Source organism: Haemorhous mexicanus, chromosome 20, assembly GCF_027477595.1.
Source record: "Haemorhous mexicanus isolate bHaeMex1 chromosome 20, bHaeMex1.pri, whole genome shotgun sequence".
Taxonomy (NCBI): Eukaryota; Metazoa; Chordata; class Aves; order Passeriformes; family Fringillidae; genus Haemorhous; species Haemorhous mexicanus.
The window spans coordinates 544,774-772,502 of NC_082360.1; the positions used below are offsets into that span (position 1 = coordinate 544,774).

The following is a 227,729-nucleotide window of genomic DNA, read 5'->3' on the forward strand; positions in this document are numbered from 1 at the left end:
CGGCGGCGGCGGAGCCTGCGGGGAGCGGCGGGCGTGGGCCGGGGGTGTGTGCACACGTGTGCAGGGGGCAGAGGCAGGCGTGTGCACACAGGTGTGGGTCACCCGTGGGGCTGGCGGTGTGTGAGCACACGGCAGTGCCGGGTGCGGGGGCAGGGATTTGGGGCTCACCCGTGCCGGAGCCGGCGGCGCGGCGGCGCTGGTAGAACAGGATGTAGGCGCTGCGGGTGCTCACCTCGGCCTCGCGCACCCACTCCACCCGGCTGTCGTCGTAGCTGTACCAGCGCCCGTCCAGGGCGTTGCAGCAGAACGCTGGGGGCGAGGGGGCACGGGGTGAGCGAGATGATCCCGGCATGCCCCGAGCCCCGGGGTGCAGGAGGCACCAGGAGCCCCGTGGTGCAGGGACACACCAGGGGAGTGGGATGATGCTGGGGGACACATCCCGGTGCCCTGCCTGCCCTGGGGTGGCTGCAATGCCTTCCTGAATGTCCCCTGCCCCTCGGCTCCCCTCTGCCTCGCCCTGCCCCACAGCACCCCCATTATACCCCCCTGTCCCCAGCGTCCCCGCTCACCGGTGTAGTGGCCGCCCTGCATGCTGCCGTGGTGGTTGCAGACCGCGTACAGGTCGTACAGGTGGTCGCGGGGGCAGCCCGGGGGCAGGCGCAGGGGGGGCTGCCAGGGCGCCCAGCGCCCCAGGAGCTGTCCCCCGGGCTGGCCCCGCTGTGCCACGTGCGGGGCCATGTCCAGCCCCCGCAGCGGGAACCTCACCAGCGTGGTGAGCTTGTGCCGCTGCTCGGCCACCTGCCGGAAGCGCTTCAGGTGGATGATGAGGATGTCGGGCAGCGTCCACAGGCTGAGCTTCACCGTGCCCTGCTGGGGCACCTTGCAGTGCGGGCAGCGCCAGGCATCGTCCGGGGCCAGCTGGGGACACCACGTCATGGCCACCTCCCTCCCTGTCACCCGCCGCCACCTGCACAGCCACCCCCAGCACGGCAGGGAGCAGCCCCTGTGCCAGGGGTGGGCAGGGCGTGGGCCTGCCCAGGGTGCCCGTACCTGCTCCTCCTTGGTGTAGAGCTGGAAGCACTCGTCCAGGGTGCAGCTGTGCTGCTGCCCGTGCGCCTGCTGCTGCTGCCACACGCTCTCTGCGTCCTGCACCACCTCCTCCTGGATGCTCCCAAACAGCCTGGGGAGGATGTGTCACCAGCGAGGGTCACCCGAGTGCTGGGGCATCCCCCCAGCCCAGCACAGGGGACTCACCGCTCTTTGGTGCTCGTGTCCCACTCCACCGTCAGCCTCACGTGGGGAGGGCCCCCAGCCCCGCACAGCTGCAGGGCCCTGAGGGGAGGACAGGGTGAGATGTCTCCAGAACCCCTGTCCCATGGGAATGCGTCTTCCCATGGTGGCAGGCAGGGACAGCCACCACCCCCCTCAGTGGGAGCGCTGGGCCGGGGAGTGACCACCACTGTGGCCACCCAAGGTGCCACCGCTGGCCACCCATGGTGACAACACAGCCACGCACAGGGACACTGTGCCCACTCATGGTGATGTCACTGGCCGCCCCCAGGGGTTGAGGGGACGTCCTGGGGACAGTCCTGTCCCTGCAGCCCCTTACCTGTCGATGGCAGGATGGCAGAGAGGACGGGGATCCTGAGGGGACAGGTAGGTGCAGGGGGCTGAGCCCCCGGCCAGGCGGATCCGGAAAAGGGCTCCTGTGCCCTGTGAGGGGAGAGGGGGCTGTGGGGCCACCAGGGGACAGGGATCCCCTGCCCAGCAGCAGCACCTGGCCAAGCCAGGCTCTCAGACACAGGGCAAAAGCAGCCCCCCAATTCTGATGGCTTTGAGGGGACAGGGTTGTTCCCTGGGCTCACCTGCGGCCGGACCTCTCCCCGCAGGACCCCCCTCAGCTGGGCCAGGATGTTCTGCTGCAGCTGCTCCCAGGACACGCCGCGCTCCTCCCGCAGCACCAGCGGCGGCCCGAACCTGGGCACAGGCAGCAGGGACATGGGGCTGGGTGTCACATGGGCGAGGAGTGGGTAGGACAGGGTGGCCGGCAGGTGGCAGGCAGGTGACGGTACCTGGCGAGCTGCGGCCCCGTGCCCGCCGTGTTGCAGAGCAGCAGCAGGATGCGGCCGCCGGGCGCGCGGTGCAGGCAGTCGGAGGAGCGGGCGGCGCTGGGCAGCAGGCGTGGCCCCTCCGGCCGCGGCACCGCGGGGGACGTGGGGAGGCTGCGGGGACACCCTGCGGGCCGGGAAACGAGAGGCTCTCGTTAGCGCTGGGTTAATTAGTGCCACAGCCCTGCCCAGCACCACTGCTCCCACCAATCGCAGCCAAAGAGATCCATTTCCCACCAATCCCAGCAGTAACTCCCTCCCCCATTCCTGGTGGGGGTGCAGCTGCCTCTGACCAATCACAGCAGGGAGGATCCACTGCCCCACCAATCCCAATGAGGGGATCCATCACCTCCCACCAATCACAGTGAGGGATCCACGGCTTCCCGCCAATCACGGGGTCGTTCTCGCCCCCCCCCCTCCGTCCAGCGCCAATCCCAGCACAGCCCGGCAGCCGCAGCCAATCGGCGCGGGGCGGGCGGGCAGCCGCAGCCAATCGGCGCGGGGCGGGCGGGCGGCCGCAGCCAATGGCAGCGCGCGGCGGTACCTGCGCGGCGGGCGGGCGGCGGCTGGAAGGCGTAGACGGGCGCGGCCTCGCCGGCCGCCCGCAGCGCCTCGGGGTCGGACAGCGAGCGCAGGAGGCCCCGCGGGGACACCTCGGCCAGGATCACCTGCGGGACGGGAGCTGATCAGCACCGCGCAGGCCGGCCCCGCGTCCCGCTCCCCCCTCCCCGCTCCGCTCCCCGCTCCGCTCCCCGCGCCCCGCTCCGCTCCCCGCTCCCCGCTCCCCGCTCCGCTCCCCGCTCCCCGATCCCCGCTCCGCTCCCCGCTCCGTTCCCCGCTCCGCTCCCCGATCCCCGCTCCGCTCCCCGTGCCCCGCTCCCCGTGCTCCGCTCCACACCCCGCTCCCCGCTCCCCGCTCCCTCCTCCTCTCCCCGCTCCCCCCGCGCTCCGCTCCCCGCCCGCCCCGTTACCTGCTCCGCCGGGACGCGGCCCTCCCGCGCCACCATCTCCCGCAGGTCGGCCACGGTGCCCAGCAGCGGCACGGCCAGGCCCACCCGCACGAAGCGCCAGCGCTCGCACTGCAGCACCAGCGTGACGTTCAGAGCCCTGGGGACACCGCGGGGACACAGCTCAGCGCGGCGGGCACCGCCGGGGCAGCCCCGCTTGGCACACACCCACCGGGCACGGCTGCCACCTGTCCCCGGGGCTGCCGCCGCCTCCGTGTTCGTTATTTACCCCAACAAATGCAAATTGCTCTGCTCGGAGCTGCCGTCCCGCGGGCTCACCTGGTCTGGCGCAGCGGGATGGGCAGGGAGATGCACAGGAAGGGGTCGAAGGTGTTGCTCTGCTTCAGGCAGTGAGGGCACGTCAGGGAGGACCTGGCAGATGGATGGGCAGCGTCAGCACAGCGGGCAGGACCTCGAGAGCCCACCCTGGGGCTGATCCCAGGTACCACAGCCCAAATCCACCATCCCAGGTACCACACCCCAAATACCACACCCCGAATCCACCATCCCAGGTACCACACCCCGAATCCATCATATCACGTACCACACCCCAAATCCACCATCCCACCTACCACACCCCAAATCCATCATATCAGATATCACACCCCAAATCCACCATCCCAGGTACCACACCCCAAATCCATCATATCAGATATCACACCCCAAATCCACCATCCCAGGTACCAACAGCCACCTACTGCTCATTCTTCTTAATTCTGGTTTTTTTGTGGGGGCGTTGGTTGTTTTTGTTGTTTTTTTGGGGTTTTTTTGGGAGGGGTTAATTATTTTTTCCCCATGCCTTTTTTGTTCAACAAAGAGGGGGAAAAATGAATTAAAATCCAAAGCAAAATCCCAAGTCCTCATTATTTGTCACCTTGAAGAGCCACTGAGCTCCCTGGGAAACAGGCACAGGAATTAATAATCCTTTAGCGCACAGACGGCGCTGGCACACAGACCACAGGGATAATTAAAGTGCCTTGTGCAGATATAGGACGAGGGATGAACTGAGAGAGGAGGCAGGGCTTGTGACGCCAGATGTGTCCCCTGCTGCCTGCGGTGCCGTGGCTGGGGGACAGGGTGAGTGCCAGGCAGGTGGAGGTGTGGAGAGGGACACGGCCATGGGTGGGGACACTGCCACTGGAGCAGGTCACTCCAACCCTGTCCAACGTGGCCTTGGACACTTCCACCTGCTGTAGGGGAAGGAGCTGCCATGGCAGGGGTGGGTGGGATGGATGGATGGATGGATGGGGGATGGATGGATGGATGGATGGATGGATGGATGGATGGATGGATGGATGGATGGATGGATGAGGGAGGGAGGGATGGAGGGATGAATGGATGGATGGAGGGATGGATGGATGGACGGATGGATGGATGGATGGATGGATGGATGGATGATGGATGGATGGATGGATGATGGATGGATGAGAGATGAATGGATGGATGGATGGAGGATGGATGGATGGGGGATGGATGGATGAGGGATGGAGGGATGGATGGATGATGGATGGATGGAGGGATGGATGGAAGGATGGATGGAGGGATGGATGGATGGAGGGATGGATGGATGATGGATGGATGGATGGATGATGGATGGATGGATGGATGGATGGATGGATGGATGGATGGATGGATGGATGGATGGAGATCCTCCATGTTTCATCCCTTCCCTGGGCTCACGGTGCCCACCCAGGGCTCACAGAAGGGCAAAGCCCCCTGTGGCAGGATCTGTGCCCCACTGACCTGTACTGGGCCTGGAAGTGGCTCTGCACGAAGCTCTGCCCACGGGCGTGCTGGGTGCCTGGGGAGGACCTGCTGGCACTGCTGCTTCCATCCTTGCCAGGCTGCAGGGGCAAGAGACAAGTGGTGAGTGAGGAGACAGGGTGAGGGACATGTCCTTCAGGGGATAAGGGACACGTCCTAGTGAACCAAGCCCAGCTTTGGTGTCCCTATGGCACGAGGATGGGCTGAAGGTGACGCCAAAGAGACTCTGGCACCTGCCTGGCACTGCTGTGCCCTCCAGGCAGCATCAGTAAAAAACCTGGGCTGTTCTGGGGTAAGACAGTGACTTTCTGGTGTCTCGATGAGTAAGATTGAAAATCACTGAGGATTTTGGCCGAGAGGTGGATTTTCCTCAATGCCATCTGCTGGCACCAGGTCCTGCTGAGCCTGACGTGTCCTGACGGTCTGCCTGGCACTGGGCTCCATCTGGCGTGGCTGAGAGGGGACCTGGATGGTGTCTGTGCCCTACAGGGCCCCCAGAATTCCCCAGAAATCCAAGGGATCCTCCCACCCTCCTGGCAGCCAAGCCTTGGTGCCCACTTTGGTCCCCCCTCACCCCAGACACTTAGTGGGGGTCACACCCCTGCCAGGCACCCCTCCCCAAGGACGGGGGCACGTGCATGCCACTCGGGTGGCATCACCGAAAGGAGCCAAAACTGGGCGGTGCCAGGCAAAGCCACAGGTGCTGAGGGACACACAGAGGTGTGTTCAGAGCCAGGTGGCACAGCCTCCAGGTGGCACAGCCGGTGTCACACCACAGCTCATGGCACGCGTGGGCACCTGACATTTAACGGGAGCTGCCGGGCTCGCCCAAAAACCTGGGGCATCCAAATGTCCCTAGAAAGGTGTCAGGGCTCAGGACAGGGCAGGGATGGCTGCAGGACAGCTCAGGTCAGGGCAGGGATGGCTGCAGGACAGCTCAGGTCAGGGCAGGGATGGCTGCAGGGCCCTGGCCAGGCAGCACAGCCTCTCCAGAGGAGCTGGAGATGGGCACCACAGCTGAGCTCTCCCTGTGGGACAGAGCTGTGCTGGAGGCTGGGCAGGGTCTGCCCAGGACCCCAACCCACACCCTTGGCACAGCCACGGCACCCCAAGCTGGGCACAGGGAGAGGGAGCTACCCCCAGGCTCCCTGGGCCCAAGATGGGAGTCACCCCAAAGCAGGGACAGCTCAGTGCTGGGCTGGGTGTCACCCCCAGAGCAGGGACAGCTCAGTGCTGGGCTGAGTGTCACCCCCAGAGCAGGGACAGCTCAGTGCTGGGCTGAGTGTCACCCCAAAGCAGGGACAGCTCAGTGCTGGGCTGGGTGTCACCCCCAGAGTGGGGACAGCTCACTGCCAGGCTGAGTGTCACCCCAAAGCAGGGACAGCTCAGTGCTGGGCCAGGTGTCACCCCAGAGCAGGGACAGCTCACTGCTGGGCTGGGTGTCACCCCCAGAGCAGGGACAGCTCACTGCTGGGCTGAGTGTCACCCCAGAGCAGGGACAGCTCAGTGCTGGGCTGGGTGTCACCCCAGAGCAGGGACAGCTCAGTGCTGGGCTGAGTGTCACCCCCAGAGCAGGGACAGCTCACTGCCAGGCTGAGTGTCACCCCAAAGCAGGGACAGCTCAGTGCTGGGCTGAGTGTCACCCCAAAGCAGGGACAGCTCAGTGCTGGGCTGGGTGTCACCCCCAGAGTGGGGACAGCTCACTGCCAGGCTGAGTGTCACCCCAAAGCAGGGACAGCTCAGTGCTGGGCTGGATGTCACCCCCAGAGCAGGGACAGCTCACTGCTGGGCTGAACTCACGGGTCAAACGGCAACAGCTCAAATCCATCTCCTGCAACAGGCGGTGCCCGACAGGCAGCAGCAGGAGGAGAAGGAGAGGGAAGGAAGAGGCAGGAGGAGGCAGGAGGAGGCAGGGAGGACCAGGGCCAGGGCCAGGGCAATGCTCGAGCGCGGATGGATTGAGGAAGACTTAATTACTCATTTTGCCAGCAGCAAAGCCGCCGAGCTGTAATTACAGCGGGCTTAACTGGAGTCAGGGAGAGACGGGGGGGCTGCATCTCCTCCTCACCAAGGACCAGGATGCCCCCAGAGCCAGGATGCTCAGCTGGATGGGCTCCTGCCCACACCCCCACTCTCCCAGCACTCTGACCCCTGCCAGCCCCGCAGCGCTCGGCTCCCACCGCCCTCTCAGCCGCGCACCGACCGAACCGCAGCATCCCCATCCCCTCCGGGGCGGGGCCCAGCCCCATCCCCCCGCCTGGCACCGCATCCCGGTGTCCCTGGTCCCGGACCTGGCCCGAACGCCTCCCCCGAGGCGGGTGCACCCACCTGCGTGGGGCCGCGGCTCTGCGGGGCGGGGGAGGCGGCGCCCAGGTCCTCGTGCATTCGGTCCAGCAGCCAGAGCAGGAACTCGAGCGCGTCGTGCTGAGCATTGCCCCGGAACTGCGAGCTGTGCTTGGAGACGATGTTCTGCAAGACACGGGCGGGGCGGGCGCTGATGAACGGGTTCTTGCTCAGCACCCACCCCAAAACCATCCCTGCTCCATCCCTGCAACAGCCTCTGCCCGCGTCCTTCCTCTGCACGGACATCACGGCCACCCCGGGGCCAGCAGAGCAGTGGGGACACAGACAGAGGCTCTGGCGTGTCCCAGCTTCCAGCGGCCGGGAGGGGACACAGAGAAAACAGCAATGAAGTCCAGATGGGCAAGTTCAGCCATGGGGATCCTCGGGTCGCACGTGCCCCGAGCACTCCGATGGCACCAGCTCCGTGCAGCCCATCCCAGGGCGGAGCTCGGCTTCCCGGGAGCTCCCCCGGGCACTTTGCAAAGTTCAGTGGCAACAGCAGTTTATCGGCAGCACCGAGGAAATGTCACTCGGGCAGGGGACACGTGTCCCTGAGCGTGGGGAGCTGCGATGCCAGGCTGGCCATGCTGTGATGCCCCTGACACCCTGTCCCCTGGCACACTGGCGCCTGGCAGAGGTGGAACACACTCAGGGACAGAGCCTGAGGCCACTGAATTTGGCTCCAGGGACAGCATCCTGCCTCCCCCGTGATGCCAGCCGGCTCCAGCTCACCCTCAGGGCTCTGGGCACGGCCGGGGCTGGCAGCTCACCCACCCGCGGGGACGCCGGGGACAGGGGCCAGGCCAGAGGGAGGTGACAGCAACAGGGCTGGGGGGGGGTCCGGCAGGGCAGGGTCCAGGGGGAGGATGAGGCAGGGGAGCAGGTGATGTGAGCTGGGAAGGTGGCAGTGGGTTTGGGGGGCTGGGAAGGGTGTCAGGGGGTTCGAGGGGTTGGGAAGGGTGTCAGGGGGTTAGGGGGGCTGGGAAGAGTGTCAGGGGGTTCGAGGGGTTGGGAAGGATGTCAGGGGGTTAGGGGGGTTCGGGAGGGTGTCAGTGGGTTAGGGGGGCTGGGAAGGGTGTCAGTGGGTTCGAAGGGTTGGGAAGGGTGTCAGGGGGTTAGGGGGGTTCGGGAGGGTGTCAGTGGGTTAGGGGGACTGGAGGGAGCTGTCAGCGGGGTGTGCCGGGTGCTGTGAGCGGGGTGTGCCAGTGCAGCTGGGGATGCCGCTGGAGCCGGGGTGAGCCGGGGCCGCGCGGGGGCCGCGGGGCGGGGCCGCTCGGTACCTTGAACTCGGCGGAGAGCTGCGGGGTGTACTGGCGGGTCCAGAGCGCGCGGACCAGGGCCGCCAGCCGGTGCGTGACCTCGCCGCGGGCGCGGTACCGGCCCAGCGCCAGGCGCTCGGCCAGCGGCGCCGTGTTGCTCAGGCACTGCACCACGGCGTTCATGAAGCAGGTGTTGCCGTGGTTCCGCAGCCCCTGCGCGCCCGGCGGCCGCTCCCCGCCGCCCGCTCCCGCATCGCCCCCCGCATCGCCCCCCGCCGCCGCCGCCGGGGCCGCCCCGCCGAGCCGCCGCCGCGACCCCCCCCGGAACCCGCCCTCGTCATCCTCGGGGGCGGCGCGGCGGCCCCCGCGCCCCCCGGCCAGGCGCGCCCAGGTGCGGAGCAGCCGCCCGGCCAGGCTGCCCAGCGAGCGCAGCGCCCGCCGCCGCCGCCCGCCCCCCGCCCGCGGCCGCCCCGCCGGGCTCGCCCCGCCGCCCCCCGCCCGCCGCCGCCGCCCGGGGCCGCCGCCCGGCCCCGCCGCGCTCATGGCCGCGGGCGGCCGCCGCCCTGCCCCGGCCCCGCCGGCCCCGGCCCCGCCGCGGCGCGCATGGCCCCGGGCGGGCGCTGGGCGCCGCCGGTGCCGGTGCCGCTGCGGGGCCCGGAGGGGCCGGGCGGGAGGTTTTGTGCGCGGCCGGCTCCTCCCCCGGCCGGGCTGGCTCCGGAGAGGGAGACGGGAGGAGGAGGAGGAGGAAGAGGGAGCGGAGCGGAGGAGGGGGGGAGCGGGGAGGTGCCGCTGGCGGCACGGGAGGCCGTGCCCCGCCTGCCCCGCTGTCCCCAGCGTCACCCCGGTACCGCGGCACCGCCCGGCTGAGCCGGCCCTCCGCGCCCGGCATCAGCCGGGGTGAGCCGTCCCTCTGTCCCCTCCGCGGCTTTCCCGGCAGTGCCGTCCCTGCTCCTCGAGTGCTGCCCTGCTGCCCTCAGCATCGCCTCAGGGTGTCACAGCGTCACTCTGGGATGCCCCAGTTCTGCCTCCTCTGGGCGCTCTGAGCTGAGATAGCGGCACAACGGTCACCTCTGCACCCTCCGCTCTGAGGTTTGGGGACACAGTGACAGTTCCAGTGCTCAGTCACAAAACGGGGGTTTCCAGCCCAGTGCTGGCAGAGTCCAGAACCTTTGGCCACCTCCTGCCCACCCCACGCTGTTTGGCACCACACCCCGGTGTCTGTCTGGGGTTCGGGAGGTGGAGCAGGGTGACGGAGGAAGGGTCAGGAGGTGCTGTTGGATGTCACGGTCCCTCCTCCCCGCAGGGCAGGTGTCCCTGGGCCGGGGTGTGAGCGCGGGGGTGGTGACAGGACAGTGACCTCCCAGGGGGATGCCAGGCTGGCAGCCAGCGGTGAGGCGGGCACGGATCGGGCACAGGGCCGCGTGCTGACCCTGGAGTGATCTCAGGCTAAATCCAGCAGCTGATGCTGGGCAGATGGAGGGGGATCAGCCGCCCGTGGATCCCCAGGGACGGCTCCACCGCGAGTGGCGCCGAGCTCAGGAGCTGCTTTATCCAGAGAGGAGAGAGGATTGTGCCCTGCCGAAGTTTCCTGCCGACCGCAGCCAGCCCTGGTTGGCGGGGGATGTCCCCTGAGAGCCCGGCTGGGGTCAGCCCTGCCCCCTGCCAGCCCCCCGAGGGAGCAGCCGCCTTGTAGGCACTGCAGCTCCCACCCGGGGCCACCCGGGGCCACCCGGGCACTCGGCCTTTCCTCCTTTCCCCCCAGGCTCAGGGGTTTGACTCCTGGGCTAGCTCTGCATCCACTGCTGGAGTTCATTTCTCAGCATCCTCCTGGCCAGAGCTGTGAAATCCATCATTACAAAGCCAATGGATAAAATTCTCCTCTGGGAAAAACGTCCTTAATATCAGGCTCCCTGCTCCTATCCGAAGGTGACAATCCATGCACAGAGTGTTCCCTGGGACCCCCGGCAGGTTCCTGGCCCTGCTCCAGCACCACCCCCTGCAAAGCCCACTGCAGACCCCAGGAGATGGAAACTGGGATCTGCCAGAGCGCTCCCGGGGCTGCGGGGCCTTTCCTGGCTGAATTCTCTGACCAGGGCAGCGTGGGAAGAATGGCTTTATCTAGAGCAGCTCCCGGCTCACTGAGGAGAACAGCACTTGTTGTTTCTCTCTGGCCGCTTTTGGCTGCACACTCGAGCCCCGAGCATCCCACGCGAGCCAGAGCTGCAGCGCAGGGAGGGAGAGGGAGCCCGGGCAGGGCTCCTGCTGAGCTCAGGGCAGCCAGAAACCCAAAGCAACTCCGAAAGGAAAGTGGGGAGAAGCCTAGAGAAGAGCGAGGGGAGGGGAGAGTCCAGAGGCAGCGGCAGAGCTCAGGCTGGATCGGAGCCTGGTGTGTGTTAAAGGGGGATGGATGGGGAGGGAGAGCTGACAAACACGGCCAAGGGAAATGGCTCTAAAATGGCAGAGCGAACTCAGTCATGCCAGAAACCCCAATCCTGCCGGGATTAGGAAGTTAGGGTAGTGAAAGCATTTTTCCCGGGATCCTGTCAGCCCCCCCAGCTGCCCCCTGTGATGTCAGCGCAGGAATCCTGACAGCACACGTCAGCCAGTGACTGCAAACAGATCCAGGGCCTTTCCAAGCAGGGGCAGAGGCATCCTGTGGCTGTCAGTGCATCCCCCCTGGCCTGGAGCAGGCAGAGGTGCCTTTCCCACAGGTAACTCCCGTTCATTCCAATTCAAGGCAGAGTGAGCCTCAGGAATGCTCACCGTGTGAATCTGCCTTTCAGTGGCACTGTCGTTGTCATCTTCCCTCTTTTTCAGGTCATTCTGAACGTGATGCCTTCCTATTCAGGCTAAATCAAATATTTATCAACGCTGCAGCATCCGGCACTGCTGGGTTGCGTCAGCACTTTCTCCCTAAAATGCCTTTTTTGGGATCTCCTGGCTCTCTCCAGCTCCTGCCTCTCAAGCTGCCATTTCCTGCTTCGGCTTCAGAGCAAATGTGGGGTGGGCAAAATCTGAGCGGCAAACACCAGGAAAGGACGGAAAGGCTTGGTCCCCGTGTGGAAAATTCCTTGTTGTTATGGCATGGACTGCCCGGGACACCAGACAGCCAGGATGGGTATGAAAACACGGAGGGGTTGGGTTGGAATAGGGGGACACGGGGACAGGACAGCCCTGGACATGGACCTGAGTCCCTGTGCCAGGGAGGCACTTGGATTTCAGGATAAAATCCTGAATAGGGCTGAGCTGAACAGACTCAGGCCCGAGAGAAATCCATTTCCACGCTGCCAAATCGTCGTGATAATAATAACAGCAAAAAAAGAGAGAAACCTTCTCCCTGCTCGCTGCGCTCTGCCCTGGGACAATGTTTGCTTTCTTTGAGCCTCTCCCGCTCTCTTGGCACGGGCTGGGAACATCTGTGCTGTGGAGTGGAAATGTGCTTTCAACAGCCCCATCCTCTCCCGGCCTGGGGGCAGCTGGGGGAGCCCGGGTGGGGCTGGGAGAGCCGGCCTGGGCTGGCTCTGCCCCCTCCCTGCCCCTCCCGCCCCCTCCCTGCCTGCAGCAGTTTTTGGGCTCCAGGCAGGCAGAGAAATCTCCCCCCTCGGAACCCCTCCCTCCTCAGCCTCTGCAGCTCGGATTGAATTATAGATGGCAGAGTGAGTTTTTAGTGCCCCATGAAAGATGCATGGGGCCTGCCTTTTTTGGGAGTCTCTTTGAGGAGGGACAGCATCGAGGCAGGGAAATTTGCTCCGGCAGGGCTCAGGCTGATGAATGGAGCTGGCCATGCTCCGCTGGTTTGCAATGGAAGCAGCAGATAACCCCGAGCTGCAGGAACTCCTGCACTTTGTTCTCAGCAATTCCCCTCGGGTTTAATGCATCTGCTCCATCTCTGGTGCTTCACTGAGCAGGTGTCTCCAGGCTCTCTCCGCCCATTATCCTGCGAGCTGGGACGATGTGACCCCGCAGCAGAGCCGAGCTGGCTGTGAGGAGGGGGAGCTGAGCCGGGATCCAGCAGCGCTGAGCAGGGCTCGTGCCTGGGCACGGCCCCGGGCTCTGCGGGGCTCAGGGGGCTGGGGGAGCTCAGGGACCTCACCCCGGGGGTGTCCCGGGGCTAAATGAACACCGTGCAGAGGGGCGAGCAGCGAGCCCCGGCCCGGCCCGGCCCGGCTCGGTTCTCTCGGTGTGCCTGCAGGGTCCGAGGGGTCACGGCCGCTGCCAGCGCCCGGGGCTCCCCGGGGACCCGGTGTGCCCGGGCTGGAGGGCAGCGCTCAGCCCGTGGGGCACGGTGACAGGTGCTGGGAGGGACAGGTAGGGATGGGAGGGACAGGGATGGGATGGGAGGGACAGGAGTGTGCTGGGAAAGACAGGGATGTGCCCGCAGGAATAGGGATGTGATTGGAGGGACAGTGGTGTGCCCGCAGGGACAGGGATGTGCCCGCAGGAATAGGGATGTGATTGGAGGGACAGTGGTGTGCCCGCAGGGACAGGGATGTGCCCGCAGGAATAGGGATGTGATTGGAGGGACAGGGGTGTGCCCGCAGGGACAGGGATGTGCCCACAGGGACAGGGATGTGCCCACAGGGACAGGGGTGTGCCCGCAGGGACAGGGATGTGCTGAGAGGGACAGGGATGTACCTGTAGGGACCACGAGGCCAGTGCCCAGGAGCCTGAGTGTGCCAGGCTGGAAACGCCCAGGCCTTTCCATCAGTGCCTGCACTCTCCAGAGCCAGGCCCCTGAAGGGAGCTTTCAACTGGACACTGCCAGAGAAGCACCCCCAGCATCCCTGAGTTCCTTTGGGAACGTGGGGTTAAAAGCTTGGCTCGACAGAGCTTCCCAGCGAATGCCAGGAGTTGGAGCTGAATTTTTTCCTTAATCAGGAGCAGACAAATTAAAATAAACACAGAAGACTGAATTTACACAACAAGTCATTCATTAAAGGCAGGGCAGGAGGGGGGAGGGAACAGAGAGGGAGTGAGGGTGAGAGAGCCTCCAACAGGGAGCAGATCCTTCAAAAGGGAGCAGATCCTCCAACAAAGGGAGCAGATCCTCCAAAAGGGAGCAGATCCTCCAACAAAGGGAGCAGATCCTCCAAAAGGGAGCAAATCCTGCAAAAGGGAGCAGATCCTCCAGCAAACAGGGAGCAGATCCTCCAACAAACAGGGAGCAGATCCTCCAACAGGGAGCAGATCCTCCAGCAAACAGGGAGCAGATCCTCCAACAGGGAGCAGATCCCAGCCAGGCTGTGCCAGCAGCCTCTGGGAAAGGTGGCCGTGGCAGCACAGAAGTGTTGTGACAACAGCCAAGGTGATTCTCAGGAGTGGGGAATCCTTCACACCCATCTGAAAGGAACACAAAGCCCTGGTCCCCCTGAACGAGTCAAGCCCATTTGTTCAGTGCTCTGGGGGCTCTTGGGGGGATCTGGTAAATGCATGACAGGAAATACAAAAATACTTCTCTAATTGTAAAAGTGCTTTAAAATCACCTCAGCTGTAAGGAAAAGGATCTCCTGAGAGGCTGAGGAAGCAGCAGCCCCACAGCTCCTGCTCCAGCTGCTTGTGCAAATCTGGGGAATTCCAGACCAGGCTGGCAGCACCTGGAATCTGAGAATCCCACCATGGTTTGGCTTGGAAATTACCTTAAAGCTCCTCCAGTGACACCCCTGCCATGGGCAGGGACACCTTGCAGTGTCCCAGGCTGCTCCCAGCCCTGTCCAGCCTGGCCTTGGGCACTGCCAGGGATGTCCACAGCCTCTCTGTTCCTGGGCCTCCTCAGCCCTGCAGTAAAATACTTCCTAATTCCCAATCTAAACCTCCCCTCCTGTGCCTAACCTGCTCCTGCTTTCCCCACAGGCAGGGGAGCACTCAGACATCCCTTTGATTTCGGCAGGCTGGGACAGTCACTGCGGGAATTGGGACAATTGCTCCTTTTCAGCTGAAGCAGGGTCGGTGCCCAGCAGAGTTCAGGGCCTGCAGCAGCAGCTCCCAGGGAGCCGTGGCCAGAAATTGGGCCAGTAACCCCAGGGGCCTTTGAAAGGCTCTGAACCAGCATCCCTTCCCCAGGCTGAGGCTAAAGAGCCGCAGTAAATCCATGGATTGGGCTGCAGGCAATGCCCACGGTGATGGCACGGCTCCCCCGGGCAGCTCCCAGAGGAGATGGCACACAGGTGGCACATGAGAGCCCGGGCTGGCTGCAGCCTGCAGGCACTGCCAGCTGGCCCTGGAGCCTGCCAGGGTCCTGGGGGAGGGCACCTGGACACAGCCCCGAGGGCAGGAGAGCAGGCAGAGCTAAACCAGGAGCAGGGCAGGGGGAAGATTGTTCCCGGTGTCCCCTGGGTTCCATGTTCCGTGTGTCCCCTCTATTCCCTGTGTCCCCTGTGTCCCCTGTGTCCCCTCTATTCCCTGTGTTCCGTGTGTCCCCTCTATTCCCTGTGTCCCCTCTGTCCCCTCTATTCCCTTTGTCCCCTGTGTCCCCTCTGTTCCCTCAATTCCATGTGTCTCTGTATTCCATGTCCCCTCTGTCCCCTCTATTCCCTGTGTCCCTGTGTCCTCTCTGCTCCCTCTATTCCCTGTGTCCCCTGTGCCCCCTGTGTCCCTGTGTCCCCTGTATCCCCTCTGTTCCGAGTGTCCCCTCTGTCCCCTCTGTTCCCTCTATTTCCTGTATCCCTGTGTCCCCTGTGCCCCCTGTGCCCCCTGTGCCCCCTGTGTCCCCTGTGTCCCCTCTGTTTCCCAAGGTGCTCCCCTCCTGGAGCCCCTTCAGGCCCTGGCAGGGGCTCTGAGCTCTCCCTTCTCTCCACCGGGTGAGCACCCCCAGCTCTCCCAGCCCGGTCCCTCAGAGTTCCCCAGGGTTGGATTTCCACTTTAACTCCATCATTGTCCTTCTGTCCTGCCCAGGCTGAGCTCTGGGTCCCCCGGAGCAAAGGGAGACCTTCGGCTGGCTCTCGTGTCCCCAGCAGCCAGGCAGGCCCAGCAGTGCTCTGTCTGCTGCCATCCTCTCGTGGATGAAACCCAGAGGCTGTGTAGGAGGTTAAAAATATCTCCATTCATTATTTACTCTTTGCAGCAAGAGCCTGCTGCTTTGAAGTGTGATTATAAATAAAAACACCATCAGAAACCCGCCTGCCCACCCTTCCCCTGCAGGAATATTTGCTCTTTGTCCCGCTCTGCTCTCCTGTGAACTCTTCCAGCTCACCTCCTTTAAATACATATTTGAGTTTTCCTCCAGTGCAAATCACCCCTTTCTGGAAATGCATTTCCAGCGGTGCACCCCCTTTGCCTCGGCAGCCCGGGAGCTGCTCGCTGCCACGGGATCAAAACCCATCTTGCTGCTCATCCCCGTATTTCCAGAGCTCACAGAAATGTACGTACAGATAATTCCACGTGGGTGGAAAACGAGGAGCATCATCATCACCCGCTGAAGTGTTCTGCCACTCCTTCTCAAAACAGAAACAAAGGAACCTTCAGCTCAGCCCGAGGGAATAAACAGCTCTCCAGTATCTGAAGGCAGAGTTCCTTTAAGGTTGACCCGACTTATTTTCAATAAACATCTTTGCCTCCCCCAGCAGATCTAACCCTTTCTTTAGAGATAAACTCCCCGTGGGGGGCTGTGGATTGCAGGTTTAGAGTTTCGAGGGGAGCCCGGTGCCCATGACTCCCAGTGTGAGCAAGGTTTTGGGGATAAAGGGTGATGTTTGCTCACTAAAACACATCTTTGGAACGCCCCGTCCCGGGCGGGTTGGGCCCTGGGGCTTGGAGCAGCCGGGGACAGCGGGAGGTGTCCCTGCCATGGCAGGGGTGGCGCTGGGTGGGCTTTCAGGTCCCCTCCAGCCCAAACCGTTCTGGGATTGTATTTTTCAGATAAATTACAACAAAGTGCTGAAAACAATCCCCCAGGAAGGGAGGGAAGGAGGGAGGGGCAGTCCCGGGGGGGCTGCATGGCCCAGCTCCCCTCCGGGGAGGGGAAATTCCCACTGGGGAGGGGCAGTGCCCACCCCCAGCCCCCTCTGGAGCAGCCAGACCCTGCTGAACCCAGGGCAGCTCTGCTCTGCAGGGAACCACAGCGGGATTTTCCATACCCAGCGCCTGCTGCATTTCCAAGGAAAAGTCCAGAGATGCCTTGAGGAATCACCCAGCTCTGCAGGGGGGAAACAAAACCAGCCCTTGAGCCAGGGTGAGCAATTCCAGGGACTAAATTGTGTGGAAACAAGGATGGAAACACGTTTGTTTTGATAAATGCTGTGGGTTTGACTGGAAGAAAACATCTGCAAAACCCCTCCTGTGGCACTGAGGGCTCTGCTCCAGCCCGGAATTTCTGCCGTGGGACATTACACGTGGTTCCACGAGGAGCTGGTGGCAGAGCAGTGACAAGGAATCGTCTGTGTGTGCAGCAGGTGGGTGGGAGGGGAATCACTGCACGGGGCTGGGAGAGGGAAATGGGAAGGATGCAGATGGATCTGACGGGGTGGGAGATAAAAACGTACCGGGACCTTCTCCCCAGCTGCAGGGAGACGAGGGGCCCGTGGACTTCCCGTTCCAAGGCTCTGGAAGCTGCATTTGGTGAGGGTGAGGGAAGAGGGCAGGGAGGAAGGAAGGAGAGGAGGAGGGAGAGGTGAGCGTTTGTCCGCTCCACAGTCTGGCTTTGAACAGAAACGTCTGCTGTGCGCGGCAGGAGAAGGGGGAGGCTGCAGGCACCGCCTGGTACTGCCACCCCACGCACCTCCTCTTCTCCTCCTTCACCCCAAGCCATCAGCGCGCATTCCTCTCCCGAGACAGCCCTGTGGGAGTCAGTTCTGGGTGAGACGGGCGGTGGGGACACTCTGAGCGGTTTCTGCCACAGTGTAACTGCCCCAGAGCCAAGCAGCCCCTCGGCGCTGCCCCCTCGTGTGCCGCTGTGGGAACCGCCGAGCCCGGCCCTCCGAGGGAGCAGGGCATCCACACCCCCAGATCTCCCGGGAAATCAGCTCCGGGCCTCACAAAATGTGCTTTTTGTAGCGGTTTGTGGTACAAGGCAGTGGCCAATTGTCCCTCACCTCGGGGGGGGGGCAGGAGATGACCCAGACCTGCAGGGAGGGATCGTCCCTTCGTTAACTCCCCCTTGTTCAGAGCCACCCCGGGCTGCTCTTCTTGTGCCAACGCTGGCAGGAGCCCAGGATGCTGCTCAGGGAGCAGAGGAGAGCCAGGCAGGTCCCTGTGCTGCTTGAGACACTTTTGTGGGGACAAGGAGCAGAAACATCCCAAAGGGATGAGCTGATGGATATTCCAGCTCCATCCAGAGCACACAGGGGCTGAAGTTTCCTTGGATTTCAGTGAAGACCCGATGTCAAGGCAAATGGGCAGGGGTGGCAGGGGTGGGCTGCCCTGGGGTTGTAGGGTGAGGGGCTGAGGGGCCCTGGGGCTGTAGGGTGAGGGGTTGGGGTGCTGGGGGGCCATGGGGTGAGGGGTTGGGGTGCTGTGGGCCATGGGGTGAGGGGTTGGGGTGCTGTGGGGCCATGGGGTGAGGGGTTGGGGTGCTGACCCTCTCCAGGGAAGTGGGAGCAGGTCCCAGATCTCTTTACACCCCATCACACGTCCCCTCTGCCTCCCGGCCCCACTGCTTCCCCACCGTGTCTTTGTGCTGGACTTTGTTTGACTCCTCCAAGAGTTTGGAACTTTATTCAGCAATGGAATAAGGGAAAGAAGAAAGGATCCCTGTCAGGGTCCCTTTCAGCACGGCACAGGCTCGGCAGAGCCTGGGCAGCCCCCAAACCCCAGGCAGGGCTCTGCCATCCCCGGCAGCACTTCCAGACAGGGACAGGAGAGTCTCTGCCGGTGCTGGAGGGTCCCGGGCAGTCCTGGATCCCCACGGAGGCTGCAGAACCCTCTGGGTGGCCTGAGGGGCCGTGCTGGGCTGGGCCGGGGGGAAGCAGATCTGAGAGTGTTTCTGGCGAGCTCTGGAGCTCGGTGTTGGAGCCTGGCCTCAGAATTCCCACAAGAGCTGCCCGTGCTGTCCCTGTTTGCTGAGCCCCACGCTGCAGACAGGCCAGGGAGGTGTGAGAAGCTCCAGCCAAGCTGCCCTCCCCTCCAGCTCCCCAAACTGGGCCAGACTGGGTGGAGTGGGCCGGGTCTAAACTGCGGGAGGGGACCTCGAATGTCCCCCAGGGGCAGCGCCCGCAGTTCCAGCCCTGGCACAGCCTCGGCCTCTCTCCGCAGCCCCACGAGGGCTGATCTGGTCCAGTCTGACCCGATCTGATCCAGTCTGATCCGTTCTGGCCGCGAGGGGACCACGGGGAGTGGAGCTGTGCCCAGGTGGCCCCAGCCGGGCTGGGGGTGCCAGGGCAGGGAGGGGTCCCCGTGGCACACAGGGTGTCCCCAGGGCACCTAGGCTCTTTGAAAGCCCCACACCTCCAAGAGCTGCACCTGGAAGTTCTCCTGGCAGAGCGGGGGGTTGTCGAAGGTCTCGCAGTGCTCCGTGTGTCCCCGCAGCAGGCTGGCGTCCAGGGACAGCGCTTGGCCTCCCCCCCCGCCTGCAAGAGCAGCCAGGCTCGGGCCGGCCCTCCCGGGCTGCTGCCAGCCTCGGCCCCGGTGCCCCCGCACGGAGGGAGGGAAGGGCTGGGCAGGGGCGCTCCCGCCCCGGGCAGCGAACCCCGGCGGGGTTTCGGCTGTGGGGGCCCCCTGGGGCTCTCGGGAGGAGCTCCCTGGGCTGGGGAAGGGGAGCTGCCCTCGCCTGCCCGGACTTGAACCCGGTATCCCCAACCGGAGCTCCTGGGAGCCGATAGGAATCCCCGCTTATTGATAGGGATCCCCCCTCACTGATAGGGATCCCCCCTCACTGATATCGATCCCCCCCTCACTGATAGGGATCCCCCCTCACTGATAGGGATCCCCCCCTTACTGATAGGGATCCCCCCCTTACTGATAGGGATCCCCCCCTCATCCATATCAATCCCCCTTATCAATAGGGATCCCCCCTTACCGATATCGATCCTCCCTCACTGATATCGATCCCCCTCACTGATATCGACCCCTCCCTTACCGATATCGATCCCCCACACTGATATCGATCCCCCTTCCCGGTATCGATCCCCCTTACCGATATCGACCCCCCTCACTGATATCGATCCCCCTTCCCGGTATCGATCCCCCTTACCGATAACGATCCCGTCCCGGGAGCCGGACATGAACATGGAGGCCGTTTTGGAGGGCAGCAGGAAGTGCCTGATGGCCAGGAACGGGGACAGGCGGCCTCTCCCCTGCGGCGAGGGCACGGCCAGGTGGTTGGGGCTGGAGCTGCGGCTGGCCCGGGAGGAGCCGGGCGGGGATTCGGGAGCGGGGGAAGGCGAGCGCTGCCGGGAGCGCGGCACGGCCTTGGCCAGCTCCGGCTTCTTGATGAGCACCCACTCGTACCTCTCTGCCTCGGGGCGCACCTGGGCAGCGGGACACACCTGGTGACCCCCGGGGCACCGCGCCACCCTGGGGGAAGGTGCTGCTGCTGCTCCGGCCCTGGACCTGGGGCAGGGAAGGGACGGCGTGTCCCGGCAGGACAGCACCGAAGGGACAGAGCCGGCCACAAACCGTGACTCACAGTGAACACAAAGCACTCCCCTGTCCCAAAAAAGCCCGACGTGGCTCCGCTCTTCTTCCTCTCGGCCCAGTCGGAGGAGAGAAAGGCCCCACACACCTGGGGAGAGAGCACAGGGAGCTCAGGGGACGGATCAGCCTCACTCGTGGCCCCTCTCCCCCTCACCCTCTCCTCCTGGTTCCCCAGCAGCCCCGGCTGAGGTGTGTCCTGGTGGCCGAGGTGCACTTTGTTCTGCCCTGGGAGCGGGGGCAGACCCGGGCCGGGGCAGGACAGGGACCACGCAGCCCGTGGGTGCTCCCAGCAGTGCCACTGGGGTCACCCAGCCCGTCCCCTTCCCCAGCCTTGCTGGAAACGCTCACCTCCCCCTCGGTGGTTTTGATGAGCAGCACTGTGGGCTCGTAGCCTTCACAGCACGTGTAGAACCTGCAGAGATGGACAAGGGTGGGCTCGGGGGGAGCTGGAGCCCTGGGCAGGGCGGGCTGGCTGTCCCTGGCCGCTCACAGCGTGCTGGCACAGACTGGCACACGGGGACATCCCTGCCTGGCACAGCCACAGGGCTCCCTGTGCCCCGGGCGGTGCCCAGGTGTCGGTGGCCATCTGGGCCAGCCTCTGCCCTCTGCCCTAAGCCACCCTCAGGACCCCAAATGGAGCCCAGCAGGGGCCCCAGCAGCCCCAGAGGTGGCCCAGGTCACTCGTGCTTCTCCTCCCTCCAGCACCAAGCCCTGCCCAGGTGTCCCCCGCGCCCGGCCCGCCCGGCCCCGGGGCAGGTGAGGCTTCACCTCTGCAGGCTGCAGCCGTCCTCGGAGGTGGAGAAGAGCAGCAGCGGGGGGAAGAGCGAGAAGCGCTCGGGGAGCCAGGACCAGACGAGGCGCATCTCCTGCGCCGTGACAGTGCTGGAGCTGAACTTCTGCATGTCCACGGCCAGGTGGAAGGACGGCCTGGGGGGGGGGGACATCAGGCCGGGCTGGGGCCCTCTGCTTCTGGGGCACAGCCCCTGCAGCAGGTTCTGCCCTGCCCTGTGCACCGTGAGCTCTGTGCCAACACCCCCAGCTCTGCTGTGCCATGTCCCCTGACAGGGTCCCTGACTCTGGCTGTGCTGTGTCCCCGACAGGGTCCCCAGCTCTGGCTGTGCCGTGTCCCCTGACAGGGTCCCCAGGCCTGGCTGTGCCGTGTCCCCTGACAGGGTCCCCAGCTCTGCTGTGCCGTGTCCCCTGACAGGGTCCCCAGCTCTGGCTGTGCCGTGTCCCCTGGCAGGGTTCCCAGCTCTGGCTGTGCCGTGTCCCCTGACAGGGTCCCCCAGGGGCTGCGAGGGCCCAGCACAGCCACAGCTGCGGGAGGTTCCTGCAGCTCCCCCGAGGGTTCTCCACAGGAGCTCCCATTCTGCCAGCTCAGCCCCAGAGCTGGGGGGCGCAGAGCTCTCCTCACCTCCTCTGCACCACGGTGATGCCCCTCTCCACCAAGGCCTTCCTGTTGGCCATGTGGAGCAGCCAGATCTCCTTGCGGGAGAAGAGGCGGATGCCGAAGGCTCTCTCCAGGAGTTTGTCCACGGTGACGTGCTCGGCGATGTTCCTGACGAAAGCCTGCAGCTCGGCCTTGACGTCGGAGCCCTGCGGCCCGGCCGGGGCCGCCGAGAGCCTGAACTGCTTCAGCAGGGCCAGGGCGATGCGGTACAGGACCTTCTGGCCCTCCAGCAGGAACACGTCCAGCACGCGCACGGCGTAGCCGAAGGGCAGCCCGGGGAAGAGCCACGACAGCCACTCCGAGTAGACCTCGAGGACGTTGTCGGCGGCGCCGGCTATGAGCCTGTGGGCCGCGGGGCAGTGCTTGCTGGCCAGGTCCCCGAAGGTCATGCAGGAGGCCTGGTGGGCCAGGAAGGACTGGTCGATGTAGGCGGCGTGGGGAGCGTTGCTGGCGATGAGGCGCGAGAGGCTCTCGAAGCACTGCGCCTCGTCCTCGCTGTAGTGCAGCAGCAGCGCCGCCAGCGCCGGCAGCAGCGGGCTGTGCGTGATGTCGGGGAACAGGGCGCCCACGCAGATCAGGATCTTCTTCAGGGCCGTGACGCCGTGCGGGCTGAGGCAGTAGGTGGGCACGGGGCAGCCCTCCAGGAACTCGGGCAGGGGGTGCGAGCTCACGCTGGGCTTCCCGAAGAGCCGGGCGGCCACGTCGCGGTACACGAGCGCGTCGGGGGTGACGAGGCGGCAGGAGACGCGCTGGATGAGCCGGGGGTAGAGCCGGGCCCGGCCCGCGTGGCTCCCGGCCCAGCAGCCTTCCCTCGCCAGCCGCTTCAGCTCCTTCGGGGGCCGGCCCAGGACGTCCCGCGGGAGCTGCGCCGGCCCCTGCGCCTCCGGCATCTTGTCCCAGTCCACGAAGTGCCCGCAGCCCCGGCCCGGGGAGGTGTCGATGTCCCAGGTGTCAGCCTCGGACGTGACCACGATGGTGATCGGGGAGGAGCCGAGCGCCTCTGCGGGACAAAGAGCTTCTATTGATCACCTCTCACCGCCGCACCAGCAGCGTTCCACCCCGGCTCAGGGCGCTCCGAGTCTCACAGCCACGTCCTGCATGTCTTTGCTCTCCCCCGCAGAGGGAAGCGTTTCAGGCTTTGCCCTCTCCCGCTCCCATCAGCTCCGGGCCCCGGAGAAGTGTGGGGCCAGGTCCCAGCTGGGTGTCAAGGCAGCTTCTCACACCGTGAGGGGCTTTTCACCGCTCCCAAAGCTCCCGGCCCCGATCAGGGCTCGGGCAGCCGCCGGCCCGGCGCTGGGCAGAGCAGGCTCCGAGCTCCGCCTGGACAGACGGGAGCGGCATTTCCCCGGCGCTCGGGAGGGCTGAGCCGAGACCTGCCGGGGCTGGGAGCTGTCCCCGCGTGGGTGAGCTCTGCTGGGCACTCACCCACGCCCGGGGACACCGCCAATTAGCGCACTCATTAACCCTCGGACGTTTGTACCGCGCCTGTGCTCGGCTGCTGGGGGTCAGGGATGGATTCGCACTGAGCCGAGGGGACACGGGGGACAGCCCGTGGTGGCACATCGGGAGGGTCCCGGGCCCGGTCCGGCTCTGGCTCTCGCTCTCCAGCTCAGTTTGGCGCTTGCCCAAGGCCAGCAGGAGCAGCGGGCCGGGCTCAGCCTGGTTCAGGCAGGAGCTGCTGGATCCGGAGCCGCTCGGGCCGACTCCTGTCCCGGACACAGCCTGACCCCGGCACAGTCACGGGGGCTCCCGGCCACAGAAACCAGGCTGAGACACCACCGGGGGTCGATCGGGGGCGGTTTGCAGCCCAAATTCACCCCAAATTCCTCTCTCAGGGCGCGGCCCTGCCCCGCTACCGAGGAGCATCAGCCCGAGCCCACCCGACCGCCGGTGCCCCGGCCCCGGGTGCTGAACGGAGGCTCCGGCTCTGCCCGGCCCGGGACGAGCCGGGGGCTCGGGGCAGGAGCCCGGCTGTGCCCCGGCCCCTGCGCCCCCCGGCCGTGGCCCGGCACGGGCGGGTCCCGCTCTCGCACTCACCTGGCCCGGTGCCCGGCTCCTCGCCCGCGGCCGGCTCGGCCATGGGGAGGGCGGCGGCCGCGCCCCCGGGGCAGCGGGGCAGGCTGAGCCCCACCTGCAGCATGTGCCAGCTCGGCCACCCCTGCCGGGTCCCCTCTGGCCCCGCACCTGCCCGCGCTTTTAAGGTGCGGGCCAGCCCCGGCCCCGCGGTTTATTTGGGGTAAACACAGCGAGGGGTGGAGCAGCTCCGCGCCCGCATCGCCCCTTCCTGCCCCAATTCCGCGCCGGGCCCGGCCGGGGGCTGTAAACACCCCGTGGGCCGAGATAGCATCAAACAGCAACACGGGCAGTAAATGAGCCCTTCATTTTCCCGAGGATAACCTTCGTGTTCCGCTCGGGCTGCGGCGGCTGCGGCCCGGCCGTGGGGCTCCCGCGTTCCCGGTGTGCCCCCGGGAAATGCTCGGTACCGATCGCTCCCAGCCTCAGAACGCGCTGCAGAGCTGCAGAATGAGCGCCGTGCTCACGGACAGAGGGGCTGGGCTGGAGGAAAAGCGGCCTCCAGCAGCTGGGAGAGGCTCCCGGGACACCGCCCCGCTCCCACAGCGCTGCTCTCAGCTCGGGCTGCACTTAGCGGGCACTTTATAGGCATCCTAACCTTTTAAAGGATGCTTATTTGCCTTTAAAATCGGATTGCTTCCGCTGTGATAAGAGTAGCTGCAGGTTGTTCCTGGCCAGGTCCGGTTGCGCCTGCAGCACCTCCCTGAGCATCCGCTGGCCCCGCGGCGCCTCCCGAGCCCGGCTCCCTGCTGGAGGAGCCTCTCCTCCCCCTCACCTTCTCCGTGCTGGGCCGAATCCTTCGGGAGCAGCTCGGCTGTCCCGCCAGCCCTCCTTGCCTTTGCCCCCGACCAGCGAGGAGCCCCGGGGGTGGGGGCGAGGGTCAGCAAATCCCCCGGGCTGCGCCGGGTGCCAGGGGGGCGAGGGGGTCTCCCAGTGGGAGTTATCCTCATCTCCTTCTCTTGATCCTCCCCGGAGCCTGTCCGGGGCCTGGCGGGCGGTTCTGCTCCACAGGCTGCTCCCGAAGGGGCAGTGCCGGCCCCAGCCCCGCGCCCGGGGGTCCCCACACCGCACCCCGGTGCCGAGGGGCCGCTCGGTGTCTCTGCAGCCCCAGCCCTGCCCAGCTCTGGCAGCAGCGGCTCCTTCCCGCTGCCTTCCCCGCACCCTGTGGGCCGCCTTCTCCTCATCTGCCTTCCCCAGGACAGCGGCCGCCCGTTCTGCCAGCCCCCCGCAGCTCCGACACCTCCGGCAGCCGCTCCGGAGATGGGCATGGAAGGAATTAGGGACAGGGCGGAAGGAAATGTCGCTTCATGCCTTTTTAATGGCGAAATATGAAATATGTCGAGCAGCGCAGCCCAAGGCCATGAATGTTTGATGGCCGCGGCTGCGGGAGCATCTCCGGCCGTGCGGAGAGCCGGGCCAGGGCAGAGCCCACCCCGTTATCAACATCGTTATCACCATTGCTGTCATTGTGTCCCGGGCAGGGCGGGGGCTCAGCGGGGTTTGGGGCTGGAGGTTTGGAGGGGGGGTCTCAGAAACCCCAAATGAGTGGGGCTTGAGCAGTATTTTCTCTGCCTTTGGAGTGTTTGGAGGTGCAGAGTAAATTCCTGCTTTGGGGATGGTGAAGTATCAGAATTGCACAGATACACCTCAGCAACAGCAGACCAATAAAAAGATTGCTGCTCAATCTGTCTGTATTTACAGAGGGCAAAGTTCTCTACTGCCATCAGTGCCAGCTCTGGGGAGCCCAAAGCCCAGTGAGACGTGGGGCTGGTGCTGTTTGGAGCTTTCTGGGGCTGGAACTCTCTGGGCTTGTGTTTTATGGAAACATTGCACACGTGGCTGACTTCTCCATAAAATCATTTGTCCCATGCCCTGTGTTTTCCAGCTTCCTTTAATCCATCAACAGGTAGAGGGGAATATTTGGCAGCGTTTGATTCTACTCTAAACAAGGTTCCCACAAGGAGAGAGGTGTTTCCATAACAGAAATGCCTGTTGAGAAACCCACGGCTGAGCAGTCGCGTGTCCTGTGCCCCCTGAGCGCTGAAATGCAGGGAAATGTCTTTGTACAGCCCTGGCCTTTCAGGGAGAATGTAAACAGGGCTTTGTTTTTGTAGTATTTTGCAATTAGCATGGCTGAAAAATTTCTGGCTTGTTGCTGAGCCAAAAATAGAGCACAGAATCTAAAATAGAACAAAAAACCTGCAGGGTAAGATTAGAATCCAGCAGTTACCGTCTGTGAACTCTGCTCCATTGAGCTGATCTCAGAGCTTCCACTGGATTCTTTTTTTCTGAAATGGAAATGAGCTCTTTTGTTCTGCCCTGCAGCGGGAGGCAGCAGTGGGGTCTGTGCTCGGTGACTTTCTTGGCTGTGTCGCCTTTGTGCTGTCCTGGGTCAGTTCAATGCAGTGCTCTGCACGTTTTGGGGATTGGTGGGAGCCCCACAGGCTCTGTGTCCATTACACACAAACCACGTTGGGCACAGACCTGGAATAATTCTCCTTTTCCTTCCATGTGTTTAAAGCACCCCCTGAGTCAATTGGAGGATGGCAGGGGTAATAAAACCCCAGCCTTGTTTCCCAGCTGTTAGCAGCTATGGACAGCAAAGGACTCTGCCAGTTCCTCCTGCAGGGTGAATTCCCAGCCCTTCCCAAATGTCCCTGTGGGTCTCGTTTTCAGGGGCACAGGCAGAGACACCTCAGGGCCTGGATCTTGTGCCAGGAAATCCAACTTTGCTCTCTTGCCTGGGCTGGGAGTGGGTCTGTAGGGAAGGGGCTTGGGGAGAGCTTGGAAGGAATTTGGAAGGAGTTTGGAGGGATTCTTGAAAGGATCTGGGAGGAATCTTGAAAGGATCTCAGAAGGAGCTTGGGGGGATCTTGGCAGGACTTTGGAGGGATCCTGGCAGGATCTCAGAAGGAATTTGGAAGGAGTTTGGAGGGATTCTTGAAAGGATCTTGGAAGGAGCCTGGGGGGATCCTGGCAGGATCTCAGAAGGATCTTGGGAGGATCCTGGCAGGCCCTGGCAGGAGCTGGTGCCAGGCACGGAGCCCCCGGGCTCTGCAGGGCTCAGCTGCCGTTCCCAGCTCGGGGTCCCTCTGCAATCCTGGCAGATCCTGGCCCAGCTCTGGGATGCTGGAGGTGGCAGAGCCCCCCTGGGATGTGCCTGGGGCTGACTCTCAGCCTTCCCCTGCATTAGAACAATCAGCACCTGGGCTTTGATGGGGCTGAGCACTGACACCTGCCTGGCTTGTGCTGCTTTTCCAGATCTAATCCAGGCCTGATGTGACAGCCCTCGGTGCCCAGGCCCTGCTCTTGGCAGCAGCCCTTCCTTTCATTAACCTTCCTGCACCACTGATCACATGTTTGCTGCCCAGGGCCTGGGGCTGGGAGCTGTGCCCTGGAATTAAGCTGCTTCACGCCTGCTCAGCACTCAGCGAGCTCCACATCCTGTGAGAGCTGCTCTGAAGCTGTTTCTGGGCTGCAGGGCTGGGCTCTAATGCTCCCGGGGCTGATCCCAAGTGACAACTGCTGCAGGACCCTCCCTGGCTGGGGACAGCCTTCCTGCCCCTCCGGCCCTAATTGAGGAGCCCCTGGAATTCCCAGGGCAGGGCTGGGCTGTTTGTGTCCCCCCTGGAGCAGGGCCAGCTCCGTTCCCTTTGGGGGGGATTTAATGACAATTCCAGGGTCTTCTGCCCCTTTTTCTCCTTGGGAGGATCTGTGCAGGCTGTTGGAGCAGGGGCTGCAGTGGGGCAGAATTCCCAGGGCCTCACTCCATTCCCAGGGCAGGAGTGGGGAAAGCAGCAGGAATGTGACTCTGGGTGCCACTCACATTTGTGAGGAATCTTGCACAGGAACAAGGAGAGGCGTGGAAAGAAGAGCTTGGTGTTGGACAGGAGGATTAATCACTGGAAATGCTGGGTGTGGGGTGTGTTTTGAGGGGCTGAAGAGGAAAGTCAGACTGAATGAAATGAAATGAAATGAAATGAAATGAAATGAAATGAAATGAAATGAAATGAGTCCAGGAGCAGCAGGCAGGCTCTACTTTGGCGTTCAGGGTGGTTACTGGAGATGTTGTGATTTAAAACAAGTGGGGTGTAGTCACTTTTAACAAAAAAGGGGCTTTTTTCCTATCTTTCTTTCAGATAAGTTGCCTGGAGGCGGAGCGCGGTGCCCGCGCTGCCGCGGCCAGGGAGAGGAGCTGCAGGCTCTGCTCTGGGCGATTTTCCAGCAGCGCTGCTCCATCCCAGGCCAGGAGATGTCCCCAGCTGCCCGGGATTGCTGCAGGAGCCCCGGCCGGGCCGGGCCGGGCCCGGAGCCCCTGCGGTGCCCCCGGTGCCCCCAGTGCCCTCCTTGGCACAGAGGGGTGCCCGGCCCAGGGGGGCACTGGGCAGGTCGGAGCAGCTCCATAAAAACTCAATTTAAAACACCAAAACAGCTGCAGCCTTCTCATTTAGGTCTGGGTGTAACTGAAAGCATGGAGAACTTGAGAGATCCTAAAACCCCCCTCATTTCTTCTGCTTGTGGAAGTGCTTTGGGAAGGAGCAAGCAAAAGTTTTACTAAGTCAGCAAATCTGCCTCCTTAGATATTTTTCTGCTTTAGATTTCATTTTATATATTTTACTCATTGTCTGTGAAGCTATATAATATATAACCTATTGTATATTATTATATATTCAAATAAAGCTACATATTTAGTATATTTTACCATTAGTATTTGTTATATCAGCACTATAGAATTTCTTTTGGGGGATATTTAAAATGCAGTTTGGGAGTTTTCACCATTGCCAGGCTTGTGCTGGTTGTTCCTTAAACAGAGCCCGTGCCCAGGAGGTGCCGTGAAGGATCCAGGGACTCATCCTGCTGGGAGGAGGAGCAGCAGGGACAGCCACAAAAGGGGCTTTTGTGGGTTCTGTGCCCAGAAATGCTCCCTGCAGCTGCCCGAGGGGCTGGAGCAGCACAAACGCTCAGCTCCAGCCGCTGCTGCAGCCCCTGTGCCCTGCTCTGCGCTCAGCCAGCGAGGCCAAGGCTGGCAGGGAGCAGGAGAGGTGAAATCCCCCGGCAGCAGCAATTCCATCAGCCCCGGGCTCCCCAGCTGGCCCATGAGCCCCACCCTTCCTTTGGGGCGAGCCTTGGTCACGGGCCCTCGTTTGAGGGAGAAATGGATCGGTTCAAAACCACTCAGCTGATTATTGGCCAGCGGGAGAGCCCAGGCTGGGCCAGGGAGGGAGCCCTGGGCAGGGCAGGGCCCAGCCCTCCCTGAGCTCCAGCTGGGCTCTGGGGCAGGGCAGGGGGCTGCCAGGAGCCTGACAGACCCCCAGGGCAGCGCAGGGCACAAGGGCCAAGTCTGGGCAGAGGAACAAGCAGAGACGATGGATGAAGAAGAGAAGGGAATGAAAAAATTCCAGGTCCTGGACACAGCAGTCAGTCCCGCTGCTGCCCGGGGGGCTCACAGGAGCTGTCACAGTGCTGGGAGGAGCCCCTGGAGCTGTCACAGCGCTGGGAGGAGCCCCTGGAGCTGTCACAATGGGTGCAGGAGCCCTTGGAGCTGTCACAATGGGTGCAGGAGCCCCTGGAGCTGTCACAGTGCCCAGAGTAGTGCCGGAGCTCTCACAATGGTTGGAGGAGCCACAGTGCCTCTCTCTGGGACTGAGTAGCCCCAGGGCTCGCTTGGTGCCCTGGAGTAGCCCCAGGGCTCACTTGGTGCCCTGGAGTAGCCCCAGGGCTCGTGCAGTGCGCAGCAGCCCCCGGGCTGCCCCGAGGCAGGGCCAGCAGCAGGACAGGACCTGCGGTGGCCGCAGCGATGGCCCACGAGGACGTGAGCTATTACCGGGGGCAGTACAAGGAGAGGCTCCTGTCCCTGCTCAGGTCAGGGCTCCTCCAGCCTCCCCCCGGGCCTCCACGGCCCCTTCCCTGCCGTGCCAAGCTCCCGTCCCTCGCCTGCTCCTGTCCCGGCTGGGCTGGGCTGGGGGGCCGCGCTGCCGGGGGGGTCCGAGGTGGGGCTGGGGTCCTGCCCACCCCTGGGACACAGCCCCGCTCCAGGGCACCCTGCCGGGATGCCGTGCGAGCTGGGGACGTGCGTGGCAGGGAGCTGCAGGGGGCAGAGGAGGACTCCACCAACTCCTTCATCTGCGTCCTGAGGAAGATGAAGGAAGTGCGGCTGGTGGAGAAGGTGGTGGAGGAGACGGAGGAGGTGAGGAAGCTCAGAGGCGGCTGGGGCGTGGCTGGGCGGCTTTGCAGGGTGGCAGGGCAGGCGGGGAGTGGCTCTAGCTGGGACAGCCTTGTCACCCTCGCTCCGCTGCTGCCAGGCCTTCGCGGACAGGATGGAGACCCTCGCCGAGCAGTGGAGGGACCTGCACGCCAGGAGGGCCCAGCTGAAAGCCCACGTGGTGACATCTGGGACGACTGTAAAGGTACCCCTGGCACCCCTGGCACACCTGGCACACCTGGAACATGTAGCACACCTGGCACACCTGCAATACCTGGCACACCTGATACACCTGGCACACTTGGTACCCCTGGTACTCCTGGCACACCTGATACACCTGGCACACTTGATACACCTGCAATACCTGGCACACTTGGCACACTTGGCACACTTGGTACCCCTGGCACACGTGGCACACCTGATACCCGTGGTACTTCTGGCACATCTGATAAACCTGGCACATCTCATACACCTGCCACACATGGCACACCTGGAATACCTGGCACACCTGGAATACCTGGCACACCTGATACTCCTGCTACTCCTGGCACAGCTGGCACACGTGGCACATCTCATACACCTGGAACACCTGGAACATGTAGCACATCTGATAAACCTGGCACATCTCATACACCTGCCACACATGGCACACTTGGAATATATGGCACACCTGGAATACGTAGCACACCTGATACTCCTGGCACTCCTGGCATGGCTGGCACACGTGGCACATCTCATACACCTGGTACTCCTGGCACTCCTGGCACATCTGATACACCTGGCACATCTCATACCCTTGCCACACATGGCACACCTGGAATACATGGCACACCTGGTACTCCTGGTACTCCTGGCACAGCTGGCACACGTGGCACATCTCATACACCTGGAACATCTGGAACATGTAGCACATCTGATAAACCTGGCACATCTCATACACCTGCCACACATGGCACACTTGGAATACCTGGCACACCTGGCACTCCTGGCACTCCTGGCACAGCTGGCACACTGCCCCTGCTCACCAGCTCCTCTGCCCCGCAGGAGCCTCGGCCCAGCGCTCCCAGCCGAGGCTGCCCTGGGGCCGGAGCTGCGGGAGCAGGGATGTGTGCCCTGTGCCCCTGGGCGAGGGGCGTTCTGGAGGGCACAGCCCCAGCCCGGGTGCTGCCCAGCCAAAGGGACAGGGAGGCAGCGGTGCCGAGAGCTGGGCTCTCCTCTCTGGAGGCTCTCCTGAGTGACCCAGCTCTGCCTTCCCCTGCCTCCCTCCCCCTCTGGCTGTGGCTGCTGCTGGAAACCTCCCCAGGAGAATGAAAGGCTGAGAACCCAAGCTCTGAAGAAAGCCAAAGAAGAGAAAGAGGAGAATTCAAAAAAGGAGAGTGAGCTCTTGAGGGCTAGGAGGGAACTGGAATCCCTGAGAAAAAAGCACCAGAAACTCTCCAAAAAGTTGCTGAAGTACTCCCCGTTCAAGAAGTACCTGGAGGATGTGGTGGAGAATTCACAGGTGAGCTTGGACGTGGCTCAGGGAGGGCTCCCCTGGCTTTGAACCACAGGGATGAGGCAAGGCCAGGGAAATCAGCCCCCGACCAAACCCAGAGACTCCAGGTGGGCTGGGAGGGGCTCCCTGGCCACCAAGGTGGGCCACAGGGAGCAGGGTCAGGAGAGGAGAACCAGGACAGGGGAGGGCAGGGCAGGGGGTCCCTGACTCCCGGGAGGGCAGGGCAGGGTGTCCCTGACCCCAGGGAGGGCAGGGCAGGGTGTCCCTGACCCCAGGGAGGGCAGGGCAGGGCAGGGTGTCCCTGGCCCCAGGGAGGGCAGGGCAGGGCAGGGTGTCCCTGACCCCAGGGAGGGCAGGGCAGGGTGTCCCTGACCCCAGCCAGGGCAGGGTGTCCCTGACCCCAGCCAGGGCAGGGCAGGGTGTCCCTGACCCCAGGGAGGGCAGGGCAGGGTGTCACTGACCTCAGGACCTGTGCTGCAGTTCCGTGACATTGATGACGTCATCAGCTACTACAAGGCGCTGCTGAGGACCCGCAAGGACCTGCTGCAGTCCCAGTGGTGGCACCGGCAGCTGATGGAGCAGGGCAAGGGCCTGCAGCAGCAGCTCAGGGCAGAGAGGGAGACTGAGATGCTCCAGTGCAGGAACGACCTGGTGCAGCTCAGGGAATCCTTTGCCCAGGCTCAAAGTGACATCCGGCAGTGGGTAAGGAGCTGAGAGGTGGCTGGGGGGGCAGGACTGGCTCCTCCTGCAGCCAGGGGCTCGTGGTAGGGCCCAGCAGCAGTTGGGGGTGGGAGGAGATTCCCCATCCCCATCCCCATCCCCATCCCCATCCCCATCCCCATCCCCATCCCCATCCCCATCCCCATCCCCATCCCCATCCCATCCCCATCCCACCCCATCCCATCCCGGGCCTGCAGGAGGAGGAGTGAGAGCCCGGTGGGGGGCAGGTTTGTCACCAAGGGCGGTGACAGTGGCAGCCCTGCAGGGCTGGCAGGGAGGGTGTGCCGGGGTGGGCACTGCAGGGTGGGCAGCACACTGGGCTGGCCCCTGGCTCTGCTCTGCTCCCAGCACACTGGGCTGGGGTCTCCAGCCGGGGTCCCGGGGCTGAAGCAGCCCTGCTGGGACTGTCTCGTGTCCCCAGGAGGAGCGCTGGGCCCAGGTGCAGGACAGGGCTGCCAGGAAGGCCGTGGAGCTGAGGTCCCTCACTATGGCCATCCACGGCCTGTTCCACGCCGCCAGCGCGCGGCTGCAGCCGCAGGGCAGGGTGGCAGCTGGGGACAGCCACCGGCAGCTGGACATGGTAACGTGGGCACAGCCCCGTCCTGACAGGACAAGCAGCAGGAATGGCTCCCCCAGGGCGAGGGGAGCCCCCAGACCCAGCACAGCCTCCCTCCTCCCTGGGGTCCCTGGCAGGGAATGGTGGGGACACCGGGCAAACCTGTCCCTCCCCAGGGGGGGGGAGTGGGCCTGGGGGCAGCAGGGGGCAGGCACAGACAGGGGGTGCAGGGACAGGGGATGGAGGGACACAGGGGTGCAGGGATGTGGGGATGGAGGGACACAGGGGTGCAGGGACAGGGGATGGAGGGACACAGGGGTGCAGGGACAGGGGGTGCAGGAATGCAGGGGTGTGGGGATACAGGGTTTGGGAGTGCAGAGATGTGGGGATACAGGAATGCAGGGATATGGGGATACAGGAATGCAGGGATATGGGGATACAGGAATGCAGGGATGTGGGGATGCAGGGATTCAGGGAGTGCAGAGATATGGGGATGCAGGGTTTGGGAGTGCAGAGATGTGGGGATACAGGAATGCAGGGACGTGGGGATGCAGGGATGCAGGGATGTGGGGATGCAGGGTTTGGGAGTGCAGGGTTTTGGTGGTGCAGGGATGTGGGAATGCAGTGACAGGGAGTGCAGGGATATGGGGATGAAGGGTTCAGGAGTGCAGGGATGTGGGGACACAGGGTTTCAGGGATACAGGAATTTGGGGATGCAGGGTTTTGGGAGTGCAGGGATTCAGGGGTGCAGGGATGTGGGGATGCAAGGGTTTGGGGATGCAGGGTTTTGGGAGTGCAGAGATAGGGGGATGCAGGGATGCAGATCCAGCCATGGCCAGCGTTCTGTTCCTTTCCCCCACGGAGGCACGCTCTGGTGCTTTCTTGTCCTGTCACTTAGCTCGGGGACATCTGCCCTGCAGGAGGGACAGGCTCCCCTCTGCCTCCTCTCCCATCCCTGCCTGACCCTGCCCTGTCCCTGTCCCTGTCCCTGCCCAGATCCGGCAGTTCATCCACGACCTCCAGGACTTCACGGAGGACATGAAGGAGCGTGGCCGAGCCCTGTGAGAGCCTGCCCTGCCAGCCAGGCAGCAGCAGGGCAGGCAGGGAGAGGAGAGGATGAGAGAACCCTGCAGATATGGCAGACTAAAAAAATAGCAAATATTTAAAGGCATCTTTTCATTTCCTGCTGATCTCCCCTGCTCTTCTGTGAGCCCAAATCCTCAGAAGCAGAAGAGAGAGGAAAGCAGGAGGGAGTGAGTGAGCCCTGCCTGGCTCCCGGGGTCCCGGAGGTCTCACACACACCGGTGGTGCCACCAGGAGCTGCTCCTGCTCTGGAAAATCAGCTCCTGACTCATCCCAGGGCACGGAGCATGCTGGGCCTTTGTGCCCCTGCACCTCGTCTCAGCCGTGACATTTCCAGAGGGACAGGGCCATCCACACTCCTGAGAGGTGACTCAGCTGTCCCCAGCCATGGCCACCCTGTCACCCACGTGGGTGTCACCCTCTCAGTGGTGGCAGGAGCTCGTGGGAGAAAGAGCTATGCCCTGTGAGGGACAGGTGGGGACACGGCTGTCCCCTCCTGTGAGGAGCAGTTGGGGACACGGCTGTCCCCTCCTGTGAGGGATGGATGGGGACAGGGCTGTCCCTGCTCTGTGAGGGATGGATGGGGACAGGGCTGTCCCCTCCTGTGAGGGATGGGTGGGGACAGGGCTGTCCCCTTCTGTGAGGGATGGGTGGGGACACGGCTGTCCCTGCTCTGTGAGGGATGGATGGGGACAGGGCTGTCCCCTCCTGTGAGGAGCAGTTGGGGACAGGGCTGTCCCCAGGGGCTGGTGGAGGACACTGAGGGGCCAAAAGTGAAGTGTGGGTCAGAGCCAGCAGCGGGAGGGTTGGGCTCTCGCTGCAGCAGCAGGAGCTGCTCTGGGCAATCCCGCAGCTCCCGAGTGCTCAGGGTCAGGTTTCTGCCCCTCTCTGCCCACCCTGCTGGGCACACACCCTGTGCCCACCCTGCTGTGCCACAGCCGAGCCGTCTCCTGAGGCCGTGCCAGGAGGGAAAACACCCGGAGCTTCCAGCAGGCATTTATTGGGTGGGGTTGAGGTGGATGCACACCAAGCTGTGTCCCTCCCGTGGGCTGGGCTCCTCTCCCAGCCCTTCCAGCAGTTCTGTGTGCCCGGGGAGCAGCCTCAGGGCCACGGGGGGACACACAGACACAGACACACCCTGCCCATCCTCCAGCACTGCCTCCAGAGGGGCAGGTTTGGAATCCAGGGCTCTCCTGGCCTCTGGCTGCCCCTCAGCCCGACCAAACTCTCTGGCTGGGCCACTGACTGTCCCAGTGAGGCCCAGGAGGGCAGGACAGGCAGGAGCCTTTGGTGTGTGGAACAAAGCAAATCCCTGTGGGCCAAGCCCAGCAGCCCTGGAGAGTCTCTGGAGTGGCCCAGGAGAGGACCAGCCCCAGTCTGGGATCAGCTCCAGGACAGGATCAGCTCCAGGCTGGGCTCAGCCCCAGTCTGGGATCAGCTCCAGGACAGGATCAGCTCCAGGCTGGGATCAGCTCCAGGACAGGATCAGCCCCAGGCTGGGATCAGCTCCAGGCTGGAATCAGCTCCAGGCTGGAAGCTCCCCATGGACACTCCCAAGGTGGAGCAGGATGCTCTCCAAGCAGCAGCTCCAGGTGGTTTTTATCCCTCAGCCCAGGTGTGGGATGCTCTGTGCTGTGCCGTGGGCTCCCCGCTGCTGTCACAGCTGCCAGGCCAGGGTGGGACGAGGTGGCCATGGGGGACCCGGGGCCACCAGGAGCTGTGGCAGCACCCGGAGCTGCCCAGCCAGCCTGGGCCCCTCGGTGCTGCTGCTGCAGGGTTGCTGTGGGCAGGGATGGAGGCTGGATGTCCCGGAGGAGGCTCTGGCTGCAGACCTGGGGAGCAAAGGCAGGAGCTGGGGGCGCAGGAATCACAGGCACAGACCCCCTTGAGCTCCTTCTCCAGGGCCACGGAGCCAGCCCTGCTTTGCAGAGCAGCCACTGCCTGGAGATGAGCTCCTGCTGCCCCTGGCCACGGTGAGAGCTGCAGTGCCACGACACCAGCCCTCCAGAGAGGCCACAGCCCTGGGCTCTGGCAGCAGCCCTTCCCTCACAGGGAGCTCATCCCACAGCGCTCGGGCAGGAGCTGCAGCTCTGTGCTCCTCACCCACGGGGTGAAGCCCACCCCGAGCTCCCGAGGCCTTGCTGGCCCTGCGTGCACCCCCAGAGCCCGGCCCTGGCAGCAGGAGCTGGGAGCAGAGCCGTGCTCAGGGCCAGGCACGGCTGCTCCGGGGGACCCCAGCCCACTGTGCCAGCTCCCCTGGGGGAGTGGGAGCCCAGAGCAGGAGCCCAGAGCCCAGAGCAGGCTGCACGGGCTGGCAGCACCTCTGTGGCTCTGCCGTTCCTGTGGACTCAGATCAGTTCTGTCCTGAGCCGCTGGCACAGGGTGGGCACTGCCTGCCTGGCTCAGCAGCCAGGGGACCGCCCTGCCCAGTGACACAGCACGCTGGCACCCCCTGCTCCCAAAATCCTGGCTCATCCCCGTGGGGCTCTCCAGGGAGAACCCGCCTACTCCAAGGCAGGGCCAGCACCAAGGAAGCCCCTCCTGCCCGTCCCGGCTCCCCAGGACGTGCCCCTACCCCGTGTCCTGTGCCGGGCGCTGGCAGTGCCCTACATGATGGAGCAGGTGAAGCCACAGCACTCCCTGAGCAGGGTCAGGCCCGTCTTGGTCACGTAGGGAGCCGAGGTTTGCTGTCCCCTCGATGTCATCGTCTTCTCTGGGACAGGAGCTGCGGGAGCAGGAACCCAGCTCTGCCTGGGGACAGGGACAGGGCACAGCCCAGGGCCACTGCTCTGCCTGGGGACAGGGACAGGGCACAGCCCAGGGCCACTGCTCTGCCTGGGGACAGGGACAGGGCACAGCCCGGGGCCACTGCTCTGCCTGGGGACAGGGACAGGGCACAGCAGGGGCTGCTGCTCTGCCTGGGGACAGGGAGAGGGCACAGCAGGAACCCAGCTCTGCCTGGGGACAGGGACAGGGCACAGCCCAGGGCCACTGCTCTGCCTGGGGACAGGGACAGGGCACAGCAGGAACCCAGCTCTGCCTGGGGACAGGGACAGGGCACAGCCCAGGGCCACTGCTCTGCCTGGGGACAGGGAGAGGGCACAGCAGGAACCCAGCTCTGCCTGGGGACAGGGACAGGGCACAGCCCAGGGCCACTGCTCTGCCTGGGGACAGGGACAGGGCACAGCAGGGGCTGCTGCTCACAGCTGCTCTGGGACTGCTGCTAAGCCTGAGGGCACTGCCATGGGGGTCTGGGTGTCCCCTGGGGTCTGGGTGTCCCCAGCTCCTGCACCCCGAGGGCACTGCCCTGGGGCTCTGGGTGTCCCTTGTGGCTCTGGGTGTCCCCAGGGCTGGGAGTGCCTCCTGCCAGCCTGGGGAGGTGGCAGAGCACAGGGAAGGGGTGGCTGCCATCCAAGGATGCGGAGTCCATCCTGCACCCAGCCGAGGTGTGAGCCAGTGTTCAAGGGGAGCTGAAGGCTGGCAGCTCCGAGAGAGCCCCCCAGCCCCGTTCTGGTGGGCCATGCTGGGAAATGCCAGGAGGGAAAGGGGTCCCAACATCTGCTCCAATTCCAGGTGCTCCCACGCTGTGGCCTCAAGCACCAGCACCCCCTGTGCCCCTTCCCCACCCTCCCCCGGGTGAGCCAGCCCCAGGCAGGGAAATCTTGGAGGCAGAGTGCCTGGGAAAGGGACAAAGGCCAGGGAGGTTCAGTGCAAGCAACGAACACGTCGGCACGCACTTGCTCTCTGGAGGCAGCTTTTGGAGAGCTTGCTCTGCAGGAACTCGGCCATTTCCTTGTCCTCTTCCCTTTCCCTGTGACAAAGAACTCGGTTACTGCTCGGGAAAGGAGCAGCAGGGCCCCCAGGAGCCCTGGGGAGGCAGGACACAGCTCAGAGGACAATTGCACTGTGCCCAGCACGAGCAGTAGGTGACAGCAGCGACCTGAGCCTCTCAAACTCCACGTCATCCACCAGGAAATCCCGCGTCTCCACCAGCTTGTGGATCTGCTGCACCAGCTCCTCTTCCCTCTGCTTCTCCTCGTTGGATTTCTGCTTCTCTGCAGCACAGGGAGCACACTCACAGCCACGGGGAGCGCATTTCCCACAGCACAGAGGAGCTGCCTGGGGACACAGCTGGGCACAGCTGGGCACAGCTGGGCCCTGCCTGTGCCCATCTCCCCTGCCACAGCTGGCCTGGGCGGGGGAGCACAGCGCCCTGGGGAGAGCAGCACCCTGGGGAGTGCAGCACTGTCAGGGATCCCATCACCCTGGGGAGTGCAGCACCCTGGGGAGAGCAGCACCCCTGAGGATCCCATCACCCCAGGGAGAGCAGCACCCCTGAGGATCCCAGCACCCCGGGAAGAGCAGCACCCTGGGGAGAGCAGCACCCTCAGGGATCCCATCACCCTGGAGATCCCATCACCCTTGAGGATCCCATCACCCTGGGGAGAGTGGCACCCCGGGGATCCCAGCACCCCGGGGATCCCATCACCCCGGGGATCCCAGCACCCTTGGGGAGCATCCCCAGAGCCTCACCTGGCAGGGCCAGCAGTTTCTGGAGCTCTGTTTTCAGCCGGCTGATCTCCTGGCAGAGCTGGATGTCGTCCATCCTGTGGGGACACAAACGGGACCTCTGAGGGGGAGAGCTGGGAGAGGGGAGGTTCAAACCCCCAGAGCAGCACCCAGGTGTGCCTGTGGTGGGATCCCAGATTTCCCTGCCTTCCTGTGGGAAATGCCAGCCCGCTTCACCCCAGAGTTTGGCTGGGGCTCTGGCTGTTGGCACACAGAAAGCTTCACCACCTCCATGATAACAAAGCCTTATCAAAACCTGGCCCATCCACCAGACAAGGGCTGCTGTGCTTCTCCTGGTCCCAGAAAATAATCCCCAAAGAGCAAAATCCAAAAAGAGGTGGAAGCTGCTGCCACAGAAAAGGATCTTTTTTATGCCACCTTCCTGCAGAATTAAATAAAGGTGGAAACGTGAAATGTAACAGAGAGGGTGTGCAGAGCACCAGGGGCCGCGGGGACAGCAGAGATTGCTGGGGACACACTGAAATGAAAATTATAGTCAGATGAGAGCTGGATCATTGTTGCATTTAAATGGAAATTAATTCTGGAAACACTGATAGGGAGAGTAAAAGATAATAGATTCTCTTCTCAATTAAAATTGGGAGGGGTTGCAGGGACAAGCCCCCAGGAGGCTCCTCTGGGGCTGGGATTGCTTCCACCCCTGCTGTGACACCTGTGGCAGCATCAGCCAGAGCCAGGTGTCCCTGGCTGGCCCCAGGGAGCCTCAGGGACCAGGTTGGAGCTGCGCCTCCCACAGCATTCCAGCCCTTTCCTTCTGCCCTGGAAGGAGAAGTGTTTGGTGCCTCCTTGTTTCCCAGAGCACAGACACCCCAGGGATGCTGGGAGGGTTGATCTGACATTGCCCACAAGGAGCATTTCCCCCATGTCTCCCAGAGCCCCCCCAGCTCCCAGAGCCCCCCAGCTCCCAGCCAGGCAATCCTGGGTCCTGCAGAGCTCAGACTGAGCTCCCAGAGCCCCCCCAGCTCCCAGAGCCCCCCAGCTCCCAGCCAGGCAATCCTGGCCTGCCCCAGCCCCACGGGATTGCTGTGGCCCCCCAGCCCACCAGGAGGTTGCTGCAGGAGATTTCCCTCTGCTCTCCAAGGGACAAAGCAAACCGAGGGTTAAGGGAATGCCAGAGCTGGAGCTCAGACAGCACCTGAGAGCATCAGGTGCTGTTGCCATGGAAAGCCTTGAAGAGCTACACTTTTGATGGTTTCCACAACTCCTTTTCAAATTCGAGTTCAGGGGCAGCTGTGCCTCCAAGGGGCTCCAAATCCCAGCCTCAGAGCAGCTCAGAGCTCCCACTCCCCAGGTTTTCCAGGGTTTCCAGGCTGTGGGACCCAGTCACATCCAAAAGGCAGCACAGGAGATGCTCCAGCCCAGGAAATGTCACCTTTGCCAAAATCCCAGTTTGTGCTGGGCTGGCAGGGTGGGATCCGAGGGCAGGGCTGACTTCAGCCCTCCAGGGACAGTGAAACACTTCATCAGCCCAAACCACGGGTGTTAGCCAGGCCCTTTCCTCCAGACACACAAAACCTCCCCACAGAGCCATGGAAAACGTCCTGGACCCCCAAGGGCTGGTGGCAGCACGGCAACACCGGGGCTCAGGTCTGAAGGGCCGGGAATTTAATTCCAAAACTTCTTGGATCATTGGAATGGAAACGAGGTGGGAAGCAGCCTCATCCTTCCTCATCCCTGCTCATCCCTGGGGCTGAGCTGTGCTCGGCTGGCAGGAGGGGACACTGGGGAGTCCCTGGGAGGGAGCAGGACAGAGGGACAGACACTCACAGAGGGACAGACACACAGCACAGAGGGACAGACACTCACAGAGGGACAGACACACAGCACAGAGGGACAGACACACAGGGCAGAGGGACAGACACTCACAGAGGGACAGACACACAGCACAGAGGGACAGACACTCACATGTGGCACAGAGGGACAGGCACTCACACAGGGGACAGACACAGAGCGCAGAGGGACAGACACACAGGGCAGAGGGACAGACACACAGCGCAGAGGGACAGAGGGACAGACACTCACAGAGGGACAGACACACAGCACAGAGGGACAGACACAGCACAGAGGGACAGACACTCACATATGGCACAGAGGGACAGACACTCACACAGGGGACAGACACACAGCGCAGAGGGACAGACACACAGGGCAGAGGGACAGACACCCAGCGCAGAGGGACAGACACACAGCACAGAGGGACAGACACACAGCGCAGAGGGACAGACACACAGCGCAGAGGGACAGACACCCAGCGCAGAGGGACAGACACACAGCGCAGAGGGACAGACACTCACATGTAGCGCAGCTCCGACTCCCGGCGCACCAGGATCTCCCGGATCCGCTCGATCCTGAAGAGCTCCCCCTCGATGTCATCCATGGTGGCGGTGGAGTCGGCCATGGACACGATCTCGTCCTCTGGAGAAGGGACGGAGCCGCCTGAGGCTCAGGAGAGCCGCGGGACCCTGGGGGCAGCCTCGGGAGCAGCAGCAGCGCTTCCCCCGGGTCCGTGCTGGGACAGAGCCCCTCATGCCCTGGGGTCCCCCCTCCCCGAGCAGCAGCACCCCCGGGAGCTGCGCCCTGCTGGAGGGCAGGGCAGGAATGTCCCTTCCTTTGCCAGAGGCTCGGAAACCTCCAGCTCGGCCAGCGCCGAGAGCGGAGCCTGCCCGGCGCCCTCCTGCTGCAGGAGCCGGAGCAGAGCCAGGGCACACGGGGGGGTTCCTGCTGCTGCTCCCGCTCCATCGCGGGCTGGCTGAACGCCCCCATCCTTCCCAGGCACTGGGGTGAGCCCCCCTTCCAGCTCCCTCACCCTCTGCAGCGCTGAGCTCACATCCAGCCCCCACCTGGGGAAACTGAGGCAGGAAAGGGGGGTGGGGTCACCTGCCCAGCGTGAGAGGCAGGACCTTCACAGCAAAAGGCGGGATAAAGGGGCTGTAATTTATGTTTGAGAGGGGTGGGCAGGATGGAAGCCCTTCCACCTGCATCTGTGGCTCTGAGCAGCAGCTCTGCCTCCCCCGCCGTGACTCACACACAAATCCCACTCGCTGCTCCTGCCTGCCCATGGATTTCCTCTGGATGCTGTGTGGATCCCACAGGGACTCCCAGCCAGGTTTGGGGGCACAGCTGAGGGTTTGCTCCTGGCCAGCTCCCGGCCTGGGCTGGCTCAGACACAACACTGAGCCTGTCACCTGAGCCTGTCACCAGTGCCATCAGCAGCTCCTTCACCCTATCCCAGCCAACCCCACAGTCCCGGGGGTGCTGGGACAGGGGGCAGAGCCAGGCTGGAGGAGAACATTCCAAACCCTTCCAAACACTCCTGCAGGGGCTGGGTCTGCTTCCTCTGACCCTCCACAGGACACAGCTCCCCTCTGAGGCTCTGCCTTCCTGCAGCCCTGGGACCTTCCCCGTGCAGGAAGAGGGCCAAGCACAGAAGGTGCAGCTGCTCCAGGAGCAGGATTGCCCAGGCTGGGACCTGAGAGATGCCAGGCTGTGGGCTCTGGGCATTCCAGGCAGGAGCCAGGCCAGTGCTGAGGGTTACAGGGCAGGAAGAGACAAACTCCAAGGCTCAGGACCAAACTCTCTGCACTCTCCCCATCATAAAACACTGCTCAGGAAATCGTTCCCAGAGTGGGACACATTTCCAAGACTTCCAGCGTGGAAGGTTTATTGTGGAAATCCGATGGTTTGAATCCATGTGAGTGGTTTGGGGAAGAGTTTTCTGCTGTTTCTGACTTGGAAACTCATGAGGGCTCTCGGGGGTTGTGTCCCTGCCCCAGGCAGGAAGGGCAGGCTCAGTTCATGCCAGGGCATGACTCCTCCCTCGGTCCCTGCTGGGGCTCAGGCTCAGGGTGAGGCTGGATGAGCCTCCAGCAGCTCCTGCCCGGGATCAGGGTGAGGCTGGATGAGCCTCCAGCAGCTCAGGATCAGGGAGAGGCTGGGTGAGCCTCCAGCAGCTCCTGCCCGGGATCAGGGTGAGGCTGGGTGAGCCTCCAGCAGCTCCTGCCTGGGCTCAGGGTGAGGCTGGATGAGCCTCCAGCAGCTCAGGATCAGGGAGAGGCTGGGTGAGCCTCCAGCAGCTCCTGCCCGGGATCAGGGAGAGGCTGGGTGAGCCTCCAGCAGCTCCTGCCCGGGATCAGGGTGAGGCTGGGTGAGCCTCCAGCAGCTCCTGCCTGGGCTCAGGGTGAGGCTGGATGAGCCTCCAGCAGCTCAGGATCAGGGAGAGGCTGGGTGAGCCTCCAGCAGCTCCTGCCCGGGATCAGGGTGAGGCTGGGTGAGCCTCCAGCAGCTCCTGCCCGGGATCAGGGTGAGGCTGGATGAGCCTCCAGCAGCTCCTGCCTGGGCTCAGGGGCAGGGTGAGGCTGGATGAGCCTCCAGCAGCTCCTGCCCAGGATCAGGATCAGGGTGAGGCTGGATGAGCCTCCAGCAGCTCCTGCCCAGGATCAGGATCAGGGTGAGGCTGGGTGAGCCTCCAGCAGCTCCTGCCTGGGCTCAGGGTGAGGCTGGATGAGCCTCCAGCAGCTCCTGCCTGGGCTCAGGGTGAGGCTGGATGAGCCTCCAGCAGCTCCTGCCCAGGATCAGGGAGAGGCTGGGTGAGCCTCCAGCAGCTCCTGCCCGGGCTCTGCTCTCCCTCTGCCTCCCTCCTGGCGGTTGCCAAGGGACCGGCCTGTGCCTGCTACAGCATCACCGTGCGGTTGCTAAGGGACCAGAGTGCGGTTGCTAGGGGACCGGGATGCTGAGGTCCTTCATCCCGAGCATTCTGGGGCTCTGCTACCCCACAGCTCCTCTGGCCTGGGAGGTTTTGCTGCAGCTGCACCCAGCTGAGCAGCTGGGGACGGCCCCAGGGGCCCAAGGCAGATGCTGCCAGATGTGCAGGGACCAGCACAGCTGGAGGGGCGGGTGGCACAGCTGGCACGTGCCTGTGGGCAGCCACTGTCACCAAAAGCTGTGCTGCTGTGTCCCTTCTGTGCCAATAAACACAGAGACACAAACCCGGGGGGCTTCCTGCAGCCTCCGTGCCTGGGGACACCCCAGGGACACCCCAGGGACACCCCAGGGACACCCCAGGGACACCCCAGGGACACCCCAGGGACACCCCAGGGACACACCAACCTGCCCGGGGGCACGGGGCAGGGCTGGGGACGGGGACTGTCCCTCCTGGCCTGGGAATTTCCCGGGACGTTCTGATCCCTGCCGGAACAATCACTGCGCTGAGGTTCCCAGCAGGAATTTCCCGGGGGCAGCGCCAGGGCTGGGGCAGCTGCCAGGATCCCGAATGGCATCGGCACAAACATGCCAGGTGCGAGAGGGGAATCCTGGAATCCTCGCCCGGGCAGGCAAAGGGAGGAGGCGGCTGGGACGGGAGGAGGGGGCAGTGCTGGGACGGGAGGAGGGGGCAGGGCTGGGACGGGAGGAGGTGACAATGCTGGGACGGGAGGAGGTGACAGCGCTGGGACGGGAGGACGGGGCAGTGCTGGGACGGGAGGGGGTGACAGCGCTGGGACGGGAGGAGGTGACAGCGCTGGGGTGGGAGGAGGTGACAGCGCTGGGACAGGAGGAGGTGACAGCGCTGGGACGGGAGGAGGTGACAGCGCTGGGACGGGAGGAGGTGACAGCGCTGGGACGGGAGGAGGTGACAATGCTGGGACGGGAGGAGGTGACAGCGCTGGGGTGGGAGGAGGGGACAGGGCTGGGACGGGAGGAGGTGACAGCGCTGGGACAGGAGGAGGTGACAGCGCTGGGACGGGAGGAGGTGACAGCGCTGGGACGGGAGGAGGTGACAGCGCTCGAACGGGAGGAGGTGACAGCGCTGGGACGGGAGGAGGGGGCAGGGCTGAGCTCCTTTCCCCCACCTGCAGCTGGAGGCCGGGATGTAATTCCAGCCCCTGGGCAGAGCCCACAAGAGCAGGAAAGCTCCTGGCTGGCTCTGGGATGGTTCCCACCGGGCGTGGCTGCCACCACCCTGTGCTCCCACGCCACTCCCAAGTCACCTTTCTGCTGGACACTGACCAGGTCAGGAGTGTCCTGTGGCATGGGGACAGTGGGAAGGTCACCACAGCCCAGCCAGGGCCGCAGGGCTCAGCTGGAGAGTGCCAGCCCTTGGCTGAGCCTTCAGGAGCTGTGGTCGGGTCCTGGCACTCTGCAGCCCTCAGGAATTCCGAGGAGCTGCTCCCCAAGCAGGCGGTGCTGGACAAGAAGCTCTGACAGGACCTTCATGGCCCTGGAGCTGCTGAATTCAGGGCAGAAGCAGAGGGAGGGCTGTGCCAAGAGCGAACTGCTGGAAAATTAACCCACAAACCCTGGGAGGGAGCACGTGGAGAAGGGGACACCCAGGGCAGGGTGTTCACCAAAGCTGGGATCGAGCCCACAGTCCAAATCTCCCTTTGGGGACAGACAGGGATGGCCCCATGTGTCACACTGCCCAGGGGTCCCCGTGCTCCCACAGCTCTCCCAGAGCAGCACAGCCACACACAGAAAACCCCCTGAGCCAGGGGGATCCTGCCTGGCACCATTTCGGCCTGGCAAACCAAGGAGAGAAATTTGGAGATGCTCTGATCATCACAGCCCGCCCAGGGAGGGGCCTCAGCTAACGAGGAGTGTGACAGCCAGAGACTTCCATTCCAGATGGTTCGGGGACAACATTTGGACAGCCAGCAGCAAGCTGGGATGAGTCACCACAGCCAACAGTGCAGGGTGAGCTTCGAGCAATTTTCTTCAGGATTTAAGTTGGGAAATCGATTGACAGCCCCTGTGGAGGGGTCAGAGCCCTTTATGGGGGCACCATCCCGAGAAGCCTCAACTCAGCCGTGTGTGTCCCTCTGCTCCTGCCAGCAGCAGGGACAGGGGACATTCAGCCTGGACTCCAGCAGGACGAGGGGCTCCAGGAGCTCAGGGCTGCACCGGCTCGGTCTGAGCTGTCCTGGTGGGGAGCAAGCAGCAGAGCAGCACCCGAACAGGGGACAGGGATTGCTGTTCTTACCTGTCCCAAGGTGCCCAGGAGCTGGGAGCTCACAGAACTGCACTGAACCAGCAGAATCACAGCCACCACAGCCCTGCTCACAGGCACCCACGGGGGATGTCCTGCCCATACCCAGCACCCTGAGTCGGGTCCCTGGCCCACCGTGGTCCCATCCCGGGGCTGGAGCAGAGGATGGGGTGGTGATCCCCTCAGAGCCCCACGGGAGGTGTACGGGAGGATTCACGCTGCCAGGAAAGGCAGAAAAGGAAAGGACCAAAACTTCCCACAGCTCCCCCGGGAGCTGAGCAGCTTCACGGGCACCACACAGTCCCCAGGCAGTACCCACAGGATGCTGGAGCTGGTGATCCCTCCTCCCCTGCCTCTCCAGCCGTCCGTGCCCGCGGGGTGCAAGGGGCTGAGGGGGAGCAGAGAGGGACTGGGAAGGGGAGGGGTCGCAGGCGCCTCCCTCTGCCCAGCCCAGAGCTGCGACCCTTCCTCCCAGCCCAAGGTCGAGGGCTCTGCTCAAGGCGATTCCCCCGCTTGGCATCCCCGCTCGGCTCACCCGCGGTGAGCTGCACGAACCGGGCTGAGAGGGGCAAAGGCGGTGAAGGACGGGGCGACCCCTCCTGTGCCCCGCTCACAGCCGTGCCCAGGGCCGCGCACGCAGCGAGATGTGACCGTGCTGTCCCGGTGTGTCCCTGCAGACAGCCCCCTGCCGCCACCCTTCCTCCCCTCCAGCGCCCCTTCTCCTCGTCCTTACTGTCCCCCAGGCACCCCATCCGTCATCCATCCATCCATCCATCCATCCATCCATCCATCCATCCATCCATCCATCCATCCATCCATCCATCCCTTCCTCTCCCCCACTCCCGATGGCCGCTCGGGACCCCGGCCGGGCTCCGTTTGGTGGATGAAGCCGCCGGTTCCCCGCCAGCTCCCGGGGCTCGGGTGCCCGGATTGTCCCGGAGCCCCGGGGCGGGGGAAGTTGGGTTCGGGCGGTGCCGGTGCCGCGGGCTCACCTGGCCCCGCGCCGGCCGGCGGCCAGCGGGTGGATTCCATGGATCCGTAGCGGGGAGAAGCGCGGCTGCCCTCCATCCGCAGCCAGCGCGCCGTGCTCCGCCGGGGCGGGGGCTCCCGCCGCTCCCTCCGCCTTGCTCCCTCCGCTTTGCTCCCGCCGCTCCCTCCGCTTTGCTCCCGCCGCTCCCTCCGCGCCGCTCCCGCCGCTCCCTCCCCTCTGCTCCCGCCGCTCCCTCCGCTCCGCTCCCGCCGCTCCGCCGGGGCGGGGGCTCTCACTGATCCCGCCGCTCCGACCCACGGCTCCGCTCCGCCGGGGCGGGGGCTCCCGCCGCTCCCTCCCCTCCGAGCCCCCGCCTGCAGCCCCCGGCCCCCGCAGCTTCACCCGGGCCATGCCCCGGGGCTCGTCCCGGCCCCGTTCACCCCCAAACGCGCAGCACCGGCACCGACCGAGCGGGGCCCGGGCACTGAAGGCGCCCAGGCTCCGGGGGACACGGGGCGCCGAGGGGGAGGCACAGCACCCAACAGCTCCCCCAAAACCTGCTGAGCCAGGGCAGCCGTGCTTCCTGGTAGAAGCCACTTTTCCCCATGGAAAAACCCATCAGTGAGTCTGAGCCATGCTCCAGGGGCTGGAGTCCAGCGGCCCCCTCAGCAGGACCCTGGTGGTCCCTCCTCTCTCGGCCAGGACAGCAATGCCCAGGGGCACTGCCCTGAGGCTGGGCGCAGCAAACGGCCGGGGGGCTGGGTGTGGGGGGCAAACCCCCTCTGACAGGGGTCTGCGCTCCCAGAGCGCTTGGCTGAGGACTCACCTGTGCAGGGACACACCTCAACACCCCTCCCCCAAAACACACCCAGGGGACACACGAGTGTCCTCTGCTGGGACACCTCTCGGCCAGGACATGCCTGTAGGTGACACTGATGTCCCCATGCACAGTCCAAAGGCTCAGGGACACCCCTGCACAGCAAGGTGGCTCAGGGACACTTTGGGAAGTGCCACTGGAGAGCAGGGACACGGTGACACTGGGGGGATCAGCCCCCGCCCAAGCCAGCCCGTGGGCTCTGCTCACAGCAGCCTCAGCTCCAGCCGGTGAAACACAAAATCCTGGAATTCCCACCTCCAACAGCCAGAGCAGCTCCCGACTCGATCCAGCCAAAGGATTTGAAGCAGAACACGTGCCAGAGCTGGTGCTTCATTCCTTAAGGATAACTGCGGAATATAAACCCAACGAGACACAAATTAAGAGTCTCCGTCTAAAAACAGGGGAAAAGGATGTGGGAGCTGCTGCTCTGGGATGGAAATGCTGCAGCAGCACCTCTGGAAATGCAGGAGCACTCTCCCAGGAGCAGCACAAAGCCAGGAGGCCGTGGAGGTGGGCTGGGAGCTGGAAGGGTGAGCCTTGACAAACGGGGAGCTCCAGCATTCCAGGGAATGGCTCGGGAATGCCCCGGGGTTGTAAGGAACCGCCAGCTCCCAGCCAAGGGGAGGGACAGGGCTGCCCGGGCTGGTTTGGGTGCGCAGGGAAGGAGAGCCACGAAGCTGCTGCCTCTCAGCTGACGAAAGGATGAGCACCCCCCGCCCTGGAGCCGGCGGGGCTGCAGTGACTCACCTTGTTTTGGTCGCTCCGAAGCGCAGAGAAAATGAACCTGTAAATATTTTAATCAGTTCTTCAGGCAAGCACTCTCCAGGATGACTTTCACTGTGAGCAGCCAGATCTGCTGGGGGCTGAGCTCGAGTTTAATGCATTTTATCCGCTCATTTTACCGGGAGTAAATCAGACAGTCCAGAGTCACCCAGAGCCAGGATACAATTCACACACCACTGGGGCTGCTGGGTGGGATGGAATCCTCGGGGCAGAGGGAAGTGCAAATCAGGCACAGGAGCAGCCTGGGCTTCTTCCCTCGCCCAGGTCCTGGAATTCTGGGGCTGAGGAGTTTCAATGGGACCTTCCCTGCTGCTCCTTAGGGAGATGTGTTCGTGCTGTGGACGGGCAGGATTAAGGAATGCCCAAAGTCAGTGTGATACTCTTGCCCAATAAGGTTTTTTTAAAGATTATCAATCCATTAAACACATTCGGTGCAGATTCAGGGGAGTCACCCCTCTGCACAGCTCCAGGGTGGACAGGCTCCTGTCTCTGCAAGGCTTCTCCCTGTGAATCCGGAACCCAGCAGCTGCTGCTGTGCTGAGGCAGATGAAAAGGGCACGGCTCACCCAGGCAATCGGCTTCCAAGGCGGGCAGCGCCGGCAGCTGAAGCAGCAGCTGCATTTCAAAGCGTTCCAGCTCTTTCTGTGCGGCTCACAAAGGCTCAGGATGTGCTGCGCGCAGGGATGAGCCTGACTGCAGGCAGATCCCCCACTAACACGCTTTGTTCCTCAGGTATTACACCACAATAAGACCGGCAGAAATTCTTGACATCAAAATTGCTCCACTCGTGTTGGAATTCCTGGGGGAAGATAACATCTTAATAAAAAGTTCCAGCTATTCTCGGCACGGGCACAGCTCTATCTATGGAGCCGTTCCAGCAGAGCATTGTGCCGGCACAGAGGATCGCTGCCAGGAGCGAGGGAGCTAACTACCCTGAAACGATCTGATGTACAGATAATGCGGGATCGATGCCTGCACAGAGAGGAATTATCGCCCGCCCGGAGTCCTTTCCTTGTCTCCGGCGCTTCCTGCCGAGCCCACAACGCGGCAGGGTGACACACTGCCAGGCCATTTGCATATGCCACGCTAAACATGCATTTCCATCAATATTCGGCTTTCTGCAGCTGCCTGTCTCGGGGCTTGTGAGCCACGCAGGCAGATGTTACTGAAATCCATCCCTGGGCGCAGGAATGATGGGATTTCCTGACCGAGGAATACCTGATAACCGACAGCAGCCTTTGCCGAGGCTGAAGGGACTCCGAGGCTCATTCAAACCCCATTTGAGATCTCCTGATGACACCAGACCGCCGATTTTCCACTGAGAAGCAGAACTTGCCTCCTGAGAGGGGCTGAAATCTGTGCCTTGGGGTGGGGGCAGGGCAGGTGAGGAGGTTTAACCCAGGAACGGGTTAAAAGAGGAAGGCTGGGAACCAGTGACTTCCAGCTGGGAATAACCTGGGATAACTCAGTGTGAAGGACATCCTCTGGCACGGACCGAGTGCTGCTCTTTGCTGTGCTCCCGTGCCCAGGTGTGGCTTCGGGGGTCCCCTGGTTAGTGAGGGACAGAAATAAATCCCCCTTCTCTTTCTGGAGTGGTGGCTGTCCCGGCGTGGCCGCTTCAGCAGCCGGAGGAGCCCTGCTCAGGATGAGCTGAGCCAGGGCAGATATCCCAGCCCGCCCTCCGGAAATCCCAGCCCGCAGAAGCGGCTCCGGTCGGGAGGCCAGGCCTCCCTGGCACCTGGCACCGGGCACACCTTAAATCAGCCCCAGGAAGTGCCCGGGTGGGCCGGGCCTGCCGCGGGCTCTGAGCACACCTGGAGGGTTCTCCCCGCAGATTCCCAGCAGGAAACACTGAAATCACAAAGCACACACGGCGGGTGGTGTGTGGAAAAACCTTCTCTTACAAATGAACCGGGTTTTTATTCATTTCCCTTACAGAGAGTTCACCCCACCCTGGAAGGGGTCTGCGTGCTGTCAGCACGTCAATCATTTCCATTTGGTGGTGTCACAGCCCAGGTCACAACTGTCACTCAGCCTCAGCAGCAGCTCTGGCAGCAACAATACAAATTTGGCTTTTGACTAAAAACTCAGCTACAGTCATTTACCCAATGTACACCTGAAATATCCTTTTGGGATTTAGGAAGCAAAATCATCAGGATAAAAAGGAAAAATTACAAAAATGTAGAATGCTATAAAGTAAGAAAATAAGATCTATAGGTTTGTTTTTTAATAAAAATCTCCCATGTCAGAAATAGCCTGTATATATTCAGCAGTTTCGAACTGATGGTGATTTCTGGACATTATCATTACCCGAGGTTCCCACTCCACCGCAGAGATTTAGGTACAGACTAGTTGATCCCATGCTGCAGTATCCAATTCCTGTTAAAGCTCTCATCTTTCAGAGCCTTTACCAGCCAGTCCTTCTCGCTCTCCTCCTCAGAGTCACTCACTTCACTGGAATCAGCGGCCAGGAGCCGGGAATAATTAATTTTTCTCTGCCGGGGCAGTTTGGATCGGGCAATGAGGAAGAAGAGGATCCAGAGCCCGAGCCCCACGCAGCCGGCCTGGAGCAGCACGGGCAGCCCGAGGCGCTGCACCCCAAGCCCTGCCCCGAGGCTGCCCAGGCCGGCCCCGGCCGTGCCCAGCGCCCGCAGCAGGGCGAGCAGGGCGCGCTCCGTGCCCGGCAGGGCCACGTCCCCCACCGTGCCCTGCGTGTGCCACCGCAGCGCCCCGCTGCCCAGGCCGGACAGCGCCTGCACGGGCAGCGCTGCCCAGGGCTCCCGCAGCAGGGAATAGCTCAGGAGCTGCGCTGCCAGCGCGCCCGGGCCCAGCGCCTCCGCCGCGCCGGCCGGCAGCGCCCGCAGCAGCCGCGGCCCGAGCGGGTGAAGGGCCAGCTCTGCCAGCGGCCCCAGGGCCACCCAGAGCCCCACGAGGAGCTCGCCGCTGCCCTGGTCCTGCAGCTGCCACGGGAGGAAGTTGTAGCTGGCAGAGCTGGCGGCGCCCACGAGGAACAGGGTGCCCGCGAAGAGCAGCGCCCGGCCGTGCCCCCGCAGCAGGGACAGCGCCTTGGGCAGCCCGGGAGCGCGGGCGCTTCGCCTGGGAGCGAGGCCGGGAAAGAGGAGGCTGACCGTCAGGGAGAGCAGCACCAGGACAGCGTAGGCGTAGAAGTGCACGGCGAGGCGGGGGACGGAGCGGCCGAGGGAGCAATCCAGGCGATCCACCAGCACGGACACGCCGCACGCTCCGGCGGCCGCGCCCGCGCAGCCCCACGGCCACAGCCGCCCGTACCTGTCCGTGGCGTCCACAAAGTCCAGGTACTCGTAGACTCTCTCATCCATGGTCCATTCCAGAGAAGTGGCCAACAGCTCCCAAAGCACCACAGCGCCCAGGACCATGAGAAAAACCCGGTACTCTCTGTCCTGGGAGCTGCTCTGCACGGCCTCCAAGCTGGCATCTCGAGAGTCTGAAAGGTTTTCAGGCACTTGGGCATCTCCCACAGCGGGAAGAGCTGTTTTAAACAAAGCTGGCCCATTACTCTCAGTAGCATTTGGGCTTTCCTCAGCATTATCAGCAAGATCAGTGGCGGCAGAGCCCGGAGTTCCCTCCTGAAGCCCAGGGGAGGGAGGGCCGTAGGATGCCGGCCCTCCTGGTTCCGGTGTCTGCTGATCGATGCCTTTCACCCTCCAGCCAGAGGGACCATCCAAGGAGCCTTTTCCCTTTGGATCACCTTCCCCAGCCTCTCTGCCGCGCTCCTGAAGCACGCCTGCTGCGCCCAGCAACCCCTGGGAGGCTGAACTGCCCAGAGCGGGCTTCCTGCTCGCTGCCAACACGTCAGCAGCCGCTGTCCCCGCTCGCCCTGGCACAGCTCTGGTGTGCGGCAGAGCGCTCGGGTTCAACGTTCTGTCACTGTTCCTGCCGGGGCTGGGCACCGGGCCGGGCACTGCGGTGGGCACCGGGCCGGGCAGAGCGGAGGGGAGCACGGAGGGCAGCGGGGAGGGCAGGGAGCCGGGCAGGCCGAGCTGCAGGCTGCGGTCACAGCCCGCGTCCCCCGTGTCCCCCGCGGGCGGGATGAAGGTGAGCGCCAGGCCGGCCCCGGCCGAGCCCAGCGCCGAGCCCGCCAGCAGCAGCCGCCCGGCGCGGCCCCGCGGGCAGCACAGCGGCACGGCGAGCGCCGCCAGCAGCCGGGCCCCGGCCGCCGCCCCCACCAGCGGCGCGGGCAGCCCGAGCAGCCGCAGGTAGAGCGGCAGGAAGGGCTCGGCGCAGCCCCGGCCCGCGCCCTGCAGCAGCCGGAACAGCGCGGCCAGCGCCAGGGCCCGGCCCACGTCCCAGCGCTCGCTCATGGTCCCCTTCGCATGGCCTCACCCGCCGCCAGCGCCGCCGCTCCCCGCCGGCCCCGCTCCGCGCGGGGAGGAGCCGCCGCACCTGCGGCACCGGGGCGGCACCGGCCCGGCCGCACCTGCCCCGCCCCGGGACCGGCGGGGGCGCAGCGCCCTCTGCGGGCCGGGCCGGGAATAGCCCGGGACCGGCACGGGAACGGCCCGGGACTGGCACGGGAATGGCCCGGTAACGGAATGGGAATGGCCCGGTAACGGAATGGGAATGGCCCGGTAACGGAATTGCCCTGCACCGACACGGGAATGGCCCGGTACTGACACAGGAATGGCCTCATACTGACACGGGATGGCCCGGTACGGAAATGGCCCGGTACTGACACCGGGATAGCCCGGCACTGGCACTGGGTTGGCCCGGTACTGACACGGGAATGGCCCGGCACTGGCACTGGGATGGCCCGGTACTGGCACTGAGATGGCCCGGTACTGGCCCGGCGCGTCCCCTCCCGCAGGATCCCGGGATGCTCGGGCTGGAAGCGGCCGCAGCGCTCGTCCGGCCCCACCGCCCCGCACAGGCCGGGGAGCGGCGGCCGCGGTTCCGCGGGGCTCGGAGGGGACTGCCCGGGACATCGCGGCCCGCCGGGGCACGGGGGTGGCGGACGGGAGCCACATGGAGCGGGACTGTGTCCAGGCAGGTGTGGAATGTCCCAGGTGAGGGACACTCCACACCCTCTCTGACAATCTGTTCTGGGTTCACTGCAGTTCAGGCGGAGCTCCTGAGCATCCCAGCCACGTGCAAACACACAACAACCACCAACGGCAGCTTCAGCTTGGGTTTGTCCTGATTTCTTTCCATTGGCACTAAAAGGATTGCACCCTCCGGTCCAAGCCATCCATGGCACCTATACAAATAATTTATCACCCATCTACATAATTTACACTGTACAGAACAAACTCCGGACTCCAGCCCACACCCCAGCCCAGCTCCAAGCCCTTTGGCTCTCTGAGCCTTTTCCTTGTGTGTGCAAACCCCCAGGGAAGCCCTGAGGAGGCAGAGGGGTGCAGAGGGGTCACCCCTTAAAGCCCACACGGTCCCAACAGCAGCAGCTGCTCCTGCAGGGTTTCCTGGGGTGCCCCAGAGCTCCTGCTGCTCCTCAGCTTCCCTCCGGGACACCGTGTTTGCTGCCCCAGTCCGGCACAGGGGAGCACCAGGTGTTTGGCTCGTGAGGTGGAAACCGGAGCCCTGCGGGGCTGTGGGACATCTCCAAAAGGAGCACTGCTGCTGCCAGCTGCCCTGGGCTCCCCAGGACGGGCAGCGCCACCTCCACGGATCTTCCTCACCCTTCCTGAACGGAGAGCTCAAAGCTTTTCCCCGAACTGTGCAAACGGTGAAAGCTCAGTCCTGGAGCAGGGCTGTGCCCTTGGCAGGGGCGTGGGGCCATTGTCACACATGTCACAGGGCATGGCTGTGCCCTTGGCAGGGGCGTGGGGCCATTGTCACACATGTCACAGGGCATGGGACCATTGTCACACTGTCACCAGCAGGGCTGTGCCCTTGGCAGGGGTTGTCAGCCATTGTCACACATGTCACAGGGCAGGGCTGTGCCCTCCGAGCCCATCCACCTCTGCTGGGGCAGCTCTTCCCAGCCCTGCCATGCAAAGTCACCTCTGGTGGCTTTCAGAGTGTTTTCTCTCCCCGTGAGCTCTGTGCTGGCCCCACGCCAGAACCCACAGCGCCGTTCCCGTCTCCTTCACGGGATGACTCCTGCAAAAGTGTTGATGGGCAGCAGCAGAGACTTGGGCAGGAATTTCACCAGCCCCACGTCCTCTGTTTCCTGAGGGCTGGATTTGGTGGTCCTCGTCTTCTGCAGGCAGTAGCTGGGCTCGAGGCAGGGAGACACCTCCAGGCTGGAAGAGCACAGAGCACATTCACTGCGGCACGGTCCGCTGTGACCTCCCAGCAAAGCCCAGCTCTCCCCCTGCCAGCCACGGCTGCACTCGTGCTTCCTGCAGCTGCGTTTGGCTGCAGAGATGAGCTGCAGTGTGTCAGTGTCTGACACACAGCCGAGCTCCTGAGCCTGGCCCAGTGTGAGCCAGGAATTCTCAGTTTGTGTTGGCTGGGCCTTGAGCCCTCCGCGCATCCCGCGGCCCTGCAGCTCTCCGGGCACATCAACCCCGGCCGTGCCCACAGGGCTGGGTCCCCTCCCCCAGCTGCACCTGCTGGAGAGCCCGGGGAGGGATGCAGTCAGTGCAGAGAGCATCAGCATCCCGATCCAATCCATCACTCAGGAGATCTAAGCTCTGCTTGCCCCTGGAGGTGCCTGCTTTTCTCCAGCACCTTCTGTGTGAAGAACCACTTTGTTCCTCACACCACCTCCCAAAACCACAAATGTGTGCCTGCTGTCCTGGAGAAGGAACTGGGGCTTTGTCAGGGATGAGATGAGGGCTCCCTGGCCCAGGGGAGGCAGGGAGAGGTGCAGAGCTAGGATTCTCACCCGATCACGTCCCTGTAGGTTCTCCTGCTGTCCTTGTCCAGCCGCACTGTGAAGGGTCTCTGCTCTGGGCTCCTGACCTTGATGCTGCGAGTTCTGAACCTGTGTGCCACAGCCTGCGTGGGGAGAGCAAGGAGAGCCTGCTGAGGCTGTCCCTGCCCTCCCTGGGCCGTGTGCTGGCTGCCACAGGGACGGGCAATGACATTGCTCTGGTTTTCTTTTTGAACCTCAGATGTGACAAAGAGAATCCTGGCTCTGTATTCAGAACCTGGCACTGACCAGCAGGGATGGCACTGACCAGCAGGGATGAGAGTGACCAGCAGGGATCAGAGTGACCAGCAGGGATCAGAGTGACCAGCAGGGATCAGAGTGACCAGCAGGGAGGGCACTGACCAGCAGAGAGGACAGTGACCAGCAGAGAGGACAGTGACCAGCAGGGATGAGAGTGACCAGCAGGGATGAGAGTGACCAGCAGGGATCAGAATGACCAGCAGAGAGGACAGTGACCAGCAGGGATCAGAATGACCAGCAGGGATGAGTGACTAGCAGGGATCAGAGTGACCAGCAGAGAGGGCACTGACCAGCAGAGAGGACAGTGACCAGCAGGGATCAGAATGACCAGCAGGGATGGCACTGACCAGCAGGGATGAGAGTGACCAGCAGGGATGAGAGTGACCAGCAGAGAGGGCACTGACCAGCAGGGATCAGTGACCAGCAGGGATGAGAGTGACCAGCAGGGATGAGAGTGACCAGAAGGGATGACACCCACGGTGTCTGGGGCTTTGGCTCAAACATCCAGACTTTTCCATGGAAAATAATTACAGGGTGGCCCCCAAACCCTCTCCTCCCCTTGGGGTTGCCCCTCTCCCTGCTGTTGAGGGGATTCTGGCCCTGAGGATCCCACGGTACTCACTGAGAACGAGCGTCCTGCCAAGTTGCTGGTCCTGATGATTTCAGTGATGGTCACAGTCAGGCAGCCCAGGCCTGGGACAGAAGCAGAGGGTTGGGCTGGGGCCAGGGCAGAGCCTCAGCTCTCGGGGGCCCTGCCCCACGTTGGGCTGGGGTCAGGGCACAGTCTCAGCTCTCGGGGACCCTGCCCCACGTTGGGCTGGGGTCAGGGCACAGTCTCAGCTCTCGGGGACCCTGCCCCACGTTGGGCTGGGGCCAGGGCACAGTCTCAGCTCAGCTCAGCTCTCGGGGGCCCTGCCCCATGTTTGGGTCACTGACTGTGGACACACAGGACTGCAGCAGGCTCCAAGGGCACAGGAATTGTGTGGGATCATGCCTGGGGTGGAAAGCTGGCCCAGTGCTAAGGGGCAGCTGGGAGAGGAAGGCTGGAGCAGAGGGAAGATGCTGGAATCCTGTCTGAGCCTCAGATGTGTCATTCCTGAGAAAACCCCAACCAGACCACGGGGACAGGGATATTCCTATCACTGGTTCCCCCCAGAGCCCAGGCACAGCTGGCACAAGGACCGTGGGCAGATTCCCTGCACTGAGCACCAGACACCCCAGGAAGCAGAAGAAGAACCCACCTTCAGCCTCCTCAGCAGGGATGGCTTTCATCAGCAGGCCTGTGGAGCGCAGGGACAGGGCCAGCTCCTTCTGCCGCTCACTGAGCACAACCTGTGGGCAAGGGCAGCGTCCTGGCAGTGCCCTGGCAGTGCCCTGGAAATGTCCAGGCAATGTCCTGGCAGTGCCCTGGCAATGTCCTGATAATGCCCAGGCAGTGCCCAGGCAGCGCCCTGGAAATGTCCTGGCAGTGACCAGGCAGTGACCAGGCAGTGCCCAGGCAGCACCCTGGCAATGTCCTGATAATGCTCTGGCAGTGCCCTGGCAGTGCCCTGGTAATGCCCAGGCAGTGTCCTGGCAGTGCCCTGGCAGTGCCCTGGAAATGTCCTGGCAATGCCCAGGCAGTGCCCTAGCAATGTCCTGATAATGCCCTGGCAGTGCCCTGGCAGCGCCCTGCCTGGGGAGGGCTGGCACAGCTTGTCACAAGCACAGGGGAGCTAACAGGTTCAGCCCAGCCCCGCTGTCCCTGCCTGGACAGCAATTCCAGAGGAAGGAGGGAGGGCCAGTCCCCCTTTAGGAGGTCTGTGCCCTGCTGGAGCCCCACTCACCCTCCTGTAGGTCACTGTGAGATCCATGCCAGGCCCATCCAGGGTGCTTTTCCTCTTGGTCGTGCTCAGCTCTGCCAGGAGGGAAGCAGGTGGGGTTGGATTTCCCTCCTCCCACCTGTCTGTGCTCAGCAGAGAGAGACCCCATGGGCTGAGCCCCCCAGTGTCCCACCATGGCCTCCTGTCACACTTGGCCCTTCCATCCCTGCCTTGGCAGCTGGGGCTCTGTGCCAGCGGGACAGACTGACTGCAGGCTCTGTGCCAGCCTCAGTGACAAATATCCCCTGGACTGGGCACCAGAGTGCACTGCGGGAGGAGCTGGGTGGCACAGCTGGAGCAGCCTCCAGGCACTCCTGTTCCCTCCCTGGCAGCCCGAGGAACTGGGTTTCTAACAGGAAAACACCTGGCTGGGAAGCCCAGCTTGTTCCCCCAACTAAGTCAGGGCTCAGACCCAGCTCCTGAGCGTCCTGGAGCCGACCAAAGGCTCAGACTGCAAAGCCTGGCTGGGCCAGGAGCCAGCGGCCACCAGGGCTCGCATCAGCCTGATCTCCTGGGAGAGCAGGGAGGCGGAGGTGGGCAGGGAGGTCTTGCCAGGAACCAGGAGTCCTGCCCATGGCCTGGGGCTCTGCAGGCTGAGGGGGGGACCTGGGCATGGCAGGAGCCCTGTCGGGGCTGGTGGGACACACACACCTCTGTGGGAGGGGCTGTCCTGCACCTGGGTCAGCAGCTCCGTCAGGAACACGTCCTCAGCTGGGTCCTGGGCTGGGTCCTGGAACAGGACCTGAAAGAGAGGGACAGCCCTGAGAGGAACAGCCCTGGGAGGAGCAGCCCTGAGAGACACATTCCTGAGAGGAACAGCTCTGAGAGACACAGCCCTGGGAGACACATCTCTGGGAGACACATCCCTGAGAGGAACATCCCTGGGAGGAAAAGCCCTGAGAGGAGCAGCCCTGGGTGACACATCCCTGGGTGACACAGCCCTTGCAGGAACAGCCCTTGCAGGAACAGCCCTGACAGGAACCCCCCTGAGGACATCTCCTCTGTCACCCGAGGTGTCACCCGAGGCTTGTAGCCTGGACAGGCTCTCCAGAGCAGCCACGGGGGGGCTGGGAGCTGACCATAGCGTTCAGGGTTCCTGTGGGGTGGGGGAGCTGCCCTGGCTCCCTTTCCCGAGCTCCAGGAGGGTTGGGAGCCTTGCCAGAGGCGCGGGGACCTGGCCGGCCGAGCCACGGACAGTGTCCCCTGCCACTGGATGTCACTGTGCCCTCGGAGACGAGTCACTGCCATTCCCCAGGCCAGGCTGAGCGGCTGCTGAGCTTTAGGGGACGCCGTTTCTCTCTGACCCAACCTCAGGGGCCAGGTCACCCCAGCCCTGGGAATTATTTCCCTTTCACGGGCCTGAATTGGGCAGGATGTGCAGAGCAGGTCCTGCAGATCCTGTCCCAGCCACTCCTGGCCCCACACCCAGCTCCTGGGGACCTGGCTCCCACCTGGGGCAGCTCCCTGCAGCCAGCCAGGAGCAGGGAGGGAGAGCAGGGCAGGGTCTGCAGTGAGGAGCCCCACACCTGCAGGGCAGGAGAGCAGTGAGGAGCCCCACACCTGTAGGGCAGGAGAGCAGCTCAGGGCCTCTGTCCCAAACCCCTCGTGCCCTGCCTGAACCACCCACGCTCCCACAGCCTCCCTTCCCCTCGGGGCAGAAATGAGTGGGAGAACATTTCCAGAAACTCGAAATGCCCAGGCGCAGCGAGCCCCAGGGGCTCCAAGGACTGGCAGGCTCTGGGTTATTCGAGAAGTCCTGGGGATGCTCCACCAGGAGTGACCAAAGCTCTTTGCGAGCCTTGTTCAGGGGCTCCTCCTGCGCTGCAATAGGTGCCACAGTGGCTGTGAGCAGGCTAAAGGAGCTCTGTGCATCAGCCTGAGGGAAGGGTTAATGTTGTACACCCGAATTTAGCCCTGCTTTGCTCTCCTATCAAATGCCAGCCCTCGCTCTGGTACCACCTCAGAGCAAAGCTGGCAGGAAATCAACCAGAGGGTGCTGCAGGAAGCCCTGCAAAGCCCCCGCAGGTACAGGAGGTTCTGGCACGCTGCTCAGCAGAGCCCTGCTCGCTCCCAGCACCCAGAGCAGGAGGAGGAGCAGGGCTCCTGAGCACCCCCAGCTCGGCAGGGCAGCACACCCTGGCCCTGTGGGGGATTTCAAGGCTCCCTTTGCTGGGCTGGATCCCCAAATGGCCCCGCCAGGGGCAGCGGCTCAGCTGAGCTGAGCTCCAGGGTCGTGGGCTGGGGGAACGGGGATCCAGGCTGGGATCTGCCGGGAGCCCCCAGAGCCCGCTGGCTCTGCACAGCTCTGCCAGCCCTGCAGGGCTGCTGGGGGCCCGGGCTGTGCCAGCTGTGCCACCCACCTTGACAGAGTGCACCTGGAAGCAGACGGGCTGCGTGCCCATGCGGGCGTAGTAGGCGATGACGTCGGTGAGGAACAGGTCGGTCACCAGGGCCCTGCTGGGCTGGGGGACAAACCACAGGCTGGCTCAGCCCTGTCACTTCTCCAAAACCCTGCCACAAGGTCTCACACCTTCCTGGGCACCGAGGGAGGGATGAGCTGTCCTCTGGCCTCGCCACTCACAGGGAGTGGGAGCTGTGCCCCCCTGCCAGCCCCTTCTGTGTGGGCTGGCAGCGGTGGCTCCAACTGCCGGGAAATGACAGCTGGGGGGATTTCAGCAAAAGCTTTCTTTCTTGAAATCTGCCATTTCCTGTGCCCTGGTCAAAAAAACCCGTCAGAGCAAATGGCTTTTGTGGGCTGGGGCAGTGTCAGATACAGGCACCTCCTGCGGAGGGTTTGGAGGGAAAATCTCTGTCTGGGCATGGAGAGCCCTGCAGGGCCTGGGGAGGGTTTGGAGGGAAAATCTCTGGGGATGGAGAGCCCTGCAGAGCCTGGGGAGGGTTTGGAGGGAAAATCTGGGGATGGAGAGCCCTGCAGGGCCTGGGGAGGGTTTGGAAAGTGTCTGGGGATGGAGAGCCCTGCAGGGGAAATCTCTCAGGGGATGGAGAGTCCTGCAGGGCACAGAGCCCTCCCCAGGGTTTGCAGGCGTTTTCAGGACGTGGGAAGGTTTTCCTCCTACCATGGTGGCCAGCCTGGGGATCATGTGGCACAGGGTGTTGATGTTGCTCTCGTACCAGGGGTCAGCCCTGCCCAGGTACCCGGCCACCTCGCACAGCTCCTCGGGGCCAGCGTGCTCCTGCAGGGAAACAGCCACGGCTGACAGCCACAGCCTGGGGACTGATGGCTTTCCCTGGGCTTGTATTGGGCCAAACGTGAGGAGAAAATCCTGGAGAGCCCCTCCCAGCCACTTCCAGCCCTAAATCCAGCTCCTGTGGGACTTGGCTCACACTCCTGAGGAGGAACAGGGGGCTCACCAAATCAGGAGCCATGAGGAGGCAGGGACACCTGTGACATTCCCCCATCCTTCCCTTTCCCTGCTCAAACTCATTCAGCATGTGCTCCAGCACAAAACTTCCTTGAGGAATGAAAAGAAGGAATTCTGATTTTTCAACAGCCTGTTTGTCAGGGGTCACAGTCAGCTCTGGGCCAGCTTAAAATATCTTAAATGTAATTGTTTCTTTACCTCTACCCGAGGGGAAGGGATGTGCCTGACATAAACCACAAGTAGAGACTCACAGACCTAAACCTGGGGCCGTGGCCAAGCAGGCAAAGCCCTCAATGAGCAGTAGCTGCTCCCCCTCAGCACCTGGGAGGTGGGAAAAGCAGCAGCTAGACCTCAGGGATCCCTCTGCAGCTGAGGCCTGGAGGGAGAACTGAAGGGGCTGTGACCCCGGACTGAGCCCAGCAGCTCCGTGTTGGCTCCCACCCTCCCTGTCCTGGGGCCAGGGCAGGGATTCCCGATCCCCTGCTCCCCCCAGCTGCCACCCCCGGCACTCACAGCAGCAGCCGAGGGCTGGGGCTGCCCCGGCACCACGGGGATGTGGTAGAACTGCAGGTCCAGCCTGGGCGTCAGGAACACTCGGCGGGCCTCCCGCTTCCTGAAACGCGAACGGAGATGTCCCGAGGGCAGGGGCAGAAGGTGGCACGGCCGGGCAGGGCCAGGACACTGCGGCGGCTCTGCCACCTGCCCCCCTCGCTGCCTCCTTTCCCGGGATGTGCCCTCGGCTCCCAAATCTAGCGGGGGGAGGTGATGGGGAGGAGTTTTTGTCAGGGCCTGGTGTGCCTGTGCACCCAGCTCTGCTCCCAGGCTGCCCACGCTGTCACCCATCCCACCCCACCCGGGCTGGGGACAGCCAGCTGGGAACAGCTCCTCTGTAGGATTTTTCCCGTTGCCCCGTTTGTTGCTCGTTTAACCGAGCCCCCGGACAGACGGGAGGACTGGCTGTGTGCATCACCTGGGCCGCGAGAGCCGCCGGTGCCAGGCGGGTGCGTCTGGGAGCCGAGCACGGGACCCGAGCCTGCCCCGGGCACCCAGCCCGCCCCCAGCCCCCCGGCTGCTCCAGCAACCTGCAGGGCACAGCTCCGCCGTGCTGCTGTCCCCCCGAGCCCGGCTGGCCGCAGGTACCTGAGGGAGTGGAAGGCTTGTGCCAGGCGGCCCAGGATGCGATCGTCCCCCAGCAGCACCACGCGGGCGGTGTGCAGCCTCTGGAGCGGGCCCGCGGGCTCGGCGGGCATCCCTGCCCTCCCGGGGGGCTTCCCGGGGGGCTTTCCGCTGCCAGCCTGCAGGAAGGCCACGCTGTCCAGCGGGGACGGCTTTTTCTTGATGCCGCCCTTCCTGTGCAGCCGGGAGCGCTCGGCGGCGCAGGGCGCGCACGGCTCCTCCGGCGCGGGCAGGTCCCGCTCGATGCCGCTGTCCGTGGACAGCACCGAGAAGCGGCTCTGGCCGCAGCAGCCGCAGCCCGGGAGCATGTCCGGCATCTCCACGGGCTCCAGCTCCTGCCCCAGGCACTCGGGCTCGCAGCTCTGCGACAGCGGCCGCAGGAACAGCACCAGCTCCTTCCCTGCGGGCACGGAGCGCCTGAGCGGGGAGAGGGGCACAGCCGGGCTCAGCCCGCCCTGCCCCAGCTGCCCGCCCCCCGGGGACCCCGCAGGGCTGAGAGCCCCGGGGGCAGCCCGTCCTCAGCCCCCCCACCCACCGGGAGAGCTCGGTGCCACTCCAGCCCCAGAACCCCAGGCTGGTTCGGCTTGGAGGGGACCTCGAGGATCATCTCCTTGCCAAGGACACCTTCCACCAGAGCAGGCAGCTCGGAGCTCCCTCCAGCCTGGCCTCGGGCACTGCCAGGGGCACCCACAGCTACTCTGGGCACGTCCTGCTGCAGCCCCAGCTCCTTCCCCCTCCTCAGCCCGGAGGGAGGCCTGGGGCAGTCAGCACCCACCTCCACGAGCTTGGCCTTGGGGCAGTGCTGCCCAAACTCCCTGCCCAAGGGTCAGGGCTAAGTGACCCCTCTGGGACAGGACCCCCAGGCTCAGACCCCAGCCAGCACCCCCAGCCCCGGGGCACTCACAGAGCTGCTCATCCTCTGTCCACCGGTGGAAGCTGATGTTGGGGCTGGGCAGAGGGGTCCCCTGCAGCCCTTCCTGGGGAGCATTCCCTGGGAAAACAAGGATGCTTGGAGCAATTCCTCACACAGGAGCAATTCCCCACACAGCCCTGGGGCTCTCCCAGCCCAGAGCTCCCGGGGTGAGGCCAGATGTGAGGCTGGGAGCCATCACCAAGTGTCTGCAGCACTGCTGGGAGGGAGAAATGAAAGGGGGGAGCTGGGCCATGGGCAGGAGTGACACAGGGACACACGGCGACACGAGGGCTCCCTGTCCCCGTGGGGATGCCTGCCTGGGCTCACCTGCGGGCGAGGAGCCCAGGAGGCCGTGGTAGATCCTCTCCAGCCGCGCCGTGTGCTGGCCCCGGTCCGAGCCCCCCTCGCTGCCCTCCACGGCTGCCACCACCTGCTGGAACCAGTGCTCCACGTCCCCCGGGGGCAGGGCCTGTGGGGACAGGGGCTGTGAGCACCTGGAAACGGGAATGATCCTCGGCCAGGCGCGGGAGGGGCAGGGAGAGCAGATGAGCCCTGCAGAAAGTGATTCCTGGGGGACACCAAGGTGCTCCTGTCCCCAGCAGAGGCACTGGCTGGGCTGGGCCTACAGCTCCTTTGGGAGCAGCTTGGCAGCTGAAGGGCACCTGGGGCATCCTCAGCAGTGCTGGCACTGGGGGTGACCCTCAGGACACGGGGGCAGCGGGCACACGGAGGTGACCTGGGAGGGGAAATTGCCGAGAGCCCCTGCAGAGTTTCTGAGGCAGACATTTGTGCCACTGCGGCCCCACAGCTCCTTCCAGGAGGGTCTGGGGAAAACTGGCTGAAACCTTTCCCCCGAGAGGTTCCTGCAGTGCCCAGGGGCTGCCAGAGGAGCTGACAGAGGCTCTGTCTCAGCTTTGCTGGGCAAAACCAACACTGAGGCTGAAAGTTCCACCTCTGGCTCTGCTGCTTTCCATCCGAAGGGAGTCTGAGTTCAGCCCCAGCCCAGCTCTGGGGCTGTGCAGACCAGCGCTGGGGAGCTGGGGGGTTTCTCCACTTGCCAAAACACCTTTTGCTTCTCCAGGCTGTCCAGCCAGAGCCGGAGCAGGGGAAGCACGGCAGGAGCTGCTGCATTACCTGGAGGCGGGCCCTGAGGCCGTGGCTGTCGCAAGTGTCACCCAGGGCCGCCTGCAGGGCGTGGGTGACCACGCAGCTCATGCAGCCCCGCGGGCTCTGGGACACCTGCGCTGCCTCCGTGTCGGTGGCCAGCGCCTTGCAGATGGCTTCGGGCAGCAGCTCGGGGTCAGCAAAGATGAAAATCCTGCTGGGCAAAGGGGGAGATGCAGGTTCACACCTGAGCCCCGGGGCCGGCAGGAGCAGCTCACGCTCACTTTTTCCGTGGTGGCTGTTGCTGTTCCCCTCCTCCACCCTGTCTCCCCCCGGGGCAGCTCCCTGCCTCCCGGAACAATTGGGACACAGCAGGAATGTGCCTTCCTGATGCAATCCCAGTGAGGTACTGGGTGTCACCCCGTGGTGTCCCCAAGGCCACGAGGCTCAGGCCCAGGCTGTCTGTTCCAACCAAGAGTGCTGGGAAAGGCCAGGCTTCCCTGAGAGACCCCGAAATGTCAGCGCAGCCCACCCGAGGGGCAGCACCCACCTCTCCTGGTAGGGGAAGGGGCACAGCCCACCCCGAAATGACAGCACAGCCCACCCGAGGGGCAGCACCCACCTGTCCTGGCAGGGGAAGGGGCAACACCCGCCTCTCCTGGCAAGGGAGGGGGCAGAGCCCACCCGAGGGGCAGCACCCACCTCTCCTGGCAGGAGAGGGGGCAGAGCCCGCCTCTCCTGGCAGGGGAGGGGCAGCACCCACCTGTCCTGGCAGGGGAGGGGCAGCACCCACCTGTCCTGGCAGGGGAGGGGGCAGCACCCACCTGTCCTGGCAGGGGAGGGGGCAGCACCCACCTGTCCTGGCAGGGGAGGGGGCACAGCCTACCCCGAAATGACAGCACAGCCCACCCGAGGGGCAGCACCCACCTGTCCTGGCAGGGGAGGGGCAGCACCCACCTGTCCTGGCAGGGGAGGGGGCACAGCCTACCCCGAAATGACAGCACAGCCCACCCAAGGGGCAGCACCCACCTGTCCTGGCAGGGGAGGGGCAGCACCCACCTGTCCTGGCAGGGGAGGGGCAGCACCCACCTGTCCTGGCTGGGGAGGGGGCAGCACCCACCTGTCCTGGCTGGGGAGGGGGCACAGCCTACCCCGAAATGACAGCACAGCCCACCCAAGGGGCAGCACCCACCTGTCCTGGCAGGGGAGGGGGCCGCACCCACCTGTCCTGGCAGGGGAGGGGCAGCACCCACCTGTCCTGGCAGGGGAGGGGGCAGCACCCACCTGTCCTGGCAGGGGAGGGGCAGCACTCACCTGTCCTGGCAGGGGAGGGGGGCGCTGCGCAGGCTCTGCTCGGAGATGACCATCCTTTGGTACAGGGTCCCTGGAGGGCACAGACAGCGGCTGGCAGCGCAGCCCTCGGGCCGCCCGGGCTGCTCCCCGCTCCGCGGCCTGAGGAGGCTCTGCCAAGGCGGGGAACACCCGCTGAGCTCAGCTTCAACAGCCAAGAGCTAAAAACAGCCAAGAACAAAGGCCAGGCTCCCGAAAAAGAAAGCCCCGACCGTTCCGGGATGATTTCCTGTGTTTCCCTTCCTTTGTTTAGAGCGCTAAGAGCTCGGGAGCGGAGGTGCAGGCGGGAGGGAGAGCTCTGTCCCCAGGGCCACGTGGGGCCGGTGTCTGAGGACTTCGGAGGAGTTCCAGGGGTCTCTGGATCGGGAGAGAGGCCCTGCCCTGCCCCTGCCCAGGGCTGAGGCTCTGGGACAATCCCCCCGGGACCCCCGTGCTGCCCCAGGGGAGCCCTGCTGGGGATCCCCTCTCTGCACCCCGAGCCATGCCTGCAGCCAAGCTCAGGGCAGAGGAAGGGGCCCCTTGGAGCCCAAGCAGCGCTGGGGAGGAGAGCTTGGGCTGCTGGGGTGGGCTGAGGCTCCGAAATTCCCCAGCGGGTTTCTCCTCCCCTTCCCAGGGTGTCTGCACCTTGCTCTGCTCTGAAGGAGTGTTTGAAAGGCTCCTATTAAAGAAAACTTGAGCTGGGGGAACTTTAATGAGAACAGAGAAAAAAGAAACCTTGGGCTTGCTTCCTGCTGCCCCCTGACACCTCAGTGCCCTCAGGGCTGTTCCCTGCCACCCTCTGACACCTCAGTGCCCTCGGGGCTGCTTTAGAGGTGATCAGCCCCTGCCAGCCCCCCTTACCTGGGGCTGTCCTCTCCACCTGCAGCCTGCTGGCATAGTCCAGCCCGATGGTGCAGAAGGGCTTGGGCAGGGTCAGCAGCCTCTTGCAGAAGTCATAAACCCTGGCACAGAGCTCGTCAGGGATGCAGGGAGCCTGCAGGGGCACAGGGAGGTGACAGGGAGGTGACAGGGAGGTGACAGGGAGGTGACAGGGAGGTGACAGGGAGGTGACAGGGAGGTGACAGGGAGGTGACCCCTAAACTGCCCCAGCACAGCCCCCGGGCTGGGAGGGCACCAACCCCACTGCACAGAATTCACTCTGGATTTCAGTGTAAAAAATGTAAAACCTGGGGCAGAGCCAGGCCCTGCAGTGCTTTGGGAGCCTCCAGCAGTGCCCGCTGGAGCCTGGGCACACGTTTGCTTTGCCAGGTTGTGGCTTCCTGCAGGTGCTGAAAGGCCTCCAGCAAAGGGCTCAGGTGACAGGAGCTGGCACTCTGTGTGCCACAGGGACATGGGGGTCCCCTCCCTGTGCCACAGGGACATGGGGGTCCCCTCCCTGTGCCACAGGGACATGGGGGGGACCTGGCACTCTGTGTGCCACAGGGACATGGGGGTCCCCTCCTTGTGCCACAGGGACCTGGGGGTCCCCTCCCCGTGCCAAGGAGCTGGCACTCTGTGTGCCACAGGGACATGGGGGTCCCCTCCCTCACAGGGACCTGGGGGATGCCCAGCTGAGCCCGCCTGGGGCCATCCCGGGGCTCTGCTGGCTCTGAGTGGCTGCTCCGTGTTCTGAGTGGCTTCAGGTGGCCTCTCCCGTGCCCTGGTGTCCCTGGGTGCTGTGGCCAGGTGCTCCCTCACCTGGATCAAGGTGTACATCAGCGTGTGCAGCAGGGGAATGATGTAGTGCCGGAGGTCCCCTCGCTCTGCCTGTGGGAGCAGGGGCAGGGCAGCACAGTCAGCTCCTGGCAGGACCCTGGGCTGGGCAGGAGCAGCCCCGGAGCCCCCAGCGTGGGCCAGCTTCTCTGGGGTGGCCCTGTCCCCTCCCTGGGGTGGCACTCCCTCCCTGCAGTGGCCCTGTCCCCTCCCTGGGGTCACTGTCCCCTCCCTGGGGTGGCCCTGTCCCCTCCCTGGGGCAGCACTCCCAGGGGCAGCACTGTCCCCTCTCTGAGGTGGCACTGTCCCCTCTCTGAGGTGACACTCTCCCCTCCCTGCCGTGGCCCTGTCCCCTCCCTGGGGTGGCTCTCCCTGGGATGGCACTCTTCCCTCCCTGCGGTGGCTCTGTCCCCTCCCTGTGGTGGCTCTGTCCCATCCCGGGCTGGCCCTGTCCCCTCCCCGGGCTGGCCTTGTCCCCTCCCGGGCTGGCCTTGTCCCCTCCCCGGGTGGCACTCACCCTCTCCAGCTCCTTCACCAGGATGCTGACCAGGACACAGCTGGTTCTGGGGTTCTGGTCCATTCTCTTGTGCAGGGTCCAGCGCAGCATTCCTGAGGAGGGACAGCCGGGGCAGGTCAGGGGAGCCTTCCCAGGGACACGCTGGGACAGCCCCGGGGGCTGAGCCAGCTCTGCTCCCAGCTGTGCCCCTCCCTGCCCCGGGCACAGAGGGCTCTCCTGGGGCTGATTCTGGGCATCCCCTGGCGGTGGCTCCCAGAGATCCTGGGGGAAAGGAGCGTCTGGAGTTTGGTTCCTCCTCGCTCTGTTTGTGCCCAGCTGCTTTCCCACCTGCCCCACGGAATCTGGGGTCCTGCTGGCGCCAGCTCTGCTCCCTGCCACAGCTCAGAGCAGGGACCAGACACCTCCCAGCCCTGAGGGTGCCACGGCTCACTCCAGCAGCCCCAAATTTAATTAACTGTAAAATATCCCGTGCGCTCCGAGTCAAATCACCTTTCCAATGTTCATCAGGGCTCCCCAGGCTGTAGGAGCTCCATCCTCCAGACCCAGAGCACAGAGGAACCTCCCGAGTGCCCAGGGCCGAGCTGGGCAGGGCCGGGGTCACCCTGGGGCTCTGCGGGGGTGACCTGCCCAAGGCAGGAGCCAGGGACAGTGAGGGGCCAGCAGGGGGACAGGGGCTGGGCAGGGGTCACAGTCACACAGGGTGACAGGGGCTGGGCAGGGGTCACAGTCACACAGGGTGACACACAGTGACAGGGGCTGGGCAGGGGTCACAGTCACACAAGGTGACACAGGGTGACAGACATTGCTGTGGCTGGGCAGGGGGTGTCCCCAGGGTGTCCCCAGGGTGACAGACGCTGCTGGGGCACGGATGCAGCTGATGAAGGATTCGGCCCCTCCCGGAGAGGGCTCGGCAGGGCGGAGGAGCGGAGCCGCCGTGTCCCGCCGGCAGCGGCAGGAGCGGGGCTGGGACAGGCGGTGCCCGGGCTGGGACAGGCCGTGCCCGGGGCTGCGACAGGCGGTGCCCGGGGCTGCGACAGGCCGTGCCCGGGGCTGGGGCAGTCGCTCACCTCGGTCGCTCTGGCAGGAGGGGTGGTGCCCGTCCAGCTCCCGCAGCAGCGCCCGCACCCGCCGCAGGATGTCCGACTCCAGCTCTGCAAGGGACAGCGACACCTGAGCCGGGCCAGCACCGGGGGGACAGCCCGGACAGAGCCCGGACAGAGCCCGGACAGAGCCCTCCCCACGGCATCAGAGCCCTCTGAGCCCTCCGAGCCGTGATGCAAACTGCAGAGCTGTGCCCAGGGCTGCTGGAGCTGGTTGGGAGGTGCCACAGAGTGCCACAGAGTGATATAGAGTGATATGGAGTGACACAGAGTGACACAGAGTGCCACAGAGTGCCACAGAACCCCAGAAGTGCCACCCAGCCTGGGAGCTCTGCCTGCCTGAAGCCCCAGCCTGTCTCGCTCACTGCCTTCCAGAGCTTCTCCTGGCAGCCTGCTCCTCCTTACAGGTCTGCAGAGGACAGAAAGCTGAACTTTCTCCTCATTGCATCACCTTGAAGATGATAGAACTGCCTGGTACACGTGGTTAATGAAATACCTGACTTCTCCATCCCTTTCTGTGAGCAAGCAGAGTCCAGCCTGCAGCTCCCCAGCTGGGCTGGCTGCTAAACTCGATCCCCCAAACGCCTGCAGGCTCTCTGTTAGATCCCTCAGCTGTCTCTCTAAGCAAAGAGAGTTAAACATGGGGCCAAAATCTCCGTTTTTGCTCCCGGAGAAGTGTGAGCTCAGAAATGCCCGTTTGGATGCAGGCCCTGCTGCCTTTGCAGCACGGGTGGCTCTGGGAATGATCCTGGAGCTGTGCTGGGAAGGGCCCCGGGCTCAGGGCCAGCAGGGCTGCCCTGCTGAGGGTGTGTGGGCTCAGGGAGCCCCAGCCCTGCCCAGCACAGGGAGCACCAGCCCTGCCCAGCACAGGGAGCCCCATCCCTGCCCCGGCACAGACACCTCCAGGACTCTGGGTGTCCCTCTCTTTGGAGGCACCATTGGGGAAAGGTCTCAATGACATTTCTCCCTGCCCAGCACAGACACCCCCAGGACTCTGGGTGTCCCTCTCTTTGGAGGTGCCCTTGGAGAAAGGTCTCAATGACATTTCTCCCTGCCCAGCCCTGGCACACAGACACCCCCAGGACTCTGTGCCCCACTTTGGAGGTGCCACTGGAGAAAGGTCTCAATGACATTTCTCCCTGCCCAGCACACACACCCCCAGGACTCTGGGTGTCCCTCTCTTTGGAGGTGCCCTTGGAGAAAGGTCTCAATGACATTTCTCCCTGCCCAGCCCTGGCACACAGACACCCCCAGGACTCTGTGCCCACTTTGGAGGTGCCACTGCAGAAAGGTCTCAATGACATTTCTCCCTGCCCAGCCCCGGCACACAGACACCCCCAGGACTCTGTGCCCACTTTGGAGGTGCCATTGCAGAAATGTCTCAGCACTCCTCCTTCCTCAGCCTCGCTTTCCCCTCAGGGATTTCGGGAAGCTCCCCACGTCCCACTCCTGTTTTTTGGCTCGGGAATTCTGCCTCAAAGGAGTGTTTGAAATGTGCTGCTCTTTTCCCTTGTGAGCGTTTGCAGCCAGGGGAGGCTTTTCCTGAGCACCGCTCTCAGTCCTGGCCTCTCCTCCCATCAAAGCAGCCCCAGTGCTGAGGGTCCCTCCCGGGGCACAGCAGAGAGCTTGACCCAGCACGAACAAGAGGCACTTTGATCTAAAAACAGCAAAAAACAAACCCAGCATCAAAGAGCAGTGGCTTGGAAATGGAATAAAACCTTTCAGCAATGACATCCTGACCCTGGGAGATCAACAGCACCTCTGAAACAGCGTGAAAATGGAACATGGGGGAAATGGACCAAAATACACACCAAAAAAAATTAATAATAAAACATACTACTATAAAATACAAATAAATAAAATATACTACTACAAAATAAAAACATAATATATGCTACTATAAGATAAAAATAAATAATAATAACATGTATATATGTTATTATTATTAATTTTTATCTTATATATTTATTTTTATCTTATATATATTTATATATAAATACATAGAATAAAAATTAAAATGAAAATAAAATAAAATAAAAATATATTACAATAAAATAAAAATAAATAATTATAAAACACACTACTATAAAATAAAAAATAATAAAATATACTACTGTAAAATAAAAATATATATAATAAAATATACTAGTATTTAAAATATATATAATAATAAAATATTAAAAAATATACTAAAAATATTAAAAATATAAAAATTATTTAAAAAAATATACTACTATCAAATGTTAAACAAATAAAATATACTACTATAAAAATACTACTATAAAATATAAAATATGAAAAATTAAATATACTATTATGAAATGGGCTACTTTAAAACTCAAGTGTTTTGTGAGCTGTGTGTGCCCCAGACTCAGCAAAGCTTTTGGCTTGCCCCTGCACGGCTCTGTGCTCGTGTCCCACCTCCCAGCAGCGGCTGGCAGCGCCTTGGGCAGCGCCCGGCTGTTTGCAGGGAGGACAGGGGTGTGCGGGGTGGGTGAGGGGAGTTCCCTGGCTGCCCCCCGCCCGGGCTCAGCATCACCCACCTGAGCTGTCCATGGCCGGGCCGGGCTGCGGCTCGCGGGGCACCAGCGCAGGGCTGCTCACGGCGCGGGGGCATGGCCCTGCAGGAAACGGCAACAGCGGGGCTCAGGGGGCTGCAGAGCAGGCTCGGGCTGAACCTGGGAGCGCAAGGGCACCGGGACCCCTGGCACCCCCTGGCACCCCCTGGCACCCCCTGGGGCAGGGGCAGAGCCACGGGCCGTGCTTGGGGCAGAATCCCCAGCTCGGAGCTGCTGGCACTGCCAGTGCCGGGGCTGGCGCTGCTGCTGGGGGAGCTCGGAGACCCCCGGAGCTCGGAGAGAGACCCCCGGAGCTCGGAGAGAGACCCCCCGGAGCTCGGAGAGAGGTCCCCGGAGCTCGGAGAGAGACCCCCGGAACTCAGAGAGAGACCCCCGGAACTCAGAGAGAGACCCCCGGAACTCGGAGAGAGACCCCCGGAACTCGGAGAGAGACCCCCGGAGCTCGGAGAGAGACCCCCGGAGCTCGGAGAGAGACCCCCGGAGCTCGGAGAGAGACCCCCGGAGCTCGGCTCTCCCGAAACTCGGAGACCCCCGGAGCTCGGAGACCCCCGGAGCTCGGCTCACCCCGAAATTCGGAGACCCCCGGAGCTCGGCTCTCCCCGGAGCTCGGAGAGAGACCCCCGGAGCTCGGCTCTCCCCGAAACTCGGAGACCCCCGGAGCTCGGAGACCCCCGGAGCTCGGAGAGAGACCCCGGGAGCTCGGCTCTCCCGAAACTTGGAGACCCCCGAAGCTGGGAGAGAGACCCCCGGAGCTCGGAGACCCCCGGAGCTCGGCGCTCCCCGGAGCTCGGAGACCCCCGAAACTCGGAGAGAGACCCCCGGAGCTCGGCTCTCCCCAAAATTCGGAGACCCCCGGAGCTCGGCTCTCCCCGAAACTTGGAGACCCCCGGAGCTCGGCGACCCCCGGCCCGGCCCGGCTCCTCTCGGCCGCTGCCGGAGGGAGCAGCAGCCGAAGGCGGCCGAAGGTGTCGGTGGCTCCCCACATCCGCATCCTCCCGGCGCTGCGGGGGCGGCCGCTGCCGGCCTCCCACAGCTTCCAAATTTAGCGAAGAGCAGCGTGAGCCCGGCCTGCCCGAGAAACTCTGCTTCTCGCCTCACCTGCCTGCTCCAAGGGCTCCTTCTGCTCCCTGGCAGCAGAGAGCAGCTGAGGCTGAGCCCTCGGAGCGCTGCTTGCTCCCAGGGCCTGGGTCTCCCCGGAAAAGCCGACATGGAGAGACAGAAGTGGTGCCCAGCAGGCTCAGAACCAGTCACGCTGCCCAGAGGGGACAGGCAGGAGGTGTGGGAGAGGAGGATGAAAGGACACCGCAGGAACAGGCTCTGAGGAGCACTGGGGTCAGGCAGGGTCCTGCCAGCTCCAGCCACTGCCTTCCCTGGCCAGGACCAGCACAGGAACCCACCCAAATTTGCAGAAATTCCCCTTTTCCCTGGGAATGTTCCTGAGCAGCCCAGGAACCCACTGAGCAGAAATTCCCCTTTTCCCTGGGAATGTTCCTGACCAGCCCAGGAACCCAAATTAGCAGAAATTCCCCTTTTCCCTGGGAATGTTCCTGAGCAGCACAGGAACCCAAATTAGCAGAAATTCCCCTTTTCCCTGGGAATGTTCCTGACCAGCCCAGGAACCCAAATTAGCAGAAATTCCCCTTTTCCCTGGGAATGTTCCTGAGCAGCCCAGGAACCCACTGAGCAGAAATTCCCCTTTTCCCTGGGAATGTTCCTGACCAGCCCAGGAACCCAAATTAGCAGAAATTCCCCTTTTCCCTGGGAATGTCCCTGACCAGCAGAAGAACCCAAATGAACAGAAGTTCCCCCAGCTCCCTGGGATGTTCCCTGCCTGCTGTGCTCCCCAGGGTGAGGGCACAGCCCCTCAGCCCCATCCCAGACCCAGCAGGGCAGGCAGGGATGATGCCAGCCCACAGGAAGGGTTCTGGGCACCAGAGCCCCCCTCCAGGCAGCCTCTCTGTGTGCCACAGCCCTCCTGGGAGGATCCCTGAGCCCAGGAACAGGAGATGTCCCCATTTCTGGTCCCAGCCCCTGCACTGGCCCCAGCCCCTTCTGCTCCCAGAAGGCTGCAAGGTTCCCTGACCCACACCAGGAGGGCTCTGTGCCCTCTGTCCCCCTCGTCCCCCTGCCTCCCCTGCAGCAGACACGAGGCACAGCTCGTCCCATCCCTGGGTGTTTTGCTGTCTGCCAGCTCAGCAAGACCAGAGCCTTCTCTGCATTCATCCCACTTCTTTGCAGAGCTGCAAATCTCCGCTTCCTCCCTGCAATTCTTAAAATACCCATGGCATCAGCTGGATTTTATTCCTTTTGCAGGGAAAAAAATGGAAAAGGAAGGGCAAGAAGAAGAGTTGCAATTCTTCCGTCAGGTTTCAATAATTCTGAGATTCATAGGACAAAAACCCCAAATGACCCCAAAGCTGCCTTCCCCAAGAGTTTGGGGCAGTTCTGGGGAACACCTGGCTCTGCTCTCAAAAATGCAGGACTTGGCAGTGGAAGTGCAGCTTACCCTGGACCCTGGCAGATAAATTCACGGGTTAAAGGGAAATGCAGGGTTAAAGGGAACTCTCCTGTTCCAAACTGCAGGTGCTGGAGACAGAGAGAGCAGGACCTGGCTGAGCACGGGGTGCTGAGCACCCCACAAAGCCTCCTCAGCCCCTCCTCCGCAGGGCAGCAGCCCGGGGGGCCCAGGGTCAGGGCAGTTTGTACCAGTGCTCCCTCTCAGCCCAGCTAATCCCAGGTGAAGCTCTGCCCCATTTTGGGATCCTGCAGCCTCTGCCTCCTCTCCCCTCTCCATCCTCCCCCCGCTCATCCCACAGAACCCCCTCCTCCTTAGCAGGGATCCCCGTTCGCTTGGGCCCAGCTGGGCACGAGGAAAGTGTCACCTCCCTCCAGGGCTGTCCCTTTTCTAATCCTTACAGGCAGGGGGAACACTGAGGACAGCACCCTGAATGCTGGGGACACCATCCCGAGTGCTGGGGACAGGGGACACCACCCGAGTTCTGGGGACACCCCTCCAGCTCCCTCTCCCTTCTCTGAGGGCTGATGACAAGCACCAAGGATGTTGTCACCAGGTGGGTTCCGGCATGTCTGGGGGGTCCTGGGCAGCCGCAGGGACAGCCAGCAGGTCACTGTCCTCGTGGGGCCATCGGTCCCCACACGGAGCCCAGGCTGGGCTGCTCCGTGTCCTCCAGGGAGGAGGATCCCGGCTCACCCAGCCCTCGGCTCACCCCTGCAGGAGGGCACAGCCCCGACCCCACCAAGGTTCCTCTCCAACCACGGCGGGGGCTGCAGCTCAGCCCCTGGGGTGGGACTGAAAATCCCCCTGAGGGATGGGGAACCGCTTCAGCCCCACGCTGGTGACTCAGCTGCCCCCTGGAAATGGGGGGCTGGCTCCCCAGAGACCTCCCGCTCTGTCTCACAGGCCATCAGCACTCGGAAATCCCTAAAGCCCAGCCACGCCCGGCCAGGTGAAACACGAGAGGCACAGAAATAGCGAAGCGAGGCAGAAATAGCCGAAGCCACGGAAGAAAACCCAAGCCCGAGCCCGTGGGTGCTGGGAGCTGGGCTGGCAGTAACGAGGCTCCCCTGGGAAGCTCCAGCACGTCCAGGATCCTCTCCCTGCTCCCGGCACACCCTGCCTGCACCCCAAATGCCATACCTGGTACCAGCCAGCCTGGGCCATGTCCCTGTCCCCCTCCCCGCCTGCCCGGGGCCAGCGGAGCCCCAGCGGGACGCGGAGCCCATCCCCGAGCTCTCTCCCGATCTATTTATCCGCTCCAAAGGCGCCTCCCGCAGCCCGTGCTTAGTTACAAACTCACCGCCCGGGCTCGGCTGAGCTTTTTCCCGGGGCTGTTTGTCAGCTCCAGCGCAGGGACAGAGAACGCCGCGCCTCGCACGGGCACGGAGCGGCTCTGCCCCCTCCCAGCCCGCCTCAGCCCCCTCCCAGCCCGCCTCAGCCCCCTCCCACCCGGCCGCACCGCCCCGGCCCCAGCCAGGGGGGTTCTCACAGGTACCATCGGAGCGGGGTCCGGCGCCGGAGCGTCCTGCGGGAGCCGCGGGCAGCGCTCAGCCCGAGCGGACCCGCATGGGCTCGGTGGCGTCACGGCACGGCAGATGGCCTGGGGACAGCCCCGGCCCGCCCCCCGCGCCGCCCTCCCCCGCGGCTGCTGCGGGCGAGGCTGGTGCTGAGAGCGGCAGCGGAGCCTGGCACGGCCCCGGCGCCCGGCCGGGCTGGCTCCGGGAGCGGCTGGAGCACGGCGGGGCGGGATGGGGTGGGGTGGGATGGGGTGGGATGGGGTGGGGGCAGGAGGGGACGCGGCAGCTGAAGGGCCGTGTCCCCCAAGCTGCCCTGGGGATCTGACACTGCATTCTCTGAGCTGCCCCAAACTGCAGCTGGCAGCTCCCGAACGCTGAGAAACCGCTCCAGCAGCATCCCTGACGTCCCCTAATCCCCTGCACCCCTTAATCCCTTCCACCCCTTACTTCCCTCACATCCTCAACCCTGGAGCCGCAGGGGACCTCAGCAGAGGCAGATGCTGTGTCCTGTTTGTCCCTCCGCTCAAAGCCTGTCCGTCTGTCCGTGCAGCACGCTCTGCTTTTGGCAGGGATGCCGAGCTCCAGCCCAGCTGCACAGCCAGGCAGGAGAGCAGGACAGAGGCAGCTCTCCCTCCTGCAGCCCCCCTGGCTGTGCAGCAGCAGCTCCAGGCTCCCCTGAGGACCCTGGCCGAGGATAAGCAGCCAGGGCAGGGGCTGCTCCTCTCCCTTCCATCAGCTGCTCTCCGTTCAAACAAAAACCGGGCAAAACTTTGGCTGCAAGACTCAAACCCCACAGAAAGATGCCCTGGCCTCTCCCTGGCCCCTTTGGGCACACTGGCAGTGCCACACGTGCTGGGGCCAGCCTGAGCCCCTCCTGCTCTCGTTGCCAGATTTAGCTCCAGCCCTGGCAGGGCTCTGCTCCCACCAGCTCGGAGATGGAAGCAGATGCTCTCCCTCGGGCTCTCACTGCCAAGGAAGAGAATCTGGAGCCCAGACTCAGCTTTCCAGCGTCTCCTTGAGGCTCCATGCGCCTGCTGGCTGCTGGGGGAAGGCTCGGCCCTGCCAGGGGGGTCCTGCCCGTGGAGGGGGGAGCACAGGCGGCTCCTGGGGCCAGTTCAGGAATGAAACCCCCTCACTGGCCCTGCAGGGAGTGCTCATCAGGCACAGCTCTGCACGAGCCCCCAGGCCTTTGCTGGAGCTGGGGAAGTCCAGCAGCTTCCTGGACACCACCGACTGTTTGGAGACTTCCTTGCCAACGTCACATTTCATTCTTCCTAAGGAAAGGAAAGAGTTTTCCGGAAACAGCAGCTTTTTAGATTTAGCATCTCTTTCCATCCCCGGAGTCGACTTTGGAAAAACAATCGCAGGGAAAAAATAGGTGTGATCTGAAAGCCACCGCCAGGACTGTGCTCACCAACAGCCCAGGCAAGCACCGTCACCTGAGGGCGAATAAAAGCAGGGAGGGCTCAAGGTGCCAAATGCGGCCCACCTGGGAGGGGCCAGGCTGCTTTCCCGGGCGGGGAGGGGCTGGGGGCTGGCACAGCTGCTCCCAGCCTCCCTCCAGAGCCATTCCCTGGGCATTCCCTCCCTCGGACAGGACTGTCGCCAGCGCTGGGGCCGCCCTGCCCTGTCACACATCCCTGTGCAATGTCCCAGTGCCCGGCTCTGTGCAGGGTCACAGCACTCTCCTCTGCATCCCCAGCCCCTGCTGGCAGCTGCCCTCAGGTGGCCACGGTGGAGGTGACCTGGGAGGGCACAGAGGAGCCGCCTGCGGGTGACAGGAAGAGGGTGACCGGCGTGACCCCGGCACGCTGTGCGTGGCACCCAGCCCTGTGTGCCCGGCCTGGGGTGGCTCTCTTGGCACCCTGGGGACAGAGTGATGTGACAGCTGCGGGCAGGGAGGGCACAGAGAGGCCCTTAGCAAGGAGACGATGAGGGTTTAGGGTTGCACCAGGACAACGAGGTCAAAAAGGGGATTAAATTACAGGGCACGGGCACCAACAGCCCCCTCTGCTTTCAGTGAGCTCCCCAAAACTCCAGTGTGGCCTGAAGAGCTGCAGTACCCTGTCCCTCAGGCACACCCTGCCCTTCAGTCATACCCAGCCCAAACCCTGCAGCATCTCCCGCTCGCAGAGCTCCCGAGGGCGGGAGCAGCATCCGAGGAGGTGAATGGTCCCGGGAGCTGGCTCTGGGCAGCCCGGGGATGCCGAGGGGAGCACTCAGGGCAGGAGGACAAAGCCCTGCGTGCGGCAGAGTTGGCTCACGTGTGCTCGTTCGCAGCTCGGCCCCGAGCCTGCAGATTTTTGTTTCCTTTCTGGACGGGGCCGCGCTCTCTGCTCGTTATCGCCGCTGCCATCGCTCTCTATTGCCCTGTCACCGCTGCTCGGGCCCAGGGGACAGCCGAGGCACCGAGCCAAGGCCAGGGCAGCTGGGCAGCCACCGGACCGCACACACAGCCAGTGCCAGCATGGGCATCGCCCCCGGCAGTGCCAACATCGCCAGCACAGCCCCCGGGCACTGGCAGCGGGGACAGGGAGCCCGGGGGTGGCACCGGGCAGGTGACTGTCCCTTGCAGAACAAAGCTGAGCCGCACGGGCTGGTGCCGCAGCAGCCCCCGGCAGGGGTGGAGCTCACACACTCACCCAGCCGGGCCGGGCCGGGCCGTGCGGGGCTGTCCCGGGGCCAGAGCAGCGACCCCAACCCAAACCCCCCCGGGGTCCTCTCCGGGTCACGGGCAGCAAAGACCCCGCGCTCCTGCCCGGGACAGGCTCCAGGACCAGCCCGTGCCCAGCAGGATGCCGCAGCTGGCACGGGAGCTGGCACTCCTGCTCCTCCAGCAGCACAGCCCTGATCCCCCGCCCCACCGGCTCCCTCCCCTCGTCCTTCCCGAGAAAAGGAATGGCTCTGCCCCAGCCTTGCCTTCCAGGCTGTCAGCCCTGGCATCCAGCGCTGGGTGCCAGTCCCCAGGCAAAGCCCTCGGAGTGCCAGAGCAGCCCGAGAGCAGCGGGGGCACGGCAGCGGCTGGCTCACAGCATGCCCCACGGCCGGAGCCGGGGCACCGCGCCCTCCGGGGCTCTTACCTTCCTCAGGCGGGGCTCGGGGGGCCCAGGGAGCCGCAGCCCCCCCTCAGGCCGGCGCGGGGGGCACAGCGGGGTCCCGCAGGGGACATCGGGCAGGGGGCGCGGGTGGCGGCGGAGCCCCGGCGGCTCCCGGGCTCGGCAGGCGCTTCAAAGCGTGCGGGGCAGAAGGGGAAGCGCCGAGTTATTTCGAGACAACTTCCTTTTCGCGGAGAGGTCCCGCGGTGACAGAGCCGTCCCCGTGCGCCTCTCGGTGCCCCGGCGCTCCCCGGGCGGGCGGGAGCAGCGAAGGAGGCTCAGCGCTGCCCTGGGTGCGGTCCCCTCAAAGCAGGTCGGGCTGCCCGGGATGAGCCTGTGAGCCTGGCACCTCCCCTGGCACCGGCACCGCCCCTGGCACAGCCCCTGCTGCGCTGCCAGCCGTCCCAGACGGGGACAATCCCTGCGCTGCTGCCGCCCAAGGAGGCAGGGAGCCTGGATGCTCACAGCTCCCAACAAACAGCGTCGCCCCGGGACACCAGGAGTCCCTCCAAGGACTCCCCGTTCCAGGCGCGGTGTTTGTGCCCCTGGCAGCGCCTCCCGCCCGCAGCATCTCCACATCTGCTTTTGCTCAGAGCCCTGCGGCAGCTCCTGCCCGCTGCCAGCTCGGGACGCAGCCGGGGCAGGGCCGGCCCCTCGGGAATGCGCTCCCGGAGCAGCCTGGCTGCCCTGACCGAGCCTGGAGCGGGCCTGTGCTCAGCACGGTGTCATTGTCACCACAGTGTGACTCAGTGGCAGCAGAGCAGGGCTGAGACCCGGGCCCAGGTGAGGCTGCTCAGGGCTGCGGGCTCTGGCGGTGCCTGGCTCTGTCTGCAGGGTGGGATCTGTTTGCGGGCTGGCACAGTCCCGGGCTGGCACACGGGACACGGCAGGGCTGCGGGGACACGGCAGGGCTGCGGGGACACGGCAGACCCGGCCCAAACACGGAGAGGAGCTCTGCTCCCCGCGGGAGGTGGGGCAGGGCAGGATGAGCCCCCAGCCCTGCCAGCCTGGGCAGCTGCTGGAGCCCCGTGTGTGCCCCAGGCTCTGCTGGGCACAGTGCCCAGGGCAGCGCCAGCCAGGGGCCAGCCCCTCCACGGCCAGAGCTGTCCCCAGCTGTGGCCAGGGCCGTGCTGGATCAGCCCCTCACCCCAGCTGTGCCTAGGGCAGGGTCTGAGGCACTGAGCTTGGCTGGAGGAGTGGTTTGGGGAAGAAAATCCTTCTGGAGTGAGCGTGGGAGCTGCAGCTGACGCTGCCTCACTTCCCATTCCTTTTGCACGAGGAAAAGCCTTAGGTACCGCTCCGTACCTGGGCCCCAGGTTTAAAAATAACCTCCTTCCTTCCTGAGCGGACAGAAAGGCGGGAGGAGGCAGCTCGGGCTGTTCCTCGGGCCAGCTCCCTCTCGCTGCGCTGTGCCAAGCCCGGCATCCCTTCCCCAGCCCCGCCCTGAGCCGCCCCCAGGGCGGGCAGGAAAGCTCCGGGAGCCGCAGCAGCGGTGGGAGCAGCCTCGTTCCGCCTGCCCTGCGCTCCTCCCCGGCACCAGGGACACGGACACGCGGTGGGAGCAGCCTCGTTCCGCCTGCCCTGCGCTCCTCCCCGGCACCAGGGACACGGACATGCGGTGGGAGCAGCCTCTTTCCCCCTGCCCTGCGCTCCTCCCCGGCGCTCCCGTGCACCAGGGACGCGGACACGCGGCCCCCGGGCGGGCGGGCACGGCCCGGGCACACGCGGGATGCGGTTTGTCCCTGCCAGGGTCACACCCGGGACGTGGTCTGTCCCTGCCAGGGTCACAATTAGCACCTTCAAGAGCCCAGGGGAAGGTTTGGGGTCAGTAGAGTGCTGTCCCGTGCCTGTCCCTCTGTCCTGATGCCGCCTCTGTCTGTCCCTCCTCAGCAGGAGTTTCCCAGCGTGCAGGGGCTGTGGCACGGGCAGGAGCCGCCTCTCTCGTGTTTGCCATGGAAATTCCAGAGGGAAGAGGCTCAGGAGCTGCCTCTCTCCTGTTTGCCATGCAAATTCCAGAGGGAAGAGCTCGGGCAGGGCTGGGCTGGCCCACACTTTGCACGGGACAGGAGGAGGGGGGTGAGCTCCGGCTTTGCTGCATCCCTCAGGTGTTCCCAGAGATCTGCACTCGTCCCCTCCCCGCTGGGCACTGCAGGACCCACGCCTTCACCACCCCCTGTCTGGCCCCAGAGCTGGGCTCTGTCCCCCTGCAGAGAGGAAAGAGGCCAGAGAGCTCCTCGGACACTGCCCACAGCACACAGCCAGCACCCGCTCATTGCCACCAAACCCAAAACCCCGGAGCACTGGGGGGTCCTGCTGGGACCCTCAGCCTCACCCCACCCCTTCCCCTGCTGCCTTTCCATCTCTGGCACAGCACCACGAGCCCTCCTCCTGCTGCAGGGCCCATCCTTGGGGCAGCCCGTGGAAGGGGCACGAAGAGCTCGGTTCCCCACATTTCCTGATGTCATTAAACACCGAAACGCAGCAGACAGAAACCCTCAGAGCAGCAGGGAACTGCCAAATTCCCCCAGACAACGTCAGCTCCTGGCCACAGAGAGAGGAAGAGCCAGGTATGACCCTGCTCACACAAAGCCTTCAGTCAGAAGACTGGGGGGAAAGGGAAGGACCAAACTGAAGCAGAGAAAGAAGCTCTTGTGTGGCAGGTGAGGGACAAAGCCGCCCTTTGTCCCTGTGGGCTGGGGCTGGGCTCTGGGATTTACAGGTACTTTGGAGCCCTACCTGGTCACTGCTGGGCCTGGGTGGGGTGCAGGGAGGTTTTGAAGCAGTTGGAATCTTCCTCACATGGAAAAATTCTGTGTGCTGAAGGGATCTCCTGATATCCCAGGGGCTGGAGCCCCTCTGGAGCCGGGCTGGGAGAGCTGGGGGTGCTCACCTGCAGAGGAGCAGCTCCAGGGAGAGCTCAGAGCCCCTGGCAGGGCCTGAAGGGCTCCAGGAGAGCTGGAGAGGGGCTGGGGACAGGGCACGGAGGGACAGGAGCCAGGGAATGGCTCCCAGTGCCAGAGGGCAGGGCTGGATGGGACATTGGGAATGAGGAATTGTTCCCTGGCAGGGTGGGCAGGGCCTGGCACAGGTGCCCAGAGCAGCAGGGGCAGTGCCAGGGGGGCAGTGGCTGTGCCAGGGGGGCAGTGGCTGTGCCAGGGGGGCAGCGGCAGTGCCAGGGAGGGCAGGGGCTGTGCCAGGGGGGCAGTGGCTGTGCCGGGGGGGCAGTGGCTGTGCCAGGGGGGCAGTGGCTGTGCCAGGAGGGCAGTGGCTGTGCCAGGGGGGCAGTGGCTGTGCCAGGAGGGCAGTGGCTGTGCCAGGGGGGCAGTGGCTGTGCCAGAGGGGCAGTGGCAGTGCCGGGGGGGCAGTGGCTGTGCCAGGGGGGGCAGTGGCTGTGCCAGGGGGGGCAGTGGCTGTGCCGGGGGGGGCAGTGGCTGTGCCGGGGGGGCAGTGGCAGTGCCGGGAGGGCAGTGGCAGTGCCAGGGGGGCAGTGGCAGTGCCAGGGGGGCAGTGGCAGTGCCAGGGGGGCAGTGGCAGTGCCGGGAGGGCAGTGGCAGTGCCAGGGGGGCAGTGGCTGTGCCAGGGGGGCAGTGGCAGTGCCAGGGGGGCAGTGGCAGTGCCAGGAGGGCAGTGGCTGTGCCGGGGGGGCAGTGGCCGTGCCAGGGGGGCAGTGGCTGTGCCAGGGGGACAGTGGCAGTGCCAGGGGGGGCAGTGGCCGTGCCAGGGGGGGCAGTGGCCGTGCCAGGGGGGCAGTGGCTGTGCCAGGGGAGCAGTGGCCGTGCCAGGGGGGCAGTGGCCGTGCCAGGGGGGCCAGGGCTGTTCCTCCAGCCCAATCCCAGCCCCAGCCCCAGCCCTGGGGGATTTCCATACACTGTGAAGGGAACAGGTCACAACCAAACACTTGTGATGCTGAGGCTATTTCCTACCCTGGCCTTCAGCCCAGATCTATTTCTAGTGCAGCTCCAACAAACAGAAGATGAGGGGATCTGGGGAGAGGAAAGCCAAGCTGACAGCGTGGTGGCATTGAAGTTGCCTTTTCCATTTCTCTAAACTGAGTCATCTCAAATACACCTTTTTTTTTTTTTTTTTGGTCTTGAAAAAAAATCATACTAAGGGGATAAAAAGATGATAGAATAAACCTTGGAGTGTTCAAATCTGGGCAGCAGCTCAGGCTGTCCTGGAGGGTGGAAAACACCATTTAGCTGATAAAGACTGTGCAGGTTCGACTCTACCTGCAGGTTAATCCAGGTCACCCACCTGAGCAGGACACTCTGGAGCACCTGAAGGAAAAATCCTGGTGCTGTGGTGGGTCCTGGAATTGTCTCTGCCAATGACTCTGAGCCTTTCCCTGCTCCCAGGTCAGCTCCTCGGGGGAGTTTTGGAGCCTCCTCCCCTGCCTCCCACCCAGTCAGGAATTCCTTGACCCAAATACTGCTCCTGTACTGGAAATAAATCAACTTTTAATATTTTACAATTACTTTAAAAGTTCTCTGCACAGTATTTTACAGATCAGCACAGACTTTACACACATTTCCTGAGGCTACACAAATGTACAAAAACCACCCCAAAGAACCCAGGAATTCTCTCACTTCCAGACAGCATCAGAGGTCACCACCTTCGCCAGGACTGTGATTCCCTGGAGTTTGGGCTTGGTTTTCTCTGTGGGATGGGAATTCTCTTCTCCAGGACTGCTGAACCAGCTGAACCCCGAGGGATTTGTGGCCCTGGGCATGGATCCATGGCATGGATTTGGATCCCAAGATGCCAAGGAGCAGCAATGACAGGACAAGGTGCTGGTTTAAAGCCCCAGACAAGAAGAACCACCTGCCAAACTCCAGCCCCACTGCAGAGAACACACCCCAGCCCTGTCTGGGGAAGGCAAAGGCAGAGAGAACCCTTTGGGGACCTCGGTGCTCAGCCCTGGTCCCCAGCCATGGCACAGTGGGAGCAGAAGGGGCCAGCACCAGCAGAGCCAGGAGCAGAGGCAGGAGCAGAGGCAGGAGCAGAGGCAGGAGCAGAGGCAGGAGCAGAGGCAGGAGCAGAGGCAGGAGCAGAGGCAGGAGCAGAGGCAGGGCACAGGAGGGGTCCCAGCAGGGCTGGGGAGCCCAGCAGACACACCTGACCCCCTCTCCTTGGAAACACCCAAGCCCCCCGGAGCTCTGGCCCCTCTCCTGGCAGGCTGAACCTCAGGTGACACTGCTGCTGTGCCACCAGGCTCGGGGACAGTGCCAGGAGCTCAGCAGGTCCTGCTTCCTGCAGGATCCCCCCGGACTGGCCCCACTGTGGCTGAGCCCTGCAGCCCCCAGCAGTGCCAGGGGTCCCCTCAGACACTTCCAGGGAACACAGGGCACTGGGATCCAGCTCCTTGGAGCCTGCAGCAGCTCTTGTGCTGCCAGCACTGCCACACTCCCCAAAAACCACCCAGAAACAGCCCGAGGCTTTTCCACTCTTATTTCTTCGCTCATAGGGTCAGATTACCCCAAAATACCCTCAAATACTGCACCTTTCTGTACCTACAGCCTTGCAGGGAGGGGGAAGAGGTTGGAATGTTTGTGGGGGAGGATCTCAAATCCTGCTGTCACCTGCAGGTGTCACTCGGTGGGTTTGGAGTGGGTCCCTCCCCAGCAAATGTCACTCTGCAGGGGCCCTAAGGCCATCCTGGTGCTTCCCCCAGTCCTTCCTCCCCTGCCCGGAGTCCAGCACAGATCCTGATGGATTCCCAGCAGCTGCTGAGGGTTCAGCCCTGGGCTGGCTCTGGCACACAGTGCTGGGAGCAGGGTGCACGACCAGGGGCTGGACTGGCAGTACAGCTCAGTGCTGGAACCCTGCAGGAGCTGGGAATTCCTCTCCTGGGTGCTCAGGAAGTACAGGGATCCACCAGCAGCTGTCCTTGCCCTGGCATGGCCTGCTGCACTGCGACCCCACGCTGCAGGGTCCCTGCTCTGCATCCCTGCAGGACACCCGACCTCCAGAGGGGAAGGGAAACCTTCAGAAACCTGTCCCCATCCCAGAAAACTGTCCTGAGCATCCTCGAGGTGCGACAGGTGAGGCACCAGCAGGACAGGGTCGGTATTTCACCAGTACCAGGGTCTGTAATCGCCCTGCACTGACAGACACCCGACACCACCGAGCCGAGGAGGGTCCCTCCCCAAACATCCCCGAGAGCTCACCCCTGCCCACAGCCCACCTGGCAGGGAGTACCCTGTCCTTGCCCTGCCCTCCCACCAGGTGCTGGATCTGCTGACCCACAGGAGACATCCAGGAACCTTCCGAGGAGCCCCCGGGGACGCCAGAGCACAAGGACTGATCCCATTTCCCGAGCAGGGGCTGAGCCTGGAGCAGCAGCTCAGCCCCCACGGCTACACCACAGCGACTCTGCGGCTGCAGGCTCGGGGACAGGCAGGGCTGGGTGTCCTCTGGGTGTCCTCTTCCTTCTCCTGAGCCCGGCCTGGCGTGGGACGGAGTCTGCTCGGCAGGGACACGGCTCGTCTACGGCAGCGCCCCGCTGAAGGTGGCAATGGGCAAACACAGCAGGGAGGGGAACTCGGAGGGGTCCTGGGGAGCCTCAGGGGACCCCCTCGGTGCCAGGGGGTCACAGTCCCTGGGCTTGTAGCACACGGAGATCTCACACCTGCAGGGCAACACCAGGAAACAACCCCTGAGCGAGGTGGGGGCTGAGAACCCTCAGGGGCAGCAGGAATGGGGCTGAGAGCCCAGTGGGACTGGGGCTGAGAGCCCAGTGGGAATGGGAATGGGGCTAAAATCCCTCAGGGGCAGCAGGAATGGGGCTGAGAGCCCAGTGGGAATGGGAATGGGACTGAGAAACCCTCAGGGGCAGCAGGAATGGGGCTGAGAGCCCAGTGGGAATGGGGCTGAGAGCCCAGTGGGAATGGGAATGGGACTGAGAAACCCTCGGGGGCCGCAGGAATGGGGCTGAGAGCCCAGTGGGAATGGGAACGGGGCTAAAATCCCTCAGGGGCAGCAGGAATGGGGCTGACAGCACTCAGGGGCAGCAGGAACAGGAACGGGGCTGAAAATCCATCAGGAATGGGGCTGAGAGCCTAGTGGGAATGGGGCTGAGGCTGAGAACCCTCAGGGGCAGCAGGAATGGGGCTGAGAACTGAGCAGGAATGGGAATGGGGCTGGGAACCCAGCGGGAATGGGAACAGGGCTGAGAAACACTCAGGGGCAGCAGGAATGGGACTGACAGCCCAGCAGGAATGGGGCTGAGAGCCCTCAGAACCCCATGGGGCTGAGAGCCCTCCTGTTCCTGGGCTGGGAACCCAGCAGGAACAGGAACGGGTCTGAGAGCCCAGCAGGAATGGGGCTGAGAGCCCTCAGGGGCAGCAGGAACAGGAACGGGGCTGAGAATCCAGCAGGAATGGGGCTGAGAGCCCTCAGGGGCAGCAGGAACAGGAATGGGGCTGAGAGCCCAGCAGGAATGGGGCTGAGAGCCCAGCAGGAACGGGCTGCTGGGATCTGAGCAGGAGCACCCGTCCCAGCTGAGCTCAGAGCCTGGGGCTCGGAGGGGTGGCTCAGGCTGCCCCATCCCAGCAGCTCTGGCTGCAGCTCCCACCTGGTGACGCTCTGCAGGATCTTCTGCTCGTCCTGGTCCAGGCACACGGCGAAGGAGGACTGCACCCCGATGATCTGGACCTTGTCCACCTTGATCTGGGACACGCTGATCTGCTGAGAGGAAAGGCTGGCGTGAGGGAGCTGCTGCCCCAGCGCCTTCCCTGGGCTGGGCAGGGCAGGGCAGCAGCAAAGGGGTGCCCCAGGAGCTGCTCTCGCCAGCCCTGCTCTCCTCCCGTCTCCCCAGATGTAAAAGCCCCAGGGTTGCTGTTACCTGATTGAAACTTTTCTTGGATTTGGAGTTCTGCCTCTTGACCACCTCGGTCACGGTTAGGTTGAGACATTCTGTCTTCGAGGCTGCAACAGAAGGAGGCTGCCATGGCCTGGGGCTCTGCTGGGACCCGGGAGGTCCCTGCACCTCTCAGAGCATCCCAGAACTGGAGCTCCAGCAGGATCCACTGCAGGGGAATGCAGAGCAGCCCCAGCTTTCCTCCCCTCCTGCTGAATGTGCTCTGCAATTCCAGCTGCTTTCCAAGCACAGCGGGACAGAGCATTTAACCACCCTGGGCTGCAAGCGGGAGGAAATCCACAGCCCATCGCCGAGAGGAAAGGCTGACTGTGCCCCCGTGGCCTCTCCTGAGCCCACCCGGAGGCGCCTCCTGGTGCCTGGAGTGACGGTGACATCCCGTGGTCAAAGGCGGGACGGGAGAACCGCCGGGGCCGGGGGACCGGGCTCCTCTGGGCAGGAGGGAGATCCACAGAGAGGGCTCTGCCCAGAGAGGAGCTGAGGGCACCCCTGGTGCCAGCCCTGAGCTAGAGCAGGAACAGCCAGCGCAGCATTCAGAGGGCGTGAGAAGCCTATTCCTGATGCTTTTCTGCCAGGATTGGCTCCAGGGATGGGGAGGGGCAGGAGGGACAGTGGGGGGCTCCATGGAGCATCAGGGATGTCTCCTGGTCGGTACAACACCCCGATTATCCGCTCACAAACACCTGCCAGGCACCAGGCACGCGAGGGGAAGGGACCCAAACCCCCTCAGCTGTCTCAGCACTGGCCGTGTCTGACGGCCAGAGCAGCAGCTCCTAAACACAAACCAACCAAATACACACAGAGCCAGAGCCCTGGGGCTTCTCAAAGGCTCACACCCTGATTAATTGGAAACCTGATTAGAACAGAGGCTTCTGTGGCTGGGAGCTGTGTCTGAGCTGCAGGAAGGCGTGCTGAGGGAAGCAGGTGAGGCAGGCTGCCCTGGATGCAGGACCAGCACCTGGCCCTCGGTCCTGCTTCACCTGAAGAGTTTTACCTGCTGCTCCTCCTCACTAAGAAAGTGCTGTTCTGGAGAGCATCACCCTGCCACTGAGCCATCCCAGCCCCATCCCTAGTGGATGCTTTTCCAGCTGGAACCTTTGGGGCAGTGGGACAGGCCGTGTCCTTTGTCCCTGAGGTGGTGCTGAGGACTGGCACACACCCCAGGACTACAGCACAGCTGAGGGAACATCAGGGACTCCCACGTGTCTCCTGCTCTCTCACTCCCTCATTTTCCAGCCAGGAGATCCACGGGGCTCCCTGGCTCCCCCGGTGCCCCCAGCCTCCCCTGGCACACCCTGTACCCACCGAGCTCCTCGTGCCTCCTGCAGGCCTTGCTGAGGTTGACAGAGGTGCAGACCTTCTCCACGTCGTTCCAGTGACTCCTGCCACTGGCAGCTGTCTGCAGGGAGCAGCCAGAGCCCGGCAGAGAGAAGCACACAACTGTTCAGCTTGGAAAAGGCCTTTCAGCTCACATCCAACCCTAAATCTAACCCTGCCAAGTCCTCCAGCACCAACCCCACATCTTTTAAACATCCCCAGGGATGGTGACTCCACCGCTGCCCTGCACACCTGTGCCAGGGCTGGAAAGCCCTTTCAGTGGAGAAATATCCTCTAATATCCAATCTAAACTCCCTGTGGCCCAGCCTGAGGCTGTTCCCTCTCCTCCTGTCCCTGTCCCCTGGGAGCAGAGCCTGACACCCCTCCCTGGCTGTCTCCTTCTGGCAGGAGCTGTGCAGAGCCACAAGGTTCCTCCTGAGCCTCCTTTTCTCCAGGCTGAGCCTCTTCCCAGCTCCCTCAGCCCCTCCTGGGGCTCCAGCCCCTTCCCCAGCCCTGTTCCCTCCCCTGGACACGCTCCAGCCCCTCCATGTCCTTGCCACGAGTGTCCCAGAGCTGTCCCCAGCAGTGCCAGCACTGACCTTGCTGTATGCAATCTGTAGTGTCAGTGGGATTGCTTCCCTGTCTCCATCTATTCCCAGCCTTTTGCTGCCTGGACCTGCAGGGAACAAGGAGCAAACATCACACGGGGGCTTCTCACCCCCAGCCTTCCCTGGCTGCTGGCACACCCAGGGCTGCAGGAAGGGAAAAGGGCTCGCTGAGCACAGCTGTGGGCCAAAAGGGCAAAACAGAGAAAAGGTGGCTTAAAAGCTGCAGAAAGCAAAGAATCCAGAGAGGAATTACCACACAGAACCACTCTGCAGAAAGCAAAGAATCCAGAGAGGAATTACCACACAGAACCACTCTGCAGAAAGCAAAGAATCCAGAGAGGAATTACCACACAGAACCACTCTGCAGAAAGCAAAGAATCCAGAGAGGAATTACCACACAGAACCACCCTGCAGAACTGCAAGTGGCTCTGGCTGAGCCGGTGCAGAGGGGTCAGAGCTCTGGGAAAACACAGAGCAACAAAGGCCACAGTGCTCTCCCTGCTCCTCTTTGCTCAGGCAGGTTTCTGCCCACGTTACATTAGCCTGAAACACTGGGCCTGACACCTCCTGACTGTTCTTTTCCTCCTGGATAAGTGTTTAAGCTGTGAAGTGGTGCCAGACAAGCCAAGGGGAACATTGGATCCAGCACTGACGGTGTTGCATGGGCTGGGGGAAAGAGCTCTTTGCCCAAGCCTGGTTTTGGGGGAGCAGGGGGAATTCTATGGGCTCTGCTTCGAAGGACAAGCAGAGCTCACACCAAACCAGCCGGCTGAAGCCCTGAGGAGCGCCTTCAGGTGCAGTGCTGGGGGCTGGCCGTGAGGTGTCTGTGTGAGCTCGCTTCAGCAGAGCATCCCGGGCTGGGTGCCCGGAGGAGCTCAGCCAGATGTCCCTGCCGCTGCTTCTGCTCTCTTAACAGCACCAACGTTACACACGTGTGACATCAAAGCACAAGAAATGACCCCCGGAAGGCTCCAAGCACACACACAGACCTGGCTTTGCCCAGTAAAACAAGGAGGTGGAAAGAGGGATTTTGTCAGTGACACTTCTGGACAAAGCACAAAGAGCGAGCAGTAACAAGGGACAGAGAGCTGCATTTGGCAGGTGCTGATGAGAGGAAGGAAACGGGCTTGGAGGTGTTTTATTGTAAATCCATTCTAGAGTTCAGAGCAGAGCAAACAATCAGGCATTGCCATGGTTTCACTCCTGGGGGGAATACACAGCTGGGATATTTCTCTCCCAAAGCAGTGAAGAGCTGTCTGGACCCTTGCTCGCCCTGGCTCGGACACCTCCTACAGCCCAGCCCCCTTCCCTTCCCTTCCCTTCCCTTCCCTTCCCTTCCCTTCCCTTCCCAAACCTTCCCTTCCCAAACCTTCCCTTCCCAAACCTTCCCTTCCCTTCCCTTCCCTTCCCTTCCCTTCCCTTCCCTTCCCTTCCCTTCCCTTCCCTTCCCTTCCCTTCCCTTCCCTTCCCTTCCCTTCCCTTCCCTTCCCTTCCCTTCCCTTCCCTTCCCTTCCCTTCCCTTCCCTTCCCTTCCCTTCCCTTCCCTTCCTTCCCTTCCCTTCCCTTCCTTCCCTTCCCTTCCCTTCCCTTCCCTTCCCTTCCCTTCCCTTCCCTTCCCTTCCCTTCCCTTCCCTTCCCTTCCCTTCCCTTCCCTCCCCTCCCCTCCCCTCCCCTCCCCTCCCCAGGGCAGGAGGGGCTGCAGGAGCAGGTTCAGACCTGAGGCCTTGATGGCCCTCGTGGCTGCTGAGTGCCCCAGCTCCAGGGAGTGGATGAAGACCTCGGTCCTCTTCTCCCCCCCGATGAAGGTGAGCTGCCAGGGGACAAGAGGGGACACGTGGGGGTGAGGGGAGGCAGCCTGGCCAGGCAGCCTTCACCCCTCTCAGTCCTCAGGAAATGGGTCAGTTTGGGAAAGCCCTTCCATGTTCTCAAAGTACCTCCCAGCAGCCTGGGGTGGTGCCTGCCTTTAGCTGGACCCCAAAACAACCCAAACCTCTCATTTTCTCTTACAACTCCACTGCAAAAAACCCCCAGTGAGCCAACAGCAGGGTCTGGGAACTGCTTTGGGAGCACAAATCCCGTGTGGCTCTGCTCACTGAGCCCTGTTTGGTGCCCAGGCACAGCCCCAAAGCAGGGGCTGCAGCCCAATTCAGCCTTCCCCACCACACCTGCCCCAGGCACACAGCAGGGTGGGGAGAGGTCGCCTCATGGAGGGGCTTGCTTTGGGAAGCAGAGCTCTGGAGAGATGCCAGCGACCTGGAAAAGCTGGCAGCACTGCCAGGCACTGCTTTGTGCCTGGGGAAACGTGCTGGGGTGGAAAACTGCTCGTGGTCAGGGCAGGAGCTGCTCTCAGTCCTGAGCCAGGAGCACCAGCCAGGGCACCAGGGACACCCAGGGGACCAGAGGGGACCGAGCTCTTCCTCAGCAGCGTGGTGGCTGTGCCACACCCCCGCTGCTCCCCAGGCAGAGCCCTCCTCCTTCCCTGTGCCCACCTCGGTCTGGTAGAGCTGCAGCAGCACGGGGCGCGAGGCGAAGCGGCAGTAGTAGAGGATCATGTCTGCCAGGATGGGCAGCTGCTCCTGGGCGTCCTCCTGGGGCTCAGCCTCGGGCTTGGCACACTGGGGGCACAGGGGTCAGAGGGGTGGGGGGGTAGGTGGCACAAGGGGTCAGAGGGGTGACGGGGTAGGTGGCACAAGGGGTCAGAGGGGTGATGGGGTTGGTGGCACATGGGGTCAGAGGGGTGATGGGGTAGGTGGCACAAGGGGTCAGAGGGGTGACGGGGTTGGTGGCACAAGGGGTCAGAGAGGTGACGGGGTTGGTGGCACAAGGGGTCAGAGGGGTGACGGGGTAGGTGGCACAAGGGGTCAGAGGGGTGATGGGGTTGGTGGCACAGTGGGTATGAGAGGTGATGGGGTAGGTGGCACAGTGGGTATGAGAGGTGATGGGGTTGGTGGCACAAGGGGTCAGAGAGGTGATGGTGTAGGTGGCACAGTGGGTCAGAGGGGTGATGGGGTAGGTGGCACAAGGGGTCAGAGAGGTGATGGGGTAGGTGGCACAAGGGGTCAGAGAGGTGATGGGGTAGGTGGCACAGTGGGTCAGAGAGGTGGTGGTGTAGGTGGCACCTCTACCACACCTGCCCACCCACCCCACCGGGGATGGGAACCTCCTGCTGACCACCAGGAGCCCCAGCTCCACCCCACGTCCATGTGGCACAGCAGAAGGCTCTCCAGACAGCTCCCCGGGGAAGGGGCACACCCCGCCCTGCCCCTGGCACACCCTGTCCCTGGCACACCCGCCCTGCCCCTGGCACACCCTGCCCCTGGCACACCCGCCCTGCCCCTGGCACACCCTGCCCTGCCCCTGGCACACCCTGCCCCTGGCACACCCGCCCTGCCCCTGGCACACCCTGCCCCTGGCACACTCTGCCCTGCCCCTGGCACACCCGCCCTGCCCCTGGCACACACGCACCTGGCACAGGACGCCCATGGGCAGGCTCATCAGCCCCAGGACGTTGCGCTCGTACCAGGGGTCCAGCAGGCCGAGGTAGCGGGAGATGTCGTTGGTGCTGCTCTCCGTCCCAGCTGGGGAGGGGTCCTGGAACCGACACCGGGGTCACCCCGAGGGCCCCCCGGCCCGCCCCAGCTCCCACAGCACCCCCGCGGACACCGGGGAGGGCACACCCACCTGTGCCCGGGGCGGGGGCTCCCCCGGGGACGCCGAGGGGTGGTGGTGGTGATGAGGATGATGATGATGATGCATCTGCGGGGTCGATGGGGGCGCGCAGCTCCTCTTGACGGGCACGTAGAAGAACTGCAGCCTGAAGTACCGTGTCAGGGAGGGGCAGGAGCTCTCCTGGAGCCTGGGGAGGAGCAGGGCCGGCTGAGCCGAGCGGCCGGGCAGGGCGGGCACCGCGGCCCCCGGCTCACCTGGGGCTCACCTGGGGCTCACCTGAGGCGGCTGTAGGCGCGGGCCACCTTGCCCGAGATGCGGTCCGAGCCGAACACCACCACGCGCAGCGTGCCCGCCTTGGCCTCCTCGTCGCAGCTGAGGAAGGGGCGGCGGGGCAGCCCCAGGGGCCGGGGGGCGAGCGGGGCGGGCCCGCGCCGGCCCGGGCCGTGCTGCGGCAGCGAGAGCGCGCGGCGGGAGCGCGCGGGGACGCGCGGCTGCGCCGGGGACGCGCACAGGCTCTCGGCGCGGCGCAGCGGGAGCGAGCACGGCCCCGGGCAGTCCCGGCGCTGCACCAGCTGCTGGCCCTTGCTCTTGAGCAGTCTGTAGAGCCGGTTGGTCAGCGACTGCCGCTGCTTGGGCAGCTCGGGCCGGCCCGCCGCGTCCAGGGAGCTCTCGTCGCTGTCCTCGGCGTAGCCGCTGTCCATGCAGTCCTTCAGGCTGGACACGAAGGACTTCAGGGACTTCCTGGAGACCACCGTCAGCTCCGAGAGGGACTCCTTGGGGGAGGTGAAGAGGGACACCCGCGGGGGCTTGGAGCCCTCCTCGGCCAGCACGGAGTACACGGAGTCACTGGGGATGGCGCAGAGCGGGGCCAGCAGCGGGTCCTGCCCGGGGGAGCCGCCGTCCGTCTCCACGTCCTCCTCCTCCTCCTCCTCCTCTTCCTCATCATCCTCTTCCTCGTTCTCCGAGGCCAGGGGCTCAGCAATGCTGCACTCCTTGCTGAGGACATCGTTGAGGATGTCTGAAAGCAGCCGGAGGGAGGAGGTGTCTGCCACGGGCTCCGGCAGAGCCACTGCAAACGTGGTGACCCCAGACGCCGCTGCCACTCCCCCTGGCCAAAGCTCTCCTCCACCCGGGTGTCAAGCAGGAGCTGGAAACCTCCTCCCCAATGGTTTTGGATTTCCACAAAAGGCTCGGATGCAATGCCAAGAAAATTGTGTTTCTCTCCTCAAGGTTCTGGCTGGGTTCTCAAGAGGCAAACTCCAGCTGGGCTTTTGCTGCCTTCCCACCCAGCTTTCACCACATCCTCACGTCTGGTCCAGGTTTAACTGGAGCAAAGCCAAGCCTTTGGCTGATCAAACCCCCCGACCCACCCTGGCTCCCTGTCAGGGCTGCCCTTCCCCAGAGCTCTGCTCCCTCTCGCTGGGGCCAGCAGGGAAGTGCAGGGAGCCTTCCCAAGAACTGACCAGGTCCTTCCAGGAATGGGGAAGCACCAGCTCCGCACAAGGGGAACCTTCTACTTCTCCAAAACTGCTCCGGGGCGCAGCTGAGAGCGGGGCCGGGGCCCTGACTCACCGAAGTTGTCCTGGTCCCAGCTGTAGGTGTAGCAGCGGGCGGGGGGGATGGGGAAGGGGTGCAGCTTGCGGGGCTGGGCCTCGCCTGCGGAGAGAGGAGGGACAGCAGCTGGTTTGCAGGGTCCCCCAGGGCCACCCCGCCAGCTCTCCTGCCCTGGGAGGTGCCACCCACCCCCCTGCCCTGCGTTTTGGGCAGCCCAGGGCACGCTGCTGTCCTTAGCTCAGGACTCGGGGACGCGTCACACCTCCACAGCCACCAGATGTCACAGCCAGCGCCGGTTTCTGATTTAACTCTTTCATCTCACCCCTCAGTGTTCAAAGGCTGGACAGCTCATTTGGCTGCTGTTTAAATGAAACCATTTGTGGCTCAGGTGTGGTTATTAAACCCCTGGACCTGGGGCGCTGCTTTTTTATCACAGTCGTTGCACTCAGCTGACGCTCTGCAAAACCTCTCCCCGCTGCTCCTGGTGCAGGGGCTGAGCCGGCAGAGAGCCCCGGGGAAGAGAGGCGGGGACGGGGGATGCTCACCTGCGATGGCAGGGAAGGAGGCGGCGCCGGCGATGTCGCGCAGCACGGCCTGGAGCCGCTCCCGGGCCAGCGCGGGGTCGGGGCTGGCGGCCGCCGCCTCCTGAGCATCGGCAGCGCTGGCGTAGAGCTCCGAGAGCTCCTCCAGGGGCTTGGACTGCGGAGAAGAGCCGGGGGACACGTTCAGGGGGTCCCTCCACCGAGCAGCATCACTAACGGGGGGCTCTGCCCCCGCCCCCCTCAAGTATCCCCAAACTTTTCCAATGGAAGTTAAAATGACTTTGAAAACACCCCAGGGGTTCTCTTCACGATTTCTTTTTTGCCTCTCCCCCAGGTGTTTCTTAGGTCAAACAAACACTTTTGCTGATTTCCAAATCTGGGGGCCCTTCCTCTCTCCACTGTGGGATGGGAAAGAAGTGGCAGGGTCAAAGGGCAGAGAGCCCTCTGCACACACCTCACAAAACACCTCAGACCTCAGGTCTGACCTGAGGAGGAGAAAACATGCATTTTTCCTCCAAGAAGCCTTACCCAAACTCTTTTCCTTTGCCAAGCCAGCAGTGCTTTGGGTAGGAAATGCAGCAGCCCCTGCACAGAGCTGCTTGCATGGCAGCCCAGGGTGGGCACTGCCCCTGCCCACCCTGAGCAGCTGGTGCTGCCCACCCTGAGCAGCTGCCCCTGCCCACCCTGAGCAGCTGGTGCTGCCCACCCTGAGCAGCTGCCCCTGCCCACCCTGAGCAGCTGGTGCTGCCCCTGCCCACCCGGAGCGGCTGCCCCTGCCCACCCAGAGCGGCTGGCACTGCCCCTGTCCACCCTGAGCGGCTGGTACTGCCCACCCTGAGCAGCTGGTACTGCCCACCCTGAGCAGCTGCCCCTGCCCACCCTGAGCAGCTGGTGCTGCCCCTGCCCACCCTGAGCAGCTGATGCTGCCCCTGCCCACCCTGAGCGGCTGGCCCTGCCCCTGCCCACCTGGAGCAGCTGGCCCAGCCCGTGCAGGTCGCAGCGGGTGCCGAAGGTGGCCTGGTAGAGGTGCTGGAGCAGCAGCAGCAGCGTGGAGTGCCGGGCGGGCTCGCTGGAGCTCAGCCTGCGGGCGATGGACAGGAACTCGCTCTGCACCTCCGAGCGGTTCAGCAGCAGCACCGTCCTGGGGACAGGGACAGGCTCAGGCCAGGGCACGGCGCACAGCCAGCCCTGGGGCCCAGCAGGGACACGAGGGAGCCCGGAACATCTCCCTCCTGAAGGTGCAGCTCTGAGCAGAAGCTCCCAGGGCAGCCCAGGTCCGTTCCCAGCCTCATTTCCCTACTTGCAAATGAGGGCGGCAGGGAAAGGTTCAGACCACGAAAAAGGAGCAGAGTCTGCCTGCCCAGAGCTGCAGGGGGACTGGGAGGGACTCAGTTCTGGCTCCTGTTGGGGTGGTGGCTCCCAAAATCACGGATCACAGCATGTCCCACTGCTCTCCAACACCTGCAGCTCCCTGGGGAGGAGACTTTGCCTTCCCCACGTCTGCAGCCCTGCAGGGTCACTGCAGGGAGCCCACAGACCCTGTCCCAGGCCTCTGGAAATGCCCCAGGCGCTCTCCTCACCCCTCCCACAGCTCAGCCCAGCCCTCCTGCCCAGCCCCTGCAGCAGTGCCAGCCCCAGGGGATGCCCCAGGGAGCCCCAGCAGTGCCCGTGGCCACACTTACACCGTGGAGCTCTGGTAGTTCTTCACAGGCAGCCCCTGCTCCGTCCTCACCAACCTCTGGAAGGTGATTCCTGGGGAGAGAGCAGAGCAATGAGGCACAGAACCCCTGCAGGCTGCCCTGCCTCTGCCCCCAGGGCACTCCTGAGCTGGCAGAGCCCTGCCAGGAGCAGGAACAGCAGCACTGAGAGTCCTTGTGGGGACAAGGCACAGCCCCAGTGCAGGAGCAGGGAGGGTAAAACCCAGAGCAATGGGAGATCACCCACAGGATGGGGCAGGAGAGCTGCCCCAGCCCCAGATCCTGCTGCCCCACTGCTCAGTGACTCCAGGATGGCATTTGCCAGCTGCTCCCACCTGCTCCAGCCCCCAGGCTGTCACACAGGGCCAGCAGGTCACTGCCACCTCCCCTCCTGCAGGGACAGAGCCCACCCTGATGCAGCAGGACAGAGGCTGCTGTGGGCAGCCACCACCTGGGGGTCCCCCGGGACTGTCCCCAGGACAGCAGGTGACATCAGCAGAGCCCCGTCACCCCATCAGCAGGACAGGAAACCCTTATGGCATCAGCAGGGTCAGCCCTTATCCATGCAGGAGCCACATCCCCCAGCCCAGCAGCCACGGGTCACCCAGCACTGACCCTCCTGCAGGGCCATCAGCCCCCGGCTGCAGATCAAAGCTGCTGAGCTCCTGGCAAATATTGACAGCAGCTCATCCTCTGGTAATCTTTGCCCTCACGGCAATAAAGAGCTTTGGCCTCGGCCCCCAGCGGGCCAGGGGGATGTGAAGCAAGGCTGGAACAGGCTGGAAGGTCCTGGCAGCTGAGCAGCAGGGGACACACCCTCACTGAGGACTCCCACGGCAGCAGGCAGCCCCGTCACACAGCACCTCTGGCAGGGGAGCAAGCCTGCTCTGCTGGGAGGGGAAAGCTTTGGGGCAAGGTCCCCACTCACGGCCTGGGGCACTGGGGGTGGCACAGGAACGGGGGCAGCAACCCCACCTGGCACCAGAGCTCTCCAGAGGTGGGGAAAGCTCAGCCCTGAGCAGGGCACGGCCCCACGAGTGTCCCCATGCCCCTGCAGCTCTGAGACGAGGCTGGACACAGCCAGACCCTGCCTGGTGGCCACGGCCAGTTGTGCTGGGGGTAAAGCAGCCAGTCCAGAGATCAGGTTGGGATTTTTCCATCGTTTTGTTCCTTTGGATCCTCCTTTCATCCCATCCCCGAGTTCCCATCTCACAGGAACTGCTGCCCTGACTGAGACCTCGCATTTCCCATCCCCCAGGGCTCCCCAGCGCCCCTTCCCAGTTTGAGGGGGTGGGGAACAGCCCCAGCCACAGGCACACCCCCTCCCAGGCCTCCCAAAGCCTGCCCAGGATTAAACACGGGCTGCAATGTGCTCTGTGTGATAAGAGCTCTTCAAAAGCCCCCAAAAGGCAGGGAGATCAGGCAAAAAGGCTTTGAGAAATAATTGGAAGAGCTGCTCCACTGGGAACCCCAGGACATCCTCAAGGAGCCCTTAATTAAGAGGAGCACTGGTGCTGCCCGTGCCTGTGCCCAGAGCTGGGTCACAAGGGGTGTCTGGGCAGGAAAGAACAATCCAGGGAGTGCCTCAGCCCTGAGCAAATCTCCATGGAAGAGCGGGCTCGGAGGCTCCAGCCACCCCGATGGCCACGAATGGCCCCGCTGCTGTCCCCCCTGTCCCTCACACAAAGGGCAGGCTGGGGGAGCAGCCAGCACGTGCTCTGGGGGGAAAGGACCCTCCAGACTGAAACCCAGCCAGGAAATCATTAACCGTGTGGCTAATTGCCTCTGACGCACAGCTGGGGGAGCCTGGCATGCTCCTTGCACACAAGGGACCCACCAAAACCAGCAGCCTGCCCTGCTCCTCCAGAGGAACCCGGGCCCACCTAGTGCTGGACCACCCGGGAGCACCGTCCTGAAGGAGGGGAGCAGGGTCCTGACCCCTGGAAAAGCTGAGCCTTGGGGTGGAGAGTGTGCTCCCAGGCGTGGGAGGCAAGGGGGAGAGAGACAGGAGCAGCAGGGGACAAACCCTGGGGCAGGGCTGGGGCTGGTGCCAGGTTTGGAGCTGGATTTGGTGCTGAATTTGGTGCTGCATTCAGGCCTGGGTTCGGAGCTGCCAGGGCTGGGTTTGGTGCTGAGTTTGGTGCTGCCAGGGCTGGGTTGGGTGCCAGGTTTGGGGCTGGGGCAGGGCTGGGTTTGGGCCTGGGGTAGGGCTGGGTTTGGTGCCGGGTTTGGAGCTGGATTTGGTGCTGAATTTGGTGCTGTGTTCAGGGCTGGATTCAGGGCTGCCGGGGCTGGGTTTGGTGCTGAGTTTGGTGCTGCCAGGGCTGGGTTGGTGCCAGGTTTGGGGCTGGGGCAGGGCTGGGTTTGGGGCTGGGGCAGGGCTGGGGTTGGTGCCGGGTTTGGAGCAGCCAGGGCGGGTTTGGTGCCAGGGCAGGGCTGGATTTGGTGCTGGGTTCAGTGCTGGCAGGGCTGGGTTTGGTGCCAGGGCAGGGCTGGGTTTGGTCCCAGGGCAGGGCTGGGTTTGGTGCCGGGTTCGGTGCTGGCAGAGCCCTGGGCGGGGCAGGGCGGGGCGGGGCGCTCACCTGGCGCCTTGAGCTCGTTGCTGATGAAGGTGAGCAGCTCCCGGGAGGTGTCGCAGTAGGGCACGGGCCACGTCAGGAAGCCGTGGTAGACACTGGCAGCTCTCAGCAGCAGCTCAGAGCCGGGGGGGAAGTGAGGAGCCTGCGGGGACAGGGACAGGGGTGAGGGGAGAGAGAGCCCGAGTGCTGCGTGGAGCTCCAGGGTTTGGGCTGGCAGCAGCAGGAGGAGAAGCAAAGCAGGGGGTGCCCCTGTGCCACCCCATCTCCTCCTGAGGATCCGCCGGGCACAGCTCCAGGGAGCTCCTTCCCAAGCTCCCCAAGCGGGGCTCACGTGCCCAAGCCTAAATATAAATTCCTTTTTAAGCCCCACAAGCCGCACAGATGAATTCCACACAGGCTGTGCTTGTGCAGGACCTGGCAGCAATGACTTCCTTGGGATAATGATGCATTGTGCTGCGAATAATAATCATAAAAAAAAGTATTTCCTGGGAAGGCTCTGCTCCTTTTCATTCACGTTGCCCGTGTGTTTTGCCCAGCTATAAAGGGTAAAGAAAAGAATTCCCCTTTATTGTCCATCTCCCTTTCTGATTAGCCCAGCCTTAAAAAAACAGCTTCCAAACCCCTGAAGCTCATTTTCTTTGTCTCTCAGCTTGTGCAATGGTTGCTCGATCCCGATCCCTCTGGATTCGTACAGAACCTTTCTTTTTGGGATGAACTGATGAGAGCAGGCTGGGAAGTTCCAGCCAAAGCCACAGCCTGAATTTGGGATGGGTGCAGCAGCCTCAGCACTTACATAGAGCACAGCCGAGTAGAAGAGCAGGGCCAGGGGCGTCACCAGGTCGTAGTCACACCTCTCCTGCACCTGTGGGAACAGCCCGAGGGCACAGGGATGAGCTGCTGGCTGCGAGCACCGCCCAAAATATCCCTGCAGGTGCCGGGAGACTCCAGCCCCGCCATCCCATCACCACACCCGGGAGATTCCCTCAACCCTGAGGGAAAACCGCCCCCAAAGCCCCAGGAACCAGAGTGGGACAGGCAGAGCCTCCTGCTGTCTTCTCCTGGCCAGGCACCCAACCCTCTGGGGCTCCTGGTGCCTGAAATTCCATGGAGGTGGCTCAGAGCAGACAGCCCAGGCACTGCCGGCAGCCTGGGGAGCTGGGCAGGGCGGTGGAATCCGGGGGTGGAATCCAGGGGGTGGAATCAATCTGGGGGGTGGAATCAATCCCAGGGCGGGTGGAATCAATCCCGGGGGTGGGTGGAATCAATCCCCGGGGCGGGTGGAATCAATCCCGGGGCGGGTGGAATCAATCCCGGGGGCGGGTGGAATCAATCCCGGGGTGGGTGGAATCAATCCCGGGGGCGGGTGGAATCAGTCCCGGGGGCGGGTGGAATCAATCCCGGGGCGGGTGGAATCAATCCCGGGGCGGGTGGAATCCCAGCCTTCACTCCGGGGAACAGCCAGCAGGACTCTCTCCCTGAGGGCTCAAGGAGACACTTGCACAGCCCACAGTGCAATCAAGCCTCGCCTAAGCCCTCCTGTACCAGACCCCTCTGCAGGCAGAGCAGTTCCAGCCACTAAAAGAGCAGAACCTTGAATAACCCGGGCTGCTCTCAGGCCTCTTGCCCACACAAGGGACGGCAGCATTTACCCCTCACAGGAATCCTGGGGATTTAGGGCACTGGAACACATCCCCGTTCCCTGCCACACCCAGCGGTGCCTGGAGCTCCCCTGGCACACCATGGTCCATCCCATTGTCCCCTCGCTGTGACCCCAGTGGCACCTGCCAGGTGCAGTGCAGATCCTGCCCGTGGCCCCCAGGGCCCCACAGCACACCTGGCACAGCCACAGCGAGGCCCCCACCAGGAGCAACAGGAAACGTTCCAGATGCTCTGGACACGGCCAGGGAAGGGCTGGGGGAGGCTGGAGGAGCTGCACAGAGCCAAGCAGGGCTTGGAGGGATCAAAGCCCATCCCTGGGACCTGCAGGGCTGCCCCAACAATGGGGATGGGCTCTTCCTCGTGGGGCACACAGCACTGGTGCCACCAGAGCTCTGGACCGGCTGACCCAGCCCCACCCAACCCCCAGCAATGTCTAAGGACCCCAATCCCCAGCCAGATTTGCCAAAGCCCATCCTGAGCAAGGCACGGCGCTGCCGGTGCCTCAGAGGCTCAGCTCCCCCGCCAGCCCCCACTCACCTCCTTGGTCTTGCCCAGGATCTTCTCCACCAGGATGAGGTAGTTATCAGCGTCCCGGCTCACCAGCTCCTGCAGGCTCCAGCAGTTCAGGCACAGCCCGGCTGTGGGGACAGAGCCATGGTCACGCCTGGCCCCAGGGTCACTCCTGGCCCTGTGGTCACTCACAGAGCCATGGTCACTCACAGAGCCATGGTCACTCACAGAGCCATGGTCACTCATGGCCCCATTGTCACTCACTGAGCCATGGTCACTCATGGCCCCATTGTCACTCACTGAGCCATGGTCACTCATGGCCCGTGTTCACTCTCAGCCCCTTGGTCACTCCCAGAGCCATGGTCACAGCACAGCCCAGCTGTGGGGACAGAGGCACAGTCACTCATGGCTCCACAGTCACTCCTGGCCCCATGGTCACTCCCAGAGCCATGGTCACTCATGGCCACGGTCACTCATGGCTCTGTGGTCACTCACAGAACCATTGTCATTGATGGCCCTGTTGTCACTCCCAGAGCCACGGTCACTCCCGGCCCCGTGGTCACTCCCGACCCCAGCCAGCAGCACAGGCAGCCCAGGGCACACCCTGTCCCCTGCTGGGGCTGGGACAAAGGCAGGACTAAGCTGGGCTTATCCCAGCACCCCACAGAGTGTGACAGGACTAAGCCCAGCATGACCGTGACCCAAAGCAAAGCCTCCTCCTGGGAGGGCAAAGCCTCTGCGGAGCCCAGGGGATTCTGCCTGGGGAGCAGAGCCCAGCACAGCCCCCGAGCAGCAGCAGCGGCTGGGCAGGGGCTGCCCGGGGAGCCTGGGCTTGGCTTTGGCCCTCAGCAGCACCAAAGGTGCCGAGAGCGGGCACGGCACCTGGCAGTGCCAAGAGGCACACAGCAGTGCTGAGAGCGGGCACGGCACCTGGCAGTGCCAAGAGGCACACAGCAGTGCTGAGAGCGGGCACGGCACACGGCAATGCCAAGAGGCACACAGCAGTGCTGAGAGCGGGCACGGCACACGGCAATGCCAAGAGGCACACAGCAGTGCTGAGAGCGGGCACGGCACACGGCAGTGCCAAGAGGCACACAGCAGTGCTGAGAGCGGGCACGGCACACGGCAGTGCCCAGAGCGGGCACGGCACCTGGCAATGCCAAGAGCGGGCACGGCAGTGCTGAGAGCGGGCACAGCACCTGGCAATGCCAAGAGGCACACAGCAGTGCCCAGAGCGGGCACAGCACCTGGCAATGCCAAGAGGCACACAGCACTGCTGAGAGTGGGCACAGAACACGGCAATGCCAAGAGGCACACAGCAGTGCCGAGAGTTGGCACGGCACCTGGCAATGCCAAGAGGCACACAGCAGTGCCCAGAGCGGGCACAGCACACGGCAGGCACGGCACACGGCAGTGCCCAGAGCGGGCACAGCACACGGCAGTGCCAAGAGGCACACAGCAGTGCCCAGAGCGGGCACGGCACACGGCAGGCACAGCACACGGCAGTGCCCAGAGCGGGCACGGCACACGGCAGTGCCCAGAGTGGGCACAGCACACGGCAGTGCCCAGAGCGGGCACGGCACACGGCAGTGCCCAGAGTGGGCACAGCACACGGCAGTGCCCAGAGCGGGCACAGTGCATGGCAGCGCCGTGGGCGGCCTCGGAAGGATGAGGCTTTGCCATTTCTTTTCTGAGAAGTGCCCCAGATGCCCTCTTCCTCCTCCGCCTCCCGAGCAGCTCCTTCCTGGCCTCGGGGGTGGCGTTTCCCCTCAGAGTGGGCACCGGGCAGGTCGGAAATCCAGAAGCACTGAAGCAGAAACGGCACCCCCTGAGCTGCCCTCACCCACGGTGCTGGGCACGGGCCCCTGGTGCCGTCAGAAGTGACACCCACGGGGTGGGTGGAAAGCAGAAGGCTCCATTTCCTCCTCCCCCAGAGCCACTGGCACCATCTCCTTGCCAGAGGGAGGTGGTTTCTCCTGGGGACTGCCCCAAGGAAGGGCCAGCTCGGGGCAGCTGGGTCAGGGAGGTGCCCAAGGACTGGCACAGCCACAGCACCCCTTGGGAGGGCAGCAAGCCAGCCTGCAGCTGCTGAGACACGGGAGGTGGACGTGGATGTCCAGCACAGGGCACCTCCTGGCACTGCCACCCAGCCTGGGCAGACATTTCCACAGGAAAACCCCGCACAAACCAGGAGAAATCAGCCCAAAGGGTAAAATCTGCCAGGTCCCCAGGCCAAGCCCAGGGCTCTCATTCACCAAACACCAATTTTACTTTTTTTTCTGCTCACCAGCAAGCAATGAAACATTTTCCTTGCTCTTCACACTCTACTCTGACCATGGTGTCTCTCCTGCAGCACAAAGCAAGGCCAGCCCTGAAGGCGTTCCTCCACCAGGAAAAGGTCTTCCTCCCAAGCACTTTTCTAACAGGGATTTTTATGAGCCACAGACAAGTCACTTTGATTTGGTTTCTGCAATAATTTCTGCAGAAAGATCTTCTGTTTGCATCCACCACGGGCTCATCCAGGCTGCAAATCTGGGATGGCCAAACCCTCACAACTCCTCCTCGCTGGCTTCACAGCCCTCAGCTCCTCATCCCTTACTCAGGGGGAGCAACGTGCTGGAAAGGATTACTCACCCTCTCTGGAGCAACCTTGTGTGAAAGTTAGCACAGAAAAATAAGGCTTTAAATGATTAACAACATTCAGCAAGATCTCAGCCCAAAAAGCTGTGACGTGGTGTGTGTTATTTTGGTGCATGGAAAGGGTAAAAAAGGAGGGGAAAGCAAAGGAACTGGGAAACAGAAGTGAAAAATGAGGAAGGTGAAGGCTGCAGCTCAGCCAAGAGCAAGAGGAAAGGATTCACCGACTTGTGAGGATCAACCCTGCCACAAACAACAGCCTGGACAGGACAGCAAGAATGAAACTGTCATTTGTAGCTCGGGGAAGGATGTGACAGCATCTCTGCTCTGGCTCTGGAAGGCAGCAGGGGACAGCCCTGGGCTGAAGGTGCTGCTCCCTGCTTTCCCTGAACCCTTCCTGCCCCCGCAGACCAAGCCCCTCGCAGCCCTGCAGGCTGGGATGGGACAGCAGGGACAAGGAGGGGCAGCCCCTCGGGAGGGCTCTGGGGGTCCCCAGCAGCAGCACCAGGGCTGGGGCACAGCAAAGGCACCAACACCCACCCAGGGCACGCTGCAGACTCCTGGCAGAGCAGGAATGATGGGAGGGAGATTTCTGAGGTGCAAAACGCCCAAAATTCTCCCAGGAACGTCAGCTCCTTCTGCAAAGGCCAGGAGAGCCACAGGAAGGGGCCTGGGAGCCAGGGGACATCACTGGGGGGGGGGCTCACGGGGGCTCAGCACAGCTGCCCCCAGCACAGCCCCCAGCCCCAGCCCCTGCCCTGCACAATCAATCTTTGCTAACGAGCTGCACAAACGATGGAGCCGTGGTTTAAAGCCCCCCCAGGCCAAGGAGCAGCACTGAGGGGCTGGGGTTGGAGCTGTGAGGGACACGGGGACTGATGGATGGTAATTACAGCAGAGGTGGGCTCTGGGCACAGGCTGGCCCACCCTGGGGTCACAGGCTGCTCTGGGGGCACAGGACTGCTCTGGGGGCACACCCTGACCCACTCTGGGGGCACAGGGCTGCTCTGGGGGCACAGGGCTGCTCTGGGGGCACAGGACTGCTCTGGGGGCACACCCTGGCCTGCTCTGGGGGCACAGGACTGCCCTGGGGGCACAGGACTGCTCTGGGGGCACAGGACTGCCCTGGGGGCACAAACTGACCCGCCCTGGGGGCACAGGGCTGCTTTGGGGGCACAAACTGACCCGCTCTGGGGGCACAGGGCTGCTCTGGGGGCACAAACTGACCCACCTTGGGGGCACAGGACTGCTCTGGGGGCACACCCTGGCCCACTCTGGGGGCACAGGGCTGCTCTGGGGGCACAGGACTGCTCTGGGGGCACACCCTGACCCGCTCTGGGGGCACAGGGCTGCTCTGGCCATGCTCTGTCACTGTGCCAAGCACGAGGCCACACTTCCAGGAACCAGCAATGTGGGTCACACTTCAGGGCCTGCCTCCCAGAGCAGGGAGAAGAAAAGGACACGGGAATCTTGGGCAGGACTGCCCCAACTGAGCCCCCAGGTGATGTCACAGCTGGAAGGGGCAGGGCTCCAGTGGCTGTGAGGGGTGGCGAAGGGATTCCTCTGGGAGCAGGTAGGAGGATCCTGTCTGCATCTCTTTGCTGGTCTTGTTGGGGAAAAGAAAAGCAGAAAGTGTTGAAAGAGCTGCACAGACAAGAAGGAATCAGAATCTGTGATTTCATCCACAAGAGGGTTTGGCAGTGATTTAATCACAGCTCACAGACAGCTACGAGGCAGAAAGGTCAGAATGACATGCAGAAATTCTTTCTGCTCGTTGCTGCTCTGCCCTCACCACGCCAGCCCAATCCCTTCACAGCCCCCTGACCAAGGCTCAGCTCTTTATGGCCACCACGGTGTCTGAGCCAGGGCTGGGCTGATAACAAAATCCCCATGCTGTGTGTGACAATGGGTCACAGCCCTGCCTCGGGGGCAGCTGATTGCACAGAGGAGCATTCCTGGGCTGAACAAAGCCCTCTCCTCTGCCCAGCTCACTCAGGGACTGCTGGCACCCCACACCACTGCCCTGCTGAGGCTGTGACCTGTTCGGGGCCCTGGAACACCCTCCTGCTCCAGCAAAATGCCTGGGAGCACTGGCCAGCCTGGATGCCACCTCTGATTGACCACTGGAAGGGGAAGGGCCCCAGCAGCACCAGCAGCTCCCTCTGACCCAGAGAGTCCTGGGTGAGACACCCAGCAGGGACAGCACCAGCAGCTCCCTCTGACCCAGAGAGTCCTGGGTGAGACACCCCAGCAGGGACAGCACCAGCAGCTCCCTCTGACCCAGAGAGCCCAGGGTGAGACACCCAGCACAGACAGCACCAGCAGCTCCCTCTGACCCAGAGAGCCCAGGGTGAGACACCCAGCAGGGACAGCACCAGCAGCTCCCTGTAACCCAGAGAGTCCTGGGTGAGACACCCAGCAGGGACAGCACCAGCAGCTCCCTGTAACCCAGAGAGTCCTGGGTGAGACACCCCAGCAGGGACAGCACCAGCAGCTCCCTCTGACCCAGAGAGTCCTGGGTGAGACACCCAGCAGGGACAGCACCTGCAGCTCCCTCTGACCCAGAGAGTCCTGGGTGAGACACCCCAGCACAGACAGCACCAGCAGCTCCCTGTGACTCAAGAGAGTCCTGGGTGAGACACCCAGGAGGGACAGCACCAGCAGCTCCCTGTGACTCAAGAGAGTCCTGGGTGAGACACCCAGCAGGGACAGCACCAGCAGCTCCCTCTGATCCAGAGAGTCCTGGGTGAGACACCCAGCAGGGACAGCACCAGCAGCTCCCTCTGACCCAGAGAGTCCTGGGTGAGACACCCAGCAGGGACAGCACCAGCAGCTCCCTCCAACCCAGAGTCCTGGGTGAGACACCCCAGCAGGGGCCCAGGGGAGCCCAGAGAGAGAAGGCCATGGGTAAAGGTCACCTACCAGCCCATCTGCTGGCCACAGCGTCCCTGCCCAGCCCGTGCAGGCACCGTTCCAGCGCGTGGTGGATCCTGTCCTCCGTGCACGTGGTGTGCTGCATTTTAACTCATCTCCTGAATTGAGGGGGAAAAAGGAGGAGAGTTAATAAAGGGTTGCCCTTGATGGCTCCAGTGTTCACTGGCCATGGTCACAAGCCCACCCCAAGGGGCAGGGAAGGCTGCAGAACTGTCCCCGTGCTGCCACACTGCCACCCTGAAGGAAAGGTCCACGTGCCCTCGGGGCAACGGTGGAAAACACCGAGGGGATGTGAGCCCAGCACACGAGGACATGGTGGAATTGTGCCTGCAGCCCTGCCACATCCCAACTCTGCTCCAGGGCCCAGGCTGCCACCTGAGCCTTGGCTGGCAGAGCCTGTGCTGCCCAGGAAGGGTTTATCCCAGCCAATCCACATCCATGTCTGGGACACCGGGAACAGGAACGGGGACATTCCTGACCTGAGCAATCAGAGGTGCCCAGGTGGCCATTCCCTCCTCCCCTGCAGCCCAGAGGGACCCTGGGGCAGGTGTCCACCTCTCCCAAGGCACAGAGATGGCTCCATCCCACACATTCTTTGCCTCTTGTTTAGAAGCAACAAAAAAGCACAAAAATAATCGAGCAAGAAGAAATAAAAGCTGCCAGTGCTACAAAACCACCTGCAAGGCAGCCCTTGCTTTCAGCCTGGACAGCACCCACGCCACACAGCCATGTCAGTCCCAGAGATCCTAAAACACTCTGTTCTCTGCCCATTTGGCCAGCATTTGGGGCCAGCACCCAGCAGTGGCCGTGCCCACCACAGCCCCACCCCGGAGCTGCTGTAACCTGGCAGAGGCTCCAGAGCCTCCCTGCCCCGTGTCCCCAGCAGGGTCCCCTCCACCCAGCCTCCATTGCCAGCAGCCCCCTGGAAGGGCTCAGGAAAGCTGAGCCTGGCTGCTGGAGCTCCCTGGGAGCGCAGGGAGCCACCTCCAGCCCTGCCCCTGCCCCAGAGAGAAGCCACCAGCAGCTCCCGGAGGTGAGAGCAAACACCCGAGCACCACTGACCTGCCCAGTGCCCTCCTCCCCTCACCCCAGGGGGGCCCCTGGGCTCCTCCTCAGTGCCAGAGCCTGAACTGGGCCTGCAGCAGAACCTTCACCTGTGCCCGGTGCCAGGAGCGCCGCGGTGCCGCGGGGAGCGCGGAAATGGAGCCCGGCACCTCGGGCAGGCTGCTGCAGGAGAAAGGCAGCGAGCAAGAGCCCAGGGTGACTCACAGGCACCCTTGCAACAGCCAGCTCAAAAGCAAGCTCAGTCCTGGGGGGAACGGGCTCCTCAGCAGCCCCAGCATCCCTTCCCGCGCGTCTTGGCACGCAGAGGGAGGGACCGTGAAATCAAACACCCCCGAGGTATTGCTGTCACTTTCAAACCACAGAACCGCTCTCGGGGCGGCTTTTTCCTGCTGTGCCATGGACCACACAGGAGCCTGAACCTCCTCTCCCAGGGCAGTGCTTATGGAAGCATTTCCCGTGGGAAAGGCCTCGCTTCGTCCACCACAAGGGAGCACAGCCTTTCCTGCTGTCCCCTCCCTGGCACCCACGCTGAGCACGATGGCAGGGGACAGCTCTGGAGAACGCAGTCTGACTTTCAGGAGCCCTGTTAAGCATCTTGAGAACACCAAGAGAAACAAGAGCTGAGGTCAAGCGTTTGGAAAACGCTTTGCTTTTTGTGAGGGTGTTGAGCAGCTCCACTGGCACCACCGCGGTGATGGCCCAGCCCTCTCCACACAGCAGGGACAGCAGCTGGGTTTAAGAGCCCCAGGTCCTCCGAGAAACCCACCTGCCTCAAGGTTTTGCCCCATTTTCAACAGACACCCAACAATTCCCAGCGTCAGGGCTCAGGGCAAGGTTAAACCCATCCCCTCTGAAGGTGTGAGCATCCAAAAGGCCAATTTATAATGACTAATTCTTATAAATGGTTTATTTTGAAAATTCTTTAGTATTAATTGTTATCATAAATTTCTAAATAATGATTTTCTTAGAAACCACTGATTAAGGTGAGGGAGAGGAGACCCAGCACACCAAAGCTCAGCTTGGGAAGCATCCTAAGATTATCTGTGAAGCTGTCCTTGCATGGGTGCCAGACCCTTGGGGAGTTTCCATCCAGGATTCCTTAGTTAAGAGGCTTCCTTCATCTCTGTGGGACACAAAGCTGAACAGACAAATTAAATATTGCTGTTAATTAACACCAACCTAGTAAACATTTACCCTTTGGTGGGAAGTGGGAACCTGCTGACCCACTGGTTTTAGATTTTCCCTTGTCCTGCTTGAGGCAAAAAGTTTGTAAAAAGAAAAAAAAAACAGTCTTGAAACCATATGAAAAAGAATTATCAACCAAAACCATCTTTTGCTGCTGAGCTGTGAAGCCACCAGAGGTCACGGGAAAGCCTTGGGGCATCACAGCTCCCTGACAAGGACTTTCCACTCAGCTGAGACCCACTGGGCTTCCCCACTTGCCTCCATGGCCTGGGACCTTTCCCTTCCAGGGCTCTGCTGCGGCTCAGGATCTGCTCCACGCCCAGGAGCAGAAGGTTCCTCAGCAGCCAAGGGACACCAGCAGCTGTGCAGGGCTGGGACAGGGCACAGAGCAAGGAAAATCCCTTCTCTTGGCTTGAGGTCCACCCGAGCCCCACGTCCAACGCCCGGGGGACTCCTCTGAGCTCCCTCTGCAGTGCTGGAGCCCAGGACCAGAGGGGAGAGCTCAAAGAGCCAAAATGAAGCAGTGGAGAGGATCAGACCCCCTGCAGGACACCTCTCAGCCCCCATCAGAGCAACCCCCGAGCCTGGGGGCTCCACCACCAGGGCAGGAAAGGCTCCAAAAGCCAGGAGAGAGCGGGGCCAGGCAGACACGAGAGAGCCGAGACCTCCCCTCCCGCGGCCAATCCCAGCGACATCTCCCGGGGACAGAAAGGACCAGTCAAGGACCTGCCAAGGACCTTCCAGAGGGGATCCCGCAGCTCCACCGGCACCTGGAAACCCGCGGGTACCCTGGGGCCAGGACAACGCCCTTTCCTGCCCCGATTGTTCTGGGGCTGAGCACCTTGAGCAGGAAACAGGAGAGGAAAAACAAAGCTCTTGGCCCGCGGGAGCAGCTCTGAACGCACTGCCCAGGTCTGGGGACAGTGGCAGTGGGTGCAGGGACACGGATGCCTCGCCTGGGTTGGTGCCAGGACGTGGCTCCGCACCCGGGGGGCTTTGGGCACCGGGGGAACCAGAACAAGAAGCGCGATGGGGCTGAAGGAAGCAGGAGCTTGGGCTGATGCTGCAGCAGATGGAAAATCACTTCACGTGGTTCAAAGCAAAGAGATCCTACCCAGAGCTGTTTTCCAGGTGAGATCCTCAGAAGGGAGGATCACCAGCTCCTCAGAGCTCCACCTCAGCTCTCTGCCTCCTCCAGCTGATCCTGGGGGGGCAGGACAGGAGCTTTGGAGATCCTCACTGCAGAGGAAGGGCTGGACACGGAGCTGGGCCCCGGACACCAAGCTGGGCCTGGCAGTGCAGCAGCATGTGCCTGGTACCTGTTCCTCCAGTGAAACTGTTTTTCTTAGATTACAGAAGAAAATCTTGGGTTTCAGCTGTTTGCTGACAAGATTTTACTGCCTCCCCTCCACCTCGCAGAGGAGCCAAAGATAGAAAGGCGGAGCGAGGGCGGGAGCAGCTGGAGGAAGCCTTTGTGGGGCACGGGGCAGTGCGGGGAGAAAGCTGCGATTTTCAAGAAAAACTTCACCTCGGTGTTTGTCAGCGAGCGAGAGCTCTGCACAGAGCAGCAGATGAGGCTGATAAGATGCTCGCTCAAACCACAGCAAGGCAGGGTACCAGGGAGGCAGCTGGTTTGACAAACATCCTCCCAGGGCGCCTGCAGAGGAGGCTGTGCCAGCCAAAGCCCGGCTCAAACAGGGCCGGGGCAGAGGCTGCTGTGGCACTGAGGGTGAGGACACAGGGCAGGGACCGTGAGGGACATCCCCTCCCTGGGCTGTGAACCCTCACTCCAGCGAGTCCCCGCTCCCTGAGCCAACGGGGGAAGAGGCAGCAGAGGAGGAACACAGAGAATCCCTCCCAAAGAGCGCCTGAGGCAGTGATTTCATCTCAAAACACAAATAAAACTCCTGGCCCAAGAAGAAAATCTACTTCTGGAATAGCAAGAGCGCCTGTGCCTGCAGGATAACGGTGCTGAGGGGCAGGAACGACACGGGACATCCCACTGCTCACAGGAGGAAACGAACTCCTGAGTTAGGAGTGGGAAATGGTGCTCTGGGAAGAGGAGAGACCCCGGCCTGGCAGCTCCTTTAGGAGAAAGAACAGGAGCAAGCCCTACCCGGGCAGCCTTTCCGAACTGCAGTGCCTCAATCACACCAGAAATGTGAGAACTGGGGAGCTCTCGCAGAGCCCCACCTGCAGAGCTGCCCCAGAGCTGCCCCAGAGCTGCCCCAGAGCTGCCCCAGAGCTGCCCCAGAGCCAGAGATCGGCGCCTGCTCTGGCACTCTCTGAGAGCTGGGCTGCAGGATGGGCTCCCACCGCCGGCCAGGGAAAGCACCTAACGTGCAAAGCAGTTTCGGAGCGCTCCGAGTGTCAAACAGCACTTACAGAACGTGACACGACAGGGCCACAGCAGCGCCGGTTTGACACCCAGGGCTGGCTGCCCGCTCCCCCCGTGCCAGCAGCAGCGCCCAGCATCGCGGAACCCCGAGCGACGGCAGCCAGCGAGCCGCGGATCCCCGGCAGGGCAGGGCTGACCCTGCCCTGCAGGGAGGAGAGGAGGGGCTCAGGCTCAGCCCCGAGCCCGCAGCGGCAGCGCTGTGCCCGCTCAGCGCCCGCGGTTTCATCGCCGGCCCCTCCCGGCACAGCCCGGGATCAGAGCAGGAAACCCACAGGGGGCTCACAACAGCCTAAGACGAGTCAGCCCTGCTCAAAGCCCTCCAACCCAGCCCTGGGTGTCGCTGCGAAGGGGTTATTCAATGGGATTTCCCAAATCCCAGCCCCAGGATTGCCTGCGTGTGCAGCCGCAGCTTAAGGCTGGGCTCGGGAGGTGAAGGATCTGTGAAGGCCGGAAAAATAAACCCGAGAGGTGCAAACAAACAACAACGGCTCCAAAGTGCAACCGCCTTTGTTTGGGAGATTTGGAGATAAAGGCTCCACTGAAAGAAAGGAAAAAATCCAAACTATCGGGAGCAGGGTCCCAGCGCTGCCCACCTCAGCTGCCCTGGCTCTGGGATGTGCAGTGCTCCAGGTGATAAAGGCTCAGAGAGGCTGCTGGAGCATCAGGAGCAGGAGTCACAACACTCCCAGGGTGAAACAAGGCCGTGGGGGCTCCCAGCATCACAAACCAGCTGCCAAGGGGGCACCTCTGCCACGTCCCTGCACAGGAACAGCCCTGGTGATAACAGAGATGCTGACCCCAAATTTAGGATTGAGCTAAGGGTGTGCAACCAAAGCTGCAAACTGAACCACAGGAGGAGCAAAACCAGGGCTGCAAGAGACTCCACAAAAAGAACAAAATAATCCAAGGAATTGTCCTGAGGTGAGGGAATTCCTCAGTGAATGGAGAGGATGTCAAAAAAATCAATCAGCCCAGAGGGTGCACAAGGAGAGATGTGGAGAGTCTCAGGGAGTCAGAACAAAACCTTGCAAATCATCATTTCAAAACAGTGTTTGCCCTCATCAGCCTGTGATTCAAAAAGCAAAAATTCAGCCAGAAAAAATGAAACTTCTCACTCCTGATCAGCAGAGACGTTTTGCTCCACACACCAGTTTAGATTCACATGGCAAAGAGCAAGCCCCCAGCAGGCCAGGCCTCCCTGGGAGCAGCAGGACCCAGGTGTTTCAGCTGCCCCCAAGGAGTCCTGTGCTGCTTTGCCCTCCTGCAGCATCCCTGAGACATCCCAAACCTAGAGCTCCAACTGCTCCTGTGTCTCCAGAGCTCCCAGTCACTCAGTTCCACTCCCAGTGGAAACACTCGTGCTCCCTGGGACCAGGGACAGGCTTTAACCCCGTGTGAGGGCAGGTGAAACACCTGGCCCAGAGTGGGGAACCTCAGCAACTGCTCTGCACAGGAGGCAGAGACCAGAGAGGGGCTGGAGCCTCCTGCCTGGGATATTCCAGAGGTGCCTGGACACAGCCCTGGGCCCTGAGCTCTGGCCCTGCTGGAGATGAGCCCCTGGGATCCCTTCCAGCCTGGCCCACCCTGCGATTCTGGGATCCGAGGGCACCTTAAACCCCGAGCATTCCCCCTCCGAGCTGCCGTGAAATCCATCACCAGAACGATCCCGTGCTTGTCTCAGCTTTTCCACCCTCTCCGTTTTAACCACAGCACTCACAGCTCGGGTCTCACCTGGGCACTGGGGACTGGTTCTGTGAGGTGCCTGGATGAGCTTTTTGACACATTTAATTCTTTTAAAATAGAAGCAGCCCAGGCTGAGCCGAGGGAGATCACGGCCACCCCAGAGGGGGCTCAGGGCACATCCCGACCTCCCAGCTCAGCACTGCCGGGCTGGCAGCAGTTCATTCCCCTTCTCACTCACCTCCGGGGAGACCTCGCCTTATTTCTGCGCTTTTTAACTTCAAAACGCCGACCCAAGGTAGCTGCGGGGTTATTTCACCAGAGACCAGGCTGGTGGCTCCCGGCTGCAGCTCCCGGCTCGCCCCCGGCGGGGACCAAAGGACACCGGACTGACGGGGGTCCCGGCTGCCTCGGGAATGTCCCGCACCCCCCAAATTGACACGGGAGGTGTAAAGACACGGCTAATTAGCCGGCCTGGCCCCCGCGCTATTAGGGCAGCCAATTAGCGGCAATTCGCTGTCCCGGCGGTGGCTCCGCGCTGGGTGAACGCTCGCTGCTGCTCTGGAGGGCAGCTCCCACGGGCGAGAAGAGAAAAGTGCTCTCGGTGACAGCTCCGAGACACCTCGCCGGTGTTTCTGCTCTCCTCCCCAGCTCTGTGCCCCCAAAGCTCCTTCCAGAGCCGCGGCAGCTCTGTCAGCACACCCGGGGCAGCGTTGGAGCTCCTCCCGCGCCGGGCACTTCGCTCCTTGGCACAAACACCCAAAACTGAAATCAGTGACCTGCCCGCGGTGTTCTGGGGGTGAGGAGCCCTCCCAGCTTGGGGGGCATGCTAAAGCTCCGTGTTTCAAAGAGTGGGTGGGGTTTTCCCTGCCCCAGCTCCGTCTGTGACTCGGCAGCACCGGGAGCATCCCCCAGGCTCCCCGGGCGTCCCAGCGCCTGGCAGGGGGGACAAGGACCCAGCACTCGTCACCTCCCAGGCTGCTCACCCCTAAAGGAATGCAACACGAGCTGCTGCTGTCCAGTGCTCCCAGAGGGACCCGCAAGTCCATGATCAAAGCCCAGAGTTGGGTGAGACCTCTCTGTGCCTCAGTTTCCCCTCCACAGGAGCGGCTGAGGCTCCTGCTCAGCACAGTCCCTCAGCTGCAAAGGTAAAGGTGATCCAGAACTTTCTTACATCTTCTCACTTTCATCCCCTACTGTAACCTTCCCAATCCCACTTATAAACCTGGCAGGCAAACCTGGCCGAGCAGGATGTGCCAAAAAAGCATTTTTGTCATAAAACATCCTAATTCTTCACCGAGGTTGTTTCTAACCCGCAAGAACCACTTGCCTAAACCAAGACATCCTGCCACGGGCACCCAGCCACCCATCCTCAAACTCTCTGAGCAGCAAAACAATGACACACAGCCAAAACTGCCCATGCAGCAGCAAATTGCAGAAATAAAGCTGCACACGAGGACACCACGTGTTCCCAGCAGCGCTGCAAGCAGGGGAGCTGTGGATTTGACCACTGGGACCAGAACTGCCCTGGAACTGGTTTGTTGTTTTCTTTTTTCAAATCCCAAATTTCTCAGAAACAAAATACAGAACTGCCTTGTCCAGAGCCCTGCTGCTGCAGCAAGCACTCAGCTCAGTAAATCTAATTAATGAGCCAGGAAAAGTGTCACTCGTTTGCTAACTACTGCACCCGGGGCTGCCAAACAGACAGATAAAGGATTTAGCTGGGGCCCATTCCAGCCAAAGGAGCTGGGAACCTGGCAGGGAGAGCAGGAGATTAGAGGGGGCTGAAAAGAAAAGGAGAGGAGGGGGAAAGAAAAAACATCCCTCTAGATTAGCACTTTGCAAATGCAAGCATGTAAATCAGCTTAGGTTGGCCATAATGCCACCCTTGTGAGGGCACAGCAGCGGGCAGGGCCTGCCCTGAGTGGGGCTCAGAGCCCCAGCCAGGAGCTCCCCCACAAACCAGCAGCCCCCTCATGAACCAGCAGCCCCTCACTAACCCAGCAGCCCCTCACTAACCCAGCAGCCCCTCACTAACCCAGCAGCCCCCTCACTAACCCAGCAGCCCCTCACTAACCCAGCAGCCCCTCACTAACCCAGCAGCCCCCTCACTAACCCAGCAGCCCCCTCACTAACCAGCAGCCCCCTCACTAACCAGCAGCCCCTCACTAACCCAGCAGCCCCTCACTAACCCAGCAGCCCCCTCACTAACCAGCAGCCCCTCACAAACCAGCAGCCCCTCACTAATCCAGCAGCCCCTCACTAACCCAGCAGCCCCTCACTAACCAGCAGCCCCCTCACTAACCCAGCAGCCCCTCACTAACCAGCAGCCCCTCACTAACCCAGCAGCCCCTCACTAACCAGCAGCCCCCTCACTAACCAGCAGCCCCCCTCACTAACCAGCAGCCCCTCACTAACCAGCAGCCCCTCACTAACCCAGCAGCCCCCTCACTAACCAGCAGCCCCCTCACTAACCAGCAGCCCCCTCACTAACCCAGCAGCCCCTCACTAACCAGCAGCCCCTCACTAACCCAGCAGCCCCTCACTAACCCAGCAGCCCCCTCACTAACCAGCAGCCCCCTCACTAACCAGCAGCCCCTCACTAACCCAGCAGCCCCTCACTAACCAGCAGCCCCTCACTAACCCAGCAGCCCCTCACTAACCAGCAGCCCCCTCACTAACCAGCAGCCCCCCTCACTAACCAGCAGCCCCTCACTAACCCAGCAGCCCCTCACTAACCAGCAGCCCCCTCACTAACCAGCAGCCCCCCTCACTAACCAGCAGCCCCTCACTAACCAGCAGCCCCTCACTAACCCAGCAGCCCCCTCACTAACCCAGCAGCCCCCTCACTAACCCAGCAGCCCCCTCACTAACCAGCAGCCCCCTCACTAACCCAGCAGCCCCTCACTAACCCAGCAGCCCCTCACTAACCCAGCAGCCCCCTCACTAACCAGCAGCCCCCTCACAGAACTCAGCCCTGCTCTCACCAGCTCTGAAGTTCGCACAGGAAGCCAATTAGGGGAGACCTGGGAACAGAGGAAGATTCATAATTGCAATTAAGGCTTCAAAGGGCTGGTCCCAAGCACGGCGTTACAGATGGAGCTGGGGGAGGGAAAATCCCAACAAACTCTTTGAAACAGGGGCTTTAGGACACCCCCAAGCTGGAAGAGCTCCTCACCCCTAGAACAAGGCATCACCTGGCAGAGAAGGACTCAGCCCTGAGGGGCCCAGGCAGGACCAAGAGATTTGGGGTTAAATCTGCATCACAGGGATCCAGCATTTGTCCCTTACTGCTCCTGACCCTGATCCTTCATCCCATCCCATCCCATCCCATCCCAAGATGTCCTCGTGGCTCTGGCCCCAGCCATGGATCTGCTGCTCCACTGTGCCCCTGGCAGGAGAAAGGGCTGAGAAGAGCTGAGAGCAAAGGAAACTCACCCAAGGAGCCAGGGCCACCCCTGGAGATGTGGGCAGAGCACAGAGGGGCTGCAGCAGCCCTAGTGCCCCTCAGGACAGCCCCACTCTGCCCGTGCCCGCTGCCAGCCCTCACAGACACTTCCCTGTGGTGGCACCTCCTCTCCTCACACACTCCCAGCTTTCCCTGCAGCTCCTCCCAGCATCTCTGAGCAGCTGGAGAACACCTGGCTGGGGCAGGGCAGGGCTGGGGGCTGGGGCAGGGCTGGGGGCTGGGGGCAGGGCTGGGGGCTCGGGCAGGGCTGGGGGCTTGGGGCAGGGCTGGGGGCTCGGACAGGGCTGGGGGCTCGGAGCAGGGCTGGGGGCTCGGAGCAGGGCTGGGGGCTCGGGCAGGGCTGGGGGCTTGGGGCAGGGCTGGGGGCTCGGGGCAGGGCTGGGGGCTCGGGGCAGGGCTGGGGGCTGGGGCAGGGCTGGGGGCTCGGGGCAGGGCTGGGGGCTCGGGGCAGGGCTGGGGGCTCGGGGCAGGGCTGGGGGCTCGGGGCAGGGCTGGGTGCTGGGGCAGGGCTGGGGGCTCGGGGCAGGGCTGGGGGCTCGGGGCAGGGCTGGGGGCTCGGGGCAGGGCTGGGGGCAGGGCTGGGGGCTCGAGGCAGGGCTGGGGGCTCGGGGCAGGGGCAGAGCTGGGGGCTGGGGCTGCTCCCCTCACTGGAGACACTCCTTCTCCCTTCCCCCAGGCCCCCAGAGCTCCAGCCCAGACCAGGCTCAGGGAAGGGCTGCTGTGGGACCCCGGAGCCCACCAGGACAAGGTGACCCCCCCCAGTCATCCACAGCATGTCCCAAACTGCTGCTGCTCTCCCCCACAGGTCCAGCTCCTCCTCTCCCCCCTCAGCTGCCCTGGGGAGTTGTTCCCAGGCTCAGAATCTGTGGTGTGACCTTGGAAAGTCCTTTGTGTCTCTGGAAATGCTCTGGCTCCGGGTGTTTTTGCATAAGCTCCTTTCCCTGGGATGTTTTGCCCTGTGCTGAGCACGTAGGGCTCGGTAACCAAATGAGGTCAAAGAAAATTCCAGCCAAAAGCCCGGCAGCCTCAGCGGAGCGGCCAAGAGCATCCCCAGGGGCAGAGCTCAGCCTGGCTGAGGGCTGAGCCGGCCAGAGAATCATCCCAAGGTGGGAATACTCCTGTGGAAACCAGCAGCACTGCACGAGATCCCAAACAAGCCACGGGCCAGCAGAGACATGGGATGGTGCTTCCCAAGGGTGGAAAAACAGGAGAAGGGAACTCCCCGGAGCCTGCAGAGCCTGCAGCCCCCACGCTCTGCTCTCCTGCCATTCCAACACTCCCCAGCTGAGGGGGAAGCCCCGGGCCAGGAGCTGGATCCCAAATCCATCCCCACCCAGATCCCCCTCCCCAGCCATTTCCAAGAGCAACCCACACTTCTGCAATTTCAGAGATCTTCTTACCCCACCTTCCGTGTGCTGCCCAAAAGGAGAAGTGCCCGGGGCCGGGGGGAAGTTGTGGCACCCTTTCCTACCCTGGAGAGGATTTCAGGCTCCTGCCACATCCGAGGGGCAGCTCTGGCCACGCTGCTGGCACTGCACAGGGCCCTGCTTTGGGGCAAGCAGTTCCAGGAACATCAACAGTTGAGGGCAAGAAAACACTGAAATAAAGCCCACACACAAGAGATCTGGGCAGAAACCACCAGGCTGCCCCTGAAATAAAGCCCACACACAAGAGATCTGGGCAGAAACCACCAGGCTGCCCCTGAAATAAAGCCCACACACAAGAGATCTGGGCAGAAACCACCAGGCTGCCCCAGCACTCACCAGGTACCCCAGCAGGACACGTGGGCACGGAGGGCTGGGCAGGGAGGAACAGGAAAGCAGCTCCAGGGCCAAGCAAGGACTCTGGGCTCCCCTAAAGGATGGCCCAGCTGGGCAAGCTGGGCAAGCTGGGCAGTCCTGGGCCTTCCCCCCTCGTTTGAGGGGTCAGCTCCCCCCAGGCAGCAGCAGCAGAGCCAAGAGAGCCCCTCCTCCCTCCCTGCCCCCCTGTGTGTGCCCACCTGGACTGAAGGAGCAGCTCCATCCTCAGCAGCTGCTGCCAGATCTGGAGGGAAGGCTCTTCCCACCATCCATCACCAGAGCCCCCCTTTGCTCAGCACGGGGGCTCTGCTCTCCAGTCTGGAGGGGACTCAGCCATCCCTCCTGTCCCTGCAGCCACCAAAGCCTGGATTTCTGCTGCCACCATGGAAACTCCATCCCTTTTCAGAGGGAAAGGTCTCCTGCATCCCTTCCCCGGGGGTTAAGGCCCTTTAGCAGAAGCTTTCTCCAGCACACCAGAAGTGGCTCAGGCCTCAGCACATCCACTCTTGACAGTTCCTCCCTTGCTCATCCCCAGAGAGGCCCCCGAGGTGTTCTCAGAGGGACTCTCGGTGAGCACGGCAATTACAGCGCATTAATTAGCAGGGAGAGCATCCCGAGTGCCACAGGGGCAGAGAACAACGCCCAGAATTCACACCTCGCTGGGAGCTACTGGGGGAGCAGCACACAAGATCTGCCACGGCTAGGGGCTCCCATCCCCCTGAACAAGGGGGGAAATGGACTTTCTCAGAGGGACCGAGTCCTCGGGGCTGGCAGAGGAGTGCGTTCAGCAGGAAAACCCCGTTCCCCTCCAAAAACTCCCCAGAGCCCAGCTGCTCACAGGGGGAAACCGCTGGGGGATGGAAGTCCACGCTCAGCACCAGCTAAAGAAGGAAAGTGCCATTGCTGCCCCTCAGAACATTGATCTCCACGGGGACACACTGAATGAAGCTGTCCAGAGCTGGCTGTGGCTGGGCAGGCGCTCCCTGAGAGTTTGCTCGTGGCTGGGGTTGGCAGGGACCCTCTCCAGCTGAAATCCTTGTGAATCTCTGCCCAGCCAACAGCCCACGAGGCACAGCACTCCTGGTGTCCTGCTCCTTACAGCACCAGGAACTCCAGGATTATCATCCTGAGCCTGAAAAAGATGGAGTCCAAGCAAGAGGGAAACCAATAAACCCTGCAGTGACTTGGGAGCGCCTCATCACCTCTCTGCTCTGCTGTGGAGCTGCGTGGGGACTCTGGGTCTGTCCAGGAACAGGAGTCATTGCCTCCAACAGCCAGCCTGGGCTGGGGGTGGAGAGGCCACCCAGGCCATCACCGCCCCCACCCACTCACTGGGCTCTGGGAGTTTGGCAAAGCTCAGCCAGCTCTGTTTTCCTCCTGAAAAACCCCAAGGCCAACAGAAATGACACAGATCTGGTGTGAGTAAGAGCTGCCCAGCTTTATAGCTCGGTTTTCAGAGAGGAAATGCTCTTGTTCCTGGCAGCAATTCTGAAAACCCCTGGCCACATGATGCAAGAGTTAATTTTAGCCTCTACCAGTCATTGTCACCGCAGGGGAGGCTGAAGTTCACCCAGCCTCACAGGCAGTTCTGGCTCCAGGTGAGAGCCCAGGAGGACTGAGGCTGGGGACAGCCTGCTGAGGTCACAGCCTGGCAGGAGCTGGCTGTCCCCAGCAGGGTGGGATGGAACCCCAGGGCTCCTCTCTAGGCGAGGTGGAAGCTCAGCACAGGAGTTCCTGTGTGTCACAGGGGGAAAAATAAAACATTCAGCAAGTGCATCATTCAGAGAGGGGAAATTCCCAAAGTGATTCCCAAAGTGCAGCATTAGCCCGAGCTGGCCCTGCTGAGGAGGAACTGAAGGGCTCAGCAGTGGCCAGTGACCCCTCCCGACCCCCCCAGGGACTGACACAAGGACACATCCCTGCTGGGAGGGGGTCTGTGCCCACTCACAGGGCAGAGCTGGTAAAACCCAGGTGTGTCCAGGCTCAGCAGGAGACCCTCCCAAAAGCCTTGGGACACCTGGGCTCCGTGGGCACACAGAGCTGGCACTGAGCTCCTCCCATGAGCCCCTGAAGGTGCCCCAAGGAAGGGTTTGGACCAGAAGGGTCCCAGCACAGCCCCGTGTCCCACATCCCCACAGCAGCTGCCCCACACAGGGCCCTTCTCTGGCCATCCCTGGGAAAATCCCTTTGCCCTGTGCAAGGTCACGTGTGGGTGGCACTGTCACCTTCAGAACGCAGGGAAACAGCAGTGCCCACACACCAGGAGAGCTGCTCTTCACCGTCCTGGGCTCCCCTGAGCCTGCCCCTGCCTCCCCAAACCCCTCCTGTCCCCCACAAATGTCCTGTGGCCCTTACTCTGCCCCCCTGGCTCAGGGGAGGGGCAGCGTTGGGTCTGGTGGGTTTTTCTATAGAATAAACATCTCCCAGCCTGAACAGGGCCAGGGGCCATCCCAGGTGGCACAGGGGTCCCTCCCAGAGGGGACCCCAACCCCTGCCCCACTGCCTTCCCTTGCAGCTCCCTGATGTGCAGGAGCCGATCCCAACTCCTTCTGGCTATTTGGAAAAACAAGTTTACACTGAGATTTCAATTGGCTCTGGCTCTGCTTCACTCCTCCGGCTGTGACACAAAGTAAGTGAGAGACAAACCCTACAAACGAGCAGCGTGACCATTTCTGAGGGCTTTTTGTGAGCTCTAATGCCAAGCCCACTAAACAGATTAACTTCCAGCATAAACAAGCAAGTAAATCTTTCCCCCAAGGCCCTGTGTATCCAAAGGAAGCTTTAGAAGTTGCTTCCTGCCATTGTGGAGGCCCTGCTGGGAACTCAGGAGCCTTTTCAGTCCCTGGCTTGGTTGCCCAAACCCTTCAGATTGCTCCCAGCACTGCTGGCTGCAGCGCCACGGGGACAGATGATGGCAGGGACGCTTCTGTCCCCACTGCTCTCAGGCCAGGGGCAGGCGGGGCTGGAAGCCACAAATGTGACAGGTGGGAGTGAGCCCCACCTGGGGGGCACAGCCACAGCACCCCCGTGCCAGCCAGGGCTAGGAAGGCAGGAGGTCTCCAAAGGGGGGACAGCCCAAGGACAGGGACACCCATCCAGCAGTGGCCAAGGCCAGCAGGCTTCACCCCCCGGGCGCCCTCGAACAGCCAGGGCAGCACCCACCCCTCCTCGGGAGGGACAGCAGCCAGCCCCGAGCCTGAGACCTGGGACAGGTGGGACGGTGTTCAACCCGCACCTGGGGCAGGTGGGACAGTGTTCAACCCTCACCTGGGGCAGGTGGGACAGCATTGAACCCTCACCTGGGGCAGGTGGGACAGTGTTCAACCCTCACCTGGGACAGGTGGGACGGCGTTCAACCCTCTCCTGGGGCAGGTGGGATGGTGTCTAACTCTCACCTGGGACAGGTGGGACGGTGTTCAACCCGCACCTGGGACAGGTGGGACGGTGTTCAGCCCTCACCTGGGGCAGGTGGGACGGTGTTCAACCCTCACCTGGGGCAGGTGGGACGGTGTTCAACCCTCACCTGGGGCAGGTGGGACAGCATTGAACCCTCACCTGGGGCAGGTGGGACGGTGTTCAACCCTCACCTGGGGCAGGTGGGACAGTGTTCAACCCTCACCTGGGGCAGGTGGGACGGTGTTCAACCCTCACTGGGGCAGGTGGGACGGTGTTCAACCCTCACCTGGGGCAGGTGGGACGGTGTTCAACCCTCACCTGGGGCAGGTGGGACGGTGTTCAACCCTCACCTGGGGCAGGTGGGACGGTGTTCAACCCTCACCTGGGGCAGGTGGGACGGTGTTCAACCCTCACCTGGGGCAGGTGGGACAGTTTTTAACCCTCACCTGGGGCAGGTGGGATGGTGTTTAACCCTCACCTGGAGCAGGTGGGATGGCATTTAACCCACACCTGGGGCAGGTGGGACGGCGTTTAACCCTCACCTGGGGCAGGTGGGACGGTGTTCAACCCTTACCTGGGGCAGGTGGGACAGTGTTCAACCCTCACTGGGGCAGGTGGGACGGTGTTCAACCCGCACCTGGGGCAGGTGGGACAGCATTGAACCTTCACCTGGGGCAGGTGGGACGGTGTTCAACCCTCACCTGGGGCAGGTGGGATGGTGTTCAACTCTCACCTGGGGCAGGTGGGATGTCCTTTAACCCTCAATATCCTCCATCACATCCAAACCCAGCCCTGGGATCTGGCAGCCCAGGGCCAGGGCGTTGCCAGGCTCTGGGCCGTAGAAGTGGGCTTGCAGCCATCGCCCCCCACCCTGGATTCCCTGAGGGAGCAGCCCCAGCATGGAGACCAGATCAGCCTGGGGACAATCCCCCGTTAATGAGCAGCCTCGGGGAGCATTGACCTCGTTTGCTTTGATTGCAACCCAGCTAATTGACCCAGGGAGGCCTCGGCAGGACCCCACAGCTGGATGAGGAGCAGCAGGGATCTCTCCCGGGCTGGAATTCCCTCATTCCCACTGCAAAGCCCTCACACCTGAGAGATGCTGTGAGTCCCCCAGGCAGCTGCACTCCCGTGTGTACCCTTTTAGGAGCTCTATCAGCACAAAGACACCGAGAATGAAGAAACATTGGCGGGGTTTCACATGCACAGACTGCCAGAAACAATGAGAAAAGGGAAATGCCACCTGAAAGGATGGGAGCTTGTTTGCCGAGAAGCCTCTGGGCCGAAGGTTTAAATAGACACAGAGCACGGGGGAAGCAGCTGAAAGGGGAAGCGTTTCATCCTAATTTGAGACAACAAAGAATAGGCCTTTGTGGAAGGGATGAAAAACACTTCAGCAGGCCCAGAGCTACGGCGCCTTTCCCGAAGCAGCAGCAGCAGCAGCCGTGCCCCATCTGCACAGCCCCGCCTGGAACGGGCAAACACGGCAGGAAAACACCAGAGCAGCCCCCCAGAGCCTGCAGCAGAGCTCACAGCCACGGCACACCCCTGCCCCGGCGGCTGCTGGGCCAGTCACAGGCTCGGGGTGAGCCGAGCCCTTCCTGCTCAGACACAGCAGCCGCCAGCGGCGTGACCGGGGACAGTGCCCGCGTCCCCCGTCCTGGCACCCATCACACGGGCTGCTCGTGCCAGCTCTGCTCACTTCTGCTTCAGCCCGCCCCAAACCAGCACCTGCAGCGTTTGGGGCACCCAAGCTGCTCCCAGGCCAGGCACTGTGGGGAATTTGAGCAATGAAATGGAGCATTCGAGGGAGAGCCAAGGCCCAGCCCCACCTCCTACAAATACAGAGAGAGCCCCTGCGGCACAGTCGCTGACAATTGTCACCGAGAATTGTCACAGATCGCTGTCCCAGCGCCACGGCACTGCCCACGCAGCCAGGGAGCGTTTTCCTATTCCCCTCCTGGCTCTGCCAGCGGCTCCCACCTGCCGGCCAGAGCCACGTGCGGGCCCTTCCCCGCCGGCACAGGTGGGGAGGCAGCCCCGGGCACCCCGAGGGCTCCAGCCCCGTTCCGAGAAGGAGCAGCCCAGGTGGGAGAGCTCAGCCACAGCTGCCCGGGCAGGTCCGGCCTCCAGGCTCGGCTTTACCAAGCCAGAGACTGAATCTGGGTGAGCTCTCAGGCGCTGCAGGTTCAACACGGCTGAAGTGAAACCAGCCCAGCCGCGGGCTCCAAACCGCGCCGGGCTCCCGGAGCATCGCTGTGCTGCGGCTGCACGGCCCCAGCTCCGGGCTCCAAACCGCGCCGGGCTCCCGGAGCATCGCTGTGCTGCGGCTGCACGGCCCCAGCTCCCGTCCAGCCGCACATCTGCCATCCCGGGCGGGCATTCCCGGCCCCAGCTCCCGTCCAGCCGCACATCTGCCATCCCTGCCGGGCCTTCCCGCTGTGCCAGCCGCAGGGAGCCCAGCAGCCGCAAGCTGAAGTTGTTTTATTTTTCTTTTCTTTTTTTTTTCCTTTTTTTTTCCCCCCAGTAGCAGGGCTTGAAATCAGAGATGAACAAGTCTGAAGGAGCTCCTGCCTGGCCTCTCATGTATTCCAGATGCACATGCTCCAATCGCCGCTTGCCAAACAGGATACGAGGCGCAAGGAAATAAAGCATTTTATCTTCAAGCTTTTCCAAGAGGGTATTAGAAACAATGGGGAGGAAATACAAAATTAACACTAGAGAAGAGCAATTGGCAGTGCCCTCGCGAGGCTGTTCTTCATTACAAGGCTGCCTATTCAGCGGCTTTCATTAGGAAAATCACATCGCAGAGCCATTCCCAACAGTGTCCCTATTTCCTAATTAGGCTCCGCCAAAGAGCTGCATCTCTCAGTTCCCGCCCGGCGCACAATCACAACAATTACCATTTCATTGCACCCGGCCGCCGAAAACACCGCAATTAAAGCATCTGAGGAGTCACACGGGCGCGTCAGCAGGGAGACAAGTTCTCACGTCGCGCTAATTGGCGGCCAGAGAGGGATCAGAAGGACGGGAACGGCGGGGTTTGCTCTCCGTGCTGGGAAAGGCGCTCGGGAGCTGCGGCCGCTGCCCGGGCTCCCCCCCAGGAGCCGCGGACGGGGCTCGGTGCCAGCGGGGAGCGCTGGGGACAGGTCCTGTTCCCCCTCCGGGCTGCGGCACCGGGAGATGCTCTCCGGATGCCCGGGAATATCCTTGGGTCACACCCCCGTCACCAAGGAGCCCTGCCCCAACCCCAGCTGACGCAGCCCTGCGCGGGTTGCAGGTGTCACCTGGAGCCCCCGGTGATGGCTTTGGATGGGTGGGACCCTGTCCTGACACCGGACAAGGATGGGGAGTCCTGAGCCTCGGAGGGAAGGGGAGCAAGGGAGAGAGGAGGGAAAGAGCTGCAGGGCCTGGATTGCACCCGCAGCTCCCATTTCCTCCAGGCAGTGACATTTCCAGCCCGAACCAGCAAACACAGAGCTGCAATGTGGGCAGCAGTGCAATGCCCAGGGAGCTGGGGGGCACAGTTTCCATATAAACCTCATCCTCCCTCCCCATCCTCTCACCTGGAAGCTCAAACTGCTGCTGGGAGCCGAGCTCAGACACAAAAGGAGCCTCTCGCTGCTCAAAAGCACCTGGGGCACTCACCTGAGTCACACCCTCAGGCACAATTTTCCCCTTGCAGAATAATAATGCAAAATTGGGCAGCCCCGCCGCGCTCAGCGGGCACCCGAGAAAGAGAAGCAGAAACTCCTCCAGGGTGAGCAGCAGCATGGCAAGGTCCCCATGCCGTGCAGGGCTGTCCCTGGTGCCCAGCAGAGGCAGAGCCCTGAGGCTGGCAGCCCTCAGCCCGGGGGCTGCTGCAGCACGGGCAGCTCGCCCTGCCAGGGCAGCTCATCCTGCTGGAGCAGCCGCCTCTCCTCTCTGCCAGCACTTCCCACTGCTCTCGGTTCTTCTTTCTCCGTGCAAAACCCACATCTTCATTTTCACATTCAGCAAGAAGGCACTCGGGGCCACTTCTGGTTGGTTTCTGTCCCAGCTGGATGCTCTCATCTCCAAGGGGAGGAGGGAGAAGCCAGCGGCACCATCCCACAGCCGGAGGCGTGGGGCTGCCTCTCACCCAGGCACAGCAGAACTCCACTTGCTCCCTCTGGAGAAGCACCTCCAGCACATCTCATGCCCTTTCCCCTGCCCTGAGCAGCTGCAGAGCTGTGGGAACAGGACAGGCCTGGCCACACAGGGCCAGGGAAGGCAGAGCACTGTGCTCCCATCCCAGTCCCTGCTGCAGCACACCTGGAAAGCTGCGGAGCGCCCCTGGCATCACCTGAGGCCTCCAGCCTCACAGCCACCGTGACTGAGGGACAGAACCACTGCCACCACCACAGCCAGGCTCTGCCACCTTATCATCTCACCTTTCTGTGTCTGAGCTCTAATCTGAGCAGCACCCAGAGCTCCAAACCACTTTGCAACCAGGTTTCGGAAACGCTTCACAACTCCCTCCGAGTGTGTGCTTTGAACAAGAGAAAAACCCAAACACCAAACCAAGGAACCTTTCTGACAGCAGAAAAATCAAAGCCTTGACATCCTGCATAATCCCTGGAGTTTGCAGTGGGCCGAGATTTAGAAGATTGACCTGAATGGGAAAACAAAACAAATTGCAGCTGTTCAGCATCAGGACAAGCAGCAGGAGCAGCACCAGCCTGCAGCTGCCTGAGCAGTTTCGCTGCCCCAGGAGCAGCACGGCCCGAAACCAGCCCTCAGCACAGCTAGGGGTGCTGGGGACAGCAGCCAGCTTGTCACAAACATCAAAACAAAGGGCTGAAAGCTCTTTTCTCCCGCTTTCGTTAATGATTTGAATCAGCGGAGCCTTTTTCTCCCTCAGGGCTCACACTTCCAAAGCAGCTCGACGCGCTCTGGGGGAGCCGGGCCGGGCACAGACCGGGTGGCACTGGTGGCACTGGGAGGCCACCGGAGCACCTGATGGGAGATGCCCTCGGCAGGCACAACAAGCAGCACGGGCTGCTGCCAGAGGCAGCGCGGGCTCGGCCCGGGGCTGGCGCGTGTCCAGCCCCCGATGCTGGAGGGGTGACGCTGCTTAGCTTGTCACATCCCAAACCACATCCTGTTGCCAGAGCAGAGCCTTCCCTGGGGCTGCACCTCAGCCCCTCGGGCTGCCCAGACCCGGCGAGGGGGCTGGTGACCTTTGGGTCCCTTCAGGGAACGGCTCCTGCTGCAGTGACCGGGGTGAGTCACTGCGGCCCCGCCTGCAGCCCTGCCAAAACCCCGCGCGGCGACCGGAGAGCCCCCGGCATTTCCCGGGGACCCCGCCGCGGCACGGGGGTCCCCTGGGGCGGGCAGGGCCCCACACCTGGCCCCGAGCAGCAGCTCCGTAGGGCCACGCGGAGGAAAACAAACAGAGAGTCCCGAAATGAGTCACAGCAGCCGGGCCGTCCCCACCCGGGGTGACACCGGCTCCTCCTGGCCAGGCACGGCGGGCCTCGGGCTGCAGGGGCACCCGAGGGAGACGCGCTGCGGGGAGCCCCCTCCAAGGGTGCCAGAGAAGCCCCACTCCGGCAGCGACACCCCGCTGGTGGGTTTGAGAGAAGCCCCCAGTTACACGCGAGCCCCGCATGCCGCCGCTTTCCGTTCCCCTCCTGTCCCCCCATCTACAGCGAGCCCCCGCCAGCGGCGCTGCCCCCTCCGGGCACGGCGGTGCTCAGCGCACCAAGTCCCCACCCGCAGCTTCCACGGACACCCGGGAACACAAGGGAGCTCTTCCTCCACTTGCACGGAGGGTACAGAGCCCCCGCCCCGGTCACCCCGGGCTCGGTCCCCCCGTCCCGGTCACAGGACACCCCGGGCTCGGTGCGCGCGCGGTCCCCCCGCCCCAGTCCCCCAGTCCCCCCCGGCTCTCCCACCTGGGGGGCGGCTGCCGCCGGGGCTCCGTGCCCATCCTCGGCCGGCCCCGCCGGGCTCTCGCCGGGCTCCGCTCCGCGCCGGGCGGCACCGGCGGCACCGGGGCGGGCGGGGCTGGCGGCGGGTCCGCCCCGCACATGTGCGCGGCCCGCCCCGCCCCGGCAGTGCCCCGGCACCTGCCCCCCGCTTCCTCCGCCCGCCCTGCCCTCCGTCCTTCCCTCCCTCCCTCCATCCAGCCACCCCTCTGGTCTGCCTAGCTGCCAGCACCCTGGCGTTCACCCAGCCAGTCATCCATGGATCCCCTCGTCCATCCATCCATGGACCCATCTCCCGTGACACCACCACCACTCTTCCATTCATCCACCCCTCCCTCTGTCCCTTGCTCCTGCCACTCTGCCCGTCATCCATCCGTGCATCCATCCACCATCCTGCTATTCATCCATCTGTCCTTCCCTCCATCAATATCTCCTTCCATCCATCCATCCCTGCACCTTTCCAACCCTTCACCTGCCACTCCACTCATCCATCCATCCATCATCCATCCATCCATCCATCCATCCATCCATCCATCCATCCATCCCTCCACCCATCCATCCATCCATCCATCCATCCACCCATCCATCCACCCATTCATCATCCATCCATCCATCCATCCATCCATCCCTCATCCATCATCCATCCATCCATCCATCCATCCATCCATCCATCCATCCATCATCCATCCATCCATCATCCATCCATCCTCCATCCATCCATCCATCCATCCATCCATCCATCCCTCCATCCACCCACCCATCCATCCACCCATCCATCCACCCATCCATCCACCCATCCATCCACCCATCATCCATCCATCCATCCATCCATCCATCCATCCACCTACCTCTCCATTTCTCCCTCCCTCTCTCCATTCCTGCATCCTGTGTGTGATGTTTGCCTTCCCTCCCTGCACTGCCCTGTGTCTCACCTTTGCAGGTGAGCCCTCAGCCCCGCCGTGCCAGTGCCAAGCCCAGGCTGGTGACACCAGGCTGGGATGTGCTGCTCTGGTGGCACCTGGGAACGGCTTTTTCCTCTTGCCCTGGCGGCTGCTCCTGAGCAAAGGCCAGTCCCAGCCTGGTTTCTGGACGCACAGGGCTGGTCCCAGCCTGGTTTCTGGCCCCACACCTGTCCCCACCCCCTGTCCCCCATCCCCTGCCCCCTGTCCCCTGCCCTCGGGGCCGGATCCCGCCCGGCCGTTGCTGGGGCAGGATCCCGGGCGGGTTCCTCTGCGGATTTCGGTTTGTCGAAGAGAGTGACCGCTGCCACTGCTGCTCCGAGAGTCGAAACCTGCTCGGGGGCCAAAATAGCTGTGGGTTCAGCAGTGAAATTCCAGTGAATTTTAAAAAAAGCAAACCCAGTCAGAGCCGAAATCCCCTTTCATCGGCGGCCCACGGAGACAAACGCCCGCTGTGCAAAGCACACACACACAGTGCCCGCGTCACCTGCGCCAGGTGAAACCCCATGGGGGGACCTGGGCCTGGCCTTCGCCAGCTGAGCGGCCACCAGCAGTTCAGAAGAAATCCTGAGGCAGCAAAACCAGCGGGACAGGGAAGGTCAGGTGGCAGTGTCACGGTGCCACCTGCCCCAGCGCTGACCGGGAAACAGCCAAGCGCTGCGGCAGGGCTCTGTGTCCCAGCTCCTCCTGGCCGGAGCTCTTCCCTGGATGCCAGTCTGGGATGCCAATCTGACCTTCCCCACCCCCCCTGTCCATTCCCACCTCCTCATTTCAGACCCAGCTTCTCGGGCAGATCCCTGAACTGGAGGAACTGGGAGGTGTCTGAAGGGCCAAAGCTGCAGAGGCCGAACTCCTCGGGCTGCTGGGGCCACAGCGTGTCCCCTCCTGTCCCTTCCCTCCCCACCTGAGGCACTGGCAGCTCCTTGTTTTGCTCCTGGGGGCCGGGGCAGCTGAGGAAGTTACCAAACATGGGCTGGGGGGGCTCGTGGCGGCGGAAGGAAGCGGAGGAGGGCAGGGAGGGGCCGTGCCAGGGCTGCAGCGGTGACAAACAGCGCGTGGGGCCACCAGGCTGACACAGCCAGCTCGGGGAAAGGGCTCTGGAGCAGGGCCACCTCCAAGGGATGTTCCTGGGAGCTCCCCGGAGCGGGGAGCAGTGCTGGCTGGTCTGAGTTCAGGGGAACCTGGGGATGCCAGTGCCACACCAGGGTGACAGAAGGCAGCAGGAAGTGATCCCAGGTGGCTTTTGGGGTCACAAAGAGAGCAGGAATGGCACCCTCAGTCCTCCCCACTAGGAGGAGGGGTAGCACTGAGTGTGGTGTGGTGACACCAGCAATGATGCCAAGCTCTTGGAGCTCCAGCTGGAGCAGGCCATGGAGCACTGGCAGCTCTGGCACATCCCAGCTCAGCTCCTGCCCCTGGAGCTGCCAAGCAGCCCCAGCAGGAGGAGGAAGCTGAGGCTGTGCTCCAATGAGCTCATTTAGACCTCTGGGTTTCCTGTGAACACCCCAGCGACAAAGAATGGGTTTGAAATTACATTAAAGGTGAGCTTGTCCCACACTGCCAGCAGGTGAAGGGACACCTTCAAGCGAACAAGGTGCTCCAAGTCCTGTCCCACCTGGCCTTGGACACCTCACACTGAAGTTCAGTTCATCACAGCCTCATTCCCATTCCTCTCTGCTCCACACCCAGACACACTCCCTGAAACAGCAGCTCCAGCCCAGCCCCACGCTGGGAATGGAGCATTTCAGCCCCAAAAATGCCACAAAGTCACCGAGCTCTGCAGGCTGCAGCCAGCGCATCTCCCTGGGGCGCTGCTGGTGCCCAGAGCAGGGATTTCCAGCAGCTTTGGGATGCTGACCCGTCCTTACACAGCCCCGGGGCTGCTGTGGGCTGCTGGGGCAGCATGGGCTCCAGGTGATCCCACTGCTTCCCGCAGGAGTGGGGATCCCAGCCCTGCAGAGCAGCTCTCAGCCTCCCCCGCCTGCCCCTCGGAGGGAAGGGGAAGCAGCATCACTGAAAAGGGAACCTGCTTGTCTCTGGTTTTCCCCACAACTTGTGTTTTTCATTTCTCAGTGCCCACTCAGAGGATCCTGACAGACTCTTCCACAGCCCTTAAGAAATGAAACTGGGGCAGAGCCCTCGCTGTGGGCAGATCTGACACCAGACCTTCCCCTTCCACCTGCCACGGAGGAGGAGACGAGAGAACTTTACATGACCCAGTCTGTTGAGGTGTCGAAGGTTTTGTGGCCAGTTCTGGGCTGGGAGGGCTCCAGAGCTGTCCCACTTTCGGCAGATGAGCCTGGTCTGCCCTGCCCTGGGGCTGCCGGCGTTCCCAGCTCTCCGCTCAGCCCTGGCTCCGGGGCTAGAACCCTCTCCCCAGTGCTCAGAGCTCCCTGCCCTGACAGCGGGGCTCCTGCCCGGATCCCTGGCCGGGAGCAGGCGGAGCGCAGGCAGCCCCGGGACGGGGCAGAGCGCTGGGAAGAGCCGGGCCGGGAGCGGCTTTCCCGCGGGCTGAGGTTTCCACCCTGTGTCCTGCCGGAGAACTGCACTGATGGAGCGGGCTCAGCATCCCCCGGGGCGCAGCTCAGCCGGCCCTGTGCACCCAGCTGGGCAATGAATCCCTGGAAAACACTTGCCACGAGTGCCCTGCCTCTGGCAGCCCCCCGGGTCAGCCCGGAGCACGGACGATGTGAGGGCTGAAATCCCGGGGGTCCCGTGCTGTCTGTGGCTGTGGTGACCCTCAGCCCTCTGTCTCTGCCACCTCTGAGTCTCCTGAGCCAGCAGCACCTTCACTTCCCAAAGCAGCACAGCTCCTGGTGAGCTCCTCAGCCACCCAACCGGGCTCCGGGAGCTCCCTCTGGGCACTGCCAGCCCAGCTGTGCCCACAGGAGCTCCCTCTGGGCACTGCCAGCCCAGCTGTGCCCACAGGAGCTCCCTCTGGGCACTGCCCGCCCAGCTGTGCCCACAGGAGCTCCCTCTGGGCACTGCCCGCCCAGCTGTGCCCACAGGAGCTCCCTCTGGGCACTGCCACTCAGCTGTGCCCACAGGAGCTCCCTCTGGGCACTGCCACTCAGCTGTGCCCACAGGAGCTCCCTCTGGGCACTGCCACTCAGCTGTGCCCACAGGAGCTCCCTCTGGGCACTGCCAGCCAAGCTGTGCCCACAGGAGCTCCCTCTGGGCACTACCACTCAGCTGTGCCCAGAGGAGATCCCTCTGGGCACTGCCAGCCCAGCTGTGCCCACAGGGAGCTCCCTCTGGGCACTGCCACTCAGCTGTGCCCACAGGAGCTCCCTCTAGGCACTGCCAGCCCCTCACTGCCACCGCCCCTCCACATTATTGCACATTTTACGATGGCCAAGGTGTAAATCAGGTGTAAATCAGGTGTAAATCAGGTGTAAATCTGAAAATCTGAGTAGAAACCTGAGTCCTGCTCCCCTCAGGGGCTGAAATACTTCAGCAAGGGACATCCCAGAGGAGCAAGGGACAGCCAGGAACCTCACTGGGACACTTGGGGCTGTTGGGGCTCTCGGGAGGTCTCGGTCCCAAATGAGGCTGCAGCGGGAGAGCGCCAGGACCACAAAAACAAGGACAGGGATCCCGTCCCCTTCCAGCCCCCCGCAGGGGTCCCTCCCCGGACAGGACCCATGCCGTCCCCATCCCGGCCCGCGCCGGGACCCCAGCAGATGGCAGCAGGGCCTCAGGGTGAGCTCCGTGGATCGCTTCTTTCCGCCAATTTCCTTTTTCCCGGCTCGCTTTCAGTAATCGCGCCGTGCAAATCCGCTGCAGATGCGCCTTGGGATAAGCTGGACTGGGAGAGGGACATTTGCCCCGCTCCTTGCCGAGGTGACAAACTCGGCGTCCTCCGCAGGCACCCGAATGCTGTGCCCACGTCAGCCGTGAGGAGAAAACGGGGTTTGTGGACAGGGTTTATCTCGCCCTCGGGTAAATGGGAAAAATGGGATAAAGTCCCGCCCAAGCCGAGCAAAAGAGGCTGGAAGAAGGACGGAGCCGGGCTGGAGCAGCCCGTCCTCAATCCTGCTTCGGGGGTAGCAGGGCGGGACACGGGGAGGTGCCCAGGTGGGCACAGGTGAGACCTGCAGCCACCGCGGCTGAAGTTCCGAGCTGCCTTTCCTGCCGCGGACACGAAGATCTTTCCCAAGGGTGCGAGCAGCGCTCTCTGCTCGGTGTCCGGGGGAGCTGGGGCTGACCCAGGGCGCTCCATTCCCCTTCTCCCACCGCCCCTCCATCCCCGCCCCTTCGCGCTTCCCGGGCGCTCTCCTCCGGCATTCCCGGGCTCGGCACGCCGGGATCGCTTCCAGGCAGGCGGCGGTGCCGCTGAGCCGCAGGCGACAGCGAGGAATTCGGCCGGGGAACACGCGCTGCCCGGCTGCTCCGTCCAGCCCGAGAGCGGGCCGGGGTCCCGGCGGGGCTCGGGGCGGTGCGGACCCCCGGCACACAGGGAGGGCCTTGCCGGGGGTCCCGGTGGGGCTGGGGGCGGTGCGGACCCCCCGGCACACAGGGAGGGCCTTGCCGGGGGTCTCGGCGGGGCTGGGGGCGGTGCGGACCCCCAGCACAGAGGGAGGGCCTTGCCGGGGGTCCCGGCGGGGCTGGGGGCGGTGCGGACCCCCGGCACACAGGGAGGGCCTTGCTGGGGGTCCTGGCCGGGCTGGGGGCGGTGCGGACCCCCGGCACACAGGGAGGGCCTTGCCGGGGGTCCCGGCGGGGCTGGGGGCGGTGCGGACCCCCGGCACACAGGGAGGGCCTTGCCGGGGGTCCCGGCGGGGCTGGGGGCGGTGCGGACCCCCGGCACACAGGGGATAGGCCGGGCCGGTGCTTTGGGCTCTGCTCGCTCAGATCCAGCCGTGCCCCCCGGCCTGGCACGGGCACCGCGTTACTGAATGGCCCCGGTGACGGCTGGAAGGACGGACAGAGCGCAGAGACAGAGCCGCGGAGCTCAGCCCGGCACCGGCTGCGGTGGCTCTGCGTGAGCCCAGCCCTGGCACGGGGCGGGATGAGGGCTCCGTCTCCCGGGAGGGGGCACGGGAAGGTTCCTCCGTGGAGCTGCGGCCCCATCCCCAAAGCCCGGCCGGAGCCGCTCCCGCCGCCTCTCCCCACGCTCCTTTCGAGGGTTAGAGCCACTCGAGGGCCACTTCATCCCCGCTTAATACATCCTTCATTATAATTAGGTTAGGATGGCTGCCAAAAGGAGCCCGAACGCTGCGCAGCGCCCTGCGGAAGGTCCTGGAGAGACGGCAGGGCTCTGCTCGGGGCTGGGCCAGGGCTCGCTCCCAGCACCCTGATTTTGGGGTCCAGGATGCCCCAGCCCTCGCCGTGCTCTGTCTGATATCCACAGGACACTTCCCCTAAGGAGGATGCAAACCTCAAGCCTGGATGGGGCTGTGCATGACCCCCTTTGCCCTGCCCCAGCTTTGCTGGCTCAAGCCCTACAGATCCCCACTCCTTCCCTCAGGGAACAGGATGCTTTCTGGAATATATTTCTTTTTATTACTTCTAAACAAAGAAAGCAACAAAAACGCCTCGTTTATCTGCCGTGCTGAGGCAGAGCCTGCCCCGGGACTGCCCCAGCTGCAGTCCGGGCTGGGTCCCACGAGCCCTCCTGTCACTGCGGAGGGAATGCTGGAGAAGAGTTAATTGTCTGGCAAAGGGAGTTCCCGAGAGCTGGCAGTCCGGAGGCTCTGGGGATCCGCCTTTCAATAATCCTGCTCCTTAGGTAGCTGAAATCCGCCCAGCCTGCCTGCCCTGGCCCCAGCCTCTGCCACACTCCCTCCCTCTCCCCTGGAAGCCCAGCCCACGTTCCACCTTTACCTTACACCAGCTTAAGGAGATCGAATTCCTTTTCACAGGGAGGATCATTCCCGCCAAGATCAGCGTCTCAGCCCCACGACCTTCCACAGTCTCGTATAAAACTGTGATTGAGACAGAAAATCTCGGCATGGGCCAATTTCTTATTCCAGAGCCTCCCACGGGCAGGGACACCAGTAGCGTTCACTGTGCCCAGAAACAATTCTGAAATGTAGGTGAGGAACTGCCTCTGCTCTATTTAATTATTTTAAAGGAATATTTGTTATTTTTAAGGGTCGGGGTGCACTGCTCAGTCTCTGTCCCTGCCCTGAGCACCGCTGGGGTGCCCCGTTCTGCCTGGTCTCCCTCTGCTCGGGACAAGTCTGGCCCTCCCCAGCTGCGTTCCCTCAGCGCCGCAGCTCCTGCCCTGGAGCTGCTGCTCGCACTTCGCTGAAGGGATCGATGTCCTCTGAGTAACGCCGGGCTCAGATCAGAAGGGAAAGGCTTTGGTGGCTGTTACCCGCCCCCGGCAGGGCCCGGCTGAGGATGGTTCTCAATCAGGGCTGGTTTTCTCCCAGAGGAGCAGCTCCCAGTGCCCAGCACTCTCGAGCTGCTGGCAGGCAGTGCCGGGGTGTGAGGGGGCAGCCGGAGTGGGGACATCAAACCGGTGTGCAGGGTCAGAGCTTTGGGACAGGGATGCTCACTCTGAGTCCCCAGAAGTCGCCTGGGCTGGGTGGTCTCTGGGTCTCGGTGGTGGGGATTTGTGAATTGCTCTGGTGCCTCTCTGCCAGTCAGACCCAGAAATACTGGATTTAAAGGGAATAGTCCTAAACAGTGGAGCAGGAAGCCCTGTGCAATGGGTGGAGTTGCTTCAGGTCTCCTGAGATCCAGGCGGGCGCTTTGATAATCTAAAATAAGATCTGCAGAGTGGCACCAGAACCGCAGTGGAGCCTCTCGGAATTGAACGTTTTACTGAATAAACTGGATGTCCCCATCCCCTCCTCTCCACACAGAACCCCAGCAATATTTATACAGAAATCTGCCTCCTCCAACCCCAAACCTGTTTCCTTCACCCCACATCTCCCACACGTCAGCCTGGCAGCAGAGTCCTGCAGATCCCTGAGATTCGGGCTACAGAAACACGCAGAGATATTCCCTCCATCAGTGCAAGGGGTCCCCAGGCCTCCATCAGTTCAGTGCAGGGATGTTTCTCCAGCTGTGCCGGGGCTTTCCCAGTGGCCGAGCTCCCCATTCGGGTATTTCTTTCCCCTGGAGCTCAGGACATTGTTGTGAGGTCACCAAGTCCCTCTTGTCCCATCCCTGTAATGTATTGCTCAGAAAAGTAATTTGGACTTGGAAACAGCTTCCAAATGGAGGAGCCTGTTTTAAAAGTCAAATGGCTCCGGGTGCCCTTGTACCACGGGGCAGGAGGAGCTGGGGTCTGGAGCTGGGGTCTGCTCTGCTCCTGGTCCCGTTTTTCCCTGGATGAGCCCCCGGCAGCGTTTCCCAGCCTAAGCTGCTCCATCTGCACCCACCCAAACGAAGGCGTTGTTTCTGTAGGGAAGCACACAAATAAATCAAAGGGTCTGACAGCATTACCACCCAGGAGCGCCCCTGTTCTCCTGGAATATGTGGGAGCCGCAGTGCTGCAGCGGCTGGATCCACCTGCGAGCTCCCGGCAGCGCCTGAGCCGCTCCGGACAAGCCTGGCTCCCCTTGGGGCCAGCCGGGAGCTCTCCTGGCTGTGGGTGTCCCGCAGCTCCGCTGAAAATAAATCAAATATTACTCACTGAGCTTCCCAGCCCGCCCGCCCTAAAGAAAACATTTTGCAAGAGGAAATATAGTATTCCGGAGGCTTATCTCACTTGGTGGCAATTGTGGGGGTATAATTGAAAACCGAGTTGATCATTAGAGGTTCACAGAGATGCTGAATAGCCCAGTGTTCAGTGGTCTCTGCCAGCCACGGCCAATTTACATTAAAGGCTTGATTCCTTCTCCAGCCCACTTCTCAGCCCCTGGGAAATCTCCGCGGTGCTCATTCCTCCTTTGCAAGGACTGTCTAGTGCGAGGAAAAGTCTTGCCTGGCTCTGCTGTCGCTGCTGCCCAGGCTGAGCCGGGATGCCCCTCGCTGCCCGTGGGCATTTGCAGGGGATTCAGCATCAGCCCCGTGTCCAAAACTGAGAGTCAGGCTTGGCCCGCCGTTTCCTAAACGGTTACTTTTTAATGAAAAATTCCCTCCATTCTCTATTTTTTTTCTATGAATGAGAGGAGCCAGAGGTGTGGTCTCCCGGGAACTGAAGAGAAAACTGGATTAGGGGCCAAGGAGATACAAAGCGATCGGGGAAATTACACTTGTTTGGGAGCAAAGCGTAAATATTAGAGCGACAATAATAACAATAACTGCCTGCCGGGAGCCACAGAGCTTTAGGGTAGAGGATTAAATGTCATGTGCAAATGTTGTCATCTGTGCTGGCAGAGAGACATCAGTCCGGGAAGAGCCAGCGGTGCCTTCTTCCCTAATTCCCTTGGAACCGGTCTTTCTGCCCTTTCTCCGCGGTGTTTCTGCGACGCTCCAAGCCAAGCAACGCGAACCAAGTTATGGCTCAGCATCCCTGCACAATCCCTCGCCCTCCCCTTCCCTCTCTCATGGCAAAGACGCCACCGGCTGATCATTTTTACATCCCCGAGGTGGCCCTTCGGAGCTGCGGGAATTCGGGGATGCCCCGGGCTGGCTCCGCGGCCGCTCAGCTGCCGAGAAACCTCTGCAAACGGGTTTGGGACAGCGGGGCTGCTCCTTCCTGCGCTGCGGGACGGGCGCGGGGGTGACGGAGAGTCCCCGTGATGGTGAGCGGGGAGTGCCGGGCAGGGCCGGAGGGGCCGCCGGAGCCCGGAGCGGCACAAGCGGCCTCGGCCCCGGTTCAGCCCCGCCGGAGATGAGGGATGCGGCAGCGGCGGGGTCGTGCCGGAGCCGGGCCAGGGGAACCGGAGCGGGACCGGCGGCGTCTCCTCGGTCGCTCCGCCCGGCTCCGGCCGCCGCTGCCCCCGAGCTTGCCGAGCGAAGTTTGGGGGGTTTGAGGCGAGCAGCCCGGGCCGCCCGCCGTGCCCGTGTTTGAAAGATCGCGGAGATATTTTCACACCTCAAACCGCCGCCCCCCTCTCCCCTCCAGCCCCCATCGCCTTGATTTAGCCCTTGGTAATTAATTTGGCATTTCAGAATAGCTACTGGGCTGGATAATGGCCTCATTCATCTCCCCAGCCTAATCTGAACAGAATCTGGAAGAAAAGCTTTCAGAAAGACAGAAACTGCCATTCGGCAACTGCTCAAAAGAACTGTCACTCCAGGGGAATAAATCGCTCCTGATTATTTCAACCCGGGTCTTCTCTGCTTTTCCAGCCGCTCCCGGTCCCGCCGGGGAACGGCCCCCCGAGAGCCGAGGAGGAGAAGAGCCGCTCGGGCTCTCCCCCTCCCTTCCGCAAGCCCGGGCCGTGCAGGGGGAGGTGGGCGAGCAGCAGCGCATTGTTCCCGGGGAGGAGGACGAGCTCCGGCCCCCGAAGCCATTTGACTTTTAAAACAGGCTCCGGGGCCGCCTTTCCCGCTGTCCCCGGTGAGGCTGAAATCAAGCCCTTGCCGGTTCTGCGTCTCCGAGGCTTCTCCCTGGCCGAACGCGGGGGAACGGGGACGCTCCGCTCTGCCCCGGCCCGGCCCGGCCCGGCCCGGCCCGGCCCGGCCGCTCAGCCCCCAGGCCCGCACCTGGGGCCGGCCGCGCTCCCGGGCAGGGACCGGAGATGATGCCCCGGTGTGGTCCCAGCGCTGTTTCGTTCCCGGTATAGGCACCGGAGATGTTCTGGGGCTGGTACCAGCAGTGTTCCGGCCCCGGTGCTGGGAGCAGCGAGGCTCCGGCCCTGGTGCTGGTACCGGAGATGCTTCGGCATCTCGCCGAGGCTGACTTGGGCAAGGATCCGTCCCCTCACGGGGCAGGACGGGGCCGGGGCTGGCTGGTGCTTCATGACAGGAAAATCAAATTCGAGATGGGGAGCGATCCGTGGAGGGCACGGCCTGGTTCCCTGAGCATCCCCCGTTCCGTCCTCCCGGGACGGCCCCGGGCCCCGGCCCCGAAGGGCCCGGAGACGGGCCCGGGCCCGGCGAGCTGCACCTCGGTCCCCGCGGAGCTGCTTACATGCATTTAATAGCTCGAGGGCGAGGTAATTAGAGGAGAAAGCCTCAGTAAATCACGTTAATGACCGCAAGAGCCATTACAAACCCCGGGGGTTGTGAAACACCGAATAAACCCAGCGAGAAGGGCAGGAGGGAGGCGAGAGCCGCAGCCCCGAGAACGCCGGCAGGCAGCGCGGAGCCCCGCGCTCGGCAGCGCCGGGAGGTTGTTAAATTAACACCCTGCTAATGGGATTAGGCAGCACCTCGGCTTTGCGGGGCAGTTCCGCGGGGGCCAGCTTTCCTTACATTCACCCCAATTTCTGCTGTGAGGCGGTGAAGGACCGTGCCGGCTTTGAGGGGCCGCCGGGCGACCTTTAGAAGCCCTCGCGGATTTTAAAGAAACGCTGAGCTTTCAGCCCTGCCCTGTGCCCTGGGGGCATTCCCGGGCCGCGGTCAGGCAGGCGAGAGGGTCCGGGAGCGCCCGGAGCAAGCGGAGCCAAACCCGCACCTTTCCCCCGAGGGTCCCGGCAGCGGCACCTGCTGCGTCCCGAGCGGGCCTCGAGTGTCCCTCCGGGCACAGGAGCCGTCCCCCTGTCCCTGCTCCTCCGCCTCCCCGGCGCGGCCCGGGCACGGCCGGACAGGGAACCCGCGGCTGCAGCTGCTCCCGGACACGAGTGGCCGAAGAAAAGCGCCGGGCGAGTAAAGCGGGGATCGCAAAGGCCGAGAGAGGCGCGGATGGCGGGCACCTGCAGGGGTCTGTGGGCCCGAACATGGGGCTCCGGGCTGGGAATTCCCATCCCCGTTGTCCCCCAGCCGCGGCCGCCGCGCTGGGAGAGCCCGCACGGCCGGAGATGTCCCGGGGCTTCCCCGGGCCTCTGTCCCGGGCTGGCCCCCAAGGCCCGGGACAGCTTAGTCCAAATCATCCCACTCCCTCCTTGAGGTGCCCTCCCAGAGCTGGACGGGAGCGCACACACCCCATCCCAATTCTGCAAACAGGCCCGCGATTCAGTAGTGGGGTTAAAGCTTTCTCCGGGGCTGGGGGATCCCGGGACTGTCCGGGAGTGTCCCGGGTGTGCCGGACTGCGGCCGAGCCCCTGGGTGGCTCGGGTGGGAGCAGAGGGACCGGACCTCCCCCAGCCCCGGCCCGGCCGCATCCCCATCCCCATCCACGCGCTCCCCTCCTCTTCCCCCGGCGATGGAGGGCGCAGGGAGCGGGACGGAGGGGCCGTTTCCCGGGGAAGAGTTAACAAATCCCGGGAGCGGCGGGGCTGGGGGGGCGGCTGGGGGGGTCCGGGGGGAGCGATGGGGGCAGGGAGGCTGCGGAGCCCCGCTGCCCTGCAGGGAAGGCGGTTGCATTGCCAAAGACGCCCCGCTGGGCTAGCAGGCCCGGGAGCAGATTAATCAGGCACTAATTCAATTTACAACAACCACTTTTATTCAGCTCGGTGGCAAGGAATTCAAAGCGGGGAGAGGGGCGGGCGGAGAGGAGGGGGCGGAGGCCGGCCGGGGCTCGCCGCTGCCCGGGCAGCCCCCGTCCCCTCGGGCCGCCCTGCCGCGGCTCTCCGGGGAGGGGACCGCGCCGCCGTGCCAGGGCCCGGCCGCTTGAGTGACACGGCGTGGGCAGCGCTCCGAGAGAGGGCACCTCCGTTGGAAAAATAAAAGTGCCCTTTTAATCAAAGAGGGAGGGAAGGGGGGCGAGAACGGCGGCCGGGAGCCGAGGCAGGGAAACTCCGCTCCCTCCCGGGGCTCTCTCCGGGGTGTCGGTACCGTCCCTCGGGGCTGTGGCCCCGGCCGGGATCACAGCGGAGCCCGAGCGGGGCCGGGGGCAGCGGCCGTCGGGGGCGGCCCCTCGGCACCGGGGGTCCGCCGGGTGGGTGGGAAGGGGAGAGCGGGGCTGGGCCACGGCCCGGTGCGGGACAAGTGCCGCCCTTTAACCCCTTCCTCGCCTTAACGGGAGAGCCGACAAACTGCAGAGCGAGGTGGGGGGCGGCAAGAGGCGCCAGGCAGCCCCTTGTGCCCGGTCTGTCCCGGGGCTGTGAAAGAGAGACTGCCCCTCTTCCCCGAGACCAGCCCCCTAAAGCCACCTGCCGGGGGTCGCCAGGCCCAGCAGTTCCCGTGCTGTTTCCCCCCGGTAAACTTCCCCAGCACCGGCTTTTTCTGTCCCAGGGCCGGGGGCTGCGGGAGCCCACTCGGACCGGTGTCCCTTCCGATCCAGCTTAGGGGCCAGTCCCTGTCTGGCCCGGTGGACAGGGGAGGCCAGCAGGGACCAGGTGGGAGACGTCCCCGTCCTGATCCCCCCGGCGTCCCCACAGGTGGGCGTGGGGCTCCTTCCGGCTTCTTCCCCCCTTCCCGCTCCACGCCCACGGAGCATCCCCAGCTGCAGGGCGCGGGCGGCCCCGGCTCCCCCAGCCCCGTCGGGGGCACAGGGGGACGGGGAGAGCACACGGGCCCTCGTTCAGCTCCTCGGGGCGGCTCGGCCCGTCGCGGCGGAGCCGGCGCCCATCACCGCCGTGTCGAGGCGGGCTCCGTCCCACTCCCATCCCCCCCCCCGCCCTCCCCGAGGCCTGTGCGCGTCTCTGGCTGAGCCGCCAGTGGATGTCGTTGTTCTGTTCCTTGAGCGCGATGTCACTCCTTTAGCATGACCTCAAACGCGGCGGGGGCTGGGACCGCCAGTCATTCTCCGTGCAAGGGCCGGGGCGGGAGGCAGGCGGGACCCAGCCCCGCCGCCAGCCCCACTTTTGTGGTGCCGCCGCCGTCGCGGTCTCCCCTTTCTCCGCGGGGCTGGCCGCGGGGCGGGCGATGCTCCGGGCTCCCTGAGCCGCCGCACCGCGTCCCCGGCCGAGGTGCCCCGCGGAGCGGCGCGGTCCAGCGGCGGCTCCCCGGCGCGCCCCGTGTCCCCCTCCCCGCTGTCCCCACGCCGCGCGGAGGTCGCGCAGGATGCCGCGGAGGGGAGCGGAGGCGCCGCTGGCCCTGCTGCTGGCGGCGGCGTGGCTGGCGCAGCCCCTGCGCGGCGGCTACCACGGCGTGAGCATGTTCGCCGTGCAGAGCGCCCAGCCCGACCCCTGCTACGACGAGCACGGGCTGCCCCGCCGCTGCATCCCCGACTTCGTCAACTCGGCCTTCGGGAAGGAGGTGAAGGTGTCCAGCACCTGCGGGAAGCCGCCGTCGCGGTACTGCGTGGTGACGGAGAAGGGCGAGGAGCAGGTCCGCACCTGCCACCTCTGCAACGCCTCCGACCCCAAGCGCGCCCACCCGCCCTCCTTCCTCACCGACCTCAACAACCCGCACAACCTGACCTGCTGGCAGTCCGACAGCTACGTCCAGTATCCCCACAACGTCACCCTCACCCTGTCCCTCGGCAAGAAATTCGAGGTGACCTACGTCAGCCTGCAGTTCTGCTCGCCGCGCCCCGAGTCCATGGCCATCCACAAGTCCATGGACTACGGCAAGACCTGGGTGCCTTTCCAGTTCTACTCCACGCAGTGCCGCAAGATGTACAACAAGCCGAGCCGCGCCGCCATCACGAAGCAGAACGAGCAGGAGGCGGTGTGCACCGACTCGCACACCGACGTGCGGCCCCTCTCCGGCGGCCTCATCGCCTTCAGCACCCTGGACGGCCGCCCCACCGCCCACGACTTCGACAACTCGCCCGTGCTGCAGGACTGGGTGACGGCCACCGACATCAGGGTGACCTTCAGCCGCCTGCACACCTTCGGCGACGAGAGCGAGGACGACTCCGAGCTGGCCCGCGACTCCTACTTCTACGCCGTGTCCGACCTGCAGGTCGGCGGGCGCTGCAAGTGCAACGGGCACGCGTCGCGCTGCGTCCGGGACCGCGACGACAGCTTGGTGTGCGACTGCAAGCACAACACGGCCGGCCCCGAGTGCGACCGCTGCAAGCCCTTCCACTACGACCGGCCCTGGCAGCGAGCGACGGCCCGGGAGGCCAACGAGTGCGTGGGTGAGTCCCGGCCGCGGGCGCGGACACGGGCGGGAGGAGGACGGGGACGGGGCGCGGAGGTCCCCGGAGGGGAGGCAGAGGGAGGGCAGAGCGAAGGAGCCGCGGGGGACGGCAGCGAAAGGCACGGGGACATCCAGGGACACGCCGAGCAGCGCGGGGACAAGCAGGGACACGGAGAACGGGATAGGAGGAGGACAGTGAGGTACCGGAGAGTGTAGGGATGAGGACGGGACACCGAGGGACCTCGGAGCGCGGAGCGGGGTTGTGAAGGCACTCGGGAGCGCAGAACATGGGACACTGAGGCGCCCGGCAGCTCAAGGCAGGGGACACTGAGGTACTCGGGACCCCGCTGGTGACAACACCGAGGGACCTCCAGGTGCAAAACGGCGGGCAGGGCGCAGGAATTTGGGGCAGAGGATACCGAGATCCGCGGGGCCGTGGGACGGGGACTCCGGAGGCACCCGGCGGCGCAGGACCGAGTTAGCGGGGGACTCCGATGAGCAGAGTTAGGGGAAGCTCCGAAACGCGAGGCAGGAAAAATCAAGGAGCTCAGGAGAGGGGAATAAGGGGCGTTCAGGATTCCGGGAAAACGCCGTCCGTGTCCGGAGGAGCGGGAAGGGTCCCTGGCTGGCCTGGCAGGGGCTCCCGTCCCGGCAAGGTCCCGGCCGGGGGGCCCGCAGCCCACGGCCTGGTTCCGGTCCGGGGATCCCGGTGCTCGCAGCAGCCCCTCTCTCCTCCCCGGGACACGGGCTGGGAGCCGCCGCCAAGCCCGAGAGGCTCCGCGTCCGGAGACCGGGACCTGGACCGGGACGGGCTTTGGCCCTTTCCGGAGAGGGAAGGCGGCCGGGAGCAGGGCGGGGAAGCCGGGCAATGCCTGCAGCTCCGGTCCCTGCATCCTCGGGGGGTGCGGGCGGCCCTGGGAGGCGGCGGCTGGGACTGGAAGGAGCTCCAGGGCCAAATGAGAGCCGGGCAGGAGCCCGTTCGTTCCATCTGGAGCGAGAAACACGCGCCGTGCTGGTTGTCCCGGGCGGAGACGGAGTGTCCCTCGCCTCTGCCGAGGTGGACAAGGGTTAAGCGCTTGGGCAGTTCTTCCCCGTGAGTCCTCACACATGCCGCCGAACGTTCCTCCGATCTTCCACCCCCGCTTCCCAGCGGGATCCCCGCGCGCTGCCGCTCCTCTCCTAGCGGTTTCGGGGGCCGGTGCTCAGCCGTGCGCCCGTGGGGACCCGGCACCGTGTTGGGATGACCCGGACCGGGCTCCGCTCCCAGCGCCGGGACGCCCCGGCCCCGCGGAGCGCAGCCCCGGCCCCGCCGCCCGCCGCCGCCGCCGCCTTGTTTACACGGAAAACACGGCCCCGTCTTCCAAAATATTTGCAGCTCCGACTATAGGAAAAATCCCTCGCCGAGCGGCCGGGGTTGGCCGCCTTTTTTTTTTTTTTTTTTCCCTTTTATTTTGTTTTCTTTCCCTTCTTTTCATTTTTTATTTTTTTCCCCAAATCACAATCAGATGTGTGCCTTGCAGAGAGCGCAATTTCTTCGCCGGCGTCTCTTCACCAGGAAGGCACGGCCAAGCCGGGTTATCTGGCGGGGAGAGCGGCCCGCTGGCACCGGAGCACACGCGGTGGCGGCTCCTGGGTCCCGGCAGCCTGGGGGCGATGCTCGGATCCCGTCGGGACGGGGGAAGCAGCCGGGAGATGCCGCGTCCCGAGGGAGAGCGGCGGGGTCAGCTCCCCGAGGCTGCCGGGGTCGGCTCCGGGTTTGCTTTTCCGCCGTCCCGCGGGCCCCGCTGCCCGGCAGCGCTCGGGGACGGAGCTCCGCATCCCGCTTCCACCCCAGCGCTGTCTCTTGCCCAGCAGCGAGGCCGGGGGGCAGGAGGGGTCCGGCTCTCCCAGCCTCAGCCCCGCTCCCTGCCTGCGGAGTCACCGCTATCGGCGGCGCCGTACGTTTTGGTGCGCTCTCGAGGCGCTATCGGACCCCCGGTCTCCTCTGCAGGATTCCCAAACTCTCCTGAAAACGCTTCTGTTCAGTTATTGTGCTGGCGCCGTGCTCCTACCATCCTTCTCCCTTCCAATGTATTTCCAATAAAAGGGAAGCAAGTTCCCAGTTTCCAGTAAAATATGTCACTTTTATGCCAGGCTTTGCATTTCAGACCATGTGCTCTCCTAGCCGCGTCAGACTTCTGCAAACGAAAATCGCTCTGTTTTTCCCTTTTCCACCGGCTGTGCTGGGAAGTGAATGTTTTGCAAGGATGAAGCTACCGTAAAACAATTTTCCGCAGCCCAGTCCGGCCGCTCCTTCCCTGGGGCCGCACCTATCAGCCTGTAAAACCAGGCGCGGCCAAAGCCCCGCGCTGCCCTGCCAAGGCCACACGGCCTGGAATAATCCCCCCAGATAAAGATCACAATAACCCCATTCAACTCCCACCCACTCGCTCATGACCCTCGGCCCACCCTGGTTTCTCTCCCAAGTCCCGAGAGAAAGTCAGGCCCGGGTGGTGGAGCCGCCCGCGCGGGGCAGGGCCGGGACGAGCGGGAGCTGCTGCCGGAGCCGCCGCTCGCTGGAGGCTCCTTCCAGGCTGCTCAGGGGACCAGAGCGGCCGTGCTGAGGGAAAGGGGCATCAGCCAAATCAGCTGAATTTGCATCGAGTAGCGCTGGGAGAACTGGCTGCATTTTTTTTTTTTTCACTGAATTTACTTTTTTCCTTCCTAGAAAATCGTTGGGAGTTTTATTTTTCTTTTTCTTTTCATCCAAAGAGAAAAATTATAGAATGTGTCTGCTTTGCTTAAAAATTTGGGTGTTTTCTTTGGTAAGCCCATTCCCCCTGCCAAAATTGAATCTTTGTTCCTATTCATGCTTTTTTGGGGCTGAGAAAGAAATGCTCTGGAGTTTCTGACAGAAAGTCAAAATTTCCCATGGGAACGCTTTTCTCCAGCCAGATCGAATTTTTCTTTAGAGCTCCTTGCGAGATCCCAGCACTGCACGTGGAGAGGACAGGGCTTGTCCCTGGAGATGCTCTCCTGGGATCTGCTCCTGCAGAGCTTTCACAGCCTCAGGTTCCCATCAGCTTTACCTGGCAAGTAACTCCTCCACGTAAGCTTGGCCTTGCGGTCCGGCTTTGGCCGGGCGCCTGGGAGCCGGAGGGCTCCAGGGAGGACTCGGCTTGGAGAAGAGCTCGGAGGTCTGTTCTCCATCCTGCCTCTCTCCAGCGCTGCTGGGCTGCCTCTTTGCTCAGCACTGGTCCAGCCCAAGCCCCCTTCTCCAGCCCAGCTCGTCCTGATGCAGCTTCCAGCTCTCCCAGGAGAGGAATTGCAGCTGGGAAACGTCTGAAGTAAAACGCTGCCAGAGCTCAGCTGCTGGTGAGCTCGTGTGGACACAGGAAAACGCAGGCAGGGTCTTTGATCAGATTCGACATCACTAAAATGCAATGTGCACCGTTCCACAATTTCTCCAGAACCAGGGCGTGGCTCAGGGTGCTGGCACTGAGCCGGACCAGCACCCTCCCTTCACTTTGCACGGAGCCCCTCTGCCGGATAAGGCACTACTGGCCAAGGCCAGGCTGCATCCCGCTGACAGGCGCTTGGAGAACTCCAGACTCCATTCCAGCGCGGGCTCTGGAGCCCCAGCGCCTTTCCCCGCGGAGCCAGGAGATGCTCCCGGCACCTGCAGGTGTTCCTGACGTCAGCCTGGCTGCAGGTGCCGGGCGCCGCTCGGGTTTTGGCCCTCGGCGGTGCCTCGAGAGCGTTTAACAAAGCGGGGAGCGAGCGCAGGGGGAGAAAGGAAACACATTGTGTTCCCAGATAGGGGATTTGGCACGGGCAGCACGGGAGCCTGGCGCTGGACAGGCTCTGCTGCGCTGCCCGAGGGTTCCCAGGCTGGGATGTGTCTCCTGTCACAGCGATTTCCCAGCAAGTCCTTGTTCAGCGGAAAGGGAACTTCACCTCAGACAAGGAGCTGACCAGGAGCTCTGAGAGAAGCGCCCACCAAAGGCTCCCAATGAAAAACTTCCTTCCAGCCAAACCTGGGCCTTTGGCACCTCCGCGGTGGTCCAGGGAGGCATTTGCAGGGCAGAGCTTGCTAAAACAGCAAACGGGGCCCCTCCACCCTCCCCACAGCCAGGGAAATCAGATCCTCCCACACAGCCCGCTCCTCTGGCTCTGCTCCCTCAGAGGGATGGGAGGGGTTTCATGCAGGGAGTTCCTGGTGTCCCTTTTTAAGTTCAGGTGGTCCCTTTCCTTTACCCTGCATTAATCCCCTCCACCTCAAAGCTCTCCCCGTTCCCATCCTGTCTGTAAGCATTTTCCCCAGACTGGCACAGTGGGAGCCTGATGAGGATTCCTTCCCGGTCTCCTTGGCCTCCAAATGCAAGAAGGAGTCAAGCTGGGGGTGACTTTGGCTCTGTCCCACTGGACAGGCCCTGCAGGAACTGCTTGTGAGCCAGTGCCTGTCTGCGGGGTCCAGGCACCCCCGAGTGGGCAGAGCAGGGAGCCAGGGCCAGGCCTGGGCCACCAGGGGCTGGCAGTGGCTCCCAGTGGCCAGGAAGGGCTCACATCCAGCCAGGAAGGGCTGGGCTGGTGGGAGGTGTCCTTTCTGCCTGCTCCTCTCCCTGGTGGTTCAGGGCTCTGCAGATGGTTTGTCCTGAGGGGGACAGAGGGACAGAGGGACAGGGGCACAGAGGCTCTGGCTGCAGCACGGGGAAGGGGAGCGTGGGTGGGACTGGCAGAGCTGGCAGGGACCTGGTGACACAGGGGCACATCCTCTGCTCCCTCAGTTCCCTGCTGGGATGGGAGTCAGGCAGAGGAACAAAGTGGCTTTGCAAATCCCTCTGTGAGGAGAAAAGGAGTCTGGGTGTCCCCGTGTCCACCCTGCTCATGGCCACGGCTGCTCCAGAGAGATGGGGAAGGTTGCAAGCATCCATCCCTTCTTGCTTGGAGAAACAGCCACACTGCCAGCCTGGGAAGAGAGACTCTGAGCAGGACCCCCAGGCTGCCCCTGCAGATCCACAGGGTCCCACAGAGGGGTCCCAGGGTCCCACAGAGGGTTCCCAGGGTGCCAGAGCCTCTCCAGGGTGCCAGAGTCTCCCCAGGGTCCCACAGAGGGTCCCCAGGGTGCCAGAGCAGGATCCCTGCAGTGTAACCTCCTTTGTCCACCCGAGGCAGGCGCTGGTGCCTGGGTCTGGCAGCACAACAGGGCCCTGCCTGTGGCTGGATCCAGCCAGGGCTCTCAGGTGCATTTTGGAGCTGCCCTGTGCTGGTGCTGCCTGTTACCTGCTGATGATAACAGGAATGTTCTTCATTTCTGATATCCAGGTTTGCCTTGGGCCTCAATTTCCCCATGTCCAGGGAGCAAAGGGAGGCTCTGTAAAACCCTTTGGATTTGGGTTGAGAAGGACACGAAGCATCGCTGCAGCATCCTTGTACTCAGGAAACTGCAGCTGGGGCAGCTTCACCAGCAGCTGGAGCTGACCCTGTGGGGACTGGGCTCCTCGTGCCTCCAGGTGCCATCCCTGGAGCCACCGGCCCTTTCCAGCCCCGCCGGGGGCAGCTCCCAGCAGGCCGGGCTGCCTGGGGAAGCCCAGAGCAGGGGTGGCTGTATTGCTGAGCAGATGGGTGCTGTAGCCATAGAAATTCGGGCCCAGGAGCTGCTGAGGCTCCCATTGTAGCCTCCCAAGGGAGCCTCGCATGGGCAGAGCTTTCTCACAGGCTTTTATTCTCAGGAAGCTTAAAGTTAAACTGATTTCCAACAGAAAGGTTTTTACACCAACAAACAAACAAACAAAAAAGCGCAGTTAAGGCTAAAACAAAACCAGGCTTGGCACTCCGGGTTGGACACTTGCCTTCCCTTGAGCTTGTCCACGGCTAATCTCTGCCCTCCTCTTTCTGGGCCAAATCTTGTCATCCTTATTCAGCCTCCGCTGTCCTCGCCTCGCAAACCCCCTGTGCCTGCCCGGGGGGACGTGCTGCTCTCCAGGGATGGAGCAAAAAGCACCCGAGGGCTCTGGAATCCCCACTGCCTGTAAAAGCACTCCCAGGATTCTGGGATTTCTGTCTGGGAGCAGCTGGGAGCACGAATTTGTCTCTCTATTCTTAATTTATCTCCCCTTCATGCTCAGGGATGGGAGACAGATTTTTGTGGCCACGGAAGGTTGATGTCTTTTTGGCCCTAGATTTGTCCTGCCTCCCTTCTGTGACACCCAGCTTGTTGGTAGTGGTTTTGGAGGCTCTTGTGCTTTTTATGGGGCTGCAGGATTTCATTCCAGGGAGTTCCTGGTGTGTCTTATTAAATTTAGGTGATTCCTTTTCTTTACCCTGATTGAGCACCCACCTCAAAAGCCTTCACAGTTCCCATCCTGTCCGTGGCCTTTCTGTGGTAGGGCTGTGCAAGCTGAGTTTATTGAGGACTTCCTGGAGGATTTCAGGGTGCTGCGTTGAGCTTTTCCCCCACCAGTTTTGTCCTGGGGGCCATTCAGGGCAGAGGAGGTCATGGGTGAGGGCGGCTGAACAGCCTGGGTACCTGCCTGCCATTGTACCTGCATTTGGCCACTTGTTGCTGTCAAACAGCAGAAAAAACCCCAAAGCAGCCCCAGGACCCATCAAATCCAACATCCACCTTTTCCTGGAGAGCTCTGGCACAGGAGCCCTCGGCAGGGCTGCGTCCCCAGCACGGGGGGTTCCCGGGCTCAGCCTCGGCAGGATGATTTAGCTGCAGGGCGTCCACGGCGGCACCGAGCAGATCCCCCGGTTTGGAGGAGAAGGGAGAGGATCCCGCAGGACCAGCCCGTGCAGAGGGCGCAGAGCCGGGCCGGGGCTCGGCGGTGGCAGAGCCGCATCTGCCCCGTCCCCAGGGCGCCTCCGAGCCGCGGCTGCCGCTTGGCCTGGGCCGCTGCGAGCAGCAGGGAACGTTTGCTTTGCATGAGCCGAGCTCCCGTCCCCAGCATCCCTGCCAGCTCCCCGCTGCTCCCGCACGGAGCGGGCACGGCCGCGACTGGCACGGCTCGGGCTGGCTCTGCTGCCGGCGGGACGGGGACAGGGGCCGTGTCTGAGCAGGGATCAAAGCACGGGACAGGGCTGGGGACAGGGACAGGGACGGGCCGGATCCGCGGCCGGGGCACTCCCGGCTCTGCCCGCCGCAGACTCATCCCCGCTGACCGCGCTCCAGGGTCCGGGGAGCGGGGATGGGGCTGGCCGGAGTGACAGGCAGGCTTTTAAAAGATATCTGTGTAATGGATTGCGTTTGTAAGGGGATTAGGATACCCTGGGGACTGATAAGGCGACGGGGAGGCTTTTCCTGCTCTCAGCCAGGGCAGCGCGGAGGGTCTGGGAGGGAGCGGAACGCGGACTCCGCTCCCGATCCGCCCCAGGCAGCAGCGGAGGGACCGGTGGCACGGAGGGGCTCAACCCCACCGAGTGAGAGCTTGATTTAGGCTCAGCAGAAACCAGGGAATCAGTGGTGGGGAGGGGAAAATCCTGTCTTCTTTTGGGAGATACCAAAGAAACATTCTGACCCGGGAGAGCACGGGAATGGAGGAGACTCAGCTCTGCTGGGAGATGAGTTTATGGAAGTGTTTTGTGCACCGCTGGTTTTAGTGGAGACTGGAGTTTAAAAACAGATGGAGTGATGTGGGCAGAGAGATTATTTCATTCTGGGGCTCAGCGGGCACGGGGAGCATTGACAGCACAAACTGGGCACAGAACTGCTGCCCACAACAGGCACCTCCTGCACCGCTGGGATGGCAGAGGGAGAGGAAGGAACAGGCAGGGAAAGAGCCTGGCTTCATGTCCCACACACAGCTCTGAGGCCGTGGAAGAAATCTTCCTGAGCAGATGTTTCCACAGGCAGAAATTTTCCTTTCCAACCTTTTCAAAGTGTCTCGTGAGTGACGGGAGAGCTGAAAATCGTGTCTGCATCCCCCACCTGGACAAGGAGTTGGAGAGCAGGGAAGGAGTGAACCTTTATTTCACTCTCTCCTGGGAGTGCAGGGGTTTCCCAAATTGTTCCACAGAAGGGCTGGAAGGGACCTCTGGCTTTGCTGTCACCCAGGCTGTGGTGGCTGGTGCAGAGGGGTCCCCTCTCGGGCTGAGGCAGGACTTGGGGGTGCTGCACTGGCAATCCCAGCCCCCAGGCCGAGTCCTGCTCCCCTGGGGATGGAGGGGCTGCTAATGGATAAGCCCGGCTGTCCTTGGCCCTCTTCTGCCACAAATAACCAGCAAAAAGAGATTGTGCGGGCAGGTGAGTGGAAATTCCAGCACAGGCAGAGGGGAGCAACCTTGGGAACCTCTGCTTGAGGATCAAAGCTGCTGCATCTCCCGTTTGGGGAGAGGGTGGAGAGCCCAGGCCTAGACCCAGTACCCCAAATTTCCCCTGGGAAAGGGCAAAAATGCCATGAGGGGCAGGAGCAGGCAGTGCATGACACAGGCTGGGAGCAGCCCGGCTCTGTGGGTTGTTTTACAGCAGATTTATCCTTTCTGATGTGCTGGGATGAGAAACTCTCTCTGCCAGCGAGAAACACGTCCAGATTTGTTGATGGTGCCTCGTGGAGAGGGGACAGCACTTCCAGTTTGTCATGGCACGAGGGAGGGAGGGAGGGGAGGTGTCCTGCCCGTGTCCCAGGTGGGAATTGGGGGCGGAGCACGGCAGGAATGCTGCTGGCTCAGCAGGCCCCGGCTCCGGGCTCGCTGCCACGTCCTGCGGGGTCCGTGCACTCCCGGCCCCGCCAGGAGCAGCCCAGCTGCTCCCCCCGATCCCGTCCTCGCAGCCGGTGTGCTCCGAGCTCGGGCCCGGCACGGAAAGATGGATGAGGTGTCCACGTCACCTTCCCTGCGGTATTTCGGGGCCATCCATCACCCAGATCCCTGCCAGGCTGCGCTGGGTGGATCACTGCGATCCGGGCTTAGCTTTGACCAAGGCCAACAATCTTCACTGGAATTATCATTAATTATCCTGTGGGAACAATTACGGGCCCTTAATGGCAGCTCTGTGGGTATTTAGGGTGCAGGCTCAGGCAGTCAGACCACAGTGGGTGAGGAGAGAGTGGACGGCACATCTGATAGGAAAAGGGAATTTTAACACTCACGAGGGACTGTCCCAGCTCTTGCTTTGCTCTCACAGCTCCAAAGGACTTTCCTTCTGGGTCTGGAGAGTCATCTCTGCCTGGTCAGGGGCTGCTCTGGGGAAAGCTGAGCCCTGCGTGCAGGGAGAGGAGGAGAGGGGAGTGAGGGGCAGTGCAGGCAGGCGAGACCTAAATGCCCCTGTCCGCAGCCTCCTCTTCATGCACAACCTTCCCCGGAGGGCTGGCCCTGGCTCTTCCTGGCCACTGGCTGCCGCAGCAGGCAGCGATGGCCGAGCAGGAGCCTGTTCCAGCAGAAGAGAGCCCTGGGGAGCGCGGCGGAGGCACCAGGACACTGGGAATGGGGCGGGGAAGAGGGAAAGTAAAGGACGGGAAGGGCCGCGGCAGGAGGAAAATGTCTGGGTTAAAAAATCAGAGTTTGTGGTGCACGAGAGCCCCGAAGAGCGTCCTCGGGATGGGTAAAGCCGCTCCCTCCTGGCACTGCCAAGAGCCTGTTGTTCTCCGGCCCCATCTGATAAGCGGCGCAGAACCAGCCCCGCGTTCTGCCTTCCTCCGTCAGCGCGGCCCGAGCCGCGGCTGTTCGCTGCCTCATCCTCCCCCTTCTGCAAGAGGGAGTCAGTTCTGGTTAATGTTGGAGATCGGAACGTGATTACCGAAAGCCTCATGAAATTAAATCCCTTCTCTTCAAAGCGGCCGGGGAGGGAGGGAGGGAGGGAGGGAGGGAGGGGAGCGTCCCTCGGCAGCGGCGGTGGCCGGGCGGATATTGAGAGCAGCCCGGCGGGCAGCGCTGCCCCGCGCACAATCGGGCTCTGACAGAGGCACGGCAAATACAAACAGCGGCTTGTGTTTGCACACAAAGGCTCCGTGCCCCGCCATCCCCGGCCCCGGGCTCTACACCCTCGGCTCTCGGGCAAAAAGTCCCGGGAGGGTTGGAGGGAGGGAAGGCGGCTGAATATTCAGGGATGAATTGAAGTGTGCAAAGAGCCTTTGGGAAGCTCGCGGTGCAGCGCCTTGGATCAGCTGCCCGCCGGGGCTGGAACGCAACCGCTGCGCTTGAAAGGGCGACTTTCACGCTGAAGCAAAACGGGACAAAGGAAGATAAATGAAACGGGCTCCCGGCAGGGTTTGGTTTGTTTGTTTTTGTAACTCGGCTAATATTCCCGCATTGTTCAGCCCAGCGGCCCAGTGTCTGTCCTTCACACGCTGCTCGTAAATCGGGGCTGGGCGGGCGGCGCAGGCAGCGGGCGGTGCGGGAGGGACGGGACCAGGGGGACAGGGACGGGACCAGCGGGACAGGGATGGGACCAGCGGGACAGGGACAGGACCAGCGGGACAGGGATGGGACCAGTGAGACAGGGACGGGACCAGGGGGACAAGGATGGGACCAGGGGGACAGGGATGGGACCAGTGGGACAGGGACGGGACCAGGGGGACAAGGATGGGACCAGGGGGACAGGGACGGGACCAGGGGTACAGGGATGGGACCAGGGGGACAGGGAGCAGCGGGACAGGGACAGGAAGAGGGAGGGAAACAGGATGCGCGGGACAGGGACGGGACGAGCGGCTCCGGCCCCGGCCCTGGGGACCAGGGATTGTCCTCTGCAGCTCTTGCGGTCCGGGAGTTGGGACCCGCGGTCGCACCGCGCTGAGCTGGGCAGGTCTGAGCCCGAGGGGGCTGCTCAGCCCTGTTCACCCCCAGCTGTTCCTGCAATCAGCCAGGGGCGGTTTGGGGCACAGTTCAACATCCAACAAAGGTGTGTCAGGGGGTCTGTGCACCAGCAGAGCTCTGCTGTCCGTTCATTCCTCAGCTGAGCAGGGCATGCCCTGGTGATTTTTCACAGAGCTGGCAGCAAATCTGCAGGGATTTGTTCAAAAGTGGGGACACCCCGGGCAAACGGTGGGAACACCCCGGGCAAACGGTGGGAACTCCCCGGGCAAACCGTGGGTACCAGCGCTGATGTGTTAGCCCTCTCCATCCTATCCCATCCCATCCCATCCCATCCCATCCCATCCCACCCCATCCCATCCCATCCCATCCCATCCCATCCCATCCCATCCCATCCCACCCCATCCCATCCCATCCCATCCCAAGGAGCAGCGCTCATCCCCACCGTGCCGGAGATGGATCCCTGCAGGGCTCGGATCCTGCCCAGGGCTGATCCCGTGGGATGGATCCCGACGGGAATTCGGGATTAGGGAGGACAGGGTGGACACAGCCAGGTTGATACAGGCGCTCGTTTGATTGTAAGGATTAGACGATCCCCGTGTAAGCCTCTTGAAAATTCCCTTTCCCTCCGGATTTTAGGCAAAGCAGGTTTAACACCGCAACATTTCTCTAGTGTGAGCTGAGTAAGCAAAATTCAATATTCAGCTGCATAGTAGTTTAGCTCAAATCAAAGAGCAAGAGCAGCGTTGCCTTTAAAACATTTGAATAACATTTAATATCCTCTGTAGCATTTACTTTTCACAAGCCTCTGCAAAACCACCAAATGCTCACAGAAATCTGGCAAACTGACTTCTGCACAAATCCAGCCCCCAGATGAGCTATTTCTTAGTCTCCACTAAGTTTCACCCAATCAACAACAACAAAAAAATCCCAACAAAACCCCAGACAGCGCCTCACGTGCTGGGGGCACCAAAGAAATCCCCTGGTTTGGGTGACCAATGAATGTCCCCAGCAATGAAAAGCGAACAATTTGTCGGCAGCCCCTGCACTTGAAAACGAATGATCCAAATTATTCAGCGAGTCTCCCTGGATAGTGAATCCATTCAAAGGGGATCGAGACAGAGTCATAAATTATTCATTACCCCGAAGAGAATGAAATGCATATAATCATAACAATAATAATAACAACAACAATCGTTACACTAATAATAGCAACCAGAGCCCGGGCAGCTCTGCCAGGAGAACCAGGGAGCCATGAAACCTCCCAGACTTTATTTTCCATTTATCCCAGCCCCTGTTTAGAGCGGTCGTTTTAAATAAAGGAATGTAAAGTGGGTGGACATTTGGAATAAATGTATTTATCGCCGATAATTGGACTCGCTTGCCTTGGCCGGGGGTGACGGACTTTGTGCTCGGGTCCTTGGCAGGGAGCAGCTCCATGAACTCCCGCTCATCCCTGAGAATCGCTCCGTGGAACGGGTTCCTCCGTGTCCCGGGCTGCTTTTAAGGAGCCTTTGGCAGTGGCTGCAGCGAGGCATGTCCTGTCCCCGTGTCCCTGGAAGATTTATAGGTGTCCTCGGGCTGAAAGGGAGGCGGGAAGTGCTGGCCTGACACACATCCCGGGACCCGACTCCTCCTGGCTTCAGCGGGACCCGCCCTGCGGAGCCGCTGGGCAGCCGGGGCCGCGCCGAGGCCGCAGCCCTTGTCCCCCAGCCCGAGTTTCTGCGGTGGCTGGCACGGCCGGGCGGGGGGAGCCTCGCCAGGTCCGCCTCGCCCCGGCGCCTTTCAGCTCCCGGCGATTCCGCTGCCCTCGGGAGCCGAGGTTCCCTTCGGGCATCTCGGACTTGGGGGCTCCGTCCAGCCGCCCCCGGGGGATTTTCTGCACGGGGAGCTCTCTGCTGGGCGATATTGAACATTCGAACACAGTTCTATGCCTGCACGGCGGTGGAAGGAGCCCGGCTACCCCTCTGGCATGCAAATGAATCCGCGCCGTTCGCAGCGCGGGGGCTCGGCCGTGGCACTCGGCCATTCCCGAGTTTCCCACAGGTCACAAGGAGGGCTCCGAGGGGCCCGAGGGTCCTTTCTGAGGCTCCCTCGGGGCTTCCTCCACCTGCTGCTCTCCGGGAGCAGAGGGGAGGGCTCCTGCTGTTCCCTGCATGCCGGGAAAAATGCCATTTTTAAAGCCAGGGAGCAGCAGGCTGGGCCGGGAAGGGTTAAAGCGCTGCTGGGTCCGGCTCCATCCACGTTGGTGCTGCAGGGGGGGCTCAGCACCCCCAGGGCTGGGGAGGGGGGTCAGGGCTGCAGGGGGGGCTCAGCACCCCCAGGGCTGGGGAGGGGGGTCAGTGCTGCAGGGGGGGCTCAGCACCCCCAGGGCTGGGGAGGGGGGTCAGTGCTGCAGGGGGGCTCAGCAACCCCAGGGCTGGGGAGGGGGGTCAGTGCTGCAGGGGGGCTCAGCAACCCCAGGGCTGGGGGGTCAGTGCTGCAGGGGGGGCTCAGCACCCCCAGGGCTGGGGAGGGGGGCTCAGTGCTGCAGGGGGGCTCAGCACCCCCAGGGCTGGGGAGGGGGGTCAGTGCTGCAGGGGGGGCTCAGCACCCCCAGGGCTGGGGGGTCAGTGCTGCAGGGGGGGCTCAGCACCCCCAGGGCTGGGGAGGGGGGCTCAGTGCCGCAGCACAGCCACCCCTGGGGGCAGTTGGGACACCAGTGCTGCAATAGCATCACAGGGATGGGTTTTGTTTGGCTTTTGTTTGGCTGCTGAGCTATTCTGCAGTTCAGGCTGAGCCTGCCCAGGTGGGGAAGGGGCGGGAGGATGGGGGAGATGAGGCAGGGCAGGGTCCGGGGCTGGTGCTGAGCCTGGTGCCACCAGCCGGGCTTGGGGACACGTGGGACATGCGGGGCCCTCCCTGTGGCGCGGCAGGAGGGCTGAGCTCGCACATCCTCTGCTGCCGGGCAGCTGCGAGGCAGGGAGCAGAAGAAAGAGTTCCTGCTGGCATTTTTGTTGGAAGTCGCCTGAGTATTAAGTGGAACACGGTTTTCATTACCAGCTCCGCTTTGGTGCAATAAATCACGAGCTAGAAACACACTTCTGGCCTGGGTTCTGCCCTCAGCTCGGAGCGGCAGTAACCAGAGGCAAACTCCAGCCTGGGCTTCAGCCTTACAGCCCAGATGGTCACCTTTTGGAATTCATTTCTTCTGGTAATTTCTGTGTAATTAGACAGCACTGAAGGCCGCTTCCTCTCCCGGGCAGTTAATGGGGCCGATCTGGTGCCAAAGGTGCTCTTTGCCCCGCACAAACCTGCGAGCAGAGACCAGCTCAGCCTCCAGGGGACAATCGGGACCCTCAGCAAGGGGACCCCGGACACCCCCGGAGTGCTGGGAGGAGATGGGGCCGCCGAGCAGCCATGCAGCACAGAGCAAGCCCCTGCCGTTGGGCTGCAAAGAGAGCTCGGAGTGTTTGTGCGAGCTCCAGCTGCTGCTGGAATATTTGGGAGGTCATCCCCGCCGAGCAGGAACCTGTAATTGCAGCAGATGCTCTCCGACAGCGGCGGCCCGCGGGGGAGCAGCGCCGCTCATCCCCCCCGGGCAGCAATCTAATTTATATCTCATAAGACAGTTTTATTTTCGGGATTACCGACGGGTTCCGTGCCAGAGAGCCCCGCGGGCTCCGGCCGCTGCCTCGCTGCTGCCTCAGCAGGGGGAGTGCAGCCTTGGGAGGGAGACTCCTCGTGCTGGGTTATGGGGCCATAAAATTATCCCTGCTAGGAGCCGGCCGCCCTTCCAAAGGAGCCATTTAAAGGAAAACAAAGGCAGCCCCTCGCCCCCCTCGCAGCTTCTGTTCCAAGGCCCAGCGTGGCGGAGGGGTTACTGGAGCGGGCTCTGGGCGCTCGGATGCTGCTGCTGCTGTTTGATCCTTTCTGAGCAATCGGCTCCAGCTCCGAGGGGCCGGGAGGGCCGGGGAGGGTTTGCTGGAGCCGGGCTCTGTGTTAGAGACGGGCCCAGATGGGGTTTGTTGAGCCGGGCTCAGATGGGGTTTGTTGGATCCGAGCTCAGATGGGGTTTGCTGGAGCTCGGACGCTGCTGCCGGGATCCTTTCTAAGCAATCGGCTCCAGCTCCGAGGGACCGGGGGAGAGCGGCGGGAGCAGCAGCAGCAGGAGAAGCCATTTCTCTCCTCAGCGCTGCTTTCCGCGGAGGGGACGGAGCCCTGCTCTCCTCTGGGTCTGGGTGGAAGGGCGGCCCTGGCTGGTGGATCTGCTCCTGTTCTGCCAGAGGCAGCAGCTCAGCCCCGAGCAGGACAGAGACCAGAGGGGAAGGTGCTGCCTCCAGGAGTGCGGCTGCCCTGAGTGCTGGGAGAGCTCCTGCAGCCCCTCCTTTGCTCTGGGCACCCCCAAAGCCCCCCAGCTGGCAGCTCGGTGGGCACAGGGCGTGCAGCCTCCAGCTTCCCCCAGCTCCAGCTCCTCTCTTCAGCCCCTTGGGCTGGAGGAGCAGTGATTTCACCTCCCTGGCTGGTTCCTAGGGCCAGGGAGACAACATGGGCTCTGTGAGTGGTGCCCTATCCAAGCAGGGCCCCTGCTCTGAGATTGACTCTGGGGAGAAAATTAATAGAGAACTGGGGGGGAAAGGGCAGGGGGGTAGCAGCTCCTGTACAACCAGCTCTGCAAATCAGACTGACTTGGTCAGGGGTGTGCAGCCGTGCTGGGGGAGCCTTTCCATCCATGGGAAGCACTCTGCAGGTCAGTCCATCACAGCTGGGCTTGGGAGCTCAAAGTCAGCTCCTCGTGCTCAGTCCCAGTGTGAGATCCCAGGCAGGGAAATGCTCCTCAAGCCAGGCTGGCATCTGATTTCAGAGTGAGCACACCCATAATGGTGAGAGCAGCTCGTCCTTGCCCCGTTGGCTGGGGCAGCGCCTTCCCTTCCCAGACAGCTTCCCAAACCTCAGCTCCCATCTTCCCTCACTCTTTCCTCTCAGGGAAAGCAGGAGCTCAAACCCATTATGGCAAACAGAAAAAAATGCCCCAACCCTCAGAGGAGAGAAAACCCCTCTGGTTTTACCCCCAGCAGCACGGTGCTCTCGGGAGCTGGGGCTGGGCTGGACCTGAGCACTTTTGGGGGACACAAATGGACAGTCCAAGGTCTGTCCCTGCCCTGGGGAGGATGTTGGGAGGCAGCCACAGCCTCTAAACCACTCTCCAGGCTCCCAGCCTCCTGAGAGTTTAATTTTTGGGAAGCTTTAACATCCCCAGCTTACCAAGCTCTGAAAGAAAGGTCAGCTAATCCCTCAGAGTGCCTGAATGAATTCAGGCCCAGAAGTGAGATTACTGAGCAGGGGAGGGGAGGCCAGGGAGCTGCATGGATACAGGGACCCTTCCCAGAGTCAGGCCTGGCTGCTGAAGAAATGCACCTTCCATTGCAGCTCTCAGCCCCCAGGAGGGAGGGCTGGCCGAAGCTCCCAGCTCCTCCCCCTGCAGCACGGCGTGGTGGAGAGAGACCTGAGGGTCCCATCCATGGAGGGACAGCAGGGACACTGGGGTGTCCTGTGGGCACAGAGCAGCACCCACGGCCTGTGCTCTCAGTGCCAGCTCAAGCATTTAGGGAAAAGCCCCAAACCCAGGGTGCTCACGTCCCTCTTTGGCTGCTTGGATGGCTCCAGTCCATGTCTGAAGGCACTGAGGTGCCAGCAGGGACCGGGCACAGGGTGACACTGGCAGAACAAGGAGTTCAGGGCATGCTGGGCAGTCCCAGGGGGAGCTCAGCACTCCCCAGCTACCCCAGGAAAATCAGGAGGGGGATCCCTCACCCCCCTCAGCCCCCTGTGGGACTCCTCGGTGCTCCCAGGTCCCTCCTGCAGGGAATAAACTCCTGCTGCTGGGGAGGGATCTGTGTGATGAGAGGTTTGGGCACAGCATCCAGATGTGTCCTAGAGACAGCTGTGCTGCTGTGAAACCCCAAGCTCAGTCCCACGGGAACCTGGACTCGGAGTAAGTGCCCAAATTTCCGTGAGGAATGCCTGAAGCCAGTCCCCAGAGAGGCTTTCTCTGGCACGATCAGGGCAGGGCAGGAAGGTGCCCTGCGGGCTCTGGGATGTGCTGGAGCTGCCAGGCAGGAGCAGCCTTCCCTCCGTGTGACACCTGTGACAGCAGCAGGGACAGCCAGGTGTCACCAGAGGCAGCTTGGGAGCAGCCTGTGGGGATCAGTGAGAGGAAAAGGACGGGCTCCCTTGGAGGGAGAGAGGTGCAGGACAAGCACGAGCTGCAGGGCTGAAGGCAGCCCCGTGTGCCTTTTGGGGAGGTGCTTTTCACTCACTTTGTGCCGGGGTTTCCAACTGCAGCCCTGGTTGGAACCAGCCTGGTGTTGGAGTGTCTGAGCACCACGCCTGGTGTGACACGCAGTCCCTGTCCTGGGGAAACTGAGGCAATGAGCAAGGCCGTGGCCACCAGAGAGGCTCCCTGGTCCGAAGCCCCTCCCTCTGCCCAGTCCTGCTCTGGTTTTACTCCAGTTCTTGCTCTACTGGGAGGAAAGAGAGGAGACAGGTCCTTGCTGTGCTGGGGAGCATTAACCCGTGGGATTTGGGGGATTCTCCCCTGGCTCGGCCTGACCCGGGCTGGGCTGGTTTCAGGTGTTCCTGAACACCTCCCCCTGGTTCTGCTGGCCCCGAACAGGGACAAACATTAACCACGGGCGGGCTGGGACAGCCCCAGCGGTGCCCTGGCCTGGCAGGAGCTGGAGGGGGCTGTGCCAGGACTGAGGAGCAGGGGACAGCGCTGTCCTTGGCAGGATGAGAGGGTCCATCTCTGTCCCTGCTGTCCCCTCGTGTCCCAGCCCTGGGTGAGCCCCTCTGAGCCTCCCCAGCCGCCCCCTCCTCAGCTCCCGCCCCTCCAGACGCTGCCCCCAGCTATTCAGCCTCTCTCCGGATCATTAAACATATTGAGCAACACCAGTCCTGTGACTGGTTAATTAGTAAAGACCTGACTAATTAGTTAATCGTGTTTACCGAGTGCTTTGAGAGTGCTCAGTGTTATTATTCGGAGTTCTGAGCGGCCGCGGGTGCCCCTCCCGTCCAGGGCTCCCAGCCTTTGTCTCTGCTCCCCGGCCTGGGGCTCGGATGGCAATTTGCCCCTTCTCCCCTGGTCAGGTTCCCCCTTCTCCAGGGGTCCCAAACAGCCTCCTGGGGGGTTTAGAAAAGCCCCTCACAAATATCCCTGCACCCTGGCACACTGAACTTCTCCTCCAAAGCCAGGGCTGGCTCTTGGTGCTCCCCTCATCCCACATCCCCCTCCCGAGCTCAGGGGAAGATCAGCCGACATCCAGCCTTGTTCTCCCTCCCCAGCCCAGCCCCCGGTGCCGTGGACACCTCGGATCTGGGAGCCTCCCGTTCTTTAGGGAGAAATCAGACTCCTAGCAGAAGGCAAGGCAGGTCATTCCCAGATCTGAGTGGAGAGGACAGGCAAAGATCTCATCTGCCCAGAGGAATGGGAATGGGGCTCCTTAGTCAGGGAGGGTCTTGGCATCCCTGAAGAATCACCAAGTCCGATCTCCTTGGGGCTGTCCTAATTCGTAAAAATGTCATCAGCTCGTTAAGGCCCCTCATAAAGAGCCCCAGTCCCCCGTTATCGCTGTGGGATCTGCAGGGGAGGCTGCCAGCACCGGCTGCCGAGCACAGCCACCTCCAGGGAGCACCGAGACGGCAAATCTGCCTCGGGAGCTGACAAGGAGCTGTGAAAGTCACCCAGGGCTGCCACGGGAGCAGGGCTCGGGAATCTTTCTGTCCCTGGGAGCTGGTCGGGGTGCACATGGCCAGTGACAGTGACTCTGCTGCCTTCACCCCAGCCCTGCTGTCCCAGGCTGCATCTGGGAGCTCCTGGCTCCTGCTCTTCCAGAAAGCCCCCAGAGGTGAGGTCAGGGCCTGCCAGCCCCAGGTGACACTCACCTGAATGGGGATGCTGCTGCAGGACCACGGAGATCCTGGCTGGGAGGGGAGAGGAGCTTCCCTTGGCACTCTGAATTTCCTGCTGGAAATCCTCCCTGCCTTGGGGGCTGCCAGTGAAGGGCAGAGCAGCCCCAAAGGGGCACAAGCAGAATGGCAGTGATGATGGGGATGGAGCCCACCTCAGGCTCAGGAACTGGTCCTGGCACTGGCCATACTGGTGCAGAGAAGGCACCTGTGGGTGCAGGATCCTGCTTCCCATGTGAGCAGCACCAGATTGCCTGGGGCTGCTTGAGGATGGAGCAGGGGGGCTCTCTGTCATTTGGGGTTTCTCTGTCATTTAGGGGGTCTGAAGCACAGATGGGATCCTTGCAGTTCATTTTAGACACATATCAGTGGTAAGAGTGGTTTAGTGGCTCCCGTTTCCAGGGGTCACACATCCAGGACATTTCCAGTGGTTTCTATGGATTAACTGCTGCAGGAGAAGGGCTCAGGGGAGGGTGGGACCATTTGGAGTCTGGAAATCTGATTCTCAGCTGTGCTGCATTTGTGTCCCCGTGTGTAAAGGTCAGAAGGGGCCCTGGACTCCCCGTGGGCTGTGGCCCCAGCCTGTTGTCACCCCCAGGAGCGAGCCCAGGGGTTGCTGGTGCCTGCAGGAAGGGCAGGAGCACCAGAGCTCAGCTTAGTTTCTTGCACAAGACCAGCCTTCCTCCTTGTCCGACCTCCTCCCCACCATGCTCCTGTCAGAAGCCGTTTCTTTGCTCCACCAAGCTCCTCCTGCAGGCAGGGAACACCAGGAGCCCTTCCCCATCCTCCCACTGCTGGGCTGGGGGAATCTCCTTTGCTGCCAAGAGCTCCTGGGCCAGGCAGGACCCGAGCCCTGCTCCTCAGCAGGGTGGCACGGGGTCCCTCGGTGTCCCTCGGTGTCCCTCGGTGTCCCTGGGGTGCCAGAGCTGTCCCTGTGCCCCAGCCCAGCCGTGGCCCCAGCGTTCCCAGGCAGGAGGAGAGGAGAGGCTGCTCCGTCTCTGCCTCTTCAGAGAGAGGAGCCAAGGCAGGCAGGCAGGGAGGGAGGGAGGGAGGCAGGGCTGCACCTGGGAGATGTCATGGTTGGTTTTGCAGCTCCAAATGGGCAGTGACAGCAGCTCCGTGGGGGCGTGAGCAGGCGCAGCAGGGCAGATTTATGGCCGTGGGTCAGGCCCAGGCTGAGCCAAACCTCCTGCCTAGCATCAGTTTTATGAACAAGATGAAGTGCAGAACCTCCAGTGCAGGAGCCCTGTGAGAGGAGAAACCCTGGAGAGGTGGAACAGGGGGTTCTGTGAGGGGCCATCCTGCCCCCTCTTCCTCTGCTTGGGGCTCTCCTTCCCAGGCCGGGCTTGGGGCTGCAGTGACCAGGCACGAGCAGCCCCAGCAGCTGCTGGGTCTGGTCCCACAGTCCCAGAGAACTCTCGGGCTGGGAGCCACGAGCAGAGCAGCTGGAGGCTGCAGGAAGCAGGAGGCAAGGGCTCCCCTCTCTCAAAACAAAATAAAATTCACAGCAATTCCCAGCCCTGCAGAAGGGAGCCACGCCAGACAGAGAACTGAAACCCGGGAGACAATTCCAAACCCAGCAGCCTGCTGGGCACGGGGCAGCCCGGCCAGGGAGATGCTGTGGGGATTGTCACAGGACCACAGGACACCAGGGCCCCGGCCGTGCCAGGGCTTCCCTTCCTGGCCAGACACCCCGACTGAAACTCTTGTAAACTCAGAACCTCATAGAAAAGATTAGGCAAAATTCCTGGAGGCTCCGGGCTCTCCCTGAGATCGGCGTGGGACAGACCTTTGTCCCAGATGTGGTGAGATTGTCACTTCATCACCGTCTGGTACTGAAAGCTGCGTTTCAGCTGGGCTTTGACGAGTAATTGATGGATGATGCAATGGCTGTTGTGCCTGCAGCGTCCCCAGATTGTCCTCTTTGGCAATGCCTTTTGATGTCCCTCTTCAAAGGACACATCCTGCCCTTTCCCTGCCAAGGGGTGACCAGGAAAGTCTTGGCAAGCACAAGGAAAGTGCCTGTGCTGTTGAGGCTGCTCCTCCTTCATCCCACCCTGAGGCGGGCAAGGTGAATTTTATTTCTGACACCTGTGCTCCGTTGGGGCAGATCCCCAGGTGAGCTGGGGGGATCAGTGCAGTTCTTTGCCAGGGGGTGCTGGGCACCCACACAGCGCCCTGGGCAAACAAAGGGCACGGCTCAGTGGCTCTTACTGAGTTACAAACCCTCAGCTTGGATCTGTAATGGGATGAGAATGCTTTCATTTATTTATTTATGGCATTGGAAGGGCCCGTTTCAGCAGGATAAAGCCTGGGGAGGAGCTGGTGGCAGCTGCTCCTCTGCAGCTCATGGGGGCATCCCAGTGATCCCAGTGGGAGCAGGGCAGAGCTCCAGGGAAATGCCAGGGCTGGGATGCCTGTGCTGCTCCCTCGTGCTGGGGGTAAACCCAGGCAGCTCCTGCTGCACCAGCTGCAAAGGGCACAGCTCTCCAGGCGGCTCCAGGGGCCCAGGAGGCTTCCAGCCACAGTGGGGTTATTTTCCAGAGAAGCCACAGTCAGAGCTCAGCTCCCTCCAGCTCCCCTCCAGCTTTCACTCTCGGGACTGCTGTGGTGAGCACCAAACCCCTTCTGGCTCTGCAGGGCTGCCCAGGACCCTCACCCAGAGCCTGCCAGGGTGCTCTGGGGCTGACAAGGAGGGCAGGCATGCTCCTCCAGCCCAGCCAGGGTGGGAAGGGATTGGGAGGGACTGGGGAGGGACTGGGAAGAGACTGGGAAGGGATTGGGAAGGGATTGGGAAGGGACTGGAAGGCATTGGAAGGGATTGAGAGGGATTGGAAGGGACTGGGAAGGGATTGGGAAGGGACTGGAAGGCATTGGAAGGGATTGAGAGGGATTGGAAGGGACTGGGAAGGGACTGGGAAGGGACTGGGAAGGGACTGGGAAGGTATTGGAGGGACTGGAAGGCATTGGAAGGGATTGGGAATGGGAAGGGACTGGGAAGAGATTGGGAAGAGATTGGGAAGAGATTGGAAAGGGATTGGAGGGATGGGAAGGGATTGGGAAGGGACTGGGAAGAGATTGGGAAGAGATTGGGAAGGGATTGGAGGGATGGGAAGGGATTGGGAAGGGACTGGGAAGAGATTGGGAAGAGATTGGGAAGGGATTGGAGGGATGGGAAGGGGCGGCAGGCTCGGCCTTGTTCCTTGGGAGCAGAGCCCAGAGAGGGTTTGTGCTGAGCAGAGGGAAGCTGTGTGGAAGCAGGGAGCTCATGGCAGATTACAGGGAGCTCATGGCAGATTACAGGGAGCTCCCAGGGTGGCACTGAGCTGCCCCAGTGCAGGCAGTGACACTCACTGTGCTGCCCACTGCCCGGGCTGTGCCGCAGGAACAGCTGAGCCATCCACCTGCAGTCCCTGTGTGTCACAGAGTCGGTGACAGGCTGCCCTGTCGGGCACACAGGGGCTCCCCAGGAACCTTTCCTGAGTGTTCTGATGTCACCCTGTGCCAGTGGTGCCCTGTCACACACACCAGGGGCTCCCCAGTGTGCCAGTGGTGCCCTGTCACACACACCAGGGGCTCCCCAGTGTGCCAGTGGTGCCCTGTCAGGCACACCAGGGGCTCCCCAGGAACCTTTCCCGAGCCTTCTGATGTCACCCTGTGCCAGTGCTGCCCTGTCAGGCACACCAGGGGCTCCCCAGGAACCTTTCCAGAGCGTTCTGATGCCCAGAAAGGGCCAGGCTGTGCCGCAGGGTGCCCGAGCTCAGGAGAGCCGGGTTCAGCACCAGAACAACCGAGCCAGCAGGTGGGACACGGGAACCCCGAAGCCCAAATCATTTGTCTTGCTGGCATCCGTTTTGTGCTGGGAACGCCGGTGGGTGTGGGCAGCAGCAAGGCCCTGGGAGAGCGATATTATTCCCCTCCTTTTGTGCCCGGGCCGTGTTTGAATTGGGAAACAAAGCTGAGCAGCTTGTGCCTCCTGTTGGAAGCCTTCCTATCCCGCTGGGGATCCGGGACCTTTTCATCTCAGCCGTGCACTCCGGAGGCTTCTGCCTCTTCCCATCTTTAAGTCTTTAGTAAATATCAGAAAAGAGAAAATAAAGGCCATCCCCAGGGCTCGGGAGTGTTACCTTCCCTGCATGAAACAGAGGGGGGAAAGGAAAACAGATATTTATCCTCATTTTAGCATTTTTCATGTGGAGCTTGCAGAGAGTAAATAATATTTGGTCGGATTTTGCAAGCTGGGGACACTGTGGAGCAGGGTGGATTTTACTCTTTGTGTGCATGCCCAGATTTTGGGGGGATCCAGACCCTGAGCCCCGGGAAGGGGAACAAAGCACTGCCAGGCAAATGCCAGCTCGGGTGCTCCAGTGCCAGGGATTCTGGAGCCGTGGGCAGGGCAGGCAGGGCAGGGAGAGCTCAGCCCCCCCAGAGCCATCTGGGCACAGCCCAGCTGCAAACCAGGCTCCCTAAAACTGACCCGGGGTCAGGAGGGGCAGCAGGCAGGGCTGTGCCCTCTAGGGAAGGAAGGACTGAGAAAGGAACAGCTCAAAACCATCCAACTCCTCTTCATTTACTGCCTCAGGTTTGATGTGAGTGTTTGGAGGAAACTCTTCCCTTTCCATGAAGTTTTTGATTATCTGATGGAAGGCAATTCAAAACAGGACAGAAAAGTCCCCCAGCTCTGATTTGCAGCCCCCTGGTCAGTGGGGTCGGGCCAGGGGTCCTGGTGCAAATACAGGTGCACAGGGGATGAGTTTGCTGCCCTGGCAGCTCAGAGGAGCTCCCCCAGCTCTGATTTGCAGCCCCCTGGTCAGTGGGGCTGGGCCAGGGGTCCTGGTGCAAATACAGGTGCACAGGGGATGAGTTTGCTGCCCTGGCTGCTCAGAGGAGCCCCCAGAGCCACCCCTGGCCTGGCACAGGAGGTGTCGGGGCTGTGTCCATCACCTGTCCCGGGGCTGGCAGTGACCAACAGCCCCAGCAGCCCCGAGGGGGACCTGCAGCCCGTGGCACTGCTGGTGGCAGAGGAATGCTCTGACTTTGGAGCTGCTCCTGGTGTGGTGGGGCTGATTTGGAGCTTTTCTCTGGGCTGTGAGGGCCAGGGCCGTGCGGGTGCCCCGCTCCAGCCAGGAATGCAGCTGCACTCAGTGTCTGCACGAAGCTCCCTGCAGCCCTGCAGCTCCCCCCAGGACTCCCTCATTGCTCCCTTTGCTTTGCTGGGCCTCATTATTTCCAAGTTTTCTGCCCTAGTGCCAAAGGAGGCTGCATTCGATGTAATTATTACTCAAAACTTTGACAACCTAAAGGAGGAAAACCAGGCCATTAAACAAGCAAGGGGCAGAGTAACAAGTGAGAACGATGGCCCTGCCCTGTGGTTTGCCTGGGATGGGTTTGTTCCACCCATGGAGATGCTGGAGAAGGGAAGGTTGAGTGGGTTGTTTTGTTAATCTCTGGGCTGTCAGAGTGGCAGTCCCCCGAGAATGCAGATCTCCAGAGAAATGTGCCTCCCCTTTGAAAGGCAGCGCACATGCCCAGCTCCCAGCAAAGGACTTTTGTTCTGCTCTGATTTATACAATTCTCTGGGGCCAGGAGAAGTGGCTGTCATGGTTGCGAGGATTACTCGCCACTGGAGGCGAGGGTGGGCTGTGCAGAGTGATTTGTTCTCTTGGCTGGGCACAGAGACCCCGCTCCCCCTGCACAGGCTCCAGCCCCAGCCCTCCCCCACCGGGGGCACTGACCCCACCGTCCTGCCCTGCCACAGCGGTCCCTGTCCCCTCACAGAGCCGGTGACAACCTGGGCACGCTGCTGCCCGTGGCCCAGGGCTGGAAGGGGATGCTGAGAGTCTCCCCCAGAGCAGGGGATGCTGCCAGCAGCTCCCTGCACACCTTAGAACGTGCCCAGGGCTGAGGCGCAGCTCCGAGAGGTGCCAGCTGCTCCCCCGTGGCTCTGGGAGGGAACAGGGCTGCCTGGCTCTAGGGTGGCCCATGTGGCTACTGAAGCAGCCTGTGGGCTCCCCCCACGGCCAGTTTGCTCATCCTCTGAGTGCCCCTTGTGCAAGCTCTGTCTGAAGTCCATGAGGAGCATCCCCTGCACACCCTGGCACAGCCCGGGCTGAGGTTCCTGAGGCAGGGAAAGCCTCTGAGCCTGCTCCTGGTGTCCAGGGCTGTCCCCAGGGCTCCTGAGGAGCTGAGCACACGGTGGTGGATGTGGGGCTGTCCTGTAGAGCCCAGCAGCCTCAGAAGCTCCGTTTGTCTATCCCAGGGCAGCTACCACCACCAGAGCACCTCGGTCACTCCAGCGAAGGACAGAAGTGCCCTCACTTATCTGCTCCTGGAATTTCTCTGCTTGTTTGTTTTGTTTTCATCGCCTGGGGAGGAGGAGGAGGAGGAGGGTGGTGGCACAGGGCCGGCCACCTCTGAACCCCAGTGCCAGAAGCCCTTTCCATGCTCTATAAATTTTATTGGAAGATCTGTTTCTCTTGGGGGAGGGGGTGTTGCTGGTGCATTTCTTTGCTCCAGTCAGGCACCGTGAAAGGGCTCGTTAAACACCAGCTCCTGGCCCCATGAACCCCTCCAGGCAGGCAGAGGTGACACAGCCTGATGGCATTTCCAGCCAGGCTGTCCCCTGGGACCGAGCAGACGCCTTGGACGGTGCCGAGGTTGCTCTTGGCTCCGGTGCTCGTTTGTGGTGGAGGAATGCCTGAGGAGCCAGGCAAGGGCTGTCTCCCCTGCAGGACAGGCAGGGCTGGCTCTCCTGGCCATGCCCTGGGCTGCCCCAGGGGCACCAGCTGCTCCCAGGCTGTGGGAGGGCAGGGAAGGTGAGGGGGCACACCCCAGGTGCTCCCACGGATCCCGGGGCATGGGGCAGTGCTGGCTGGGGGCTCCTCCCAGAGCTCCTGCCTGCACCAGGCTGTTTTGCTAACCTCAGGCTGCAGCCAGGCCCTGCCAAGGCTCTGGTGCTCTTGGACAGCCCTGGGCTGAGGAGACACCTTCCCAAACAAGAGCTGATGAAGGGACTGGCCGGCCACTGGCTCAGCAGGCACAGCTCCCAGCAGACAGCACCGAGGTGGATCTCCTGGATCTGCCACTCCCCGTCCCCAGCACTGCCTGGGTTCAGCACTGCAAACTCCACCTGTACCAGACCCTTCTCCTCCTTTCTGACGAGCCAGACTGCCTTGTGGTGAAGGTGCTGGGCTGCAGCCCCAGTTTAAGAGCTGTGAGAGGCCAAAGTAGAAACCCTGTCCTGCCCCGTGCTGCTGGACAGCCCCAGCAGTGCAGCTGGAGGCAGGAGGAGCAGGGCTGCTCCCAGGCCGGGTCAGGGACACGCCTGGGGCCACCCAAGGTGTGCTGGATGCAAGGCAGACCCCGCTGAGGGGTGCCAAGGTGCCTGAGCAGTGCTGATGTTTCTGCGCTCACATCCAGCTCTGCAGTGACACCAGGCAGAGATCCAGCAGCAGAAATTCAGAAATTCCCTCGCCCTGGCAGCTGCCCCTGCCCTCAGCAAACATCCAGCCCCTCCCTCAGGCTTTCACCTCAGCCTGGCCAGGCACCAGCGAGGTGTGCCCGGCCCTGGCTCCTCCTCTGCTCCGAGGGTCTCGGCCGTGGTGGCCAAGAAACATAAGGGCTTGTAATGCTTTGTTGGGCCAGGAATAAAGGGATTCTGTGGCAAGAAGGTTCCCGTGTTATACAAGTAAGGCAAGGGGAGCTGTGTTTGCACTGGCACAGGGCAGTTGTTTTCACTCTAGCAGAGCCCAGCTCACGGCTGCTTCCTCGCTGAGCTCTTGTTCATCTTGGCCTGAGCAGCTCCAGGTCAGGGAGGCAAAGCTGTGGCTCCTCCGTGGGATGGGAGAGGTGCAAAGGGCAGCACAGGGCAGACCATGTTCTGTCTGGAGCTGGGAATTAGGGTCAGGCTCAGCCCCTGCTGGACCTGAGCTCCAGAACAGGGTCCAACTCCCAGCCAGGGGTGGGGCCAGCAGCTGCCCCACGCTCCCAGTCCCAGTCCCAGTCCCAGTCCCAGTCCCAGTCCCAGTCCCAGTCCCAGTCCCAGTCCCAGTCACTCCCAGCTTGGGAGCTCTCAGGATCCCAGTGGGAGCATTCCCAGCACTGCCCTGGATGGATCTGGAGCAGGAGCTGAGTCCCAGCACAGAGCCAATTCTACTGAACCAGGGCTCTCAGCACCTGGGGCTGCTGGGAACGAGCAGGAGCTGGACAGGGAGGTGTGGAGCACCCCTGGCTTGGTTGGGAAGGAGCAGGAGCTGCACAGGGAGGTGTGGAGCACCCCTGGCTTGGTTGGGAAGGAGCAGGAGCTGTGCAGGGAGGTGTGGAGCACCCCTGGCTTGGCTGGGAATGAGCAGGAGCTGCACAGGGAGGTGTGGAGCACCCCTGGCTTGGCTGGGAATGAGCAGGAGCTGCACAGGGAGGTGTGGAGCACCCCTGGCTTGGTTGGGAAGGAGCAGGAGCTGCACAGGGAGGTGTGGAGCACCCCTGGCTTGGCTGGGAAGGAGCAGGAGCTGCGCAGGGAGGTGTGGAGCACCCCTGGCTTGGCTGGGAAGGAGCAGGAGCTGCACAGGGAGGTGTGGAGCACCCCTGGCTTGGCTGTGGGTGAGCAGGAGCTGCACAGGGAGGTGTGGAGCACCCCTGGCTTGGCTGGGAACGAGCAGGAGCTGCGCAGGGAGGTGTGGAGCACCCCTGGCTTGGCTGGGAACGAGCAGGAGCTGCACAGGGAGGTGTGGAGCACCCCTGGCTTGGCTGGGAAGGACCTGGAACACGGTGGGACCAGCTGGGATGGCAGAGTGCTGCTGCCACGGGCAGCAGGGAGGGATTGCCCCGAGGAGGGGGCACAGAGCTCACTTTTGGCCACCACCCTGAGCAGTTTCTGTGCAAGCAAAGCAGGGGCTGGGTTCGGTGTGTGGCTGCCCCCAGACTCTGCAGCACCTTTCCACGAGGCAGCTGAAATGCAGCTCTGGGGCTGAGCTCTGCCTTTGTGCGTCCTCAGCCTGCTCTGGGCAGTGTCAGGGCAGCCTCTGGGCACAAATCCCACCCCTCTGGTCGTGCCAGGGGTCAGGGAGCAGAGCAGCACATCCACAGACTGAACCAGCCAGGGATTATCCAGAGTTTCCTGTCACAATCTTTGTAGCAGACCTGGGGCTGACCTGAAGAAATGAGACAGAAATGTGATGCTTGGCACAGGGAAGGTTTTGCAGTCCCTGCTGAGTGAACTCTTTCAAGAGGTTCATCCTTGACATTGGGACTGCAGAGATGTCTCAGGGGTCAGCTGAGCCCACGGGCTGATGTCTTTCAGCTGAACCTGTGCCTCCCATTTATAGCCACGATGCCCTACAAGGAGCTTTCCTGGTCAAATGGGGAGCTTCATAAGGCTGCAGAAAAAAATCAGACTGAGCTTTGCCGAAAATGCGGGGAAAGGCACAAGCTGTGGCAGGAGATGGGCCAGGAGAATTTTTTCCTCGGTGTAGTAAAAGAAGGGTGGCAAGAGCAGCAGCAGCTCTGCCAACACCCCACGGCAGGGCCTGGTGAACCCCCCTAGCCCCTCCCGAGGGGAGCTGGCACAGGGAGCTGGGGCTCCTGGAGCAGCCCGTGCTGAGGAGATGGACGGAGCAGAGCGGAGCCGGCTGCGTTCCGGGCTGGGACTCACTCGGGGATCGCAGCGCTCCCAGCCCGGAGCACCTGCAGGGGCGAGCACGAGCAGCGCTGCAGGAGCCGCCGGAGCCGCCGGAGCCGCCGGAGCCGCTGGAGCTGCTGCCCCCGAGCAGCCGCAGCTCGGCCGGCCCAGCCTGGGCAAGGCCAAACATCATCCGGGTGGGGCTGAGCCGAGCTGAGCTGAGCCGAGCTGAGCTGAGCCGAGCTGAGCTGAGCTGAGCTGGGCTGAGCCGAGCTGGGCTGAGCTGAGCCGAGCTGGGCTGAGCTGAGCTGAGCTGAGCTGAGCTGAGCTGAACTGAGCCGAGCTGGGCTGAGCCGAGCTGGGCTGAGCTGAGCCGAGCCGAGCCGGGCTGAGCTGAGACGAGCTGAACTGAGCTGAGCTGGGCTGAGTTGAGCCGAGCTGAACTGAGCCGAGCCGGGCTGAGCTGAGCCGAGCCGGGCTGAGCTGAGCCGAGCCGGGCTGAGCTGAGCCGAGCCGGGCTGAGCTGAGACGAGCTGAACTGAGCTGAGCTGGGCTGAGTTGAGCCGAGCTGAACTGAGCCGAGCCGGGCTGAGCTGAGCCGAGCCGGGCTGAGCTGAGACGAGCTGAACTGAGCTGAGCTGGGCTGAGCTGAGCTGAGCAGAGTTGAGCTGAGCTGAGTTGAGCCAAGCTGAGCCGAGCTGAGCAGAGTTGAGCCGAGCTGAGCAGAGTTGAGCCGAGCTGAGCTGATCCAAGCTGAGCTGAGCTGATCCAAGCTGAGCTGAGCTGAGTTGAGCCAAGCTGAGCCGAGCCGAGCTGAGCTGAGCCGAGCCAAGCTGAGCTGAGCCGAGCCAATCTGAGCTGAGCCGAGCCAAGCTGAGCTGAGCCATCAGGCAGAGCACGGCAGAGCTTGTCAGGATTCACAGCCAGTGCTCAGCACGGGGCAAACCAGGGACATCCCAGGGCTTTGGCTTGGGAAGGGTCACCCCGAGGAGGGTGTGAGGGGAGCTGCTGGGACAGGGCACCCCTCCTCTGGGGGGACTGGGGATGCTTGTCCCACTCAGCTCAAAGCTTCGCCCATGAGGGACGGAGGGACAGAGGGACAGGAGGGACAGAGGCACCACCACCTCTGGGGGCACAGCCCCTCCCCACGGGGCTGCTGCTGTTCTGCAGAGCAGCTGGGCTGCCAAGCCAGCCAGGAAAGCTTCTGTGGGAGAGGTTTTGCACATCAGCCCCTGCTGCAGCCAGGCATTCTGGAGTTCACAGCCTGCTCTCTCCCAGAGCTGCAGGTTGGTTTGGGGGCCAGCAAAGGCACTGGCAGGGCTGCTTCAGGCAGCTCTGGGTGGGAACGGGGGTGTGGGGTGGTCACCTCCAGTCTGGAGGGACCTCCCATCCCAGGACACAGCTCGGTGGCCCCAGGGGAGCCAGGAGTGGGCGAGTGCCGGCTGCTCTGGCCAAGCTGGGAACTGCAGAAGCTTTTCTGTCCGGAGGTGGGCTCGAGCTCAAGCCTGCTTCCTTTTCCCTGCCAAAGCATCTGCTGTCCTGCACACTTCCCTTCCCCCTTCCCTGCAGCGTTTCAGGCCATGGAAATGTTTGATGTGATCCCCCCAGCACAGCTCCCTGTGGTCGGATTCTCTGTGGTTTGACATCCCTCCTCTGGCTGCCTGGAGGTGACCTTGGCTTTGCAGTGCCCCTTCACACCGGAAAACCAAAATATTGCATTTCAGAATGGCCCAGACGGGTATTTCCAATGAGCTAACAGGAAAAGGAGTGCTTCTTCACAGCTCCACCACCCCGGCTCTGGGAGCAGCTCCAGCTGGTCCCAAGCTGCTCTAATAATCAATAATTTATTTGGCTGGAAGTGTCCCCAGCCAGGTTGGGATCCCGCAGTCCTGGGGCCGGTGGGTCTGGGTCCTGGGGTGATCCCTGCTGTCCAGCTGTGGTCCCTGTGGTCCAGCTGTGGTCCTGTGGTCCAGCTGTGCAGCATCACAAATGTGACAATTGGGTGTAAGAGCTGTGAATGTGCAGGGTCCGGAGGGGAGCCTCTGAACTGCTCCAGGCACAGCAGATCTTCTGCCCTGGCCAAGGGCAGGGCCTGAGGTGCCACCACGGGAGGTGGCTGTGAGGGAACCCTCTGTGCTGGCCACCTGACCACTGCACGGTGATCCCTGAGGGAGCTGGGGGTGGAATTGGAAGATGCTGCTGCTTGCCAGGTCAGAGCTGGGTTTAAATGCTGCTCTGTGTCTGCACTGTCCCATTAAACCTCTGCCAAGGTGGGTGGCACAGCCTGCAGCAGGGTGGGGGGCTCCCCTTCCCTTTGACCCCCCTCCAAACCCCTCCTGGATCTGCACAGGGATCAGCAAGGCCTGGGAGGGGGCTCCTGCTGCTCCTGCCGTGCCCAGCTGGCTCAGGCACGAGGAGCCCACAGCAGAAACCCCTGTGGCCCTCCAGGACAAAGGACAAGCAGGGGTGTCCTCCTGGCTGGAGACCTGGGGGAGGAGGGGGCAGCTGGAATGAGGAGCACCAGGGGAGCCGCTGGCACAGCAGCACCAGCGCTCGGGTGTGTGTCTGGGCTGCTCAGCACCCTCATCCCAGCAAGCCAAGGTCCCATGTGCCAGATCAGGCCCTTCCCTGAGCGGGCATTGTGATGGAAAAGCTCCTGAAGGCCCTGTGAAGTCACTGAGCCTCGCTCTGTGGCCACGCTGGAATGCACTAACCAGGAGTTGTTTTGAGGTCAGAAAGGAATAAGTTGTTTGCAGACAATTGATGTTGTTATTAAAAACATCCACGGCACGGAGGAGGGGGAGGGAGGTCCTCTTTCCTGTTTGGGAAATAGTTTCTCACTGCATCCATCAAACGAAAGAATTCTGTATGAAAAATTAATTTAGAAAAAAAAAAAGTTTCTGGGGCACACGCGCCTGAAAATGAACCACAGCAGGATCAGAGGTTTGGCTCAGAGCTACATCCCAGACTCAAAAGCCAGATGAAAACCCAGGACTGCTCCCAGGCTGTTGCTGGAACTGGAGGAAATGCAGTTTCCTTCAGAGAAATGCAATCTCCTCTCTGTAACTTCTGGGCAAAATTCAGGAACTGCAGCTGAAGCCCGGAGCAGTCTCCCACTGAGACAGACTCCGTGTGAGCCTGGAGCAGCAGCTGGGCTGCAGGGAAGGGGGATCACCTACAGAGAGGAGCAGAAAGCTCTGGGATGAAGGGATTGGGCTGTCACCCTGCCCCTCGTGGTGAATCTCCCAGCAGCCTGTCCTGCAGCAGTGAGATGTCACCTGAGGTGTCACCTGAGCAGCAGCCACATGGAAGCGTCCCACTAGAGCCAGGTCACCCTTTCAGCATCCTTAGCACCAGGTGGGTGCTGGCACGGGGCAGGCCTGGCCCAGCTGTCCCTGCTGCCAGCCACTCTGGGGGCACACAGACCATTCCCCCGGGAGGGACAGGAGGGAGGACACTCTGGACAGGCCTCAGTCCCTGCAGTGTCCCTGGCAGGTCAGGTTTAAACTTTGGGCGTAGCTCCAGCATGTTTTGGGATGGGAATCTGCTCATGGCTGGTGCCAGGATTTGTGAGGACATGGCTCAGCTCCTGCCTGTGCCCAGGCTGTGCCACAGCTCTGCCAGCCCCAGCCTGACCCCTCCTGCAGGGTGGCCAGGGACCAGCACCACGCTCCCAGGACAGGATGAAGCCTCCCCTCATGGTGGTGGGACTGCCCAGGGCAGTTCTAGGGACACAGTGCCACAGCCCAGGGTCTCAGAGCACACCTCTGAGCATCCTCCTCACCGTGGCCAGCGCTGTGTCCCCACCCCGACTCCCGATTCCCGGGAATGTCTGCAGCTCTGCAGGCCCCTTTGAACCCAGCCCGGTCTGCAGCCTGTGCGGCAGTCAGAGCTAATTGCCCGTGATCAGCTAATTAAAGGGTCCCGATAAAATCTGCCCGGCAGGCACAGGAGCGCGTGGTGGCCCCGGTGTCCCCAGGGCAAGGGAGAAGGTGGCTGCTGGGACACCCAGGGCTCCATCACACCCTTCCTCCTCCCCTGCCCTCAGGGGTTGTCAACACCTTTGCTTGGGGCTGGGCTGGTCTCTCTGCAGCCGGTGGGTGCTGGCAGTGACCCTGGGGACAGCTGTGACCTGGGTTGGTGGCAGTGGCTGCACGGCCACAGCCCCCTGGAGAGCAAGGGGCTCGGTGCATGTGAGTGATGGGGTGTTTGGAAAGGGGGCACAGAATCCTCCTCTCCCCCCAGGAAACACACTCCCAGGCATTCCCATTCCTCAAGTTTGGCCAAAATGAAAAGTAAAGACCTCCCACAGCCGGAGCAGCCTTTGCTGCCCTGCAGAATGTGCAGCTTTATGTCTCTGGGTGTTCCTGCCAAGCTCCTCTCCAAAGACCTGCCCGGTTTGCAGGAATGCTGCCCCATCCAGGGATTTCCCATCCTCTTCCTGCAGCCCTGCTCTTCCCTGGCCTCCCTGCCTGGGGGAGAAGGGCAGCGAGGGCCAGGCTGGCCAGGGCAGTGTCCCAGGCATGTGCAGGAGGCTGATCCCAGCAGAAAAGCTGGGAAATCCCTGTGTTTGAGCAGCTTTGATCTGGATTAAATCCCTCAGAGACAAACAGCAACAGCCTTCCTGGGGCTGTGTGTTTTGACTTGAAGCCATCAAAGTCTGCCCTGAGTGACCCGAAAAGTGAGCAGGCAGCTGCAGGCTCCTGGCTGGGCAGGGAGGAGCTGCTGCAGTTCCAGGTGTGCCAGCCTTGCCCGAGGGAGGCTCTAGGGTCAGGTTTGGACTCCGGATTGAGTAGGTGTCTGCCTGTTTCATCCTTGGTGCCCTGGGTCAGTGCCCCACAGCACCTCGGGGCTGGAGGCAGGAGCTGTGTCCTTCCCAGGGTGTCCTTGCTGCTGGCAGTGTGTCCATAGCCACCCTCTCCCCTTGGCCTGCACCACCAGGCGCTTCTCCCTCCAAACACTCGCCTAAGGCAGCCTTGGCTCAAAGTCCCTGCCCTACAACAGTCCCATGGCCCCAAAGAGATTTGTGTGTCCAGCCCAGAATTCTTTCTGTAGGAGCCTCACACCTCTGCTATCCACAGCCTTGGGTGGAGGGGCAGGGAGGCATGAGCACACAGAGGGAGGATGAGCACACATGTAGGGATGAGCACACACCTGTAGGGATGAGCACACATGTAGGGATGAGCACACAGAGGGAGGGATGAGCACACACAGGGAGGGATGAGCACACACGTGTAGGGATGAGCACACACAGAAAAGGATGAGCACACACAGAAAAGGATGAGCACACACATGGAAGAAAGAGCACACACGGACTGTGAGCTCCTGGAGGTGGTGCATGTGAGGAGCACAGAGCTGCTGAACCAGCCTGTCACCTCCAGGTGCCCAGAGCCATCCCAGGGGAGCTTCCAGCCAGCACAGGCCGTGGCTGCTCTGCTGGGGAGCAGCAGAACAGAGAAATGAGGTGGAACAGAGAAATAAGGGCAAACACAGAAATGCCATGGCAGTCCCAGGGAAAGCGAGGAGGGGAAGTGCCCTGTTCCAGATGGGTGTGGGAGCCCGGGCTGGCAGCTGCTCCCTCCAGGGGAGGATAAGGCCTCAGATGTTCTGGTGCTGGGGCCAGGATGTTGAACACGGGCAGTGCAGGACGGTCCCATTCCTGCATGGGCTCGTGGTGCTGCAATCCAGGGAGAGCCCGCAGGGGATGCTGAGCCCAGCCGGGGTGCCCGGCCTCCCTGAGCTAGCCCAGCACAATCACAATCCACATTTCTGCCCAGAGCCTGCTAGAGAAAGCCATTAACAGTAGCACAGCTGCCCTGATAAGGCAGGATAAGCCTGTCAGCTTTTGATAAAACCCCAATCTCCAGGAAAACCAAACACAGCGTGCCTTGGCGGGAGTGCCAGGACCGCCCAGCCTGGCCGGAGCAGAGAGCCGGCGTGGGGCAGCCGGGCAGACAGCTCGGCCCAGCACCTCCCTGAAATACCCGATAACAACGGGCACGTCAGGCTCATCACCCGGGTTTTCCTTCCCTCTCAGATGCCCCGATAGTGTCCCGGAGATAAGATAGCTCTGTTTACCCAGGGCAGCAGCAGAGCTTTGTCCACAGCCCCGAAGGTGTGAATATCCCTGAGCAAACACAGCTCTTCACACCTGTGGGGCCTTCCCAAAGCCAGCCCTGAAAGGGCTCCAGGTGACTGCGGGATGGGAGCTGGATGTCACCCTGTCCTCCACCACGACCCGTGCTTGGACTGGGTTGCAGAACTAGCTCGGGTTTAGGAAAGCTTGAAAACCCATCTCTGCTGCGTTTCCCCAGCTGGAGCTGAGTTTTTATGTCAGCCAGCATCACTCTGCAGATCCACAGACAATTCTGGCTCCTGTCACCCAGAGCTCTCCGCCTTTGCCACAACAAAACCCTCCCAGGGTCCCCCTCCCTACTCCCAGAGAGGGAAACTGAGGCACAGCAGAGTTGGGCCAAGCCATGGCAGGGCCTGTCCTGCATCCTTGGAGCATCTCCTCTCCAAGGACAGGGCAGCAGTGGCTGAGCCCAGGCTGGGGGCTCCCGGGGCAGCCCCGGGCCGAGCTCTCCACCCCAGCCCCGAGCGGAAGGAACGCGCTGAGCTGCCAACGGCTCCCCTGAGCCGGCTGGGCTCGGAGAGAAACCAAAACCCTTCCCGAGAGCCCTCATCTGTCAAGCCTGGCTTACTGTCTGGCACCTCGAGTGGCCAGGCTGAGGTTTGTCACCCACGGGAACAGCAGCGCTCCCAAAGCCACCGGGAGCTCCACATCCCGGGGAGAGGCACGGGCTGGAGCAGCTCCCAGAAACGTGTCACAAACCAAGGGGACCGTCCCCTTGGAGCCTCCTCCCCAGGGCTTTTGTCCATGCTGGGATTTCTGGGATCTGCCTGCAGGATGAGGTGCTTCCCCAGCTCCAGGGGGATGCTCTCCAAGGAGGGTGTGACCCTCTGGCTGGGGATCCCCTGGTCCTGCTGCCAGTGGATGTGGGGTCTGGGGGTGTGGATCCACAGCTGCACTGCCTGGGAGGATGAGGCCATGGGATCCTGCAGAGAGGAGGGAAGGCAGCGCCAAGCCAGGGCTGGGGAGAGGACAAAAGGAGAGGGATGCAGACTCCAGAGGGAAATCTGCAGGACCGGCCTTCAGAGAGGTGGTTTTGGTGCAGTGGCACCGTGGTGGGGATGCTGCTGGGTTTGGGGAGGGATGACGAGCCCTGGGTTGTGCCCAGCTCCGTGCTGGGCTCTGGCAGCAGCCACAGGGTCCCTTCGGAGGCAGGGCTGGCTGGGGCTGGTTTAACAATTCCCCTGGTCCTGCTCCAGAGGAGATTGGGAAATGATCTGGGGTTAAAACAACACATCACGTTCCTGAAGGCTGTTTGTGAAGAGGAGCCCGGCACGGCCCGACCTCACAGGAGGCTGAATTGGCAGGGACTGGGCACGGGAGCAGCTTCACTTTGAGCTGGGTCTGCTCTGGGGGAAGCACAGCCTGAGCTGGTTTGAAACCGCCTGGCTTTGCTCTCACCCCTGCCGTGGGGAAGCGCAGCCAAGTTTCCCGGCTCCCTGGGGCAGGATGGAAGCAGAGCTGAGGCTGTCTGTGTCCCTGGTCCTTCCCTTGATGGAAGCAGAGCTGAGGCTGTCTGTGTCCCTGGTCCTTCCCTTGATGGAAGCAGAGCTGAGGCTGTTTATATCCCTGGTCCTTCCCTTGATGGAAGCAGAGCTGAGGCTGTTTGTGTCCCTGGTCCTTCTGGGCTGAACAGTTTTAATCCAGATTTGAAAAGCCTCTGACTCTTCTCCAGGCTGGTTGCATTATCAGCCTTGTGCATTTTGGGCAACCTTTGCCCCGAATGAGCAAATTCTTTCAGGATCTGCTTGTGCTGTGCCTTAACACTGAAATGGCTGATCCCTCCTGGGGCAGAAATGTGGGAGAGCTTATAGGAGAATGTCCTGGAGGATCACCTGGAGCTTTGGGGTGCTCAGCCCCACCACTGCCCTCCTTTTGAGATGCAGGGTTCTGGTTTTACAGAAACACAAACGGACTGATGAGAGCGAGCACCTGGGGACGGGGATGAGGGTTTGGGGATTTGAAAAGCATTCCCTCAACCTGCAGCAGCTCAGAGCTGTCCCGAGGTCGTCAGGCTGGACAAGAAACACCACGGTGGGGGACAGGGGGAGGAGAAAGGTCTTGGGAAGCACCCCAGCCCCGGAGCAGCTGAGGGAAGCTGCTGCTGAGATCGGGACCAGATAAGAGGGAAACCACAAGGGCAGAGTCTAAGTGGGTAAATTGTTCCCAAGTGGATTCCCCTCCACTCTAAATAAACACTGACTCTTCAGGAGCACCTTGGAGCTGGGCTGGGGGGCAGAGCAGGGGCTGGGGGCTCTGTGCTGCCCCTGATAACCCAGGGACTGCAGGGTGAGCTCTCCCACCAGCTCCTGCCTTTGAATGGCATCTGGATGAGTTACGGGATGCAAACAATTCATTTCAAAGGATTGACAATCTCAGGAGACTGGGCTTGGATGGTGAAATTAAACAAAGCGAGCTGATGACAGGCTGGTATCATCTCCCAGAGTGAAATAAAGAGTTCACTTCTTGACATTTCCCGTCTTAAAAAAATGAAAAAAAAAAAGTATTAAGCTCTTTCCAATTGGAGATTTATCTACAAACTTTCTGCACAACACCTGGTATGCAGAGAAAATCTCCTGGTCAAATCTAAACCAAATCCTGGTTAAAGGACATTTTGGTTCATGTTTTAAGCTGCACCAGGGGAAGTTTTGGTGAGATATAAGAAAAAACTTCATTACAAAAACAGTGTTTGGGCATTGGACTGGGCTGCACATGGAAGTAGTGGAGCCACCACCCCTGGAGGTTAAAAAAGCCTGGATGTGGCACTCAGTGCCGTGCTGTAGTGACCAGGTGGTGTTGGGTCAGAGGTTGGACTCGATGATCTCCAAGGTCTTTTCCAGCCTCATTGGTTCTGGAAAACTGTTCCTTCACTGTCCCAGCAGGACCTGGCAGTGGGAGGAGCTGGCACTCAGTGCAGGACAGACAGGGGACAGGGTCTGCCCACGCCACAGAGCAGCCCACAGGTGAGGTCCCCTGGAGCTCTGTCCCAGCGCTCAGAGCCAGCTGCTGAGGCTGGCTCCTGGTGAGGCTGAAGGCTCCTGGTGAGGCAGACTCCTGGTCAGGATGGCTCCTGGTGAAGCTGGCTCCTGGTGAGGCTGAAGGCTCCTGGTGAGGCTGAAGGTTCCTGGTGAGGCTGGCTCCGGAGGCAGACTCCTGGTCAGGATGGCTCTTGGTGAGGCAGACTCCTGGTGAGGCAGACTCCTGGTGAGGCTGAAGGCTGATCCTGAGGCAGCTCCAGAGGAGCTCCGGCCGGGAGAAGGCTCCGCTCCATTCTCAGGGCAGCGCTGTCCCGTCGCAGCGCTGCGGAGGAAGCGAGGGCAATTTACAGCCCATTTCCAGGCGCTTGGAGTCCCACGGTGTGTGCTGCACCAGGGCAAGGCCGGCTTTGTGCTCCCATCCTGTATTGAGTAAGAGCGCTTTTGTCTTGGGAGAAAACGCCTTGGGTGAGAGGCTGCCACAAATCCCAACATTTCAATGCAGCACAACGGGCCCGTGGGTCCCTCCTCCACCCCATGGGCTGCTGATGGACCCTCAGCTGCATGGTGGCTTCGGAGGAGCCACTGCAGGTCACTGGACATGTCCCCGAGGACTCCAGTGGGGAACACACAGCTCAGCTGGACCTCGAGGGCTGCCAGCAGCTGTTTGCCACGTGTGCAGCCTGGCAGTGGGGAGAGCTTCCCTGCCCAGAGATTGTTCAAATCTGGCTCAAAAGCCGAATATCTGGGAGCTGTAAATCTCCCAGGAACAAGTCTTGCTCTTGCCCCTCTGATGCTTCCTGTGGGGCCAGAAACTCCACGAGAACAGCCAGGAAATAGCTCGGGAGGTGCTGGTGCTCCAGTCCAGGCTGGAACCAGTACATGTGGAAAGAGTTATGGAACTCTCTCCCTCCATGAAATGAATCCAAACCTAGGTCAGACCCCAGTCCAGCAGGTCAAGCTCCCAGTGGTGTCCGTGGCTGTTGGGATCAGCTCCTGTGGCTAGTGGGGCTGAGGATGGAGGCCTCAGTGCCTGCTGGACAGAGGCTGCTGGGTGCTCTCCAAAGGGATCTGGAGCTGTCGGGAGCAGTTCTGGTCTCACCACACTGCAGAAAGTTGATAATTGCGAGTGTTGATAATTAACCCTCAGCAGCTGATCTGACAGGACTTGTTCTTTCCTCTTCGTGCTTGATCTGGGAACTGCTCTGGACTTTCTCCCTGGACCTGCTCTGAAAACAGACACCACATTTTGGGATTAGGCTGTGCCAAGCTGTCCATCTGCTGCCCACTTTGGATGGGCACTGTTTGATCTGGCTCTGGGTGCTGATGGGCAGCTGGCTCACCAGGACATGCCTGGTTTGCCCCTCTTGTCACTGGGCGAGGGCAATCCCAAAACATTCCCAGGTTCAATCTGCCCAGCTCTGCTGCTCAGCATTTGTTTCTCTTCCCCACTCCCAGCCTCTGCTGGAGCTCTCCCTTCCTGCTGATGGGCCTGACAAAGGCCATGGCAGGGCAGGGCTCCACGGGCAGTCCTGGGATGGAGTGAAGCTCAGGCAGGAGGGATCAGGGTGGCACTGCCACACTCAGCACCTGAGAATCCACCAGCAGCACAGCAATCCCCTGCCCCATCTCCACAGGCCTGGTTTTGGGCTTGGTTTGAGCAGTGAAAATCAGATTTCCAGAGAATTCAGGTGCAGAGCTCCATCAGCTTGGGCCAAATGTCCCCCCATTTTTCAGTGACTGAGAAATGCAGCCAGGGTTGAGCAGCTCATCTTAGAGACAGCAACAGACACATCCCTAGCACAGAGCAGTGTTTTTCTTTTTAAGCCTTGGCTTCAGACATAAGGGCAATAGATTTTCTTTAAGGAAATAAATCCCCAAATTTGTTAGGGTTGGCACAGAAGAGGATTTTTCACTCGCCTTGTTTCTCATTTCCAGCTGAATCATTTTAGCAGGGACTTTTCTAGAAACGCTCAGCCTGACTCAGACACCCAGTCTCAAACACTTCAACCCAAACACTGAGTCTGGCTTTTTTTATGGAAAAGAGAATGAGGGTCTTATCCTTGGGAATCCCAGGCGGGTGTCAATGCTCTGTTACCAGTTTCAGTGTCACAGAGAGCTGTTTGCAGAAGCAGCACTGACAGCAGGACATGCCCAGGGCCTCTCTGTCCCTAAGGCATCTGGGGATTTGGGAGCTGGCAAAGTGGGAAGTGAAGGGCACTTGGGCTGTGCAGCCTCCCCAGGGAGGTCCTGAGTCACTCTGATGACATCTCCTCCAGAGCTTTTCTGCAGAAATGCCATTCCTGAGGATTTTCAGGCATGGAGAAGAGTTCTGGTCCCCAAGCCCTTTCTGTGCCCAGGGGGAGATGTCCTCAGAGTGCTCCTCCCCAGGCTCCTGCTGCCTTGCCTCTCCTGCACTGGCAGTTTGGCTGTTCCTGCTCTCAGGTGGAGCAGGGTCAGAGCCATTTGGCCTCATGAGCAGTGATCAGAGTGTGAAGGGCTCCCAGGAGCCCTCACCCCAACGGGGGTCCCAGCAAGGCTGGGGCTTTGCCTTTCCTCCCTCCCCCCATCCCCACTGGCTGTTCTGCAGGCAGCTCTGTGGCTCTGGCCCTGGGGGTGATGCTGGCCACAGCTGCATTTTTGTGGTGTGTGCACACACTTCCCTCCATCCCTGAGCTCTGACTGCCAGGAAAACCTGGGCCTGGCGCAGCCCTCGCGTCTGCCCCTGGCAGCCACAACACCCCCTCGGATTTCCCCTCGCCCGAGCCACCCCAACCAACTTCCAGCCTCCTCTTACTCACACTCAGCTGCTCACCCAGACGGATTTTCCTGAGCAAACCTTTGTATTTGGTGCTGGCCAGCTGGGGCTGGGGTGGGTGGGAGGGCATGGGGATGCCTGTCCTGTGAGCAGAGCTGGATCTGACCCCTCAGTCCCTGAGGCTCCAAGCTCCTGGGGCCACATGTGGTGACTCTACTCTGCAGGACTTTGCCACTGGTGTTCATCCTTGCTTGGCCATTCTGCTGCAGCAGGCACAGACAGAAATCCCCTCCCAGTCTGGGGTCACCCAAACCCCCAGGAGGGATCCCTGTGAGTCACACCTGGAATCACTCCTGGGCACAGCCCTGGCAGCCTGTGCTGGACCTCTGGGGCCCAGTGACCTGTAGGGCTGTGAGAGCTCATCCACCACTTCCAGATTTGTTCCCAGCTGCTCCAAAACCCCAAACCAGTTGGCAGTGGCTTGAAGGGACACTGTAGGGACACCCTCCTGCTGAGGACACCTGAAGGGACACTGTAGGGACACCCTCCTGCTGTCTCCATGGATTTCTCTCTGCCTCCACTGGCTCTGGCTGCTTCACCTCTGTTGTCCCTGTGGGTGTTCCCTTGACACTATGGTCCCCAGAAATAACACCCCTGAAGATATCTCTAGGGATTCTCTGGGAGCAAAGCCCCCCCAAGAAGGGCACGGGCAGGGGGTCCCTCTCAGGGACTCTGCAAGTCAGGATTTCTCCTGCAAAAGAGAAATAGTGGCTCAGGCTGAGCTAGCAATTTTCTGGGAAAAGAAAACTTGTTTGGGAAAAGGATAATTTTAAGGAGACTGAGGCTGTTCATAAATTCAAGTCAAATTTAGAGATTACTTTCAGTCTCTGGATTCTTCCATCCTCCCCTTTTCCTTCCCCCCTCCCCCGAATTATTGTTTGCAAAAATTAAAACAAAATGTTTTGGGGTTTTCGTTTGTTTAAAAAGCAATTTGCATTTTAAAAATTGCCAAAATATAAGCTTTGGGAGGGTGGGGTCTTTTGAAAGGGCAGCATTGTCATTGCTGAATGAAAACCACGGAGAGGAATTCGTCCTGGGAGACGCAGGGCGCTGGGGACGTGGTGGCAGCACAAAGACCACAACCACAGCTCCCAGAGCACAGCCCCAGCCTGTGCCTCCATTCATGCCCCTCCTTTCCTGCTCCCACATGGAAAATCCTGCCCACCTTGACCTCCCTGAGGGATTCATTTGACCAAGTCGTGGTTGTAACACGGAGAAGATTCCGCGGTGTTTTCTCTGCCTGGCTCCAAAGCTCAGCTTTCCTCTTTCCCTCTTCAACCTTTCCAGGTTTTGGAACATCTGTGTTTAAATGAAATCTGCTTATCCAGAGCCGGGCCTGGCAGCTCAGGTAGAGATGCTCTGATGAAGCTCTGCACATCTGTGTGCAATAAAGTCAGGGAACAAAAGGCTTCTGAGGTCCTTGGCAGCGTGAGGGAAGGAAGAGAGCGGGAGACAGCAGGACTGGGCTCAGTGGAGCAACTGGAGCCAAAACCTTTCCTCACAGAGCCCTCAGCACCTGGCCACGTTTCGCTCATAGCTGGGTCTGCAGGGGTGCAGGGGTGTCTTCTCCACCAGGTGCAAAGCAGAGCTCGAGGAACAGACATGATGCCAATCCTGGGAGGTGATTTTTATTACAGCCCTCAAAGGCGTTCATAGAAAGAAAAAAGGGGTTGCTAAAGAGCCACTTGAATTCAGGGAAATTCAAACCAAGAAGCAGTGGCAGAAAATTAAAGCCAGGCCAAGTCATGTTAGGAACAAGGCAAAAGGCTCCAGCACAGCAGGGGATTAACCTCGGGCCGAGCAGAGGGAGGGCGGGAGCGGCTTCCTGAGCGCCTCTGTCCAGGGAAAACGTGGCTGGGGAGCCACACGCCCCGGGGACATGCACGGATCCGGAGCGGGATCCAAAACCAGCCCGACCTGCTGCTGGGGCCAGCCCTGTGCCCAGGCAGTGCCCACCCTGCACCGCCAGAGAGATCCCACCACGGCATGGGCATGTCCCAGCCCTGTCCCCACAAGGGCTTTGTGACGCCTGGCTGGGACATTGCTTGCATTGCCCCAATTCCTGCATCCCTGTGTGCCATTGTCAGGAGAAATAGGATGGGAATTTTCCTTCAGTCCCTCCATCCCTGTGTGCCATTGTCAGGAGAAATGGGATGGGAATTTTCCTTCAGTCCCTCCATGCCTGTGTGCCATTGCCAGGAGAAATAGGATGGGAGTTTTCCTTCAGTCCCTCCATCCCTGTTTGCCATTGTCAGGAGAAATGGGAGGGGGATTTTCCTTCTGTCCTTCCATCCCTGTTTGCCATTGTCAGGAGAAATGGGAGGGGGATTTTCCTTCTGTCCTTCCATCCCTGTGTGCCATTGTCAGGAGAAATGGGAGGGGGATTTTCCTTCAGTCCCTCTATGCCTGTGTGCCATTGTCAGGAGAAATGGGAGGGGGATTTTCCTTCTGTCCCTCCATCCCTGTGTGCCATTGTCAGGAGAAATGGGAGGGGGATTTTCCTTCAGCCAGACCAAGCCTCTCCCACTGGGCATTCTGCAAGCACATCAAGCTGCTGGCAGAGCTGCCAGCTTGCCCTGCCTGGTGGCCAGCAGTGCACAGCACTGGCCACTCCGGCCCAGGCACTCAGGGTGGACACAGGACACAATTTAATTGCAATTAAAGTCATTCTCCCTAAGTCATTCTCCCTTTTGACTGCAGAAACAGGTGGGTCAGGAGGGGTGGATGCTGGAAAAGCAGCCCGGTGTATGGGGCAGGAAGGGAATCAGTGCCCAGCTGTTTCCAGCTGTTTCCAGCTGTTTCCTCGGTGCCCTGGGAGTGGCAGGAGCCGACAGAACCAAGGCTGAGCTGGTGGAGCCAAAAGAAGCTGAGAGGTCCCAGTGGAGGGGTGGCTGTGGCTCCTGGATGCCTGTGGGGAGCTCGAGGGAGGCTGTGCTGGTCATGGAGCAGGGCTGGAGCAGACCATGCCCTCCCCAGCTCACCCACTGCCTCCCTGGAGGGTTCATCCCCCAAGGCATCCACGGTATTTAGGTCGTTGACTCTTGATGAGAACAGGGTTGGCTGCTTGGGGAGCTCCTCGCAGCTTCTTGTGAGGTTCAGCTTCTTCCCTTCTTCAGGATTTTCCTGTCCCTGGGACACCAATGGAAAACTGATCCTGGGAGCAGAGCTGGGAGGAGCTCTGCACACTCCACTTATTCCTCCACATTCCTGTGCAGCTCTGCTCTGGTGGCACCAGTGGAAATGTTAGCAAAGAACTTGAGAAAATCCCCAGAGTTCTGTTTTCCTGGCTTTGCAAAAGCATTTCTGCTTATCAAGCAACCCAAAGAAATGTGAAGATTTTCACTCACTCTTCGTGTGGGCTCAGCTTTGAATTTTAAAAAGGGATTTGCCAATGCAATCTTGCAAAATACTCCAGTGCCAAGTCCAGCTCTCCTAAAATACAAGTTTTAGGAGGAGGTGAGCTTTCATTCTCCTGGGAAAACATGCATTTCTGACAGATTTGAGGGAGAGCTAAGGCTTCTGTGAGGCCATGCCACTCCCTGGAGAAATGTCCTTTCATGTCGACCAGCAGGGACCAAATCCTGTGGTTTGTGACACCAAAGGCAGAGCTGCTCGAGCCTTGAATGATGGAGATGTGCCCACGTGGTCACCACCTACAAGAGCCCTCAGGCTGAGGGATTTAAATCTTTTTTCCTCTCTTTGAGCCATGCCCAGAGGCTGTGCCATGGGTACAGGTGCTGCCTTGGGGGTTAGGTGTGGCCAGGAGATCATTCCCTGTGTCCCAGCCCTGTGCCCTTGGGAAAGCTCTGCCCTGAGGGTAGGAGCCAGCCCTGAGTCCTCCAGGAAAAGGGTTCAGCCTCGCTTTGTCACCTCTGTAAAACAAGAGCTGGGAATTTCAAACCCCCACGTGCTTCCCAAAAGCTTTGCCAGTGCATTCTGCAGGGCAGGAACCACCTCTAAAACCCTTTGTGTGGTGGATCCGTGGTGTGGGCCGGGGCTGCTCAGCACGTGTGGGATGAGGAGAAAGCAGAGCTGAGCGGCTGCTCCAGCAGGGCACAGCAGGCTGCTCTTCCTGAGCTTTCCATGGAGGGGGGAAGCCTCGAGGGGGGACACACAAGTGCCTGGTGCGTGCTGCCGTGCTGCTTTCGCTGCTGAAAGTGCAGCTTCAGCACATGTGGGACCGGGCCAGACCCAACACAGCCATTCCCTCGCAGGCAGGAGCGCTGTCTCGGGCCCCCTCACGGTTGTGTCCTGGTGGGGAGATGACAAAAGCTCCTGCAGGCTGCTGGGCTCATCCCAGGACGGCCAAACCGCGGCTCAAAGCCGTGGCCCGGCTCCGTGGCAGGAATCTCTGTCCCTCACGCCTGGCAAAGCGCTGCCGGGCCGCTCCTGTCACCATCAGCACGCCGGTGCTGCTGCTCCTGCTCTGCCAGCCCCGCTGGGGACGTGAGGCTGGGCCTGTCCGTGTCAGCCGGAGGAATTCCGATGGCAGAGCATGGAGCCAGCGGGGGCACGGGGACGGGGGTGCTGCTCTGCCCTGAGCTGTCACGGCGTGTCTCGGCCGGGGATTGCTCCTGGGAAACACTCCGGGGCTGCGCTGGCCTTCTCCGGGCTGAAATTTGATAATTAAGCAAATACAGCGTGGCTTTGTGTTGGGAGAGCACCATAAGGTAAACAGGAAGGAATGAGGGATTAAGACGTCTCTGCTCTGAGGGAAGGTGACAAGGCCGGAGCTGTGACACCTCCGTGCCGGGGCGAGGGGCCCAGCTGCGGGCTGGCATGGCACAGCTGCATTGTTCAGGGGTGAAGAGCAAATAAAAGCCACGGGAAAAGAAAACAAGCTATAAAATTCTCAGCAAAGCACAGAGCCCCAGCAACTGCGTCCTGATGGCCCCGTGACAGCCCTGGGGAGAGGCGGGCGAGGGGTCGAGCTTTTGAAGTCCCGAAGTTGTCCTTTGCAAAGGCCCCCTGCTAAAACAGGCCCGGTGTTGACTTTAGGCTGCATATGGTGGAGGAATTGGACAGCTCAGTCACAGCAATCAAAGCAGGGGGGCACCTTTTGGGATTTGGCGAACTGGGCGTCAGGCCGGGCCTGTCCCAGGTGGGATGGGGGATGCAGGGGCAGAAATGAGGAATTATCAGCATGGTCAGGGCTGCAGGTGAGTGACAGAGCCTGTGCTGTGGAAAGCTGAGGGAGAAAGCAGCTAGGAAGGTCTTGGAACAGTATCCAGAGCTCAAACGTGTGTGGCAGAGCTGGTGAGAGTGGGAAACTGGGAAGGGCGGGCAGGTGATGGTGGAAATTCCTTCCCACAGGGCCTGAGGGGGTTCCCGAGGTGCTGGGAAATTGGGGACCCTCAGCAGTTTGGGGACTTTTGCACTGAGCAGTAACAACACAAAGTGAGAGTGGATGAGAAAGGAGATGAGCAGTGCTTCCATGGGGAAAGTGTTTGTGACAAAGCTGAAGGTGCCACAGGGGTTTGTGTGCTCTGTCCTCTGCCCTTGGCCGTCCCCTGTCTCACAGCCCCCTGTAATCCCCACTGAGAGCAGGGAGAGGCAAAGCCGTGGTTAATGCGAGTCAGGACAGTGAAACCTGGCCTTGGCAACCTCGTTTTGCCCTCCAAAGAGCTGGGAGGGCAATGGCCCATAGCGATGGGCTCCCCTCTCAGCACAGGGCGAGCCGCTGGCCTCCCACAGCCAGAGGCGCCACCAGGGCCTCCCCGCCGCCCCCCAGTCCTACAGGGCATGCCCAGAGGGGTTGGCAGCAGCTCCCCGGGGTTGGCACCTCCCTGTTGGGGCACAGATGGTGACAGTGTCCCCTCTTTGCCTCTCCCAGCCTGCAACTGCAACCTGCACGCGCGGCGCTGCCGCTTCAACATGGAGCTGTTCAAGCTGTCGGGGCGCAAGAGCGGCGGCGTGTGCCTCAACTGCCGGCACAACACGGCGGGCAGGCACTGCCACTACTGCAAGGAGGGCTTCTACCGCGACCTCAGCAAGCCCATCTCCCACCGCAAGGCCTGCAAAGGTACGGGCTCACCCGCGGGGTGGGGGGAACGCCCCGCTCCTCCTTCCCCAGCCCCTCCTGCAGCCCCGCTCCCACGGCTCTGCCCGGCTCCTCCCGCTCCCCCCTCTCCCAAACCCGGTTGGAATTGCTTTTTTTGCCCTTTGGAATGGCTTCTCATGCCCCCGCGTTCCCTGCTGCCACCTCTGCAGCCTCCTGGTGAGGACAAGGCCACCCACGTCCCCTGCCGTCACCTCTCCCTGCTCTCCCCAGCCTCGTGCTGGGGACGAGCCCATGGAAATAGAGGCCCTCACTGCTGAGGAGAACTTCGAATTATTTCAGGGTTTATCACTTACAAACAGTTCCTCATCTGCTCCTACCTGGTGATCACTCTGCAAGGGCAGGGGGGCACACAATCCCAGGTATGGGTGAGATGTAGAATTTACATCAGCCTCCCCCAAGCCCCGTCTCCAGCTCCCACCCTCCAGGCAGAGCTGAGCCCACGCACAGAACTTGTCACTCCTCCGCACGAGGAGAGAACAGCAAAAGGGGAAACGAGTTTATTTTGAGCTCGGAGTATTTTGAGGTTTCCTCGTGTGGCCGTGGAGGCGAGCTGGGATTCAGCTGGGGCGGGAGCAGCGAGAAGAGCAAATCCTGCAAATGAACCCTTTTTACTCTCAGCTGCTGCTGGAAGAGATGGAAATCCTGAACCTGAGGTGCAGTAAAAGGAATTAAGCAAACATTCAAAAGCCAGATTAGAAAATGCTGGGGTTTCCCACAGAAATGCTCAGCTCTTTTCTCTCAAAAGACTCGTTTCAACAAGAAATGGAAAGCTTTTTGGCTTCAGACCAGTTTTTTTGGCTGGGAAGTTTGGGGTCTCCAGCATTTTCAATTTTTGGGGGGTTTTTTTGTTCCTTACTGAAAACAGACATTTTTTTGCCATAGCAGAAAAGAAATCCCCTTTTCAGACAGTCCCACTCCCCCTTCTGAACCTTGTAAAAACAATCCCAATGAGATATTTTTTGATATTTCCCAGGTGCTCACTCCTGCTTTTCCCAGCTCACCTCTGGCAGCTGCTCCCCTCTCCTGTCTGTCCCCCCTTGCTGTCCCCTGGCCCTTCAGTGTCACTGACAGCACTGAGCCCTGCCCAAAAACCTGGCTGGGTGGCACCCGCAGGTGGGAAACTTCTGAGCCTTTCCATGCCTCAGTTTCCCCAAGCGAGCCCTGAGAAGACCTCACTGGCCTCTGGGAGGTTTTCAGGCCGAGTTCCCCACTTGCAGGATCATTCTCTCTATTAAATCCTCTTTGCAATTGCTCTCTTCTCCTGCTCTGCCTCCTGGAGCCTCTCCCTCACCTGAAGCTGGAGATGGCCAAATCTCAGCTCCCCTCCAGGTGGGTTTGTGACAAACCCGTGCCCATCACAGCTGCCCAACAAAGGTTTGTGGTAACTGTGCTGGGCATGAGTGTGATTTCCCAGCCCTGAGGGGGTTTGTGGGGGCAAACCCACCGTCCCTACAGCAGTGAAATGCAGTTCCTCTCAGCATCCCTCTGAAATCTCCTTTTCCCGAGCTCTGTCACACAGAGGGGTTTGTGTTCCCTCTGCTTTTCCCGCCTGACTCAGGGCTTGTGCTGAAACCATTGTTGCAAACAAAGCAGGTTTAAACCTGACCCTCCCATTTAACAGCTCCAGCCACCTCTCCATTGGTAACAGCATTCATTTACCATCTCACCAAACCAACACTCCCAGAGCCTCATCTCTACTGGACATGGCTAAAATTAAGGAATTAACCATCCTGAGCTCCTGCCACCTCCCTCATCACTGCCTGCACTCAGCAGAACCATATTTTCTCTGGAGTTTCCTCTATAAAACCTGGTTCTTTAATCCATCACATCACTCTGATCGTGTCCCACACATAATAAATTTAAATAAAAGCATCTCAGAGAGCCCTGGTGCCTTGGGAGCTGCCGAGGAGCTCGTGGCTCTCACCCACCCCAGCAAGGTCTCGGGTGATCTCACAGCAAAGGCTCCATGAAAGAGCTGCCAGAGGCATATTTTCATTAATTCATCTCCATTTATTCAGCCTAAATGACACTTCCAGCCAAGCTGCCTCTCCTGTGCCTTGCATTCCTCATCTCCCACTCCATCCCATGCACGAGGTGCCTCACTCACAGCACATCCAACATCAGCAAATTAAAGAGGCTGGAGCTGCATTGTTTGAAATGGTTGGTTTGGGTAATTATGCAAAAATACGACATTGCAGAAATGTTTAACTTGGGGAAAAGGAGAATTCCACAAACTTTTGCACATGTTGCAGGACAGGGATGAGGCTCAGGCAGCAAGAGGTGAGCAGAAAGCTGCTTGTGTTTCCAACAGCCAAACCTTTAATAATTGATAAATAAAAGACTTTTCTAATGCTCTGAAGTTGGGATGAGCAGTGCAGGTGAAGACACAAGGAGCTGGGGTGTAAGGATGGTTTTCCCTGATGGCTAAGAGTGATCCAGCCATGCCAGGTGCTTTGCTCTGTGTTTGCTCCCAGTGGTTTTCCTTCCAAAAATTATAAAAGCCTGGAAGCTGTCAGTGGCCAGAGATGCCCTGGGACAGAGCCACGCCAGGCAGGCCGTGGCAAGGAGGCTGCAAACCACAGGCAAAGGAATTGATGACAGATGGAGCAGGGATATTGCACGGAGTGGCAGTGCTGGGTGCGTGCCAGAGCCTGCCAGGCTGGAGCCGGCCATGGAGCTGGCCATGGAGGATGTGGCTGCTCCGGGTGGGTGGTCAGGCAGTCCCTGGACACCGAGCCAGGGCTCCCCGGCATTCCGAGGTCAGACCGCAGCTGATCCCTCCCCAGCCCTGCATCCTGGGCTGGAGGAGCCCGATGGTGCCGCTGCCCCTCCTCCGGGGGGGTAGGTGGGCTCACCCCGGCAGGCAAGGGAGCAGGACGCCTTTGTCCTGGCAGACACATCCCACCCCCGTCCTGGGCACACCCCTGGTGCGGGGGCTGTGCCGAGCAGCAGCGAAACTCGGGGTGAAAGAAATTTCCATGTTCATTTTTCAGATTCAGACAAGGATGAATTGTTCCTCTTTTCTCCCTGGTTTTTGAGAAATCACCAAGAGTTCCCAGCACGCTGAAGCCCTGCTTCAGCTCCTTCTGCTTTCCCTCTGCTCCAAATGATGTTGCAAGTGAAATTCCACATCTGGGTCCTGCAAACCTCGTCCACCCCGCTCTGTCATGGGCCGCTGTAAATCAGGGCCCTGCTGTTGGTTCTTTTGATTAAACTCCCTCCTGATATTTGCCAGATTATTGGCACTAATGTAATTCCATTGGAGTGGAGAGTCTGCAGGGTTTTATGGCCTGGCTGTAAAACAGCTCTGCGCTTCGGGGAGAGGCTTTGCACACTTTTTGATGAAAAGATGACAAACGAGACGTGCTCTGAATGCACTTGTGCTGAGGCTGCCAGCACAAACCCCTCGTGCAGGGGCAGGATTTGGCACCTGGAGAGGTCACATTCATCAGGGCTCAGTCTTTCGGGAGGAAATGGGATTGTCTGTGTGCCTGGTGCTGCTGCAGCCTGGGGAGCTTTCCAGCTGTGCTGCAGGATTTCATGCCTTGTGCAAGCCCCAAAAAGCACTCCCAGCCTCCCTGCCCGTCCTGGCCTGCACCCACCAAGGGTCAAGAGTTGACATTTGCATTTTGGAGGCAGTTTGGGCTGGAGCAGAGGGAGGTGAGAGCTGTCCCCATGGGCTCAGCCTCCGGTCCTTGATTTCATGGGTGCACATCAAGGGATTTTCCCCACCCAGTCGCAGACATTGAGTGAGGCAGAACCCAAACGCCTTTGGCTTTGGGAGAGCCGAGCAGAGCCCCGGGTGACAGGGACAGTGGCACCAGTCCCCGTCTCTCTCCAGTGACTATAGAGGGAGCTGCGTGACCAGCTTAGAGCTGGGAGCTCACTCCCTGGAGGCTGGGCCAGGGGAGATGGATCCTCTCTGCTCCTGCTGCTGGGTCCCGCTGGCAAGCTGGGGCACGGGAGGTGCCAGGGGGAACACCCACGGCAGACAGCAGGGTCTGAGAAGGGTGGCACTGCCACCAGAGCAAAGCCTGAGAATGGTGCCACTGCCACCAGAGCAGAGTCTGGTGCCACTGCCACCAGAGCAGAGCCTGAGAACGGTGCCACTGCCACCGGAGGTGTCCCACTGCTGGTGTCCTGGTGTAGCATAGGGACACCAGTCTGCCCATGGTTCCAGTCATGGTCAGCATGCCTCCAGCCTTGGAGATGTCCCCTGTCCCCAATCCACACCTGGGTGGGGCAGACAAGCTCACAGCTGAAGCGTGCCAGAGACATTGGGGTGGCCTGGCTGGATCCCTGCACCAGGGCTCCAGGGCCAGCAGTGGGGGCTCCTGCAGGGCTCTGTCCCCAGCCTTTCCTCACTGCAGGACCCTGCTGGGACCAGCACAGCTCTGCCCTTGGGGTCACCTCAGGAGGGGTTGAAATGCAGCCTGAGGGAGATGCTCCCCTCTCCAGAGCTGCCTCATTTTGATGCCCATCTCTGGTCCAGCTCAGCTGTGGTTTTAAGGCAAGCTCCAAGGCAATACTTTCCAGGAATTCACCCCTGGGAGTTGTCCTTAATGGCCAAACCTGCTTCCCTTCCTCTCCTCCTTTTGCTCCTCTTTGGATTCCAGCTGGAGCTACTGTTGAGAAGAGAGAGGAGCCAGCCCGTGGTGCTGGCAGGGCTTGGGTTGGGCTCTTGTGTCAGGGCTTGGTCACCTCTGAGGAATCACATCCCTGGAGAAATTCCAAACTTTCCAGGCATTGATCTGCCAAGCACAGACTTCAGTTTCTCCCCAGGACTGTGGAGATTCTCCTGCACTGCCACAAGAATGATTTTCTTGTTGCATTTCCATCCTGCATTTGTCAGTGGCTGTGCCTGAGTCACCCTTCCCCACGGCCCCATAATTCCTTATATCAGTATTATTGCAAGCCCTGAGAGCTGATTTATGGCTTCTGCATCTACAGCTTGTCATCACAGCCCCAGACACACACAGACCATCAGAGAAGGTTCTGGAAATGCAGCTTTAAGCTGTCCATGCTCACAGGTCGTTGTGGGAATGTCCTGGGGAAGGACGGGTGGCTCAAGTGCCACCAAGTGTCACCTCCTCCATGGCACTGCCACAGCCCAGGGCAGAGCTGCACCGCTCACCCACCAGGGCTGGAAGGATCCCAGAGAAAAGAAGGGACACGAGCATTACTGAGACTCCTACACTGTTCTGAGTTTGTAGAATGAAACCACGGAAAAGCAGTGATTTTTTGTTCAAGTAAGACTCAAGCTCAACACAAGGCATCTCCCTGCCCATGCCAGCTTTTAAAAATCCATTAAAATCCACATTTTAATGATGGATGAGCAGACACATCAAATTAGGCAGCTGCCTCCGTGTGAGGCAGAGTGGGCAGAGTTTGCTGAGCTGTGGAATTCAGGGCAGGACACTGCAGAATCCATGAGGAGATGGAGGAGGCTGCTCAGAAGGAGCTGGAATCTCCATTGCCACCTGGAAACCAGCTCAGCACCTTCAGAGGAGAGACACAGCTCCCAGCTGAGTCCTGAGTCCATGGCAGACATGTGGATGGCCCAGCTCAATAGGAAAATGTAGACAGCATTGATTCCCGGACCAGAGCCTGCCCTGCATTCCTGAAAAATCACATCCTGGCAATGCTGGTGCCCAGCAGGAGTTTACTGGATGAACTGGGGGCCGGCCAACTTCCAAACTGGGGTTTGGGTTTGGATTTCCAGCAGAGAAACATCCAGGAGCAATCCTGGAGGGCAGGTTGGGATGTGGTTCGTCAGAAGTGGTGACACAATAGAGGGGAATTTGCACCCTATTAAGAAAATAAAACCAGACTAAACCCCAGCTCTCCATTGCTGGTCTCAAACTAAGGACAAAAGTTGCTAAATTCACTTGCAAAGCCAGACCTTTCCATATCCACCAGACAGAGGAAAGAAAATGAATAATTTGCCTTCCCCATGAATGTTTTCCAATAATGGAGATAATTTCCTGCTTCAGAACAGTTCTCAGGAGTGGAAAGTGCTTCAGGCTCTCAGATCCTGAGAATTAAACCCAAGCTCGGCCCTGCTCATCCCCACACTCGGGTTTTCAGTGTTCTAAAGTGAAAAGGGTTTTTTTTCTGGTAGGAAAGGATTTCTTTTCCAGTTAAACAGATGCTTCTCAGAGCATCACAAACGAGGGGCTGGGATTTGTGCCCCAGGAGCTCCCACTGGGATTTCTCCCTGCTCTTGGGGTGTTGGGGACCCTCCCCACTGTGGAGGCTTTGTTGTCCCATGGGGGCTGTGCACACCAAAAGGATCCTTTTCTGCAGAGCTTTTCCAGTTTCTCCCTCACCTTCCCCACTGCCTCCTTTCCGAGCCTTGTGGCAACCTCATTATCTCCGACTTCTGCTCCGCTGCCAGATTTGATTTTTATTATTAGAGGGAGAATGCGCTTGTAGGAACCTCGTTTCCTCCAGAGCCAGGCTAAAAACACATCAGGAAGAGAAAAACTTTGCCTCTCTTTTTTTCCCTTCAATAACAGCATTCCCAACCCACTCCTCCTCATGCAACACCTTCCAGGAGGGCAGGGGGAGCTGGGCTTTGCCTTAGGTCCACGAGGCCACCGTGCCCCACTGAGCTGCTGCTCTTGGCCTGGCCTGAGCTGCCCCTGCAGCTCTGACATTTTTGGTGGAAAAATCAAAGGGATCACATCTCCACGATAAACCCCAAGTTTTTCCAGCAAAGTGGGGTGAAGGACACCCCAAAGCTTCATCTCAGCATCCTTGGCAGCTCCTCCAGCCCTGCTGGAATCACGTGGGAAGTGGAGCTCTCAGTGGACAGGGGAAGTTTTAACAATTTTGGAACGAGGGAATTTTCCAGCATTTGAGGGAGTGCTGCCATAATTGTGCCATTGTGTGTGTCACTAATGCCTGCCCACGGTGCCCCTGCCCAAAAAGTGGATTTATAGTCGGGGTTCCAAGGCCCCTCCGGATTAGCAGCGACTCCGGCTCAGTGGAGGCTTTGTGGCCCCGTCTGTTTCTTGTTATGGAGAAGACAAAGCCAAGGTCTGATCTGTGAAATTTGGCCCAAACTGCAGAGCACCAAAGCCCTTGGCTCCCCCGAGTGCCAGCCCAGGAGGGGAAACGGGAGAGCCCTGAGAAGTGGCGCGGGACAGGGACAGAAGGAGACACCCAGAGATTGTTTGGCTCTGCCCAATAAAAGGAGGAATTCATGTTCTGCTGGCAAGAAACCTTTAAATCTCCAGGAGAATGTGCTGAGGGACACCGAGCACGAACATGATCCTTTGGAGGGCTAAACGCAGCTCCCAGTGTGCAGACAGGCTGAGGAGCTCACGGCCGAGCAGTTAGTGGTTAATATTTAAAGTCATTATGGGTATTCAGAGTCAGCACAGAGACATTTCCACCCCTGCTCGTGCTTTGCAAACCAGCTGGGGCCAGACTGGGTGGGTGCACACCCAATTCCAGCTTCGCTTCCCCATAAATCCGTGGGATTTGCAGGACGTGCTGCCCGTGCTGGGGATGCTCTGGCAGTGCCCGCGGGCTCTCCCGTCCCCACGGGAGGTCCCCAGAGCCAGCACAAAGCTCTCCGCAGCGCTCAGGTGCACAGGCTCGCCTCAGGCTTCCCTCGTCCGCGGACAAATGACCGGGATAGGTACCCAAAGGAAGGAGCTCTGCTTGTTTTGAATTGATTTCCCAAAGACAGGAGCCAAAGAAAAGCTGTGAAAACATCCTGTCCTCCTTGGGACCACGTCAAGGTCACCTCTGGGATGGATTTCAGCTACAGGGAACACTCCAGGAATTCTCACACCTTGAGTTCCCTGGGAAGATGTGTTCAGATGGAGCAGGATTTCAAGTACCTGAGCCCCTAAAGACAGTGGAGCAGGAAAAAAACAACTCAACAACAAAAAAACCTCACTTAAGTAATAATGCCAGAACCACCCCTCTAAATGCTAAACCACAAGGTTAAGCGAGACATGTTTGCTGCATCAGGACGCGTTGTTGAGGCAACAGGAGAATTTAAATTGAATTTGTTTTGACATTTTGACAACAAACCTGGGTTTGTTGTGATTTTTTCCAGCAGAAGTTTTCTGTAGCCACATTTTTTTTTTCTCCCGTTGAAGTCTTTGGAGGAAAGAAGGGAAACAACCAAAGGGAAGCAATTTTTGGCCATGATTCTGGAAAAGCATTTTAAAGCCTGGTTAAATATAAATGTGCACCTAAGGCCCATTGGCTACCTGGGATTGAATTTGTGCTTCAGACTGAGTGTGAGTTCTGAACACAGGAGCCTTCATCACTGATTATTGCAAATTAAGGGCTTTTTCCCAGTTTAATGCTTTTTTGGGTTCCTGCTCAGTCCAGAGGCTGGATCTGGAGCCCTGTGAGGTTTGTGATCCTGGCACATCCAGGGTGACAAGAGGAAATCTGGACACCCTGGCAAATCCAGCCTTTTTTCTTGTCTGGGCAAAGGGTTTTTCATCACTCTGAAAAGCTCCCAAGGAAGCAGCTTCCCCGAAAACAGGAAGATGCTAATTCTCCAAAAATGCAGATCTTTTCAGACCTTCTCCATAAAGGTCACACTTGAGGGGAGCTGAGCCTGGGGATTTATCCCTCTGTTTACCTTTCCCCACACGTGTGCGGGGCAGGATTAGCGGCTGGGAATACCTCCGCCCGAACACTGGGGGGGAGAAAATATTTGCATTTTTGTCCTGCTATTTGTCAACCTTCAGTGGGGCAGAACCATCTCAGCAAGTTCAACCACCTGAACTGAAAAACCGTGGGGTTTCTTTATCCCAAGCACGGCCCCAAGATCCTTCCAGGTGTTTTTAGCCCCAAACCTGAGCTGAAAGGTGTCACTGGCTGGGCTGGGGCGGGCGATGCTCTGCCTCAACAGGTTTGTACAGAAAATCGGGACTGATTTGGAGGCTCCAGACAGAGCTATAAAAGCCCACGGCAGCCAGTTGGGCAGAGCCTGGCCCCGGGGGAAATCTCCTGGCTGCAGGCGCTGAGGAGCTGCCTGGCAGTGCTTATATCCGTATATATATTAATCCCAGCTAATGTAACTACAGATGTTCTCTTTCAGAGCCCTATCTAATCCTGTTGGGCCCTTGCCATGGTGTCTCGTAGCAGGAGTTCTACGAGTTAATTACGTGCGGTGCAAAGCAGCGTTTCCTTTTATCGCTGAAAAGGTTGAAAAGGTTGCCTTTTCAACGCCCTCAATGTCCCTTTGTTGCTGGGCTTGAAGGACCAGTGAAGAGGAGCACCTGTCTGACCTTCCCGGCGCTGTGCATTGCTTGGCAGCCCTCCACCGTCTCTTGGCAAGGCGTTCCGAATCTTTTCCGTGGGTGCTCTCCGTGCCTTTCACTGCAGCTCCCAGCTGAGGACGTGCTATTGATTTCTATAGTGCCCTGATATGAATTCAGAGTTTCTCTCTCCCCCTTTCACAGCACAGCCTCCCATCTTGTGGCTCTTCTGAGCTCTGCTGCAATCAGCCAGATGTTTCATTGAGTCCCAGATCTTTTCCTGGAGTGGATGCAGTTAATTGGGACCCTTCAGCGTGGATGAGCCATCCTGTTCCCTCTTCCAATTATGCCTCCTCCTGCACTCCGGATTTTGGCTGCTGTCCCCTCATCCACTCGGCCGCTTTGGGTCCGTCTCGCACAGAGCGCCGTGGTCTCCTCACATCTGGAGCAGCCAGGCTCAAGGTGCTCACCTGGGAGTGCTCTCAGCTCCCTGCTTTCCTGATGGGTATTGTATAGGGAATTCAGCTTCTGGGAGCAGAGGCACCCCCACTGCTGCCCCCATTGCCCGTTAAAGCCTCCCCACAGAATCCTGCTCCTTGTTTGCTCCTCCGCAGCCATGTTTTCAAGCAGAAAATAACCTCATTTTTCACTAGGAATTCCTGGTCATCTCTGCCACAGACACTCAGCGTAAATTTTTCTTAAATGTTTTCTGAAAAACCGAAATCCTGAGAGTTGTTTCCCTCCCCTCGATGCTCTGTGGGCATTTTTCTTGCTCCTGCATCACTCCCGTTTGCTCTCTCCCATCTCACCGTACCCTCTGTGGAGTGATCCTTTCAAGCAAGGCATGAGGAAAACCCCGCGTCATCCTCCTCATCATCTCCGGGATGTCCCGGACACTTTCCTGTCCTGCTCGCAGAGCTGCCCTCCGCCCCGGTGCCCCCAGGGCGCGGCTGAATTTCTGCACCTCGGAGGGTGGTGAACAAATCCACAAATCGCTGCACCCAGGGAAGGTCAGGGATGAAAGCCAGGGGAGCTCAGGAATGCGAACGTGTTCTGTGAGTGCCAGGGTGCCCATCGGAAAGGCAGCGGCGATGCCAAAGGGGCGTTTGCAGCGATCCCCCCCCCGCTGGCATCCTGGTGCACACTTCCCTCACTTCGGGGCCACAGCCCAAAGGAATTTGAACCGGATGGGGAAAATCAGCATCAAGCACCAGCAGCCCGGCCCTCCGTGGCTGGGGAAGGAGAAGAGCCTGTAATTGCTGGCTGCAAGTGTTTTCAGTGGCCGGGGAACTGTAAATTACCTTTAATTGCTCCTAATTGCTGGCGCTGGTTCAGTTTCTCGAGGACAGGGACGGCAAATCCCATCTGCAGACCCGGCGAGAGCCCCTCCTGCCTCCCCCGCCGGCAGCGCTGAGCGCCCTGCTTCCCGGAGCTGGGGAACAGACCTGGCACGGCGGGCTGGGCCCAGGGCACGCTGGGGACAGGTGACACAGGTGACACAGAGCCCGTCCCGTCACCCGGAGAGGATCTTCCCCTCGGTGTGGCAGAGATCGCCGGGATCTCATTCCGGTGAAATCCTGGTCCCCGACCCTCTGCCACTCGTGCCCTCTGCAGCCCTGGGCACATCACATCACACGTGGGGACATCAGAGCCCTCACAGAGCCCGGCCTGGGGCGAGAGGAGACAACCTCAGGGAGATTCTGCTCTGAAAATAACCTGGCAGCTCTGGGCAAGCTGGCCGAGCCACTGCCTCATGAGGGAAGGAAGCAGAAATTCGATTGATTGATTGATTGATTTCTGTGCTGCCCAAAGAGTGCTCTGTGCTCTCAGCCCGGCCTCAAGAGCCTGGTGATCTTACTCATCACCAGGGCTTCTTGCCCTCTTTTCCCTCTTTTCCCTCTTTTCCCTCTTTTCCCTCTTTTCCCTCTTTTCCCCCTTTTCCCTCTTTTCCCCGGGCAGTCCCACTGAAATGAGGGCGATCTGCTCACCCGGGGGCTCCTCACAGGATGGGCTCAGCCTGGAGCAGCCCCGAGGGAACGCCTGGACCATGAGGCTGCTCTCCCCATCCTCCTGCCCTTTGCCTCTCCTTGGGTAACCCTTCCCTGGTTTGCTTGGTTTTGTCTTAACTCCTGACTCTCTGCTCTTCTTTGACTCTTTTCTCTCCCGTTCCTCCTTCAAGCCTTCACTTCATGTGGTTTTATTTCCTCTCCCCCAGCATTGCCCGAGCCATCCCTTGGGGCTGCAGGGTGAGGGTTTTCCCACCTCAGCATCCCTCTGCTCATCACCAGCCACGCTGACTTCCCACTAAAACGTTTCCAATCTAAATTAGCTTTAGAAAAGGAGATTTCTGCTGTGGGCAGGTTTGCAAGGAGTCGTTTCCCAGTGGGAGCTCAGGGCAGGGGGGAGAGAGAGACTTTTAATCAAAAACCCCAAATCAGAAGTGTTAGGTAAACAGGGCGAAGGGAGCAAAGGCTTTGATGGTTTCTTGAGGGGTTTCTTTCCCTCTCATGTGAAAAATCATCGGGTTTTGGCAAGGCTCTGTCTCTGCCCACCCAGGACCTCTGGGGTGAGGGCTGGTGGCAGTTTGGAGCTCTGGATGTCCCCAGGGAGAAGCTGGACATCCCAGAGCAGGGGTGCTCCAGGCACCATCCAAACCATGGATGCTGCCCAGTGAGGTCACACTGGGGGCTGCTGGTGCAGGATCACACTGGGCTGGCCTCGAGGGAGCCTGCAGCCAACACCAATGCTTGGAAACCCAAAACCAGCATGGGATGTGCTCTGCTGTCCCCAGATGAGGCACATTTAGGGTGTTTGGGGGGCCAGGGGGGTGCAGGGTCCAGGAAAAGCCCTCTTGGGAGTGGTGTGAACCCCCTGGTGCCCTTGGGGACACTCACCCTGTCCCAGTGCAGCCACCTCCAGGGCCCAGGCAGGGGGACAGGCTTCCCCCAGCCCCTGCTCCTGGCAGGCAGCTCCCCTGAGGGGCAGGAGGAGAGCAGGATCAGTGCTCCCCAGGGAGGGATTTGGCTGGCTCCTTCCCGGGGATGCTGCAGAAGAAAAGGAAAGTTTCCTGCCTGCCTGCCTGTCCCTGCCATGGCTCAGCAGGGGCAGCCCACAGTCTGGCACGGCGCTCGCAGCTCTTAGAAATCAGGGCTGTTAACAAATGTGCGAGGCAGTAATCCTTTTGGAGCTGGGATGATAACAAGCTCTGATGCTCTGATGCTTTTATTTCCCCCCCTTTTTTTTTTTTTTTTTTGGCTTTTCTTCTTTTTGCCTTTTTTAAAATCTTTCCCCCCCCCAAACAGCTGTGCCGGTGAAGTCCCACTGTGGGAAATGAGATGGTGAATGTTTTCAAGTGCAGTATTTACATCCCCTGCCAAACCCTTCACATCTGCCCGGCTCTGCCGTCAAGGCTGCATCCATCTGGCCGGGAACAGCAGGTCCTCAGCCCGCCTGCATCCCACAAGGGCATTTCCTTCCTGTGCCCGCAGTGCCAGCTGCCAGGGATGCTGCTCAGCGGGAAGGGCTCTGAAAGGACTGCTTTGATTTTTCTTGGAGTGCGCGTGGAATGAATTCCCGAGCGATTGCTTCCTGCCTGAGCTGAGGGGCGGTGGAACCCTGCTGGGTTTGTACCTCTGTACCAGCCCTGCCACCGCCCCCGGCGGTTCGGGGCTGCTGGGTGGGGGCAGTGGCGCTGCTCCCCTGCCTTTAGATCCCGCAGACTCCCGATCTCAGCACCGATGGGGTGGGCACTTTGCCCGTGGGATGCACCCCCACGCTGCCCCCCAGGATCTGTCATCCTGGCTGCACTTCTGTCCCCGCAGCGGGGCTGTGACAGGGCCACCCCCTCTCCAGCGCTGTCCCCCAGCCCCTGTGCCAAACGCCAGCTCTGGTCCGGCTCATCCCGGGGGTTTGCCGGAGGGCAGAGAGGATGGAGCGGTGCCGGGGGAGCTGCCCCGCTCCCCGCCGATGCCACACCGCCACCCGTGCCCGCTGTGCCCTCCCCTGACCCTGGTGCCGTGTGTCCCCCGCAGAGTGCGACTGTCACCCCGTGGGTGCCGCCGGCCAGACCTGCAACCAGACCACGGGCCAGTGTCCCTGCAAGGACGGCGTCACCGGCATCACCTGCAACCGCTGCGCCAAGGGCTACCAGCAGAGCCGCTCCCCCATCGCCCCCTGCATAAGTAGGTGGATCTTCTTCCTTTCTGTGGAGTACAGACTTTAACCCTTAAAAAGCTGCCGGAGCCTCTGCCCGGGGGGGGGCTGCCGAGCCCCACAGCGCTCGGGGGGGGGCTGGCTGCCTGGGGACCCCTCTGCTCTGCCCAAACGTGGTCCAAAACCCACAGCAGCTTCCAGCAGCTCTCCTGCCTCCTTGGGAGGTTCTGTGAGTGCATCTACAGCCAGGTTCGCTGGGAATTCCATTTTGCTGCATGGAACAGAGGTGCCCCAGGAGCACATTTATTCAGGGTGCCACATCAGGGCAGGATGCTAAAGCAGATCACTACACACAGGTTCTTCTCTCCAAAATCAGGCTGTGCTGCACTGGCACAGAGCTCAGACCAGAGGAGCTGCTCCTTTGATGGAGTTTCCAGCTGAGAACCCCTGGGTTGCTGAAGGGGCTCTTGCACTCCCACAGCCCTCCCATGGGTGGGTTTGCCCTTGGCTTCCTTGGGTTTGCTTTCCAATTCGCCTTCTCAGGGCAGGTACAGCTCCCAAAACGCCTCCATGGCAGCCTCTGCTCTGCCAACACCTGGATCCCCTCAGCCCCTGTGAGCTCTCAGTGCCTGGGAAGGAGGGGTTCAGTCCTGTGCCCCTCTCTGCTGCCTGGGGGGTTTGCTGCTGTTGGATCTTCCAGTGGCTCATGCTCCTTGTGGGACATCATCTCCCCTAACGAAACAAAGCATCAAAATTAGTGTGCCTGGCATGGGATGGGATGGGAAGGAGGAACTGCTCCCCTAAGGGGCAATTCCCTGCTGCCAAAAGGAGAAAAAGGCCCACCAAGAAAAGTGAAGGTTAAAAGCTTGCAGCCTCTGTTGGGGACCCACAGTCTGCTCCCACACCATTGCCCCCCCAGCACGGCCATTGCCAAATTCTGGGGCAGAGACCCTTTCTCCACCTTCTCCTGCTGGAGAAAAGACACACTCCAGGGTGGTTTGGGGCCACTTGAGATTCATTTTTCCCCGTGTTGCAATGGGACAGCAAGAGCCCAAAGCAGAGGCTCGTTGTCCCCAAGACCTCCAGCCGTGGCTCCAGTCTGCTCTGCAGCAAGTGTGCACAAAGGTTTATCATGAATCATTCCCCAGGGCCAGGGGAAATCAGAGAGCAAATTGTTCCTTGCATCAGCTCCCTCAGGATTCATGGCACTAAATAAAGACAGGCCCAGGATTTCAACATGGCCCATCCAGGGTTTGGGGCTGGGCACAGTCACTCTCTGATTTACCACTGCTGGTAATTCCCTGTTCCCAGAGACTTGTAGCCATGAAAAAAACACCCTGGGTCTGTGTCAGGCCTGGCATGAGCACCCCCAGCCCAGCTGTGGCGTGGCTGTGCTGGCTCCCAGTGCTGCCTGGCCATGCACTGTGGCTTGCGCTGTGTTTAATGGCACGAAGGTGAGCCACCCCAAAAATCACCTGGTGCTGATTGGGCTGCAGCCCTAGGAGCTGCTGCCACACCCCCAGCAAGCCCTGCCTTGGTGGGTGTTCCGTGCATCTCGGGGTGTTCCCCCCCAGGATTCCCAGGAATGCAGGGAAATGCCAGCACCGTGCCCTGAATGCAGGAAGGACATCCAAGGGGAGCACCCTGCACAGCTGGGACCGTGCCCTGAATGCAGGAGGGACATCCAAGGGGAGCACCCTGCACAGCTGGGACCGTGCCCTGAATGCAGGAAGGACATCCAAGGGGAGCACCCTGCACAGCTGGGACCGTGCAGCTCCCTCCATCCATCCACAGTCCATCCTCCCAGCAAACACAGCCAGGCCTGGGAACAAATCCCCAGAGCATGATGGGCTTTCAGCTCTGCAAAGCCCATCTTTCAGCTCCCAAATCAGAGCCAGGGACCAGGGAATTGGTGCCAGATGTGTTTGTGTTTCCTTTAAATGTGGGAGGCACCCTTTGCGCCCCAGCAGAGCTGCAGAGCTGTACCTGCACCCTGCCTCTCACCAGGGGAGTGCCAGCACTGCCTCCGAGCTGGTGACAGCAGCTGGAGGGGACAGCCCAGGGACAGGCAGTGACAGCAGCCACAGGGGCTGGTCAGCAGCACGCAGCCAGAAGCCAGATTTTTTGGGGTTTTTTGTTAAAACCCCCTTCGTGACAGCTTTGAGGGACGCCTGGTTCCCCGGTTCCCCTGAACTGGTCTGGGGGCTCTCGCTGGCAGCCAGGGCGGGGAGGGGAGGCTGCAGCGTGGGCAGGGAGCAGGCTCTCTGGGTTGGCAATAACCGCTCCTCTCCTTTGTCCCCTGTCTGTCCCGTGCTGCCCGGCTGTCCCGCAGAGATCCCGGCTGCTCCGCCCACCACGGCCGCCAGCAGCGCCGAGGAGCCCGCAGGTACGTTCTCTCCTTCTGGAGCATCTCGGTGCTCAGTGTCTCTTCTGCAATCACTTCCCTCGAGACAAACTGCACCAAAGGCATAAATCCTGCTGCTCCTACCAGGACCAGTGCTTTCCTTTGATGCCCAAACGTGCTGGAAACACGTGGGCAGCATCCGGAGAGCCGGCTGGTCCCCGGCGTGCAGGGCAGGTGCAGGAGGATTTCCTGCTGAACCTGCGAGCACAGGGGGTTACCCAGTGCTGGATCCGAGTGGAAGCACGGCTGTTCCCCCATGTCACCGAGGGACTCCGATGGCACTGACCAGGGGATGGCAGCAGGGGCCAGAGGTCCCACAAAGGCTGACTCGTCCTGTGCTGCTGCCTGGAGCTTCCCGGGGTATTTGAGCCCCAGCTCTGAAGGACAGGAGGTGTAAAAACTGTTTACTTTTGTCTCAGCAGTGCAGGAGAGTTCAGAAATTAAGGAGTAAGGACTAAAGGTGACAGCTGTCACCTTGGATTGATCCCTGAGCTGCAGCCTGTGGCAGGGGGTGTCACCCAGGCTCAGGAGCAGGGGGCAGTTCTGGAATCTTCAGTCCCCAGCGTTGATCCCAGGGGGTCTGTGGGACTGACTGAAGGGACTGATTGAAGGGACAGGTTTCACCCCGTGCAAACACAGCAGCACCCCTGCAGCCTGCCCTGGGAGGGGGGCTGCTCGGGGGTCTAAAGCCCAGCTGATAACTGAGAACATACACCTCCATAAAGCTGATAACTGAGCACATCCCAGCAGGGTCAGAGCCCTTCCTTGGCTCAGGAGCCCTGGCTGGAGGCTGGAGCAGGTTATCCATGGTCCTGGAGGGATGGGAAATGCCTGCACAGTGCCTTGGGGATCCCTGGAGGGCCAGATGTCCCCATTCCCTGCCCAGAGGGATGACCAGAGATCAGGGCATCCCACCAGGAGCCTTCTCCCAGTGAAAGCCCAGCAAAGGCCGAGCCAAGCTGAGCAATCCATCAGGCCCAGAATCCCATCATAATTCTTCTCACTGGGATTTTGTTTTGGAGATTTTAAGCACTGCTTTGTCCAAGGAGCTTGAACCCTCCATATTTCATCCCTTTTCCTCAACAGGGAGCATCCAGCAGTGCTGTGTCTTGGCATCTCTCAGCTCCCACCCCCACCCTGCTGAAACCTGTGGGGTTTTTCACAAATCCCTAAATCAGTGTCTGTGAGCCAGAGCTCCCATGCTATGGGAGAAAAAGGGTTTGGAAACAAGATGGGAAAAGCAATTAGAGGGAGACTTTGAGTGCAGGCAGTTGTGGGAGAGGTGCTGCCCCATTTCCTGTGGCCAAGAGCTGAGGGAGCATCACCCACTGCAGAGGAGCAGGGGCCAAGCTGGCCTTGGAACGAGGGGTGGGACAATGTCAGCTCTGGTGTGGGGGGTCCTGCCTGGCTCTGCTTTCCTCTCAGGGGTCCCAATCAGTTTGGGAAAACAGGCCAAAAGTGGATTGTTTAGATGAAATGCATCCATGCTCTCCCATGCCGGGAAACTGGAGGAAGAGGAGGGGCTGCTCCTCATTTCTGCTGCCAGGCAAGAGCAGTTTTCTGGTGCTTTTTTGGTCCCTCTCAGACAGAAGAGACCACAGTGAAAGGGCAAACAAAAATAGCAGTGGGGGGGTTTACAAAGGTTTACAAACCTGCCAGTCAGTCCTTGTCTTATCTGAATCAAATCCAGATTTTCTGGGGAATGATTATCTGGAATGGATGATTTCAGCCCGGGGGCTTAAATAAAACCAGGTGATTGGATTGATGCAGCTCCCCATGGTTTTCCCCTGGAAATCAACCTCTGCAGTTTCAAAACCAGATCTGGCCCTTCCAAATGTCATTTTGGGCCCTTTTGTTCCTGGCTGGTGGGGAAGAGGCTGGATGTAAGTGCAGGAAAGGGAAAAGGAAGCTCTGAGGGATCCCTGGCCTCCCCAGACCCAGAGCAGCTCTGGCTGCAGGCTGCAGCTTTCCCAGAGGGCAGAGGAGACCCGGGGCAGAGCTGGCTGTGTGCTGTGGTACCCACATTTTAGCCTGAATCCTCCCCCAAGAACCGGGAACAGGGAAGCTGCCCTCCCTGAGGAGCTGGAGCTCGTTTCAGCACTGGCAGGGAGAAAAGCCCGAGCCTCGGCTGTGGGGCAGTGACAGCCCTGCGGAGAGCCGGGAGCATCCCGAGCCTGGGAACAAAGCCCTGCCCCGCTCCCTGCGGCGCAGGCGGGAGGGGAAATCCTCATTTCATTCACCCCGGGGTAAATCTGGGCTCAGCTTTGTACCCATCCAAAGGAGGAATTCATTCAGCCCTGCCCGGCCTTTCTCCGCCTTGTCCCAGCTGTAAGCGAGGTGATGGATTGGCTGTGTGATTGATTGAGTGATGGATTGATCAGCAGCATCCAGCTCCCTCTGAAAGGTTTCTCATGGTGATCCCGGTGAATGGCTGGGAGCACAATACTGGAGAGGGGCTTCAAGTGAGGGAGCTCCTGGTCGCTTCAAAAGAGCTCAGAAAGTCTGAAGGAAAAAACCTAAAACAACCCCCCAAAACTGCTGAGATGCAGATGAGCTTCATACACAACGGCACTGTGCTCTCATCATCCCAGTGCCAGGCTTCCTGCAGCCCCACATCCATCCATTCCTCCACCCCTGCATCCCTCCAGCCCCACATCCCTGCACCCCACTCCCTCCACCCAAACCCCTTCATTCCTCCACCCCCTTATTCTTTCATCCCCATATCCCTTAATCCCTGCAACCCTTTATCCCCACATCCCACCACAGGCAAGCCTCGAGCTCCAGAGTCAGGACTGACAAGCTCCCTCTCCCCATCCTGGGCCCTTTCCAGAGGCTGGTTCCCCCTGGAGACCCGAGGCTCTTGTCCCAGCACCAGCTCCCTGTTTCTGCATCTCTCCCCAAAAAAAATCACAGAAAACTGTGATTTTCCCCCGGGCTGGGAGCTGCTGTCAGGCAGGGATTTGTGGGGTGCTCGGCTGCCGAGGACAGACGTTTTCCTAGGAATGTATTTCAGTATTGGCAGTGGCTCTTGGCAGGGCACCCCTGGACCTGTACCCCCTGTCCCCAGCGTGTCCTGGGGCTCAACACCGGTTAAATCCTGCGGGAAGGGATAGGAAACGTGCAGCCAGCCCCGGGAGAGGGCTGAGGAGGGAGCAGCGTGGTGTGGAAGAGCTGTAAAAGCCCGTGTTGGTGCGGAGTTTTCCAGTGAGGTGTTTTCCAGTTCAGTGCTCGTTTTCCAGTGCAGCGTTCCCAGTGCAGGCTTTTCCAGTGCGGCGTTTCCAGCGGGTGTCCGGCACAGCTGGACTGTCCCCAGCAGCCACCTCCTGCTCCCGTTAGACCCGGGAACATTGGGATGTGCTGCTGAGGCCACGCCTGTCCTGAGCCACCAAAACCCCTCAGGCCGTTCATCCCCATCCCCAAAGCGGCCCAGGCAGCTCCGGGGGCAGGGAGGGAACCCCCATTGGCGCTGGGGGGTGCCTGCGGTGGTGCCCGTGCCCAGCGCTGCCAGGGAGGGACCAAAGGCACCCCAGCCGGGACCGGGGCCTGCGAGGACATTGCCGGGATGTGGGGGGGACAGCCTGGTCACATCCTGGAGCTGCTGGTCCCGCTGGACCACCGTGGCTGGCGGCCCCAGGGCGCGCTGGGGCCGCGGAGCTGGAAGGGGCTGCGGAGGTGGGAAGAGGCTGCGGAGGTGGGAAGGGGTTGCGGAGGTGGGAAGAGGCTGCGGAGGTGGGAAGGGGTTGCGGAGGTGGGAAGGGGCTGCGGAGGTGGAAGGGGCTGCGGAGGTGGGAAGGGGTTGCGGAGGTGGGAAGGGGATGCGGAGCTGGAAGGGGCTGCGGAGCTGGAAGGGGTTGCGGAGGTGGGAAGGGGCTGTGGAGGTGGGAAGGGGCTGTGGAGCTGGAAGGGGCTGCGGAGGTGGGAAGGGGCTGTGGAGCTGGAAGGGGCTGCGGAGGTGGGAAGGGGCTGCGGAGCTGGAAGGGGCTGCGGAGGTGGGAAGGGGCTGTGGAGCTGGAAGGGGCTGCGGAGGTGGAAGGGGCTGCGGAGGTGGGAAGGGGCTGCGGGCTCCCGGGAATCCCTCTCTGCCGCTTTCCAGCCGCTCCAGGCGAGAGGCTTTAATCTAATTACATGCTTTATTTGCGCCAATTTGTTTTTCAATCAATCTTGCTCAGCCAGAAGAAAGGAGACTACTGTGGGCTCATTTGCACCTTCTTGTTCCAAGGGAGAGGTTAATGGCCGTTATCCGCTGGGATCGGCGCTCCCGGCTCTGCCTGCCCGGGAGCTCGGCATCCTCCCGCAGCACAGGCAGCGAGGTCCAGACTGGCACGGGGCATTCTGGGGACACGCTGGCTCTGAGGAGCCGCTGCAGGCAGGGCTCGGGATGCTCCCAAGGTGCTCCCAAGGTGGCATCCCGCAGGAAAGGTTTTGTGTATCCATTGCCAGGGATGGCAGCGGGGTCCCAGGGGAAGGTTTGGGTCTGCAAAGCACCAAAACAAACAAATGAATACGAGTGGAAATTACTCCTCCCGCTTTCCCTGCCCTGCCGGGGAGTGGCACGGCTCTGTGCCATGGGGGCTGTGCCCGGCACAGGGCAGGGCTGGCCTCGGTGCCCCCGCACTCCTGGGCTGGTGCCAAGGGCTCCTCACCCGCTTTGGAGAGCAGAGGATGCTCTGATGCTCAGCAGGTGCCTCTGCCTTGGCACACTGGTCACAGCCCCCCCTCAGCTGGGGGGACAAGCCCCTGCCAGCTCCTGGGGACTGCTGCTCCCTGCTGGGAGGTGACCAAGGACAGACCACGGCCACTCGGGTAAACACCACCCAGTGCCAGAGGCTCGCTGGGCACCAAGTCTGGGCACAGACCCTCTGGGCCCTGGAATCCCTGTCCACAGGCTGAGACTGCTTCACACCCGGGGACCATGCCCCAGAAAACACAGCAGGCACGGCTGGAGCAGCCCAGCCCCAGCTGATCCCAGGCCCATGGCCTGGAAGGGATGTGGCTCCCTGCTCCAGCTCCTGGCCATGCTGGAGGAACGGCCAAGGCCACCCTGCTGGGGACACCAGCTGTCCTGCAGCTGCCCGGGCAGGAAGGGCATTAATTTGCACATGATAATTGCAAAAGGCTTCGTGCAGGACTGCAGGGTCACAGCCAGGTGAGAGGAGAAGAGCCAGTTAGTGATAGCAGAGCCAGTTTAGTGATAACAGAGCCAGTTTAGTGATAACAGAGCCAGTTTAGTGATAACAGGCCCCTGTCCACTCAGTGGCCAGACAAGGGTGCAGCAAAGCACAGGACAAGCGAGGCCACTGCTGAAATGAATAACCTGGGAAGGATTCTCTGCCTTAGCTTTGCTATTTTATTAAAGCTTCTTTACATTAAAGCAGCCAGCTCCGAGACAAAGACTCCCAGTGGAGTCCTGCACAAATTAAATTACAGCAGTGATCCCTCAGGATCACTGTGAGCCAGAGGCTGCAGTCCCTGCACTTGTCCCACGGGGATGAGCCCATCCCTGCTCCCTGGGAGAGCACAGGGCTCCTGCAGAGCACGCCCTCCTTCCCCAGGCCGTGTGCTCAGCACAGGCCCAGAGCCAGCAGCTTGGAGTGTGCAGGGCTGGAGCTCTCCAAATGACTCCAGCAGTCATTCCTGGGACTGATGGGGGACATGGTAAAATAATTCTTTGGGATGGAAGCAAGGGGCAGCCTCAGTGCTGTGGGAAGTGAAGCAGGAGCTCGTGGTCATCTGGGGAACCTCCAGAGCTCTGAGAGCCAAAGGCATCCCTGCCACCACTGCTACAGGGCCATCCTCTCCTGCCCCGGGGCTGGATAGCATTTTATCCCGTGTCCCTTGGGAATGTGGCTCCCAACTGCCTTTGGGCTGCTCTGGGGAGCTCACAGAAAGGTTTTCATGCCCAGGGGAACATTCTGAACACCCAGCTCTGAGCCTACACTCGGCCCCAAAACAGACACATGGCGTTACTGCCCCTGCCCTCCCCAAGGGCAGCCCCCCAGGCACCCCCTTTTTGCTCCAGGGGCTTTTCCTCCAGGCCCCAGGCTGGAGGATGCAGCAATGTGCAGGTTCAGGGCTGCCTGTGGAGAAGTTTAGCCCAGATTTGGCCCGAGCCAGAGGGGAGCTGGAAGCTGCCGTGTCCCCCATGGTCACTGCTGCTCACCCCCATCGTGAGGGGCAGCTCATGCACAGAGGAGCTCTGGGGAGGGAGAGAAAAGGGCAGGAACCCAAAAGCTGTTCACCACAGCCTCCCCTTGCATTGCAGCAAACCAAGCCAGCCCTGCTGGTCTGCCCTGCCCCACTCTAGGGGTGTCTGGGACCCCAGGCAGACCCCACTCCCGTGTTCTCATCCTGCCCTCTCTGGTAAGGGAATCACAGATTTAGGACTTGATATTTGGGGCTGCACCTGCATTGAGTGGCTCAGTCTGGCTGCACATCCCCACCAGCAGCAGCAGGAGATGGGGGCAGCCAGACCCCACCTGCAGAGCCCCCCAAGAGCACAGCCCTGGCAGGGAGGGCAGGAAGATGCCCCTCACCCCAGTGCTGGGCTCAGGCTGTCAGGGCCGGGGCTCCCTCCTAAGCCACAACACCTCCACTTTGGATGGCAGCCCACAAAGGGATTTAGGGCCCTACCTGGGGGAAATCAATAGGAATTTAGCTGCATAAATTTGGATTAGAAATCTGAATCCCCTTGGGGATCTAAGCCTTATATCTGCATTTCCAGTTAGGTACCCAGGCCAAGAAATGTGGCTTTAATCGCTCTATCATGTCAGAATCAAGGGGCCTTTAATTTCCGCTCCCGACATGTGGCTCTCGCAGCAGCTCCGAGCTGAGCCTGGAGCTGCGAGTGCCGCAAGAGGCGCCTGGTGCATGCAGGGTCTCCCTGCAGCAGCACTCAGCACCCGCAGCTCTGCTGCCAGCACCTCCCTCCTGCCCAGCCCCGGCAGCATCAGCGCCCCGGGCAGAGCGGGATCCACCAACAAATCACGGGATGGGCACTCAGCACCGCAGCTCTCAGCCTCATCACAGCAACCCCAGGCAACCCCCAAACCGAAGATGTTTAAACAGAAAAAAAATTCAACTTTCTGCAAAGAAAAAAGAAAAAAGAAAGAAAGAAATTAAGCAAAACAAAGAAGGTGTTTAGCTGTGAAAAGTCTCTGCCCAGCCAGAGAATTAGCTCTATCAAGGGGATGGGCTGAGCTGCAAAGCTGCTGAAGGCTGTGCTGACACTTTTTACTGAGCTGCGAGCGACACGAAGCAGCCGCCCGCCACCTGCTCCCCCTGCGAGCCTGCGGCTCCAGCGGCCTCTCCCGCCCCCTCCTGCTCTGCTCAGCGCGGGGAGCTGCTGCTCCCCCAGCCCGGGGCAGGCGGGATGCAGGGCTGACCCAAAACCCACCCAGGCTGACCCAAAACCCCCCCAGGGCTGACCCAAAACCCCCCCAGGGCTGACCCAAAACCCCCCCAGGGCTGACCCAAAACCCACCCAGGGCTGACCCAAATCCCACCCAGGGCTGACCCAAATCCCACCCAGGGCTGGCCAAAAACCCACCCAGGCTGACCCAAAACCCACCCAGGGCTGACCCAAAACCCCCCCAGGGCTGACCCAAAACCCACCCAGGGCTGGCTGTGCTTGGGCTCGCGGCTCTGGAACCGGGATTTGCTCTGGAATATTTGTGCAGCTGAGCAAGGCCAGAGGAAAGGGCTGGGAGCAGGGGCTGGGATGTCCCCACGGGTTTGTTCTGCACAGGGGGCTGGGTGCTTCACAGGGGTGGCTGGGCTGGACACGGGCTCAGAGGGGCTCAGGAGGTCCCGGGTCTGGCAGGGCAGGGCCAGGAGAATGGGCAGGACAGCAGCAGGGTGAGCACCAAGCCCTGCTCTGCTCCCTGAGCAGGGGACACTTGTGACACAGTGGGACAGGGATCTGGGCCCCTCCTGCAGGACCTGCTGGACACTGACCCCCCATAGCAGAGGGGTGTCCCTCAGGCAGCTCTGGGAATGCTCAGCCTGCTTTGTGGCTGGGCTCTGGCCTCTCCTCCCACGGGCAGGCTGTCCCAGGCCGATCCTCTGCAGCCTCATGGAGAGGGGAGAGAGGGACCTGCAGGACAGGGAGCCTCTGGCACAGCCAGGCAGCACAGGCCTTGGCACTCCTGAGGTTTGTCACATAAACATTTGGGGACAGATCGTGCAAGAGTCTCACATCGTGTGTCTCCTGTGCACACCCACGAGTCTCAGAGCTCCACACCCACCTTCTCCTCCCATCCCTTCCCCAGCGAGGAGCAGCAGCTCAGCAAAGCTTCCCCAGAGCCCAGACTGCAGCAGAGCCCCTGGTGAGGAGAGCAGGGTCTGTCCCTGGCACATCCTGCAGCATCCCCTCTGTGCACTGTCCCGAAGGCAGAGTGGCCTCGCAGCACCACCCACACACACCCACAGAGCTCAATGCCTGGCTCAGCAAGCCCATTTCCCCTCCCAGAGAGGCCCCAGAGGATCTCCAAGTCACCCAGGAGGCAGAGGAGCCCTCCACGAGGGAGACAAAGGAAATGAAGCGGGGCAGATCCCCCACCCAGGAAAGCAGCACTGGCAGCTGGGCATTCCCGGTGATTTACAGCAGCTGGCTCTGCCCAGGCCGGCCCAATTCAAACCAGCTGGGGCTCTGGCACAGCCCCTGGGGCTGGGGAACCAGGAGAGGGACAGGGACAGGCACAGGGACAGGGACAGGGGTGTGCAGGCAAAGCAGGCCAGCCCTGGCTGGACTGGGTGTCCTGAGCCCCAGGTTGTCACCCTGGGAGGAGCAGAGGCTGTGGGTGCTGCCACATGGGTGCTGTCCTGCAGGGTGTGGGGGCAGCTGTCCCACCACCCCGCAGCCCCCCTGGCTGCCAGGCAGCCCCGGGTGGATTCCCAGCAGGTCTGTAATCTCAGGTAGAGTGGAGTTACCATGGTGCAGGGATGGGGAGCTCGGCTGTGTCAGGGGTGTTTCTGTGGGGACAGGTTGCTGAGGTGACTTGGGGTTGTTTTTGTGAGGATTCTGGCCTGGAGTCCAGAGCAATGGTGTCTCTGCTGTTTCTTGGACTGGATCCCAGCAGCAGTGGGGCTGCAGGAGGGTGTGCTGCAGCTGTGCTCTGCCAGCCTGGCTGCTGGAGATCCCTCAGGGCTGAGCCACGAATGTGCAGGTGGGAGCTGCTGCCCACCCCGGTGCTCTGGGCCAGCCTCTGGCCAGCATGTCCTGGGTTTGGCCAGGGCAGGAGGGATGTGCAGCCAGAGCTTCCAGGCTTGTCCCTGCCCACCTGTCCTTGTGTCACCTCTTGTTCTGCCCGGCGCTGAGGTGTGACAGCAGCAGTGAACATCCACAGAGCTCCAGGACTCCTGTGCCAGGGAGAACCATCAGCAGCTTTGTCACAACCACACCGGTGTCCTGAGGAAATCAGCAGCCTGGGCTGGGCAGGGTGGTGCCAGCAGCCTGGCGGAGCAGCCGATGGCCTGGCTGTCCCTGCTCCCCAAAAAGCTCAGGGGAAGCCTCCCGGGCTCTTAGGTCACTGCACAGACATTCAGTTCCCTCAGAGACCCCTCCTTCAATGTTCAGGGACATCTGACCAGAGCATTGGATCAGGAATGTTTCTGTCCCCTGAGCTCAGTGACACCAGGGAGCCACGTCCCTCTGTGTGGTGGCATCCTGGACATGGGCATGGCTGGGGCTCTCTCGTGCATCTCCGTCCACTCAACTACAGTTCTGATGGAATATCCACTCCTTTCTCAGGGCATTTCAGGTTTTATTTGCTGTTCAGAAGTGTTACATGAGAAAAACAGATGGGAGGCACGAGTGGCTGGAAGCCCTCAGCCACCAGGGTTTGGAGGGCTGTGGCCAAGCTGTAGCTGGGCACAGATCTCAGCTGGGGCTCTGGCAGGGGTAAGACCACAGGGTTTGGGTTTGGGTTTGGGTTTGGGTTTGGGTTTGGGTTTGGGTCTGTGTTTGGGCCTGGCTGGGTCACGCTGGAAGAGCTGGAAGCCTGGTGTGCCTGAGGGTCTCTCCTGAGGAGCAGGAGCAGCAGGGAGCCGTGGGGCTGAGCTGGGGACTCTGCATGGCCCCATGAGAGGGGCTGGGGCACACAGGGGTCACAGGGGCTGGTGCTGAGGGGGTTCCTCATGGTCTTGGCACCCGGTGTGAGCTGCCATGGCATGCCAGCAGCATTGCCACCTTCCCCACAGCCCCCTGGGCTACCTCAGCAGGTTCCCCACCTGTGCCCCAGCAGAGGCTGGGGAAGGTGGCAAGGGCTGTGCCTGTGCCAAGGGCTCCTGCTGCAGGCAGCCCTGTCCCTTCTGCCTCGCTCAGGGCATTCCACGGTGCTGGGGGCCTCTCTGGCACCCGTGGGTGCTGAGGAGCTGTGGATGGGCACGGGCAGCATGTCCACGAGCTCACCCCGGGCCTGGCAGCTGGCATGGCACAGCCCCTCTGCAGCCACACTGACACTGCCCTGGTGCCATGGGCCCGTGCCCAGCGGTGGCCAGAGGGCACTGCCCACCCACTGCAGGGCCAGCAGCTCCCAGGGCAGGGCTCGGTGTCCCTGCAGGCTCCAGGGCCCTACCAGTGGCCCATGGCCTGTGCCCAGCTGTGGTGGCAGTGCCATGGGGCTGTGCCCAGCAGCAGTGGCAGCGCCATGGGGCCATGCCCAGCAGTGGTGGCAGTGCCATGGGGCCGTGCCCAGGAGTGCTGGCAGTGCCATGGGGCCGTGCCCAGCAGTGGTGGCAGTGCCATGGGGCCATGCCCAGCAGTGGTGGCAGTGCCATGGGGCTGTGCCCAGCAGTGCTGGCAGTGCCATGGGGCCATGCCCAGCTGTGGTGGCAGTGCCATGGGGCCGTGCCCAGCAGTGCTGGCAGTGCCATGGGGCCATGCCCAGCTGTGGTGGCAGTGCCATGGGGCCATGCCCAGCAGTGGTGGCAGCGCCATGGGGCCGTGCCCAGCAGTGGTGGCAGTGCCATGGGGCCATGCCCAGCAGTGGTGGCAGTGCCATGGGGCCATGCCCAGCAGTGGTGGCAGTGCCATGGGGCCATGCCCAGGAGTGCTGGCAGTGCCATGGGGCCGTGCCCAGCAGTGGTGGCAGTGCCATGGGGCCATGCCCAGCAGCGGTGGCAGTGCCATGGGGCCATGCCCAGCAGTGGTGGCAGCGCCATGGGGCCATGCCCAGCTGAGGTGGCAGTGCCATGGGGCCGTGCCCAGCTGTGGTGGCAGTGCCATGGGGCCGTGCCCAGCTATGGTGGCAGTGCCATGGGGCTGTGCCCAGCAGTGGTGGCAGTGCCATGGGGCTGTGCCCAGCAGTGGTGGCAGTGCCATGGGGCCGTGCCCAGCAGCAGTGGCAGTGCCATGGGGCTGTGCCCAGCAGTGCTGGCAGTGCCATGGGGCCGTGCCCAGCAGCAGTGGCAGTGCCATGGGGCCGTGCCCAGCAGCAGTGGCAGTGCCATGGGGCTGTGCCCAGCAGTGCTGGCAGTGCCATGGGGCCGTGCCCAGCAGTGGTGGCAGCGCCATGGGGCTGTGCCCAGCAGCAGTGGCAGTGCCATGGGGCCATGCCCAGCTGAGGTGGCAGTGCCATGGGGCCGTGCCCAGCAGTGGTGGCAGTGCCATGGGGCCGTGCCCAGCAGTGGTGGCAGTGCCATGGGGCCGTGCCCAGCAGCAGTGGCAGTGCCATGGGGCCATGCCCAGCAGTGCTGGCAGTGCCATGGGGCCGTGCCAGGCTCCTGCTGGCCGCCCGGGCCAGGGCAGCGTGTCCCAGCCGTGGGGGCCCATTAGAAATGAAATGTTCCTCCTGGGGTATTTTATTTGCACACTTCAGTAGAGTGGACACCAAAAGGCTTTGCTAATGCTTCATGGGCTGCTAATTTCCCCCGTGACCCGCATTGTGGCGGGGTGACCCCAGCCCGAATCTCTCGCAATGAATGCCAAAGGCTGACACCGGCCCGGGTTAGGGGTGACAATGGGGCCTCTGTGGGCTCCGGGCGGCTCCAGTGGGAGCTGCGGAACAGCGGGAATTTGTGTGGCTCTCAAAAGCTCTGGGTGGCACAATAAGGGAGGCCCCCGGGTCTCCCAGGAAGACAGAGGCGGCCGGGGAAGCCGGGCCGGGGGAGGCGGAGGAGGCCGGGCTCCTTTGTGAGCACTTTCTTTAGAAAGGAAAGGGCTTCTCAATGGCCCCGCCGCCGAGCCGAGCGGGGCCCGGCAGATGGATATCACGGGCACGCTGCTTATTCACGGCAGCCCGCAGCTCGGAGCGCTCCCCTTCCCCCAGCGCTTTCTGCTTTTGAAGGCTAATTTGTTTTGTTAATGTTTTCTTGCCCTCCCCCTCTCTCCGCGCAGATTGTGACTCGTACTGCAAAGCCTCCAAGGGGAAGCTGAAGATCAACATGAAGAAGTACTGTAAGAAGGACTATGGTGAGTGTCCCCGGTGCCACGGGGATCCAGGGCAGACGTGTCCCCACGGGGGTGTCCCCAGGGCCACCCCGCCACAGCCGGGCTGGCTTTGTGCCGTTGGGAATGCCCAACCTTGCCAGGTGTGGAGGGGCAGCCTGGGCAGCGGTGCCCTGCGTCACCTGGCATGAGCACACCCGAGTGCCGACCCTCATCTGGGGGCTGTCCCAGCATCTGCAGGAGACTCACACCTTCCAAGGGTTTTCCAGTGTCTTCGGGGTTATGATGACACCACGTCCCCTCTCACGTGCGCTCACATGCCACAGCTTTTGAATATTTACAGATATTATAATATTTTTTGTTGTGGGGATGAGCAGCAAGCAGTTCCCTGTCACCTGCATCCAATCCCCCCATAATTCCCAGGAAACTTCAGAGGGCAGCGAGCCCTGGGACAGCTCACACTCGGGTCTGTTGGAGGTTTGAGTGATGGAGGTTTGGGTCACACACATTCGGATCTCTTGGAGGTTTGGGTGACACACCCAGACCTGTTGGAATTTTGGGTGACATACCTGGAGCTGTTGGAATTTTGGGTGACACACCCGGTTCTGTTGGAGGTTTGGGTGACACTCACTCCCAGATCTGTTGGAATTTTGGGTGACACTCACACCCGGATCTGTTGGAATTCTGGGTGACACTCACACCCGGTTCTGTTGGAGGTTTGGGTGACACTCACACCCGGTTCTGTTGGAATTCTGGGTGACACTCACACCCAGATCTGTTGGAATTCTGGGTGACACTCACACCTGGATCTGTTGGAATTCTGGGTGACACTCACACCTGGATCTGTTGGAGGTTTGGGTGACACTCACTCCCAGATCTGTTGGAATTCTGGGTGACACTCACACCCAGATCTGTTGGAGGTTTGGGTGACACTCACACCCGGATCTGTTGGAATTCTGGGTGACATTCACACCTGGATCTGTTGGAGGTTTGGGTGACACTCACACCCGGATCTGTTTAGGGTTTGGGTGACACTCACACCCGGATCTGTTTAGGGTTTGGGTGACACTCACACCCGGTTCTGTTGGAATTTTGGGTGACACACACCGGTTCTGTTGGAGGTTTGGGTGACACTCACACCTGGTTCTGTTGGAATTCTGGGTGACACTCACACCCGGATCTGTTTAGGGTTTGGGTGACACTCACACCCGGATCTGTTTAGGGTTTGGGTGACACTCACACCCGGATCTGTTGGAGGTTTGGGTGACACTCACACCCGGATCTGTTTAGGGCTGCCCTGTGGGCTGCAGCAGACCCTGGGGAGGTGTGGGTGGCTCAGGAGGTGTCTCAGGCAGGAGATCCCAGTGAACAGGGACGAGGTGCCCCTGGAGCAGGGATCAGGGGAGCTGCAGTGAGCTTTTCCCTTCTCTTCTCGCTCAGCCTCGCTCCTGCACCTTCAGCAGGGAGCCAGAGCCGTGTGCTGGGGCTGGCTCAGGTGTGGGGACACTGTCCCAGTGCTGGCACTGGGGTGCTCCCCCCCGACCCTCCTGGCCATGGAAGGGTCCCCCCCAGCCCCAGCCAGCCCCACAGCCTCGGCAATTCGCTTTTTTGAGAACAAACCGTGCTGGAGAGGCAGCGGGGTGAGCGATGCCGGGGCAGCCCAGGCTTTCACCAGGGCCAGGGAGGGAAGAAAGGGTTGAAAAGGTGCAGGGAGGGATAATAAAGACTTTGGGACTGACACCCCAGCAGGAAGCCAATTAGGAGGCTCTTTTCCTCACCGTTCTGCTGGCATCGCTGGGCTGAATGTCCTAAAAGGCCCTAATTAGCTAGAGCAGAGTTCCTTCTCCCGCGGGCTCAATCGGAGCTATCATCCGCCCGCTCCTCAATGGGGCTTTTTAGCTCCCCGCTTCATTCAGCCTTTCAAAGGGGATATTTTCCCTTATTTATTTTTCGTATCTGTTTGTTTTTGTCGGGTTTGTGGGTTTTTTTCCTTTTTATTTTAATTTGGGCTTTTTCCCCGCGAGATGGGTTTGGGTGCAAATATTTGGAGTGCGACAGGACGGGGGGGAGGGCAGGCGGGAGGTTCGGGAGGGGGAGGCAGGAGCAGGGGCAGAAAAGCTTTTTCTGGGATTTTTTGGCTGCGTGGGGGAGCGCAGGGCCGCTCAGCTCCCAGAAAAGCAGGGAGAGAAGAGGGGTTTGCTGAGGTGGGGGCACTTAAATCCCGGGGAAGCAGAAGGGATTCCAGCTGAACCCGCCGAGGGTGGAGATTCCCAGGGTTCTCTGATGAGAGCAGGTGATGCTGATCCAGGTGAGATGCGAACATCCTGTGCCACATCTTCTGCCCGATTTTGGGATGTTCCAGCTCTCTGCGGGGTGTGACTCTGGTGAAGGAAACCTGGAGCTTTTAAATCTCCATCTAGCCCCTGATGCTGAGCCGCCTGTGCTGCAGCAGGGCTGGTCCTGCACGGATGATTCTGGAACAGTCTTGTACCAGCACTGTGGTCCCACGCTGGCCCTGCATCCCCATCCCAGCACTGGGCAGGGAACGGGGCTGAGGAACAGAATCCTCATCCGAAAGGTGAGATCATCTGCTCACTTTGCCCTTTCTTGGAAAAAAAAAGTAAAAAAATCCTTCCTTCAGCGGAGCCTTCTCTTAGTCACCCCCTTTGTCGAGAGGAGCTTGGCAGGGGCCGCTGGAAAAAAGCAAAATGTGTTTTCAAAAGGCAACTTGAAAAGAGGGAGGGAGGGGGAGAAAAACCCGAATCCCCAAAAAAACCCAGGGCGGGGGGAAGCACCAGCCCCAGAACTCAGAGCCCCTTGCACTGCTGGGAAGGTGGAGAAATCTCATTCCTGGGGCTGAGCAATCCCTGCTGGAGCCACGTGCTGAGGAGAGAGCCGGGGCAGTGAGGGTCCCCAGCAGCAGGGCACACCCAGGGATTAGGGATCATAAATCTCCAATATTAAACCAGGAGGAAATTGGCAACCAGAGCGAGGCAAAGCCGCCGCCAAATAAATTAAAAACTGAAAAAAGGGGGGGAAAAAAAAATCACATTTTAACACTTTGCTCCAGCGAGGAGCCAGCCCTTTACATTCCCAAACCCAGATGGTGTCGGGGTCACCTTTTGCTGCTGGTTGGAATGGAATCCACATGGACTCCACTCCACTGTGCAGTGAGAGGGGAGCCAAGCCTGTGGAGAACCCTCTTGCACTGGGACATCTGGGCCTGCCACCGCTGTCCCCAGCACGCCCTCCCACCTGGCCATGTTAAATACCTCCAGGTGCTCTGTCCCACTGCCCCTCCTGGGGCTCCGTCCAGGGGCCAGCCCAGGAGGGTGCCCAGCCTCCCCCAGACAGGGATGGGATGTGTGGGATGTTCCAGGGTTCCACAGCAGGACTGGCCCTGCAGCCCAGCCCTGAGTCAGCCTCAGCAGGGGAAGCCTTGAACTCAGGAGATTTATCACAAACCCCAGATGTAAACTTAAAAAGTAATTAAATAATTAGGTTTTCCCCAGCCTCCCTGTTTTCATGGCAGCCTCAGGAGTCTGGGGCCCTGAGTCACGATCTCTGAATGCTGCAAGGCACTGCTTTGCTTTCAGCCTTCAGCAGCTGCCCTCAAACGTTGTTTGGAGGCTTTGGGCTGGGTTTTGTTTTTATTAACATCAAACCATCCCCCCCTGGGCTTTCATCTCCAGCTTCCAGCCTCTGGGCCTTTCTTGTGGCTGCAGGCTCCCAGCCAGGCCTCGGGGAGCCAGGAGCATCCCTGAGCTCTGGGGATGCAGGAGGGGACCAGGGACCCTCCCTCCCCTCCCCCAGCCCGGGGACCACTCTGTCACCCTGGCAGAGCACCAAAGTGTGGTGAGGGCTGGAAGGCACATCCAGGTGGGATTTGTGGTTCAGGAGTGTCAGTGTCAGGTGGGATGTGGTTCCTGGGGCAGCCCTGCCCTCACCAGGACCCTGCTGTCCCCCTGCTGTCCCCCTGCTGTCCCCCTGCTGTCCCCCTGCTGTCCCCCTGCTCCCCAGGCCCCTTTGCTGCCTGAGAGCTCCCTGGGGAGCAGAGCAGGCTGCAGGGAAATGAACCTGGAGAAAAATCTCTGCATCTCTGGGAATGCCTGGGATGCAGGAGCCCCAGATTGCCCCCAGGGTTTGGCTGCTCAGAGTTTGCAAAGGTCAGGGAGGAGCACAGGTGGGATCAGGAGCTGGGCTGGATCCCCTCTTTGCTGAAACCAGTGTCACCAGCCTGGGCCAGAGCCCATCCCACTGAAACCAGTGTCACCAGCCTGGGCCAGAGCCCATCCCACTGAAACCAGTGTCACCAGCCCCAGCTGGAGCCGTGGGAGCTGCAGCTCCTTTGATTTTGTTCTCCTGCTCCAGGACACCACAGCAAGGGCAGCACCATCGCAGGAGGAACCATCATCCCCTATCACCTCCCTCCCTCTGCTGCCCCAGGGTTTTGCCAGGGTGCAGGGCCAGGCCTGAGCAGGGGTTCAGCAGTTAGCTCAGCACAAAGCCCAGCTCTGTCCCAGCAGAGGGCAGCTGAAGGGCAGCACCAAGCCCCAAAGCCAGCTGTGGACTGGGGGGCACAGCTGAGCCAGAGCCCCAAATCAGGAAGGGACTGAAACCTCCTTCATGGGAAAGGAGTCTTTAAATCCAGCTTAGGTGCTTCCAAAAACTCATCCTGGCCCATTTCTGCCTCTCTGCATGTCCGGTGTCCCCTGGGAGATGCTGGTCCCACCTCAGCACTGAACCAGCCAGGCAAACACCCCTGGAGCCGGGCTCCAAGCCCCAGCCCAGGAGGAGCTGAGCGTCCTGGATGTGAGGCTGCGGGCAGAAATCCGGCTGTCAGGGCAGGCAGCTGTGCCTGCCCCAGCCAAGCCTTCCTCAAAGCTTTCACTCCTTCCACTTCATTAATAAAAAGGGAAAAAATAAGAGACAGGGGCCTTGACATAAAAAAAAATACAGACTGTGTGTTTTAGAGCAGAGTTTCCTGTAACCACCTCTCTCCAGTTCCTTTTCATTCATTTTCTCCATTTTGTCAGCGTGGACCCAGGCAGGTCAAAGGTTTAAGCTTTTTTGGAAAGATTTGTTTCCAAAAAATAAAAGTTGGCTACTCTTCACATTTTGTTACCTTCACACCAGACAGGGAAATACATGGTCAGAGCTTAGGGTTGTTTTTTTTCCTTTTCCCTTTTTTTTTAATGAAAGCATCTGGCCTCCATGACACGCTCTGAAAAAAAAATACCCCATATATTTTGCAACGTGTTAAAAAGCTGTGCTGGGCTGCAGAGCTCTGCTTCCTCCCAGAGCCTGGAATCACTTGGTTTTAGAGACAGGGGGATGCTCCTCCACCACCAGCCCAGGGGGGAAAACTGGACTGTTCCAAGGCAGAGTTTTCCCTGAGGTTTCTGGGAGCTTCTTCTCCCTCTGTTAATTTATACAAACAGGATTGGCCCCACTGGGGCTCAGCCAGGCAGGTGAATGGGCAGGTGAATGGGCAGGGCTTTACAGCTCCCAGGGCATGGAGGGAACAGTGGGGAAAAGGGAAAAGCTCAGTGATTTGGCTAAAAAAGCTCTTTGAGGTGCTGCTGCTGCACCAGCCTGTGCCGGGCCTGGCCCCTGCCTGCTCTCCCAGCCAGGCCACCCTCACCTGGGACTTCCCTGGGTCCCTGCTGGTGGGGATTCCTCACCCACAGCTGGCAAACCAACCCAGGAGGGCTGGGCAGGCCCTGCCTGGGGAAGGCATTTCCTGGGAGATGACTTTGAGCCCTGTCCCAGGAAAGAGCAAGGGCTGAGGTTTCCTCAGTCCATGGCTACAGAGGAGGTTACACAGCATCAGCCATGGGCTTGGAAAGCATCATCATCATCACCATCACCATCATCATCCTCACCAGCACCACCTTGTGCAGGGATCAGGGCTGTCCTCCCACCTGCTTCTGGCTGTGGGAGCTGGAGGTGTCCCAGAGCTCTGCCAGGACACCAGGACATCTCCTTGGAGCCCAGAGCTGCCATCCAGCCCTTGCAGAGATGTTTCAGTGACTCTGCCAGGCGCAGAGCTGGGGAGCATCTCCCAAGCCTGTGGTGCTCTTGGAAGCTCTGCTGGGCCCTCAGATGCAGCACTGGCTGCTCCTGTTCTTGGGGGGTGGCCTGGGGACAGCACTCTGGGGCATCCCCAGCCCTGGCTGCTGCAGGGGACAGCACTCTGGGGCATCCACCAGCCCTGGCTGCTGCAGGGGACAGCACTCTGGGGCATCCACCAGCCCTGGCTGCTGCAGGGGACAGCACTCTGGGGCATCCACCAGCCCTGGCTGCTGCAGGGGACAGCACTCTGGGGCATCCCCAGCCCTGGCTGCTGCAGGGGACAGCACTCGGGGCATCCCCAGCCCTGGCTGCTGCAGGGGACAGCACTCTGGGGCATCCCCAGCCCTGGCTGCTGCAGGGGACAGCACTCTGGGGCATCCACCAGCCCTGGCTGCTGCAGGGGACAGCACTCTGGGGCATCCACCAGCCCTGGCTGCTGCAGGGGACAGCACTCTGGGGCACCCACCAGCCCTGGCTGCTGCAGGGGACAGCACTCTGGGGCATCCCCAGCCCTGGCTGCTGCAGGGGACAGCACTCTGGGGCACCCACCAGCCCTGGCTGCTGCAGGGGACAGCACTCTGGGGCATCCCCAGCCCTGGCTGCTGCAGGGGACAGCACTCTGGGGCATCCACCAGCCCTGGCTGCTGCAGGGGACAGCACTCTGGGCATCCACCAGCCCTGGCTGCTGCAAAATCCCTCCTCCTCCCACAGCCCGTTAGGTAAGGCCTGAAGCTCATTTCTGCCCACCAGCCCAGCAGTGACACCTTCTCCTCTCTTGCCTGTGTGTTGTTTTTCTCCAGCTGTCCAGATCCACGTCCTGAAAGCCGAGAAGAACGCGGACTGGTGGAAGTTCACGGTGAACATCATCTCCGTCTACAAGCAGGGCAGCAACCGCATCCGGCGCGGCGACCAGACCCTGTGGATCCACTCCAAGGACATCGCCTGCAAGTGCCCCAAAATCAAGCCCATGAAGAAGTATTTGCTGCTGGGCAACAACGAGGACTCTCCCGACCAGAGCGGCATCATTGCGGACAAAACCAGCCTGGTGATCCAGTGGCGGGACACGTGGGCCCGGCGGCTGCGGAAGTTCCAGCAGCGGGAGAAGAAGGGGAAGTGTAAGAAAGCCTAAAGGAGGAGGAGGAGAGGGAGAGACTGACTGTGCATGCTGCTTTGTGTAGAGCTGGGGCGGGCAGGGACCGGCTGCCAGGGCGGGCTGGGGGGGACGGGGGGCAGCGACCACGGCTGGGGGTGCTGGGCTTGCACCTCCCATTCCAGGGGAGACAAAACCCAACAGGACCCAACAGGACCCAGCAGCACCCAATGGGACCCAACAGAACTCAACAGGACCCAACAGGACCCAACAAAACTCAACAGAACCCAACAGGACCCAACAGGACCCAACAGAACCCAACAGGACCCAACAAAACTCAACAAAACTCAACAGAACTCAACAGGACCCAACAAAACTCAACAAAACTCAACAGAACTCAACAGGACCCAACAGGACCCAACAGAACTCAACAGGACCCAACAGGACCCAACAGAACTCAACAGGACCCAACAGGACCCAACAGGACCCAACAGGACCCAACAAAACTCAACAGAACTCAACAGGACCCAACAGGACCCAACAGGACCCAACAGGACCCAACAGGACCCAACAGGGACCAACAGGGACCAAGGAAACCCAAGAAAACCCAACTGCACACACAGACAGAGCCCACGAGTGGGGTGCAGGCGTGCAGCACCTGGGGCCCCCCAGCTCCCTCCTGCCCCGTTGCTGAAGAACTCAGAGACACCAAACTGCCTTCCAGCTGCCAACATCTGCTGCCTCCAAAGCACGGCATGGGCACATCCACCCCGTAAGGAACTAATCCACAGCACCGCTGGAAATTAACTCCCCGTCCCCAAACCACATATTTGCAACTTAGGCTGACTGAGAGAGCTCTTGTAGAGGAAACTAAACCGAGACTTTTGCTGAGGACAGACCCGAGGATCGGCGCGCGGGGTCCTGGGGGGCTTTGGTATCCCACAGCCGTGGCCACCACGAGGTCTCCAGCTGTGATGATGCTCTGGGTCCACTGTAGGCACAGCCAAGAGGGGACAATGCTGGTGGGTGACTTCCTGCTGTGCATAACTCTGGGAATGGCTCCGTGCTCAGCCCCCGGCCCTGAGGGTGCTGCCCCCAGCACATGGAAGGAGTGTGAGCCCACAGGGTGCCCTGTCCCCCTCCAGCCACCCGCTTACAGGCAGGGAGTTGATAACCAGGATCCCCAAGGAAACACCTGACAAAAAATGAGTTGGCATCCAGTCCCCACAGTGCCCTGGAAGGTCCTGCCAGTCTCAGTCCCTGAATCTCCACTGGGGCCAGCCCTGAACCTCCTCCCCTCTGCTGCTGTCAGCACACCAGGAACCCTCAGGTGGCAGAAAATCCCTGAGGGGACACCAGGGTCCTGGCTGGCCACTGGTTTCACTCCCAAAGCCAGAGCAGCTCTGCCCTCGCTCCCTCTGGAGCTGCAGCCCCTGACATCCCCGTGGAGGTCTTGGAGACAAAGTGGGGAGCAGAGGCTGCCAGGGACTGTCCCCATGGGCAGGGGGCCAGTGCAGAGCTCTGAGGCCTGGCCAGGCCAGAGCCCACACAGGGAAGGGGTCTCAGCCAGGAGCAAGGTGTGACCCCCCTGGAGCTCTCCTCCCTCTGCTCAGGGGGCACCCAGCCACGTTAAAATTCCTAATTTCCAGTCGTTAATGCACTGAGCACAGTGGAGGCTGCCTCTGCTCAGACGGGAGCATCCTCCCCTGGGGCACCCTGAGGGCAGGACTGGATTGGGAGCTGCTCCCCCCGTGCCAGGCGGCTCCCCTGGCACAGCAGCCCCCGGGGAATGGGGATTTCCAGTTCCACCTCATCCAGGGAGAGCAGGAATGGCTGGGCAGGAAGGCAGGGAGGGCAGGATGGTACCTGGAGGAGAAGCAAACATTAGTCGCTATGAAAAGCAAAACCTCCCTGCTATTTTTCCTTTTAGGAAACTTGGAAACATCTCTTTTATGACATTTTCCAGTGGTTTTGCCTTGTTTTATAGCAATTGACAATATTTATATAATGACATAAACCACCATAAAGCAGGGCAGCCATGTAAATAGGTGCAAAGAGGAGGCTCCAGGGCTGCTGGAGACACCACCCGGAGGGACCCAGCTCTGCTGAGCCTCCCCTGCCACCACAAGGCCCCCCAAATTAATCTGGGTATTAGGAGAAAAATCCCACCCTGGACATCAAGCATCTCCCCCCACCAAGTCTGTGTTTCCTCCCCTTTCCCAAACTGGACTTGGTTTTCCTTATCTTGGAGCTCAAGGAGAGCTGGGGGTTTTGCAGCCAAGGAAGTGAAGCCACCATGTCCTGTGGGATAAAATCTGACCTCAGGTGTCCAAATGGAGGCTTAAAGCCCCAAAAGGGGGCTTGGATGCTGCAGTCACCATCAGCTGCTGCCAGGGAGCTCCAAAGCTGGGGACAGCACATCCCCAGGCAGCTGGGACGTCCCCAGCCTTCAAATGGTGCCTAAAGGTGACAGAATCCAACCCAAAGCCAGTTCTCCACCTGGAGAGCAGGAAGGAAAGGCCAGGGCACCTGGGGAACTGCCCACAGCACACCTGGACACCCAAGGCTCACTCCCAGTTTCCACCCTGGTCAAGCACAGCACAGCCTGGACACCCCAAACCCCCTCCAGCCCCTTCCCTGCTCCCACTGCTCCTGGAGGCTGCAGAAGGCCCCCAGCCCCTGATCCCACGGCCAGACCCCCGCAGGCACTGGCACAGCCTGGGGGCTCCGAGGGGAATGAGCTGGCACAGCAGCCTGGATGCTGGCACAGGAGGGACGTCCCCAGGCCTGTCCCTCCATCCCTGCTGGAGTTCTGTGCTTTCCATCAGCCCAGGCAAACCAACCCCTCACTGCATCCACGGCCCCAGGGCCCTTCATGTGCTCCCAGTAACCCTGACCTGCTGGAGCTGCTGCTGGAACTGGTGCAGCTGGAGCAGCTTCTGCTGGGAGGGCACTGCAGCCTCAGCTGGGAGAGCACTGCAGCCTGGGCTGGGAGGGCACTGCAGCCCGGGCTGGGAGGGCACTGCAGCCCGGGCAGGGAGGGCACTGCAGCCTCAGCTGGGAGAGCACTGCAGCCTGGGCTGGGAGGGCACTGCAGCCCGGGCTGGGAGGGCACTGCAGCCCGGGCTGGGAGGGCACTGCAGCCCGGGCTGGGAGGGCACTGCAGCCTGGGCAGGGAGGGCACTGCAGCCTGGGCAGGGAGGGCACTGCAGCCCGGGCTGGGAGGGCACTGCAGCCTGGGCAGGGAGGGCACTGCAGCCTGGGCTGGGAGGGCACTGCAGCCTGGGCAGGGAGGGCACTGCAGCCTGGGCAGGGAGGGCACTGCAGCTTCTGCTGGGAGGGCACTGCAGCCCGGGCTGGGAGGGCACTGCAGCCTCTGCTGGGAGGGCACTGCAGCCCGGGCTGGGAGGGCACTGCAGCCCGGGCTGGGAGGGCACTGCAGCCTGGGCTGGGAGGGCACTGCAGCCCGGGCTGGGAGGGCACTGCAGCCTGGGCAGGGAGGGCACTGCAGCCTCAGCTGGGAGGGCACTGCAGCCTGGGCTGGGAGGGCACTGCAGCCCGGGCAGGGAGGGCACTGCAGCCCGGGCAGGGAGGGCACTGCAGCCTCTGCTGGGAGGGCACTGCAGCCCCATTTCGGGCTCCAGAGGGGCAGCTCCTCCCTGCAGCCAGCCCTGCTCTAGGACACCCCCAGGAGAACACCCCCAGGAGAACACCTCCAGGGGACACCTCCAGGGGACACCTCCAGGAGAACACCCCCAGGAGGACACCTTGAGGAGAACACCTCCAGGAGAACACCCCTGCTGCTCCCCCAGAGGGGCACGATGCCCCCTCAGCACCTGCCCAGCCGGGGGGCACCTCTGGGGCACCGAGCCCCTTCTGACCAGCACGGACCCAGCCAGGGCCACCAGCGCCTGGGGACAGGAGTGGCACCCCCAGGGCGGCGGGGAAGGGGCTGTGGTGCCTTCAGGGAGGCTCTGGAGAGCAGCTGAAATGCCAAAACAATCATCACCGAGCGTAGCACCCCACAGAAGTGGCTTGGTCTCGTTTCTGTTTGTCCGTGTGTCCGTGCCCCTCCCGCCCCTGCCTCACCCCCTCACAAACCTGTGTTCCTTTTGGGGTTATTTTGTTTTTTGGGTTTTTTTTTATTATTTCTGTTAATATCTTGAACTGTAAATGTTGTTTAGTTATGACCATGGCAGACTGCTTTGGGCAATGTTTCTTTACAATGCATACTAATATATTATGGTTATTATATATGAATATATTTAATGACACGTGAAAAAGTTGTGGATTTTCTTATTGTTTTTCCGAGTTGTTTCTTTTTTTTCCCTTTTTTTCCCCCTTTTGTTTGTTTGTTCGTTAGATTGGCTGTAATTGACCCGAAGGAGCTTGTAACTGTTCAGCACCCCCTCGGTAGAACTAAAGTCAGAAACCAGTTGAATAAACTCTTGTAAACTGTAAAAATCTCCAGGAATTTCTGCTTTTTCCCACCCCATTGCTCAGTGAGCCTGTGGGACAAGGACCTGGGCAAGGAAATGACGGAGTCCCCTCCACGCCTGGCTGTGCCAGCGGCCCCTCGGCAGGGCTGAGGTGGCACAGCTGTTTTGGACGGGCAGTCCCAGCCTTGTCCCCGCCCAGCACCCCCAGGCAGTGGCCAGTGGCCTTGGGGACAGAGGGGTCACCGTGGGTGGGTGGCAGGGGGGTCCCCAGCAGTCCCTGTGGGCTCAGCTGTGCCCTGCAGTGGGACAGAGCCAAAACCTGTGGGACCCCACCCAGAGCTGGGGACAGGTGGGGACAGCCAAAGCCTGGAGTCAGGACAGCTGCCAGCCCCCTCTGGCCCCGCTTCTGTCCCGTCCAGGGGCTGCTGAGCAGTGCTGGCCCTTCCTGCCCTGCCCACCCTGCAGGGCTCTGCCAGCTCCCCCTGCCCACCCCACAGGGCTCAGGGCTCTGCCAGCTCCCCCTGC

At 61.6% G+C, this 227,729-nt stretch overlaps 7 protein-coding genes, 2 long non-coding RNA genes and 1 pseudogene across 19 annotated transcripts in view; 3 read left to right on the forward strand and 7 right to left on the reverse strand.

The window, feature by feature from the left end:
- USP43 (ubiquitin specific peptidase 43) overlaps positions 1–8,931 on the reverse strand; it is a gene marked incomplete at its 5' end in the record, with an annotated part of 9,691 nt that extends 760 nt beyond the window's left edge. The window contains 14 exons of the mRNA XM_059864727.1: positions 1–15; positions 169–309; positions 570–918; positions 1,051–1,180; positions 1,255–1,332; positions 1,610–1,713; positions 1,866–1,977; positions 2,073–2,235; positions 2,653–2,776; positions 3,080–3,215; positions 3,395–3,487; positions 4,859–4,959; positions 7,208–7,348; positions 8,503–8,931. The exon at positions 1–15 is cut by the window's left edge and continues 96 nt beyond it. Coding sequence (XP_059720710.1) covers positions 1–15; positions 169–309; positions 570–918; positions 1,051–1,180; positions 1,255–1,332; positions 1,610–1,713; positions 1,866–1,977; positions 2,073–2,235; positions 2,653–2,776; positions 3,080–3,215; positions 3,395–3,487; positions 4,859–4,959; positions 7,208–7,348; positions 8,503–8,931 — 2,116 coding nt within the window. The remainder of the gene's footprint in view (positions 16–168; positions 310–569; positions 919–1,050; positions 1,181–1,254; positions 1,333–1,609; positions 1,714–1,865; positions 1,978–2,072; positions 2,236–2,652; positions 2,777–3,079; positions 3,216–3,394; positions 3,488–4,858; positions 4,960–7,207; positions 7,349–8,502) is intronic.
- Positions 8,932–13,394: 4,463 nt separating this feature from the next.
- On the reverse strand, positions 13,395–15,152 carry LOC132336715 (uncharacterized). Its single transcript, XR_009488934.1, has 2 exons — positions 13,965–15,152; positions 13,395–13,821 (listed from the first exon to the last, which is right to left on the reverse strand). It is a non-coding gene; the product is annotated as an uncharacterized LOC132336715 (long non-coding RNA).
- A 3,193-nt stretch (positions 15,153–18,345) lies between these two features.
- Positions 18,346–23,636, reverse strand: LOC132336831 (TBC1 domain family member 24-like). Its single transcript, XM_059864728.1, has 8 exons — positions 23,534–23,636; positions 22,922–23,202; positions 21,461–22,518; positions 20,815–20,973; positions 20,395–20,458; positions 20,039–20,134; positions 19,604–19,880; positions 18,346–18,980 (listed from the first exon to the last, which is right to left on the reverse strand). The coding sequence occupies exons 1-8, from the start codon at positions 23,634–23,636 to the stop codon at positions 18,835–18,837; spliced, it is 2,184 nt and encodes a 727-aa protein (XP_059720711.1). The 3' UTR covers positions 18,346–18,834.
- A 5,730-nt stretch (positions 23,637–29,366) lies between these two features.
- CCDC42 (coiled-coil domain containing 42) lies at positions 29,367–31,314 on the forward strand. Its single transcript, XM_059864729.1, has 3 exons — positions 29,367–29,756; positions 29,812–29,976; positions 31,048–31,314. Exons 1-3 carry the CDS (start codon positions 29,367–29,369, stop codon positions 31,312–31,314), a joined length of 822 nt encoding a protein of 273 aa, XP_059720712.1.
- Positions 31,315–34,609: 3,295 nt separating this feature from the next.
- On the reverse strand, positions 34,610–47,287 carry LOC132336737 (bMERB domain-containing protein 1-like; annotated as a pseudogene).
- Positions 47,288–50,026: 2,739 nt separating this feature from the next.
- Positions 50,027–52,242, reverse strand: MFSD6L (major facilitator superfamily domain containing 6 like). Its single transcript, XM_059864698.1, has one exon. The coding sequence runs from the start codon at positions 52,159–52,161 to the stop codon at positions 50,170–50,172; it is 1,992 nt and encodes a 663-aa protein (XP_059720681.1). The 5' UTR covers positions 52,162–52,242; the 3' UTR covers positions 50,027–50,169.
- Positions 52,243–52,971: 729 nt separating this feature from the next.
- Positions 52,972–78,069, reverse strand: PIK3R6 (phosphoinositide-3-kinase regulatory subunit 6). 6 transcript variants are annotated; one of them, XM_059864691.1, is made up of 20 exons: positions 77,727–78,069; positions 70,576–70,653; positions 68,000–68,083; positions 66,933–67,024; positions 66,401–66,469; positions 65,564–65,696; positions 64,688–64,757; positions 63,404–63,590; positions 62,597–62,738; positions 62,261–62,347; positions 61,321–61,756; positions 60,694–60,793; positions 59,875–59,991; positions 59,158–59,259; positions 57,449–57,539; positions 56,762–56,832; positions 56,177–56,309; positions 55,558–55,628; positions 54,648–54,760; positions 52,972–54,060 (listed from the first exon to the last, which is right to left on the reverse strand). In XM_059864691.1, the coding sequence occupies exons 2-20, from the start codon at positions 70,586–70,588 to the stop codon at positions 53,904–53,906; spliced, it is 2,268 nt and encodes a 755-aa protein (XP_059720674.1). In that variant the 5' UTR covers positions 70,589–70,653; positions 77,727–78,069; the 3' UTR covers positions 52,972–53,903. The 6 variants fall into 6 exon arrangements, with proteins under 6 accessions (XP_059720674.1, XP_059720676.1, XP_059720677.1 ...); XM_059864693.1 differs by having other exon boundaries at positions 63,404–63,587; positions 77,727–78,068; XM_059864694.1 differs by having other exon boundaries at positions 56,177–56,267; positions 77,727–78,067.
- A 1,142-nt stretch (positions 78,070–79,211) lies between these two features.
- LOC132336812 (uncharacterized) lies at positions 79,212–82,223 on the forward strand. The gene is made up of 2 exons (XR_009488965.1): positions 79,212–80,401; positions 81,977–82,223. It is a non-coding gene; the product is annotated as an uncharacterized LOC132336812 (long non-coding RNA).
- On the reverse strand, positions 82,179–126,346 carry PIK3R5 (phosphoinositide-3-kinase regulatory subunit 5). Of its 6 annotated transcripts, none has more exons than XM_059864690.1 (19): positions 126,234–126,346; positions 105,312–105,421; positions 99,780–99,880; positions 98,377–98,445; positions 97,587–97,725; positions 94,990–95,059; positions 94,274–94,388; positions 93,311–93,464; positions 92,784–92,867; positions 91,488–92,229; positions 91,224–91,398; positions 91,008–91,133; positions 90,032–90,157; positions 89,259–89,352; positions 87,534–87,610; positions 86,923–87,016; positions 85,585–85,667; positions 85,315–85,427; positions 82,179–84,369 (listed from the first exon to the last, which is right to left on the reverse strand). In XM_059864690.1, the coding sequence occupies exons 2-19, from the start codon at positions 105,406–105,408 to the stop codon at positions 84,228–84,230; spliced, it is 2,601 nt and encodes an 866-aa protein (XP_059720673.1). In that variant the 5' UTR covers positions 105,409–105,421; positions 126,234–126,346; the 3' UTR covers positions 82,179–84,227. The 6 variants fall into 6 exon arrangements, with proteins under 6 accessions (XP_059720673.1, XP_059720672.1, XP_059720667.1 ...); XM_059864689.1 differs by having other exon boundaries at positions 85,315–85,424; positions 94,274–94,448; XM_059864684.1 differs by having other exon boundaries at positions 94,274–94,448.
- A 13,450-nt stretch (positions 126,347–139,796) lies between these two features.
- NTN1 (netrin 1) lies at positions 139,797–222,878 on the forward strand. Its single transcript, XM_059864072.1, has 6 exons — positions 139,797–141,143; positions 187,196–187,384; positions 200,691–200,840; positions 203,144–203,197; positions 215,550–215,624; positions 222,476–222,878. Exons 1-6 carry the CDS (start codon positions 140,120–140,122, stop codon positions 222,802–222,804), a joined length of 1,821 nt encoding a protein of 606 aa, XP_059720055.1. The 5' UTR covers positions 139,797–140,119; the 3' UTR covers positions 222,805–222,878.
- The last annotated feature ends 4,851 nt before the right edge of the window (positions 222,879–227,729 follow it).

Bases quoted from the DNA above. Each gene is read 5' to 3' on its own strand.
- LOC132336831 (XM_059864728.1), bottom strand. From the start codon at position 23,636: ATGCTGCAGGTGGGGCTCAGCCTGCCCCGCTGCCCCGGGGGCGCGGCC. The intron at 23,203-23,533 runs GTGAGTGCGAGA...TGTCCGGGACAG, and splicing joins GGAGCCGGGCACCGGGCCAG to GAGTCGGCCCGAGCGGCTCC. The intron at 19,881-20,038 runs GTGAGTCACGGT...CCCGCTGCCCAG, and splicing joins GGGAGTGCTTTGTGTTCACT to GTGCGCCCCGAGGCAGAGAG.
- CCDC42 (XM_059864729.1), top strand. From the start codon at position 29,367: ATGGCCCACGAGGACGTGAGCTATTACCGGGGGCAGTACAAGGAGAGG. The intron at 29,757-29,811 runs GTGAGGAAGCTC...GCAGGGTGGCAG, and splicing joins TGGTGGAGGAGACGGAGGAG to GGCAGGCGGGGAGTGGCTCT. The intron at 29,977-31,047 runs GTACCCCTGGCA...TCCCCCTCTGGC, and splicing joins CATCTGGGACGACTGTAAAG to TGTGGCTGCTGCTGGAAACC.
- MFSD6L (XM_059864698.1), bottom strand. From the start codon at position 52,161: ATGAGCGAGCGCTGGGACGTGGGCCGGGCCCTGGCGCTGGCCGCGCTG.
- PIK3R6 (XM_059864691.1), bottom strand. The intron at 66,470-66,932 runs GTGAGTGCCACC...CTGCTCCCACAG, and splicing joins TGGTGAAGGAGCTGGAGAGG to GCAGAGCGAGGGGACCTCCG. The intron at 55,629-56,176 runs GTGGGTTCTTCT...CTTCTGTCCCAG, and splicing joins CCCTGCTGAGGAGGCTGAAG to GCCTGGGCTGCCTGACTGTG.
- PIK3R5 (XM_059864684.1), bottom strand. From the start codon at position 105,408: ATGCAGCACACCACGTGCACGGAGGACAGGATCCACCACGCGCTGGAA. The intron at 93,465-94,273 runs GTGGGCAGGGGC...TCTTCTCCGCAG, and splicing joins GGCTGGGCCAGCTGCTCCAG to TCCAAGCCCCTGGAGGAGCT. The intron at 91,134-91,223 runs GTGGGTGTGCCC...TGTCGGTTCCAG, and splicing joins AGCCCCCGCCCCGGGCACAG to GACCCCTCCCCAGCTGGGAC.
- NTN1 (XM_059864072.1), top strand. From the start codon at position 140,120: ATGCCGCGGAGGGGAGCGGAGGCGCCGCTGGCCCTGCTGCTGGCGGCG. The intron at 200,841-203,143 runs GTAGGTGGATCT...GCTGTCCCGCAG, and splicing joins CCCCATCGCCCCCTGCATAA to AGATCCCGGCTGCTCCGCCC. The intron at 203,198-215,549 runs GTACGTTCTCTC...CTCTCCGCGCAG, and splicing joins CAGCGCCGAGGAGCCCGCAG to ATTGTGACTCGTACTGCAAA.